The 288,358-nt window shown below is 41.3% G+C and overlaps 9 protein-coding genes across 23 annotated transcripts; 5 read left to right on the forward strand and 4 right to left on the reverse strand.

Annotated features, from left to right (window-relative positions):
• Nucleotides 1-27,362: 27,362 nt before the first annotated feature.
• On the forward strand, nucleotides 27,363-92,059 carry col27a1a (collagen, type XXVII, alpha 1a). The gene is made up of 61 exons (XM_087843803.1): nucleotides 27,363-27,775; nucleotides 31,917-31,987; nucleotides 36,473-38,148; nucleotides 41,096-41,149; nucleotides 47,348-47,401; nucleotides 48,775-48,828; nucleotides 48,971-49,024; nucleotides 55,744-55,788; nucleotides 57,869-57,922; nucleotides 58,389-58,433; nucleotides 59,502-59,555; nucleotides 60,281-60,325; nucleotides 63,398-63,451; nucleotides 65,360-65,404; nucleotides 67,984-68,037; nucleotides 68,254-68,298; nucleotides 69,182-69,235; nucleotides 69,598-69,651; nucleotides 70,640-70,693; nucleotides 70,779-70,832; nucleotides 71,635-71,688; nucleotides 71,846-71,890; nucleotides 73,721-73,774; nucleotides 73,897-73,941; nucleotides 74,026-74,079; nucleotides 74,172-74,225; nucleotides 76,219-76,272; nucleotides 76,915-76,968; nucleotides 80,971-81,024; nucleotides 81,230-81,274; nucleotides 81,713-81,757; nucleotides 81,948-82,001; nucleotides 83,043-83,096; nucleotides 83,547-83,600; nucleotides 83,709-83,762; nucleotides 83,921-83,974; nucleotides 84,083-84,190; nucleotides 84,273-84,326; nucleotides 84,429-84,536; nucleotides 84,633-84,686; nucleotides 84,786-84,839; nucleotides 85,033-85,089; nucleotides 85,198-85,251; nucleotides 85,331-85,384; nucleotides 85,483-85,536; nucleotides 86,124-86,177; nucleotides 86,376-86,483; nucleotides 86,701-86,808; nucleotides 86,912-87,019; nucleotides 87,123-87,176; nucleotides 87,880-87,942; nucleotides 88,017-88,070; nucleotides 88,156-88,191; nucleotides 88,318-88,335; nucleotides 88,447-88,482; nucleotides 88,585-88,611; nucleotides 88,708-88,758; nucleotides 88,841-89,009; nucleotides 89,093-89,202; nucleotides 89,304-89,522; nucleotides 89,651-92,059. The coding sequence occupies exons 1-61, from the start codon at nucleotides 27,723-27,725 to the stop codon at nucleotides 89,795-89,797; spliced, it is 5,460 nt and encodes a 1,819-aa protein (XP_087699929.1). The 5' UTR covers nucleotides 27,363-27,722; the 3' UTR covers nucleotides 89,798-92,059.
• A 3,142-nt stretch (nucleotides 92,060-95,201) lies between these two features.
• cdk5rap2 (CDK5 regulatory subunit associated protein 2) lies at nucleotides 95,202-126,914 on the forward strand. 8 transcript variants are annotated; one of them, XM_006796770.3, is made up of 51 exons: nucleotides 95,202-95,439; nucleotides 98,305-98,360; nucleotides 101,154-101,215; nucleotides 101,943-102,053; nucleotides 102,388-102,464; nucleotides 102,912-103,035; nucleotides 103,206-103,384; nucleotides 103,496-103,643; nucleotides 103,858-103,911; nucleotides 106,824-106,946; nucleotides 107,025-107,144; nucleotides 107,236-107,328; nucleotides 107,464-107,682; nucleotides 107,807-107,977; nucleotides 108,308-108,418; nucleotides 108,497-108,634; nucleotides 108,730-108,909; nucleotides 109,018-109,212; nucleotides 109,296-109,487; nucleotides 109,663-109,792; nucleotides 109,888-110,027; nucleotides 110,116-110,232; nucleotides 110,315-110,458; nucleotides 110,550-110,662; nucleotides 110,744-110,883; nucleotides 112,437-112,577; nucleotides 112,648-112,757; nucleotides 112,890-113,033; nucleotides 113,549-113,650; nucleotides 113,741-113,928; nucleotides 114,023-114,356; nucleotides 114,455-115,970; nucleotides 116,142-116,243; nucleotides 116,670-116,818; nucleotides 118,271-118,674; nucleotides 118,790-119,022; nucleotides 119,481-119,532; nucleotides 120,596-120,768; nucleotides 121,262-121,609; nucleotides 121,778-121,903; nucleotides 122,004-122,120; nucleotides 122,307-122,496; nucleotides 123,397-123,518; nucleotides 124,248-124,460; nucleotides 124,579-124,668; nucleotides 124,783-125,045; nucleotides 125,129-125,278; nucleotides 125,372-125,510; nucleotides 125,741-125,787; nucleotides 125,922-125,976; nucleotides 126,384-126,914. In XM_006796770.3, exons 1-51 carry the CDS (start codon nucleotides 95,387-95,389, stop codon nucleotides 126,527-126,529), a joined length of 8,844 nt encoding a protein of 2,947 aa, XP_006796833.2. In that variant the 5' UTR covers nucleotides 95,202-95,386; the 3' UTR covers nucleotides 126,530-126,914. The 8 variants fall into 8 exon arrangements, with proteins under 8 accessions (XP_006796833.2, XP_087699931.1, XP_087699930.1 ...); XM_087843805.1 differs by having other exon boundaries at nucleotides 122,007-122,120; XM_087843804.1 differs by having other exon boundaries at nucleotides 113,552-113,650.
• Nucleotides 126,915-126,976: 62 nt separating this feature from the next.
• nup188 (nucleoporin 188) lies at nucleotides 126,977-143,850 on the reverse strand. Its single transcript, XM_006796773.3, has 43 exons — nucleotides 143,742-143,850; nucleotides 142,274-142,328; nucleotides 142,044-142,117; nucleotides 141,881-141,965; nucleotides 141,719-141,799; nucleotides 141,504-141,548; nucleotides 141,327-141,419; nucleotides 141,086-141,205; nucleotides 140,760-140,971; nucleotides 140,401-140,515; nucleotides 140,022-140,222; nucleotides 139,393-139,473; nucleotides 139,211-139,303; nucleotides 138,997-139,116; nucleotides 138,782-138,908; nucleotides 138,523-138,681; nucleotides 137,603-137,729; nucleotides 137,410-137,497; nucleotides 137,203-137,279; nucleotides 136,999-137,113; nucleotides 136,793-136,913; nucleotides 136,646-136,712; nucleotides 135,902-136,027; nucleotides 135,543-135,783; nucleotides 135,248-135,454; nucleotides 134,995-135,164; nucleotides 134,817-134,886; nucleotides 134,658-134,725; nucleotides 134,324-134,519; nucleotides 132,029-132,106; nucleotides 131,844-131,929; nucleotides 131,607-131,752; nucleotides 131,341-131,519; nucleotides 131,018-131,218; nucleotides 130,825-130,917; nucleotides 130,567-130,719; nucleotides 129,673-129,810; nucleotides 129,497-129,571; nucleotides 129,180-129,395; nucleotides 128,911-129,042; nucleotides 128,756-128,829; nucleotides 128,028-128,157; nucleotides 126,977-127,723 (listed from the first exon to the last, which is right to left on the reverse strand). Exons 1-43 carry the CDS (start codon nucleotides 143,765-143,767, stop codon nucleotides 127,544-127,546), a joined length of 5,241 nt encoding a protein of 1,746 aa, XP_006796836.1. The 5' UTR covers nucleotides 143,768-143,850; the 3' UTR covers nucleotides 126,977-127,543.
• A 269-nt stretch (nucleotides 143,851-144,119) lies between these two features.
• Nucleotides 144,120-150,151, forward strand: dolk (dolichol kinase). The gene is made up of 2 exons (XM_035910291.2): nucleotides 144,120-144,417; nucleotides 145,063-150,151. Exon 2 carries the CDS (start codon nucleotides 145,193-145,195, stop codon nucleotides 146,762-146,764), a length of 1,572 nt encoding a protein of 523 aa, XP_035766184.2. The 5' UTR covers nucleotides 144,120-144,417; nucleotides 145,063-145,192; the 3' UTR covers nucleotides 146,765-150,151.
• Nucleotides 148,418-155,150, reverse strand: phyhd1 (phytanoyl-CoA dioxygenase domain containing 1). Its single transcript, XM_006796776.3, has 11 exons — nucleotides 154,912-155,150; nucleotides 153,843-154,001; nucleotides 153,497-153,572; nucleotides 153,360-153,407; nucleotides 153,217-153,272; nucleotides 153,070-153,132; nucleotides 152,964-152,985; nucleotides 151,982-152,110; nucleotides 151,735-151,851; nucleotides 150,848-150,974; nucleotides 148,418-150,496 (listed from the first exon to the last, which is right to left on the reverse strand). The coding sequence occupies exons 1-11, from the start codon at nucleotides 154,942-154,944 to the stop codon at nucleotides 150,451-150,453; spliced, it is 876 nt and encodes a 291-aa protein (XP_006796839.2). The 5' UTR covers nucleotides 154,945-155,150; the 3' UTR covers nucleotides 148,418-150,450.
• A 4,386-nt stretch (nucleotides 155,151-159,536) lies between these two features.
• Nucleotides 159,537-175,351, reverse strand: lrrc8aa (leucine rich repeat containing 8 VRAC subunit Aa). Its single transcript, XM_006796777.3, has 3 exons — nucleotides 175,191-175,351; nucleotides 166,245-168,369; nucleotides 159,537-164,242 (listed from the first exon to the last, which is right to left on the reverse strand). The coding sequence occupies exons 2-3, from the start codon at nucleotides 168,357-168,359 to the stop codon at nucleotides 163,967-163,969; spliced, it is 2,391 nt and encodes a 796-aa protein (XP_006796840.1). The 5' UTR covers nucleotides 168,360-168,369; nucleotides 175,191-175,351; the 3' UTR covers nucleotides 159,537-163,966.
• Nucleotides 175,352-180,747: 5,396 nt separating this feature from the next.
• Nucleotides 180,748-182,536, forward strand: dnlz (DNL-type zinc finger). The gene is made up of 3 exons (XM_006796778.1): nucleotides 180,748-181,131; nucleotides 181,222-181,361; nucleotides 182,307-182,536. The coding sequence occupies exons 1-3, from the start codon at nucleotides 180,823-180,825 to the stop codon at nucleotides 182,458-182,460; spliced, it is 603 nt and encodes a 200-aa protein (XP_006796841.1). The 5' UTR covers nucleotides 180,748-180,822; the 3' UTR covers nucleotides 182,461-182,536.
• Nucleotides 182,537-182,798: 262 nt separating this feature from the next.
• uck1 (uridine-cytidine kinase 1) lies at nucleotides 182,799-187,126 on the forward strand. Its single transcript, XM_006796779.3, has 7 exons — nucleotides 182,799-183,008; nucleotides 183,415-183,574; nucleotides 184,172-184,268; nucleotides 184,360-184,502; nucleotides 185,970-186,064; nucleotides 186,171-186,219; nucleotides 186,325-187,126. The coding sequence occupies exons 1-7, from the start codon at nucleotides 182,919-182,921 to the stop codon at nucleotides 186,516-186,518; spliced, it is 828 nt and encodes a 275-aa protein (XP_006796842.1). The 5' UTR covers nucleotides 182,799-182,918; the 3' UTR covers nucleotides 186,519-187,126.
• Nucleotides 187,127-187,202: 76 nt separating this feature from the next.
• On the reverse strand, nucleotides 187,203-231,446 carry rapgef1b (Rap guanine nucleotide exchange factor (GEF) 1b). Of its 8 annotated transcripts, none has more exons than XM_087843811.1 (27): nucleotides 231,170-231,446; nucleotides 209,957-210,102; nucleotides 209,235-209,413; nucleotides 207,606-207,762; nucleotides 207,424-207,512; nucleotides 207,172-207,327; nucleotides 206,607-206,657; nucleotides 205,922-206,036; nucleotides 204,481-204,661; nucleotides 203,608-204,129; nucleotides 202,380-202,582; nucleotides 200,215-200,376; nucleotides 198,390-198,536; nucleotides 197,773-197,865; nucleotides 196,710-196,789; nucleotides 196,438-196,543; nucleotides 195,677-195,752; nucleotides 195,242-195,330; nucleotides 191,747-191,835; nucleotides 191,466-191,651; nucleotides 189,693-189,777; nucleotides 189,482-189,576; nucleotides 189,244-189,322; nucleotides 189,056-189,157; nucleotides 188,860-188,957; nucleotides 188,652-188,780; nucleotides 187,203-188,443 (listed from the first exon to the last, which is right to left on the reverse strand). In XM_087843811.1, exons 1-27 carry the CDS (start codon nucleotides 231,195-231,197, stop codon nucleotides 188,293-188,295), a joined length of 3,594 nt encoding a protein of 1,197 aa, XP_087699937.1. In that variant the 5' UTR covers nucleotides 231,198-231,446; the 3' UTR covers nucleotides 187,203-188,292. The 8 variants fall into 8 exon arrangements, with proteins under 8 accessions (XP_087699937.1, XP_087699936.1, XP_087699939.1 ...); XM_087843810.1 differs by having other exon boundaries at nucleotides 207,172-207,330; XM_087843813.1 differs by lacking the exon at nucleotides 206,607-206,657.
• Nucleotides 231,447-288,358: the final 56,912 nt, after the last annotated feature.

Below are 288,358 nucleotides of genomic sequence, written 5' to 3' on the forward strand. Positions count from 1 at the left end.
TCTCGATCTCAGTGTGAAAAAGAGGATTCTTTAAATCACAACCTTTGGGATAAAAGAACAAATAAAATGACTTAGTACTAAACACAGCTTGATAGAGAATGGCTTCAATTTTGAAGGTATTTGACAATAAAAAGTCTAGGTCTGATATAAAGTCATGTGGTAGCTAGTGTCTCTTTATCATCTGCTTCTTATCATTAAATCAGTCAGTGTAGATCAAGTTAAATAAAAACTTTTGTTTATAACTTTTGTGAGACGGTGATTTAAATCATGTGAGCTGTGTTAAGATAAGCTCAAAGCGAGTGCAGCTCTGTTCAGTCCGGTGTGGTCTTTTTTTGACTGACGCTTGCATGTGCTTATGTATTGTACACCGCCCACGTGTCTATAACATTACATAAATATCATAAAATAGTCTAGATACATTTTATTCTTGCAAGTCTGAACATTCAGCTCAGCTCTGCCTTAGCCGTTCCAATCATCATTCAAACACATGGCAGCAATTCAGTACATTCAGGCAGTTTAAAACCCAAATCCAAAATAAGACAATATTTAAAAACAAGAATAATGCAACTTCTCATTTCCAATATTTAAAGTTTTCTTTTACTGTTCCTTGTAGTCCTTCATTTTCTCTTAAACTTGTGGGAAATTAGAGTGAGCTGGCTTCTTTTCCCACAGACATGCCAAGGTTTGAACATTTTTAGGCTGTCAATGCAAAAATAAATCTTTGGGTAATTGCTACTGGTACTGGTGTGAGCTCCAATGGGTTGGGCCCGTCAGCCCTGTCAGTGTCCCGAGGCACTGACGGATTTATCAAAGGATCCTCAGTCACTGCTGTCACGATCAGTGCTGGGTGGAGACTCAGTCTGCAATGAAGCATCACTTTATTAGAGGCTTGTACTGTATTTGTTTAGTCCTGTCTTGGCAGTGCAGTATTTTCCCTTTAGTTTCAAACGTTCTCTTCCAGATGATAAAGACATCTGTTAACATTGTAACACTTTTTTATTTTTATGCCTTTTACTTCTGGCACTTACATTCAAGATACATTGTTTAATCAATTGACACTCTGTATAACTAGAGGCACTTTAAAAGTACATTTCCAGTTTACAGTTTAATTAAATCCCAGTCATTAGTTATCTTGGCAGGAGACACTCTTCCTGGGTTCCATAATAGCTTAAATAAGAACCATAAAACACTTTATTAATGGCATATAACACACTGTAAAACAGTTCTAAATACATATAAGAAATCTGTAGAAGACTGTGTTCATTAACCATTATAAATTTTCCTTATGAATGCTCTGTTACTGATATACAGCTGTTTCAATATTTAGTGATCTTTCTTTTCTTCTTCTTCTTCTTTTGGCTGCTTCCCTTACGGGTCACCACAACAGTTCTTCATCTGGATGTTCTCCTCCACCACATCCATGAATCTTCTCTGTGGTCTTCCCCTTTTCCTCCTTCCTGGCAGCTTCATATTAAAATCCTTTGTCCAGTATATCCACTAGCCCTCCTCTGTATATATCCAAACCATTTCAACCTTGCTTCTATAACTTTTTCTCCAAACCTGAGCTGTCCTTCTGATGTACTCATTTCCCGTCCTGTCCATGTTTGTCCTTCCCAGTGAAAACCTTAGCATCTTCAACTCTGTCACCTCCAACTCTCCTTCCTGTCTTTTTTTTTTTTTATCAGTGCCAAACCATACATCACAGGAGATCATTCTTGCTGCTATCCTTCTGTTACAAATAACTCCTGACACTTCACTCCACCCACTCCACCTGTCTGCACTCTCTCCTTCACCTCTCTTGCTATCTCTCAGGTGCTTTGGTGTTAACTCCAGGTACTTAAACTCATCTGCCTGGATTTTCTCTACTCCTACTCTCTACTTACCTCTCTTTCATTCACACATGTATTGTGCCTTGCTTCCACTGGCTTTCATTCCTCTTCTCTCGAGAATATACTACCACTTCTCCTTGCTCCTTCCAGCTGCCCCCTACTTTCAACACTGATAACAATGTCGTCTGCAAACATCATACCTTATGACCTCATTAGTCAACCTGTCCATCATCACTGCTAACAAGAAGGGCCCCAGAATTGATCCCTGATGTAATTCTACCACCATCTTGAACCCATCTGCTATTCCAACCACACACCTCACCACTGTCTTTGTCCTCATACATGTCAGTGATTTCCATCTCAATTCAACTTTATTTATATAGCTTCAGTTCACTATAACAGTTAGCTCAAGGTGGTATATTGCAAGATAAAGACCCCAACAGTCAGACAATCCCCTCTGAGCAAGCATTTGGTGGTGGGAAGGAAGAACTCCCTTTTAACAGGAAAAGTTTTGATCTATGCTCAGATGGGGACAGCCATCAGCCTTGAACTGTTAGGGCAGGGGTATCAAACTCAAATACACAGTGGGCCAAAATTCAAAACTGGAACAAAGTCGCGGGCTAACATTAATATTTATTGAAAAAAAAAATCTTCCTCCAGATATAAGAATGAATCTTTTCTTATGGACTCAAATAAGTTTTTCTGAAAAACTGAATATGGAACAAGCAAAGCTTAATACTAAACAATATATATATTAGCTGTATAATACCAGTAGGCCAGCTCTAATAGTAATTTGGTATGGCTTCGCGGGCCAAATGTAATTAGGCTGCGGGCCAAATTTGGCCCACGGGCCAGAGTTTGACACCTATGTGTTAGGGGATGAGAGTGAGAGAAAAGAAAGATTGCATACAAGAACAAATGATGTATTATAATAGAAATGAAATGTTTTAATCATTAACAGGAAGTTTGAGAACAGCTTGTAAAAGTGTTCATAACTCACCAAAGATGTATAAAAGTTTTTATATCCATCTGTGTTGTAAGCATGCTAAAGTCTTGATGTCCTTGTCATGAATGGTAAAAATTTTAAAGTAGGGGGTTTCCAGTTCTAAATGAAGTCTTTTCTTTTCTGCATTGGTTAATGGTTGGGGTAGCAGTGTGGCACCTGAAAGAAAAGAAAAGAAAAAATCCCAGGGCTGGACAGGAAAGGGTGAAAAAGCGATAGAGAGAGAGAACGAGAGCGTGTAAGTATTTTACAGGGTGGTTTGACTTGTAATAACAGTCATTATAAAATCTGGGTTTCCCAATAAAACCAACACATCTTATTACAGCTTCCTCCTCAGAAGCTCACAGGAACTGACGGGTTATCAGTGTCAAAATCTACGACGGGGTCAGGGATAGTTGTCTTTCAGCCCACGTGTAGAATCTCCATATCAAACCTAACACTTGTGGTGATGGTTGAGGTTTAAAGCTCCAATACGCTGACCATAGATCTGTGCTGTTTTTTGTGCTTGGAGCTACAAATCCCACAGTTTTACTTCTCAATGCTACAAGTTACAGATGAGCGTCAGTGTGGACACCACCTCGCTTTAACATATGGGAAATATGAAACCATGCATGGCATACAATTCAATGTTGCATCTCACTGTTGAGCTGTTGCCCTCAGCCCTCGTGGCAACAACATTTAATTGTATCTTCAAAAAAAGAGCAGGGAAAATAAAAGGAAATGAGACAGTAAAAGCAAAGGGCTGGCATATATTTGCTTGTTTGTGGAGAGTCATGGCATGCACACAAAGAAACATTTCAGCCAGGTTTTTAACCGCCCATCTCAGACACATCTGGATTGGATGTGAAAGAAACAGTCGGAAAATAGTAACAAACTTTAAAATGTTAGCTGCTGAGCTTTTCAGGTGCTGGTATGCCCATTTCTCTTACTCTTGAAAAACTTCCTAAGGGGTAGCAGAACTGTTGTATTAAATCAAACTCTTGCAATTATTTCCAAAAACGGATTCTTTTTAAAAGTTGAAAGTTCAGCCATGCAAATAGCTATGCTGTGATTAATTGTGCTGTATCTTCTCTTACATGTAGATCTATTGTGCCAGCACGGCAGACTAAATACACACAGGATGTGATCAGGGGAAGTGGAAACACTTGGGAAAACAGCTAATGAACATAATGACAAAGGGGAAATGAAACTGGACACACTGAACATGGAAACAGACTCTTCACAATAAAACAGGAAACATAATGAGATGCAGACATGACAACATGAGCTTGAAAACATAAGACGTGCACACATGAAACGCAACAGATTAAAACAAGCAGACTTAACATGACGAACTGACAAAGGAGACTTAAACACAGGGGGTGATAACACGAAGTGGGTCTAAGAAAAAATGAACTATAATGGCAAACTAGGCATAATAGAAATGGGCTTAGATACTGTAATGAACTTAAACATAAACCATAAACATCAAAAAATGTTAAAACTCAAAACGCTGGGTCAAATGACCCGTGACAACAACACTTTGGTCAACTTTGTTGTATTATTATGTGCTATAGAAATACATTTTGATTTGATTTGACTTGATTTGAAAAATGCTCAGATTTAGGACAGTCTGGGCAATTAGCTGCCAGAACTTCTCCATAATTTTACACATTTATTTCATACTATTTAAGCCCAAAGAGTCATGCTGATGAGTTCTTTTGTTTATTGCATCAGCATTTGTCTTTCATGTAAAAAAAAAAAAAAACAACATCACGTTTTTGTTTGTTTATTTGTTTGCTTGTTTTTGTTAGACTTTCATACAATAATATATTATATATATTTAGATGTCTCTGGGATTAAAAGTACAGTTAAACTTTACAGTGACAGAAAGTGACGTTTCACTGGTCTCACCTGCTGAAAGTAAGACTGGTCTGTATGTGGCCCATTGTGTAAAGTGAGTTTGTCGTTCCTGCTCTAAATGTTTGAAATGTGTCACAGTTTGCAGTTCAATCTTGAAAACATTTAGATATGTCCTACTGTCTTTAGCTGCCCTCATCCCAAAGTCAATGCAATCCTCTCTAATCGGCCGTCAGAACTTGATCTTACACTGACCTAAATGAGTTTTCGTTTCAGAGAGGTCTTTGAACCAGTCATATGTGAGGTAATCTGCACTAGGCTGCTTTTCCACTGCGAGCGCTGCAGGCAGAGATTTCATAGCAGAAAGATTTGTAGCTTCAGCTAGTCAGCAGATTTTACTGGAGACTTTTATCTGCGCATAATATAGGCGCTCTTATAATACTTTTTTATTTGTCTCCCTGCTTGAAGCTTGAATTTTACCTCGCATTTGTAATTTTCTTTTACTGAGTTTTTTTTTAACTTCATTTTTATTTGAAGGATCTTCCAGTGGATGCTTATTGCTTAGAAATAAAAACATGCCTGTGCTAAAATGGACACAGCGTATTGTCTCTTTCTGAGGAAGAGAAACAACTATTCTGTAATGATAGCTCTGACTTGGTGCGGCTGTGAAGCACAAAATTATTCTGTCTGTTGGATCAGATGCCAGTGAACTGGCTTTTGGATTCTTGTATGTCACTAAACCTCTTATTTCGTCCTTTTTCCCCCCCTCTTTCTTTTAAATTTTGAAAGACACTTCCTCACTTTCACTGCTCTCTCACAGCATTTTGCATGTCTGCATCCGCATACTCAGACATGCAATGACGCAAGTGAAACACAAACAGAGCAGATGAGTGACTGGACCAGTTAACAGTCACCAGTGTGATTCTAGCACCATGAACAGTGCCTGTTTCCTGTGGCCTCAGGACTGTCACAGAGTTAGCCTGCTCTGCTCTGTGTAAATCAGCCACAGTGTGAAAAATGCTAAAAGTGTTTCACTGCTGTCTTGTCATTTCCTGAGGGTGTTCACTCAGTTCATCTGTCTCTCATTTCCCCGCGGGAAGAAGGGTTAAAGAGACACTCCACAGATAAGATTTAAGAAAGCACCGAAAACCTGAGCGCAAGCATTATGAAAAATGTGGCCAATCACCAATGAGTGTCTAGAAAGATTATAAGAAGTGTAGGATGCAATGTTTTTGGCCACACTGGGGACTAAAAGTCTAAAAATATTAGGATATTCCAGGGTATGCCAATTTCAAAGACTTGTGATAAATAACAGCAGGAGTATGTATTTAATTCTGTAAATTGCGTTCTCTATTTCAGACTTGTTCTGTGTGTGTGTTTTGAGGCACTGCCATCCCATTAGGTTAAAATTGTTCATTTCATTAAGGATAATGTTGTTCACTTAGTTTCTGCTAATTTTATGATTTTTTTTTACTGAACTTTCTGTACCTCTAATATACATATTACCAGAATTTTCCCATGTAAGAGCCTCCTGAACAATATCAGACGCTGCAGCTTCAGCAGGATGTGTGTGTATGTGTTTGTGTGCACACAAAAAGAGGCATACCCACATTCTCTTAAATGCATGAATAAATCCTACTAAATATACAGGGATCAGGCATAACATTGACATGATAACACTGATCATCTCTTCATCATGGCACCTGTTAGTGAGTGGGGGCATATGGACATTTTGTTCTCAAATCTGATGTTAGAAGCAGGAAAAATGGACAAGCTTAAGGATTTGAGTGAGTATGGCAAGGACCCAATTGTGAAGGACCGATGACCGGGTCAGAGCATGTTCAAAACTGCAGCTCTTGTTCCTGGTCTTGGGTGATCAATATCTGTCAAATGTGAAAGTCCAATTAAGGAACCGTGTTGAATCAGCGACAGGGTAATGGGCAACCAAGGCCCCTTTTAATGGATAATACTAATAATTAAATTAATTGTGGAGGGTGCATCACAGTTTGTTGTGCATGGGGCTACATGGCAGCAGACCAGTCAGGATGCCCATGCTGATCCCTCTCCATTGCTGGATGTGCCAACAATGTGCATCAAAACTGGACCACAGAGCAATGGAAGAAGGAGGCCTGCTCTGATGGATCACATTTTCTTTTATATCACATGGATGGCTGGGTGCAGCATTTAGCTGGGGAACACCTGGCAAAGTTTTGGCGTTTTGGAAGAATAATCCAGGCTTATCTACTGTGATTCATGGATATAGACATAATATAGTGGTCCATGTGTGGCCCTTTGCTCACTGTATTAAGTCAGTATAGCCCTCTAGAGAAAAATGTTGCCTACCCTGCTCTTAAAGGACAAGAGAGAGCAAGAGTCAACAACGTACGCAAATTAACCCACACTTAGAGGTCAAGTCATCTTTTTTCCCTTTAATTTATCACCTGCCTTTTTCTTAGCTCCACCTCCTACCACCTGGGTTAAAGCTTAGTCAAGCTTAGTCAAACTGTGTAAGGCACATGTTTTATGTTTCAATCATAACCTAGTGTTGCCTCTATATTATTCTAAAGATACTAAACAGAAATCTTTGCAGCTTCATAAATATTTGAATGTTAAAGCATAGTTATGCCATTTTGCTGGCTGCATATGGACACTGTTGTATCTTCTATGGCAAGGGTGCGATTTCCTTTGATGCTCTGTGTGGTTGCAGTTTACGTTCTACATACAGCGTGTATGTTTGAAATGCACCCACACACATTCCTTCTAACCCTGAGGCAGGCTGAATATAGTCTTTTAATGGCAGGAAAAACGCTGCCTCTTTATGTAAGTTAACAAGCTTTCATTTCATGTTACATGTCTTCATTGTACAATTTTCGACCATCTTAAGGTCTAAGTAAAACCCTTCTTTTGTAAAATGGTGCTTTCTGTAACATTTTGCATAAACCCCCAGTTTATGCCTTTATTTCTCAGCAACAGTGATGATACATACAGAAAACATTGGGAGAGAAAGGAGTATGTGGTTATGCGGTAATGGACCCTAACCATTAAAATGGATGCCATCAGTTTCCTCATAATCTGGAAAATAGGGCAGTTATAACAAATGTTTCAAGTAACAGCTATTGAGAGGGCAAATGTACTCCTACTCCCAAGACCGCTGTGAGATTCTGGATTAACCTCATATATCTGATTGACACTTTGTGGACACTTAGTGCTCCTAAATAGCAATGAACAACATTATGGTGAGCCACAAAATTACCAGACATGTAGACATAATAATAGTGGTTGCATGGTTTATCATCCATGTGGCGAAATCCCCTGTGCAGGTGCGTGAGACACATTATTACCAAGTAGAACTTGAACGCAGGCTGAGGCCTTTCTGTGAGAAGTCTGCTTGTATCTGCAAGAGTCCTCTCTCGATACTCCGGCTTCCTCCAGTCCAAAGACTTGCACGTTTTGGTGACCTGTCCAGCATCTACCCTGCCTTTTGCCCGTATGACTGTTCAGATAGCCTTCAACCTAACCATGACCCTGAATTAACTGGATGGATGAATAGATGAATGGATGGTTGGATGGATGGAATTACAAATATATTCTTAGTTCATTTTCATTGTGTTGAAATAAAGCTATAAGTGCAGTTACACTGACCTGGTTTGAGTGGCAAACTATATAAGAACTCTTTTGCAGTGCAAGCTGCTGGCCTGGCCACAGGGAGTCATTGGGACCCAGTGTTTTGCTTTGACAGGTGGAAAAAGAGAAGGTGAGGGTTAAAACGTTACTTAGAACATAACCCACTCTAGCTACTGAGCTACAGCTGATATTGAAGCAGACTTCAAAATTAAATTCAGTGATGTAATTCTGCACAAAAGAGGTACCTGTGTAGCCAATGGGGGGAAAAAGTAAAACCCTAAAAAGAAACTTGGGAATTAATTTGTGCTTGAAATCAAATGTGCAATTTGCAGCCAGAATTCAGAAAATCATAATAGGTTATCTATATTGTTAGGTAATAGCTGGTGTCTATTTACCAAGGGCACCAAAAGTATTTTTATATCTCACCATAACAGAAAGCCTAGTAGTGATTTAACCCCCACATAAACCTCTGCCTTCACTGACAAGCTAAAGAAAGTGGCTCAGAGCTATTTCTATAGCTAGTTCCTGGCAGTGGCCAGTTGAGGCAGGCTCCAAAAGCAAGTCAATTACCATAAATGCCATGTGAAAATCCCCAACTCTTTAATTCGTTTCAGGTTGAATTTCGCTTTGTTGTTATTTGTTCTACTAGACAATGTAACGGGAAGAGGACCCAAATTTGGGACATTCAGAATGAAAAACGGAGGTCCAACTTAAAAAAGGAAAAAGTTCTTGCTCGTAGGTCATCTGATTGTTGGGGTTTTCGCTCTACTACTGTTGGGTCTTTACCATACTGCTGTTGTGATTTGGCACTATATAAACACGATTGTATTGAATTGAATTGAAGACACGATTTCAGTGACTGAAATGATAGTGTTTTATTAGTACTAATTAGGGGGCATTCAAATATGAAAACTGAGATGGTGGTAGCTATACCTAAACTTCAAAACAGTAGTCATAAACCAATAGGGGATCACTGTCCATCTTTTATATACAGTCTGGACACAGATGCATATGAAGAAGCTTATTATTTTTATTATAATTTTTTTTCACCTAGAGGACCTTTTATGGCCGAGGTTGATGTAAAAACTGTACAAGCTTACAAACATACACGTTGTCACAGCTGGGAGTACCCATGCAGCACAGACCAAGTATTTGATTTGCTGAGGTGAACATAAACTTACTTTTCCATCACGTAGCAAGTATGAGGACTTCATGAGGACTATCATTAAGCATGAGAAGCAAGGAGCCGTATGCAGGCATTGCTTTGGATGTTTATGCACTGAAACATAAACAGATGAGAGAGTCAACAGGCCAGGCTTAGGGTAGAGGAAGGAGTTAAAAAGCTCAGCTTTCATCTCTGGTTAAATGAAGCCTTTTGATGGATGCTTTCACTGAAACAAGTCACAGTGATGCCTAAGTGAGTCCCCTTCATAAAGCCCGGCTCTGGTTCTACACAGACCTGCTGTTCTAGCGGGAGGCAAACATGGGAAATTCTCAAAAGTCCATCTGTCTCTTCTGACCTGTTTGGTTTTCTGCAGGAAGTTCAGCCAGCGAATATAGGTGTGACTGTACTATGATATTAATGAGTTTTGTAGAAAGGCCCTATTCAAAAATAGCCCCAGAAAAAAGAAGAAAAAATACACTGCCCCACTGGAATTTCACTGGAGCTTGGGTCCTGCCTGCTTCAGAGAGATCCAAGAAGTGGAATCAATTATAAACTGCACACTTATATTCTGTTTGACTTGCTGAAACCCGAAACATCAAATGACAAATATTTCAGTACCCCAACCCACCCCTCTTTTCTTTTCTTCATTTTATTCCACAGCTGAAATAACACTTTCTCCCGTACCCGGAAGCAAAAAACCCGAACAAATGAAAGTCAGAACAGAAGATATAGAAAATAGACATAGACAAATAGAAGTGCCCAGAGGCACTTTTACAGACTCCAGCTTTAGACAAGCCTATCATTAAGGTTTGGTTTACTGGGACAAGTGTGGCTTTTTAAGCCAGGAGGCTTCATATGACACAGGACTGCAGAAGACTGAATCCTTGTTGGGAAATGACAGTGCCCTCGGCCTGATTGCTGCCACTAAAAATATACTGCTGGGGATGGTTAAGGACTGGCTTTGAGACATATATATATATAAAGTTAATTATCGTATATGCTCAAAGAAAAATATAGTAGGCTATAGCTTGCTACTAATTTTCTCTGTGTCTTGACTATTAGACTTTCAGTAACAAGCCCTCTTCATGTAAAATGCTGATTATATGGTTGTATTTGTGTAGTTGTTCCATATTGAGGAAATATTACTATTTTTCTGTTTATTGTAAATGGACAGTTCAACCCAAAATGAAACACTCGGTTTTAACCTCTGCCCTGTAACCATCAGGATGTATGCCTTCTCTCAAATAAAGACATGGAACTTGCCTTGTGGTGCTCAAATACATTTTTAAACCCAACAAAAATGTATCTTTTCAGAAATGTTGTCCTGATTATACAGAAAAAAATCCCCACAGTTGTGAACAGTTGGGACACCAAAAGTAAAGTGATGACTGGTTAAATTATTTTAGAGAGCAGACAAACACATTTGCAGTGAAGATCTTAACAATTGGGCAACACACACCAGAGTAATCCAGGTGGACAAATAGCCCCACACGTAAAAGGAAAATGAACTAGTTTGCAGGGTTAGTCAAATAGTAATTCTTTATATCTAAGCCTTAAGAATTGGCTCTGCAGCATGCATTGTGCACATGCAACCACCAGAGGTAGCATTGTTCCTCCACAGACCCCTCGCTGCTCAGCTTTGCATGAATATTTGCAGTCTGGTGTGTGTGTTGAAGAATATCAAAGAAAAATACTCCAATACATCTTTGCTTCTCACTGATATCCGAATTGTTGTAACTTTACTGAGTAGAGCGTTCTGAAAACATGTTTGAGAATGGTTTTGGTCATGCTGCTGGTTTAATGGTCAAGAAAAGACACGCTTCCACCTCTGCCTAAGACGTTGTGCCTTTTTTACATTATGGTGTGCGCGGCCGGTGGCCACAGTCACCAAAGTGACTCTGAGAGCCTTCATTTACCTGGATCCAGGAAAAATTAAAGACAGTAAGGGGCAGTGGGAGGTTGTTTGTTGTACTAAAAATGAGAAGCCAGGAAAGGAGGGTTGTAACAACACTGACAAGATTAGTATGCATGAAATAAGGGAGCAAAATGAAATGGAAGGAAATGTATTTAATTAGAACTGTAGGGATGGAGGGATTAAAGGGGCAAGAAGATAGCTAGATAAGAAGCACAAAAGTGATAAAGACCACACGACAAGCCCGACTGTGGCCTTCTTCTTCTCCTCTACACCTTGAAGAAACTACCCATGAATCCGGGTTTTGTGATGTAACAGTATATTGACCCTTGGAGGTGCCCCTACCAAAAGAGAGTGTTTACTCGAACACGCAAGGACCTCTGAGCGCTTCACAGCCTCCTGTGCTCTGAGAGGACCAGCACTTGTTGACGGCCACTGAAAATGGCCCTGGAATGGCCCGTCTCCCTCCCTCCTGCAGAAATAACAGAGGCACATAGAGACTGCATTCAGCATAAGTATAAGTCAGTCCGGCTACAGTCGGTCACGTGTTCCCTGAGGCGCAGATTAACATGGCTCCTCATGCAGTGGGAGTCCAGTTAAGCACAGGCGAGCTACGGCCTCTGAGAGACTGTTTGTTTGGAAGAGTATCACACCGTCTGTCATTAGCGTGGACACTGTTATCACATAAAGGCCAATTCACTCCTTAACTTAGATAGGGTATCATCACCACATGAAGGATCCCACTGAGAGCTGATGTCATTTCTTGAAATATCCCAGAGGTTAGACAGGCTTGCCTCATGAGATCAGGAGCTTTAACATCCCTACAAGAAAAGCTGTGAAAGTGTGTCAAAAAAAACCAAAACTGTAGACTAAATGTCAAATGTGTTGCGTCTTATCACTTTTATTTCAGGGGTTTAACCTTGTATTGAACCAGAAGCATTAAGAGTGAGGCCAGCAAGGATGTTGCTTTGGCATGTAGCCTCAGTGCAGCATTAAATTGTTGGCATTAAATATCCAGTTCAGTGGCAAACCACATTTTCATCCAAAGGTCAGAAGTGACAGTTTCAAGAATTGGACATAAAACTGGAGGAGCTGTACCAGAGATGATGAGGATATACACCAGTTAGCTTTATCTGTTTGTTTGAAAATTAAGAGAATCTGGAAAAGGTGACTCACTTGAAGGATGTGCTTGGCCTTATCGTAATGTCTCAGTTTAGTGTGACATTAACCAAACTTTAAGTGTGTGAACGTTTTGAGTTTATGAGATTTCTGTTATCTAAAAATAGGGTCACATCCCATAAATGTTTGTGAGGCCCATCACTAGTATTAACCATTAAAAGACCAAGAGGAAATCAATAAAACAACAACAACAAAATAAAGTAATGAATGAGCAGGAAGATCAGAAATGTGCTGCATTACATCACAATGCACAAACTAAAAGACACATCATCACCATGCATAAAAACGATCCTCGCCCATTTTCTTTTTGAGCAGAAATCTTCACACTTCTATTATTCACTGGATGAGAGAGTGGAAACCAATAGAAACTGACAATAAAGACAATATGAGGCAAGATGGTGGGAATGTGCAATAAACGCGCTTACTGTTACAGTGATGCTATGGAACAAGCGCCTTCTTTGTGTGCAAGAAAGGCAGCTATTCATACGGTGTTGTAATTATTTCCAAAATTATTTGCCTTCAACCTTGGATCTGTTTTAATGCGACAATTTTACAAATGTTCATTTTAACAGTTTAACGCTTGCAAAGTCATAAAACGATTCGACAAGGTACGGGAGGGTGAAATCTCTGGAATATGTGGCTGCTGTGAGTTTAATGCTGCTTTATTATAAAGCCTCATTCCTCCTGTCCTTTTCCTGCTCTTATCATTGTCCCTTTGCTTTACCGGTGCCCTTTCAACCCACTCTCTGATGTCTGTCTTTAGTTTGTGTTACCCTTTGTTTGATCAATGTTACAACTTCTTCTTCCTGTTCCTGAGTCTCTTCACTTGTATGTCAGCCCATTTTCAGTTTGGGTTCCTTTGCAATCTGTTTGGACTTCTTGGTTTTGATGTTTTGGACTATAGCCTTCCTGCATTATATCTGTAATGCCTTCTGTTCACTGCATGGGTTTTTTAAGTAAGTATTTAAGTTTTGCATCTGCCATTCAGTTTGCAAGTGCATCCACACTTGACACAAAGCTTTGGGCAAATCATGCTACTACGTTACGTCAAAACCTCAATGAGTTCCTTTAATCCTAAGCATTCTTCCATTTCTTCTCATGCTTTTACAACGCTGTTGCTGGATTTTCCCTGACAGCATTAAATGAAAATATAACTAAAAGAGCCAATAAGGTTTTAAAATGGAAAGGTGTTACTGAATTTAAATTCATTTGCAATTAAAAGCAAAAATGGCTACAAAAACCATCAAGACTGCAGCACAGCACTAAATAGATGATCTAAAACTACATCAATGGACACGCATAAGAAAGTGAGTTCATCAAAACAAATTACAAATAACAATTACTGATTTAAAAAAAAAAAACACCTTTAAACATTAGTAAGTCTAAAAACAAAAAACAATTAAAGGAAGTACAAGAAAAAAAAATAAAGCTCAAGAGTAGTTGAGGAAAATGAATAAAACCTACAAATTAAAAATCATAAAGCCATCAAATAACTCTATTCAGTTAAATTTTACTTATATAGTATCACATTGCAACAACAGTTAATCAATGCGCTTTATATTGTAATGTAAAGACCCTACAAGCATACAGAGTCAACACCAACAGTCTGATGATCCTCCCCATGAGCAAGCACTTGGTGAAAGTGGGAAGGAAAAATTTCCTTTTAACAGGAAAAAAAGACGTGTGTCAGAACCAGGCTCAGACAGTAATTACAACCAAGAGCTACTGTGCTAATGTGTTTAGTTTGGTGTGCTGAAATTCAATGTTGAAGGACGCCAAAGTAAACTAGCGATGAATAAATGTGTTGTTCCTACTATCAGCTTGGAGGATACATAAAAAGTTAAAGTGAATTCACCGATATCTGAGGAGAATAATAAGGAGACGTTACAGATGACCCGAGTTTCGACCTGAGGTGTCGAACTGGTTGGTTGTTTACTAGTATGTCAGAGAAACACTGAGATTGCAGAGCACAAAGGGCCTTAAAAACAAGGATTACATTTTTAAAATAAACTCTAGTGCCACCTGGAAGCCAGAGTATTGACCTCAATATATTGTGTTTTCTTTTATAATAAAACTCTGGAGTAGCTGAAGTTGATTAAGGAACTTTTTTGAGATTCCTGTGAACAAGGCATTACTGTTTATGATACAGTTCATAAAAACACAGATATATTTTCCAGTATCCACTTGGGTTTAAAAAAAAAATCCTATGATTTACAGTATTCCCTAGGTTTGCATACATTTCTGGATTCTAGGAAAGTATGTGAAATTTCATACCTGTCCATCTGGCAGATGCCAAGCTCTTTCTTCCCTTTACTCAAGTGAATATTTTGACCCACTGGATTCAGCACTGCTGTTCCAAATTTCAAAACAAGCTACAGTAAATCAATGCATCCTTTGAATGCATCTTGAATGCAATTGCAAACCATTCAGTAGTTGTTCTGATATTCTGCATTGACCTGAACCAGGTCAACCTGATCAGCCATCAGTGTGGCTAAAATAACAAAATAAGCTAGGAACTACATTCAAAATCAGACCATGGGGAAATAACCAAGGCCAAAGTTTAACTCTCTACTTAGGAAAAATACATAAATTAAGGGATGAGAGTCAGGGGCGCCTCCAGACATTTTATAGGTGTGGCCATATGGGGACCACTAAAAGTATTTGGGTGGCACATCAAAAAAGAAAGAAATCATGAAGGATATACAAAGTGACACAATATGATTGACAAATATTGTATGTGCAGGAATAAATTACAAGTAAAAATTTTTTAACTCATTTTAAGGTGTCTTCTTCTCTTTTGTGCTCATGGTTATTAAAATTATTACTAATACAGGACAGTCTTGCCAGGGGTGCCCCCCCCAACCCCCCTTTGCCAGGGGTGTCCCAATTTTGGGGGGATGGCCAGTGCCCACACTTGGTGATGCCCCTGACAAGAGCAACAATGGTGCTTATTTGTCCTGAAATAAATTAAGCATATAGACTGATGGAAACATTCTGTCTTCCTCTTACTCCAGCCTTCTCACAGCAGTATTTTTTTATATTTAAATACAATGCAGGTGCACACACCATAGGTCAAGTATTATCATTACTAGTATTTATTTTGGCTTTGGAGGAAATGGTAATGTGTACTGGGTGTAACAGTCTGTTCGAATAATAGGCAGTTTGGCACTTTGGGCGTAAAGGGTCCCTGCGTTATTCTGGCAAGACTGGAGGCAAAATATTCATAGATGATTGCTTACAAATATCTGCTTTAATAAAGCATTTCTAACTATTCACTTAATGAATTAACACAAGCAAGCACATGGTTCAAATGACGTCCGTGCAGTGTCAGGTTTCATGGTACCATGGACTATACAATTTATGTAGATTTCCCTTTTTGTTGTGTTACTTTGGGCACCACAGCCACTTTACAGGGAACAAAAAAAGCCAAATAAGCAGGCAAAGGCTGACAAATGACCATATAAAAGTCTAGAAAATTCCAGCTTATTGTAAAACTGCAGGTGAGCAGAACCCACCGAGGCCAACAAGGATGCTTTCCTCTACGTTTTTTCAGTACTTTCCTGGCATTTGATCAAATCTCTGCTGTTCACATGGCTCTGATTTTGATGGGAAACATCCTTCTTTTTAGTTTTAAATATACAGTGCACAGTCACAATTAAAGGTCATTAGGTTCAAGCAGAGCCATGTTTATGGGATGGGGAGGCTCCCTTAATATTTCCTACGTGGAGGGTGGAACTTGTGTCAAGATGATGGAAAGCAAATTTGGGGGGGTTGAAAAGCATAAGGCAAAGTTTCTCTTACCAAAATGCCCCCTCTAAAAGCATATTCTCAAAAATCTCTGTGGTTTTTATCCCACCATTATGGGATATGTGGCTTGGCTTGCTTCACTACAGATCCAAATGTAAAAACATACATACATCTAAAAAGTGCATCTATTGAATCAACCAAACTCTGTAATAATATTTAATAATAGCTGAAGAATATTTAAAAGCTTTTTGAAGTTGACTTTTAAGAACAACATAGCTTTACTGTCATCTCTTTGTCTGGAAGTCTCTTCATGTTAAAAGGGAGCTTTTCCTCCCCGCTGTCGCCAGTAGAATACACACAGAGGGTTGTCACATCATTGGGCTTTACTGTCTAATATTGTGAGGTTATTGCAGGGATGTATAATATACATGTAACTGAACTAAAAATATGTTAATACAGATTAAATGTTATTATCATTTAGCTAAGCTTTTTGATGTCTCCGGAAAAGTGACGGGGAAAAACGGTGAAGGAATCTGATAAAACTGACACTGTAAAGTTATCAAGTATAATAGACTGCTAGCTTTTTCACACGAGCTGTGCAGCACCAAACATTGCAAAATATTCTCCAACAGAGGCAGATTTGAGAATGCAGATGACCAGGTCGCCTGTAACAGACATTAAACAGTCTTTGCCCTCCCAGCTCCCTAAGTGCAAACTCTGTGTAATGGGCTGATGTAAGAACAGAGGTAATAGGGTGAGCATCCTGTGTGGTACCTCCTGCACACTCTATCCAGGCAGCAACTTCACTTAAACCAAACAAAATATTCCCAGTGATGACAACTGACAGAATCAGGATCTTCTGCTGTGTGAGAAAAAGCAACAAAATCCCATACATGTGTGAAAGTAGCTAAGAAGAAATTATCATGAACTGACATGCGCCTTGCTGAATAAAACATGTCTTCCTTTATATTCTTTGTTTAAAATAAAGCAGTTCAATCCTTCCCCAATAAGAACTACTCATACAAAGACCTTGAAATACCAGAATAAAATGAAGCCCAAGAAACACAGAATAACAAGCATTTTTTTAGTGGCTATCTCTACTCTTTTACATCATATAAGCCTTGTCATTGCTCGCCAGAGGAAATGAAATGTTTATTGTATAACCCTTAGGGCTTTTCTGCAGAGAAAGTTTTGATGGACTTAAAGAGAGGATAAAGCTTTTCCCCTCTCCTCTCCAAACTTGGCTTTCTCCCGTGACATGTGAGAGGCACGAGGTAGAGGTGGGGTCACAGATATAGTAGAGCTAACATTGACGGCACAATGAGGACTCTGCCAGTATCCCACACAGGTCTTGACCTGTACCCTCCACAGGACGTGACTAAGCAGAGTCCAGGTCCATTTGTCCAAATGGACCTTTTCCACACCTGTGACACCTCTGAAGCGTGTAAATCTTCTTGACCTCTGTATGCCATAGTGGTTTTTGATGAATAAATCCTAAATTAGTTTGGTCTTTTACTTTCCCTGGGGATTTTTGATAAGTGAAGGTTTATCAAAAAATGATGAAGCAGATAGATTTAGAAATAAATGCATTTAATTGGAGCCAATGAAGACCGCTTACCTAAGGGCTTGTTCTGCTACAGGAAACCTAATTCAAATGTCTGAATAGCAAATTTTGAAAGAAAAAAAAACAGTCTTCTTATCTGTAAGTCTTGAGTTATCTTAGAGATGTCATTAATGGAAAGCCCAGTGCTTCAGGCTAAGAGGGGTACAGTAAGCCCCATATTGCTGTGTAAGGACACTGCGCTCCAAGTTAGGGACTTTTTAATAAGAAGGAGTATTCGGTTTGGCCACGCTAATGGTAATGGCTTGTGTCACGGTCCGGAAGAGGAAGTCACCTCACTGGTGTGGACAGGACACAGGGTCATATGGCTCCGTTACTCATGTCTATAGGAAAAATTCTCCAATTTCCTGAACCCATTGCAGCCACAGTGAGTCAGATAATATCCAGCTATCAGGACCATCTGAAAGAGATTCCCAGGCACAGTCACTGGCCTCTGAAAGTTTGGCTTAACAGAAGAGTTTGAAGGTTAACATACACATGCACAAAAACACACAAAGTTTCATGTACAATGCAGCTGCGCAGAAACGTGTACGTCCTTGTGTCACACACAGTCTTCAATCATTGTGCTCAGTCCTACTGAACTTTTATCAAATGCTCTAGTGGTCTCCATCTGTTAGTGCAGCAGTTTAACATTTTGGGAAACACCAAATTGCTTCCTAGTAAAAATGTTGTCTATTAGAAAAGTGTGAGGGACTTTTACTGGACTCTACTAGTTCTTTAATGCTCTAAGAATTTAATTAGCTAGTAAAAACTGGGAACAGTTATCAAATTACCACATCATCATGTTATCATAGTTTACATGTTATACTTGGCTTGTTAATCCACTCAAAACAGTTTCAAATCAGTCTGCATGACAGCAACTCAAAGCAACAGCTCTCTCCACACTAGGATTGGGGTTGGACACTGGCTAGGCCACTCCATGAGCTTCTTCTTTAGCCACTCTTTTGTTGCCTTGGTGATTTGTTTTGGGTCCTTATCATGCTGGGAGACCCATCGACTACCCATCTTCAGTCTTCTGCCTGAGGGAAGTAGGTTCTTGCCCAAGATTTTACGATCCATTGGCCCCTCAACTGTGAGTCATCCTGTACCCTTAGCAGAAAAACATCCCCAAGCATAATGTTTCCACCTCCATGCTTGTGGGGATTGTGTTGGGTCACATTCACCATTTCTCTTCCTCCAAACACGGCAAGGTGAGCTGATGTTAAAGACTGCGATTTTGGTTTCAGCTCAGCACACCTTCTCCCAAACCTTCTCTGACTGATTTAGATCTTTACTGGTGAACTTAAGATGAGCCTGTACATGTGCCTTCTTGAGCAGGGGTACCTTGAGGGCGGTGCTAGATTTCAATCTATTGGTAGTGCATAACCAGTGGTGTCCTTTGTGACTCTGGTCCTAAGTGTCTTTAGATCATTCAAAAGCTCTTCCTGTTTTGCCTAATTAGAGACTGTTCAGCTCTTTGTAACTGACCAAACTTGCAAATTGAGCAGAAGATCAAATAATTAATTAAGTTTGTCTCTGTAAGTCTCACAAAAAAGTAAATATTAGCTTGTTCCCTAAAAACTACTATAATGACTGTACCAGGCTACATGAGGAAAATGTATACACTCAGTCTCCTTCTCTTGAGGCTTGGCTCATCTGAATAATCTGAGATAGTAATATGTATGTGCACACTTGCCATGCTTATGGTTTAGAGACATGAATCTGTTATGCAGCCACATTGTGGGGATTGACAGCAGCAAGCAACTCCTCATGATGAAAATTTGAAGGTAAAGACCTGGTTTAAGGTTTGGACATGTCAATATGAGGGGGTGTTTTTGAGTATAATGTCACATGAAGTAATAAAAATATCACTCTGTGTGCGTGTGTGTGTGTTTGTATATGGAAAGGAAGGTGGGAGTGAGTGAGGAGAGTCGTGGAGCAGTAGCTGAAAAAGTGAAAGACCATCTGTTCAGAGGGATCTGGGGGTCTGAGGGAGCAATACTTCCTGCCCACTTTTGAAATATGTTAGAGTGATGGCGACAGAAGAATTACCCCCAAACCAAAATCTGAGCCCCCAGCGACTACTACTGGTCTACCTTGACTATCAAAAACATACTGTGTAGTATATTCATTTAAATTAAAAATTTACCACCTTGCTTTGCATTAATATCCTTCTGTTCCTGTTACTTTGTTTTTAACTTTAATAGCTAACCTTTACACCTTTTTATTGGAAATGTTTCAGGAAGGAGACAGCAAGGATGATGGGGGGTGGAGGGGAGCCATCTCTGGGATGCAGAAACACTGAGCCTGGTGTAGGACACAAATCCATGGGGGGAGAGAAGTCCGCATCATAATGACCAAGCCAAATATTTGTCTAGTCCATATTCTGCGAGCATAATGAAGTCCTTTTACAGAAGGCATCACTGGAATCTGGACACTGATTTTATGCCAGGGAGAGCAGGTTTCACTAGGTCCTGCTGTTTCTACTTAGGCTACCCTGGTCTCTGGTGGCCCAATCCAAACTCAATACAGAGCCTTGTGTCCAGAATAAGAATGAATTATGGTCCTGTTTTACAGATGATAAGTACTGAATTGGACATTGAAGCTGGATTTAATCAGGAGATGAACTGCACACTGAGGTGGGATTTCATTATTGAGAGAATTGAATAAGAACTTGCTTTGAATTTAAGATAAGAGCTTGTCCAACTCTACATGCTGTCAGGGTCTGCTGTTTATGAAGGGAGGAGCTTGAAATGTGGAATTTCACAGTGCCCAATTGAGCCAAACACATATCTAAAACCCTGCATACCTGTGCGCATACTTACAGTGGGTACAGTATATTTTCTATGCTTATACCCAGGTGTGGACTAAGTTATTTGTACTTGCTCCAAAAACTGTGTTAAGAATGAAAACAGGAAAAAGCTTTGCTGCCAATCCTATTGCCCCATTTCCAAATTACTTTTACAGGTTAGCAAGCATTTTCTGTTTTAGAGTTTTTCATAAAAGCATACACGGGGAATTGCTAGACATGAAGACGGGCCACTTTCTTTGAAGTGTACAAAGTACATTTTTAAGGCAAAAATATAATAAAGACAATTCAAAAACTGAAAATGTTCACTTAAAGTGTTACGTTTTCAGCATGTTGTTTACCTGTCTGTCCCACAACTGGACTGTTTTGTACTATCACAACAGTTGAACATTCACTGTGCCCTACCTGCATAAAGTAAACGTGAACACAGACAGGTGGGCTTGCTGGTGATCATAGTGGCGCCATAGATTGCATATAGAGGTCTTTTTTGGAGCCAAGGTTGACCATATTCGAATTAGAGGGTGGGGTGAGCTAATTTATTACTAATAGCTATTAGCTAGGGAGATCTGAAATGTTTTTGTACCAGGCTGAAAACGTGTTTATTTCTGTTGAGAAGATTTTTTGCTATGGGAATGGGCTTGCTTTTGGAGACAGCCTCAAGTGGCACTTTGAGGAGCTTTGGGATTTGCACTCTGTCTTCATTTTTCAGTAACACCGGCTGTCACTTGAGTGGAGAATTTGACAATTAAAAAGCTTCACATCTTTCAAAGGAACAGGTAGTTTAAAGAGAAACACGTGTAGTAGACTTTGTTGCCACAAGTAAGTACATATCATAAAACAAGCACTTGATTTTAAAGGAGAAGGTCCTCTTCCACAGAACTGGACATCATCCATCCAGCCATCCATCTATTTTCTGCCAGTTATCCAAGTCCATATTCTAGGGGCAGCAGTCTAAGTAGAGATGCCCACACCTCCTTCTCCACAGTAACTCTCTCCAAGTTTTTCAGGAGGGACCCCGAGCTGTTCCCATGACAGCTGTGATTACATGACAGTGTGTCCTGTGTCTGCCTCAGGGTCTCCTTTCGATAAAACATGCCTGAATCCCTTTATCTAGGAAGCACACAGGAGCAATCTTAATTAGATGTTCAGACCACCTCAACTGCGTCTTTCAGTGTGGGAGCGTAGCAGATCTATTCAGAGTTCTTCGCCAATCACCAAACTCCTGTCCCTATCTCTCAGGTAGAGACCTGATGCCACACCACTTATACCTGCAATTTTGTTCTTTTGGTCACTTATCCAGAGCCACAAGACCATAATGGACAAAGTAAGCTCTAGAGAGGGCCTTTCTAGAAAGAAATATTAAGATGCTTTCAATCTCAACCACCACACTGTAAAACCTACACTGTGGTACTTTAAAAGATCATTATAGGTTGTTTCTCCTGCCCCAAAGTTATCAGTTATTAAAGATTAAAGATTTCCAGTTATAATGTGAAATTGGCATTTCACATATGAAACCACTAGGGGTGCAACGATACACAAAATTCACGGTTCGGTTCGGTTCGATACTTTGGTGTCACGGTTCGATATTTTTTCGATACAAAAAAAATGTTCATACCTTTTTATTAATTTGTCATTTATTAAATTTTCACGGCACATTCTGCACCACATCTCTGTGCGTTCATCATTTGTTTGAAGCCAGCTCACCTCCTGCAACCACTTTTCCGAGAATACGTGCTTCTTTTGTGGTTCGGACTCCTTCTGACATTTCTTTGGAGGTGGAGGAACATCACAGTAATTGCTTAAAGGAGCTTCTTCGACATCTTTAAAAGTTCTAAACAAATGTCCGTCCTCCTCCTGAAAATCTTATGTACGCAAACACGCGTTGCAACTTCTTATCTTGTGCGGGTTTTTATTTTGACAGCGAATGCGCACCTGCGGACCACTTATGTGCAGCCCTGGTTATTTAGCTCGTCATATTGCAGCCACAGAAATTCTTTTGTCCATGAAACCATAAAGCTGCACTTTCTTTTTTCCTTATAGTCTGTGCAACACGGCAAATCTCCGTTAACGAGCTACCGCGGATCGCCTCATGAGTGGGGCTGGAAGACGTCAACACATTAACGAGCTAACTGCGCTAACACACTAGTTCCCACCAATTGAGCATTGCTGGCACATCCAACATACTGTTTTACTTTTGTCCATGATGCGCTTACCTTCAGGGTCATACATCACATGAAAACCAAAATAGTTCCAAACGCCAGATCTGAATGAGGGTGGGGGAGGTTCAATTTGCCATGTTGCAACTAGCCTAGCTTCTGTCTCGCTAGCTTGCCCTGCGCTCAGTGAATCTGTGTTCGACTACTCCGCCTAGGCTGCACTGTCGAGCGCAGATCCACTGAGCGCTCAACACAGATAGCATCGTCAGAAGGAAAGTTGATAAAATAAATTAAAAATGTTGTATCGTTCGATACATATGCGTACCGAACCGAAAGCACTGTATCGAACGGTTCGATATCGATACGAGTATCGTTGCACCCCTAGAAACCACAACATGACATAAAGATGGCCTTTACCTTTTGATGAAATGTTTTACAAAATGTTTACGTTTTTGGAGTCATATTTGACTTTACAGTTGTCCTGCTTTCTGTTCAGATGTTGCGTGATCGTGAACCTTAGGTCTGGAGTGATGAAGTTGCAAATATTCCCCCGCCCCCAAACAGGGAGGGCAGTGTCAAAGGCATTGTGTAAGATTAAATGTGCATCAGCTTAAGAGAGGTCTAAACCTAAACATAAAATACAGTAAGAAAATTGCAGACACTGCAGAAATCGGTCTGAAAACAGCACATAGTGTGGAAACTTCCTTCATCTTTCACACTTCAACAAGTGCAGATCTATGTGGTGTTGACACTCCAGCCTAGCCAAGCCTGAGAGCCTGCCCCCTAAAGAGCTTGTCTCCCCCAGCAGGTTATTCTGGTGTTATTATGAGAGCTCAACATGCTCATTATGGTTGTGGCACTGTTTTCAGGGTGGCTGTCAACACTGGTGTGCCAACACTGGAAATGCTTGTGGTGAAGGACTGACAGGGACAGAGAGAGAGAAAGAGAACAGAGACACGGATGGAGGAGAGCGAAGGAGGCAGGGAGGGGATTCAGGAGACAAAAGAGAAGAAGATAGATGTGTTAGCGTGGGTCGACTGTAACAAAGACAAAGAGAAATGTGACGAGAAATATAAAGGAGCCAAAATGGGACTGAGAGGGGGGCAGAAAATCATTGCAGAGAGGAGCTTGTTTGACTGCTTGTCACCTCCCAGTGCATCACCAAACCATCCCTACACAGGAAGGAGACAGAACCAGGAACACAAACAAGTGGATAGAACCACCTGTAAAGGAAAAACACAAACCACAGAGACACTCCACACACACAAGCATTCGCATACTCATACATACACTCACACATTCCTTTTATGAACAGTCTTCTTGTGTGCAGGGGAACTGAGCGAGACAGCACTGTCTGGTAAACGCCACCAACTCCATAACCTCTGCCACTGCCCGCCATGAAAACACACCTACACTGAGGTTGCTGTCTTTGCAGTTTAATTATTCGTTTGGTGACAACAGGTTATTTTAATGCTCCAAAAACATTACCGTTGAGCTATTTAGCTAGCATCTTACCCATATCCTTTTAATTCCTTGAATTTGCTAATGCATTGTGACAAATGAAATTAAAGTTCAAGAGCTTTTCATGTGTCATCTGACATATTTTCATTACATAAGTGTTCGGTCACCTGGAAGCCATTCTACACACGCTGCTTATGTAAAACAGCAAGAGCTCTCAGATAAATATAAATCACAAAAAACATGTGGACACCCAACTAAACCTAGCGCCTAATTTTCTTAGCTTTTAGCCTGCTGTATTGGCTTTTTGTGTGTATTTACAGTATAGCTCACTGTAAACACTGATATCCAAATAGGCTGTGCTGCTGTTTCCCTTGCCGTGCATCAAAGAGCAGTCTTGTGTCCTCACTAGGCCCAGGCTGCAATTTGGGCTCAAGGCGTGGCCCGGCACCCATTGGGCTGTGTCCGCCCTGCGTACCAGTAATGACCCCTTCCCTATGGGGAGTGTTTGATCTGGGCTGCTTGTGTGCTTCAGCAAGACCTATTTCTGGAGCGTGGGGGGGGATAAAGGGAGCTTTCAGACGTGGTGCCAATGACCATAATTAAGCAGCTTTAAGGGGTGGCAGCGAGCGCGCTAGCAAGTACAGAGTTTGTAATTTGGAAGAAGGGGGCAGCGTCGCTGTGGCTCATTGGAAGTACATGGGAGGGTCGGGTGGCACCCAGTTCTGAAACACAAGGCATGGTGTGTGTAAAAGGGACTGCAAAGAGGATTTTAAGGACTTGCATCCATTAGCACCCACCCCTGAGGCTAGCTGACCAACAGCTTATGGCTAAAATGAGGGGAGATCACCATGTGCTTTACACACAAGCAGTCAGCTTCAGCCTAACAGAGTGTCATTTAAGGTGACCTTTTTAACTGGTCAGTCAGCCACTAATGGTTCAAAGTCACTGACATCTTTAGCCTCATCAGCTAATTGTTTATCCTCCAACTTGGCTCTGTGGAGCATTCATCTGAGTAAGTGTTTGGATTCATTCATTCTGATTTTAGAAATTAAAGTTGGTATTTTAGTGATAAGATCAGAAATTATCCAAATATTCCCTTTAAATTGATTTAATTAAAAGCAAAACACGACTGCTAAAAAAATATTATTTGGAGAATGAATTTATATGATGGGATGAGGTCCAAGTACTGTAGTGTTTCTCAGAAATAAACAAATGCACCCAAATAGCAAAACAATAGAACAAAAACATTTTTTGTTGCTCAGCAGAGTTATGGTATCCATGCAGATATCTTTGGACATATTTGTGAGAATTCCTTTGTATTTTTGCCTCAGCGCCTATAAATTGGACATGGATTATCTCTAAGGATAATCCACAGACTGTTTTCAATGGCAGCACCTTCTGCTGAAGGCAGTGTGTTTCTTGGACTCATTTGCTTTTGAACAGTTTTGAAAGGAACTTAAAATATCATGTCACATGTTCATGTACGTGTTAATGAAACACCTCAAACAGGTGGTGGGTGGTAATTACTGGCTCACGGTCCCTGTGGGGTGGTCTTGGCCGGCCTTACCCCGATCAGGCCGTGACCCCTGTTAAGGTAATGGGTGTTCATCCAGGTGCTTCTCCATTAACATGTCTCTAACATCATGGCCAAAACCAGTGTAAAAACAGCTGTCTTATCTCTGCAAACTGGCCCAATTTTACTGAATAAGTGAACTGAATGAAGACAAAGACATCTTTCCAGCCCGTGACTATTATCTACATTTTAAATATTATCTTCTGGTTATTGCTCAGTTATTAATCATAGCTCTTCCCAAACCTCCCCTTACATTTTCCCAGTTTTTACTCCTTGGGGAGTTATGACACACTTGCCAAGTTTACAGTCATAGAGCTCGTATTTATCGTTCCCACCTTTCTTGGGAAAATCCAAAGCTTGGCCATATCAATTTTTCCATATATTGCAGGGCAACGTGATGGCATACTTGCCAACCTCGAGACCTCAGAATTAGGGAGACATTCAGGGTATACATATACATATATATATATACAAAAAACTTGAATTTTACAATGCTTATTTATCGTATAAAATAAGCTAAATGTCACCGTTATTATTGTCCGGCCGGAAACAGGACGGAGGTGTCCAAATTCAGATGCTGCGTCCACCTGAGGACCCGGCCTTCGCGGTGTAAGTGGGCCCGAAACCGGGTAGACCGGAAATGAGCTTCTGTGAAATTGGACGGTCAGAATTACGTCATGAGCGCTGTCGGTGGAGTGAAACTCTGCCGTCTGCTCCTTGCTATCTAAAATATAACCGGACGCTGGCGTAAATTTTCGACCATCTCACACTTCTGTTTAATCAGTTTTATTCAGCTGTGTGAAAACCCCAGAGGAACCCTCCCGAGGGATTAATAAAGTTGTATTTAATCTAATCGAATAACTTTAATCTCAGCCAAACCTATTTACTCACGAACAAATAAAACACCGAAAAAGGCCAAACAATAACATGTTTAAGTTATTTAAGTGACGTTTATATCATGTTTAACCTGAATAGCGAAAGACCGCGGGGGTTTGAAAACGATGTGCCGGGAGTTTGCTGCAGATATTTGAAGTTTACACAGCTACATTCTCGCCTGAAAATATGTTAAAAGTTTATTTTGCGACCCAGAAAGAGTAATAAGAGTAATATTAAAACTAAGTAGCTTCAGTAGTAGTAGCCATTGTTGGAAATAATAATAATAATAATAATAATAATTATTATTATTATTATTATTATTATTATTATTATTATTATTATTATTATATTTAAGCTGTAGCTGTAGGCGCTCCTTTCTGGCACTTTCTAGTGAAGTCCTTCCCATCGTGTCACCGTGCTTCATTCATATGGTTAGCCGGTGCTTTGGATTTGGGGTAAGATCCTTGTGGCCACCCCCTGAGAAGGCGTGTAGTTGCTCGATGGAACCGCTGGGCTTGTAACTTGACACCTGGCCGTGCGGTGCATTTGCCATCGCTTTACCCACAGAAAGCCTATTTAAAAAGGAAAGGGATGAGTCCAACGCTCCTGACTCCGTAACCCCCTTTCAAAAGAACCCAGCTTTCGCTCTCCCTCTCTCTCTCTCTCTCTGGCCGCGCGTCCGTCCAAACCGGATCGGCATAAATGAATGAAACACAAGGGAATATCGACAGACAACCGCACAGGAAAACTCTCTGTCAAAGCAGCCTGTCAGGAGGAATTTATACTGGACTTGACAGGCAATTCAACATGAGTTTTTTCCTCTGGAACTTCACCTCAAGCTTGTCAAATGCGTAAAGCGGCGACCGGTGTCTTTTTTTGCCCCCCTTGCAAAGGAGTCACACTGTGATTAAAGGATCAGGTTTTTGACTGCCAGGACAAATGAATACAAATGAATTTAGGCACCCGAAGGAGAGATTGCAGAACCTCTCATCTAGACACAAAGTAAGTGACATTTGTTATCACTGTTTTGTTTGATTCTAACGATTTTTTTTGTGTTATGTGAACGGGAATATTCAAAACATGATGTGTACCGAAAAACAGTTTAAAGACCTGGATGCCTCCATGTGCGTACCTGATAATGTGCCGGCTGGCTGTTGTCCAGCTCACAGTGAAGAAATTATGTCCACATGGGGAATGCTGAGTCTCTGAATCGGGTCTGTTTGGACCATGGGTGTAATTTGTTATTTGCATGGAAGACCAAACAACTCCATTCGTGCAGATATTTTTACCTCCCCTTTATCGGTTCTTACGTGAAAAAGCCGGTTCATTCGGACGCAGTTTGCGTAGGTCGTGTTTAATATCTGCAGGCAGTTCGTTGACATTACTGGAAGTGTTCACTGAAGTGACTCATCTGACAAAGCAAGCGAATTAGGGAATCATTCTTACCCATAAAGTTTCATGAGAGGTCCATCTGTCTGTGAAGGTTCTCAGTCATCCAGGTCATTGTAGTCAAAGGCGCTTGCAAAGAAAAGCGTCTGGACTTCTTTAAGTTACTTGAAGACGTTTCACCTCTCACCTCTCATCCTTTAAGTTACTTGAAGACGTTTCACCTCTCACCTCTCATCCTTCAGTTCTAAGGTCAGTTCTACCTTAGAACTGAAGTTCTAACACAGAACTTAGTAGTGGAGTCCCCACCATTGTGACCTTAGAACTGAAGAAGCTTCTCGGATGAGAGGTGAAACGTCTTCAAGTAACTTAAAGAAGTCCAGACGCTTTTCTTTGCAAGCTCCTTTGACGAGAGGTCCATTAGCATCCACTAAGCTGTTTGGTAGATTTTGTAGGCATGCTTTTCATGTTTTTCCGTTTACGCGTTCCCCACATGGCACTTTTACGAAGGCTAAATAAAGGGATACTTTTTTAATGGTTAAAAAACGTTTTCCCCAAACAAACAAGCCTAAACGAACGCATACGTTTCTGCGACAGCCTTAAAGTATTTAATCAAACATCTGGAACCGATATGAGCTTTACTAGAATGTGATATAAATTGCAGATGTTTTATGGACGTGTTTACAGCATAGGTCTCCACAGACAGTAAGTACACATGGGAGCAGTGCAAAGCCGTCTGTACTACACTGTTGACTTTTTGGTGAAGTTCATGCTGCAGCCTAATGTTGCTGAGCTCAGATGTCATCCATTGATCCATTTCTTTTTTTGCATTCAGTTGTGCACGCAGGCGCGATTCTAACCTCATTGAGTACTGAACAGCTGGTTTATTTGACAGATTGCTGGCGAGATAGCAGCCGTACAGTCATTTAGGGAGTAGGAAAGTCCGGACAGTTGACCCATCGTCTGCTCGTTTTTCATTAAAACAAATTGGCGCAGGTTGTGTCGGTTTATCACACCTACCTGTCGCGCGTAAAGAAACACGGCTTTCAAAAGCTTTGCCTCTTCACTGTGTTAGTCACGACTCCACGGCGCTACGACTGCATTATTATGGACTGTGATGAAGTCGAGTCTGTCTGTCGGCGATGTGTGCAGAGAGTTTCATTCTCTGTGTGTCCACTTGGTGTCTCCCTTCGTGTCCCGCTCTGTAGTTTTCACACGCAATCAATCCTCAGCAATGCATGATTTTTATCCTTGAAATCAAACTGAAAAGATGAAGTTTTAAATTGATTAATTAATGACTCATTGACCAAAGGATTGATTAACTGCAGTCCCTTCCAAAATCCATGAGTACTTGAGTACTCTGTAGAACAAGGTGTGGATTGTTTGAAAAACTGTGTGAAGTGAGCCATTAGATGACTGCAGGGAGAAAAGTGGATTGACACTCTTAAACCCTCATCATCATCATCAGCCCTTGTTAGTGTCAGCTCATCCACAGGAATTTTCCACTGTGTGTGAATGTGAGTTTGTGGTCAGGGGGAAGGATCACCTTTGGGAAATCCTTCAAGAGAATCAATAAGAAGGCCAAAATTGTAAATAGAAATGGAAACTACACTTTTTTGGCCTTTCTTTGTTTTTCTTTTTCTTTTTTCCCTCTATAACTGCAGACAGGTTGGTGCTTCTGTGTATATGTTTCTGGGGAAGATTGCAACAGTTTCTATTCACTCACTGTCTCACTCCTTCCAACAGTTTATCACTCTGTTAAATTGGTTGTTGATCTCTTACCACTATTTTTCTTAAAATGGCAGATTTGTGGGCTAATCACTTCTTAATCTAGAGATAAAGATGTTATCAGCAGTGCATGGCGTTTTTTTTCCCCATTCTGTGCTGGGACTTCAGTGTATCATTAGGCAGCCTAACGCACAGTATGTGTGTTAGGCTGCCTAATGCAGTGGATGACTTAGGAGGAGGGATTGCTCATCCATGCTGTATTTTGTCCACTCAGCTTAGGGAAGAATCCCCTCAGCGAGTCATGTCATAGCTCGCTGTTGCAGTATGAAAACCACACCAGACAGGGTCAGCGTACAGATGTCAGCATACAAATCCCCCTTCAGCACAGCCACCTTCAAATGTTCCACACAGGAGAAAATCCTGACCTGTCAGATGCCTTTCAAAAGCCCCCTCTCCTAATGAAAATCTAAACAAGCTACTGAGAACTTTTAATGTGAAAAGCCAAAGAAAATGGTGCTGTTTCCTAGGAAACCCGGTCCAGTTTCCACAGATGTAAACAGCCCGAGGAGTAGAATAAAAGTTGTCAGGGCTGCAGTAAAAATCTCAGCATTCATGACTCATTTTCAGAAAGCGGATCTCTCCCTCCGCTGATAAGACACTGAGTCACACAACTCCACACACATACACACACAGTGACACACAAACACAAACACATCCCGACTAACCACAGCCAGCTGTGTGTGTGGATGAGTGTGATGATGCTTTATTAGCAACTAGAGGATGGAAGGGTTGGAGACACAGACACCACAAACATGGATGTGAGCACACTGTTGCACACGTGCATTCAGATACACACACACACACACACACACACACACACACACACACACACACACACACACACACACACTGGTTAATGTTGAAGCTGTAGAATTGTTTCTGAAGAGAGGCAGACACACGTCCTTGTCTGGGATAATGTAAATCGCTCAGCTTATGCAACAGTCACCGTCTTTCCCACATTTATGTAGTTGGAGCCCTGTTTGCCTACTGTGGCCCACCAGCAACAGCTGTTATACACATTTCCTCCTCCAGTGTGTGTGTCTGTGTGTGACCATGTGTGCCTGGATGACCTCCAGCGGTAAACAGTGGTTCCCCCAGCCTGTCACCAGATCTCGGACCCCTACTGGGATCTCAGTCCACTTGCCAGTCAGTTTCTTTAAGCTATGCTGCACACCTGGATGCGGTGAGGGTGCTGAGAGACATTTTGTTTTTGTTTTTTCTGCACATGTGTGTATGTACGAGCGCACATGCATGCACATTTTGTTGGTTTTGGGAGTCTACTACAGTATTTTTGTCTCCAAAACCACAACGTGTGTGTGTTCTTGTGTTTCAGAGAGATAGAGGCTCGCTGAGATCTAAGTGCTTTAGCAGACTCCTGCTTGTGCCCTCCTACTGTAAACAGTTGTGTCACTATTGAACAATATGTTAAGGCATGCCTCCTATGGTTAAATGCAAATAATTACATTTATTAATACTACTTTTTTGTCAGGGTTGAGACAGGTGTCCAATGTATCTGTAAATTGAGATTTGTGGATTTATTATATGCTGGAACATGCATTCTCATGTTGTGACTTGTTAGACTGTTTGTCCATCAGGGACCTAAACGTAGGAACGGACTACCTCTAGAAGCAATTTGAGCCTCTGCAGTTACCTTGGCAACACCTCTAGGTAGTTATTTGGGGTTAATGAGGCCAAGGCTCTATCTAAATGAATGGAGAGAGAATTATATCTTTAATGTTAATGGTAAAAAAAAAAAAAAAGAAGAAGAAGTTTCTGGCTTTATTTATGACTCAGTTCATGGTGCCAATATGATCAACATCTCTGCCTTAGCCAGCAATCACATTTGATTGATTGATCATAGTATGGATACAGTTAGTGAGGAATAACTATGAGAAAAAGAGTTAAATAGTCTGTCCAATACCACGTGATTGTTGCCTCTCTCTGACATCCTTCTCTTCTCTTCTTCCAGGAGAGCCCTATTGCTCTGTACCATTTTATATTGTACTTGTTACCTGGGACTTACACAAGTACCCTCTGAAGGTAAGCTTTCCATACTCACCTCCACGTACTGCACTTTCTGACCTCTTTTGTTTGTGCTGAAAAAAACCCCAACTCTGTAAGACTGTAAGGAACACTGGTGAGGTTTTGCAGTTATTCTTTGCCTTTTTGGTCAAGGCCCAAGCACATAAACACTTTGCTAAGAGAATTGGGCCAGCCGTTGCCATAACAACAGGTGTTGAGTAAGCTAAGTCCAAGGATCTAGGGAGTGATCAGCTCAACCATTCAACAATCCAATGTTGACCATTAATAAAAAAAAAAAGAAAAGTAAAATCTCATGTCAGTCAGAGGTTAAAGTCAAAATTTTGTCTGGACAGCTGCACTGCTGAAGACCCCAGTTAGCAAAGCATTTGTAAAGGCTAATATTCTTCACAAGGGCAAAAGGGAAAAGTTTGACGATGTGAAACGTGTACTAGAATTCAGAGATGCCTAAACCAGGAGCTTGCCTCCACTTTGCAGAACATTTTATACAGTTAAGTTAATTCAGTTTTATTCATACTTTAATCATATAGCACCTGTTTACAAAGCATTTAGCGAGATGCGCCTTATTATTGTGCTCAGCTCTTTTGCAGACATGTTTCATCTACCGTAGACATCCTTCTCTGCAGCAAACAGCAGACTGAACAGTTACAGGCTTGCTGGTCAATACAGTCAAGCATTTAGCAGCTATCTAAGCCACTGGTATTGATCAAAAAGACTGCATAAGGACAGATAAAGGCAGAGTCATTATCCAGTAATGTTTCTCCATAAATGCAGGATGTTGAAACATTTTCAGCTGATTGCTAACAGGCTTGCCTTTAACCGAGATGTTAAGTCAGTGTTACATTCACAATTTTGCATCCAAGTAGCCTTAAAAATCAGTTATTGCAGATTTATTTGAAAACGTCAAGTGTATTTCTGTTTCATCTTCTTTTGGTACCATTTGGAAGTTTCCTCTGATGAAGAGTTATTGATACAGTCCAGTGAACTGCCCCCCTGCTCTAGTCATTATGATTGAGGCTGACAGCACACAGACTTCAGTAGGCCCGACAAAGCAGTGACTGAAAACTGATGGTCAACAAAACCAAATGTCATTTCAGTTCATTACATCAAGGCTCTTCCACAGTCACAGCTCTGCAAATAAGCCTTTGAAAAGCTGACACCTGTTCTTTAAAGTGTCCGGTGTTAACAATTAATGTAACATAACAAGTCTTGGTGGCGATAATTCACCAGAGGTGTAAAATTTAGTAGTCAGACCTAATAAAGTTAGTTGGACATGTTTGGCTCCTTTTTGAAAGCTGAGTTTAGTTTTTAGGCTCCGTTTCAGCCACTAATTAGCCTTTTTATTCAGTAAAGAGTCTCTGTATTGAACTGTGAAATGCAATGAACTGTGAAAGGATGAACAATAAAAGGAGGAATGTTCAGCAATACGTTCTTGCTGATCAGCCTGTGAGCAACTCACTGTCCCCTGGCACACGGATACCTCAGTGCAGCCTAAGACTTCTTTTGGAGGCCAGAGTCAAGGATTAAGTTGTATATTGAACACTGATATGATTTTATTAGGAAAAAATTTAGCATTTTTTTCTGCAGTGGAACAAATTTTAAATGTAAAAGGGGAACAGCCAGGTAATGATTATGGTGAACAACATCCGCATTTGCACGTCATCCCTCACTTTCATTCTTGAGTTTCCAAATCATATGACTCCCCATTCAGCTCTCCATCCTTGTCTGTGTGTCTCTCCTGAAACATTCAAATAAAGGTAAATTGCCAGAAGGTTGAGGAAAAACAGGAAAATTCCAGATAAACCATGTTTTACCATGTTCTGTCCCTTATCTAAGCATTGATCATAAGACGAAGACTTAGTTTTACGTTTTAAACATATTCAGTAGTCTAATAGGTGACGATTTCAAATATGATATTCAGGGAATTCAGGCAATATATTGCTTTGTTGGTGATTGGGGATGATGAGGAAATATCATAAACTATTGTAAACTAGCTCATACCGGCCAGAAAGGGATTATTTCAGTATAAATCAGTGACTTCATCCTCTACAAGGGATACGATCAGAGAAAAGAGCCTTGGACTTTCACTCTATCCTGTTTGACTGAATTGGCACATTGCAAGACTATAAACTCTGGCCATGTGTTAAACATGCATCTGCTCAGACACTTACAGTATACTTTATATCTGACACTGTGCTGTTAATTTATGCCTCTGTAACAGTAGAATAGAAGAATAGGAGACAATGTACAGAACAGATAGAGGTAATGTACCCGCCTGCCTCATTGCCAAGTTCCTGTTGTCCTTTAATGCATCAGAGACCACACAGAGAGCAATATACACCATGCACAGTGTGAATAGTATTCCTGTTTTATAAAGCTCTAATGGTTTGAACTAAAGGGAAGTCTTACAGCCTTATACATAGCACATGAGGACCATAAAGAACTTAAAGCAATCAGCGGAGAAAGAGTCGTTTAACTCAAGGTTCTGTTTTGAGTTTGCATATGTTTAATGTCAAAGTTTTCTAAACCTCTTTTTCTCTCAGCTCAAATATTCCTTCAAACTTTCCCTGCAATTATATGTATTTTCAAAGTCTGGGGCCCAACAGTTTAATAAAGCAAGCCTTGTATTATAGAAAGACAAGCATGTCATTCAAGTCCTCACTCTCTATAGTTTACCAGTGCAGCACATCCCAGCTGTCTTTCCCACTTTTTCGGGTATCTCATCAACACTGCTTTTCCATGGATTCTATACACATGTCCCCATTAGACAGGCCCCAGTGACCACAGGTCAGAGTGAGCCCACAGACAATAAAAATGGTGAGGGGCCTAGGTCTGAGATCACAGGTCATGGAGAGAATGAGGGCTGTGGGACTACTGAGACTGAAACTCTGAACAGAGAGTCAAAGTTGGCTGAAAGGTTGGAAACTGTGCTCCGAGCTCTCGAGTTGAGAGATGTTGTACTCACTTGTGGTTTCTGTGGCCATGTTCTGAATGTCCACGCTGACTACATACTGATGAGAAGGACAGAGACGAGATGGGAAAGAGGTTACATGATGACGCTGATGTCATTTAGTTCATTCCCTCGCAAATTAAAGGCTTAAAAACAAAGAGACACAAAGAAACGTGTCTATCAGTATAGCGAACATTGTCAGCACGTGAAAATTAGCTTACAGTACAGCATGCATGCATTAATATGAACAGAGATGAATAAAATTCTGCCACCAGATGAATAAAATGTGTGCCTCAAACACACATTTGCAACAAACACATATTTGTCAGCATTACAAAGCATGCGGTGACCTCGCTTTTGCTTTTCAAGTACGTTGGCCAGGTGGCTACTAAGAAAGGATTAGGTCCTCTAGTCTGCTTGTACATTCCTGGTACTGGCTGGATGCTTTAGCCTTGACTCACCTGCAGTGAGTGCAATGCTTAATTGGTTTAGCATTCTATTTCTTATGACCATATATCCATTCTTTTCTGCTCTATATAACCAAAATTTCATTTGAGGTTTATGGGGTCCAGGGGAAAGACAAAATTAGGATAATAGGCATACACTGGGAGAGGTGTTTTGGTTTAACTGCGACACATTTGGATTGTCTTATCAAAGGATTTCTAATAATTCCTGTTGAACGTTTGAGCTTTTAAACTCTAATCACAGTAAGCTGAGATGAATCTCTATGAGTTTTAGTGTTATAGGGTTCAGTAAGGTTTTAGATTACTGGCAAAGATCAACATTATATTTCACTGTGAGTGCAGTACAGAATGTGGTGTACACACTCTTTCCTATGTGCGACACTTTAAGCTGTTCAAGGCATCACAAAAGCCAGACATATTGGAGCAATGTGAATTAGCAACGCCACTGACATTTGAAGTAGACCTCTGTGCTGTTCAGCAACATAAGAAACAAGATTGCTGCATACTCCTGCCTGTCTGGACATAAATTTATTTTGGCCTAAAGTTGCTATAAACCATCTACAGAAGCACTTAGATGTGCTCAAAGTCTGCTGAGTTCATTATTGTTTTGAATTTTTCTTTCTTTTTGCCTGTCTCTTCACCCTTCAGTGTTTAAGCTACAGTATTTTGTGAACTGCCCCAATATGGACATGATGCAAGCCTCTCGTAGCATAGGAGTCTTTAGTGAAAAAGAACTTTGAAAAAGTGAAATGTTTTGCACCAAATTCTTATGCAAGAACTCAAATTGTCTCATTGAGATTTAAATGATTTTTCCACAATCATTTAAAACATGTTACAGTTTGGGCACAAATTACAGTAAAAGTTTAAAACTAGTCCAGATCTCAGTGTGTTCTCTTGTAGTTCTTGCGTGATGTTTGATTTATATTTCTAAAGTTTCCTATGTTGTTTATTTTATCTTGTTCCTGATGATTACCAGGTACCAAAAATATGAGATAATAATAACCATAAACATCACAAACAAGCATGTTGTAAACACTGCTTATCTAACACAGCCCTTTTCCTCCTCTACAGATGTGGACATTCTCCAAAAGTTGGGGCTTAAGGGAGAGAGGACATCACGCAGTCTGCCGGCAGGAGTCATTCCGTTCAGATCGGGGATCATCCTCAACCAGCGGGCGCATATTGAAGCTCCATTGCGATCAATCTTTCCTCCAGCCATCTGGCCTAACCTCACGCTGATCCTGAGTGTACGCTCTCACCGTATCAACAGCGCTTTCCTTTTCACCCTGCTCTCAGACCACAACAAGCTGCTTCTTGGTCTACAGCTTGTACCGGGAAACCTGGTCCTACACACGGGACCAAATACCTCTGTGGCACTGCCCTATGAGCCCCACGATGGCCAGTGGCACCAGCTGGGTCTGGGAATTAATGGACAAAGAGTGACTCTATATGCCTCCTGCGGAGGGCAGAGTATTCATGCAGACTTTGGGTGGGACAGTGAAAAGGGGCTGGCTCCAGAGCTCCATGGCTCGCTGCTGCTGGGGAGGACAAGCCAGCAGCAAACTTCAGCACACTTTGAAGGAGCCATTTGCCAGTTTGATCTGGTCCCTTCTGCACAGGCAGCTCACAACTATTGCAGGTACATTAAGAAACAGTGCAGGGAAGCTGACACGTACAGGCCTAACCTTTCTCCTTTGCTGCCTATCGTACCGAGAGAAAGAAACATCACAGCTACTGTTGCTACCCCTAAACGTGGTAGCCCAGTAAGTGCCAGGAAAACCACAGGGTTCAGCCTTGCCAGGAGCGCTGCAGCTGCAGCTTCAGCTGTCAGATATGTGGCCCCCACCCAAACGATAAAACCGAACCAAGGGACCATCATCCCAACGACCCTGTTGGGAACTGTGATACCAGTTACAGACCAAGTTGGTTTGGTTTCACCACCTCTCAAGACCAGAACCAGCACTGTCACAACACCACTCAGGACAGGAGCACCACCCACGAAACCATCAACAGCAAGACCCTCCAGTCCTAAAGCTTTTAATCAGAAACCCTCTAAACCTACTCCATCAAAATCCACTTCATCAAAACCCACTCCCCCAAAACCCACTTCATCAAAACACAGTCCACCAAAACCCATTTCATCAAAACACAGTCCACCAAAACCCAGTCCCTCTAAACCCACTCCATCAAAACCCAGTCTGATAAAACCCAGTCCCTCAAAACCCACACTCTCTAAACCCACTCTGTCAAGACCCACCCCTCAAAACAACCCAAAAAATGCAAGTGCGGGAACAAGCAATTCAAAGAAACCTACGATACCAGTCAGTACCAGCACCAAACCCTCCAAGACAAAGCCTAAACCTGCATTATTAGACCAAGGTGCAGTCCCAAAGAAACCCCAACCCACCAGAGCCAGTAAAACTCCTCCCAAGTCTAAAGTTACATCATCGAAAGCCACTCCGTCCAAACCCAAACCAGATTCTCTAAAAGATGCTCCTTTTAAACCAACAACATCAAAGATCAACCGCTCAAAATCAGCCACCCCCAAACCTACAGCTGCTAAAACCCCTAAGCCAACAAAGCAACCAATGACCACCAAGGCTCCAGTCACCCCAAGACCTACTAAGCCTTCATACAACCCAGTTACACCACCTGCTACTGATGGCTTCCAGAGCTGGGAGGTGCCACCTACGCAGTTCTCCATGCTGGTAGAAGCTAAGGGAGAGAAAGGAGATATAGGATCGCAGGTAAGAACTTTTGGTCAACCTGAGCCGTTTAGTGAGACTGGTTGTGTGCAAATGCTACAAGAAAAAAAAATCTATATCAGCACTGGTGTTTTGCAAAATCAAGGTGAGCAAGCAGTGCACAGACTATGTCTCATCTCTGTGCCTGCAGCTGTGTGTGGCAAGTTTAGATTAGTAAAGCAATAAAAGTGAATGGAGCTTTTCTTTTAGCTCATCCCAGTCTGCCTTGGTCTTTGTCACTGGTAACAAAGACCAGTGCAGTTTTGATTTTGGTGTTTTTGGGTTAGAATAAGACCACACAGATATTTAGGTTAATATGGAACAGTCTCCTTTGCCACAGAGGTTTGAAGCCCTGCTATATTTCTCTAATTCTTTTCACCTTACTCCATGCACAGAGCCTTCCAGTCTGGCTGTGACATGTCACGTTTGACGCCTTGCCGCCTCAGCACCAGATTCCTCTTTCAGAGAGTTCTGTTGGAGGTTGCATGGTCTCGTTTCAAAGCCAGGTCCAGGTCAAAGGTTAAAGCAGTCAGCAAACATTCAGCTTCCCAATACAGGCGTTAAGTTAGGCGAGGCCCTCCTTCAGCATCAGAACACGTCTCAGAAAATGTGCTTGTCTCCACGAAGCAGAGAATACCTTTGTGTACACAACTGTCTACACAGTTTCCCAACTCAAAATGTGGTCAGAATGATCAGACCACAATGTCTCTGTCAGTGTCTCTTGGGTGTGTTCATACTTGTACCTGTGATTAAGTCATCTTAGTGTAAAGTGCAAGCAGGGCCTGCTCGTTTGATACGTGTGCCTTGCTTATTCTTTGCAGCAGCCTGTCATTTGGTGCTGTAGACTGCAGAATACAGTGTGTCTAGGGCTCGCTAATTTACCTCTGTAGTGATGTCCAGTAGATGCTTTACTGTCATTAAGGTGAGTCAAGTTGCTGGCATTTAGAAACCAGGACCTGTAATCTTGATATGAAGTGCAGTCATTTACCGAAGAAAATAAATTGTAGAAGGATCAGTAAGGGAAGTTTGAAGATTATTTACCAAAGGACTGTCTGGCACATCCACAAGTGCTGATACTGTGCTGGGGCTTATGCTAAATGTAGGTTAAGTTGCACTAAATGTAGGGTAGGTTGTGGTGGAGTTCTGGCCCTGAAGTACAATAAAGCAATAGAAATGCTCTGGGCTTTATCTTAAAAGTGCATAAAAATGTGCATTTTGCCTGACTTCAATGACTGGGTAACATATTATGAGACTGGAAGACCTATTTATTTTAAATGTGGATGCCTGCACATACACGTGCCTCCTTCTCTGTCTCTGTGTAGTACCATCAGAGATCCCAAGTGAACCCAGTTATGGTTTCCTCTCAGTATGGATCTTGAATTTTTTTTTTTTACGCATGCCATTAGTGTACTGTGCCAACTCTTTTCCCAAGAGCACAACATTTTATGTGCACACTTTTCTTGCACACCTTAAGAGCCTTTAACAGTTACAGCAGAAGTGTGATTTGGACTTCCTGTTGCACAGAAACAGAACTCCAGCTGCCAGGAGAAACATCCAGCTCAGGCACATATACATGCTGCAGTTGCTCTTCTGAAGCACCTTTGGCGCCGCACTCCTACCATGAAAAATGGTTTCCTTTGACATCTGCTCCACTGCATTTTTTTGAGATTGAATTTGAATCTGAATTGACTGTATGGAAACATACTTCTGTGCTCAGTTAAAGTGCACTTTATATATAAGCTTTTAGAAAGGAAACCTTAAAAATGCATTTTTCAAACTCGCCAAGCACGATTTTCATCGCTGTAAACTTAGAAACAGAGTTTTTCGTGTATCAAAGGACAACTCTGTGCACAGCAATGCAAGATTCATATATGCAGACGAGCACAGCCAGCATAACTGAAAGCATCCTTTGCTGAATTTGAAATGCAGAAGCCTGAACAAATTGTCTTAGAGAAAAGAAATGAGGTAAGATTGACAGGTGCAAAAAGGAAAGGACAGTGAAGTAAATAAACAAACCAGGCTAAGAAAGGAAAGCCGAGGCAGGGGGTGTAAGTGTGAAGACGGACAGTGGTGTATGTTGACGTTGACAGGTCTTCAGGCCACCATGGGGCACACCACCTGCAACATTAAGGGTGGTCTCTACTTAGGAGGTCATTGCGGAGGAGGAGATGGTTCCAGCACAGTTATAAATAAATAAATAAATAAATCAGAGAATAGACAGACACACTTTATGCAGGTAGTGACTATTATTAGAATAACCCTGAGGATCAGACATGATGTCTGTGTGTGTAAAGAATGAGTTGTGGTTTTCTTTATTTAAATTGTTTTTGAATTAGTCTCTAGTTTCTTAAATTCTTTTTGAGAGCTAAAATGAGTCAATATCAAAAAGCGAGATGCTGCTTCTTTTTTACTACTCGACTATTTGTGGATTTTTTTGAGGACAAAATATGTAAAACGTGTTATATAAACACTTTACTACTAGATGCTTTAACAACCAGAAGCCCACATTGTGGCCTGTTTTGCCAAAATGATCAAAAATACTGTTTTCCCTCATTTCTGCTTTTTCTCCCTCTTTTTCAATTAAAAGAAAACAAATGAGCACGGGCCTGATATAGACACACAGGGGCATTGAGCGGTGCAGGAAATGACCTGTTATTTCTAGTGTTTCTACGATTTCCTGCCACAAGGGCTCAAATCCTCTCGATGGCTAAGGGTGAACTCTCAACACCTTGAGATGGAATTACTTCAGAGGGAAAAGGTGTCGCTTTGTGTGTGTTTTTTTTTCACTCTGTGGATGAATGGCAGCCTCTGTGATGTAGATGAATCCACCGAGAAAATGCATTGGAAGAGAGTCTGGTTCTGTCAGTGTATGCTAAATGAATATACTTAGTCATTGTGCTGTATAAATGGTGTATCAGACTGCAACACTAACCAAATAATCTTTCTGTAGGGGCTGCCTGGACCTCCAGGGAAGCCAGGCGTGCTAGGCAAGAGGGGTCCTCGGGTAAGTGTCTTTGATCACCCCCTGACACCTCCAACCAGATCAAACACATTTTCATAAAAAATTATTCTGTCTGTTGTTGAGGGGTTTTTTTGTTTGTTGTTTTTTAAAATAAATGTAAATAAGTGTCTGTTTTATCCTACCTGTTGACCTAAACCTCAAAGGCAAAACAGCCACAATAACCAAACAAGACAGTCATGAAAATAAAAGCCTTCCAAGTCCCTCCTATCAACCCGGTGCTCACACATATACTCACACGCAAAGTCTTCCTATGCAGACAGATTGACCATATTCAGCATGGGGATGCGAGTGCTGACCTCCCACCCCTGAGCATAAACAGGAAAGCTTCTATAAAGACGGTCTTTGAAAAGGCTGCCTGTGCCACAGGATGCCTAATAAAAGCACTGTAAACAGACAGAGAACACATGGCTTCACTGGATTTTCTACTTCCGACTGAACTGTTGCAGCAGACTGCACCAACACTCCATAGGAATCCGATTCTGGGCTAATGAAAGACTTCTTTTTTCCAAGGAAGTTAAATAAATCTAGTCTTCTTACAGGAGCTCTCTTCCTCTGTTTCTCACGTTTTGTCCCATAAAATGTAAAGGTTCAGCCTGACATTTGTTTGTAACCATGACGGCAGCACGTTTGCATTGCATTGTTCATAGATGGCTTTTGCCCAAACTGAAATATCAATAACCCTTTAATGGATTGTAATAAAATGTGTTCCTCTTATCCAGCAGTACCCATAGAGGGAAAAAAACAGTAGCAGTTTTAACACATACTGTGTTGATTTACATAAAATGTACCATAAAAAAATCAGAATTCAGAGGAATTCTGACAATTTTGGTGTCAATTTTTTTCTCCTTTTGTTTTTGTCTGAAAAATTACATCACCCCCACCAATCAACAACTTGTTATATTCTATCAGCACATTGCATTATCCCCTAATGTCAATTACCTCATTGATATTAGCGCTTAGCACAGCTGTGCCTGTGGTATTCCTTTTGTTCTTGATGTTAAACGGTTAATTACAAGGAAGGTACTGCAAACCTGCATTAAAAAAAAAGTCTGACATTTTATGCACTACACAGTAATTTCAGATATCCTTTATATTTTTATTTGTTGTTGTTTAAGTATAATATGTACTACGTGCTTGTTCCTCCATGTCTGCAAGACCGTTAAGCTAAAGTCTCTGCGATCCCCAGCGCCACTACATATGTATGAAAAGCTCTTTGTCTGGCTCTAATTAAAGCTATTTAAGCCCAATCAGCACCTCCCGTTCTGTCTGTAGTACCAGTTTCACCACATTGGTCCCTCTTGTGGGATTTCTTATGATCCAAATCAAACTTACTGGGAATGAATCCTAAATAGGGTTTAAAAATCTAAGCAGAGAGCTGCGTGAAGGCAATCAAGCCAAGCATGAGTCTGAGTGGAAATATTTTTTGCGCAAGAAAGCTGAAACTTTCCTCCAAATGTATTTTGGAAATTTACAAGGAGAGCTGTTAAAGCTTTTCCTAAGGAACACTTTCTCTATTTTGGACTCGTAAGCAATGAATGCGTAAGATAAATACAAATAAACAGAAGGATAACTTTGATAACTTCAGTAGTTTAAGCAGGAAAAATGTGCTGCAGCATAATCCTTAATCTCTGGTTGGATCCCAGGCTGGGCATGACTTCTCAACTTTAACTTGCCCTTGATAAAGCTTTAGCATATGGCAGTGACCCCTTACCATCATCATAGCTTAGAAGTGGCTTTTGTCAAGCTCAATAAACTATCTCAGCAACAGCATCTCGCTTATGTCAAGATAGATGTTGAACTGCTGGTGGCATTCTCAGTGGAAGTGGTTGGTTTGCAAAGGGCAAGCAAGGAAAAGAAGTCATTTTCAGTAAGGATGTATTTATAAAGGCCATCAGTTTTGATTCCACTTTAACAGGGGTCAGTTGCAAACGCGCTGCCAGTGTGATTTATTTTACCCCACACACTTGGGCCCATAAGCGCTCACATGGGATTGTATGCGTGCTACAACACTAATCCCTCCGTGCAGCACAGACATACCGTATGTGGGTGAGTTTACAAACTGCCTATATAAAGAGTGAGACAGATTATGGAGGTTTCCTGTAAACAAAAGCATTTATCAAATTTAACTGCTTCTGCCATGTGTGTGTGCAAACATAGAAAGCCACACACACACATGCCAACATGCACTCCGCGCAAAGACATGCTATGCAAACTCTCCCCTCTTAGCCAGATGTATGTGTGGTTTCAATTTAGTAAGGGAAATTTACTTGTTGAATACTTACAAATTTGAATATATGGTGCAGATTGGTTAGTCTGCAGGGTCACAGGTAGGTTCTTTTGTTTGAAACACTAGTTTCTGATAAAAGAGCTCTACCAGGTTTGACCTTCTGTAGCCTGGGATTACTGGAAGTCTGCATGATGACACACAGAGCACCATTGAGCCCAAGAAGAACCAACCATGAACCTTGACCTCTCATCCCACACATGAGAGTGCGAGATGCCATTTCTATGGCAACAGATGTGAGTACAGAGACCGTTGCTCAGTACCCATGAATAGTCGGACCGAACTTTTTCGAGTGTGTTTGAGGGTATATAATGACGACGATGGTAGGAGGGTGTGAGTGGAAATGTGGATGCATCGTCAGCGCACAGGCCTATATCTATCTGAAGCCTGTGTGTGTGCGTGTGTGTGTGTGTGTTTGTGTGTGTGTGGGTTCATCTGGAAACTGCTGGGTCAAAAGGGTCTTTGTGTGGGTGAAAATATCTCTGTCACCCATCTTTCCTCCTGCATTCCCTCCGAACCACTCCTCTGTCGCTAACCAAATTTCCCCTACCCTGCTTCACCTGTATGCATTCAGATCCCAGATCAGCATATGGAATAGGAACCTGGAAAACTTTAAAGAACTTTCAAATGAAAACATGTGCTCCTCTATTGGGCTCTTTCGATAACACCACGCAACAGATCAGCTTTTCAAGGGTCTTTATAATCCCTAGAGTAAACTGTGTGAACGGGTCTTTCCTCTGGAACAACTTTGTAATGAGCTCCGGGACTATAAAAATCACAGACCAATCCCCTTTTGGGCACTTTGTTTTGGCATAAAAACTACATCTAGGTTTCCATCTTAATTTCCAAACTTGTCATTCACATTATTAATTATTACTATTATTGTTTTAAATACCTAAATAATACTTTAGACTTTTACTCGTTATTTCCTTTTTCATATGCTAAAAATGTTGGCACAGAAGCAGTTCATTCATCCCCATCTGCTTCTGTTATTATAGCATTTGAGTGTAATTCATGTGGCATTAAGCTGCAAATTCCACTCTTTTTATCCAGCAGTGGCGAGGTCTGTTTTCAAACTTTTGACAAACAGTGAAATATCTTTAGGGGCAAAGGTTCGAGTGTCTGTTAATGCTTGGTGGAATCTTTAATTATGAGGACATCCAGCAGTTTCACATGCTCTCTTGATCTAATGTTAGTTAATCAGACACTGCCCCGTCTGCTCTCATTTGGCACGGCATCATACAGAATCTCTTTTATCTTTAATATGGTGGCTGTACATACATTTAAAGTCTCTTTTACGAGCTAGTGTTGAAAGTCAGAGTATGTTTACAGCACAGCCCATCAAAAGGCCTCACCTAAAATATTCTGCGTGTGAACGTGACTTTGGGAGTGATGTCACGTATCCAATTTTAAGTGCGTATGGTGCATGTGTTGGCTTCAAGTTGCACATATGTTGTTGGGCATTTTGGTATATTTAAGCATAGGTATTTATATACAATATGGTAGCATATGATGAAACATTAGAAGCTACCATTTGTTTAGATTTTCACCATTTTGTCTCCAAAGTACTAGAATAAATTACACAGAGCTAGCAGTACTATTACCGCAGGAACCACAGCAACGCCCTGTATTGCTGTTCAGAGGTTGGTGGCTTTTTATTTGATAGCCCTTAGCTTGTGTGTGCCCCACCCTGGTCTTCTCTAATTAGACACCTGTTGCGAGAGAGAAGGAGCAAGACGCGGAGGCGAGAGCACTGCAACAAATGTTAGTGCCAGCCCATGCCTACTAGAGCACTGACCAACCTGTGGTAAGCCACAGGGTTAATTTTGAATCATGTAATTCAAACTTGTCTTGTTTGTGTAAGTTTATTTAGGGCACAACAGGGACCCTTAATGCTGTCTGGACAGACCAGCTCTCGAGGAATGCCAGCTGTATACAAAACCGAAAATGAAAGGGGAAGCATGTGGGAGGACAAGAGGCGAGGTCTTTAAAACTTGAGAATGCTTGGAATGAAAGTATTTCAAAATGGTACTTTTTCTTATTTTCTGTCAGATGCTTACTGCTACAATTGCACGTGCTCATCTGAAACATGGCCAAAAATTCAAATAATGAGTTCAGCGTATGTACAAATAATGCATGTAAGCCAAAAGCTCAGGCTTCAGACTGCTCTAAGTAGTCAGTTTAGGGGTTTTTTTGTTGTTGTTTTTTTTACTCATGGCTCTCTGTATGATTACCAAGGTCACCCCAAGCATAAGAGAAGCCCCATTTGTTTAATTCTTTTGTTTGTGAGGGGCAACCAATCAGAAGAACGTTGGCTTAAAGGCAGTGGAAGGGTTGTAAAACAGCTTGTTTCAGATGAAGGACAGATGCACAAAGACCCAGTAAGACCCGAGGACTCTTTTGACCTGTGAATCATGCAAAGTAAATGGACTGGTTCTTCTATGGCACTTTTCTACTTGAGCTTTGAAAGCGCTTTATACAGCATGCCTCATTCACCCACATTCATACAAACATTTTTTTATGCCTAAGTGCTTTCTATCTAACATTCACACTCTGATGGATGCATCAAAGAGTAACTTCAGTATCTTACCCAAGAATACTTTGGTAAGTAGATTGGAGCATCCAGGGATTGAACCTTAGTAGATGACCTGCTCTACCTCCTGAGCTACAGCAAACAAATCAATGCAAAGTTAAATTGAATAAAATCTTTGCTGGAAATTCCTGAGTGTTACTTAATAAGAACCTCGTGTCACCAAGATGCTGTGTTCACCCATCACAAACTCTTGATCACTTTCATCAAATTGTCCCTTAATAGAAAGATCCGTTCCATCAAAGGCCTGCTGTATGCTGTCATGTCATGTCTGATTTAAATAGCTAAATGACCTCCTCAGCATGTCCTGAAGTTCTCCAGAGGCCTGGTAATGAACTAATCATTGGTTCAGGTGTGTTGACCTAGGGTGAGATCTAAAACCTGCAGGACACCGAGCCTCGAGGCCTGGAGTTTGACACCCCTGCCTTACATAATAACTTCCTGATTTGTTTTTAGCCACCTCAGTAAAACCCGTTGACCCAGCTTTTAAAGCAGTTTTTGCTCTTTTTCCACATTTTGACTGACCCAGAACAGAGCTAGGTCATGGACCCCAAAATGGCACACCATTTGGAGGGCAGGAGTGAGCATTATACAGTAAATTGTAACTCAGAAGAAGAGAGGGGAAGACAAACAGCTATCTAAGTGACGGGGACATAGCAGCCTCACATGCTTTTTTCTGCAGGCTGTTTTTCAAACCCAAGAAAAACTGGTGTGTTTTCACTCTCTGGCTTCCAACATCTTCTTTTAAACCTCCCTGTGGGGGTTACTGGACAGAGTGAGATGGTTTTACATTACAAATGTGCCGCCGCTGTAGATCTTGCTTTGTTTGAGCTCATTTTCTCACCAACAGTCAGTGCAGACAGAAATGCACACCAGTGATCGAATTCAAAATGTTATGAAATGAGATGATCTGTATTACTCATTAAGATCCTTGGAAAATGTGTGTTTGTTTGTGCGGGTGTGTGTGTGTGTGTTGGGGGAGGGCTTGTGGAGTCTGTGGCAAGTGGGGGCAGGAAAACCACATCCATATGGTAAAGCAGCTCCTGAGAGCCCCATTTTTTCCATAAGCATCTACCCCCAACACCAACGCCAAATACCTCATCAGCACACTCACACATACACACACAGTTGATTTATAGGAAAACAGGTTGAGGCTGAGCTTCTCCAGACAGTCTTTACCCCCCACCATCATCCCTGGTCTCATTCACAGAAGCAAAGCCACAGTCTGCATCAGCTCTTTTTTTATGCAAATGCGTGATCTTGATCACCTTTTGATTGTGTTTTACTCTTTCTCATTTCAACACAGGGCCCCCCTGGTCCACATGGAAACCCTGGGAGACCCGGTCCACCTGGACTCAAGGTACACATCTAGTCTACCCTCTGGTCCTGTGTGATCCAGCCATGTTGATTTTCTCATATGAAGTGGTTACACGATTGGGTTTTTGCCTATACTGCTATTTTACTATGATGTAATGTGAATGATAATCCCATGAGAACATGTTCGATTTACATTTTTCTGTATCAGCTGGAAACCCCTACAAAGCAAAACAGTAATGGAGTTTGATGGCAGAAAAATAAAGGAAACTTCAGTTCACAGCAGGGCTGCAAGTACCTGGCAGCTGGAGTGCAGAAGCTGTTTCACTTTAGCATGTGTGCTGAAGAGATCAATGTTAGGATTCCCATTTATACTTGAATTGTTCTGCAGACTTTTGCAAGCGACTGAGGTTTTTATGTTGAAAGGTCTTGAGGTCTTTAAGGAGAAAATATATAAATATATGTATATATAATATTTTCTGCATTCCTGATGTAATTGATTTATGCCTTTGCAAATACCCTTAACCTCTGACATTGTGTGCTTACATAATAGAGTGAGGGCCTGCACCTAAAAGTGCATTATAAAAAAAAATGGAAACTTTTCCAAACCTTCTAGCTATTATCATACCCTTTTATTTATTGATTGCACTCAGATTTGTTGCTTTCCAGCTGAGAGGTAGATCAGAAGGGCGATTTCTCTGCAGTGTAAGAAAGGCTGCTGGTTAGCACGCTTAATAACAACACTGGAAACATAAGCAAACTGTTTAAAGCACCTCTAAGTCTCATGAGTTACAGATAAGGTCAGGCATACACGCACACAATGGAATGATCAGCAGCAAAGGTTTAATGAGAACTTTGGTATATTGTGAGACAGACTGGTGTGGGCCAAGCTTCTTCTTCCTGGCAAGTGTGTTGAAAGAAAGATTATGGAGTGTTTGATGTCTCGGGGTGCACCACAATCTTCGTTCTTTCATCATTAATAAACGAGACAGAGTTGTAAATGGCAGGGGTCCGAAGGGGAAAGAGAGGGAGTCAGCACTCAGTGTAATTTCCGATCCGTGGCTTTGATGTGCTGAAACCCCATTATTGTTACCTGCTGACAATGAAGCTTGGTGTGTGTGTGTGCGTGTGTGTGTGTGTGTGTGTGTGTGTGTGTGTGTGTGTGTGTGTGTGTGTGTGTGTGTGTACGTGCGTGCGTGCATGCATGTGTGTGTGTGGAGGCCACTAAGTAAAGCATGTGTTACTAAATTTGTCACACTACAAAGACTTTACTTTTTATCTTTAAGTATGTGATGTATAGAGGGACCCCTTTATGTCCTTTAAGTCTTCCACAAAAAGAAAATATGTTCATATTTTATTCATATAATAAATATGTTTGACTTCACCGTGTGAGTTTGGTGATTTGTTTGTTTCTCCCAGGGGAACAAAGGTGACCCTGGAATCTCACCTGGACCAGCACCCAAAGGAGAGAAGGTATAATATCCTTCCTATACTTATTTTCCCCATTAATTTGTAATGATGTCCTGTTTGGCTCTAAGCGCATTTCTGATTGCTGTGTGTGTGACCTCACTTTCCTCCACACTTGGCCTTTAAACATTCCCACTTTGTATTCCAGGGAGACTCGGGGATCATTGGCCCAGTTGGAATGATTGGCCAGCCAGGTCGAAAGGTAAGACTTGAACTGCTAATGTCCTTCCAGAGCTTCTCAAAACCCTTTCATCAAGTTTATTCTCAGTAAACTGAAGTGAATTGTTCTTAAATGCCTATTTACCAACTGAAAAGCGAGCAAAGCGTTTGCATCTGCAAACTATGAGCAGCGAGGCCTGAGGCAATGCATGAGTCACAATGTGTATTCGTAATGTGTCTGTGTGTGGTGTTGTTTGTGTTTAACCTGCTCATCTTTGTAAAAGTATCTCTACTCATCTTCTTCTTCCCAATTCTCTCCATTTTTGTTTTTCCTTTTTGTGCTCGCCAGTTTGTTTAGTGGATCCTGCAGATATCTGGCAGGAAGGCTGCCACAGGAGATATAGGGGTCAGACTTTTTTTCAAAGGGGAAAAGAGAATGGGAATCATGCACTCAGTCATCAAATTGCTAGTGTCTTAAATCTTACTTAAGGCACGGCTTGAATGACTCATAAGTCCAAGGAAGTAAAATGTAGGGAAGACCTTCTGGTAGACAGAAGTGTAACAAGCACAGACTGAGATTAAGACCAAGTTGAATGTCTGGGTTGCGTATGCGTCTCTGTGGGCATGAATGCATCCCTGTGTGCTTATCTTTGTGAGCGCGTGTGTTACTACTTGTTAATACTTGTTCCCTGAGGGCGCTTCAGCAGTTGAAGTTTAAGTGAACGAATTTTGGTTCAGTACATGTGGAAAAGATACAAACAATCAGCCAAATGCAATGTGTCAAAATTAAATGTGGTTTCTTGGTTAGTGGTTAGAGAAAGGATGCAACACATTCCCATTCCCTAGCATCATATTTTAACTCTAGGGGAACCACCTTTAACATCATTTTCCAATATACAGGGTTACGTTTTACCATTGCCAATGTGAGAAGAACAGAAAATTTAGGGTCCGAATTTAAAAGTAGGTTGGGTGGTGAATGACTGGGGCTCCTTTACGTTCACTCTCTATTTTTGACTTGCAGTTACATTCAAACAACTAAACTCAGTGGTTAGATTCAGGGGGAAAGTTAGGGTTGTCGTGTTGAACACACACTAAGAGCCCTATTTTTCCCATCTGCGTCAGGTTTCCTTCGATACCGTGGTTACGCATCCTTGGTTAACATGGTTACCCATTCTGTAACGATGACTACGTCAGTGGACTGCTTTTTCCCCTTAATCAGCATTTTAAACTCCACTCCACTGAAAAGTTGCAAAACGATGTAAAAATTGTCCAGGTTATTACAGTGTAATATGCTAGGTACCTGATCAAGTGTCGCTTTGTAATGACTTAGGAGAGAGAGCAGGTTGAGGAACAAGAATTTGGCTGTAAAGACTTTAACTTGTAAACAATGTAAACTTAGTTATGAAGTCATATAACACAGTGAATAAACTACGAAAGCTAGAATAAAGGAGTGGAGCCTGACCCACAGTTTCATATAGTAGTGCCAAGTAAACTCCAGCTGATGGCAGTTAATTAAATTGAATACCTCTGAAATATGACAGATATAAACAAAGACCGCATGTGAGCCAGAAAAATGTTGGGAACCACTTCAGTTTAATCTTTGTGCTCACTTCCAGTCAGCATCAAAATAGTTCCTTTCACCCATTTTCCAAGTAAACTGTTGCAAACATATGTCTGATAAATGAAAAGAAGATCCTATTAAAAGCTTCCAATCACATCATGCATCAAATGCAGCTGAGCCGTGCACATGTCTTAAACTAATTAGGTCAGTAATTGAATAGTGCAGGTTGACTGTATGCCTTTCAGACTAGGTGTAAAGCACTTCTGGCTGTATTTACTTTCTTCCCAGAGCCACAGTGCTCTGTAACACAGTGTCAGACTTCAGCTGGATGGCTACCTCGGGCTCCACATATGGCTTTTGTTAGGTGTCTGCTTTTCTGCGTGTGTTGTGTGTGTGTGTCTTAGTCCATTTGTATGTCCCTGCCTCTCTCTTTCACACACACTCAGCCAGAATGGAAACAAAAAAAAAATGTAAGGCTGGTGGAAAACATTCACAGATTCCTTTAAAACTAGCAATTTGAAGATTTATCAAGAAGTTAGTGCCTTTTAACTTGGCCAAGGGTGACTACACAGATTAGGTCAGATTATTTAAGACAGTGATTTGTTTGTTAGCATAAATGTAAGATCACTTTAAAGTATGCACTGTATACTTACTTTTTTACCCACGACAGCACTTTCCGCTTATCTGCATGCAGTCCAGAGGTGGAGCAAACTGCTTTAATAAAAAACAAGGGCACATTATAGCTCAAATTATCAGAATGACATCATAGACTCTTGACTAGGGAGGCGTAACCATAGCAACTTCATCCACACACACACACACACATACACATACACAGAGACTGACATCACCAAAGCATGCCTCAGGTATTGGTCAGTGAACCACAGACAACTTGACTATAAAGGAAACTTGTTAAAGTAAGCACAAGGAGGCAACTTCCTTTCCGTACACAAACACAAAGAAGCTGATTAACCCGCTTCCTGCAGTAAACAAAGCACAATAACTTGTTGTAGTTATCGGCTAGCCACTGTAGCAGCAGTTTCCTTAAATGAATCTCCATCCTTAATGCAACGCTGTGACAGGCGTGTGAGTCAGTCTCCAAAGGGTACTCCTCAAACAGGCCTTGTTCTGTTCATTTTCAAGGTGGAAAGTCCCAGACGCATTTCGCCCTGATGTAGATCTCTCCATTTCCACAGAAGCCAGATGAATACAAAGAGAATGCAATATTTGAAAACAAATAACAACATTTATGGGCATTGCATTTCCCTCGTAGGCCACCCTGAAACACCTTCGTATTGCTCTTGTGTTTCTAGCTGTTTAACTTTCTCTGTCATCGTTTGCTTGTTTTTCTGTGGTTTAGGAAAACAGGACAACAGCAACTTTTCCTCTCTTCTCCTCTGTGTTTTTGCCCTCCACTTTCTCTGTCTCACACACAAACACGCACGAATATCCAGCCTCTAATTCATCCTTAGCCGTGATGTTTCGACCGGGAATTCTGGAATTTGGCTTCTGGGTTTTTGGGGGTTTTTTTCCGTGGAAACTTTAATGGAGGAAACAGTGGTACTTTAAATGTGTGATACTAGAGTGTGATTTTACACTGTCAGACAAGCCAAATATGTTCCGCTCTGTACAACATTTGTTCTACCAGGCAGGCTCTGAATGGTTTTTCAGTATGGTGAGGCAGGGTCAGGGACAGGGGACATACACAGGGCCAAACCTCAACTACAAATCCACAGTACAAGCCACGCGTCTCACCTTACTGCCTGCATGCCCTGTGTCTCATCCCAGGACTAGATGATCCGTCTCTCCTCACTTTCTGCCTGTCTCTTAAAGTGTCCATACTTTTTTCACCTGAAAGTCGAGACAGTCGAGTAGAGTAATATCTATTTGCTGGACCTTCATGCCAAATGAAGCTATTTAAAACTATGTTTCTTATTGACATTGTTTGCATTGACAGCCTATAGGGATGTAAGGAACGATATATGAAGATTCTAAATTCACATTACTTTGTTAGGACTTTGTTATGTACATTACAGTAACTGGTTAAAACCATTTAACACAACAGTTTGAATATATGCACAATGAAATAGCAAAAACCTGCACTTTCCACTTCTTTTCAACATCTTAAAGTTTTCTGTTAATGACTGTAGGACAATAAAGGATTTATGTCCTGTGGGTGATGTAGGTGTCATCACTGCTAAGTGCAGGTTCAAACCATGTATCTTGAACATAGCTGTAATGGGTATGTTAATCAGCACGGTCATCGTTGCTTTTAGCAACTGAATCGTCTGAAAATGTTCATAATTTGCCAGAGATTGTGCAAACTTTTAAAGACTACGAGAGCCTGAAAAATAGAAATATGTAACCAGTCAATATGGATTACTTTCCAGACAGCTGGAAAGTAATCCATAAACACTCTTGTCGACTCAGTGGTTATGCAACATTGTGGGAAAATGTCTTGAGACAGTTTGTGGTGTTTATAAAAAGTCTCTGTACTTGTGCTTTTTACATACGTGTTATCCAAATATGTGATTGTTTTACAGCAAGCAAAGTTTGGATACTCTGATGTTTTTCAGTTTTGAAGTCCAAAAGGAGAAGTAGCCTATAATTAAAAGGTAGAATCAAATACTGTATTTCATTCCCAGTTCCAGACAGTGTATTAATCATCCTCGTTTCCTTTATTTGTGCATGGCAGTTTGTTGTATGACATTAATCTGTCTGAAGTCCCGTTCCAAACCAAACTCTCTCCATTAAGCTCCTGCTCACTGTTCAAACTAACAAATGCTCCACATGCTCATCATCATCATAATTATGAGAGAATTCAAATCAACCATCATTTTCTTTGCATGTTTTACAACAAATCACTGCTCTGTCCTCTGGTAGCAGTAACAGTGATACTGCATGCAAGGAAACATTGTGCTGAAATTGCTGTGCAGACAGGGATGAGATGAGGAATCTTTTTCCACTGGCTAAATTTCAGCCAAATTGTCCAGTTCCTTCGCACAGTTGTTTGTTTTTTGTCTGTCCCTGCGTGGAGCGTTTATGTTCTCCTGTACATTCAATGTATACATGGAGCCAGACGATTACGCCGAGCAATCATGTGGCTCCATTCTGTAGGGTTTGAAGAGATGAAAGCAGAGATTAATAGGGAGAGTGGTATATTTCTGCTACCAGGGTGCTGCACAGTTCAGTCAGATACACATTGTTTGTGGAGTACAGTTGTTAAGCACACATGAGGTTGGCACTCATTTGAACACCCACAATGTGGGTACAGCAAGTCAAAGGAATGACATGTCATCAGCAGACACAATGTGTCTTTTATTTTCTTTCTGCCAAAATGCGCTTAGCGTTCCCCCAGGGCACTCCTAGGCTTAGCTGGGTAGGAGGGATTGTGCTTATAGAGTGCTACCGGGAGGCTACTGTAAATGAAAAGCATTCTGATGGGTTTATCTGATTGAACACACATGCTTGTTAAACAAGTGGCATTGTAAACACAGGCAGCCTGGCGGGAATGGCCACTCTCATTAGCAAGCTCATAATGAGCGAGATAAGGATCTAAGATGGTCTAGCTGAGGTTGAGAGGCTATGGTTAATACACAGGAACCACGGCATCTGTGCATGTGTGTGTTTGTGGTTAGTGGACCTCACAGTACACCATGGGAACATATGCCACTACACATGTTTGTACTACAAGTAAGCCATGTAATAAGATGGGGGGTATAATGTGCATAAGGTGCATGTATCTTCGTGTGTGATTGTGCATGTGCCCATCTGTGCGAATGTGCACACATTTGTGAACCTGTATATGTGTTTCCAAGCTTGAGAGAGGGTTTAGGTCACCGCTTCTTCAGAGAATATATGTTAGCGAAGAAGTGCATAGAAAACAGAAATTAATTTTAAGTAGTAATTAAAAGCCAGTGGTTGTGTCTCAGTATAAACAGACCATATATTTGGACACATGTAAGTAATCATCAGAAAAACACAAATGTTTACCAGCTGGCCACCGTCATAATATTGCACTTTATAATTGGTAAGTTTTCAGACATGTGCAGCATGTGTCTCTGAGTCCATCTGCTCTCTTCTGTGTACCGGTTAGTGATAATACTTTTGCAAAATAAGAAAACCCACAAAAATTCAAGCTTGTGTCACTGTGTCTGTCAGCACCTGCTAACATCTCTACTTGTTTATTTGTGTTACTCGTGTATTTTCCTCTCAGCCAAAGGCATCTCCTCCTAGTGGCCTTTTGATGATGTGCACCAGATGATGTGAGGTGAACGTTTTCCAACACAACACAGGGCTTATATGTGTGTTAGACACAGATGAAAGCAGACTTTTAAAAAAAACATAGATCTGCAATGACAATTACAAAAGGTTTACTAGAAAACAGCACTTTGCTGACACAGTGTTTAAAATGCTGGGAACGGCAGTTTAAAGTGCTGCTGCGTAGTAGACCGACGAGAGCGATCGTGTAACGTAATGAGAAGAGGGATGCTGCGTCCTCTTCTCCTGCTGCAGTCAGTTGACAGAGCAGTGGATAGTTTACAGGAACTCTGGAAGCCTTGGCTTGGAACGCTGAAGCTGTGGTTTAGGAAAACGGGACAACAGGAGTCTTTCCTTTCTTCGGCCGTCTGTTTTTACTTTGTTTTTTTCCCCCTCTTTCCTTTTTTTTTGAAATCTCTCTCTCTCTCTTGCTCCCTCACTCTATCAAACTGTGGTCTGGGAAGGCATGTCTTCCTACCTTTGATTTAGTTTTTTTTCTTTTTCCTCCAGTCTTTGTCGGGGGTCTGTGGTGCTGGAGTCAGCAAAAACTGCAGGAAAGCACTATGTCAGGCTGTCTTCTGTGTTGCAGTCTGGCCTGCTGCAGGGGGAGGGCCTTGCTATCTGACTTAAACAGGAAGGCATTTATATCCTCAACATGCCATGATCTTGGCAATAGTCTTCCGAAGACCCTGCGAACACAGCCAGTGGAAAGTCTGATCCATTAACAGAAGGGCAGATTGATACCTCACCGCATATGGCACCAAATTTGTCTGTTGGTGCTGTTCGCGTTACCACTTCACTCCACCTGTCATTCCCACACATGCTCCTGTGTTTGTCAGGCTTTTTCCTCAACTGTGAATCATTTCAGACTTTCCCACCTCTTTCTTTTTTTCTGTTATTATTTTATACTCACTTATCATGTGATATTTTGGTTTCTTTAGGGACTGAAAGGTTTCCCTGGCCAACCCGGACTCCCTGGAGAGCCTGTAAGTATTTTCACAGGTGTTCTCTTTTACTTCTGCAACAGCCACCCTCACAGAAAAACCCATGTTCATTTCTATATCTTGTATATTCTCATTATATATTTTGCTTCTTTAACCTTGAATCTCCCCAGATGAACTCTTTTCTTTTAGGCACTTCTCTCTACCTCATGCACATCACATTATCTGCCATGCCATGCCTTCATTAGTGTCCACGTATGTCTTCATTCACGTCCACCTCACTCAAGTCTAAACCCTTGCTCTCGCTTCATTCTTCAAAATCAAAACTCAGTCGTCATTCACTCCAGGTGTTCAGCCTTTCACTCTGTGTGTATGTGTGCGCGCACCGAGGATGCCAGCTGGGCAGCCAGATTAGATTAGCCTGTTATGAAGCACTGGTGAGGACAGACATCTGGCCAAAGCACTGTGTTAAAGCGATGCACTCCATGATATCAGAACGTGATGCCAAAGAGAGGAAAAAATAGAGAGAAAAGAAACAGGGACAAGCCAAGTAGGCCAACAGTGACACACTCAGTGGCTGCTACTCCACAGTCCTGGAGAAAGTTTTCCTTTGTGTGTGTCTCTTCTGCTCCAGGCTTGTCGTTCAATCGTCACACTGTCTTACAGCATGTCACACTATGACATGCTATGCTATTTTCTAGCAGGCCTTTATTCTTTGTCATATTTCCCAGGTCATTTATCTGTTTGACTTTCCTTAATCTGTGGGAAACCATTCAATGAAGTCTTTTATTCACTGCTAAGTGACGGAAGACATGACTCTGGCTGTTTAGTCCACCCCAACACTATTTTTAAGCATGGAGCATCCAGCCTTGCGTCCAAAGTTATTTTCAATTGGGCAAGGTCATACTACTGTTTGCATTAAAGAAAGATCTTAGTCATGAAAAGAGAAGTGGAAATTTCTCCTCACTGTCACAGCCGTGCTCAGGATGACGTCATCAGTTTGGGGAGTTCCTGCTCTAGTCATTGTAGAGAAGGTACTTTTTACTAATATGTCCTCCCACTCGATTCATCCTCAATTCATCCTGTTTCCCACATAGCTGGTTCCTTTTGATGATCATCACAGTGTAAATCACCATAGTGCCAGCGACCAAGTTAGCAACATACACAGCTATTTGCTGTTGTGTGCAGTAACACAGTGGCTTGATGACACTTTGTTACTGTAATGCACCACAGGCTGTATTCAGAGCCTAAACCTACAGCTGGTCAGTTAAAGGCCCAAATGTCACAAAGCCAAATTCATGGCGTGTTTTAACTGGCAGCGTCATACACCGCATTTATCCGAGAGAGGGAATGGCAAGGAAAGTAAGACACAAACGCTTGTCCTCTGCAAATTTTGAACACAACTTGCTTCTGTGCACATGTCTTATGCCTTCTGACAGTGACATATACAGTACATGCATGCAAACCAAACTGCTAATTAGGGTCTATGGTCTGGAACACATCTGAAAAGTGAGGAGTGAAAGAAAAAAAAGAAGCTTTTCATGGTAATCAGTGGGAACAATTCAGTGGGGTGGAATGTCACCAAGTTCATTTACACAAGTACTCTACTTAAGCACCAATTTGAGGTACATATACTTTTCTAGAGTGTGTATTTCCTTGCCATTTTGACATAATAATAAAATATGATCTTTTAAATCAAAACAATTTTTAAATAATGCAGCCGAAGGTTTCTTCCTGTTAAAAGGGAGTTTTTCCTTCCTACTGCCACCAACTGTTTGCTCATGGGGGGCAGCTGATTGTTAGCGTTTTCTCTGTACTACTTTAGGGTCTTTACCGTAGAACATAAAACAGCTTTAAGTGATTTCTGTTGTGAATTGACGCTATATGTATAAATAAATAAATTCAATTTAATTAATAAAAAAACATATTGGAGACATATAGTTATTATACTTATCAATCACTGCATTTCATCTCATCTGCTTTGTCTACCTCACTGAAACCGTTCACTACTATGAATGGCCTGCTTGTGTGTGTTTGTGTTGCTGCAATTTTGATTGCCCACCCTACCACTCTCTCCCTCTCCTCCACCTTCTCATTTGTCTCTCTCTTTCTCTCTTCCCCGCAGGGTGAGCAAGGTCCAGTCGGGAGCCCAGGTGCCAAAGGTTATCCTGGCAGGCAGGTGCAGTAAATCCTCTCCTGTGACTGGTACAGTTGTAGTCAGGGCCGTAGTAAGGGCAGAGGGCCAAGAGGAATTAGGTTATGCTAAGCAGATGGCCTGGAGGGAAAAAACATATTTGGGTAAATACTAAACAGAAGAAAATGAAAAATAAATGCCTCAGAAATTAACATAGAGATCCACTTCAGTATTTAAGCCATAGCTGCTATACAGAAATGTATGGCAGTGTATTTTTGAACAGGAGTATTTATTATTGTGTCCTGTCACCTTTCCCCTTTGGGGAGGTTTCTGTTATTTTTATAATAAACCTTACCAATTATAATATTAGGATGTATCTCTGTTGCATTGCTTTTTAAAATATTCCATTCTAAAGTTAAACCTGTAGACTTTGGTATAACCCAAATGAAGTACTTCAGGCACAGCTTCAAGTGCAGGGCTGCTAAATTAAATTCCTCTTTTTGATTTTCAGGGTTTACCTGGGCCTATAGGACCAATGGGGCCTAAAGGCGTTCGGGTAAGGAGTCAACTTTCTGCTCTACAAATGTGCTGCTCAAGCTTAGATCTGTCTAAATGACCAGTATTGATGTTTTGACAGGATCACTGAATATGCTTACTCGTCTCATGACATTTATAAAAAGAAATGCACAAAGAAGTTGCTAAATTAAGGGCTTGCTCACAAGCATTAGCATTTTGTGCTAGAAAGCTATTGTTGGATGAGCACTTACTTGAATGCAACACCAGCCAAATACTAGTATGTATGAAAGCATGCATGGCAGCAGTTGCACCAGCATCCAACACCGCACACATAAATAAACACACACTCAACTAGTGTGTGTACCACTGTTAATAGCGTGCTAAACTTAGGAGCCTTCTAGTACAAACATTGTGTTACTGTATACAGACTCTTATTCAAAGACTGGCTGTTGATAAGCCTCCTCATGCAAACCAACACCCTTTAGGCACACAAACAAAAAAACAGACGCGGGTGACACAAACTGATTTTTATGTTGCATTTCAATAAAGGTTCTTTATCAGTTTCCCTTGGCTGCTCCGAAGCCTTCCCCTGCCCCCACTGGCTGGAATTTCCTGTTTAAGCTCAGTTTGAGGCCCTGCTGTCTTAAGGAGGCATTCTAGTCCGCCTTTTGCTCACTGCACTACCTTTCTCTGTTTTCTGCTCTCTTTCCTTTGCTGACTACTACGTATTGTGTAAACTCATCTGACGCCTTGCTTCTAACTAGCACCTGAACTGTTCCTCCAGCGTTCAACTGTGGTGTTTCTGCTTGTTGTCGTCTGTGTGTGTCTCCACCATACTGACAGCCCAGTGTGATGTCCTGGCTATCTTCAGAGATCCCTGGCGTGAGGGTATGTGCCCTTGGACTACATCGTGGAAGCCAGCACCATGCAGTCCATGGGCATATACACTTGCCTCATGGCTTGGTTCTTCATGCAAGCCAACCCAGTCCGTGGTGGACCATCATCCACTGAAAACCAGCCCCAGAGCCATTAGGGTTTTTTTTCCTACTGCTTTTATACTATCCAAATACTCATCCATATTCCTCCTGTCTCCTCTTCTCTCCTTCAGGGTTTCATTGGAATCCCAGGCCTTTTTGGCCTGCCCGGTCCTGATGGCGAAAGAGTGAGTCCTTTTCAAATGTATATTTCTCTCAAGCAATCGGTAACTCAGAAAATGTACACGGTCCAGCCGAATCCAACTAATGGGCCTGCGAAAGGACAGCATTTCTTCTTCTGCATTTTGTACATTCAGCTGTCTTGTTGTTATAACACGAGAATCAGTCCCCAGCTGTCCGAGATGCTGCTGTATAAAGCTGTGTGGGAGTGTTGATGACTCATAATAAAAGCCCCTCTTTTAAGGCCTTTGAACTGCCTGAACTCACTAAGGCCTCTTACTTCTGTACAGCCATTTGCCCACTTATGACACGGTCCAGAAGGTTGCATCCGCACAGGATAGGCTGTAATCACGACTTGTACCATCTGTAGCCAGAAAGATACACATAAAGCAGAGACTATGCATAGCTCTCTTCTTCCAGCAGGCTCTTTTTCTCATTTAATAGACATATGTGCACAATGGAAGCCTAGATCTCTCATAATAGGTTAGAAAATATAGGCTAGGCTGCAGTCAGCTGCTGTTCACATCGGCTGAAGCAGGAGAGGAGACAGGCTTTTTAATAGTGTGTTTTGGGCTTGAATCAGTTCTACCCAAAAGTGCTATGTTTTGATTTTGATATGGCTTTTTACATAATGTCTGACTCTGTCTTTCATCTTTGTTTCTGTCTTCTTTTCACCCTTTCTGTTCTGCTTTCTTTTCTACTTCTGCTCTCTCTATCTTGTTTGGATTTTCAGGGTATACCCGGCGAACCAGGGAAGAGGGGCAAGATGGGTAGGCCGGTAAAGTTTTGTCTCAACATACTTTGCAGATAATCTTTCAAAAATGTGATAAATTGTGCTGGATGTGCTCATTTTGAATGTTTGCTTTGTTATGGATGCTGATTATAGCTTTTAGAACCTTAAAGTTCAGAGACAAGTTTGGGAAAAAAAAGAAAGATTTCCTGTATTTGGGTCAGATCGAAACTTTTTCTGCAAAGAATCCAACACATATGAAAATTTCATAAGGTCTGCATTTGCGTCATTCTTTCAATCGGCTAAGTATTTCCATGGCTGTTGGAAGGGTTAACTGCAGCCTGAATAGAGTGGAGTCCCACCAGCCGCATGTCGGGGTCTTGGATGTAACAAGAAAAAGGCTTTTGTTGGAGTAATGGGCTTTCGGTCCCCCCCAGCATGGAGCCAAGCCATTTGGAAGGAAGCCGCTGATTCTGTTGTGTGTGTCAGATATAGTGTTCAAAGTCAGTTTGACAGAGTGTTTTAGAAAGAGTGTGTAACCCCCAACACACACTGCTGAGATCATTCTGCAGCTGTGGCTTATTGGCTTTTCAGTAAATAAGCCATTTATTGGCCAAAACGTCTAAACACACGCAAGCGAGTGTCCACTATTGTGAGGCTTTTAGAAGTAAATGCTTATTCTGTTATTAGGCAATTGTTTAAGAAGCAGCTGCAGATACAAATTTAGCACATCAGAAGTTTGTGGGGCCTTTTGCATTTGATTTGATTGCGTTAGATTTTTTTTTGGAGTTTGTATGCATGGGTGTTCTCCTCACTTAAAGAGGCCTGCATTATAAGATAAGTTTTACAGCCATGAAAACGGCACAGGGATATAAAAATATCATTATTTTGGTCTGTTTAGTACCAATATCCATGCATTTCTTATGCATAACATCCTTAAAAGACAGCATTAAATGTACTGAAGTAAATTTAGAAATTAAGCACATTTCTGGCCTGCAAAAGCAACTGAAAGACACACACCTATCGTAATCACTGTCATCTGGTTTCAGTGCTTTTGCATGGAAAATGGAAAGCATGGACGCTTAATGAGATGATCCCTCAGAGATCATCCCTCTGCTCCCTGATGGAACAGAAGAACCACAAGAACACGAGCCAGACATTTTAATGGCCATCACCAGAGCACTTGTACTCTGTCGAGGAAGCGCACACACACACAGACGCACAGTTTGCCATCTACCAATGAGTCAAGAGCGAATATATCTAAAACCATGGAAAGCTTAAAAAGTTTCCAAAGTGCATTGCCAACATTTCTACATAACCTTTTTTTCTGTTTGGCTGTGTTTGTCTGTTGGTGGTGGTTTTCTTTATCAGGCTCATCTGTTGCAGTTCTTTTATATCAGTTCAGTATCTTGCAGTAAGTGCTGCTGTTGTTTGATCCTTTTTAAGGTTGAGGCTGATGAAAAGGGTGGTCTGACATAATGTGAAAGCAGAAATACACTAAAGGCTCACATGACTCTCCTCAAAGGCTTTTTAAGTACTTGGCAAATCCACGTTTCCCACATTTGTCCTCAGCTCATACAGCAGCGGCAACAGCTACATGATTCATCTTTCGGGTCACTGTCATCCTTCGTAGATGTGTGTTCCCCCAGCGCTCACAATTTTATTGTGCTATAAAGCAGGCTTCTGTAGCACAATGACCCTACTTTCTTCTTCTTCTTCGTTTTTAGGTAGCATGGTACTCCACCTGCTACAGAAACAATGTGCAATTACAGCAGTTAGTGCTGTTAGGATCGCCTCATTGACCTGATGCAAAGTTTCAGGAGAAACATTTAGAAAGCCTCAGTCAAAGGGATTTATTATTGTCTAAAAGTGAGGTTGAAATGGCATTTTGTTTTCAAGAAACAACCTGCAAAGGAGTTGCGTTTAGTCAGCACAATTTGCTTCTAAGTATAGACAGAGATTTAAATGCAGTATATCTAAATCATCTCCACTCTTGCAGAAATAACTGACATTTTCTGGAGCTAACAGTAATTGGCATTTTGAAACAATGCATTGAGGCCAGAATACCAGAACCTAGCCATTATGAGTCTTTCTGAATGGTTTGGTTTAAAGTGCCTTGGCTCTGTTGCTTTATGCAGATGTGGTTTCTCTGCGCTAAACCACCAACTGTTAGCAAAGCTCTGATTATCTTCCCTGTTACTGCTAAATGGACAGGGTAATTACTTGGCTTACGGTAGAACCGTAGAACAGTTGGCTACACACAGCCTACAGCTGATAGATTTAATGCTTTTAATGGAGCCATTATACTCTTATTTTGTGCATATTTCAAATTACTTTATATTTAATGCTATATTTGACTCTGTGAAATTGTTATAATTGCCGCACTATTACAGTAGCAGCACTCTTGGCTGTGCAACAGTCAGCAGTATTTGTAAAAGTGTGCTCTGTTCACTTGACTCCATGGTTAAGGCCATTCGCATTGGCATATTTCCCCCAACTACAATGCACTTCTTTTTTTTATTTGCATCAGTATTTGCACAATCAATGCAAATACAATTGCCTTGTGTGCACTAAAGTGACTGTAACTAAATATGCTTATTACAGCAGTAGATCACAAGACTTGTAGAGATGACGCTCCAGAGAACGATCATCCATCTCCAGTGATCATTATCTCTGAAGAGCTTTATACCATCTTTCAGCTTATTGGTTTGTTTTTGATTCCTTAAATGTGCTGCTTTGGTTCTCTCTCATTGCTTATCTCAATGTGTCATTTGGCCAATAAAGAAGCAACTGAAAACTTCCTGCTCAGGCTATGACAGGCTCCTTCAGTTAGTGAATCAGTGGATTTGGGGGGGTGGGGCAGATTACAGTGGGCATCACATGGCCAGAACCACTCCTATAATGAATAGTTGTGTCCCTCCATAAATGCTGGATGTGTCTATAAGGAGCTGCTCACCAAATCAATTTGAATGCTGTGTTCACATCTGCGCGTTTCCCCCAAGTTGCCCAAAAATCAGTTGTCTCTGAGCTGAACTAAAAGCAACAGGACATACATTTCTGAATACCTATGTTTGAGTTGCTGTATGTCGCCAACATTAAAGTTCCTCTCTCTGTTTTCAGGGGTTTCCTGGTGACTTTGGGGAGAGAGGACCACCTGGGCCAGATGGAGAGCCAGTATGTCACATGCTTACATACCCACACACACACACCTGATGTTTACTGTAATATTTTCACAGTGCTTGTGGCTAAATCCTCAGTTGGTCCAGCAGTTTGCCTCCGTGTTTGGGTTTTGTTTGAAGTTGTTCTTGACAAGCATCGCTATTGCATTTCATTTCGTGTCATGCCTCCAGCTGCTGTAGATCATTTTCCTTGGCACATATTTTCCAAAAAAGAAAAAGAAAAAAGAAAAACGCTGTATTAAATGTAGCTTTTCCTATTCGCCGCTTCACAGCATGAGAAGGCGATATCCAAGAATAGTAAATGATGTAATAGGATGCCATTTTGATGACTCCCCCCATTCATTAATGACGGACCAGCAAAACCCAGTCTGTGGCTTAATTCCGTCCATATGGAAGACAAATAATTGGACCGTAGCATTTCCACTATTTTTGATATTGCTACAAATTTGGGACTTCATAAGCCTGTCAGTGAAAACTCTAGAACAAAAACATAAAAAGTTCCACTTGATGCACACTGAACTACGCATAATAAAAGTGAAGTTAAGTTAACACTTCACCGCTGACTTTTCCAATGAGTCAGGCTTTTAGAGCAGGCAGCTGAACTGCTAATAAATCCTTTCTTGGACCTGACGTTTATTCTCTTCCTGAGAAAAAGACCCATCATCCAAAGTGGATTGCGCATTAGATTTATCAAATGTTATTATGAAATAATCAGTATGACAAGCTTATGGAATATATGAAAATAGATTTATATATACTTTGCTTTTTATCTATCAGTAATTTCACATGCAGAGGGAAAGTTATCATCAGTAGATATGTATAGTTTGTTATTTGTTTATGGCTAGCTGCAGTAGAGAAATGTCCTGTAGATGGATGTACCATGAGATTACCATCAACCTCCTATGAGGCCTATTGGGAAGTCATCAGATTTGCTGTGATGATGGTGTTGGTGATGGCATCATAAGTCACCAAATAAGTAATCCTTTGAAGAAAAATTACCATGGCCATGGCTAAAACAATCAACTTCATGATGGTGGTAAATAAAAGAAAATACCATTAAAACAATGACATCACCTTCTGCTTAATGTTGTCGCCTTTTGATGCCACCAGTTTTGCTGTTGCCATGTTGGTGCTTTAAAACTGGGCATCATGAGCAATAGGAAACTTGTCATTAGCTAATGAGGTTATCCAGTGCGCATACTTTATAATTTTCCATAAGTTACAAATTAAACTTTGTGTTTTCAATATAACCACCATTAAGTCATCAGGAAAGTGTTTACTGAGGTCACAGAACAAGGGAGCCAAGGTTTCTTTTCCCATAGACTTCTACACAACTGGAAGACTTTTTGCAACCAGTGGAGTCGCCCCCTGCTGGCCATTTAAAAAAAAAAAAGAAAGCAGGTCTCTTTTGCATTGGCTTCACATTTCCAAAGTTTAGTGAAAGAAACGACTTTCTTTCGCTAAACCTTTATGCTGTCTATGAATAAAAGTCAAAAATGAGTGAGATAGATTTTCTTTAACACTGAATGGGTAAACTGTGCTAACTCCTGGATATTTCACTGGGTTAAAGTAAAACCTGTTAATGGCCTTAATTAGGATACAGTCTCTGTCCTCTTGTCTTTCTTTCTTTTCTTTCTTTTTTTGAGGTTGAACCTGCATATTTGAAAAAGCCACAGTGGGACGATGGTCTCACATCCCTTTTACTTCTACCTGAGACCCCTCACACACACACAAATATGCACACACATATTCATGCACACAGCCCCCTCTCATAAGCTGCGAAGAACACTGAGCCACTCTTCTGAGCATGTTTGTTTAAAAAAAGGGCCAATAACCCATGAAACTTGCTCCTTTTCCCTCTCTCTTCATCTCACTAACTCTCTCTCTCCTCCTCTCCAACTAGGGTAACATGGGAGCCCCCGGTCCAAACGGAGTTCCTGGACTTATTGTGAGTTGTAGTTTGTGTGTTTTCTGTGCACAATCTCGGCTGCAAATGTTTAAATGAAACTGAATATACCTGCAAAACTGGAAAAAAAGGAGAAAACTTTATTAGCTGGCATTTATGTCGCCTGCCAGTTTGGTGGGAATCTAATTCATATATTTAATATAGATATTAGGTGAATGTGGATGGCTCTTAGACACCAGGGCTTTTTTCACAGTAAGTGCAAAGCCTGAATTGTGCAGTTTATATCTGCTATTTTCTCACATGAAGAACAAGGCACTCGTGTGCAGTTTATCAATCACACAGACCTTAACAGTGCATCTTGTCCTCCTCTTGAAGCACCCTTTTAATAACTATTTTTAGAACAGAGCTGCCCCCCGCCCACCCATCACCTTGCCCTCCATGCTTGCCCAGCCCGACAGCCGCATAATTGTGTATGATTATAATGTCTCCCTGGTTTCTCTTGTTGCGTCCCGTCTTCACCCATTGCTGCCACTCCTCCCGACCTATTCTAGGCCACCGGTGGTGGTAGTAGGCCTGTAATTGAAGGACTCTGATTACAGCCCTAGTCTGAGCTTTGTGTCCTCTTTATCCGTCTTATCCGTCAGCATAATGTACAGTACATAGCAGCAGGACGGAGTGCCACTACAAAGATAAAAATATACAGTCACTCTTCTCTGGGGACTCCAAAGCTGAGAAGTTTTGGGTGAAGGCTGGCAACTACTGAAGTAGAGAAAATGTCTAGACAACGACTCTCACTTAGAAATACACTCAAAATAGATAGATTGTTTCTCTTTTCTTATTTTTCCTTATATTTAACAGTTGAAAAAAACTGAACCAAATTTTATTGTGTTAAATACTGCCATTCTGAAATACAAACAAGGCCTGCTTTGATGTCATGAAGCCTCATCTGTGGCAGTTTTTCACCAGTATGATGTTTCCGTGTCTATGATGATGCTAGGAATCACTGGAGTTCATTATCAGTCTTCTCCATTCGCTGAAATCACATCTCACATCACATGTAATCACATCTCACCATCTCTGTGTTTTATTTGCAATACCCTGACTGTTTATGATGCATTTTCACTATTAGTACAAGTGCATGCTACAATGCTGTTTGACATCTCTGTGCTGTTTGGTGTGCAATAGGATGTTTTTTCAATAAGTCCCAAAAGGTTGATTCAGTTCATCTGGACATAGCGTTTTCAGTAGGAGAAACGTTTCGTCACTCATCCAAGTGACTTCTTCAGTCTCAGCTTACTGCAGGTTTCCCCGATCTTATAAAGAGTACATTTGCACAATAACTGAAACTAGCCCACTGCATGATCAATGGGCTGTGAAGTCAGTTCCTTGATCATTAATATGCAAATTTTCATGACTGAAAACGCTAGATTAACAGAATCAGTCTTTTGCGATTTACTTACCTGGATGATTGAGCATGCATCAAGACATGTTTTTATAGGGTTTCATATGTGCATAAATACAAAAACAGGCCTTTTTAGCCTTTTGCTAGCTGGTTACTGGGCAACCTTTTGGCATCTCATTGTATCATGCATAACTGAAGTTTTGAGGCTACAAATGAATCAGAATCAGAGTACGATGTTATGGTTGGGAAATAAAAATGATACGATCCCTTTGTAAGGTCTTATAGTTGTTAAAATGCAAAATCCAGGTTATAGATGCATTAGACAGATGGATTTCAATGTGTGCACAGAGCGGAGGCAAGTATTTCTCATTGCAGCATCATCCTCCAAAAACACACACAGAGACACACACAAAAATACATAAGGACCTTGCTCTTAGTGACTATTGGGTTTGAATACTTGAATACCCCAATACTGCGAATGTGCATAATTCAGTTTCAGAGTTCATTTGTGGGGAACAAAATGTGAGTGAATCTGCTGTTTTAAGAGAGCAGCTAAGTGTCAAGTGAGAGTTCAGGTAGAGTGATAATAAACAAGAATTAATTTAAATTAAGATTAATGTGTTTCTTCATGCATTTCTAGCAATTTGTGAGCAGGAAATATGCCGTTGAAATTAACATTTAAGTGTGAGACTAGAGCACTGAAACTATAGAGCAGATCTTGTTGTTTTAGAGACAGATCAGTCCAGCAGGATGTGACTTAATTATCAGGTATTAGATTCCATTAGATTAGAAGTTTGGGGGGTACCTTTTAACTCGCAATACCAAATTAAGTGAGTTGCTCCGAGGTGCAATTTTGCAGCTTATACTTGATAACATCCTCTGTCAATTATTCACTGGGGCTAATGTTTGAAACACTAAGCCAAGGCTACTCTTTGATTTAAGCTTCAGATGCACAATCTTGGCTTCTGACCACAACATCTATTCATTCTTCCCGGTGTCAGTCATATATTATCATCCATTGTTTTATGTTGTGTTTGATGTGATAGCGAGGCTGGAAGCAAGACAGTGAATTTATTCTTAATCAATCCCAAAGAGCTCTCTTATTGTATATGTGTTTTTTACATTAATGAATGGGGCCTGGGCCACATCTTTGTTCGTTATGCATGTGATATCACTATTTATTAATGTGTTTCTTGTTTATCCCATCTTCTTGCATTAGGGAGACATGGGACCTGTGGGACAGATTGGCCCGCCAGGACCTAATGGACTGAAGGTAATCTCTCACACACATATAGAGATAGAAACTGTTGCCTTCACTGTCTTATTTTTATCAGTTATTGTATATGCAATAAAACAAGAGATTTTTAAGAAGGCCTATTTTAAGCTTTTGGATTTGGATTAGTTGCCAGTTATGTGCCGTAAAGATGCACTTTTGATCAAATTTGGCTTTTGGGGTGCCTTTCAACCAGTTTGTTGGTGCTTTTTCCAGGGGGTGCCTGGAAATCCAGGAGAACCAGGACTGAAAGGTGATAAGGTGATCTGAATATTCCTGTTATTGACCTGTGTTTAAGCAGCATGTGATGGATATGTAGTCTTTTGCATCCTACCGTAGATATTTCTGTCCAGAGTTTAGACTTTAAACAGCATGCTTTCATTAGGTGTCACCTGCAAATTAACTTATATAAACTTCTGAGGATTGTTTCTATTGGTGTAGATGAGGTTTCCATATGCATATTTCTGTGAAATCTATTATGGAAGCATTTTAATTGAAAGCAGCCAGCCAAGCTATTGAAGAGAATGAAAGAAAAGTAGACAGACATTGTCCTTGAAATTTAAAACAAAAAAACACACACAGCATGAAGAGACCACTCAGCACTGATGATTTAAGGAGGCTCAACAAGCAGGCCTTTTAAGGACAGCAGTAAAATCTGGCTGCCTCTACTAAAACCAGAACAGTGCACAATACCTTAATGATGGTAAAGCACAAATAGTCAGATCTGAAAGTGACTGAAAGACCTTCATCAGAGGCCTCATGTTTGAAATTTGGTTTATTGGACACTTCTCACTTTGCATTTGTAATTACTGCAGTTACTCTTTATTACTCATTTGTTTTGTACTGGAACGGCCTGCAAAACATGTGGTTTGACAAACTGCAGCAATGCCTTTCATAATACATACTGACACCACATGGAATAGTTGGCTAATCCAGTAAATAACACTCGCTGTGTGTGGATATTCATAAAGTGCAAACTGCTAATTAGTATTGTCTGTTTAAAAAAATAAATAAAAGCTTGTATTTGGAAAAGTGGAACATTTCATTCCCCCCTAATGGTTTCCATTTTTTTCTTTTTTTCTGTCCATACCTCATCCATCCGCATCTATGTATGCGTGTTCGTCTCCTCCTCTCTCTCTGGCAGGGTGAAATTGGGATTCCTGGAGAGCAAGGGGAGATTGGATTCAAAGGAGACAAGGTACGTCACCTTTGCAACACAGTTGTGCACGCCACACATGCACACGCTCTCTATCTCCCTGTTTTCCTCAGCCACCGTACGGAACGCTACCTGCAGTACACTCGTGTTACACAGCCTTTGTCTTTGCAAAATGACTTTTCCAGATGTCTGCTGTTCAGCTTAAGGAAATTCATATGTTCTCCCTCCACACTGTGTGTAAGCAAAATTCAAATCCATCACAGAGCAGAGTGGCCCCAAGAGATAGCACAATCTTGAACAGAGAGTCATGCATGTCGAATGTCTGCTTTGCTAGAAAAGAAATGAAGCTTCTGATCCTGTCTGACTGTCTCGCTGAGTTTTTAACTTTTGTTTGTATTGGACAGGGTGTCCAGGGGGCCCCAGGTTTACCAGGCATCCGTGGGAAACCAGGACCACAGGTTAGTTCTTGTCTGGGAATGTATTAATGAAAACCAAGAATACATTTAACTGTTAAAATGTGGATAAGCAATTAGATAAGCAATAGTTTAGTTTTTTGTTTATTTGTTTGTTTGTTTGTTTTTGCCTTCATTGGTCCTTAAGCTATTTCCTTAATAGCCTTTGTGCTAACAGTTTGGCCAGAAAACAAAACTCAAGATATGTCTATTAGTTCTGCTAACAGACATACCAGTTAACTTAGCAGAAAGCTGAAAACTGCAAGCTCAGCAGTGTCAAAAGGTCCAAAATCTGCACATCGTGTAGTCTTTAATGTTTAAAGTAGTTTTTTTTCATCAACAGTAAACATAACTATTTTTATAGTGTGTTATGTCCAGGACTATTTCTTGGCCTGATGCAACAATTTCCTATCCATGAGGTTTACAAGCATCCATTAGAGTGTCCAGGAAGTCGCTGCTCTTTGCCAGGAAACTGTCACCAACATTATATCAGGTCAAGTGGCTCTATAGTGTAGTGGTTTCTATAGTTGCCTAACAAGTGAGAGATCCCTAGTCTGATCCCAGAAGGAGGCACAAACCTTTATAGGGTTGCATCAGATGTAAAAAATCTGCCAAATCAAACATGTGGAGCTACCAGCATTGCTGGTTCAGGACGTGGACAACTTGCTGAGACTTGATTGATCAGTGAGCAGTGCTTTTATACCTGTTGAGCTCATTTCAAACATAACCTGCTCCAGAAAAAATTAGGTCTTTTGCCTTGCCAATGCACCCCATTAATAAATGAACCACATTCATAAAACAGACAAACAAGTGGTAACACTGAAGTTACACGGATAAGCCCAAATCCTGCTTCGTAGTACAGGACTCAGCTGCTGGCTGTGCCAAATGCACAGACATTTGCAAATGTCACTGATCCTCTCATCTCATTTTCAGCATGATTTTTTTTTTTATTTCTTATCACATCCAACTGTTTCAAAGTCTTTCTTTTTTACAGGGAAAGCCAGGAGAGAAAGGTCCCGATGGTACCCCCGGACCTCCGGGCCCTGAGGTTTGTATTTACTCCTTTGTTGTTGCATTTGATGTCTGTATTTCACAGACAGAATAATAATCAATGCCCTTTTTAATCTTGATAGGGTTTTCCTGGTGACATGGGACCACCAGGAGAGAACGGCCTTGAAGGACCAAAGGTTAGTAAAATCATGATCTAAGCTAAGCAGTCCCTAAACTAACTCATGATTCAAAACAGGGACAGAACTTGGCTGGTGCTCCACAGCAACACTGGGAGAGATACGGTGGCTCTTGGGCTAAATTATAATGCCAACCCCCTAATATTTACATGATGATAATGTTTTTATATTTTTTTTTAAGTAGGTGTAATACCACTGCCGTATTTTAGTTTTGAGCGTTACTTTTGCTTATACTTGATCATAAACTAAACATCATCTGGAGAAAGTTTCAGTAGATGATAGCATTTATTGGGGCGATCGTGGCTCAAGAGTTGGGAGTTCGCCTTGTAATCGGAAGGTTGCCGGTTCGAGCCCCGGCTTGGACAGTCTAGGTTGTTGTGTCCTTGGGCAAGACACTTCATCCGTTGCCTACTGGTGGTGGTCGGAGGGCCCGGTGGCGCCAGTGTCTGGCAGCCTCGCCTCTGTCAGTGCACCCTAGGGTGGCTGTGGCTACAATGTAGTTTGCCATCACCAGTGTGTGAATGGGTGGATGACTGGTTGTGTAAAGCGCTTTGGGATCCTTAGGGACAAGTGAAGCGCTATACAAATACAGGCCAAGGAACTGTCCGATAACACCGGAGTCATGAGGATTCATCCTCTGGGGCCCATTGTTGTCTGTCTCAAATTTTTATGGCTGTCCATCCAATATAACTAACAGACCCGTATCATTTTCCCCATAACAGTGCTGCTACTGTGGCTCAAAACACATATGTAAATGCTACAATTACTTTTACAATTGTTTTACTGTTTTTTACCCATCAAGGGAAAACCAGGGGCTAGAGGTTTACCAGGCCCACGAGGGATCCCTGGCTTGGAGGTAAGACTCTCAGACGCCACCCACATAAGAATGACCCAACTGTGCCTGACAGGCATTCAAAGATTTATGGCACAATGAATTTTATTTATTTTTTGCTAAGGAACAGTTAATGTCCCTTAACATAAGCCATGCTAAGATCAATATCATCTGTTTCCAGGGAGACGAGGGCCCTATTGGACCACCGGGCCTAACAGGACTCGAGGTGAGTTATTGGTTAAACACCTGCTCTTATGAAAATAGAGGATACGAGAGAAAGATAGTCAGGTCTCATGTAGGCCAAAAAACAAGGCTCATTATTTTCCACCAGAGTATCGTAAGTTAGAATAACACAATGTGCGCATGTTTGATCAGTGAAAAACAAGGGCTATAATTGCCTGTTTCTGTAGTTGTATCGTATAATTTAGCATGTTTGTCTAAATTGTATCCCATGCAGAAGCATCCTATTTCTATCTGTGGTAAGCTCCTCACCAAAGATAGAGGGAGGGGAAGGGACAGAGCTATCACTTAGACTGTGAAAAGCATTGCAATGTGAGGCTAAATTTGTCCCCAAGCTTGACAATCAACTAAATTAATACTTGCTGTTTAAATTAGCGTGGTGTTTGCACCCCAGGGTTAAACTTTTACTACAGAGTAGACAGTAACCTAACCACAAAGACAGAAAGAGCTATACAAGATCAATATGTGGCTTGCTTTAAATCATGAGTTACTCCTTTTAATTCTCAGCCAGCTCCATCGTACGTATTTTAACTTCACTGCTTTAGCTTTATGCATGCGCAACATTTGCTGTGCCACAGTTAGAGATCATATGAACGGTGATAAAGTAGGCTCTCTTTGTGGGTTTTTCTTGCTTTGGACAAGTCAGAAGTCTTGTGTTCTGTGTCTTACACAGCCTCCTGTAGCCTCAGGAGATTTTACTCATGGTGCATGCAATTCTTGATCATGGCCACTAGGGGGCAATAATTGCCATCACCATGTTTATAGGTTGAACGATTTATAGGTGTCATAAAATGCTTGAAGACAGTAATGGGCCACTGCAGAAACATAACATTTGTGATTGTGATTATTAAAATATTTTTGAAATGACTGAAATTTTTAAAAATTATTTTCAGAATAAATATTTGGTCAAGCTTACGCTTCACAGCCAAACAAACTCAGATGCTACCTAAGTAATTGTCATCCCATCCTTTCTTCCACTCATCTGCACTTTCTTTCAGCCTAACTTCCTCCACACTCACCCTCCTCCCACACACTCGCCTGCATCAGACTCTAACCTCCTTTATGTGCTCCTTTCGAGGGGAAGCGCCGTACGACTCCTCCGGGAGTTGTGATTGATCTCTGGCCAGGTGCCGCAGGTCCTCCTACTCCTCCACCTCATCAGCTAGCTGTCTTTCAGCTTCAGCACAGACTGACACTCTGCCTCTGTGTCACTGCATTAGCCTCTCTCTTTTTTGTCCTCTCCCTCATCTTCTCATTTGCTCTTCATTTGTCTCTCTCTCTGCACAATGAATGATCTTCCTCTAATCTAAAAAAGATGATAAGAAGAATTCTTGGAAATCTCTAATTAACTGCAAGAATCTGCCTTCACCCTTTGTATCTTAGAGCCTTATCCAGCACTGCGTTGTAAAAGCAGCTGAGCAAACCTGAGTAAAACTTTGGTACCATTGAGTCACTCAATCAAGAACTATGGCTCAGGTGTTCCTGACCTGAAGGTGGTACTACCAGTAAAAAAGTCGTCTCCCCCCCTTACCTTCACCCACCTTAACCCCAGGAGTGACTGTCTGTGCAAGAGGAGCATTAGTCATTCTCTCACTCATTTTACAGCTCGCCAAAATGTACTGTCAGCAATACCTGTAAACCGTACTGCATATGTGCGTGCACGGTGAACCGACTGTTTCCCGCTTCTCTCCTCAAGCTGTCATCTTACAGGAAAAAGATCCTTTATCCTTGCTGAGAATCTGGGATTAACATTAATGATGCGTTCACTGGCAAGTACATCCCTCATTATTCATCATCCTGTGCTAAAATCTTTCAGGGTAGAATGGGCAGGCAAGGATTCCCTGGGATACTCGGTACAGAGGGAGTTAAGGTGAAAAAAAAAACCCACTTTTATTTATGATTTTGTTTTTATTGCTTTTTTGGCCAAATATATTGAAGAACATTCAATTCATTATTCTAATCTTTTAAGTAATTGCATATTTCTCTCTGCAGGGAGAGCCCGGCATCACTGGAAAAGTTGGACCCATGGGAGAGAGAGTAAGAAACCCTTGGCGGCTTGGCTGCTTTTTGCCAATTCATTAATTCAAACATCTATTAATTCATCCATTCAACATGTTTCAGGGCTTGGTGGGCTTCATTGGACCTGTGGGAGAGGTGGGACTGGCAGGAGAGAAGGTAATAATTTGCGTTTTTTTCCCCATGAATTTATTTCAATAGTCTTTACAAGATCACGTTGAAGAGAAAACACTGGACTTGTGCAATTTTAGGGAGATCGAGGGGAGATGGGCCTTCCTGGACCACCTGGAGAAAAGGGACCAACGGTAAGACAGAATGACAGCTAGAGTGTGGAGGGCTTTCACACTGAGAAAGAATGACGTTTGAGTCTGTTAAAACGTGACCTTAAGATTACATTTCCAAAGAAGGTATCTTGTCTTTGTTAAAAATCCTAAGAAATGGTCATTTTAGATTAAACTGTGTCTGTTATTCCCATGGGAATATAGTGCTGTGAGGGATTAAGCACACATGTACCACAAGAATATGACAGAATATGTTGGGGGGGGGGGGTTTTCCTCAAAGCACAGCTCAGTCGTCACAGTTCAGGCAGCTTTAAACCCTGTATTCTAAGCAGTGGTTTGGCAATTGACAAGAGGGCTTTAACTGGGGAACAAAGCTTGTAATATTCATTCAAACAAAGTTGGAAATAATTCCAGTGAATCCGTTGTGATATTTTACCTCTGTGATGGTATTAATGGTCAGAAAAGTGCTGACAGTCCTGCTGGAAACTTTTCAAAAGAAAACACAAAAATAGAAAGAGGATATTGGGTTTTTTTTCGGACATCACTTGATAATTTCCTTACCGTCTGCAGGACCTCTGAGTAATTCCTTCAGTGTTGTGCACTTTCCTTTACCCCAGGGGTGTCAAACATACAGACCGCAGGCCAGAACAGGCCCGCCAAAGGAATCCAGTCTGAACCAATGTAGGATTTTGCAGAGTTTAAACGTTACTACAGTAGCCTTTCTTTATAATGACAGTGGAGTGAGACAGTCACTGGGGAAATGGCCGGTTTATTCATTTTCAGTGATTGTAGTCCATTATATTAAAAGAAAGGGTAACATTTAGAGATTTTTTTTTTTTTTTTTATAGTTTGTTATGCAATGGTTTCACTGGCCTGGCACGCTTGAGATCACATTGGTCTGTATGTGGCCCAGGAACTAAAATTAGTCTGACATCTCTGCTCAGTGGTTAGTACTGTCGCCTCAGGTCCTAAGTTCAAAATGCCATCGAAAATATCACAAGATAAACTCTCCTAAAGGGATTTGACTGAGGTGCCGGCTTAGAGCTCCACACAGTGGCTGCACGCTGCTCTGAATACTGAGGATGCGTTGAGCGTTGAGAGGAAGATCAATAAAGGATAACTTAGCTTAACCTGCTCTTTCAAACAGAGTTCGTCGACTCTTTATCGTGTAGGGTCTTTTACGGACTTGTCTAATGTATGCGACTTGCCGGAGTGGATAAGAATTTAGTCATCATTGTTGCTCAAGCAGAGAAGGTTTTCCTGCTGGCTGACAGCCAGTTAGATTTCTCAGAGGACTTCACCACACACACACATACTCACTCACAAGGAAGTTCTGTGTTGGCCAGCTACAAAACAGAAACAGACCCTCTGGAAAAGTCTGCATCATACAATGTGAGGGGAGCTGACCAGCAGACATCTATAGTCACTAACAGAGTGCTCATACTGTAGGCTTCTTTGTTTTATTCCTGCATGACATCAGAACCGCCTACTGTGCTATAAGTTTGTGTATTGGATAGATTTTTATTGCACTCGGCTGTCTTGAGTAGTTCTGACTGAAGTACTCCCCATTATATAGTTATGCTTTTACAAATGGCCTGGCCAAAAACGAGCTACTATAAAAAAAAATGTAAAAAGAAGAGAGAAAAGCAGCCAAAAGTAGTATGTTTTCCTACATAAAATCATCACCTCATGCTGTCTATTTTCTTTCTGTTCCGCTTTCTCTTTCATCGTTACATAAAACGTCTTTTCCAGCAGACAGAGCTTTTCTCCAGATGTATGTTTGAACTACCAATGAGGGTGTGAAAGACGGACAATTTATTGCCTCAAACACATCTCAGTGCAATTTGGAGAATGAGTTTGGCCTTTATGTCAACACCTTTCTGCTTAAATAAACTTGCTTTGTAATAGGTGAAAGTGTCAGAATATCATCATTTTGTGTTGTTTTTGTGTTTTTTCCTGACGTGTATCAGTTGTAATCGATGTACTGAGTTTATGTTTATCTATGTTTGCACACCAGGGTCACCCGGGGGGACCGGGTGAGGCCGGACCTACTGGACCACAAGGAAGACCAGTGAGTCACCATCCTTTTGCATATTTTGCACTTTCTTTTTACTCATTCATAGTTGTATATGATCCTCTCTAATCATAGTGATGACAGTGAGTGGTTACTAACAATAGTAAGTGTCTGTTTCATAGACATTTAAAATATTAATCAATTAACTTTTTCTTTTTTTTAAAGTATTTTAATTTCATTCGTAGATTATATTTTAAGTAATTTTAATAACCCACATTCTGTAGGTTTCTCTGAGCATTATAAAACCTGGCAACCTCCCGTCGAATGTGCATTACCCTCCTGTCAGTCAAAAGCCCAACACCTATAACCAATTAGAAGCTTCCCCTGCCCCCCGTTCTTTGCCGTGGCCGGCTTTGACAGAGCGGGCCAATCATTGGTTGAAGGCAGGGGCCACTGAGCCACCAAAACAAATATAAATATGGGGGATTTGGGGTGCAGCAGGACAGGATTCCAGAGCAGACCCTTTAATTGGTGTGAGTGACAGATCTAACAACAAACCCTATAGTGTGCTCCCGAGGTCAGGCTGCCCTGCAAGGTCAACAGCCAGGGGGCTCTGTGGTCTGTCAGTGTAAACCTTTGTTTTATCTCTGTCCCTCCCCCTTGTTTTCTCTTTATCCCCCATTTTCCTTTGTTTATCAGGGCCCTCCTGGAACGACTGGGCCAACTGGTACCAGAGGGCCTAAAGGCTTGCGGGTAAGTCGAAAGGTTCACGTGAGTTTAGTTGGGGTTTTTTTTTTCTTTGCAGCTTAGGTGTTGACTGGCGTTCTGCAGTCACTGTGTCACAGATCCCAGCCTTGAGAACAGATCATAGACTTGGCAGAAGAGTGTGTATATACACCATTTTTTGTTTTGCGTATCCTCTGCTGTGTGTTTATAGGAGATCTGTGCTACTGCTTTCAGAGCTGTTTGGTGAATAAGGTGAAGTGATGTGTGGCAGGATCTGAGCTGATGTTATAGATGTTTTAAAGGACGTGGGTGCTTCTGCACACATATGCAGTTTCAAAGTTGAAGAATTAATGTTTTAGCCTTTTTTTTGCGGGGGGGGGGGGGGGGGGGAGCGAACTCATTATGAGCACTAGAAGAGCTCTGGTGATGTAAACCAAATGCTCTTTTCTTCATTCCATAGAAATGGAACAATAACTGGTGGTTATGGGAACGAGTCATTGTTAGTCCAACATCACTTCTGTTGTGGTTGGAAAATGGGATCTGGCTTTTGTTGCTCATCTGGAAGCTGCTTGCAGATAAATATAGTAAACCAGGGAAGCAGGGTTTATGTTAATGATTAACTAAGATTGGATTGAATTATTCTGCTTTAATAGCAAACTCACACATCACTCACAAATGCCACTGCTGAGGCTTTATAATATGACCCGTGACTAAGGGAGTAATTCCCCTGTAATTAAATAGAATTTCAATGGATTTTATTTGAAATTACACTAAAAACACTAGAATAAGTAACAATATTTAAGTACTGCATAAGCAATTATTAGTAGTGCGCAATTTCATGCTAAGTTTGCAGAAAAAGAAACAATATTTCATCATCTTACATCATAAACACGCTCTACTTATCATGGTGGAGGCCACATTATGGAGTGGATTAATCTTGCCTTTTTACATCACTTTATTTAATATTCATTATGTTGATGTGTATGATGGATGTTGTCTTATTATATTATTCAATTCTACTGTAACCATAAAATGATGGAGCAAAGTCTAACTTAATTTTTGGTCTTTCACAATTACTGTGTAAGCAAAACGTTCAAGCTTCCAGGCAGTTTGCAGGAAAGGAGACACGCCTTTCCTGCAAACTACATGGAAGTTAAACCACTTCATAATACAGTCTGTGCCCCAAAAACTATTGTGTGCTTACAATGTAAGATAGGGAAATATTGTTTGTTTTTCCACAAAATTACCAAGAAATGACTTATGCAGTGCATGAAATTACTTTCCATGAATAATTTCCTTTTCTATGAAATTCCTGAATTTACTTAAAACTACTCCTGCACTACCTAAAATTACTTACCGATTACTTAAATTTACTGTTTCTTTGTCTCCTTAAAAACCTACTTGTTGCCCTCCTATTCTTTCCCCCTTGTTCGCCCTTTTTCTCCATTTTTAAAAAAATCTCATTATTAGATTTTTGATTTATTTTTTATTTTTTGAAACCTCGTGTAAATACATTAGCATTATAAATGGCACTTATGAAGTTAATACTTATAAAGTGATAGCAGCAGCGAGTTACATTATTTTACACTGCTTAGTACTCTAGAGGAAGTTAGAGCACCTGTGTTTTTTTTCTCTGTTACGACCTGTTTAACACTTCCCCAGTGTTGTGGCACCAAACTCTTTGCAAATAGACTTCAGATAATTAGCAGACACAGATAATGCCAGTAACAACACTGCGATTTCTTCAATTTCAGCGTTGCGGGAACAATAAAAAACACATAAAACCCCAGAGTGCTTTCTTGAAAGACGATAACCAGGCAAACAGGGACTAAGACCTGAAATAGTATCTGGATAAATACCATCAAGAGAAATTTCAATCCTCAATAATTGATGTTGCTCATAAAATCTGACATCTGGAACACCATGAAGCAAATAAATTCTTGAAGTCCCACTTAAACATCTGCTTTCAGGTGCAATAATAATGAATCCTGAGTAAGATAATGAGGACAATTTCTATAATTATGTTTACGGTGACTTTTACTTCACAGTTGTGAATGTACCTCAGTTTTAGCCCCTTTTTAGTTAGGGAACTTTTTACTTCTTTGGGTCCAATGAGCCAGCTGGAAAGTGGCGTAAAAAAAGCATTGAGCTTCTTCATCTGAAGAATCTATGGGAGATGGGCCTGGCCACGCTCTAAAATCTCAAGTTGTGTTTTCAGTTATTACTAATGTCAGCAGCTTCCACTGCCAATAAATCTGCCTGCTGCTACATGACTTAGTACACTGGGTCTTCCAAGACTAGAAACCTGAGCGTAGCAAGCCAGGAGTTACTCTCTCACAGACTCTGTTAGCAGCTGTGATCTTATGTGTGCGACCGCAGACACTCATATCTCACCCCCGCTGTCTAAATGCGCACAACCTCAGTCCCAGCAACAGTTTTTAAAATAAAAAGCTTTTAGTGTATTCAGCATTCACCACGTTTAATGAAGCAAGTAAACACAAACTGATTGGCACGATAAAGTCCGAGCTGACACAAGCAATTTAATGTTCCCGTTGGACAGAAGAAAATGAAGTAAGGCTGTTTTGTAACAGCTCTGTATCAAAGACTTTGTCACGCTTGGATAAAGCATCTTAGTGTGAAATGAGACTGCATACAACTACCATTTGAACAGCATATGTGTTTTAGATTTTCCCTACTTGGATTGAAGCACGAGGCCTTGTGAACTGTGACATCTGGCTCTGCTGAGACTGTTTTCTGACAGGCATATATTGTGGAAACACAAAAGAGGGAGATAAAACTGCACGCCAACATCAGCCTATAGGGCGTCAGTGCCACTGCTGTCGTTTTCTGTGTCTGTTTTTATTTTCTAGTTTAAAAAAAGAAGAAAAACTTCTCCAGTAAAACTTGCGGATGTCAGCTACAAAGAGTCACCCAATCACGTTTTGCCTCTAATAACTCCTCATGACTTCTAATCACTAGAAATCCTCTGCTAATGTTTTCCATACTGAAGAGTCATCTCATCATCCCTCCCTCTTGGCACCATCCAAGACGGCCAGTTCATATAGATGCTGACTCTTTTGGTGTGGTTAATCAAGTTTTAGGCATAAATATGTTTTCTGTGCCGAGATAGAATAAAATATTTTCCGTACATGTCAGCTAATTAGTCTATGTAAACGTAACCAGTGGGTAGCAGGTACCCCAGACAGGAATGTTAATGAGCGGTGCTCATCCAGCTCCATGTATAATAGGCTTATAGCACTTCAGCTAGCGTTGTTCTGCATGGGCCAAACTCCCACTGTGCCCAGTCATCAATCACTCTCACAACAAGGCCTCCTTTGTGAGGCTGTCATGTTATAGGCTTTTTGATTTCCACTCTAAAATATTTCAATTATCCTGAGAAAGGGGCAGTTAAACGCTCACTCTTTATAGCCACCGAGATCCGATCACCCCGACTGACCCGTGTGGTGTCACACAGTCACAGCCAGTGAGCATCTTCTCGATATTAGTGAGCCAGTATCTTCCACAGCGCTGACAACAGATATGGTTTGGATGCAGGTGCAGAGCAGATGGACTGTGCTGGTATACTGCCTGGTTCCTATTTATTTTCACTACTCACAGGACTAGCAGGCCTTTTAGTAGATTTACAATGATTATCTTTGACAGGTGGATACAAGTAAAGTAAAGAGACAGCTGTTCTAAAAATGTGTGTGTTTAAGTGTGAGCAGTATGCATATGTGCATGCCCTGACTTGTAATTGAAATAATGCGTCTTATAGATGAGTGACCCTCAGTGCCATCAGTGAGAATATACAGCAAAGTAGCTAGTTTTACATGAAGCCTCTGTGCACATGTACATACATTAACTATAAGCACACAGATATATTTATTTTTGATATTTCCCTGATAAATGCAGGACACTGTAAGTGTTGGTGTCAAACTGTACAGAGATGTTTGTTTACAGTATGTTGTGGATTTCTGGCAGTATTACAGTGACCTCTGTTGGTGAAGTGACAGCTGTCTTGTGTTTCAGGGAGCGAAAGGGCCTGACGGTCCAGCTGGAGAGATTGGATTAGAGGGCCAGAAGGTAAGGATGCTGGGATATACTTTTATCAAATCACGCAGACACAATTCAGAAAAAAAGCATATAAGAGAACAAAATTGCCAAATAAGCAACAATCAGCACAAAAAATAGCTACACATCTTCTTTTTTCCATTCTGAAACCTGGAAATATGAAATAAACTGATGTGTCTGGACAGTTGCTAGCGCTCATCCTTCTTCCTTTCTGCAGGGTTCTGATGGTCCTCCAGGAAAATTAGGTTTCCCTGGACCGCAGGTAAAGCTCCTGCGGTACCTTTCTGATTTTCCACTTCTTCCTCTCATGTACTTTTTTGGTGCTTATGTTCCTCCCGAGGAGTGAGACGTCAGCATAATTTAGAGGACATACATGATACCGACAGTGTGGAGACCCACAGTCTGTGGCCTAGATTTACATATATGACAACTTATTGTTCATTTTATTTGATTTTTTTTGTTTGTTTTGAGACTTTGAGACTTATCTGAGCAGCTGTTGCAGTACCTTGTAGTGATCTTTATTTATAGTAATGGTTGTAAATGCAACATGATAGGAATCAGTGTAATAGATTTCACAAAGATACACTTTTTTGTATGGATAGACAGGCAAATAACATATCGTATGTGTTATTACATCATCAAGTTTATAAATATGCACTGTAGAACCATTTTGTTTTAATTCTTTTTTATGTCTTTCCAGGGAAAGCAAGGAGAACCAGGAGAAACTGGACCTAAAGGATTTTCTGTAAGTTCATTATAATCATACATGTGAATGTTGAACAAATACAACTGAGGAAGATTAGATGAAGTCATGAAACTCCACTCTCTCTATTTTATAGTTGCTGATGTCATTTTCTGAATATACTGTATCTGACATCACGCCTGAAATGCAGTGCTATTCTTTTGATTTTTAAATGGGATTTGTCAATTTTCAGGGTATCCAGGGGCCTTCTGGATCTCCAGGGGACAAGGGAATAGCGGGCGAGCCAGTATGAACCTCTTCCATCTTCTCAAATATGTCTCTTGGATTCCTTCATCATCTTTACACCTTTCCTGTTTTGATATCTCCGACCATCCACAGTCTCTTTCCTTCCTTTTCAGTCTTTTGCAGTATTTTCATTGCAGCTCATCAAACTTCCTCTCCCTTCTTCTGAGAGTTTTAATATTAATAATTCCTTTTTGGTAGAGTAGTTCACTCTGCCCAGCCCTGTTAGCTCCCATAAGCCAGGAGCTAGTTTATGAGACATTTTTGAGTGCCTATTAAAAATATATTTGCCTGTATTAAATGTTTCCTCTGGCGTAGCCAGAGAATTGTCTCATTCTTTGCACATCTGTTCTGTAGTGACAAAAAACAAGATTGATCTTTGAAAAAGAAACTCCGCATTTATAGAAGCGCTAAACTGCTGAACTTGCAGGGAAGTAGACGTGATTGCTATTGCTATAATAGATCCAGTCTTTACTTTAAAAGATTTGCTCTCCTTCTTGTGGCTTTGTTTTATTGAACAGCGGGACAGGCAGAGCACAAATAGAGGCTCAGAAATGTGTCTGTTTGCATGCATACTGACTTTCCCGCAGCAGCACTGGAGACCCCATCCCTCTTTGTTTTCATTAATATGACAGAGTTACAGGCTGATATTCTCCTGTTTCCTGTTTAAGTAGAAAACTGATCACTAACATAATTTCTCTTGCTGTATACTTCACAGAGCAGAGAAAAATCGTATTTTCCATTCATTCTTCGTAATTATGTTTTTTGTGCTGCAGTCTTGTAGCTAGAAGGTCTGCAATGTACCCTGACATTATTTATGAAGTTTTTGTGCCAAAGCATCAGCATTTAAGAAGTAGGATCGGTGACACAATTAGTCTTTGCATTCAGAGCCAAACTGGGTACTGCAAGCTTACTGATTTATCTGCCACTGGCACACTCACAGTAAACATCAGCGAGATTTTCCTTTTTCTTTTTCTTTCTGTGCACATGACAATCTAGTTGATTTTAATTAGGCTGAAACATCTCTATTTCTCTTGTCATTTAGGGACCGGCAGGGCCACGTGGGACTATCGGACCTTTGGGGGAGACTGGTCAAAAGGTGAGAGACCTCGCTTACAGACAAGCGTGCATTCATATTCCACATGCAAAAGGTTGCGCTATTTATTTGCATGCACAAAAAGGGTGTTGTGAAAACTAAATGAATAAATATGTGGCATCTGTTCCTCATCCTACCCCAGTGGATCAATAACGCTCTCTAATTTAACCAATCTGGCCGATTTAATCAGTCAGCTACATAACAAGGGGTCTTTTTTTTCCCCTCTCTCTCGCCACTGTCTTTTGCCAATACATACACAAAAGTTGAGCTATTATTCATATGAAATGTCAAAGAGTCATCTGCTGTTTTCCTCTCATCTTCATCATCTTCTTTTTTTTTTTTGAACATAAAAAGACAATCTGCACAACTCTTTTATTTCTTGTCTTTGGTAATGAGCTGTTATTGTGGCACATTTCCGCACTGCATTTGCCAACACTTCTGTGTATTTTCAAGGGTCCTCCAGGAAAAGTGGGTGAACCAGGACTGCCAGGCGAGCCAGGGGAGAAGGTGAGAGAATAATATTGTTGTAGTTTTAGCTGGGCATGCTCTATGTTTTTACTCTGTAGTGGTAAACAGGATATCAAAGTTTAAGAGCTATCTGTGTTTATGTGTCAGGGAGCCATTGGACTTCCTGGGAATATCGGAGAGCAGGGACTAATAGGACAGCGGGTATGTTTATCTGAATTATGTTGTACAGTCTTCTTTGTTCTTGTTTCTTTCATAAGCATAATATATTTATATATTTATATATTTGTGTGTGTGTGTGTGTGTGTGTGTGTGTGTGTGTGTGTGTGTGTGTGTGTGTGTGTGTGTGTGTGTGTGTGCAGGGAGAGCCAGGTCTAGAGGGAGAAGCTGGTCCGGCTGGTCCTGATGGAACCAAGGTGAGATGTTTTTTCCCTTTCGTGATGTAACTGTCCTCCATGCTGTATTCCAAACCACAGCATTAGTTTTGGTGTGTAAGAGTGCCGCTGTCCATCGTGCACCTTCAGGGGGAAAAAGGTGACATGGGTCAGGAGGGTGACAAAGGAGAAAAAGGTGAAACCGGACAAAAGGGAAAGGAGGGCCCACCTGGAAGTCCTGGATTCACTGGTGTCAGGGTAAGTCACCTGTCTTTCTTTTAAAATTCATACACACACGCACAGACTTTTAAACCTCACTCTAAACCTTTTCTCATGGTAGGGTCCAGAAGGAAAGCCTGGCAAAATTGGGGAACAAGGCAAACCAGGGTCAAAGGTGCTAGAATCAAATAACCTAACAAGTATTCACAAATAATAACAAATACACAAATGCTGTGTGCTCAGGTATATTCTAACTCTTCTTATCCTGTACGTTTAGGGTGCCAAAGGTAATCAAGGTCACCTCGGGGAGACTGGGTCAGTGGGGAAGACTGGACCGCCAGGTTTTGTTGGGCCAAAGGGTTCCAGAGGAACTATTGGTCATGTGGTAAGGTGGAATAGTAATGATGTAAATCACAAGCACTTTGCGTAATAATCCTTTAATAGATAAAACAATTGAAGATGCAACATTTGTTTTCTATAGGGAGCTCCCGGTCGAATGGGTCAACAGGGGGAGCCTGGTCTTGCAGGTTATGAGGTAAGATTGTTTTGTTAAGGTTATACATCAGAGTCAGCACAATGAAGCATTTGTTATAGTTAGTTTAGATAATGTGACTTTTTGCGACTTTCTTTGCAGGGCCATCAGGGACCTCAAGGCTCCATAGGGCCTCAGGGACCAAAAGGTGAAAAGGTACGCATTGCTCACTTTACGTGGCGTGTTTCTCTTACTCTTTCACTGTATCATATGCCAAATCCTTATTGCGCCCCTGGAATAAGCTGAATATGTAACACTCAGGGGGCATTTCAAAAAAGCTTAAAATCACCAAGAAAGTTTGTATTACTCGAAAACATTTGGGTAAAGTTTTTCTTACTTTTATGCTTAGGGCGAACAAGGGGATGATGGGAAGGTAGAGGGTCCTCCTGGTCCTCCGGGTGACATGGTAAGTCACACCCAACTTACTTTCCTTTCTCTTTCTCGTGTTTGTTTTCTATACAGTTGCAGAAATCATGTCATTTTCAGTTTATTAATAGACTTTGTATCTTATCAGGGACCTCCAGGGGACAGAGGAGAAAGAGGGGAGCCAGGAGATCCTGGGTACAAAGTGAGGACCATCCTTCCACTTGATTTTTTATAATATTCATTTGTGATTATCTGTTTTATAATCTGTTGTTATGTTTTAGGGGCAAATTGGTGTGGATGGTGAGCGAGGTAGACCCGGTGCTTCTGGACTGCCAGTAAGTGCCAAAACCTGTGATTTTCAGGCATACAAACACCAGGGACAGTCACCTGGTTTGTCTTTACATGCTTTCATTAACACGATTGTCAATTTCAGGGACATCCTGGACCTCAAGGGCAGCAAGGACCCAAAGGGGCTAAAGGAGATCAAGTAAGGATGGGAAACAAAAATGATGATGTGTGTGGGGTTCAAGGTTCTCAGCGATATGTTACAGTTGGTCTACAGCTTGGGAAATGGTCCAGTCTGCATAATGAGTCCTTTGACATACAAAGCTAATATAAAATGCAACTATCAATGTACAATTTTTAAATGACATATTTGTAACATTTTGGCACTTTGGTGTAGGGAGGTGGTAGGATGGAGTGCTTACTCCATTACCTAAATAATGTGAACAGTTTTGCTAATAAAAACATTTATAGGATACTAGTTCAATGCATAAAAAGTAATTACCTCATATAAATGTGCATCATATTAACTCTATTTATATAGAGACATAAATAGCTGCAAAAGGATCAGCAGGTTTCTGCAAAAGTTGAAAAATGAGCTGATATTGTACATGATCAGAAAAATTTACCAAAGAGTACAGCACTGTGCAATGTGGGCTAACAACAAAAGATCATCCCAGTAAGCATTTAATATTACCAGAGATGTGTTTTAAAAATGTCAGTACACACCTTTAATAATCAATACATGCTCAGTAACTGCACACTTAAAACTTTCTATCTCTCATTCTTAAGGGTCAGAAAGGCAAACAGGGTCAGCCAGGACCAAAAGGAGCCAGAGGACCAGAAGTAAGTGACTTGTTTTCATACACCCACAGAAGGTTCATTTAGTGTTTAATTAAAAAGAAACGTTTTTGCAAATTATCTGTCTAGAAAAAATGTGTTTTCAGTAAAATGGATTGTCTTCATTGTCAAGTAAAATGAGCTTAAATGATGCATTTCACAGGATTTGCTGTAGTTATTTGATAAGCCTGCTCTGCTCTGTAGGGTGTAGGTGGTCCTCCTGGTCCTAGAGGTGTGGTGGGCCGAGAAGGTCAGGAGGGTGTACCCGGGGTGGATGGAGTCCCAGGAAAAGATGGCAGCAAAGGAATCCCGGTGAGATGATCAAGGAAATCATACTATTCATTTCATTAGTGGCCATTAAATCCTGTTTCCATCCAGGAAATGAGTTTCACAGATGCGAAACAGCCTGATGAATTTGCTTTTGAATTTTGTCTTCTTAATGCCACTATCAGGACAAAACCTTGTTTATTTTATCAGCTCAGTTAAACATGTTCTTCTTCCTCATTTTACCTTCACAAAATGAATCTAGGGAGAGCATGGTGACGATGGGGAGGCTGGTCTTCCTGGAAAAGCTGGCTTGCGTGGTAAAACTGGCGTTCCAGGACTCCCAGGAGATCAGGGAGCTTTTGGACCAAAGGTAGGAGGGATGTTCTTTTCAATTAGCAATAGGTACCTCAAATAAGGAATATACTAGTACAGTATGACAGCCTTAATAAAAATGCAGTCATTCATCCATTCAGGGTGAGCGGGGTCTTCCGGGTCAGAGCGGACCTCCTGGAAAAAGAGGCTTCAAAGGTGGAATGGGATTGCCAGGGCCACAGGGCGACAAAGGACCTAAAGGACAACCTGTGAGTGTCAGCAACAGATATAGTAGTATGCATAACAAGGAGTAGATGTTGAGTTATATTTAATTTTCCTTTTAAATTAATTCTTCATTAAATTCTCACTCAGGGTGACACAGGAGAGTCGGGTTTTCCAGGAGTTCTGGGAGTTTTTGGACCAAGGGTAAGTGTACAACAAAACGCTAATAAAATTTTCCACACATGTTTGAGGCAGTTCATTTACAGTACACAGTCATTATTATCTAGATGAGGACAGAATAGTGCAGGTAACTTTGACAACACGTGACAATGACATTGATTAAGTCAGGAAAAGAACGAAAAGGAGGAGCTCAGATGGGGGTGGGTTACAAAGCGGCTTGCAGTTGCACAGCAAATGCAAACTCAAGCAGCATAAACAGTACGCCCTTTATGATCATTCTTAATTGAATGCATTGAAGGGTAAGCCATCATCTGGTCTGCCAGGACTTCAGCTGAACTTGACTTGGTGCCCTGTGTGAACTCACACTACACTTGATTTGTTGTTCAGGTCTAGACTAGATGTTGCAACTCCTGGCCCTGACTAAGCTGAAATTGTTGGTGCTTGCACAAGTTTGTGTTGTGTACTATTATAAACCTATAAATCACATTTTATACAAACGTCAAATAAAATAATGTCAGCTGATGTGTGACTAATCATGTGACATGGCGGGGAAGACCACTATAGCTCATTTTTCCTAAATTCAATTCAATATTGAAGCCATCAGAGCTTATCCAGTGTTCCGAGATGAAGCAAAATCTATAGTCAGAGATAGGTTAGTGTAAACATATGTTTTAGGCCAAACTGACAAAGTGTGTAATGGCTGTGTGTAAATATGTATCACTTTCAGGGGCCTCCAGGAGACTTTGGGCCAAAGGGCATAAGAGGGCCAAAAGGGCCCCAAGGATCAGTGGTAAGTAACGTGATGATTTAGATCATTCTGATAAAAAGCTCTGGAATGCTCATTCTTTTTTTTTTCTCCTTTAGGGCAGACGAGGAATTGTTGGTCCCGTAGGAATTATTGGTCCCAATGGAAGAGCAGTACGTTTTGTACATGACAGAAGCTTTGACATTTCTCTGCGCTGATGTCTTTCAGCATACTCACTGGTTTATGTACACTTTACAGGGTCCTCGAGGACAGAAAGGGAATCGTGGCGAGACTGTGAGTTTTCTTTGTCTTTTATCATATCTATCACTTGTTTTTTCCCATTTGTTTACAATAAGAGTGCAAAAAGCAGAGTTGATGGCAATATTCAGGCTAAAAATATGTTTTTCTCTCTCTGAACAGGGAGCTCAAGGTCCAAGGGTATGTTTGCACAGCATCGTCTTTCCCTCCTGTTACAATGGATTTTAATTTTACTGTGGTGACTTGAATGACAAAAAGTTAATATAGAAATTATGTTCTCTTCCCTGTTAGGGATCTCCTGGACCTCGTGGACCACCTGGACGTCCAGTAAGTGTTTGTTTTTTTTCCCTCAGCATTTAACCAAATATTATTTTCCAGCTTGCATGCACGCAAGCTTAATGTCTAATGCCTGTTTTTTATTTCCTTTAGGGTCCTCCAGGTGTCCCTCTGTCATTTGTAAGACATGTTATACTTGCTGGTTTCATTACACTCGATATGTGTTAGAAGATACAATGTCACTGATTCAATTCAAACTGGGGTTTTTTGATGTAGAAAGAAGATGGTGTATTGTTTATGGATTTACCCACCCCACTCAGGACTGAGGTTAGTGGAAAATGCTGATAGTGTTTCCCCATTGTTATACTTTATAATCTGTTGACAACTTAAAAGACTCTTGTGTTTTTAGAATAAGCCTGTGATGGACCTGCCGATGCTGGACCAAGGTGCAGAGATCTTCAAGACCCTCCACTACCTCAGTAACCTGATCAAGAGCCTGAAGAACCCACTGGGCACTCGGACCAACCCTGCCCGCATCTGCAGGGACCTGCACAGCTGTGAACAGAAGTTAAATGATGGTGAGAATGGTGTGCACGGCACAGAGGGTGAACAGTTTGTGTATAGATAGTCGAATGATCCTAAAACATGTTTTTATTTTCAGGCACGTACTGGATTGACCCCAACCTGGGTTGCATGTCAGACACAATAGAAGTCACCTGCAACTTTACCGGAGGTGGACAGACTTGCCTGAAACCATTAACAGTGTCCAAAGTATGCATGAGATAGTAATATCCCCCAGTTTCCACAAAATTATAAAATCTTTACAAAGGTTACACATAAAACAAACTTGTTAACCATCTCCTTTTCTCTAGCCAACAGTCAGTGTTGGTCGTGTTCAGATGAACTTCCTCCACCTGCTGAGCTCAGAGGCCGTGCAGCACATCATCATCCACTGCCTGGATGTCTCTATTTGGAGGTCAGCTGAGGATCAGCCTGTTGAACAGGGGTCTGTGAAATTCAAGGCCTGGAGTGGGGAGGTGTTTGAGGTGGGAGGAGAGCTGGAGCCAGAAGTCTTGGAGGATTCCTGCTGGGTAAGACTGAGATCCAGTTATCTTGTTTACTACATGTTATATCATTACTGAATTTCAAGCATTCAAAGCATACCAAAAACTGTGGGTATAAAAAAGTTGCTCTAATTTTGATATTTTCAATATTTCAGATAAAAGATGGGCGCTGGCACCAGACCCATTTTGTGTTCCACTCCCTAGACCCCACACTCCTCCCTGTGGTTGACATTTACAACCTGCCAAAAGCTAGTCCCAGCTCTCATTACCACCTAGAAGTGAGCCCTGTTTGCTTCCTGTGAGATTGTGTCTTCAGAGCAAAGACGGATGGAACAAGATACATTCGCATAGGTGGAGAATGGCGCAATCTCCAAACCAACCAAACCATGGCCAAACACTGTCCAAGCAAGAAGATGCCACCAACCCCCAAACAGATCCTGCTTCGCTCTGCCAAACGCCCTGGACTGCAAACACAGAGGGAGGAAGCACAGGGACCTCGGGCTGGAGCAGGGGGCAAAGAAGGGCTGAGAAAGAGCAGGGCAGTTCTCGCACTACAACCTTCTTCAGGCTCTTCGAAAAGGATCTTCTCATATACACTTACTTGGAGAAAATAAAGGCGCTATGCCACAAAATCTCTCCAGAACATTTCTAAGTGAAGGGAGACAAAGGCCAAGTTAATCAGTGGACATTATAGTAACTTATTTTTGTATACAGTCTGTATACTGAGCGTACTTTTGGGGGGAAAATACCAGAAATTTATTTCTGCTAGAAGAAAAGAATTAAAGTAATCCGGATTAGTTCAATGTACATATTTATATATATGCTTATAATTAACTTTTATACCTGTATATCTTATGTAAATTAATAATAATAGTAATAATAATAATAATAATAATAATCTTTAAGTGCAATAGAAAACGAGAAGATAATTTGGTGTTTTAAATCTATATGGAAGGATTTGTCAGGGGTGCCTTTTATTTTTTTGCCTTTGGTGCTCATCTTCTCGTGATCCGGCATAGGTGAATCAATCCAGAGGGAGAGTTGTTTGCTTAAATTGAGCAGAAGTCACATTTATATTTGTTTTACTCCATTGGGAGATTTCCCTGATGTGGGAAACACCCAGTGGCACACAGTCAGCCCTCAGTAAATTACATTCAAAGCCACAAGCCAATACCTATCCACAGGGGGTATATTAAATACTTACTGGACCAGATGCCACTGATGATTAGGGAGAATTTAGATGGAGATTAGGGGTCAGGTTTAGGGAGACTATGGAGCTCAGGTTCTCAGTAGTGTTTCTCTAACTGTGGAGTGTCCTTGCTTCTTTATTTATCATTTACAGTAAAAGGTAGGTGTTCTTTTTAAATCAGCATCAGTCATAAACCTCTCCTACCCCACCTGTACAGCAATCTTTAGAGGAGAACTGAGCCACATGAGAGAGTAGTGTGAATACAGGAATCCAAATCAACCTCCATTTCTAAGCCTGTCCTCTCTCTACTGTCTGGTGCTAGGTAAACTGTTTAAGGTGCTAGCCATAGTGCTGTATTTACACCACTGTGCAAAAATATCCCAAATGTTTATAGTGTTTGCATGCTTAAACAAATCAAAAAATATTGCCATAGCTGTATAATGCACTATAATAGCGATATCCCATCTAGCACTACAGAATTCCCTTAAAGTCAGTCATCTGTCATTTATGTAAATGTGTTCAGTGTTGCAATTGTAGGTGTATTAGAGAGCTTATTACTGAAAAAAAAAATTCTGCTTTTGCATGCCCGCATAAATCTCAGCATTTGAAGTATTTTTTAAAGCTAAAATTGTTTTCTCTGTACAAAGCCCCTTCTCTCCCACAGCTGTATGTATTAAGTGTAGAGACACACTAGTGGAGATAGTTTTTACTAAATGATAATAATATTAATAAAAAAAACATTTCTTTGATGTAGCTGGACACAAATGTGTATAATTGTGTAAACCTTGCTGTATACAATGGATCCCCTCTTGCTAATTTAATGTTATTTAATGTTGTTAATGTGGTTGCTGACTGAAGCAAGTTTCTGTTGGTTGAAGCAATACTACTCTTTCTGACAACTTTCGAAAAATCAGTTATCCCAACTGGTCTTGGAGTTTATAGATTTGTTTTATGTGTAAATTTGGGACTCCAGAGAACAAATTTATTGCAATGTTAATTCTTTTATTTTTGTAACTTTTTTTTCTGTTATGTTCCTCTATGATAATCAAACATGTACTGTACCAGGATTGTGCTATACTATCACTTGTGTTTTTAAAGAAATTATGCAAATATGTGAATTTTATTTTCCTTTTCCTTTTGTAAATCTGTTGTAGACATTTCAAGAAGCTAAGAATACCTCACAATTTTACGCAGGACTTGGACAGACGTCTTTTTCTTGCCTTTATAATTCAAATCTGTTTCGGAAATATCAGCCAAATGCAGCAAGTAAGTCCTCCAACTCTGAACAAAACGGTTTCTGTTGCCTTCATCGTTTCTCTGTCTACTCTTTAGTCATTGTTCGGTGTCCATTTGTTAAATAAATACTTTTAATTTGTGTCTGGATTTTTACTTTAACCATTGGCCATAAACTGTGATGCAAAACATATTTTACTTATTTACCAACCTAATAAAGTTTCAAAAATGTGTGGCTTTGACATACAGTAAACAATATCGACACTCTATATCATCAATCTAGGCTTTTCGGGCCACTGGTTGCACAACTTAGCTATAATTAAACACATAGAGTGTTTCGACATTGCAATAGGACTCCAGATGGGTGTAACTTTTTCCACAAGGTGACACCGTGGTGAGTTGATTCATCGCTCACACCTGAGTAGAGACCTTCAGGATCCTAAGTATTGGAACATAGACACCATTTTTGTCATTTTACCTCTGGACACGATCTTGTCGGCAGTGGCTTCTCTGGACAAATTAAAAAATAACAAACTGATAAATTTTTTTAAAGACTCAAAATTTTCCGAACGGAGAGTAACATAAATCCAAATGTAGGGATTGCTTTTAACCATGATAATCATGGTTTAATCATATTTAATACATCATTTTTTTTTAAAGACCTCTACATCATCAGTGTGTATGTGTTTTGTTTTTAAGAAACCTAAATGAACTGCACAATTATTGATGGCTCAGGGTTTACAGCTTTAATACTTTGATGCAATTAATTTGTAGTCAGTGACCATTTGAAGTCTGGAACTCACTGAGGGCATCACCTCCGTTCCTTGAGGTTTGAGGGAATTTTTCTCTGCACAGGCCCAACCACAGCATTTCTGCCAGGTTGAGCTCTTTGACTGAAACATTGCACCACCTTGATTCTTTTCTTCTTCAGCCAATCTGTTGTAGATTTGCTGCTGTGGCTTGGACCATTGTCCTTTTACATGACCTAATTCCAGACAAGCTTTAGCTGTCAGACAGATGGCCTCACATTTGATTCCAGAATACTTTGCTATACAGAGGAGTTTGTGGTGCACTTAGTGACTCCAAGGTGCCCTGGACCCATCGTAGTCCAAATCATCACCCGTCCACCACCATGCTTTACAGCTGATATAAAGTGTTTGTGCTGATATGCTGTGTTTGGTTTTTACCAAACATGGGGTTATGCATTATGGCCAAACATGTCCACTTTGTTGTCATCTTTGAAAAAGACATTGTTCCAGTCATTTTGTGGTTTGCACAGTTCAGATGCAATCATGCAAACCTCAGCAATGCTGCCATGTTCGTTCAAACAATCACTACAATCTTCTTCTCACTACACTGCCTGCTAACTAAAACCTCTAGAGTTTGAGATGTAGGTTTTTTGCGGTTTCTCTAAAGATTGTATGGTCTAACTTTGGGGTAAATTTGCTGAAACCTCCACTCCTGGTAAGACTGACAACTGCCCTGAATATTTTCCATAATTGTTCTGACTGTAAAATGATTTGGAAATAACCTTATAACCCTTCACAGACTGATGGGCAGCAATAATCGCTCTTCATAGATTATATTATTTCTCCACGGCATTATGTGAACACACACCTGAATGCTCCTCATCAGCAAAATGCTAAAATGTTTGTTTTTATAGAGGTGCTCACACCTCTGATGATCAGTTAATCAAATACATTTGATTAGCAGCACCAGGCTGCTACTTACCCTCCTAATTCAATGGAAAAAGTGAAGGTGTATTGAATCTCACACCACTTCTTGGCTTAGTTTTTCTTAAATAAATAATTGGCAAATGGACTGGTATGTATATACACTGTTTATCTAACATTCACACACTCACACTTTGATGGATGCAGTACTTTGCCCAAGGATGCTTCAGCATATGGACAGGAGGAGCCAGGGAGAGATCGGTAGATGACACCCTCAATCACCTGAGCTACAGCCGTCCTCATTTTAGATAATGACATGATAATACCCATAAATATGTTCATGTGAGATTGTAATTACTCAATTTTAAGACCGGCTGATGATCAGATGATTTTTCTATGTTCACATATTTGAAACCTTTGAAGTAAAAGGGATTTGTTTATTTTGGCCTCCAAATCCAGAGCAAGTAATTCTCTGATGGTGGAAAAACGTTCTTCACTAATGCGCTTTGATAGAAAAAGAAAATAATCTAGTGATTTCTAGTCCATTTTGTGTTTGTATGAATTCACCTCAAAATGTGAATAATGTGAAAAATAACATAATCCAAAACAAATGACACGGAAAGAACTGAAAGCCTTTAGAGATTGAGCTATAATAATAATAATAATAATAATAATAATAATAATGATGATGATGATGATGATGATGATGATGAATACAGCCTGAAGTTTTGAATGACACCACATGTTGTCGCTATTGTTCTCTGATTTATTTCATGTGCAGGAGACGTTTACACAAGGGAGGGCATAGATGTTTTTCAGAACTTGCATGGACGATAAAACAGAGACTGGAGCCATTACTGTAAGGTCGTTTAACTAAATGTTGTAATTAGCCCACTTAGTGGAGCAAATGTTAATTATGCTGCGGCATCAAGCAACACACCCGGCGTCCCACTCACCACACACACATATAAATCATCCTAAAGGATGTTTTTACCATCCTAGTAAATATGCGGAAAAACACACAAATCTGTCATCTGGTTCATTTCCTTTTGGAGTTTAGTAAAATTAGTTTAGTCTTAATGCGCTCTCGGGAAGAGAAAGCGCCAACATTGATCCAAACTTACAGTTTTAGATCAATGCTGGCGCTTTCTCTTTTGGATCGATCTTGGTAATGATCCAAAAGTGGAAGTTTTGGATCAATACTAAGTCAACAGGATACGGATTATTGGGTACTATAATTAAAAAGTCGTCTTTTCCAACAATGGAGTTGTCGAGCACAGAAATATACCTTTGGCTGAATGACAGTTGAAAAAAAAAAACATCCAAGCTGACAGCGTGTGTATTTTTGAGCCTTTATGAACCTTCCCACGGTGTTTGCTTTGGCCAATCGCTTTGTCTCTATATCCACCCAGCTCCATGCTGCCTTTCGACCTGCTCGAAAAAATATCCCCACTTTGAGGTCATTAACAATAATTATCTTGAACCTAACTGTATTTTGAACTAATGTTAACATGGAGCTTAAAATAAGAAGAAAACTCAGTCTGGCTTGTTGTAACTTTACATCATAATACTAATCATTTCGGTGTATCACAGGCTAGGTTTAGTTTCAAATATTTCCTACAGCGCCTAAAGGCAGCACCAGTTTCCAACGTGCACAATGGTGACGTTTACCATATCGTGATGGCGGTAGCCTGGGCTATTTTGAATTCCGTCCCGCTTTTTGAACTTTACGCTGCGTCCAGTCGGTAAAATGATATATTGCTTTGGCGAGAACAAACAATAAGTGAACCACAATTATGGATTCCGTCGTGGGGGACGATGTGACGCTCCCCGTTGACATCAACGGAAGGTAAAACAGTCAACAAAAGCTAGCGGGCTAACGCTAGCGTGTATGAGCATTACTGTATGTTTTAGCTCTTCTGAAAACAATATTTTGCATAGTTACCGCTGCTTGGGCCTGCCTATGAGACCAAAGCTCTCGAGTTGTATTGTTTTAGACACACAACGATACTAAATGAAGTTCTTTAACAGTCGTCTGCGAAAACGTCTTTGCTTAGCTTTTATTACTGTAGGTTTAACAAGAAACGTCTGTTTTATAATTTGGGTGTAGCAATATTAGGTCATCTTCTATTTAGGGGATCATACGTACATGTAAAATTATGCTTCCATGTTGTAGTAGCCATCTGTAATATAGATTTGATTATGAAAATGTGCTGGGGAAATAACGGAAACAAAACAAAAGCTACTAAATATATAATTGCCATAGATAATTGCTTTATACACAGTTTTCCCACTTTAAGTTGCTTGTCCGTCTGCAGCAGGTCATATTGACATACACACTATTTGGAAAAATACTACTCATATAAACAGTTAACATCGAAGTCCGTTAAATGCGTACCTAACGGTAGTAACGTTTCGTTTAGCTGGGTAGAAAATGCCAATTAAGGGGGGGGGGGGGGGCGTTGAATTGATAGGCTGTGAACACTGGTCCAGAAAGGATGCTCTGTACTGACCAGTGCTTGTGGCACGGTTACGAATCATATTCAGCTCTGTCGATGTTGCTGTGATGTTGCCGCGAGTGGCAGCACGACGTGTTGAGCTGTCATGCAGAGAGTGAAAGAAAGCGGAAATTATGAGAAACACTGTCAGACTGCATCAGCGGCGTCTCCGCCACTATTGTCACAAAATGAGGAGTTAACATTTTTATATTTATTTTCTTTCCTTTCCTTTTTTCCCGCGTGCTCTCCGTTACGTGGAGAAAGAGCGTGATTGTGGTAGGTGAAGCGTTCATCATTAGCTTTGCTGCACTGTGCTCTTCCTGGGTAGTGCTGAACAATGTAGCTAGTTTACAGCTTCTTTTTCATTCTTACAGATAAGCTAGTTTTCGCATCTCTGCCTTAATGCGTTTAGTGTCCCCTTGTTAGTTTCCCTTTTAAGGACCTGGCACATCTTGTGTTTGCTGGAAAAGCTTTCATCCAGGTGGTAAGCGTACCTCAGTAATTCAAGATGTCAGCTGATATGTGTGGTGTGCATTGTTGGGTAATTCTGAAACCCGACTCACTTCAGTCTTTTAGTTTCGAAATTGTGACCTTGCTCGACTTAATGTTGTGGGTCTTTTTTTAAAAAAAAAAAATTACTGTACGTGGTATTGTGAGCTTAGCCGGGTTCATGATTTTCAGTAGCAGCTGAACAAAGTGAGAAAAAGAGGAAGTCACTGTTTACATGCTGTTACATTGTTTCCACTGGGTGCTGGAGGGGTTACTACAACTGAACCGTTGTCAAAACTCTGTCAAAAACACTCAAAGGGGTCAGTGTTAATGTCTTGGCTTCTTTATGGGAAGGTTTAATGTGAGATGCTGTTTTTGGAAGTTGTTTTACGTGTTTATGGCTCTTGCTTTACGCTGTTGCTGTAGAGTGCTTCCCCTGCATTTACACAGGAAGGGGTTTTTCTTGGCATGTGAAACCTCAGTGATGCAATACTTGTCAGCAGAGTTATACCGACATTCAGTGTGTTTGTGGAGGGATACTGTGTTCCTTTATCCATGCACATGCATATCAACAAGTAGTATTTGACCGATTTGTTTTCTGGTTGCTGAATTGCATCAGCTGTGATTTGCTATTCTAAATTATAATAATAATAACTATTTTCAGTTGACATCGGATCTTCGTTAAATCATTGTAATGTACCCGTTTAGGCTTCCTCAAAACAATGGGAAATGAAATGGGAAAGAGCAGTGTCATTGTGTTTGAGTCTGAAACTTTAGAAGCAATAAACAGCCTATTTATAGCAGGGACATTCAGTCTCCACAGAGTCACAGAAAGCCTGGAAAAGGACTGAACCTGGACAAAATATTTTAATGTCATATTTGTCTGATTAGAGGCATTGCATGCAATAATCTAACATGTCATTAAGTGGGTGTAAAACACGTGTGTAGTTTTATGGGTGAATTGTAAATCAACTCAGGGGAATTCAACGAGGAAGCAGTAGCACTGTGTTTTTTCTAATGCAGAGAGGTTTTGGAGGAAGTTATTCACTGCTGAACTTCATGCTATTCCAGGCAAAGGTCAGGGTGGAGGAACATGAACCTGGGCCCAGATAGTTCATGTTTCTGTTTATGCACATGACAGTTATTGGTATGCCCGGTTGTGCTGTAGCGGTGCATTCCTGGTTCCAGATGTGTGTGTTGCTGGTGTTTGGTGTATTATACTGTGTCAGTGAGTGACGCCACCGTCCCATCACTGTGTGACGCTTAGCTGATCAGAGCCACAGTGCTCTGCTTGTGCACAAATGAAAGCCATCTCCATCCATTGGTTTATCTGTCTTCCAGGCTGCCACTGGCACATGGTCTCTCTCTCTCTCTCTCTCACACACACTCACACACACACACACACACACACACACACACACACACACTGAAAGGCAGCTCTACCATAGTGGATGTAAATAAGGCAGAGAGTCATTCTTAAGCTATTTATGGAGCATCCTTAGGGCTCAGTGGAACTGGCCAGCGTGAGTAATGTGTGAACACCATGAATTTGTGTTTTTCTGAAACACATGAATCGGTGTCTGCTGTGTTTGAGAGCTTTAGTTCTTTTTATTATTTTTTTTAAATATGCGTTTTCCTTGTTAAATATGTTGGGAGTGTGACAGTGATATTTAGTCAGATATTCATAGTGACTCGGCTGCATGAATAACAAATGATTGTGTCCCCAGCTGCCGGCTGCCTGACTCCATAGGTGCTGAAGAATTTTCTGGAGACAGCATGTCAGGTACAGTAAGATTCTCTTTTGTTCTCCTCTCTGTTCATTTTTCATGCTCAGGTGTGTTCGTCTCATGTGTATTAATTAATGCCATTGCTGAATCATTGCTGTCACCCACCCCGTGGCTTTTGTTTTCAGAGCTGCGGTGAGGGAATAGCCGGATGATGATAATAAGCTAATCCTATTTATACACAGAGTTAGATTTATACACACAAGCCAGTAAATGGTTAATTTATAGATATAGGTCAGCATCTGACCTATATTCCGACTGTTTTGCAGTGCTCAGACAGACACAAACAATCACACTGTTTTGACGACTGGATAAAAAGACTGTTCTTGTTAGAAAATGTTTTAATATCTGAAATAAAGTGGAATACATTTTTTCAGCAGCACCTGCAGATGTTTAAACATCACAACAATTTTATAGATGAATCCATAGGTTTGGATAGGCTTCCATATTTAACTGACTTTTGAACTGAAGGTGTAGCTCTCAAAACAAACCGCATTCCTAAAATGATAAGGCGCCGTTACCTTTTATTCACTTAAATACTTGAAAACAAATAACAGAAATAACTCTGGCATGTACGATATGTAAATAGCAGATATTGCAAATGTTTTTTGCAGCTAGTAAATGATTTTTTTTTTCCAGACTTTTTGTGCACATAACTTCATGGAGTGATGTATTCATGTTCAGGTTAGGTGATTGTGCAGTCAAACAAATAAGCTTAAGCTTGTGCTATATTTATGGCAAACTTTCAGTTATATAATGGCTTCTGTGATGTTTTTTTTAGTTTGAATTGACTGATTGGATGATGTTTGCGTCCAGATTTTGCTAATACTTAGTGCACAGGACAGGTGTCGAACTTCAGGCCTTGAGGGCCGGTGTCCTACAGGTTTTAGATGTGTCCTTGATCCAACACAGCTGATTCAAATGGCTGAATTACCTCCTCAACATGTCTTGAAGTTCTCTAGAAGCCTGGCAATGAGCTAATCATTTCATTCAGGTGTGTTGACCCAGGGTGTTATCTAAAACCTGCAGGACTTTGACACTACTGACTTAGTGGATTCCTTTCTTCTCTCTGTCTGTGCAATCTTTCTGGTATCACAAGTGCTCCTTTTTTATGTAACCATACTTTTAGTCATTATGCAGTCTTGGAACTCAACTGTCTCCTAACTTGGCCTTTGGGGACTGTGGCCAGTGTTTTGGGGCTTCCGCTGTAGCCAAATATTTGGATAACAGATATCGAGTTGAAGCCTTCCTGTTCCTTGCCCCGATCATTGTTTACCAGTGTAGAGAAACTGTAAATAATCTAATCAGAAAGCTAAATGACTGTGAGACAATAGCTGATAGTTTAGAGATAGCATTACATCCAGAATCCTACAGATTCGTCTGTTTTCTTTTTTTCCTAAGCTTTAATAATTCTTTCTTGTTCGCTGTTGGTGCATCAACACCAGTAAAGTGTGAACAGGTCAACTAAAGCTAAACCACTGCACATTAAATATGCACTAATATAGGCTGAGCATTAATATCAGCCTTGTTGACTATACGAATGAAATAACTTTTGCCTTTGGCAGCAGCCAGTGTTTATCTGAAGGTCACATCAATTTTGTGCTGGCTCTGTGTTCAGAAATGGTCTACAAAAGAGCTGAAAGGCACAAAAGAATTTACCACTGAGTATATCCCTGTTACATGCATTTTGCAGCGAAACTGAAGGTTTCCTTGTCCTTTCTGCCCAGAAGTTTTTATGCTGTCAAAAAGCTTTTCTCCTCCAGAGCTTTTCTTGACTCCCAGTTTCCCTTAACTGCCATTTCTTAATGACAATTCAGACAGAGGAAATTGCATGTTGAACACACTTTGATATCTTTTTTTAGCCTTCCCCTGCTCTGCAGACATCAATTAACTTCGTTTCACATCTCCATTCAGTTTTAGAGGAGTCCATAGTTATTGAGTGTTTATCAAGTCTCGGAGCTGTCCACAGCTTTCCTAATAACAAATCTTTATTAGGAAATGAATGGACGCTCTTATGAGTGGATGGATACCCACAAGGTCATAAGTAGTATTTCATTTGGAGAAAAAAAACCCCCTAATGAAGTAAACAGTGCATTAATGTTTTAAGAAAGCTAATTTAGTGTTTGTTTGCTGCAGTAGTTTGAAGTAGTCTTTAAGCAGTAATTATATCTTAGTGCAAAATCCAGTAAAATAAAGCTCGTCCTGAAGTATATTTTTGAATGAACTCCTGAAAATGTCAAAAGAATCAGGTTGGAACTAAACCAGACTGTGCATGTGTGAAAACAGCTAATGGTTTTACCATAATAATAAACCCCACTATAGAGCTTCAGAGCTATGTTTTCATTGAATACACTAGCATACTCTGAAGGCAATAAAAATCAACATACCGGTAATTTCTCTAAACTTTTGGTTGAAATAATGTGAACATAAACAAGTAAGTAGTACTTTAAGAGTGATGTGTGACGGAGGCGTTCTTGTGAAGCAGCAGCAAATGATGAATCAGGAGTTTGTGTTGTGAAATTTGTTGTTGACTAGTGTTACATGATCAGCTGTAAGCTGTTTCAACTGGTCTAAACAGGGCAGCTCTCAGGGAGCCCGTCCATCTCTGATGCCTGTGCAGTGAAAACTCCTTTCTGTGTCTCTTATCTCTCCAACATAAACAGAGTGAGGATAAATGTGAAAGCAGCAAGTATGACTTATTCTTGAAAGCAGGAGAGATTCTTTAAACTATGCAGCCTATACTTGCAGTTGTGACTCATTTTAGTAAAACTGCTTTCTTGATGTTTTTACAGCTCCATCCTTCCCTGAAAAAATGTCCCCTGTTAAAGCTCTCACCATGAAGGACTATGAGAATGTAAGTGATTTCTGTCAACTTTATGTTCTGTATGTTGCATATAGGTTATGTGGTGATACTGTCTTCTTGCAGTAAATTGTATATTTACAGCTTTTTAACGAGTAGCTTCAGAGAATAAGCTGTCTGGATGAGGCAGTCAACTTTCCCCCCTGTACAACAAACAGGATAAAAACCTGATTCTCCATTCAGCCGAAAACCAAACCACATTGACCATTTAAGGAAATTTAGTGATGCGGTTTTTGTGCAAGAGGAGGAGAAGGAGGATTGAGGTGGGCTGAAGTCAATATTTCAGCATTTGATCGGAATGCTTGCTTGAAAATTTCGGGCCCGTGCTGTCTGGCCTGCATGATTAGAGGTTTTTACAAAGGGGTTCAGAGTTCTGACTCCTCCCTTTGACTGTCCACCCAACCCCCACTACCAGATGTATGCTGTTCTGAGCCTAGAGCACAATGATGCACAGTCTACTTCACACACATAAGCATTTTAAAAATAACTATACACACAAGGCCCCTTTCCGCAGTGTAAACATGTCGGGTAGCTTTTCTTGATAAATGAAGTGCTCATATTTCTTCTTTGAGCCCAATACTTTCTCTCAACTTGTTTTCTTTGCATTTAAAATAAATCAAGGAAATGCAAATTAAATTGCAGCTAGATGAAAGTTAGAAATGCATCAGTTGTTCAACTGCCTGATTGCATATTTGTTTTTGTTTTTTACATTGATCCCCAGCAAATCACAGCTCTGAAGAAAGAGAACTTTAACCTGAAGCTGCGCATTTACTTCATGGAGGAGCGCATGCAGCAGAAATGTGACGACTCCACTGAGGACATATTCAGAACGGTGTTGTATTTATTTTAGTGTTACAAAACGTGCATTACTCTGAGTGTCTTACATTTGTCTGACAAAGCTTCATGTGACTCAGTGTTTCCCCTCATGTTTGAAATGAGATCACAACATGAGCAACAGCAGCTGGATTTTATTCAGCCAGCATCTTGCATTCATCACCTTGGAACAGCTGTCTTGTCTTTTTTCAACTATTATTATGGTGCTAGCTTTGTTTAAGTGAGCACATTTAACCCAAAGTGTCATTTAAAAAATGTCATCTTTAAGAGGGAGCTTCTCCGGCCTTGTTTTTGTGCTTTGGTGTTTGAGATGAAATTTTGTCTGTTTATAGAATATTGAGCTGAAGGTGGAGCTGGAGTCTATGAAGAGAGAGCTCGCAGAGAAACAAGAGTTACTCGTATCTGCATCGTATGTGTCATTCTCTTAATTCGTTTTTTTGCTAGTCACACATGATGCCATTTAGACCAGTGTTAATTTTGACTGTATGATTTTTTTTGATTGACTTTTAGTCTTTTCACTAAAACATCACTTAGTTTTAGTTATAGTTTAGATCACTGCTGATTGGATCACTTCCCAACTTGTCCCGCCTTTTGACACAACTTAATTAGTTCTAATTGGATCTCGTTTCTTTTTGATAATTCACCTGGTTTTTATTTGTTGACAAAAGTGTTAGTACTTTTGTTCGCGAAATAGTTGTTGCCCTGTTTTTGTCTGAAGAAAAAAAACAAAACCTTATCGGTCAACAAAATTAACACTGGTTCAGACATACATAAATGGCAGCACAAAGTAATGCGAGTCAGCATTTAAGAAATATGTAGGCTGATAAACTTATTCTTGTATGTGACTGCTCATCAGTAAAGCGCTGGAGAGTCTGGCTGGCCGAGAATCGGGAGAACCCCAGCGTGTGAAAGAGCAAGCTCAGAGGGAGATGGATGCACTCAGAGATGCATTTAGCAAGAGGATAGCTGACCTAGAACAGGTGAGTGACATTATAGCGCTAATTTTCAAATCCTGATATTGCAGTTCACTGTGTATATTTCGTTTGGTTCAGTGCTCATATTAGCCAAATTGTGTCTGCTGTTAGTTTCACTTGTTTTGGTAATAATTGTGTTCCCTTTTGTGTTTTTTGGCATTTTTGCATCATGCCAGTGTTTACAAACAGCAGAGGAAGAGGTTGAAAAGATGGCCGCCATCGCTGAGCAGGAGAAACTTAAGAATATAAACATGGAGAAGCAGCTCCAAGCCTTGGGTCCACCCAGCACTTTAACCACTGGTCCAGTCCTCAGCCCCGTCCAAGATCTGCAGCAGGCTCTGCAGGAGAAAGACAAGTAGGGACAAATTTAAAAAAAAAAAAAAAAAAAGCAGACAATGTGTATATACAGAAAAATATATTTTTGGAGAAAGACCTAAGCATTTTCAACATTTTCTACTCATCCCAGTATCATTGAGCAGCTGAAGATCACTTTAAAGAACCAGGATGCTGTGATCCATCAGAGAAACAGCAGAGACAGGCAGACAGACGCTCCATCGGCCGACACTGTTAAACAGCTATCTGCTCTTATAGCCGATAAAGATCAAGAGCTTAAGGTGAGAAGCTTACATGTTCATAAAGATGTGAAATCTAAGAGTTTTTTCTCAGTGATGCCTCAGAGATCAGTTGCTCACTGGTTTTGTGCATATATTCAGTTTTTGTCATTTACAGCAATAATAGGCTACTTAAATACTTTTAAATATGTTTACTTAGTTTCTACACTGCTTCCAATATGAAGCAATATTTAAGTGAACTCTCACTGTTTTCCAGGCACTGAGAGACGAGCTTGATAGAGAGAGAGATAAAACTCAGCCGGACCATCAGGTTGGTTCTATTTTGATACAGTCCCTCTAAAACTTTAAACTACCTTAAACTACTCTGCAATGGCACAGACTGCAGTTGGCTACTTAGAATCTTTTTCCTGTTTTTTGTCTGATTCTTAAACCTTTTTAGAGCTTTCGTTCTTCCTTTGCTTCCTGGTGTAATGGTTAACACATTTGCCTTACACACCAAAAATCCCCACTCATAGCTCAGGGTGGTCACAAGATGTTGTATTACTAACGCTGGTTCCAAGCCTGAATAAACAGGAGGGTTGCATGAGGAAGGGTATTTGCCCTAAAAATCTGTGCCAGATCAAAACATGCAGATCCAGCTGCTGTGGTAACTCCTTGGGAAATAACAGAGCAGCCAAAAGTACCTTTTTTTGCTGTATGTGTTCCTGCCTTGTTATATTGCTTTGTTGTAATACGTAAGCCACACACAGAAAGCTTTTTTTGTTTAACAGTCATTTCATGTATCAGATCATTTAAGCTCACAGAAGCTTTTCTCTGCATCTGTTGCCGGTTTGGTAGTTGAAATGTGTAAAATGTGTGTCTAGGATTCTTTTTTTTTTTCTCCATATTTCTTTTTTTCAATTGAATTCCCTGCTCTAGTGTGAAGTTGTTATTACTCTTGTTGTAGTATTTCTGACAATTTCACAAAAAAAACTTAAACTTCATTTAAAAAGCTGAAAGTTTGCATCTAGTAAAGTGTAGAAAATGCATCTGCGTAGTGGCTGGTTGTAAAGCCTTTGACTAATGATGCTACTAGTACTAAGTTGACACTTGCTTTGTTTAACATTGAAATGTCAAACAAAAATAATTAATTATGGTGGTAAAGTGATGTATTTTAGTGTTGCACAGATGTTAAACATCAAATGCATATTTTATCCATTTAGAAGCAATGACTGCGTAGAGAGAATGTGTCTCATTTAATCACAGTGTTGTGCAGGCTGCTGTGTTGCTGACGTGTAAAATAGAAAGCTGTTAGCTGGGCAGTGTCCATGGTTCCTCTTTAGGCGTTGGCGTAAAACTCGGGCCATAGGGTTGAGGCTGGATTAGTTTGCTGTCTGAAGACGCTTCCTCCGGGGGTTGTTATTGGCTTTCTTTCTTTAGTAAGTGGAAAAATGGTGTAGGCAAGAGGTGTTCATGAGCTGTGGCTAAACAGTTGAACGTGCTCCATTCATTGTAAAGGATTTTGCAATACTGGGGAAAAACCTGTTTATCAGGGATGCTTGACAGATTTTTGTAAGTTAAAGATGTAATGGAATATTGCAAAGTAACAGTCACCAGAAAGTACTCTGTAATCTTAAATCTTCCATGTACTGCCAGGAAGGATCAGCTCTATCAGTGATTGGCTGATGCCATCACTACCTGCTTGATGCCAGCTTTTGTGTCTGATGCCTTTTTTAAGGTATTTGGGAGAGTGTTTTCTAGAGATGGTCTGGCATGGGCCCTAACACAGATCACTGCAGCAGTCCTAGAGGATTTGTTGATTTGATTGCATGCATGAGGGAGAGTGGAATAGAGGCGGGAGCGGGGATTATTGAGGCTTAGGGCTTACAGTGCTTTGCTCTCAGTCTTTCTCCTCTGTGCTACGCTTGCTGGTGTATTGAGAGAACGTGATAGATGGCTCTGTCTGGCGAGCTGATGGCCATTAAGTCACTAGACAGTTGGTGTGTCAGTGACAGATTTCTTGGACTCAGTTTAAGTGGGCGAGTGTGGAAGATCTAAGGTGCCATGAGGGATCCATGTCGCATATGTGGTGTCCGTTTGGTGGGAAGCCAGTGTCGCTGGATTTTCAGCTCATCGGGAAAGAGGAAGCTACAAGTCATCCTGTCCCATGTGCTGGGGAGAGAGGTGACTCGTGACGGGCATGGAGAGTTCCTCTGTGGAAAATGTGTGTTCCAGTTGGAGAAGGTTGTGCAGTTTGATATAAACATCGGCAAACTGCAGGAGGAACATGGCAATCAGATCCAAAAGCTGCAAGCAGAGAAGGAACACCTTATCCAGTGCATCGTGCACATCTACAACAAAAACAACCCAGAGAGAAGTGAGAGGGAAAATGCAAGCTCCAAGGCTTTGCTCAGTTCTTCTGGGCTCCGCAGTCCTGATGATGAAGCTGCATGTCAGGTGGCTCATGAAGGACTGCAGTTCCGGGAAAGTTGTTATGTGGAGAATCGCATGAGAAGGTGTGTGAGTCTGGATAGGATTGTCAGTAAAGGGGCATTCTCTGGACGTTTGAGCTCAAGGAGCAGTAGGCTGGGATCAGGGGCGGGGCTGGACAGCACTATGAGAAGTTTTGGGCTCCGGGGCACACGCCACCGTTCTCAAAGTATGTACCTTGACCTGATTCAGCGTAAGGGAACCTTGGCTAGACCCGGATTCAGCCGCCGCTCCACATCACTGCAGTCACTGAATCGAGAGCTTTCCTTAGACACCCCGACAGATCCTCCGCTCAAACGAAAACTGAGAGAGGCCAGGGTGTTTTTTGCAAGGTATGGGGCCACTGATGACTCGGGAGGAAAGGCTCAGGCCAGAGCACTGCTCCAAAGATCCTCAAGTCAACCTTCGGTGATTTCTGACCTGATTCAGGTCCTGCGCTGCATCTCAAAGCAGCAGGTGTCTGCCCCAGCAGGATGTCACATCCCTATCTTGAAGAGGTTAAATGCTGGCTCTGTCAGCACCCGAGCCAAGCGCAAACATAGAGAAGTAGATCTGAAGTCTCTGCATGACCTTTCAGAGGAATTTGATGATGAATACACTCCTGTCAGAGTGAAGGTAGTTCATTTCAGTAATCCCACCATCTATGCAAACCACTGTAGCACTGGTAATGATCTGTCCCAGGTACCTTTGTTGATAAACACACTTCTCTAATTAATTACTCCTGTTCTGTTGTTTGTGTGTTCTCTTGCTAAGAAGAAGAGTGATGTTAATCAGTTGAAGTCGATCAATAAGCTGCTGACGGACGAGCTGAACCTGGTTAAAAGCACCAGTGAGAGTCTGGCAAAAACCCTGGAAGATTCCCAGAATCAGAACAAGGTAGTTCACATGTAAATATTCCTAAATTGTATTGATCTATTACTCTGTATGAAATCACTAACTGCTTCATGTAAACAGACCCTGTCAGTGATGTTAGAGGAGAAGGAGAATGAACTAAACTCTGAGAAGAAAAATGCTCTAAAGCGAGATAAAACCATCCAGGGACTCACTCAGGTCCTCAGAGAAAAGGAAAAAGAGGTAATTTATTACTTAGTTTGTTATTGTCATTGTACCTCTTCTCTGTATTATGCAAAGTTTCAGGCCCAACCTGTCCATCTTTGTATTGCAGATTGCTGAGCTGTGTCATGAGATTGAGGACAGAGATGATGCTTTAGCCAAAGCTAGAGATGCAGCACATAAAGCCCAACTGCAGAAATACCAGGTATGTTATATACACCTTTTATATAGAACCAAACTTTATACAAAGACATTCCTCATAATACTGTTACCACAATGTGTCCCCTGCTCTATATGTGCCTTAAACAGATAGAAGTCAATATTTTTTTTTCTCCTTCAGGGAGCAGAGGAACACCAAAACCTATTAATGGAAAAGCAAACAGAGCTGGCCCAATTACAGGGGGAACACCACACCAAGGTGCTTGAAGCCCAAAAACTGCAGCGAGCACTGGATAGGAAGGAGCAAGAGCTGGCTGACTTACAGCAGGCAAAGGATCAGCTTGAGGTGGAGTTGGAGGACCTGCAACAACAGAAAAAGAAAGGAGACAAAGCGCTTAATGTAAGATGTCACTCACAGTATCCACAATAAAAGGAGCAGGCATTCTCCTCTTAATCGTTTTGTTTTTTCATTATCTGTTTAAATATTGACTTTTGTGTGACATTATTATAATTTCCTCCACAAGGATTTAAACAATCAGCTGAAAAAGCTGAGTGGGGAGATTGGGGAAAGGGAGGGTGCTCTGGAGCAGCAGTACCAAGAGCTGCTGGACCAAACCAAAACAAAGCTGCAGGCCCATGAGGTCACCATCCAGCGTCTCACATCCACCTTGGCTGATAAAGAGCAGCAGCTACAGGTGACACATCATCACTAAACTTGTGCGGACAGACTTTAGCTCAAAAGATTAAAAAAATGAGTTGCTTCCTTTTTTACTTAGCCTAAGTATGTGTAAAAATTGAATTTTAGCTCATTACTGCTGTTTTGCTCTTCTTCTCCTTCAAAGAGCCACCACACATGATAAAACAGAAATCATAGGAGAGCAGTTAGCTAGCAGTAAAGCCTGTCAGCTGGATTATAAGCATGTCATGAAAACAATCAGAGCCAAAGAGAAGTTGGTGCTCCAAAGTGACATCCAGTTCTTCTGAGTGTGGTGTATTTACTAACATTGTTTTTATGTGTTTGTCAGGAATACATGAACATGGTCAGAGACTTTGAGCAAAGCAAAAGTCCAGGAAGTAACGACAGTATTCTCTCCAAACTGCGGCAAAGGTTGAAAGAAAAGGAGAAGGCTTTGGAGGTGGATATTCCTTCACTGCAATCTTTTAACCATGGTGACTTTGCCTGGTTTCTGACATGTTTGTTTGTTCTCTTACAGCAAGCACTTGATGAGAAATTTGCTGCTATTGAAGAAAAAGACAATGAGATACACCACCTGCAGCTGTTACTAAGGGAAAAAGAAAGAGACCTAGAAAGACTCAACAACTTGCTGTCTCATAATGAAGAAACTATCAATGTAAGTATCCGGAACTGGGATCTTTTCTATTGATTGATAATCACATAGTTGTGATTAAGGGTTATGCATACTCCTTTCTACTCCTTTCTTTGCAGAATTTTGACAGTCTGATTAAGGAGAAGGATGCAGAGCTGCAGCATCTTGCAAGTACCCTAAAGAACCTACAAAGAGCCAAGCAAGATGTGGAAGACAACCTGAACAGATCACTGAGGGAGAAGGACTCCATCATTAGCCAGCTGCAGCTCTCCCTGGAGGGCAAGACAAAGGATATGGAGGTTGGCTGACAAATAGTCACTCATTAAGGCCAGGTTCCTTATAGTTTTTACTGTTCTGGTTTATGTCATTTGTACTTTAGTGCTCATTTTCCCCCCCTCTGTCCGTAGCAAATGTCTGAATCATTGCTGAACCAGTCACAGAGCCATGCGCGTGATCTGGCTGAACAGATGGGCCAAAGGTTAAAGGTCACTGAAGCCATGCTGGCTGAGGCTGTCAAGGCCAGGGAAAGACTGGTTGCTGACAATGAGAGTGCTGTAGAAAGCCTGTTTGCTACAATTAGCAGCAAAGACCAACTTCTGAAGGTTAGCATTTATGACAACAGGGCACGACAGAGTGTGCACAAACAAAGCTAACACTATTAACTTTGACTCTTTGTCGTCTCCAGGAGTCTGCAGAGCACTACAATCGCATGTTGTCTGAGCGTGCTCAGGAGATTCAGGAGCTGAAGAAGCAGTTGTCTGATAGGCAGCAGGAGCTTGCCACTGCTGAGAAGCAAAGCTCCTCAACAGCCCAGGAGAGTTATTTAGAGACCGCGCAGCTCAAAGCCCTGCTTGGTGAAAAAGACAGCCTTATTAACGTAAGATCCTGTGGGATACAACACAGCCATTCAGCTGTAAAATGTGTGGAAATTCAAACTCCCAAAGAGAACAACACATTCTGCCCCCCAATTCTATGCCCTGTTTTGAACGTGTTTTAAGATATTACCTGTACAAATTTGAATCTGCTGATTTTATATCTTTATAAACTGGCAGAAGCTTCTTCAGCGTGGTCAGGAGAGAGACCAGTTTCTGGCAGAGATGAGGCAGAAAGCAGAGCCAGATCAAGTGTTGGATCTCAGACAAACTATTCAGATCATGCAAGAGAAGTTGGACGAGAGGGAAGGTAATGGATTTAGACCTGTAACACCCTCGCGCAGGTTATTTAAAGGTAGACTGCATGTTGGTGCTACGTTTGACTTTGTTTTGTCTGTGCTGAAGCTGAGCTGTCCAGGAGAAACAGCGAGGACAGCCAGGAGAACAATCTACTTTCCAAGAAAACAGTGGTCGTCCTGAAGAAGGAGCTGGCACAGAAAACTGAAGCACTGAACAAAGCACTGAAAAGGGAAAATGAACTGAAGGTCAGTGAGTTAGAAGCATTTAATTAATCCATAATAGGATATGGTTCTTAAAAGTGTCAATCATAATTCCCTACATCCCAATTTCTAGATTTCATTGGCTGAGCTTCAGTCGGCGCTATCTGAGCTGGAGGGTCACAGTGAAGGCCAGGCTGCTAATATTGAGTCCCTCACTGCAACTCTAAAGACCAAGGATGAGATTATCAGTGTAAGGATTCCACACAGTGTCAAAGTTGTGTCAGCAAGTGAAGGAGTTTTTCTTCTGATGTTTAACTTTTGACTTTGAGCAGGTTCTCCAGCAGCGCCTCAGTCAGAGAGGCCACACACGGCCTGATCATACCCAGGATCACGTCATTGTCTGTGGAATGGAGAGGTCCCTGCCTGTGCTTCCACAGAGAGAGAGTACCATGATTGGTGGAGACAGCCAGCAAGAAGTAAAGATGACCTGCTTTTTAAAATTTTTTAGAGCAAAACATTACAATCTTGATGCTTTGTCTTTTAAGATAGTTTCTCTTCTCTCCTCAGGCCTTGCCCAACCTCACAGCTTTGCAACATGAGCACGATGCTCTGAACAGAGCCCTGAGGGCTGAACAGCAGCTCTATTCCAGCCTGGTAAAGACTGTGAAGGAGCAAGACAGGTAGTTATGTGCAACAGCTGCTTTAATGCAAAAAGGAGAAACAAATGCTTTGTGCTAACAGACCTCTTGGATGATTTGCAGTGCCCAGCGTCTCCATGCTCTACAGTTGGAGCTGACGGCAGTGCAGCTTCTCAGGCAGCAGCTAGAAGAGAGCATCAGAACTAATGAGGAGTTAAGGGGTGACTTGGAGAGAGAGATACACAGAGCCAAACTCAGAGAAGGTGCAGTGAAAACACACTTGATTGTAGAGGAGGATGGTGACTGAATGAGAGGGAAAGAAATAAAGGAATAAAGGAGTGAATGAGAAAAGAAGTGCTTGTTATCATTTATTGTGGTTAGAAAGGTAGAAAATATAATTCATCATTAAAGGGAACCCTTAAACCCCGGTCATCTTTATATAATATGTTTACTCGTCCTGCCGACAACTTCCATGTCTACTTTTTGTTGTGTTCTTCTTCAGCATGCACACCTGGTCCCTCCACTTTTCATCTTTGTCTGCTTTCTGTCTCTTCTGCTCTCATCATCACCCAGTTATCTGCATGTTTTTGTCTATAACACAGTCGCTCCCCTTTTCACTGTCTCTCAGTAAATGTATTGATTTCACACCTGTCTGCTCTTTGTCCTTCATAAAAAATAAATAAAGACCTGTCTTCTCTGTCTCTCACTTTCAACATGCTGTTTGTTTGTTTTTGTTTTGTCCCTTTGCTTCATGATTGCATCACTTTAGCACGCTTCTGGTTATTAATCCGACCCATCCAACCATCTGTCACATGAATAACATTTAAAAGCATGGTTGTGCCATTTTCAAATAATTTAATAAAGGATATTAATGTGCAGAGTACAACATTAAAAAAGCAGCTCTCCGGAAATAGAGCCTAATCCAAAAAGTGTGGCATTTATTTTTCTTTGACGTCATGCAGTTAATGTAATTTAACACAGTTTGTCCTTCAGATTTGTTGTGGCATTAATGCACAGCCTTAAAACAGATTAAAAGTGTCACTCTGCTCTGAGGTCTAAGCCAAATAACTTGGACCATCCACTTGTCGTGTGCGCTCAGGCGACCACACACGTGCATGCTCCTCCCCACACCCCTGCCTGCAGAGAGCCAGGTGTAAAAATAGGTCAGCTGTAAGTAACAGGGACGCAGCTCATATTAGCACTGACTGGCAAGATAGACGTAGCAGGATGATTGTCACTGATTACATTTGCACACTTCATGCTTTGGTTATATAACCAACCATTATGACTTGTGTGCATAGGCTACATGTTTACACACTTATGAAAAAGCACAATAATAATCATACTTTGTGATTGTGTATATTGTGGGTGTGCATTTTAGCTCCTCTACATATATTTTGCATATCTGACTTGGATTTTTTTTAGCAAGCCAAGATCCACTAACTGCAAAATGTAAACCCACCATTTTTGTTTTTCTTTTCTTTTCTTTTTTTTTTTTTTACATTTTTCATTTACAAGGATTTTTTTTATTTTATTTGTTTTTTTCAGTATTTTAATTAAAGAACATTAGATTGTAGACATCATGAAAAATATGAAAGTGAAAGGTATAATCCAAAGGTGTGCTGCGGTGTAAAACCTCAGCTTCGTGGCTGGTCTGTGTTTGTTTTTAAAGTTATGAAAAAGAGCTGAAGTATACACCCTCTTTATGACATGTTAGACATATGCACATGAAGTCTTAAGTTAATGGTGCCTCATGGGAGCTGCTGTAATGCCCTGTCATGCGTGGCCTTTTGTAACCCTCTGTGTATCGTTTCAGGTATGGACCTGATTGATCCTAAAGAGCTAGAGAGCATGAGACATCAGCTTGAAGATGCCCAGCGTTGGAATGCATCTCTGCAGGCACGCTTAGGAGCAATTCAGAACCGTGGAGGAGGGGTTGGTGGAGCCAACGATGGAGGTAAGACGAGAAATGTCATATTCCATTTTATATACAGACAACATTATAAGATTATTTTAACGTTTTTCAGGCGACTCTTTGAGTTTCATTGGAGATCAGACTTCCTACATGAGTATCTGTGTAGGAGAGGGACTGGATGACAGCTTGTCTCATCTGTCTGCTCAGGAGCTTAAACAGAAGGTATTTTACATTTTGTTGCATTTTGTCTCATTCTTATACATTGTCACGTTGAAGTTAATTAGTGTGCTTCACGTGTCACTGTACCAACTGTAAAGCTGTAAATGTGTAAAAATGATTTCTCTCTGTGCTAAGGTGCTTGAGCTGCAAGACCATGTCAGCAGGCTGCAGACCTTAAACAGTGAACTGCAGAGCCAGCTTTCACAAATTGAGAAGTCAGAGCGTGACACTGATGACAAAGAAGACAAAGACCGCAAACAGCAGCTGCAAAGAGACGAGGTTGTACACAAAGTTACAGCTGCAAAGTTGTTGTTTTTTGTTTGTTTTTTTTAGGTCTTCCAAAAGAGTACACGTCTTGTCATTTATTAGTAATGTTTCTTCCAGAGTATGTCCACATTTAGAAAATACTTGAGAAATCACGAATCATTGTCTAACATCCTTCCTGTAATAGCTCCTTTCTAACCTTAGAACTTATAGCCTAACCTCTGTTCTGTCTAACCTGTTGCTAATTTCTCTTCCCTCTGTGGTACTAAATGTCTGAATTTTTTAACAAGTGTGTTTCTTGTATGTAGTAGAGTAAGTACCCTCTTTCTCTTTCCTTCATCTTTCCTAATCAGTCCCTGTTTTATCTTTATCTCTGTGTCCCATAAAATGGTCTCTCTTCGCCATACTACATTAGACACATCATGCCATTCTGCTGTTGCTGTGCTGTGCTTTATGGATTCTGTTCCCACTTTAAGTTTTCTTTTACCGAGCCATGTGTGTCATACTCGCCTCCCATCCCATTACTCTAGCAGCTCAAGAAGACGCTTGAGAAGCAGCCTCTGGTTCAAAGTAACAAGACACATCTCCCTGGTCAGGACAAAGAGAGCCAGACATGCAGTAAACTAGGACAGGTATGAAACTGATAATCATTAAACAACTGAGTGCTTAAGTACTATTTGAAGAGTTTATAAAACCTGCTTTCTAAATAATCACTCTTTTAGATGTTGTCGGAAAAGCTTTTGGGTGATGTGAGCATGGACAGCGGCCTCAGCCAGAGTAGAGAGCGTGCTCACTCTAGCAGCGACATCTTGGACACTGGGGAGGAATATTCTAGGGAGATGAACACAGATTTAATGGCACTTAAATCCCTATTAGCTGATTGTGGGTCAACATCTGTCTCGCACCTTAGGTAGGTCTTTCTTTCAGAGTCTACTCCTTATTTTCCCCATTACTTGGTAGTTAGAAGTCTGAACTGTAATCTGGTCAAATGTTTCTCATTACAGAGCGGAAATCCTCAGGCTCAGATCAGAAAATGATGAGCTGCGGGGTCTCCTGAAGGAACAGAAATCGTCTGAGTACAAAGAAAAAGAGAGCACTGATGCCTCAGGGAACAGCAGTGAGGGACAGGCTGAGTTGAGGAAGAGTTTGGAAGCACTGGACACAGAAGATGCAAAGGTCACCAAACTGTCAAAGAAGAAGGGAGGGAAGAAGTGGAATGAGATTTCGGACGGGGAGAGTCCCATTACCAATGTCAGCACTGCAGATGACGAGGAGAGTCCAAGAACTAATTGCCAGCCACACAGCAACAGTGAAAAACAGCATTTTGCAAAACATAGGGTAAGTTTTGTACTGCAGAAGAAATAAAAAGACATCACTCTTTCCTACATGAAGGCGTTTTGGGGTTTTAATGTTTCTTGTGTTTGTTTAAATTGTAGTCTGGAGGCAGATCTCGCCTTCCTGTGCCTGTGAGGCTGAGGGTGGAGTCTAACAGCAGCAGCAGGAAGCCTGGAAGCTCCGAGCAGCTCAAAACTGATGGACTTCAGCACCTTGATTCAGATGATGTCTACTGGTCTGACCAGCATGTACACACAGACTCTGACACTCACACATCACTCCAGCACAGCACTTCCCCTTCCGCCACCCTTGGATACCCTAATCGTAGCTGTAGTCCAGTGGGATCCGACAAGGGCTCTGAAGCCAGAGCATCACTGGATCACACCCAAGATGATTCTGCACTATATACTCAGCTGGAACTTCTCCACCAGGAGTGCCAGGAGAAGGAAGCACTGATCAACAAGCTGAGTGAGCAGCTTGCTGATTGGGAAGAACTTCATGCACAGCTCCGGGAGAAAGACAGACTGAACTCCCAGTACGTAGAGGCTTTACAGGCAGCAGAATCTACCATCGCTTATCTGACTGCCTGCAGTCTGGACAGCCAGGGTGGATTTGGTTCACACACAGGTTCTGGTTCTGTGGGTTCTGATGCGTCTCTCCATGGTAGATGTGTTGAGCTGCAGAAAGCCTTGCAGCAGAAAGAGGAGCTCAACAACCAGCTCATAGAGCTTCTGAATTTGGCAGAGAAAGTCATCAGCTCTGCAGAAAGCCAAGAAAGGAATCCTGAAATCAGCGATCTTTGTCAAAGGATAGAGGGAGCTTTGCAGCAGCTGCATAGCTCTCCAAAGGAAGAAAGCACCAGAGGGGTGCTTCAAGGTACCGAGGACTCTCTGCATGAGCTGCAGCGTCATGCAGACTCTTTGCAAGAAGCACTTTGGGAGCAGAATAGGCTCAATGCAGAGCTGCAAGAAAAACTGAGGGCCACAAATGCTACTGCACAATATGGATACACCAGTGACAGAGTAGCAGCAGAGTCACTTAAAGAAAATGAGGCAAAGGAACACCACGGTCCTGATACTAGTTTAAACCAAGAGGCGATTGACGTTCTAAGGAACTGCTTTAGTGCAACAGAGTCCGCTGTTGCCTCTTTAGCAGCACACTGCACAAATTCTGGCTCCGTGACGGCTGGCAGATCCCAGATCAGCTCTGACTTGCAGATAAATTTAGACAAACTTCAGAGAGCCCTCCAAGAGCGGGAGCAACTTGGAGAACCTGCCCCACCAATCTCAGAACCCAGCAACAACCTGTCTACTGCTTCAACTGGAACAAAGGTACTAGAGCTTCATCGCCATCTCGGTCTTCTCTATGAGGTCTTCAGTGATTACTCTCAGAGGATATCTGAGCTCCAGGCTTCCCTGCAGGAAGAGAGGGGTCACAAAATGGAGAGGGAAGCCCACAGGGCAGTGCAGGACGGCAAAGGGTTACCGCCAAGTGTTCAGGTTGAACTGGAAACACTGCACAAAGCACTGAGGGAGAAGAAGAAGGCATGTAAAAGCCTGGAGGCAAAACTGGCCACTGCTCTTACCAGTACATCCTCTCCTGAAATGATAAAGAAAGGTAAGCTGTTGAGCAGCTTTCTTCTACATGTGCTTGTCCACAATAATTCAAATGATTTTGTGATACTGCAAATCCCAGTTTGGTCAGGAACAACATAAGCAGGGATAGAGACATATGTGAACTCCTTGATTGATTTCTTCCTAACCAAATGTATATTGCTTCCAATGCCAGCTCCTGAGCAGGATGACAAAGGCGTGCAGGTGGATTTGCAGGACCTGGGTTACGAAACCAGTGGCAAGAGTGAGAACGATAGGGAAGAGAGCAGTAGCACAGGTAGACAGCCTTCAGACAGACTCTGCATGTCTGTCTGCTGAGTGGATACTAATCTCAAGTGTGGACAGCTTCTCTTAATGTAGAATGTATGCATGAGGAGTGAACAAGGCCACACTGTCTCTAAAAAATATTTTCTGCCTGGGTCTCCGTAACCACACAGTCTTTTTCTAGTTTTTAACTGTGGAATTTTCTTCACCCTTCCTAAATTTGAATGGGCTGTCTCTATTCATGCATGTTTTCACTTAAGGTTTGGGAATGTCTTTTGAGCACTCATTAACCTTTTACCTTGATTTCTTGTCCTATTCAAATTTGGCTGTATCACAAATGACTTCTTTCCTCACACTGCTCAATCACTGTTTATTTTCTACAACTTGCACTGGACTCCTCCCCCAGAGTCTAATGTTTTTGTGCTTCCTGTGTTGCCAGATTTAGAGGTTGGGGTAAACCCTAGTTGCAGTGGCTCCAGCCTGCCTTCCCTGTTGAAACATGAACAGGCCAATTTCTCCTCTACTGAAAATTTGGACTCAACCTCCAGCACCCCGTACCCTACTTCCCCAGCTCTCAGCTCAGCCAAGGTATTTATCTTATTATTTGCTTATTATCTTATTCCTCACTCCCAGCACTCCATAGCAAAGTTCACTAGGGAATGATGGGGAATGTCACTGCTGTGGTTAGCTCAGATGCAGAGCTGTGTCTGTGAGCACAGGAGTCCTCCTGCTGCTCAAACCTTCTGTTTGTTGAGTGACGACCAATCAGAATAGAGGAGGACTGGGTCTTAGAGGTTTACCAAGGCCTAGTGAAAGATAAATACATTATTATGAACCATGATTCAAACAGCAGTCAAGTGAATAACACTGATTATCTCTTCATCATGGCACCTGTTAGAGGGTGGAATATATTAGGGAGCAAGTGAACATTTTGGAAAAATGGGCAAGCGTGAGGATTTGAGCGTGTTTGACAAGGACCAAATTGTGATGACTAAATGATACAGTCAGCGCATTTCCAAAACTGCAGCTCTTGTGGGGGGTTCCCAGTCAGCAGTGGTCAGTAGCAACATCTGTCAAAAGCAGAAGGAAAGGAATAGTGGTGAACCAGTAAGAGGGTCGTGGACATCCAAGGCTCTTTCATGCACATGGGAAGCAGAGTCTGGTCCAGTCCAACAAACGAGCTACCGTAGCTCAAGTCTCTGACTGCTGTCCATCACCGATCACAATGGACTCGTGAGCCTCAGAAATGGAGTGTGGAGCGATGGAAGAAGATTGTCCCAGTCTGATGAATCACTTTAAATGATGAATGCACTATGGGAAGAAGACACAGAGGAAAGCAGTGTGATGCTTTGGATAATGTTCTGCTGGGAAAACTTAACTTATTCCATCCATGTGGTTGTTACTTTGATCCATATCACCTACCTAAGCGTTTTTGCAGATCATGTGCACCCTTTCATGGAAGCGGTATTCCCTGATGGCTGTGGCCTCCGTCAGCAGGACAATGCGTCCTCCCAAAATGGTTCAGGAGTGGTTTGAGCAGTGAGTTTGAGGTGTTGACTTGGCTCCAAATTACCCAGATCTCAATACAGGTGTGTATAGGGATACAATATAGGGATGTGTTGGACAAACGACCCGATCCATGGAGGCCCCATCTCACAACTTACAGGACCTGAAGGATCTTTTGGTGCAAGACACCACAGCACATGGGTTTAGTGAAGTCCATGCCTTGACAGGTCAGAGATGTTTTAATGGCAAAAAGAGGACCAACACAATATTAGGCAGGTGGTCATAATGTTATAACTGATGGGTGTATAAGGCAACTCAAGCAGATTCTAAAAATAAATACATGTATCAAGAAATGAGAATAAGGTGTGTTTGAGAACATTTACATACATTACAGTCATTTTAAGCAGCTTTGTGAGAATCAACAGTGTAACGACAATGATCAGAAGTTACAGCACGTGTTACTGGTTTGATTCCATTTAACATTAGTTTTCACTTTTAAAAATCTGAACCTTCTTCCATCTATTTTATTTTTAGGTGAGTCTGAAAGGTCTGCAGGTCTATAGTGAGTATGGTGTTTCTGAGGACCCACTGCAGCTTCAGGGACAAGTCAGAGAGCTCAAGGTCCAGCTGGAAAACCAGACAAAACTAATCCTCCAAATGCAGAGCCTTCTGCGTAGGAATTCCCTCTCTAGTGACTTGGTCAACAACACCTCAGACCCGTCTGTGATCAAGGATCAAGAGGGTGCACAGAAAGACGACCGTAGTCAAGATGGCAGCCACAGAAGTGGGCAGCTAAGGGGGAAGAAGGCTGGGGAGAACCAGGCAATTAAGGATAAAAGCAGCCGGGTAAATATGGAGCTGGAAGGAGAGAGGAGGCTGAACAGAAGCATCAGTGAACAACTACAGCCATCCCGCAGCCGCTCCACATCACCTGCTAGGTTAACCATCTTTGAAGTGTTTTATTAGTACTTCACCTTCTTTACTCTGCATGATCTTTTTCTTTCTTTCTTTCTTTTTTTTTTTAAATTGTCCCTAATATGGTCTTCTCCACAGCCTGGACTCCCTTGTGAAGTCACAGGCCCGAGAGCTCTCGCAGCTGAGGCAGCAGATCAAGGAGGGCCGCAGGCTGGGAGCCCTGCACCGGCGGCAGCTGGAAGAGTTGAACCAGGCCTTCAAAGAGCTGCTGCAGGCTGAAAAGGTCGACTGCTACATGGGAGAGGTGGTTAAAGAGCAGCTGGACAAGAGCCTGAGCATTCTGGACAGGCTGGAGGGACGGCTGGACAAAGGTAGCTGCTGCCGTCATCGTAATTGTAGTAGTTGCTTTGCCTAAATTATTATATAGATCCATGATGAGGTGTTGTTCGTGTAGTATCTGCCATCACTGCAGATGTGTATTTGTGGTTATGCGACAGTATTTACTTGGTGTGCTTGGAGGATGTGTGTTAGTGCCGTGGTAGTATAATGATTGAAGGAGACAAGTGCAGTTACAACAAAGCCATTTTAGAGCATGAAGGGCATTATTTTAATGAAAGAAATTACTTGATATGGTGATCAATTTACTTACTGATGATTTCCTTCATTATCAAAGAGTAGTTTTAAAGGCAGTTGTTAAGTTATAATAAAATTATGGGTGGGTACAAACTTGACTTGACAGTCTAACAAGGGGAAAACAGACGCCACCAGAAGAGAAACAAAGACAGAAGAGCAGCCACTGTCCATGACAGCGTCTTTTTCTGTCTTGTAGGAGAGACTCATCTGGATAATGAGGATGCGCCAGCTCTTGAATTGTCTCGCAGGTACAAATACATTATTTCTTTATTTTTTGTGTATGCAACAGTGGGTGAAACATTTATCACATATATATGTTATATGATGAGAAATTAGCTTTTTTTAAAAAGCTGATGTTTACTTTTCCATCCTTCTAGTGACCTAGACTGTAGTCCCTTTTGTTAAGGTCACATGTGCGACTGTATTTTTGGGTCATTAGCTGAGCTCTTTGAGATGTTTGTCATATTATGACCCTTTTAAAACTGCCCCCAGCTATTCGCATTATGACCCTGGGCTGTGCACTTGAATAGTTGTCCTGCTGGTGACCTAGTTTGTTTCTGTGTCCGCCAGAAGTAAATTAATGCTCTGCTGCCCATCACTGGGTCAATATTGTCACTCTGTATTCCCCATGCTTTCAGTTTCACATCATAGACATCTTAAACTTTGACTTTTTTACCTTTTATTGGCAGCAAATGCTCTAAGTGAGCAGTTAATACAACAATAATAACTGTAGACTTGCAAAATTGCAATTTGTTTGTTTTGGACACAGTACAATAATTGTATCCTTCCATCCTTGATATGAATAGGTAATGCATTTTTAACCACACACTTGTATCAAATTATAAATTAAGGTTCCTCAGAGCCACGCGCATTAATCCATATTACTACTGATGTGGGCAGTTTTGGGGAGCTTCAGCAGACATCACAATCACTGCTGTCCTATGAGGAGTGCATGAGAGGTCCCCCTGAAAGCTTGTGTAGAATCCAGCAGGAGATAGATTATCTGCGTCTGGAGCTAGAGGGTGAGAGAGAGCTGCTGCAGCAGCACGTCGCCCTGCTCGTCCAGCAAAACCTCACCCTGGCTGATTGCACCAGGGAGCAGCTGGACCTGTGAGTGGGTTTGATCCAGACAGCATGACGTTTGCCGTGAGCTCCTGTGTCAGATTTCCCAGCTGTGTGTTGTTTGAAGCCCGCTGGTTATAGGAACATAGTTTTCTTTACTTTTTGGGGTTGCTGTTCCTTTTTCTCTCTCAGCAGTCATACCGAGGCCTCCCGACTGGTGTTAACACGCATCATTCCTTCTCCTTCCAGGTTGGCTAAAGAGCTGCAGGAGAAGAACCGTCTCATCCAGAGCCTGCAGAGCCAGATTAGACGCCAGAGTCTCAGCAGCCACCACAGCTCTCACTCTGATCTGTCCCACTCAGACAGGACTTCTTCCTCCTGTCACAGCAGCCCAACCACACAAGGTGGCAATCGAACCCACAGTAAGTATTTCTGGATCCAATGCTTTAAGTCTCAGAAGCCTTTTGTCAGAGTTTTACCCCTGATATTTTGTGCCAGACTAGGATTAATTCAGTTTGCTTCATTAAAAATGCATATTTTCTTTCCTTCTTGCCCATTGCACAGTCATTGAGATCAAACAGCTCCTCTTCTAGGTGCACAGGCAGTCTAGTGCCTGCCTGTAATACCACTTATTGTCCACTCAGATCCTTTCTGTTGCAGTGAGGCATTCTGCAGGACAAAGCTTGTCAGCCAATGCCAGAGGAGGTGTCCAGTTTCAATCCACTGCCACTTAAAGTTGCATTATTCAGTGGCACATATCTGTTTCAATCTTCTGATATTTTGTGACCAAGAGGCTATTGCAGTGACAAGTGAAGTCCTTTAGAAGCACCTGGAGACAAAGAATAATAATAATATGCAATTTGGAATTGAAGTGTTGGATTACTCATGTGTTGTTGTCTTCCTGTGCACGTTCAGGTCAACACCTACACTCTGATTGGACGGGTGCAACTGTGTCACCTATAGGAGGAGCTCAGGACGAAGGTGTGTCCGGTCACAGAGATGCTGGCGGCAGACTGCAGGGCCTGCAGAGGGAGAACGGGCGGCTGCAGGAGCAGCTGAGGAGCAGCGAGGAGCTTAACGCCACCCTACGCAGCGAACTGGATCTGCACCGCTCTATCATGGCCCAGACCACCTCCCATCATCAGGAGCAGGAACAAGGGCACGACCAGGGGGGCTCAGGGCCTCAAACAAAGGCACAGAAACAAGATGGAGACACGAGCGCACAAAGGAATGCTGGAGAACAGCCTCATACGATGAATTCAGGTAAATATAAAGCAATAGTAGGCTGATTAGCATGTCAGTTAATGACTACATTATATAGAGAAATGTTGTTAATTATATGAGCTGTGTGAGTTCGTTGCTAATGTAAAGAAGAGAAAAACCAACATGGAATATCCCTTTAAGTGTGCTTTATCCACGTGTGTCTGTTAGACCTTCTGGCAGAGCATCTACAGGAGATCAGAGCTTTGCGACAACGTCTGGAGGAAAGTATTCGCACCAACGACCGTCTCAGGGAGCAGCTGGAGAGGAGACTAGCTGAAGTGGAAAAAGACCCAGGTACACACCAAAAAACTGTCTTTGAGTATTTAGGGTCTTTTGTTTCCACATGTCCAACATAATTACATGGTCCTTATGCATGTGTATGTGCCATGTTCAGCAGCCACCAACATCTTCATCCATGGCAACGAGGAGCAGGGTCAGCTGACTCAGGAGGTGCGATTCCTCTGGGGACAAAACCAAACTCTGAAGGAACAGCTCAGCATGGCATCCAGAGGTATCGCTCTTTTTATGTTTAGTTAAAAATCAAATGATTTTCAGTAAGAAAAAGAGAAGAGGAGAGAAACGGATGATAATTTCTTGTTTTGTCCTTGTTGATGCTGATCTATAATACCCTAAATATTTTTCCTTTATCTCTGGGAATTACATACTTAGCAAGGTTTACAAACTTTATTTCCTCCAGACAAGCAGAAGGAGAATGAGAAGCTCCGGGAGACCCTGGCCAGGCGGACGGCCAAACTGGAGCAGAGCAGGCGGGAGTGTGAAGCTCTGGGGCAGGAAAACAGCCAACTGCAGGAGCGACTGGAGCACAGCAGCCGGGGAAACTCCCAGCTGCAGGATTCACTGCACCGCAGCAGGGAGGAGCTGCACAGGTACACACACAAACAACATCAGTCCTGATGGGGAGCACACATTTCTACACCACACGCTTAATGTCATTAAAGCACTCATTTGTGTAACCTGACACTCCACATAGCTACTAATGGCCATTCTAAAAAGTCATTACTGTTGCCATTATTCCTTACTGTTAGTACGTCTCTGAAACCTGAGCTCATCACTTGAAGGCTCATCCGTGAACATACACATGCACACGATGCTACAGTGATGGTATGTGACCTCTTGCCACGGGTCCTGCTGACATGAGGCTGACACTCGAAACCAGGAGTGTAGATTACTGTCAGATCACATCTCCTCTCCCTTTCATTCACCCGAGTGTGTCACTTTGTCTAATTCTCCAAAAGTTGATTCTGTTCATCTGGACGTAGCGTATTCTGGGAGAAACGTTTCGTCACTCATCCAAGTGACTTCTTCAGTCTCAGCTGACTGCAGGTTTCCCCAATCTTATAAACAGTACATTTGCATAATGACTGAAACCAGCCCACTGAAGGAACAATGGGCTGTGAGGTCAGTTCCTTAATCATGATTATGCAAATCCTGCAGTCAGCTGAGACTGAAGAAGCCACTTGGATGAGTGACGAAACGTTTCTCCCAGAATACGCTACGTCCAGATGAACAGAATCAACTTTTGGAGATTTATTTTCCTGGATGATTGAGAATGCATCAAGACACTTTGTCTAATGTATACACATTAGGCTTGTTGTAGGTAGTGTTTCTGTTTTATATGTGTGTGTGTGTGTGTGTGTGTGTGTATGTATAGATAGATAGATTGAGATATAATTTTTTTTTTAATCTATCAAATTTTAAAGGCAAGGCATCACTTTAGGCTGAATTTTTTAATAAGTGTTGGCTGCGCTTTCAATCACTGTCTCCAGGTTGCAGTGCGAGGTGAAGCTCCAGAGGCAGCAGCTGTCCGACTCCCAGCATCTGCTCCAGACGCTGCGGGTGGAGCTGCAAGTTTACGAAAAAATAAAGAGCGAGTCTAACAAACACAACGGTACTGCACGATTTCCATTTTTGTTTTTCAGTAGCTGGAGTTCTTCTGAAATGTTTGTGCTGTAGTCAGATTTTGGAGGAAGAAACTTTTACTTTTTGTTGTATAGAAAATTTTTTGGATCATGTTTGGATTGGTGTACTGACAAGATGATAGATTGTAATGAGAATGTCTAATGATATTGGCTAATAACTGGTGTATTGGTTTTTTTTTGGATGAAACATGGCCACATGGGGGCAGTAAAGAGGGAGACAAGGAGATCATCTTGAAGAGGAAACCCTCCAAACTTGTATTCAGTTTTGTTTTTAGCATTTATGGGTGTATTTCCAGAATCTTTTGATTGCACTTTGTCCACCAGATTTGACACTGTATAAACTAAGTAATGGTGACACCATCAAACTTCAATTAACCTCAAATCCTGTTTGGAATTCCTGCACTACAGTTTCTCAACCTTTATCAGCCAACATTCACAACATTTTATATTCATAATGTTCCTGTTGGCTGACATGATCAAATTTAAGGCCTTTACACACCAGACGTGTAATTTTGCAGCATTTATTTTTTCAGACCCAGTTTGATTTTTGGATTTTTTTTTATTCTTTTGTTCTTATTTCTCACATGCCAATAAAAATATATGACCACAAGTTTGTAGAAATGTACCTGTGGGGTTGCAGCAGTTCTCAGCCTCAGTGTCACTAACAGGAGGATATTTCTCTCTCGTTCGGCGTGCAGAATCCAGCGAGGTGGCCCAGGAGCCGTCCACTCACGCTTCCTCCGGCTCTGTGGACCTAGGCGAGCTGCTGTCAGAGATCAGACACTTGAGGCTTCAGCTGGAGAGGAGCATCCAGACCAACACGGCTCTGCGGCAGAGACTGGAGGAGCAGCTGCTCAGAGGACCCGGCCGCTCTGAAACCATCAACATTAACTACCTGCTGTCCTCTCCAGGTAAACGGAAAGCACGTTCCTGCATGCCGATGAGCTTTGATGGATTCAGAAGGCCACGTAGGCACTGCCAGGTCATGGCGGGTGTTTCATTTGCTTATTTATTTTTTATCACTCTTAGATGAAGGGGGCAGGTCACCGGGCCGAGAAGGCTGCGACACTGTCCATCACTCGTTCCAGACTCACAGAGAACACACCAGCGTCCACCACGGTAAGAAAAGCTCTTCAAAGCTGGTCCTGCAGCCAAATCACATATTTCTATGAAAGCAAATACAGACTGATGACATTTGAACTCTCCTGGATCTGCTATGTTGGATCTTTTCAGATGTGAGATATCAATCTCTCTCAGAGGTGGATGGTGGCTCGGTCAGCAGCAGCTCTGGGGAAAGCGTTTCCGGTGCTCCGTCTCGGTTGGTGCCGGGTCACCGGATGTGGGCAAGCCGCAATGGGCGCCACATTTTGGGCTTGATTGAAGACTACAATGCGCTCCGCAAGCAGATCTTAGACGGCCGGAAGCTGTCACGCAGTATGGACACGCAACTGCAGGAGTGTCTGCACACGCTTCAACAGCAGGGCTGTGACAACAAGGTGGGGAGCTCATCGTGAGGTTTAAATAGACCGAACTTTACAGAAAATAGAAACGTGATGTTAGCCTGTCCACATCTTTGTAGGTGATTGAACAGCAGCATCTGAAGAGTTTATCCTGCAGCATTAACACCATGCACCAGGTGCTGGAGGAGGCTGGCCGACTGCTCAAACTGGTGTGGAGAGTATCTTTGCCAGTTGGGAACATAGCAAGAGACAGCTGCAACAACCAGCAGGTAAACACACACACAGCACACATTGTGTATCCGGGCTGTCCAGTTAAACATCTGCAGACCAAATCCTTTCTTTCCTGCTATCCTCCAAATCAGGATGAGCTGCTGAGAAATGAGATAGCCCAACTGAAGAGCCGGCTTTCCCAGCAGGAGAGGATGCTGAGCGGAGCCATCAAGCGTCTCCGCACCACCAACCAGCTCAAAGAGGGAATGGAGAGAGTCATCATCGATCAGTGTAAGTTCATCTGCTTTTACTTTTAAACTGCACAGAAGATGAAATGTGTGGTTGAAGCAGTTTTGCAGCTATTTGAGTTTATTGATGGAAGTATTTATCAAGTCAGTCTCTCTGCTCCTGTTTTGTAGTTTTTCTTTGTGATATTATTTTATAAAGTGAATATCAAATCTTGATACCGGTATAATTATACCAACTGTGGAAATGAATTGTTTTATTTTTGTCCTTTGTAGTGTCTCTGACCCATGGAGTGTTGAAGAAAGCCAGGGGGAATTTAGAGGTACGCCTACAGTAAGAAGTGTATGACCTAGTTATAATATGTCAGACTAATGCTGTTACCCACAGTGGCATTTTCTCCATTAGTGAATTACTCCTCTTTTCCCCCCTTTTTTCCTCTCTGTGAAATATCGGTAGACAAATTACTGTACCCAGTTTGGCCTGAAAGGCCTGTCTGGAGGACCAGACGAAGGTTAGTGTGGATGCGTTGCTCTGGTTGTTTCTCCTGCATGAAGCAAATACCAGAATTTAAACGTGTAATGTGGGACACACAGTTGTTGGGAGGATCATGCCTACAACTGTGTCCTCCTAACACTGTATGAACTGTGTTAGGCTTTTTGATTTACGCTCACAGGGGTGTGTTTTGGGTAACCTTACAGCAAACATACTTTTAACTTTGCAACTATTCATTTAACAAGATGACAGATGCATGTCTGGAGATAAGATTGGAAAACTTACTTGAAATATTTTTTGTGCCTTAAGCATTGTTTTTGTTTATCCTGCATGTTTGTGGCCAAAGGTGTAAAGTGACCATTAAAGCCAGCCGTTATTTTTTATTTTATTTTTTTTAAACTGTACAACCTCAACTTTTCTTTTCAGGAAGTCCCAGTCAATGGCCAGTAGTAGACACTACAGACCCTCAGGCTGAGCAGACAAATGCCCCAGTTTCCAGACGGACTTCAGAGAGGCACTCTGAATCCTCGGAGGATCCCAACAGCGACAACTCTTTGCAATGCAGCTACTAAAGGTGCCAAGCACCGACGCAGCAGCCTCCCAGTCTGCATCCTGCCTTTCCGTCCTGCTGTAAAACTGTCACCTTAACCTTAGAAAGCTAAGCTTTTCCTACCTTATTGCACATGCCCTGCCTTTACTTTGATTTCTATAAAAAGGTACTGAAGTTGTAAAGTTTTCTTTAAATGCAAGAGTATGCCTCTGTAAATAATAATCTGTGCGATTCAGATATTTTCCTTTTATTCGTTTTATGACGCATATGACAACATGACTGTATTTTATTACTGACTTCCAGTTTTTACTTGTTGTCGTCACCTGTCAGTTTATGTACAGGATTGTTTAGATCAACTGTGTTCTAGCAAGTATGTGCAAATGCAGTAAAATAAACGGAATGCTGAAGCCTTTGAGTCTGCAGCAGTTTGATTTTACAAAGTGGATTCAAAAAGAAATTCTAATCAGAATTTGTGGTACAAAAGTTCCTTTATTAGCATATATGTTTGTTGAAGTAGAAATCACAGCGACCACATCAAAACCCGTACACTGAGAAGCACAAAAAAGAAAATGGCAAAGATCACGACTTCAAAGACATGAGAATTAGAAAAGTGTTGAACCGTTTTACAGGATAGGTTTTTCTATTACACTTAGACTAAAAAGATCAAGTGATAAAAGGTCGATTTTTTTAAGTAGCACTTGAAATGTGCCTGGTCCTTCCAGGTTGTCAAAGTGACCTATAAAACTAGGTCACAACGTGGGACCACAGTCGCTGATGTTTTATTGTTTAGTCATAGCACCAAGATCCCAAAGACTCACTCTTCATAATGATGAAGACATCAGGCAGCTTCTTGTGTTGACTTTTTAAATGTTTTCGTTGTGGTCATGTGATAGATTTGGCAAAATTTGGCTCCGAGTTTTAGACAACGTCCTCTGTGCAGCTAGAACAAGTACGAACTAATGGCTGCTGCAAAACAACTATTTGTTCAGGGGGAAGAAAAAAACTGCCTATGTTATGGTTTTATGGATATCCACACCTATCTCTGCACAAGTCTGACGAAGGCCTGAACAAGCTGGATGAATGGCTCCTGACCCTCATGACTCGCCTTGGAGCCCGGCGTAGGTGGTTTGGACTGGGTAGAGGGGAGGATGGCACTGGCAGGAGATGATGGCGAGCCCCTCCGGAAATGGCGGGAGAGGCTTGAGAGAAGAGTGCTCTGAAAAAGAAACGCAATCAAATGCATCATGCTAAGACATGGAGTAAGCATGTATCCTTTATAATACAAGGCTGCTGCTATTTTATGTCTGACAGATGAGGTGAGAGGAGGCATCCTGTTTTAATACTGTACAAGGTGCAGTTTAATGCCAGCTTCATGATTACACACTAGCAATAACTGGATAGAATTCATACATTTTTCACAGATACACAGAAAAACACACTTGTTGTTGGTTCTTGTGTTTGATAGCGAAAAACCCAAAACATTTGAACAGCTTTGGGTTGGAAGAGATGTGCCGTCTCACCAGTTCTGAGCTGAGCTCTTGCTTGAGCCTCTGTTTGTCTCGAGGGAGGATGGAAGGATCTTTGAGGCACCGAACAGCCTGAGAGATCAACACGTAGAAACAGTTCTCCATGGTGAACATGAGGAGTGACCTGGAGGGGAGACACCAGTTAATCATTTCAATATTTGTATTTGACAGTAAAACAAACAGTATCTTGGAAAAGATGCAATTGGCTTATCGTAGCAACCTGTAAGGAGAAACAGTTGCTGGCCATCTTATGCAACATGAGAGATATGTGTCTGGAAAGGTGTCAAACATAAGGCCTGGGGGCCAAACACTTGGCCCACTGAGCAGCTTTGGAAAACGTGAAGAAGAAATAACTCACATACACATATTTCAGTTTAACCCCAAAGCGTCGTCCTGACACATGTCTTTTATTCACTTTTATTTTTTTAAATCATGTAGAAAGACTGAGATGTGCTGTTAAAATCACATTTCATTTTCCTATATAAAAGGTCAGAAATTAAATGTGCATCTAAACATCTTTACACTGACAGTGGGGGAAGTTTCGTTGGTCTGGCCTGGTTACGATGCTAAACTAACAAGCGGCTCCACATTACTTCTTAGTTGCCACGTACCAGAGTGTCTCATTTTCTCATTAACTCAAAGCAAAACCCCCAGTTTCATTTTCCCACAGTCTGTTTCCTTGAAAGTGTTTCATATCTAGTGTTACACGCCATATCACTCACTTCAGCGCTTGGATCTCCTCTGATGAAGCTAGTGATGCTATACTCAGGGAAACCGGTTCCTTCTTCTTCTCCATCTATTAACAAACAGCAGAAAATGCGAATGCAATAAGCTGTAATGACCTTTGATTATAATAATAAAGAATATAAACACCTACCTCGCTCAACATGCTCAGGCTGACATTGATGGTGGCCAGCAGGGTCCCAAATGAAGGAGCCACGTCAGGGTCAAAAGCCGGAGTTGTGAAGCTAAGCACGAAGAGCGTGCTGTACTCGGCCAGGTCCATAGACTGATACAAACACAGAGACAGTCAGCATCTCATCACCTTTTCTTTTTTCTTAAAAAACAAACAAACCAAAAAAAAAAAAAAAACGCCTGTTTTTGAAGATCTGCAGAAATGTCACCCTGCAGCAGGAACAAACAGACCTGGTCCAGGAGTATCTGGCAGCAGTCTGGGGTGAAGTGCTGCAGAGTTGCCAGGGTTTTGCTGAGGATCTTTAGAAGACTGCACTGCACAGCTAGCAGTGCCTTCTGCTCCGCCTCCTCCCTTTCCCCTCCACCTGCTGCTTCTTTAGTTGATGTTTGAGTGGGCCGCTGTGTCCTGGGTAAGGGACCAGGGGGCAAAGCCTCACCGTTTTTAGCCTAAGAAAGAACAACAGAAAACAATCAGCCATTTATCTGAATGTATAAACAACAATCTACAAATTTATATTAAAGAAGAAAAAAAAGACTAAGTTTCTAACCTGGAGGTAGTGATGAAGCATCTTTTTGCTGTGGAGCAGATGGGTGCAGGTCTGGCACAGATAACAAAGGTTTACCTGAAGAGACAGATGGAAACAGAAAAACTAAATTACCAAAAGCTGAACAACAATTGGAGCTGTGCTCTCCTCATTGATGTGGTGATTTCCATTTGACTTGCCTGAACATCTCTGAGCAGTTTGGGCAGGTGAAACTGCCACTCCTTACAGAAGCTCGAGAGCTGCAGCAGAAAACCAACTGTGTGATCGGCCTCATCCAGGCAGGCCAGGCTCTGCACGGTCCTCACTGCATTCAGACACTGAGCGGGAGAGAAAGTGATGACTTTATTTAAAAGATGCCAACAAAAAGAAGACTGCAGGCAGTAGCTAGACACAACATAACAGGAATACAGTCCTGCCCAAGGGTCAGGAAGCTCAGTGTACTTAACAGGTCCACAGTTGTGCATAAGCTGCACAAATAACTGTTTATTTTTGGAACTGAAGGAGCACTTGGGACTGAGGACTCACCAGGCACTGCACTGGGTGGTCAGGTGCTGTGCTCATAAAAGACTGTCCATAAAAGGACAGGGACAGCAACAACACTCAGGTAGGCTGTGGTGTTTAAAGGATGCTTGGCTAATACTAAGGGGCCCAATGATACTTTTGTTGCACATATTTGGAATTCCTGATTTAAAACTAAATACTTTACTGCTAGACAGACAAAACAGGCAGGCTGAAGATGACATCTTTAGATTTAACCTCCTAGGACCTGGCGTCCACATATGTGGACATCACATTTTGGGATGTCCAGACCAAAATAATACATTTTGCTCTACAAGGGCCTGATATCCAGATACGAGGACATTATACTGCCACTGTTCTATCTAAATTCAAAACAAATGTCCTCATATGTGGATCTCATTTCTCTCAGAAACAAAAATCGGGTCTTAGGAGGTTAAGAAATTTCTAGTTTCACACCCACAGACACATTTAAGAGGCAGCCCTAAAAGAAGACAAGCATGATGACATGTTTTTGTCTTTTCCCTTGTTAACACAGTAAGTTACTGCAGTCACACCTGTAGTATACGTTCCTGATGCACTCCGACAAAGTCCAGGGCTTCGTTGATGAAATTGTAGCGCAGCGTCTTAAGCAGACTCTCCATTAGAGACATGCAGAGGCGGTACACCCCGGGCCAGCAGGCCAAATCCTGGGACTTCCGGGAGAAGCTCTGCTCAGAGACATGTACACACTATGTTAACTTGACATGAATGCACCATATCCTCCATCATCAATCCATGCTTTTATGTGCAAGGTGGGAAAAAAAATATTTCACCTGTGATGTGCCATTTGGTGAGACCTCATACACACTTAAAAGAGGGAGGCAGATGGTCTGAGTGACTCCCGCTCCTGCCACAGCTGCTGCCCCCTGATGGAAAACGGACAACATCCTCAACATCTGCTCAAATTCTTCTGATCTATAAACTGGGTTTAAAGTACTAAAGCGTAAAAGGTATGTTTGTGTTTACCTGCGGAGTACGGGCCAGCGTGAGCAGCAGGTGAAGTGCAGCCTCAGTAAAGTACAGGTTGCGTTTCATGCGAAGGCTCAGTTCAACGGCACTGAGCACTGAGGGGAGGAGGGGGACCTTCCTCATCACTGAGACCCAGTGCTCACCATCCTCATCAGTGCGGCACAGCTCCTTCGCCAAGTGGAGAGCCAAAACACACACCTGATTTAAAGAGAGGAAAAAAAAGTATGTTTATAGAGTACATGTTGGGACAATTGATCTAAAATAGATCAGAAAACTAAATAAACTTGAACCTTCATCAACAACAACCTCGCCACGCTTACCCCGTCTCTCTGGTCCTTCTGTGGGCCCCGAGGAGAGTCCGTCTCCATGCTGTCCTCGTCCTCCACCGTGTCTCCCAACTGGCTCGTGTGTCGCATGTTGTCAATAAGTGCCAGGGCCTCATCTTTCACCGTCTCACATACAGACAGCAACAACTGGGGCAGCTGGGAAATATCTCCACCTAGATGGCAAAAAACACACACACCAAGTCATTACCGCTCCGACACTTTCTTCAAACACAGACAAACATCAGATGTGTGCTTCTTACCGTCCAGTCCCTGAATCTGCAGGACAGAAATGAGTGCGGAGAAGATTTTGGCTTTGGTCCTCTCCATCAGCTGCTGGTCAGCCTGCAGGACACTCTCCAGGATAAGGGAGAGGGGAGACAGGATGTCCGGAGCTGAAGCTACCACACTGGAGATGAAGATTTAGAGAAGATAAAGGATTGAGGAGACAGCTAGTGCGCAGTGCTGGGCCTTCACTTGTCAAAGGCATGAGTACACACCTTCTCCACTGTTTAAGGAGGATGAGAAGTAAAGTGGCCATCATGGATCCAAGTCGAAGACAAGGCGCAGACGTGGGCGTTGTCAACTGAAAGAGAGACCAAGAGTTTAAAAAGTAAACTAGTGATAAGAAAAGAAATAAAAAGTTACAGATTACAGGAAAATATTTCATACTACGGTAACTTACAGCAGCTTTAGTCCCATCTAGGACATCCATGAAAAGGGTCAGCTTAGTTGAGTCCTCAGTTAAGTGCATCACATCAGACTGAAAAAATAGAACACAATCAAACATCATTTTCATCTGAGCTTGTTCTAGACTGGATTATCAGGAGGCAGTTAAAGTCTCAAATTCTGGGAAATGCACAAATTCTTTTTTTCTACAAGAAGCGCATGAGAAGATCAGTACTGCTCAACTCCCATTAAATATGACTAAACAGCAAAAAAAAGCCTGTTAGCTTAGCTTGGAGTGAGGACTGCAGGGCTCGCAAAATCGCTAGCCCGACGTCCTGGGGCTAGCGATTTTTCCAGTCGGGCTACCAGAATCTATCTCTGCCCTGCCCGTCGGGCTATCATAGGAAGGAAAAATATATGTCAATGCTTTTGCATTCTTTCGGAAATGTAGCTGGGTAATTATGTCATTGGCATCGGTGAGCCACTGTTAATATGTGACATATTGAAATCGCGTTTGAATTTGCGCTTCTTTTTTGCTTTCACTTTGCAATCGCGCGAACTGTGTATAAAGAGCGACAGCACTGATTGGTGAGTGACGACAATTTGCGCACCAATTCCTCTGACATCGTCTTATCAATCGTTGGCTTACTATGCAAACATGACAAGTGAAATCTCCCGCAGCAAGCTTAAACATGTGAGAGGTTGATCGCGCAGAGAATCGCTGAGCGTTATGTGAGTGCGTATGTAAAAGCAGCAGGATATATATTTTAGTTCTGCTGAGCCAAATAAGACAGGTCAGCGTGAAGAAGTGACAGACAAAGAAAAGCTTACCACAAAACGGAAAAGTTATGACAAATCAGACTATAAGGCAAAAAGAAAGTGCAGCTTTATGGTTTCATGGACAAACGAATTTCTGTGGCTGCAATATGACGAGCTAAATAACCAGGGGTGCACATAAGTGGTGCGCATTCGCTGTCAAAATAAAAGACGCATACCAGATAAGAAGTTGCAACGCGTGTTTGCGTACATAAGATTTTCTGGAGGAGGACAGACATTTGTTTAGAACTCTTAAAGATGTCGAAGAAGCTCCTTTAAGCAATTACTTTGGTGTTCCTCCACCTCCAAAGAAATGTCAGAAGGAGTCAGAACCACAAAAGAAGCGCATATTCTCGGAAAAGTGGTTGCAGGAGGTGAGCTGGCTTCAAACAAATGATGAACACACAGAAATGTGGTGCAGAATGTGCCGTGAAAATCCCACTCTAGCGGACAAAAACAGCCTTTTATATGGAGGCAAACGCGCGCTGCAACTTCTTATCTGGTGCGCGTCTTTTATTTTGACAGCGAATGCGCACATGCGGACCACTTATGTGCACCCGTGTAAATAACATATTGTTCTGCCGGGTGTGTTGTTGGTTTTCCCTCGATTTCCGAGTCGACAAGCGCCTTTGTTACTGGGACCAGTAATTTTAAGAAAGGCCCCCATTAGAACCCATGAGAAATGCAAGAAATGCATTATTGCTCAGTCTGCAATATCTTTCCCAGAACAAACACCAATTGCAAATAACATATTAAAAATAAACCTGAAAATCAGTTTAAAACGGCGTACTATGTTGCAAAGAGTGAACTACCACTGGCACAATTTAGCAGTCTTTGCAAACTTCAAAAAGCAAATGGCCTAGATCTTGGTTCCACTTGCCTCTTACCTGTGACTTCAGTGGAAATTTCAAATTCAGGATCTGACACAGATTCATGTCCTACAGTTCTTACAAGTTCACAGAAATTTCTGTTCAATTAGAACCAAGTATTTGAGTTGATGATTGTAATTTTTATACAATGTTGTAATTTGTGTTTCAACAATTTTTTGATTAATGTTTTGTTTCCTTTATAATATTGTAAAGGAAACAAAACAGGAAACAAAACATCAATCAAAAAATTGCTCTCTTTTTTATTCGGGCGACTTAAATTTATTTTGGGCTACCAAAAACTGAAGAGTCCCTGCCCGAAGGGCTACCAGGGATTTTGAAATTTTGCGAGCCCTGGACTGTATGCAGAGGAGAAATAGTAATAATGATACTTCTTTTTATTCTTACACATCATCAAATTTTCACTTGATTAACACAGTCAAAAATCTGATGATGATAATATTACCGTAGTATAACAGCTACAGAAAATGTGTACACATAATATCATTATTTACAAGAATTAAAATTAAAATGCAAGTGAAGGGAGGTAGGTTGCAGTACCATCATGAGATCAACGTTTTGCTTTTAAACGTAACTTTCGGGCCATGATTGTGTGTATTTGAACATACGTGGTTAGTGGAAAGAATCAGCAACATCCGCCAGGCAGAGATCAACATCTGGGCCTCTGTGAAGTAGCAGATGCCTTCTTCCTCCATCTCTGCCACATGGCACACCAGTGACTTGACGTACTGTGACCAGTACTCATAGCGTCGTGCGTTGGAGAACTTCTGAAGCCCGTCCTTCAAGGACTGTTCCAAAGAGCCGCTGCAATAACACAAATATTCATCAACGTTAAATATGTATAATCTAAGACATCATTGTATATAAAGGGATATGTATACAAAGATGTATTTAATATTAAAAAATAATGTTATTATTATTTAATATGGACTCTGAAATCACCTGACAACATAGTAGATCTCCAGGCCGATGATTTTCATGACAAAAGCGCAGGTCTCCAGAACGCAAGGCTGGGGACAAGTTACATTTTCATCATTTCACACATTTACTGACTTTTAAGTACTCATGGAAACAGTGTAACTAAGCAACACAGCAAAATACCTCTGTGGTGTCTGAAGGTGGGGTGAGGGTTCCAAAAAGAGGCGTCGTCAAATTCTCCCAAAACCTCTCTCTTTGGTTTAAATAAAAGAAAAAAAACACCATACAGCATGTTAATCATGTGGTTTTTCACCTTCACATGTTGTTCCAACTCAAAGCGAGACTGAGAACATGTACTTACTTTGTACGTAAGACAGAGATGGCACTATCCCTGCGATCCTGCCAGAGGGCCAGGAGGAAGGCCAGACCTGCTCGGTGTAGCAGCGGGGGGCACCAGTACTTGCCCTGCTGTTTGGAGTCGATCAGGTCCAACACGACATGAAGACAGCTCCACTCACCCAGCAGGAACTCCTACAAGTTTAAAACAAGGATGTCTTTAATGAAGCTGCAGCAGTGGGAAAAGTAAAACCAAAGTTACTTCCTGCACTTTATACCTTTGATCCTTCGTTTCCATCTTTGACTTCCAGGTTGAGAAAAAGCTCAATGAGGCCAGGCTGGGTTTCCACAGCGACAGTGAGAAACTCAAGGATCATGACTTTGATCCTCATGTCTTCCGTCTTGCTCTGCAGCCGAGTGAGGAATGCATCGCGGATGGCTGCTGCATCGCTCCCGAGACAAGCGTAGACCGACATGGGAGCCACCTGGCAACATGAGGTCAACGCCAGTGTTTAGTTATGTAACAAAAACACCAACCACATATTCACATATTGTTTATAATGGAAGTCTTACTGTGGCGAGCCTTTTGAGCAGCTGGATTGCGAGACGAGGGAGTGCTGGATCGTGTTTGTGGTAGATATATTTAGCTAGGACGACTATTAGGTTATTGCCGTGGCCACCGTGCTGTGTCAGCGCCTGTTCCAGTGGGGACACTGTGTCCGAAGGCGGTTTCAAACGGATTACGTTGTTTGTGACAGAAAAGGCCAGTTTGACAGTCTGGATGAGCATCTGACCAGGACCCTCAGAGCCACAGCTGGACAGCACCAAGAAAAAAAATATAATACAACTAATGTCAGTTAAAAAAATAATAATAATGGAGAGCTGAGTGCTTACTATGAGGAAAGGTTGACTGAACACATCCAACTGCTCACCTGCTGGGTTGTGCAGCCAGGACCACATCTATGGTGTCAACTCCAACTCCCATTATATTGACAACTGCCTGTCCAGCTTCTGTATTTGCAAGGCTGTAGATACACAGAGACTGCAGGCTGGGAGCGCTGCATTAACAAGGAAAGGAGTAAATAAACAACTACATGAGTAAAAAGGCAACTGTTAGTTAGTTGCAACCATTATTAATTAATCGACAATTAGTTTCATGATTGTTTGGGCAGGCACAAAGCAGGTGCAGTTACAGCCTGTAAAGTGTAACTTTAATCCACACAGAAGTGCCAAAAGAGATCCACTTAACACTGGCTCCAAGAGCAAATCAATCCTCAGACTTCCATTGTAAAATATTCAGTTTTTGAGCAAACAGACATTTTTCTAGAGATGTTTGTGTTTAAGAAAAGAAAAAGAAAAGAAGACATTCTAGTATGTCAGCACACATTAACAGCTGTTTATCTCCCTAAACAAGCTGGCTAGTGATTCCCATCCTCTCATCCAAATATGGTCCACTTCTTGCTCCCAAATAGCAAGAAGGAAACAAAATATTTTTATTTTAACAAACTGCAAAGATTAATGCACATTTTACACCATTCCAGTATTAGAGAATCATCATATAAGCACCCTTGTTATGTTTAAGGTTATTACCCTTAAAATCCTGTTTGTAGGACCTGAATGTTTAGCATTGTGACATCAGAGAAAATGTGCTGAAGAGTTCAGACACTGTTCCTTACCTGCCTTGGTCCTCTCCCTCTGGGCTCAGATTGAGAATGGCATGGATCAGCTCCAAAATAAGACAACCTGCAGCAGCACAGAGAAGCCAGTTTGTATACAAGTTTCATTTGTCTCCAGACAAGAAGCAAAGGGAAAAACACCCTCACCTATCCTCTCTCTGACACCATAGGTGTTGTAACGCCACTTATGGTACGTGGGCAGCATCTCCTTCAACACCAGCAGCACACAGGGGATCAGACCTTTGTTCTGAGTGCTGCCGAGCTGACCCTATGATAAAAATAAGTACACATGATGCACATTATAGTAGCAGGACAACATTTTGAAAGATTACATAACTTTTAAAAAATGTTACCTTAACCAGAGTTGTAATGAGACGAAGAAAGGCAATAGTCACAGCATATTCTCCCCTGGGCTGCTCAATCTGAACTAGCAGGTTGCCATAGTTACCTGCCTTCATCCCCTCAGCACTGAGGGGAAAAAATAAAAAAGTTGAGTAAAACGCTGATATATCCAAGGCATATTAACTAATACGTGGCACTCTGTTTGGCCTCTTTACCTTATGCACTGAGCCATGCTTGTCAGAGGGTTGGAGGCAAAGGGGAGGAAGCCAGTGTGGTGCAGACTGGACCACACCTGAAGATTGATTAAATAAATAAATAAATAAATAAATAAGATATGAACTGGGTGAAGAAAGGTCAAAAGCACTGGCTTTAAATCCCTCATTTTACTTCATGTTCACACTGCGAGCACTGAGCACACCCACCTTCCCTGGCATCCTTGCAGCCAGCACAGAAAGGCAGTTTACACAGGAAGCAATCACATCCACTGGGGGGTTGATGACGGATGTTAACCTGAGAGAAAAGACAGATTATAACACCAGAGTCATATCAAGATTATTTCTGGCAGAGCAAACAGCACAAAAAGTTTAATGTGTGTCACTCAAAAGTTTACTTTACCTCTGCAGCAACATGTAAATGCGTGAGGTGAGAGGCAGGAGGCAGTCAGACACGGTCCAGTCTGTGCTTATGATCTTATGGACTAGATCCAAGATGGGCTTCACGCGGGCACAGTGGGCTAAAACATCTGGTAAAAATATCAGTCAGTGATCAACATTCAGCTGATGAATGTGTTTCTTCATTAAATAATTCATTTTTAGGCATTTGGCTACTCCAGTAACTGGTGACATCAGCTACTGAATCATTGTGTAACTGAGTGGAAATCTTTACGTGTAACTGTTAGGATCTGTTTTTCTGTGATACTTATTTTAAAACTGTTGTGCAGGTTTTACAATCACTGTCATACCACATGATCATATGGCCTTAAGGACTTACAAGTCTTATCAAGTTGTTTTGCTTTCCAGAAACTCAAGCAGAACTGTATTTAATAGGTTTTAACTGAGTATATGAGGTATATATTGTGAATGTTACGAGAAATGCAAATAACCATATTTCTTGTCATGTTTATCACACTGCTCTGACTCTTGTGATGATTGCACTTTGTCCAAGATGCAGGCTGAACTCAAGTCAAGTCTGAGACCAAGCTGTGTTCTTGAGATTATAATAAGAAGTTAGTTTTTGTCCTTCAACTGTCCTTTCAGCAATGATAAAGCATAAGTATATTTGATGTTGTTCTTCTTTCTTGTTAATAAAACCACATGGAAAATAAATAAATAAATAAATACATACATACATACATACATACATACATAAATAAATATGTTTGCTGTATTTCCCAGACCTTTAAGGACAACGTTGTAACCATAATAACGAAAAAAAAACCCTACCCATCTGTGTATAAAAACAAAAAAATCCAAAGCAAACAATAACATTAACTTACAGATTTGCTGCGATTATAAACAAAATGAACTGCTATGTACCTGCAGTGGAAACAACATGGAGCAGCATCTCCACCTCGCATGTGAAGAGAGTCCAGGAGCTGTAGGAATACTCCCATCGTACCACGTAGCCTTGCTCACCTGGACTCATCACCTGGCCCAGCACTCCCTGTGGCATCCACAGGTTTGTCTGGCCTGTGCCTAATGGTTGAGAACACACATCCCAATTTAGTCACACAAGAGAAACACAGGGAAAACTTTCATCTATACTCAGATTTAACAGTAATAATAACACACTAACCGAGAGGATAGAGGAGTTTGGGAGCTTGCCTCCTCCACAGTGTCTCGTCGTCATTGGAGATGATGTCATTAGACTTATGTTTGTAAACTTGAGTGTAGAAGGACATTTTATCCAAGAAGTTGTACACCTTTCACAAGGAAGTCAAAGTATATCAATAAATAATTTACAGAAAGATACGTTGCATGTGTGTATGTGTGTGCATGTGCGCCATTTACCTTTTTAACAGTCGACTTGTTTGAAAGCAGTGCAGTTAGAAGCTGCAGCAAGGGTCCGATCTTATGAGGAAACATCCCCACTGCGCTGTCCAGGATCATTCCCAACCCCATGTTTGGCTTCTGGATTAAACATTTAATAAACGAGATACATCATCAACATTTATAATTCCATTTTATTTTCAATAAAAGCTTCTCTTCTGAGTGTTTTTCCCACCAATTCCCAAAAGATTTCAGCCAGACTTGGAGCAGAAAGGACCTCACAGGCAGCATCGATAAGGTGGGAGCTCTGAGTCGCCACACCATCAGTCTGTAATATACATCATAAGAAAGCAAATTATCACCACATGTTATAAATGGGTCTGTGAGGATCAAGACATGTAGAGTCAAGGTGCATACCTGTAAACTTTCTTCTTCAAAAGAGGTGATCACAAATGAGAGGAGACCATAGACGCACATTTTTGCTGTGCTTGCTGTACACTGAAGAAATAAAAAGTGAAAAAAATGATGGAATTTTAATGGAAAACAATAAGACAGTCACCAGTCTTTGAGCAAATGTTGGTTGCTACTTACATTTCTATCTATAATTTGTAAAAGTGCAGCATTACTTTACAGATTTTAAAAGGAAATCATCATGAAACCTGAGGTCTGGAGTTTAGCACAGGAAGTAAACTGATGCATGATGATCAGTATAATACATTACTATTGTAACAGGAGGTTTTCATTCTGGACACTTCATTATAGATTGGTTTAGATTAGTGATTTAATTAGCTGCTGATGACAAACAGAAGCACCCTGAGCGTTCTTTACCACTACTGCTCATGCTGCATGGACTTTATTTAAAGCATGGCTTATGATTTGTGAAAAAACAAAGGTGTGTATCAGCAGGACATAATTTAAAGCTATGTCAGATAACAGAGGCAGCATAACAGATGACAGAGGGAGTTCTCCTTTAAGTGAACAGAATTTTTTTTGCAAATTTGCTTCTTATAAACTTCTAAAGGGTCAATCAATCTGAAATATCTTACATTGTTCCCTGAGACTCCAAGACCTTTGAGCATGGTTGAAAGGTACTTGAAAACACCCAGCTGGAGGGCGGTGTTGCCTATCCTTCTGATTACAGGGCTGGTATCATCTGGTCTAAGTGTGTGTCTTAGCAGGACCCAGGCCAACAATACCGGTGCGTGATGAGGGATGTCACCAAATGTCAGCAGCAGCTGATCCATTTCCTAGAAGAGCCAGCAAGTCTTATGAGTATTTAAACACATTCTCATTATATGCTCTGCATGAGTTAACAGAAGCCTAGCCAATTTTAGCCTAATTTAAATGTTTCACTTTGTAAGACAAGTCTGTGAACCAATATTAACATTGAGTCTATGAATGCAGCAGCCAAAAAGCAAACTGAACCTTAACCACGTCAGGAGCACTAGAGAACTGGTGCTGATCTGTACAATCCTCAAGAGCACACTTGTGCAGGAAGTCTATGTCCATTCCTTCAACCAGGATGAGCGCGCTCAGGTATCTGCCGGGCAGAGAGACAGACAGACAGACAGGACATCAGAAACTACAGAAGGAATGAAATATTTAGGTTTCTGACATATCCGGTAAAAAAAGTCTATTGAATATGAATCAACTGATGATTACTCTCTGTATAGGAAGACATCATGTCACTGTAATAATGAAAATACTGAAATGTCTTCATAATGTCTGTCAATTAAAAATATCAGGGAAAGACATGAATCGCACATAACCTTTGTGCCTCTTACCCGATCCGGTCAACCAGTGCATCCATGCTCTTATCTACCAGGTGTCTGTTAGTCTGCCGCAAACCGAAGCCTTGTTCTTTGAACATCTTGGTGAAGTTCAGAAGGTCAGATGGGTTCATCTCAAAGTAAGCATAATACAGAAAGATGATCTCAAGCAGCAGAGACTGTTCTCTCAGACACTGCAGGAACCATCTTGACACCTGCCGCTCCGTCTGAAAAAAAAGAATATCTACATTATTTTGCATCCTTGACAGGAAAATATCTCCCACAGCTACCTCACAATAGGAAGGATATTAAGCCAACGCAAACCAAACTTGTGTCATCACCATGAGGTTTCCGTGAGTTTCCCATGTTGGTGCCTCTGCCTTGAAGAGACTCTCAAACTGCAACTGGTATTTGCTCACCAGGTCTTTCTCCAGCTTTTTGACACAGTCACTGTACTCAGCCTAAACAACATAACATAACTAAGGTTACATTACTAAAGCAACAACAATCCCAAGCACAATTAGTTTTTTAAAAGCTGTGTTCTACAATTTAGTGAGTAATGCTAAGACTGGAGCTTCTCACCCTGTAGGGATGTCGTTCATCCTGAAAGTATGTGAGCAGGAGAAGGACACATCTGAGCAAACACATGCGTTCCTCATAGTAATAGTCTGCTATCTGCAAAAACAAACACAAAAGCTGTCATACTTACTGAACTAAACATGTGCTGTGTCAAGAAAAGCAGAAGATCCGTGTACTGACCTTAAGCAGTAGTGCCTGGCTTTGCCGCTCATCCTTGAGTACAACCTACAAAAAAAAAAAAAAAAAAGTATTAATTTAACATCAAAACATCTTTTACAACATCCTTTTACGGTCTTACAATTCTTGTTCCTGTGATGCAACGGCAAATCTCAGTTTCACTGAAAACTACGAGTTCAGACAGATTTCACAACGAAAATATCTGTCAGGACAGATACCTTTAATGAATCACGGGTTCCTCTGTAGTCTTCCTGTAGGTAGCACTGCAAAAGCTGAACACTCTGCTGTTCATCGAGACTCTGTAACATGAAATCATCATTAAATACACACTACAAAATAAAGACTGTAAATCATTCTTGATTGAGATTTTGAAGTCTTACCAATAATTTACTGATCCTTAGACCAAAGTCCTTCAGGGGCTGTGCAACATCTTTGTTCTCTTTTACTTTCTCAGCAGAGGATGAGCTGTAACAGGTGATGCTTGCAGTTACCCTTTGGTTATTAACTACAGTAAATTTGATGTGAAAATAACTGTAACTATACCTGGGTGGCTTGTAGTAACTAAGTCCTTGATGGAGTCTATCCCAGTGTCTGTCGAGCTCTACCTCTATCTGAGCCTGTGACCATCCAACATTAATAACAGAGAGAAAAATCACTGTGATTGTTTTATTACCTTTAAAAAAGAAAACATTACAACTAGCTATTTTTTTGGAGCAATAAAGAGTCCAGCACACTTGTTATGTGCTGGACACTTTTCTGCAACAAGGACATACCGGCTCTCTCAACGCAGACCTCCCCAGCAATATGGTCCATAATTCCCTACAGCTCCTGGGAAACAAATTGGTTTATTTTAGAAAAGCAACGATTGGGATTAATGCATTAAAGTTTTTACAGTTTGCTACATTAGAACTGAGCCTTTTAACTAAAGAGGGATGAAGGTGTGGGATTTAATAAGTGTGCACTTCTGTCCACCCTTTTTTAAATATGTAAACTAAATCAGCAAATGTGTAGCAATATTGTACCCTGTTTTAGTTTATTTACAATCAGCAATTTTTTGTTCAATTTTAAAAAAATAACTTTCTATGAATTGGTTACATGTTTGAAAGAAACTGAACAAAGCAAAACAAACTTGCCCTGATGCCATCAAACAAAAAGACAGACCTACTTCCCAAAACTATAAACACTTCCCCCATTTTCATACATGACTCACTTTTTGTGGGAAGAAAAAGAAAGGATAGGAAACTCAGTATGTCCGTAGGGTCCAGAAAGATTTGCATGGAAGCATTAAAAATAACGATTATCTTTATATTTCCAATCATGTTAGTTTAGAGTGTGTAAAAATGGACAGACTATTTAAAGCAATCACTGTAATTCCTACACAGTTAATGCAACTTTTTTGGTAAACCTTGCACAAAATTAAAACTCAAAGTCTGCAGTTTGATGACATTTTAGTTATTTATTTTACATCTACTGTGGTGAGGTACTAAGACAACAACATAAAAATTCTGTCCATGGCAGCATACTTTTTGACCAGACTTGAGATGTCACCGGTACTTTAAAGCTCAATACATGTTTGCATACATAAACATTTGTTGGGGTCCTCAATATGAGTCTGTTGTCTTGTTATTATGATATTCATGGACATGCTTTAAATACCTCTCTTCAATGATAGCCCTTCATCAGCGTTCCCTAAAACTAAATTAGTTTTTTTGTACTTACAGAGATGGATAGGCTTTTGCGATTTGTTGTCAAGTCTAACTCTTTTTAGTTTGTTTTGGAGGTCAAGTTTAAAGATTTTAAACCTACCTCAGCTGTTTTCTTGACCGTATCAAAACAGTAGAGTTAGCTTCTCAATTAACACCAACTAAACAAGCCCAGCGGTTACTGAATGTAACGGAGAGTCGACGGCTTTATCTCGCTGTAAGTACGGTGTCTTTAAATAAACCAGCGCCGTTAATACAATATCTAATGTAAACAGTTTGCAGTGGCGGTATGCTGTTGTTGACATGCGGCTGGCACACCGCGCTACTGAAAAGCCATTCAAATCTTTAGCGGCTAATACTTGCTAAGCTAAGTGAGCGTGGTGCTAACTGCTCAAACGCAAAAAGTGAAATATACACATCACTGCTGGTCTAATTTAGTAAACAGGAGCTCTGTGTAGAAATGATACCCACTGGTAAACACTGCAAAAATAACTCAAACAACGCACACTTTAGCTAAAGTAAGTTGCTATGTGCCTACCTGACGCTCATCTCCGATTCCGCCATCTTCGCGTCTGCTATGTGATTGGTTGTTGTGCTGGCTCGTCAGTGACGTCGAAAGCGCCTTCGTTACCCTCGGAGCCAACGGCTGGGAGCCTTGTTCTTCTTCGTGAAGCAGCGGGCGTCCTGAGTTCAACTTTAACGCCATCCTCTGGAGTAAAATAAACACATCCCTATCGCCTCCATACCTTTTCGAAAATATTTATACTACATTTTGGCAAAACTTCTGTGTTTCTCCCTAACTCCATAATTCAGTATATCATGTATCAAAGCGATCCTCTGGACTTACGGGTAATTAATTTTTACAAATAATTATTCACGTAATACATGTATAAAATAGCATGAGAAGTCTGAATTTGACCAAAATAAATAAATACATATTTTTATTTATTTATTTAAAGTATGTGCTTTATAGTGATATAATTATTTCACAAATTTTAAGATTAAAAAGTAAATTTAAAACAATCTTTAAAAGTAACGACTTTAAGAGATACTTTTCTAGTGTACCACGTGACCTGGCTGTCAAAGATGGCCCCCTCCTACTGGGTGTGAGAGGACCGACAGCTGACAAAGGAAACAAATCTGTCCAGAAAGTACGGCAGCGATTCATAGCGATTCACTGCACACATCCGCTCAGACAACGCAGCGCTTGTATGGTATGTACGCTTGTCTTTGTCAGCCTGTATTGTGCGTCAGTGCTGCCAGTTGTAACTGCTGGCGTTTTGCTAGCTCTGTACAGTGAGCTTGTTAATCTGCCGTTAGCTTGATGCCGTCAGAGGTTAAAGCATCCTCGGCTGCCAGAGAGACGCGTTCCTCGGTGTAGGGAGAATTATCTGGCCCCATTGGGCTGTATGAATGAATGAAATAAACTGGAGTTTTGTTGTTTTGATTTTCTTTCCCTAATGTATCCTTCAGCTTTCATAACCATTTGTTAAGCATAGCCTCCATAGCTGACCCAAAACTCACACTACACAGACAGCTCAAACTCCGACCCCCACAGGAACAAAAGGTTGCAGCAGATGTGGAAAGAACATGTGTTTCATGTGTGGCCTTTTACTCGTGCTATCTGAGCTGTGTGAATTTCTCACTGACGGGGTGAATTTTCAGTGTGGTCATAGTTCATGGCAGAAAGCAGATAAAGCATGATCAAGGTTCAGAGTTAGAATAAGCAAGAAAAGACTCAGCATTCAGTACAGTAGCATTTGAATCTGTAATTTTTTCACATTATTCTGTTTGTTGTGATCTGTATTTTTTTTCTCTTAAATGCTAACACTTTCCCCTTTTTCCTCGGACATCCATAGCAAAGGAAAGTTACCTTCCAAATGATGAAGCCTGTGAGAGAGAGGAAGTGACAGAAGAAGGCCTTCATTGCTGCACACCATCTGTTCAGATCAACCCTCCTCCCTCTTTGTGAGCGCCCACCCTGCAGCCATGCAAATCAACCCGGTGCACGTGGAGTCCACTGTAGTTTTGGCAGTGGTACTATGTGTCCACATGGCGGTCTGGAACCAGCACTCCTGGTGCAGCATAGCCCTGGTGATACAGGCTTTCTATGTGCAGCATAAATGGGACCGTCTGCTCAGGTCTGGGGGTGCTGTGTTCCAGTTTCGCCCTTCAGCGAACAGCGGCATCGTTCCGGCCTCTATGGTGATGCCTTTGTTGGGCCTGGCACTGAGAGAAAAGTGCTCTGCCTCAGGGAATGTCTACTTTGAGCGCTTCTCCATGGTGGTCACCATCACAGGCATGATGCTAGCCCTGTTCCTCTCCCTGATTGCACTGGGAATCACAAGACCTGTTCCCACCAACACTTGTGTGATTGCAGGAATGGCCGGCAGCGCAATTCTCTACACCACAAAGCAGACCCTGACAGTGTCTGAGGTCATAGAGGTCTTGGAGGTTCTGCTGATCTTTGTCTATCTCAGCCTGATTGTGCTTTATCTGCTGCCACGCTGCTTCACGCCCGGGGAGGCGCTCCTCATTGTCGGTGGGATCAGCTTCATCGTGAACCAGCTCATCAAGCGCTCCCTGAACCTGGCGGAGGTCAAAGGTGACCCGGTGAACTATTTCCTCCCGGTGTTAGTGGTGGGCTCGCTGCTGCTGGGCGTTTTCTTTGCCCTGCTCTTTTGTTTCATGGAGTCTGAGAGCTGGGGGTCATCGCTCTTCTTTCACATGATGACAGCCGTTCTGGGTCTGGGGATCTTGATGCCCTGGCTGTCTTTGTTCATCGGTCGCCACCCCCTCATGTGGTTGTTGGACTTCATCACGTTGAATGACAGGAGACTCTGCCTGCTGGCGTACTGGGTGTTTCTGTCTGTCTTGGCAAGTTGCGTTGTGCTACATCAGAACTATCAGCGCCAGTCGGGTTCCAAGAAGCACCAGGCGTCAACCATCGTCAGGAAGTACTTCCATCTGATTGTAGTGGCCACCTACATTCCAGGGTTGATCTACGACAGGCAGCTGCTCCACGTGGCATCTGTGGGTTGCCTGGCGGTTTTCTTGTTCTTGGAATATGTGCGTTACTTTCGAATCAGGCCTCTCGGTCAGCTGCTCAGGCAGTTGCTCACTCTGTTCCTGGACGAGCGGGACTCTGGGCCTCTCATCCTCACCCACATTTACCTGCTACTGGGTATGTCTTTGCCCATTTGGCTGTTTCCTGGACCCTGTGCCCCTAAGGGAATACTTCCAGGGGCGGGTGGCCTGGTGCCCTACGCAGGTGTGCTCGCGGTGGGAGTTGGAGACACTGTGGCCTCTGTGTTTGGCAGTACCATGGGGGAGATCCATTGGCCTGGCACCAAGAAAACCTTAGAGGGGACTGCGACATCTGTGTTCGCCCAGATCATCGCCGTGGCCATGTTTCTCATCTTTGACAGCAGCATCAATCTGAACACCACCTACTCATGGATTGTTGGCTCCATCACTCTGGTGGCCATGCTGGAAGCCTACACCTCCCAAATAGACAACCTGCTGCTTCCACTCTACCTCTTCATCCTCCTGTTGCTTTGAATGGACCGATCATACAAACAAGCAGATCCACTGCCTGTTTCTCAGCCATTTCTGGTGGTGAACTTGGGACAAAAAAAAAAGCTGTCTTTCGTAGTCTGTGGACGTGATCGGTAGTTATTTTTGACCAGCACAATGCGATTGAAAGCAGTCAGATTAACCGACCAGGATATCGACAAACCTCTACATGCGACAGTGTTGGCATGACAGTCTGTTGTCTTTAAATCATTTTCAGTATCCTTTCCAATGACCAGTAGAACATTTTAGATCAAGTCTGAGCCTTGCGACAGAGGTGGCGTATGTTTTCTCTGCCACTGACACCAACAGCTCCTAAATTATGCAACGGGAGACTCAGTTTAGCAGAGTGTGGAGGGGAAAAAAAGTGTTTCTTAAATAGAAATCCTGGAAGCATTTTTTATAATCGGCAAGAAATACACAAAATGTCCTGTCGTTTTTATTTCGTAAACAGATACATGCCTTGTATTGCCTTTCGAAGAACATAAGTTAACTTTAAATTATTGATATGTCTTTTAATCAACTTTGTCACGTCTAGACTATTATTTTTGCCTCCCTGATGGCAATATGAAGAAGTTTCTTCTGAAAATACTTGCCTTAAGAAGTCTATTTTCTATCACACACAACCTACCATAATAGAAGCTGTAGACGCTAGCATGGCAGCCCATTTCAACTCTTATTTAAAGGGCTGATTTATACTTGTATATGGTAGAAACACACTATGCTCCTGCATGAGACTGATGTGATAATGCAGTACTGTAATGTGTATGCCGGTTGTCCTACCGCATATATTTTTGTCAGATAAATCAACTTTGCTTACCGGTTTGTGGTTTAATGGGACCCTGCACCCCTTAAATATCTACATTTCCTTGTAATACTGAGCCTTTAGTGTTTTGGGGTTTTTTTGGACATTGTAGATATGCTTTTGGGCCACACCCATGCACACAGGCCTTTACGTTTTGGCAACTTTTACAAAATTATTGTTTTATATGCTTTATAGCAATATACTCGAATTTTTATTGGGTTTGATCTCGTCATTTGTAGATAAGGAAATGGAGCTGGTTTCAGTTCATCTGTAAAAATTCTGAAGTGTTTCTTTTTTGTTTGTTTGTTTGTTTTTAATGTTCTGATGATGTTTATTAGCCTGATCCTGCTGGTGTGTTTCTTTTTCCAACATTCTTACATTTTGAAAGAAAGATTTAGTATTGCATGTTTCAGAACATCTGAGAACAAACAAAGCTTGTTTTGTTTTTTGGTTTTTTTTTGGGGGGGGGGGGGGGTTGTTGTTGTTGTTTTGTTTTGTTTTTTGAGGATTGAGATGTAGGACCTATGTGAGCGACTGCATTTTAACAACACAAAGATCATCCCTTCGCTTTTTCACTTTGATTTGTAACACTAACACGAGGAGTTTGAATGCTGTGCTTAATAATTACACGTACATAAAGCTTTGTCTTTTTCATTTTAAGTTGGGTCTTAAAATGAACATACTTGAAAGCAGAGATGCTCGCTGTTGTCTATAAATGGAGGAATTCATTGTCTTATTTGGGCACAAATCATTTAAAAAGATCTTGCACAAGAATAAAGCTGTTGACAATGCTGATGAAGAAATGCTTAATAAAGGTGGGTGGAAATGTCAGTTGCACAGTGAAATCTCCATGGAGACTTGATCAAAAAAAATGTTTAATTAAAAAAACATTTTCAGCCACAATTTAAAACACTTTTCCTGCAAATTTATAATTAAGTTAGAAAAAATTATTAGTCTAAATGCTGGTTACCAGAGATTGGCCAAGCTTGCAATTTTTTTTCTTATAAAACTAGTTTAATTCTTCTGTTACCCTCTTTTTGTGATAACTTGACATAAGCAGACTGGCTAAGCAGTTGCACAGACTGAATTCGTCAAACCGAGATACTGGCGGCAGAGCAGTATATTTTCCCAAGGATGATCAAATCAAAACGGCACAAAAATGCAATAATTTCAAACACAGTATATCGGATGAAAGCAACACTGCTGCAGCCAAATCAGCAGCGTGTGAGACTGTGATCGAAAACGCGCTGTACAGTATGTAATTTAAAAAAAAAAAAAAAATCCTATGAATGTGTGTGTGTGCTTTAAGTGTTTTGACTGAAAAAGTGCAATATCAATAAAGTCTATTTAAAGCCAGGAAGGAAAGCTGGTTAAATATGGAGTTAACAGACTTATTACAATGTTATTAAAACATGGTTTCAAGTGTTAACATAATTATAATGCTGCATGCTGCAAAATCAGTCTGGTGTTGAGCTGTTTTCTTGAGGCATGCAAGAAAATTTAGGTGTAGTCTTTCAACTGCAAACCTGCTGCTGTTAACAGCCTGAAACCTGCAGAGAAGACGGCAGCTAATCCATGGCCTGGACTTTCTTTAAATATATGGTTACTATACACGTGATGAGCATGTGTCACTTTTGACATGACCAAGGAAAAAAATGTATCTCAAAGCCTCTTTCCCAGATGTACAGCATTTCAAAGAAATGCTCAACTGGGTCTTCCTTCCCTCATCACTTCCTAAAGGCCGTGGCACATGGCATTCCCTCCCTGCTCCTGGTAATTCTGAAGCTTTCTTCCTGTTAAGAGGGAGTTTTTCCTTCTCACTGTTGCCAAGTACTCACTCATAGGGAGTCATCAGATTGTTGGGATTTTCTCTTCATTATTGTAGGGTCTTTACCCTAAAATATAATCTATATTTTATATAAATATAAAACGTTTAGTGCTTTATAAACAGAATTGAATTGAGTGGCAAAGCATATCAAAACATTCATTTTGAATGTCCCCCAGAAGAACTATTCTGGAAGTTTAAGATATTAACAAAAATGTTTTGCAGACAGCACAGGGTTTATGATTGGGGTTGGGGACCACCTCTGTGGAGTTTGTCTGTTCTCCCTGTGCCTATGTGGGTGATCTCCAGGTAATCCGGCTTCTTCCCACACTCCAAAAACATGTAAGTTAGGTTAACTGGTGGTTCTAAATTCACCGTGGGTGTGAATAGACTGCAATAGACTGTAAACCTGTCCAGGCTGTAGCCACCTCTCAGTAGCCCAGTGACTCCAAATTGTTCAAGTTTAGAGAAATGGATGGATTTACATTACCAGTCAAAAGTTTGGACACAAACCATTTCAGGTGATAACCTCATGAAGCTCATTGAGAGACTGCCAAGAGTGTGCAAAGCAGCAATCAAAGCAAAGGGTGGCTATGTTGAAGAATGTAAAATATAAAACATGTTTTGAGGTATTTCACTTTTTTTTGTTAACTACATAATTCCATGTGTGTTCATTCACAGTTGTAATGCCTTCAGTGAGAATCTACAATGTAAACAGCCATAAAAATAAAGACAAACCATTAAATCAGAAGGTGTGTCCAAACTTTTGACTGGCAGTATATCTTATTTATACATGTCTATGTTTTCTATATGTTATCATGGGTCATGAATAACACTTGGCTACGATCGATACAGGAACAATAAGCTGAGCTCAGGATTCAGCCTATTGTTTTCTTGTGTAATAAGATCCTTTTACCTTTATCAGAAGAATATTACAAGCACAGCCATTCTTTGGGAAGTTAATGAAACAGTTTTTTTTCCTTGATGAAAATATCATAGATGCTGGTTATTCTTTGGGAGCAGCACCGGATGCAAAAGAATCCTTCAAGTGTAGAGAGGTGGGAAAGGGAGGTCTTCAGTGGGCTGCAACCTTACAGGACCAAAGAGATGGAAATAAGATGGACAGGTCAGGCTTGGGAAATTTCTTTGGAGCATCTTGTTTCATAAAGTTTGCATTAATGAGAGAACACTGATTTTCCATACAAAACTAAATGCTGACATATACAAATCTAGATATGTTGTATGAAAACAAAGAAGGGCTGCTCTAAACAAATTTGTGCTTATTTGAAGTTTACTTGACATGTGCATCAACACAAAACTGACATTAAACAAATTAATGAGGAACATCTCTATTTGACTACATGTTAACTGAGACAATCACTTGCCAGAAATATGTAGTCAAATAAAAGAAATATCACAAGGCCAGCCCACAAAGTCTCACCAGTTGTCAGGGCTCCAGCGGGTCTGCTGGGCTTCCATGATGTGGAAGGTGTAGACATGACGAGACTCTTCAGAGGTGTTTTCAGCACTTCGATGCACCACCTGTCCGTGGATCAGGATAACACCACCTGAACAAGGGAATGAGCAACAGCTGACCAACTTGAACAGCTTTATTTCAGTAATGCAGTGCTAACTCTACTTTTGTGACCAATTATTCTAACAGTCATGTTTTTGTTTCAGCATTTCCTCAGACTTGAAGACCTGAAAACATTTTGCAGGTCACAGCAGATGGCTGCTTCTCCTGGAGGTTTCTACCTGTTATAAGGGAGTTTTTTCTTCCCGCTGCCGCCAAGTGCTTGCTCACAGGATATTATCTGATTGTTGGGGTTTTCTCTCTAATATTTTAGTCTCTTTACCTTACACTATAAAGCACATTGTTGTGACTTGGTTATATAAATAACATTTAATTGAACTGAACTTAGTTTACAAGGTAGAGAATATAAAGATTAATGTAATTCTTAGCATGTTTAAAGCAGCTAGCCAGTTAGCTTAGCTTAGCTTAGCATAAAGACTCCAAATGTGAGAAAACTGCACATCTAATTTAAATTACCAGAACCTCCAGAGTTTGATAAGTCACTTTTTTTTGTTAATTTAAACAAAAAAAAATGTGTCAATATGGTGGTTGGTGTGTATTATTTTTATAACAGTGCAGAAAAAGAAAAAAAACTCATGGCATTTAATCTAAGGTGAACTATCCTGAGCTGTCGACGGTCAAAAGTTTCTTTATAAGCAACAACTTTTTTTTTTTACAATTTCAGTTGCAAAATGTCACAAAATTCAAAAATGCGTCTATCAATCACCGACTAAATTTAGATTTATGCTAATGACCTTTTTTCACTGGTGCGGCAACAAACTTCTCGTCATCATATGTCTGCTCTCTACCGATAAAGTCGGTCAGGGGAAAGGTGCCCTTTGGAGTACGCACCATACGTCTAGTGATACCGCCTGGGGCAAAAAGAGAAAATATTAAATTATAACATGCAATAAATAAACCTTAAAAACTATTTCAGAAATATGTGACAGAGCAGTAGCTGGATAACATATACACTATATAGACATTCTGGTAGATACTTACTGTTGTGTGATCCTGGGATAAACCACAGACAGCCATTGTTAATAGTAGCATCTTCCAGGGCAATCCAAACCCCCATAACTCTGCCCAGGGGCTCCGTGTACAGAAATGTAGCATCTTGGTGTGGAGTCACTAAGAAACACACGAGAATCTGCTATGGATATAATTTAAAATTATATGAATGTATACAGACAACCACCTCTAAACTGAAGGTTTTGTTATAGGTTTTGCATCTAACTAACCAGATGAACCATATTTACTTTGTTAATAGAAGCCTGACACAAAATAAATCTCTAATTTCCTTTCCATAAAACTGTATTTTGTCAGTGACACTGTAATTCCCAATCAGCTATCAGCCAAAAGTGTGCAGTGTGTCCTTTAAAAATTTGAGGAAACTGGACAGAAAGAAGTGGCAGACCTAAAATCTGTGCGTATAACCAGATGTAAAACATGGTGGATGCTCTGTCATCGTTTAGGGCTAAATTTCGAAATTGAACATTTTCAGTCATGGGATGGCCTCCCGAAAAATAGGTCATATATACAGCATCTGGAAAACACTGAACCTTTTAAACTTTAACAAGGTTGCTACTGCAACTTAAATTCAGCTTCATTACAAAACAAATATTGATGGGATTTAGAATAATGCTAACCTGTGTTTAGGCTAGTTGCTTTCATGCCTCACTTTCAGTAGAATGAAATGTCATAGCAGTATTTTGGCACCCCGTTAACATAAACTACCATCAACAAATTCATGGCAGAACAGATTTTACCGGTATTCCTAATAATGTGGCCAAGGTGTAAATATTCCATTATTTACAAGGTTTTTATGTCAGTTTTTTTTGCTTTTACTTTACTTTGTGTTTTTATACCAAATTTGAGTGTCTTTAATATGAGACAGAAATAAGGATAAGAAGGGATCTTTGGTTAAAAAATGTGATGGGAAATGTGTACTCATTACTGACAAAAATATTCTGCTGAATCTTACCTTCCCCACCGATGCCTGGTTGCTGTAAAAGATAAGGTTCTTATTTCAATCTTTACGTTTTAATAAGTCATTATGTAGCATTGTCTAACAGTATAAGGCCATTTACCTTAAATATGAACATACTTTGGATAATCACAGGACTCACTAGGCCCAGCTTTTTAGCTATGCCCTAGGAGAATGACATTTCATTGGACAGTTAGTTATTCTGTGACTCAGTAAATCATTCTTTCACTCCGTCAACCTGTTAGCTCACCTGGACTTTGGGCGAATGTGTAACCTTTTCGTACAACGGCTCATAGGCATGCAGTGCTAAAAGAAAAAAAAAACCTAGCAGTTAGGAGATTTTTATGCAACAGTTTATAGGCTACGTGCTGTTGGAAAACCCCAAAAGCTCACCATGTCCAACTTTATTTAGTGACCGCTGCTTGGGTACAATAAACTCCCCTGCAAGGTGAGAAAAGCATCATCTCATTTTGGAGTTTCACAGCATGAGAAATGAAAGACAGTGTAGAAAGAATTTCACTGGAACTCACCTTTGTCATCAAAAACCCCTTTCTCAAAGAAGAATCGGATCTTATCTCCACTTGTGATGAAATAGTCAGCATTTCCCTGCAGGTCAGAGGGGAAAGACACCGACACTGACTACACTGTTGACATAAGAGTCTGCTTGCAGGGTCAAAGAGGTCGAGGCAAATAACTGTAAATGTGAAGCTAACTTGTAGAAAGACTACATGGGTGTAATCACTAAGGAGGGAGAGCACTCAGCTGCCTTACCTGCATCTGCAAGTGGTGATGTCATTGGAAGCATGTGAAAGAAACATTGTTCAAAGGAAAGCTGACAGTGTTAAAGATCCTGTGCAGCGTTGGTCATTGGGTCACCTGTATTTTTAGCTGCTCATCATGGTAGGTGGAGAAGGTGGTGCGGCAGTGTTCGGGGACATCCATCCGCTCCACAATCTCTGTCATCCTCTGCCTCAGTTCATCACACTCCTGGGAGGTCAGCAGCCCGTCCAGAACCACGTATCCATCCTCCTGGTACTGTCAAGCCGAAGGAAATTCAGTTTGAGCCGTTTACAGAACAGAAGGAGCAATAACTGAAGCATCGAGGCTCGTCCTAATGACCTTTCATGCCTGCTTTTCACACAAAGGTCTCTTTCACATTTCAAATGGAAGTCACACCCAGAGTTTAATTCACAGCCATGAGTGAAACACATTCTACATATTAAGGCCGGTTCCCAGTTTAAAATTGCATAATTACATTAAAACAGCTGCATAAAATATGTGAGTTTTGTTATTTTTTATTCTTGGCTAATGAGTGTCTTGTGTTGCTGATTTCTTAAGGATGACAGCTGCATCATAATCCAACAAGAGGAAAAAAAAACATGTTTTAATTATTGTCCGCCCTGCAGCATTGTTCTGTTTTCTGCTGCGTAGGATTTAACCCAACCAGAGAGAATGTGTTGAAAAATAGTTGCCATCGGATAGTTTAAGTACATATATATTTTATAAATATTCTCTTATAATCTTGCAAACTACGGCAAGATTACAAGACAACAGCATGGCCTCGGTTAGTTCCTGCCTTTCTGTAGCTTACAAGAACAGAGTAAGTGTTGGAAAATGGGGAATTTACTCCTGAGGGCACATATGGTGTTTTCCTAGCTGAAACAGGGGGCGTTTGCTGACGTCAGTAGACCACTTGTGGCTTCAGGGTGTTGTGCAATGAACTGGAAATGTGCATTTCATTTGAATACAGCGACAAAATACAATCTTATTACCATATATAATACGGAAGAGGCTTCTGATGCACAACTGACATTGCAAAAGTAAAACTGTTTTCTATTCGACGCAAACAGTGATCAAATTGCTAATTATTTAACTGAGCATTGGTAATGTAACTATAAACTGCACTTTCATGTCATTTTCATCGGTATGTGAAAGTAATCCTCACCCTCTGCACATCCTGATCTGTCATAAAATCCATGGCGTTCCGCTGGGAGAAATCCACTGCACGGGACCGATGCGCCTGAGTCTCTCCCCCTGGTTGAAGCACAGCCTGTTCGTATCCGACCACGTGACGTGTCTACTTAAATTAAAGTGTTATCATACAGAGACCGTAATAGGATTTTTGGACCTTTGGCTGTCTCCCAATTCAGAGTCTGCAGCCTTAGAGGCCGCATATTAAGGCCGATTACGTCACAGCGACGCGACAAAGGCTGTCCCAATTCAGAGGCTGTGTAGTGACACAAGAGCACACTGACAGGCTGCTCGAAATGCGTCCCTCAAATGCGTCCTTCATTTCCCTTAATTTTAAGGATGTAGCGGTGTAGACTTCATGGCCCAACATATCCCAGACTTCATAGCACGGCGGTGGGTGTGGATAATTTTGCCGAAAAAGCTGGAAGCTGAGCGGCCAAAGAGTAAACTTTCAAATAGTAAGTACTGAATATTATGCCACTTATTTGTGTGCAAATGTTTAATAATGAAGAACATTAAAACATTACTGTTGGCCACATGTCGGCAAAGTTATGTGACATTAGCGATGTTTGTACTTTCAGCATTTACTTTGTTTTAAAGCCTTTATAGGACGTTCGATAGTTGACCTTAATCTTACAGAGAATGTGATGATTTGTGGATAATTAAAGTCAGTCATATATCCACAAACACAAAAGGCTGAAAGTCAGTGATGCTGCTCGGTTTGCAGTCCTGAATATCACGGCACAAGCAGGATTCACTGCATTGTTAATGTTAGCTATGTTATATTGCTGCCTCTGTTCGGTGGTGTCGAGCCAAACGGATTTTAACGTGTGTTTGAACGAGCTGACGGTTCACTCGTTAAGCTGAAAGAAAGATGCTTTAATCACAGCAGTCGCACATGTGTCCACTGTACCATCTGGGAACTCTTCTTGTTTAGCACTCGTAATAACACAAACACTAAATCCTTCTGTTTGTAGCAGTGTATACACCTGAGACTGCCACCTGTCTGTCTGTCCTGCACTCTCTCTCTGTTTCTTTCTCTCTGATTGTGGAATAAAAGGATGAACATGTGTTTATAAGTTACACTAGTGTTTGAATCCTGCAGCTTATCACACATTTGATTTCCATGTGTGATGACTGCAAGTGTCCAGAGTGAGGACAAACTGAGGGACCCACTGCCGCACATCATCTGTGAGGCTTTGCACCCCCAATGATCCACCAGGACAAACTCAGCAGTGTGTGAGGAAGAGGAGGAGGAAGAGCCAGCGCCAGCTGACAGATGGAGAGAATAGACAGACTGTTCCCTGTTTGTGAATGACTGCTAGAAAAGTTTAAAATAACTAATTGTCTGTCCTGAATCAGTCTTATTAGGTAATGTTCAAATAATTTCATCATTCCAGTGTTTTCAGTGTGGGAGAAAGTACTCAGGGCCTTCGAGTTACACACTATGAAAGGCAGCAACAAGTTTAATGTTCAGAAACCTAAAGTATGTATCAGCAGCAGAATGGAGCTAAAAATAATTGTTTGTTTCAGTTCTATGAAGCTTTGAGTATTTTGGATTAGTAGTACTGCTGTGTTTGTTGCATCATATTACTGTAATTGTTTATATGCTTTATATATTCTGAGGTAAGTTGATCTATAGTGTTACATCATATTCTATAAGGATGTTATGTGTTTGTATACTTTCTGCCCAGTTTGACCCATTTAGCAGAAGTCAGCCTGTTTAAGGCTCTGATATCTATTCTGTATGACATAAGCAGTTATGACATGGTCTGATTTTCTCACCCAATAAAGGAATATTTAATATATCAGTCTATTCTTTACAAACAGTTAGAAACAGTTATCACAGCTCATACATTTTCTTCTTACACATATATATAAGCATTGAGCCAAATTTAGTAATGCCAACATATTAAAATAACAATATTTGTCTCTTATATATAATACATCTATATATACACTGTCAAAGATACTTGTCTTTAAGTGAAGATTTAAGGCGATAGGAAATTTGAATAGATGCAACTTGAATCTTTACTGAGGCTCAGTGAATGACACAGAGTTCAAGCTCACTGTAATAACTAATAATGATTAATATAATAATAAATATATTGGCCATATTATATTTACATTACCAAAGTGAGATGACTTTAGTCTCATAAACAACATTAGCTAATTGTTATTTACTAACTAATCTTAAAATGACTGTTCAGTACAGAAATGAAGCCCAACAATCATGTTTTTCAGCCTCAGATACTCAACAAATCAAACAAAGCTCATGTAAGAACAAACAAACAAATTAACAAAATTTCTCCTTCATTTCTGTCAAACAAAGCTGTATGAAAGGTTTCCAGCGGTTAGTATCATGGTTGCTAGGCAACCTGGGCAGCGCGATCGTAGACCATCCCATTTCACAAGCCTCTCCCTTCCGGTCTTAGCTGTCTTTGAGTATGCGGCCCTTGTGGACCGTTAAGGCTGCAGACCCTGAATTGGGATACAGCCAATAACTCTTACACTGCGCCGTAGTAACATGGAATGACCACTATGTGTCGCTCATGTCGCTGATGTAAACAAACATGTGAATCACAGCGCCGACTGGCGGCCCTTTGTGCTATATGCATTAAATAACAACACAAAACAAAAATTTAAAATAAACTTGCAATGCTTTCAATAGAGTACTCTTATATAACACTATTGCTAATTATATTAAAATATATTTCCCAAACATTTCCTTTTGTACTTCATATGATTAAGTACTACTGGTTAAATCTAATGATATGCTAAGAACAGTCATGTGAATAAAGTTCAAATAAAAGCATGTTTGGCTTTTACTGAAAGAGCTTTCCAGTACCTGAAAGGTACTGGAAGCTCTTTCAGTCCATCTCTTGCTGTCTTGTGAGACAGAATAGATGTCCTCATTTTGTCCAATCACCAAGTCGGGACTTGCTTTAGGGGGTTGCAAGTAGAGGTGAAAGAAGGAGGCCTACTTATAGATTTTACTTCGGTAAAAATAGCAAAGCAGCCACCAACAGTCATTTTATTATTGTTATTACAGATGCATGAGCAGATTTCTACCTACTATACTTCAATGTATTGCATCATGATTATTCACCAGAAGTATCTGAGAAATGGTGAATTTTAGATGATTATTAAAAGAATAAATGCTTTAATAAATGCTTTGAACACACAGTTCTGCTGTTTACTGAAATACGTACAAATACACATAGAAATACACTATATAAAGGAAACAGTTTGTACTGTTCTAACAAGTTTGAAATTCAATATTTGGTATGACCACATTTATCCTTTAACACAGTCAAGCTTTTCTTCTAATTTCTTTAAATACTCTTCTGGAATATTTCTCTAGGTTCCTTGCAGGACATTTACAGCTCTTTTTTGGATGTTGACTGTTTTCTTTTTCCAATCTCTGTCAAGATGATCCCACACTTGTTCAATAATGCCAAGGTACGGGTTACAAAGCAGCCTCCTAACTCAGAGCAAGCAGATGGTTCAGTCACACGAGTAGGACATGAGCCTCCTGCCATCTATAAAAAACACTTCGGTGGCTGCCTGATGATTGCATTTCATTTAACAACTGCAGTCTGACTTGCACTGTTTGCAATTACTCTCAGACAAATTTTTGAAGTTTTGAAAATAATTGCTGTCTTATTTCTGACTGCAGACAGATTACCAACATGTCGCCATCAGTCTGAATGGCCCTTTGTCAACTCCAGGGGACTCGGCTCAGCTGGCTGCCAGCTGGTTGTATTCTGGTTGTATTCCTTTAGAACAGAAAGACTGCTAAGCGAAAATTTAATAAATTAGTTAAATATGAATTAGACAGCAAAAGAAATGTGAGCTTTGATGATTTATCACAATATCAACATTTCACGCAATTGCCAACTTGACCTCATTCAACTTGTTCGCCGACTGACTCCTACATATGGCAACATTTGTTTTTTTGTTAGTGTTGGTGTGCTTGACTGTCTCATTTTACATTTTTAAAATAAAAAATGTAAAATGAATTAAAACATTTTAATTAAATAAAACAGATATTGAAAAAGTTTAACTTTGAAGACATAATTTATATGTTACTGCAATACTTTGCAAACTGCAAAATACTGTATCATAAGTGAAGTATCATGGGGTGTCTGGCTATTCCCACACTGCTGAATATAGCCATGTACGCATGTAACCGTAATTCTACTTAATAAACTGAGAACAACTACTCTACTCTAATACATCTCTCTAAAAGAATCACAAGATGATTACCAGGACTGGAAAGTAGAAAACTACTATAATCTTTACTTACAATGTGCTAAAAAAATATCAGAGAAGGAAAAAACTGTTTAGTAAGAGTGGATACAAACAAGGGTCATCTCAACCTTTCCTACAAAAAGTGCAGCAAAGGGCGAACACTGACAACAAATTGTCCTTCTCTTAGTCAGTGGCAGCACAGTGTGCTGCTAAAAATGATTTTGCATACTCTGGATGTTCCACTTCCGAGGAAGAGAAAGGCAAGTCAGATGTCAGTAGTAGCAAAGGTCTAACAAACATAGCGCTCAGGACTTGACCAACAATCATCAACGCACTCAAGAAACAGAATTTTAACTTGAATTTTATTTTCATATATTGTAATGGTACAAAAGGAGAGCCTGAACATTAGGCAAAGTTCAGTTGTCCATTGTTACAGACGTCCCACTTAAAAAGCCAGTGTTCAGTCCACTTGGCAACAATTAGTAAAAGGCCTTGTGATACAGACAGTGCTGAGTGAAACAAGTCCGTCCATCCAACTTTTAGTTTACATTTAACGTGATCGCTGCTTAGGTTTAAAAGCGTTCCTTCCGGTATCAACGCACACATGGTTTCAAATGAAATGGATGGAAATGAACCGTTTTCCCTGATCAACAGGCATCAGAATACAGAGATGAATTGTACAGAGCAAATACAATCATGATTTATGTTCCATACATAGGCAGAAATATAATGCAACCACGGCAGTTTAAGAAAAATCTAGGTCGATGAAAAGGAAATGAAACTGTCTGGAAATGTACAATCTTGGGAAATATTAACAGATGATATACTGATGTACACAATGCCCACACTGGAGGGTGAGCTCACCTCCATTTACAGTAAGTCAAGATTGTCGAGAGTCGTTTCTGCTCAGTTGTGAAGTCCTGTTTTGTTTATTCAAAAACAGCAGTGTCCAAAGGGAGACAGCAGCAATATGAATGATTATGAGCAAGAATAAACTGACCAGTCACACTGCTTCACACAAACATTGCTTAAGTGATACATAATTTAGAAACACACAAAAGGAATTGGGAAAAGCTGGAAAATAACAAAAAAGAAGAAGAACAAAAACAAGAAAAGCTTTTATACGCACTGACTCAATGTGTTTGGGTGAAAATGAGCTGAGACTATATCTGAAACTGCTAGAGTTTTCTTGTAACCAAGGAGCACGTATGAGTCATCAAAACTTCCTCCTTTTGGTTTCGTGGGAATGTCTGACTGACCTTTTCCTCGGACCTTCACCTGATTCACTAACAGAAAAGGGAGTGGGCTGAAAATTAGACGCATGACTCAGAGGGACGTGGCGGTGAAGGACTGTAGAGTCACAGCTCGAAGGATAGAACAAAAATGACCAAGGCAACTCGTCACCATAATATTTGTGCATATGTGTCCAAACATACACACGAAAAACAAACAAACCACCAGATAAAAGCATATTCATGGGAATTTTGACAAAGTAGTGTGAGAGAGTGCGAATGAGCACCATCCATCTTCGCGAGTTATACTGACTATACAAGCTCTACTAGGAAATAATTTAGGTTTTTATATATGTCTGCACTCCCAGAACTAATGATGTGACCCACATGTTAAGGCTAAAATTTTATAACAAAAAAATGTGCATACAGTTGTTATCCTTGGGCTTTGTAAATTTAAAGTCTGCCATTAGAACACAACAATATTATTGCCCGATATTAGCTATTCGCCAATGTATAGGTATTGGCATTTACAACAGTGTTGTTGATAAATGAAAACTTTAAAAAGAGAAGAGACAGGAGAAACATCCTTCAACCATGTCATGAGTGTTGATGTTGCATAGATTGTCCACCAGAGGGCAGTCTGCAACTTCCCTTTCATCAACGCGTGTTTGGAACGACGCAAACACAACAGCCGCCTGATCCCAGCAGAGCGGAGGTGAATAAATAACAACACATAAAATACATCAGGAGAATTTGTTTATGTTTAGTGCGTTTGAAAGAGAAACGAAAAATATCGAGTATTGGCTTTTTAAGTCACCAAATATCGGTATCGATATCGGTCAGGCCCTGTCTGCCATTAGTACCACTGTACACTGCTTAAGTGCTGTGTGCAAACAGAAAGCTTTACAGACAACCTAAAGTTGACTAAGGCCAGTTATTAATGCTTTGAAAGTGACACTTTCCTGAAATAAAAACCTTAATTAGCAATAACAGGAATGCTATGTATTGGCAACAATGAAGAACAACATGATACATTGTTTTTAAAAAAATAATAACAATCAATAATCAGAACTAGATGGGCTAACTCAGAGTAAACTGCCAGTTATAGCCGAACATCATAGACATTTCTATGTTACTGCATTATTTACTTGCCTACTTTTGTGGATTGATTGGCAGGCCGGCAGGCCAACAGGCCCTATCCGCATACTTGGCACTGCTCACGTTTATCCCGCAGTATGCAAGCAATTCAATTTAAGCATTCAATCCTTTCTAGGAAAGCTAAGATTTCCTGTGGATGAATCTGTTTCTCTGGCATTATTTCCTTTTTGCTTCCATCTGCAATCTCTGTTGCAATGTTAGCACTAGTTGCTCGTCAGCTCACATAAAGCTAAAGCTCCTATTTCTGCCTTTTAATACCGCATGGGAGCGCTTTACTAGCTCCCCCTACAAGGACATTTGGATTCAGTCAAGGCCTCAGTAAACAAAATATACCGTGAACAAAGGTATAATTGTATCATTAGAGTTAACCTTCCTTTAAAAAGCTTGAATCAAAAGAGAAAAACAGCAGGTAGGAAGAATACGGTACACATGAAACAAACACATTAAATATTTCAGCTATACATTTTACAGCACAAGAAATAAAAAACGAGCCAAGTTTGTGATGTTTGCAATCAATCCTGGGGTATAAAGCTTGTAAAATCTAAGGCCATATTAGCTGCAAGAGATGCTTGGCTGGGGTAAACATGGCAGAATTAGTCCAAATGATGCTATTAAATCCAAAGGCCTTAATAAGGAAAGTGTTTCAAGCAAACCACGCATGTTACATTAATTTGGTCCATAGATGGTGGGAATCACATATTGCATGTTCGTCTTCTCTCTCCCTCTCTCTACAAATGTTTCCCTTCTGTTGTCTGATCTAAATGTTTCTCCACTTTTCCATTTCCTGTTTGTCCTCATCTGTCACTTAGATAAACAGATTACATATAAGTGTCTGCTTTAGAAGCTTGACTCAACTCTTCTCAAACAGGAAGTATCTAAACTTTCCATTATCACATCTGAAGTTCATTTCCTTTGGGAGTCCCACACATGTAAAGCTTGACTAAAGCTTCATAAATCATATGGCGCATTAAAAAAAAGAGGAATAAAGAAAAGAAGAAAAAAGTACCTTCATTCTTGTTCATTTTTTAAGTGTATTATCTGCTCGATGTGTGATTAGCAGTATCTATGCTCCATATAAGATGGCGCCGCCATTGCGTGCAATAGGTCGGCAGCCTTATGAAATTTCCCCTTGTGGGACTAATAAAGGTATATCAATATCAATTTTAACTAAAGAACCCAAAACAAAACAAAACAAAAAGAAATCCGCTGTGACTTGTAATGCAAGGACAACTAACCTCACATAATTACATGTAATTACAACATAGCAAAGAAAATAACAATAATATGGGTATAGTGTTGACAATTTCTTTTTAAAATAAATGCAAAACCAAAACTACACGTCTATTGTGCATAACATTGCATTCCATTATTCACAATAAAACAGCCCTTCTCACAGGCCCAAACGTAATGCTAATGTATGGTACAACTTAAAAGTACACCAGATTAAATTCTTGGTCTTTTCCCAACACATTACAAGGTGTCATATTAAATCTGATAAAGTAACACACTAAAAAAAAAGTATAATGCTCGTTGAAACAAAAAGATTCAAAGAAAAAAGATGGATTTGTCCACCATAACTTCCTAGGCAGTTAACAAACAGCCTGCCTCACAGACTGACGTTATAGTTTAACAACTGCAGGGTATTTAGACATTGAACTGTAGAGTGTGTTCCCATTTGTTTCCACTGAATATTTGACAGCTTTGTTTCTTTGAAGTTCATCTTCTGAGCTAAGGCCTAAGCTGTGAGATCACCCGTGAGATGATTTGCTAATCTTCATCAAGTCATTTTGTCTACGTAAAAAAAAAATGCCTCAGAGTAAGTCGAGCATAAAGAAAGCCAGAAGGAAAAACAACACGGCAAAGCTTCATGCCTCAACACATCGGCTATCAGTTGCGCTGTAATTCGTTCAATTACATCTGCTAGCACAGTGAGGCACGCTGCACCTCATCTGCAGATATAACCGTATAAAACTCAAAAGTGATTTTCAGTCTCGAGGCCAGAGAACATCAGGCTAACACTCTTCTGTGCATATTTCCTGTTGATAGTAAAGTAGTGATAATCAGCACATGTAGATCACTGGCAAGGTTGAATCGTGCAAAGTTTAAATAAACGGGTTTGCTTTGGACAGTTCCTATTGTGGCATGCATACTCAACATCACCTGGAGGAAACACTGAAAGGCCACAATACCAAACCACCTTTCATCGCCAAGCTAGGTTATGAGATTATTCCACTGACAGGCATGAGACAATTCCAAAAGCCATCACTTTCCTGTGCCTGTTGGGCCAGAACTGCTGCATCTCCTTCAAAGTTTCAAAAAATTTCACTGCTTCTTCATTCCTCTGATCAAACTTCTCTCCTCTGCAGCTATCCACAGTGGTTCGGCTCAGGCTTGTTCCTTATCGGCCCTCCACAGCTGCTCTTTCACTTCTGAGGGAAGCGTGTTGAACAGGTCCTCCTCCACCACCAGGCTGCTCTTCTTCAACAGTCGGCACTCGCCAAGCTCCACCGGAAGACACTCCAGACGGTTCCCTCGCAGCTCCAGCTGAGTCAGCCCGGTCAGTTCCCCAAAACGTGACGGTAGAGTCTGCAAGCAGTTGTTCCCCAGATTCAGAGTACGAAGTTTCTTACACTGGAACAGCTCTGGGGGCAACGTCTCAATCTGAAATGGAGAGGAAAGGAGGAGGTTGCAGTTACCCTGGCCTGCTAAGGCAGTTACTAAGCAAAACATGTTTCACATAATAAGCAGCTCAGTTGTAGATCACATTATTTTCAGATGCTAACCAATTAAAACTACGACAAACAGGCAGGATCACAGGAACAAAATCAAAACTAGGTTAAATCTAGGCCTGCAGTTATATATGGGTGAACACGGTGTAGGCCAGTATCAACTTTGGTGACTGCTATGAGCAGATCCAACCTTTACTATAGCAACTTAAAGACGGTTAATAACGAGATAAAAGACTTTTAAACAGCTGGGTTATTTTAATTATGATAACCATAAAATAAAGCATCTGTAATGGCGACTGACAAGGAATCTCTTGCTGCCACCTCCAAAACAGCATTGAGTTAAATGTGACTTGATTGGTTCAAATGTTTTGCCAGGTTTGGTTAATTTCAGCTGTTCTTGGATGCCAGCTCTGAGAGTTGAGTATCACACCAGTAAACAGAATCTAGGCATCATTTTAGATTACTTGGATCTTTTGTTAAAGCCTTATTACACAATTCTGCTAAATATAACTACTGTGTGCATTTTTAACCAGCTTAGTTTAGGTAGCTGGAGTGCTAGCTATTAACAAAGAAACTTGTCCTATTACTCAGGATCAACCGAGCAGAGGACAGCTGATGTTTAGACAGCTGATGTTTTAGTCAAATCTTACCGGATTTTTTAAAACGATACTACATTCATGTGTTTGACCAATCAATGTATGCAACCAGGTCTTTCAAAGCTTAGTGGAAAAAAAACATTCCCACGTCCCATGGGTTTTGCACTCAACAATAAAGCTACGGGTTGACAGAACAATTTTACATCTGATTACGAATTTTACGAATGTGATACAGGCAAAGAATTTCACAATTTGTGCATATCTGCTAAAGACTTAAAAGGTTTGAACAAATTTAGGACTTGAGTTTACTTTGTGTACCATGAACCTCTGTTTGAAAACAACAATGCAGTCACACTCTGTTAAAAACTTCTAAACATTAAAAACCTTTTTTTTTTATTTGGATAGATAATGTGCTGGAAGTTTAAAGAGGATTTTTTAGGAAAAGAGGCCCAGAGAGCCCGAAACATCAAAAGGAACCCATTTAATGGAGCTATTTGTAGCCGCACACAAACCTGCTGGAAGCTATTTTCAGCATGCAAGCGCAGTAGAAAGTCTAGTAAAACAGCAGTAATAATAACCTTTACTGAAAAACACATGATGCTATATGCATGCTCAGTGTTCAAAACAGTATTATCAGGAGAATTCACCAAGTGTTTCTTTAAATTCTCACAGTAAACAAATGTGAATGAAATGCCCCAGAGCAAATAACTGAGTTAAGGCTTAAATGATCTCCTTCATCAGAAACCACAGGCTTCAATTCAACTGTAAATTTTTAGCATGATTGAACATGTTAATGAAAAATAACCAAGTTTATGCTAATCTGCCACCTTAACACAGTGAGGGAGGCTAGATTTGTGGAGAAAAGCGACACATTATACAAATAATACCATATACACTTTGTAATAAATACATAGCAATGACACATTTTGGTCCGCTTGGAGTTCACTTGGATTTTTTTGTGTGTGAAAAGAAGCCAAACCACAGGAAAAAGCTACAAGTTTACAAATTCATCAACTAATTTAGACCAGCGTAAACAAACTATAAAAGCGCCCTTAGACAAAGACTTGGACAGCTGTCAATATACCTGGGTGGTCCACCTAAGTAAAGTCTTTGTATGGGAAGCACTACAGTCCTACTGTTATCTTCAAAGGCATAATTCTACACCAGGAACATGTAGATATTTATAATGGCTGACCTTTGTCAACAACTTATCGGGTTTTTAAGCTAACCTTAATAACATCTATGAGAAAGTTAAAGGGGTGGAAACATGACTGCAGAATGAGAGAACTTGATAATTTTTACTACAATGAATAATTTAAGAAATTCTTCGCTACTCACCCTGTTTGCTGTCACTGCAAAATACTGCAGGTTCTGGAGGAAGCCCACATCTGGGTGGATGCTGGTCAGATTGTTGTGGCTCAGGTCTAAGAAGCGCAACTTGCGGCAAAAGAAAAGCTGGCTGGGGATCCTCTCTATCTTGTTCCTATTCAAATAGAGCCTTTCCAGGTTGGTGAGTGTTCCGATCTGAATGGGGATATAGGCAATCTGGTTGTACCACAGCTTCAGGCACACGAGGCGGTGCAGGTGCTGGAAGCTGATGATCTCCTCTATCGTCTTCAGATTGTTGTCCTTCAGGTCGATTTCCTGCAGGTTGTGCAAGCTAAAGATGGAGTGCGGAATACGTTCGAGATCGCAACGAATGAGCTCCAGCTCAGTCAGGTTGACCATTTTCTTCAGGCTGTTGAGCACCATTAGTTTGGTGCCCTCATTGTTGATGGAGAGCTTCTGAAGGTGCACACCCACATCCGTTACCACCTGGGGAAGCTTAGTGAGGTTGCTCTTAAGCCGTAGCACTTTGAGACTTTTGAGCTCTCGGAGCCCATCGATGACAATGTAACGATTATTCTCAGCACTCAGGTTCCCGGTTAAATGCAGCTCTCTGAGATTCTTCAGGCTGTAGATCCACAATGGGATCTCCTTGATATCAGTGAACTTAATGTGGAGGGACTTCAGATTCTCTCTTAGAAAGGCCAGAGCTGGAGCCTCAATTTTAGCCGGGGTGTGATAGAGCCACATTTCTTTTAGGTTGGAAAGCTGGGCAATGATTGGAGGGATAGTAACATCTGGAATAAGTTCCAGCTTGAGCACCTCTAGTTCAATCAGATCAAACACCGTGTCTGGAATCCCGCTGAGCATGAAGAGGTGCAGCTCCAGCTTCTCCTGGGAGTTCTTGGTGATACGCTGCCGTAGCTTCTCCAGTGTCCACTCATTGTTCAGGTTGAGTTGCCTCAGCTTGTTTTCACTCACCTCTGACAGAAACACAGCGAAGCGCTTGGAGTAAAGAGGGTCATACTGATCTATCATGTGCAGCATGAAGGCAAAGTCGTTCTTTACATCTGGGATGTCACTGTAACTGCTTTCCTCGCGGATTGCTTCAAAGGAGTATCGTTTCAGGGAGCGGCTGAGCATCCAACAAAGAGTGTACATGCAGATGAGTCCATAAACCACCACCAGGGAGATGTAGAAACCGGCCAAAATCCTGAAAAGAGTTGCTAACGGATGAGCGCAATGAAACGAGCTGTACCCGGTTAGATTCTGAATATTCTCTGTGCACAGCACATTGAAGCTGATGTGTTTTACATAGTGGGCTGTGTAGCCAATTATCAGTATAAACTTTATTACCTTGATAATGGTCTGACGTATGTAAAGACGGTACACTATATCACCCTCCTCTACATGTATTCTGAACTTTTTAACCTTTTCAAAAAGGGCCTTGGCCTGCTCCCCTTCCTTTTTATCTAAAACTCCAGTTTCAGAGCGATCAACAATTCCTTGTTCAATTCTGGTCTTTGTTCGTTGGAGCATGGGCACACTGGCCTCAACATCCTCGCTCGCGCTTGAGGCCTTCTTGTCCATCGAACCGTTCATTTTCCCCACAGGCTTGGGGTCGCTCTCCTCCACCACGGTCTCAGACAAAGCTCTCGTTGTCCACGGGGAGTCGAAGCACTTGAGGAGGATGGAGACAAAATGCTCCACTTTAGAGCTTGTGCGGGGGAACTTAAACCAGAAGTTGCTGCAGGCCAGGAAGATTAGAGTGTGGAGTAGCACCAGATAGGGGAAATATTTGGCAAACCAGTGTAGTTTTTTCTCATAGCAGACTGCGTCTACATAGTTATACTGATGTCGGTCGAGGTCATACTGAATGCCTTTGGGTTCCGGTGCGTAGTGGGTGGTCAGATTCGGCATGGGCATGACCTCGCACGAGTCATTAACGACCCACTTGCAAGGCAAGCAGATCATCTTGTCCTGTGTGACCTGCAGCGTCCCGCCGAACACCGCAATCATCAGCATGACGATTGAGATGTAGTCTGTGAAAACGTCCCACCATGGCTTCAGGATGCGGTACGCTGGCTGGGTGTCAGCAAAGTATCGGAGCTCTGTGACGGGAATCATGATGGTTTATCTAAAAAAGCAGAGACAACAGAGGATTAGTTCATGACATGTTAGGTTAAACTGTGTTTTAAAAACCTTAATGCTTTGGGGCAAAACTTTGCATAAATTACACTCAAAATATTATTCCTGCCTGTTGGCAGCTGACTGTGGCAGCTGATTGTGAATATTTTAAGCTTTTTCCTTATGAAATCCAGCTGAATAGCTCTGTTTTTCTTTGATAGCTTCTATGCCAGTTTCTGGGATATAGCCAACCATTGTTTTCATTAGGAATTAATCCTCTAATTATTTCCTCATTCCTTATTTCTAAAATGCCATGAAATACTGAAGAATGTCCACTACGGTTTCCTGAAAGGATACATTTACAAATTACACTCCAAAACTATGACGCAGTCAATTTACAAATACATAAACCAGAGAGAGTCTGATGGTGCACTGGAGAAGCAAATGTTTGGATGTCTTGTTTTTTTTTGCATGAAATATGATTCAAATTATTAAACCATCTATACAGTGGAAACCCATATTCCCAACAGCAATCAAACATATTTGTCACAATGTGTCTTGGAGAATATCACAGGACTGAAATTAGTACTAAATGGATACCATAATAACATCACCATTTCATATAGCAGGATAAACACAATCCTTTCATTTTACACTGCACAATTAGAAGGAAGCTTGCTTTAGTCTTGCCTTCTTGCTCTTATGTTATGTCAATATTGATGTGAATATTTTAAAAAGTCAGACAGCAAATTAATAAATGCCACACACACAAGCAGCACTAACTTACAATTTGCCTTTTATCCTGATGTAGCCCAACAAGCACCTATGAGCAAAGAACTGGAGATTACAAGACTAGAAACACACAAAACACGATAGTTCTGATAGCTATTTGTCCTACAACTAAACAAAAGATCCTCTGAGCATCTTGCATGGGACACAGCACATTGCAGAGGCAATAGCAGCACAGACCCCGAAGCAGGCATGTTCATACAGACTCGGTGTCTCCACCTGTACTGCTACGTAGCCCTTTCTCAGAATGAATACGTTTTAACATGTTACTCCTTACAGAAAGGGCCACGAAGGAATGTATTCTCCCAAGAAGCTATGTAAAATCCTGCAAAACCATCTTAAACATATTTCCTGATTGTTTTCCCCCAAAAAGTGAACAATCCGAACAAGCAGGAATACTTAAATTAAAATCAAGAAAAACAATTTGAAAATGGATGCTAAACCCATTACTGAACACAAAGCTGCTGCTGATCACACGAAAACACAAATCCCCCAAAGTGAAAAACTCCTGAGGCTTGAGTATGTGTGTAAAAACCACAATCAGGCATCTTTTTCAAACAGTAAATAAGAATAGAGTGAACAATAAAAAATAGAGCAGTCAAAGCAGCTTTTTTTCCACAATTCAAGATGTTTTAAAGGATCATATTAGCCCAAGTATAACCTCCTACACAGAAATAAAGTTTCATGTGGACACAAATCTGATAGTAGAAGAAAAAACAAATAAACTGTAATAGTACTACTTATTTTTTTTCTTATAACAGTAAGGAAGAATCAAAGACAACAAAAACTGCATCTCCCTGTTTGTTCAACCACCCCCTACCTTATGAAAGAAGATAGCTGCGCAAGTCCTCACAAAAAAGCATTGTTTTTTATCCAGTTCAAACCAGAATGGCAGCGGAGTCGCTGTTGGCCTCCTTCGTTAGGCCTCTGCTTTGCTTTAACACAGAAATTACAGCACACTGAGGCCCCAACAGCTGCCACAATACCCTTAACTGTAACCAGTCAGATGGTGTTATTCCACAACAGGCTATCTTTGACTCCAATGCAGTGTACACTTCCCTGTACCACAAGATTCATGACATACCCAAAAGCATTTGACATGCTCAACTTTAAAATGTGACAGATGGAAATTCTGGTTTTGCAATACAGTGAAACTGCTGCATATTTTCACTTTCGTGTCTTGAAGTCATTGGTGTGTCGCTTAGATCACAAGTTTGCCACAATAAGCTCATATAAACTCCAAGTTCCATGTAACATAAACTAATTGCCAAGATCTTCCAAGAATTTCACACCAGGCTCTGAAATAACCCTAACAATAATAATGGATGATCCGGTGAGGTCACAATGTGCCACTAATATCTTTAATTCAAAAGAACATCCGAGGTTTGTTTCACTTCATCCTGGCACAGGAAAATAAACACCAGTCTGCAAGCAGCTTACCTTGAACCACACTACAGTTCTCCAAAATCATCCCTCTAATAATTTCAACCAAGGACTTCTCTGAGGAACTTCCTGTCACTATCCCTGGTGTAAAATAAAAAAGGTCAAGACAGGATAATATAGTGACTGTGTTCTAGGTTTCTTGTTTGCTATGTTACCGCAGTACATTTCTCCTGATTTTCTTTCTCAAACAGAGATGCCTTTGTGCAGGCGAAGTGCAGGTGAACCTGACCACCGAAACAGCCAGTGTATTACAGAGCCAGAAATAATTTCCCTCAAGGACACTAGTGTCCATTTGGTTTGTCACAAAAACAAATGGACATGCCTCTTTTGCAATATATAATGGACTTTCCTTTAAAATAACCCCAAGCAACCCCAAGTAGCTTTAAGTAATATCTGACAGCTAATCTCCGAAAACTAAATGAACTCCAGTGAGGGAAAAAAAACCTCTTCCTGTGGGGCTTAAACTTAAAATCCCACAGGAATAAGTCGCAGGTTCGTATGGGTGCCACTCCCTACTTCTCCTTAGGATAGATTTTTGGTGGTAGGCATACTTTAATACCAACAACTTTCCAAAGATCTTAAAAAAATAAAGGACTGAAGGACTTTCTAAGGACTTAAGGTCATCATCAATGTACACATACAGGCAGCGCAGGACAGGAGTGTGTGTAGTGCAAAGATCAGAGCACAGCATGCAATCGTGAAAGAGATGAGAAAAACCCCAAATGATAACAAAAGAAAAAGAAAAGGAAAAAGAAAAACGTGCTATAATCTTTGTTATGTGTCCATGATGAGAAAACACTGAACAAGATGGTGTTAACGATGGACAGCATGTCTCTAATGTGATTCGAAGCCCACTGAATGTGCACATGACACCTTTGGGAGAAACTTTTAATAGACAGAAGAGACAAAGTTGAACTTGTTGGCAAAGATAAAGAACATGCTTTGAGGGAAAAGGGCACTCTATACTAAGGCTAAAAGCTCAACTCAACTAGGCTGGATATTTTAAAACTTTTATGATTTTTGAATATTCAAATAGTAATTAAAAAATTAGATACGTTATGCCTTAATAATTTCTTGGTATTTTACTGGCATTTGCAAGGATATAATACACTACTATCACCCAAAAGGGATGGTAATGCACATGCAAAGCCAAATACAGTGAGAGCTGTCAAAAACCTTCAAATAGAACTTAAAAAATAATGCAGCAAAGCTAGCATATCACAAGTCTGCCACAACTATACAACAGTCATCAGAGAGGAGTATGTTGGAAGGACGTCTTTGTAGAATATTATATTTGATTAGAAATGCCTGTTAATCCAAACCTTGAAGCAGGGTGGAGGTAGCATTATGGGTTGGAGCTGTTTTGCAAGTTCAGAAGACTTTCCAATCGAAAACACTGAATTGAATTTTGTGTTTAATTCAGCAGTCTACGAGCAGAAGATTTTGAAAGGCTGGGTCATACAACAGGACACGGATTCAAAACATATAAACAAAATAAAGATAAGCCCATGTCTCAAGCCACCACGAATTTCTTTAAATGTTGCTTCCAAGGAGCTAGACTTTATTGTAACTGTTTAAAGTGGTCATGAGCAACAATTCTCCAGGCTTTCTGAACGTTTTTCAAAATGTTTTTCTTAACTAACTGGCTGCTTTTTGATTGATTGAGTATCCGAGTATTTTTAGAGAAATTATTTTCATTTATTTGTTTATTTACTTCACTTAACACTGACCCACTCAAGCATAAACAAGGCACCTAACTCAAGGGATGAATGAGTGTTGTGTCTACACATAGCAGACAACTTAGCAACAAACTAATTTTAAATTGCATCTTTCGAGAGTTCGTTACTATTTTTGCTCCAAGTTGATTGTCAAATAGCCATTAGCTAAAAACTTGGCATACGTCAGCATGAAGAAATTGCACAAGCGGAGGACAAAAGAAGAAGTTTCAGGCATAAAAATAATTTTGCGGTATACGAAAATGAAAAAAAAAAAAAACGCAGCAAAGAAGCCATTTTTAAGGAAGGGAAACAGGGAGAAAAAGCTGAGGTAGATATGAGCTCAGCTAAAAATCAGCGACAGCTGGTCTTATGGAGTGATGAATTTGAAGCTTTGGGGTCAAAGTGTCATAGGAGGAGGTCAGGAGAGGGGTACAACTGGGAGTATGTACAGCCAAAACACGGTGGAGGCTCAGTCATGGTTTGGGGTTGCATTTCAACAAGGGGTGTTGGGAATCTTATCAAAACTAATGGAATTATGAAAGCACAAAAGTGCCCCTAAATTTTGATCCACGATGCAATACCAGCAAACATCCTAGAAGAGCATTGCATGTAATTCCAGAAGAGCTATTCCTGAAGACTACCCATAGAAATTACAAGAAAGCTACCTATGAGAGTTTAGGCAGTGTTGAAGAACAAAGGTAGTCATACCAAATATTGACTTTTAAGATTATTAGAAGCTACCCCTAAAGAAATGAGGTGTGGTTCAACACTTGCACAGTAATGTCATCTCAATCATGACTGTGTCTTTCCAGTTAAGATTATGATGGCCCTATTAGCGTAACTTAGCAGAAGACCACATCACAACTAATTAATTCTGGCTAATTCTGAAAGGTCAGCACTTTTTTCTTGCAACTGTACACATGTGGACAGAAAGATGGACAGATACCAGTGCTGCCAGCAGGCAGGAAGTTTTATTACATTCACTTAGATACATGCTATAAACTCCTCTGTGTTTGAAACATCTCTCAATATTCCCTTGGCAACTACTTCACAAATTTCCATTTACGTGCCGCAAACATTTATAGGACCTCCAAAGCAACAGAGAGCATCACTTTACTAACGTCTTCTACTCCCTGTTATCATGTACCATACAGCAGAGATGACTAAGGAACAGTGTGTTTTGGATCCCTTCATCAGTTCACAGTTGTTGAAAGTATTACACGCCGATCTCAGGGTTGTGTCAACAGCATCCAGTCCAGGCTTGTTGCTCCAAATGTGCTGGAGTTGAATATCAATTTTAAACGACAAAAATCAGCTTTTTTCCACCATATTTTGACACTGTGTGGTACAAATAATGTATTATTTGAAGATAATGAGGTGAGAAATCATATATGAAAAGACTAAATGGTAAATGGCCTGTATTTGTATAGCGCTTTGCTAGTCCTTAAGGACCGCAAAGCGCTTTACACACTCAGTCATCCACCCATTCACACACTGACAGAGGCGAGGCTGCCGGACACTGGCGCCACCAGGCCCTCTGACCACAACCAGTAGGCAACGGGTGAAGTATCTTGCCCAAGGACACAACGACCAAGACTGTCCAAGCTGGGGCTCGAACCGGCAACCTTCCGATTACAAGGCAAACCCCCAACTCTTGAGCCACAATCGCCCCGACTAATCCTACCTTGGTCCGATTCTAGCTTTTCAAAGGAGGATCCCTGCACTTAACAATTTTTCCAGCACTTCCCAGCGCTATGTGGCAATAACTACATAACTATGTGATCTGGATCCAGCAAGTCAAAGACACTGATTCGTTTCCCGTTATTATTTTTCCATTTTAGCTAATATTTAGTAAATCCTGATAAAAGTCTACATAAGGGTGTTATGGGGCAGTTGAGTTGCTAGTCTACATCAGCACTACATATCAGCAGTGACAGTGTTTTCTAAAGCCACAATCCACTGATGGATCCACTCACACTTTATAAAGAGGTCCTTGACCACAAAACTGTTGCCTAGAACGCAGAAAAGAAAATGAAAAGAAAAGAAATTCAGGCCAAAAACTCGAGATCGTTCTTCACAGCCCATTTGTACAAAGCAGAATTATCACAGCTTCCGATCTCAGCCCATCTGCCCAGCCCTGGGGCATCAAATCAAGGGATGGAGAGGACAAGGTCTAACAACTGCTGACTCACAAAGAATGTACACCAGTGATGTCATGCTCTCACACATGTTCACAGTAGAGGTCTGAGACATAAACCGTTTAAAACTACTTTATAAAGACATATCCTGATCTTATAAATTAATCATTGTAACCACATGTATGTGCCTAGCCTGCCAATGGCAATATTACTACAGCAATGCGATAAAATCATAAGAGCTCTTACATGTATATTGTGACTCTGTAGTAATAAAAATGAGAAGAAGAACAGCTCCTTATGAACTTAATATCCGAGAAACATCGAGTTACAAAACAGAGCTCTCCTGTTTTCCACTGCATGCACATGCTTTGCGGCTGCTGATGGGAAAACTTCCGTGTTTTAATCTGCTGTTTATAGCTTCAGTGTTTTATCAGCAAAAAACTGTTTGAGCTAAAAATCCCAGAACACCCCGCCTGGCCTTCAGCTGTGGACAAAAATGCATTTAAACAGGACCGAGAATATTTCATTAGCTTGAAAAAATCAATCCGAGGCGGTAACACAGTCAGATAAAATTACATGTAATCCAACCTCCCTAGAGCGACCTTTAGTTAGGTGGTCCTCTCCACAGCAAGAGTCAGCAGAGCAGGGACGGGAAACGATGTCTCATGTCGGTGCTCAGTTAGCAGTCTGCGGCAGCTAACTGGTTATATACCAAACACCCTGAAAAATAACAAAAGACCCACCTGTTTTGCTAAAGCTGGTGTCTCTCGCCTCCTCCGCACTCTGGTGAAACATTTCTCAAACAGGCTTCAGAAGCTGAGGCAGCTCGGACATCAGGCCGGAGCCCCGTTATGCTGCTACGGTAGAAGAAACCCGCAAGAAGGCTAGAGCGGTGCGGGACCGTCGGCTCCCACAAAGAGCTCTGTCCGAGCAGGGACGGGGGAAAGTACGAAATTATACAGTTTTTCAAAATAAAAGCACAACCCTCTCATCTCACTCTCGCTCTGTCTCTCTCACTTCTGTTTTTCCCTATTTTCTTTTAGCTTTCCTTTTTAAGTTTTATTAAATTAGATAAATAAGTTAGATATATATCTACTCCCAGTAGATGGCTGCCCCTTCTGAGACTGGTTCTGCTGGAGGTTTCTTCCTGTCAAAAGGGAAATTTCCCTTCCCACACTTACCTTACAATATAAAGTCTGTGAGACAAATGTTGTGATTTGGGGCTATATAAATAAAATTGAATTGAAAAATTGAATTGAATTGAATAGAAATAAAATTAAATACAACGGAATTGAACTGAACTGAACTACAGCCCTCTTTAAACATAAGTGGGCCAGTGAAAGTCTGCATTTCTGTAAGTGTAAAGAATTGTAATTACACACTTAACATATCTTAAGATAAGAATAAAAAGTGTCATTCATCTCAGTTTTTCTACATGATAAAGAAGGGCTCCTTTGGTACATGAAAAAACGCTGTCAGTCCATTTGTTTGGCCTTGTAAATTGTAGGAAATAAATGTGTAAAATTACACGTTGCTCATTGGTCAGAATGTCCTGTAATTAATAATAATAATTAATAATAATAATTCAAATCAATACTTTACGTGATCTCTCCCCCCCCCCCCCCCCTTTTTTTTTGTTTTTTTTTGTTTTTACATTTACAGTAACTTTAAGGGTTTAAAAATAGCAACAACAACAAAAAAATCACACTCATCTTGATTCACCAGCAATTTCTTCTTTTCTCTTCCACAAATCTCTGCAGTGATTGCACGGTGGAACTGTGCATACATTTTTAATAACTATCCCACTTACAGCATCTAATTTCATTGGTACACTTGCATATAAATTTATGGTAGTTTAGGTAGTTCATTCCAAAAATTTTAGATGAACTTGTCCCATTTCTTCCATTTTTAAGCTGACTGGGGTGCTTGTGTCTGTTCAACCACATCCCAGATTGACTTTGGGGCACCTCAAGTCTAAATATTATCGGAAATGTGCTCAACCTCATTCCAAGCATTATATATTCACTTCAGAACAGATGCAAAAAGCCTTCAAATCAAACTTTAGATGTAACTGTTCCCACTGAATAATACATGTTTGCCTAAAGTGAGGGCTTATGAATAAGGTATGAATCCTCCCTGTAATGATGATTTGTGCAGAATATCATATAGTACAGTCCATAACATGTTAATAAACAAACAGCATTTAGAGATAATATATTTTAAGGTGTAAATACTTGCTGTGAAAAGGTATTTGCCCCCTTTCTGATTTGTTAGGGGTTTTTTTTTGCATATTTGTCAGGCTTATATTTCAGATCATCAAACAAATTTTAATATCAGACAAAGATAACTTGAGACAATACATAATCCAATTTTTGAATGGCTTTGTATCCATTTCCAGGCTGAGAATGACTTTCTCAGCTGCCCTTGAGTTTCTTTAGGTTGTGGCATAACGTGTTGGGTTTTGAGATTATTTAGCCTACTTAGCTTTGTCAGACAATTACTATTAAGTGTTTTTTTGATTCAACAGGTATGGCAGTAATCAGGCATAGGTGAAGTTAGTGAAACTGAACTTAGCTTGTGACAAATGTGACAAGTATGCAATAAGAAATTTTCACAGCACTAAAACCTTCTAGTTTAGAAATGTGTTTATTTAGTTCATCTGTATCACAAGTCATACAAGTGAGCCCTGTGCTTGCTCTGTCACAGTAACAAAGAACTATAATACCCAGAAACTGCACATGGACCCATCACAGAGATAGTGAACAGAGATAGTTCTACTTTTAAGACATCCATACCTTTCCCTTAACCAACACAGCTCAGTGCATTTGTCATTTGTGCTTATTGCCATTCAATTAACCTCCACAGGCCTGCAGCAGCCTTGGCCACAACCTACTGGAACATTGTAAAAGGTTTTGTTATACAGGGTGGGCCATTTATATGGATACACCGTAATAACATGGGAATGGTTGGTGATATTAAAGTCCTGTTTGTGGCACATTAGTATATGTGAGGGGGCAAACTCCTCAAGATGGGTGGTGACCATGGTGGCCATTTAGAAGTCGGCCATCTTGGATACAACTTTTGTTTTTTCAATAGGAAGAGGGCCATGTGACACATCAAACTTATTGGTAATGTCACAAGAAAAACAATGGTGTGCTTGGTTTCAACGTAACTTTATTCTTTCCTGAGTTATTTACAAGTTTCTGACCACTTAGAAAATGTGTTCAATGTACTGCCCATTGTGTTGGATTGTCAATGCAACCCTCTTCTCCCACTCTTCACACACTGATAGCAACACCGCAGGAGAAATGCCAGTACAGGCATCCAGTATCCGTAGTTTCAGGTGCTGGACATCTCGTATCTTCACACCATAGACAATTGCCTTCAGATGACCCCAAAGATAAAAGTCTAAGGGGGTCAGATCGGGAGACCTTGGGGGCCATTCAGCTGGCCCACGACGACCAATCCACTTTCCAGGAAACTGTTCATCTAGGAATGCTCGGACCTGGCACCTATAATGTGGTGGTGCACCATCTTGCTGGAAAAACTCAGGGAACGTGCCAGCTTCAGTGCATAAAGAGGGAAACACATCATCATGTAGCAATTTCAAATATCCAGTGGCCTTGAGGTTTCCATTGATGAAGAAAGGACCCACTATCGTTGTACCCCATATACCACACAAAACCATCACTTTGGTTGTTCCAACAGTCTTGGAGGGATCCATCCAATGTGGGTTAGTGTCAGACCAATAGCGGTGGTTTTGTTTGTTAACTTCACCATTCACATAAAAGTTTGCCTCATCACTGAACAAAATCTTCTGCGTGAACTGAGGGTCCTGTTCCAATTTTTGTTTTGCCCATTCTGCAAATTCTGTGCGTCGATCTGGGTCATCCTCATTGAGATGCTGCAGTAGCTGGAGTTTGTAAGGGTGCCATTTGTGAGTAGCTAATATCCGCCGAAGGGATGTTCGACTAATGCCACTCTCCAGTGACATGCGGCGAGTGCTACGTTGTGGGTTCTTGCTGAATGAAGCTAGGACTGATGTTTCTTCATTAGTGACAGTTTTCTTGAGTCCACATTTTGGCAAATCCAACACTGAACCAGTTTCACCAAACTTAGCAAGCAGTTTGCTAACTGTAGCATGGGAGATGGGTGGTCTCGTAGGGTGTCTTGCATTGAAATCTGCTGCAATGACCCGGTTACTGCGTTCACCAGATATCAACACAATTTCGATCTGCTCCTCACGTGTTAACCTCTTCGACATGTTAATCGCTGTGACCAAAAAGAAACTTGTAAATAACTCATGAAAGAATAAAGTTACGTTGAAACCAAGCACACCATTGTTTTTCTTGTGACATTAGCAATAAGTTTGATGTGTCACATGACCCTCTTCCTATTGAAAAAACAAAAGTTGTATCCAAGATGGCCGACTTCTAAATGGCCACCATGGTCACCACCCATCTTGAGGAGTTTGCCCCCTCACATATACTAATGTGCCACAAACAGGACTTTAATATCACCAACCATTCCCATGTTATTACGGTGTATCCATATAAATGGCCCACCCTGTACATTGCGTCCTTACCGCTTCAATTCCCACTAAAGCCTTGGGAAACAACGAGGTGTCTGTGAACTACTCAGTTAATGCTAATAATATGATATATGATTCTGGATTTGTGAAACAATGGCCATCCCAGAGGTGCAAAATCTGAATCTGAGACATTCAAGAATGTATTGACCCTCATGTGAGTGACTCCACAGAAATGCCTGACCTCTCCAGATAATCAATGCAATTCAAACTTTATTTTTTCTGTCATAAATGAATAACAACCTTTGCTGTGGAGGGCTTTGCGGTAGGTTTTTGGCAGGTTTAGCTCCTTAGCCAGCGAAGCTGAACTTTGTTAGAATTTCCTTCAGTGTATGCAAACAGAATTTGAACCTGCTAGGTGGTCCAGCTTTGGGTAGTTTGAATAACTATATAGACATCTGAGATGTTTATTATATAGTAATGCATCATGCTCATGAAATCAGCAGCTAAAACATACTACAGGACTAACACAACAGGAAAAGAATCAGTATTTGCTTATACTGACTGATGAAGGTCTATCAAGAAGTAAGGTGTGGACATAGACCATATCACAAATTCATTGTGTTTCAGAAGTGTTACTTATATTTACAGCTCATTAACAGCTGTTTAATGTTCAATGTTTTTAATGCTAATGCATCTTAATATTTGGTTATTTTAAACTAACGTCTTGTTTATAGTAAATACTTCTTTATGTCTCCTCCTTGCAGGTTGAGGTGTGGATGTCTATATGTCCCAGTCTGTAGGACACCAAATGCTGGATTGAGTGATTATAATTCCGTGGTCAAAGGTCAAGGTAATTGTAAGCAAAAACTGCAACATGCTACATGAGCGTGGAAATGCATGTGTTTAAATGTTAAAGGTGGATGTGATGTAGTTACTAAAATCCGTGTTTCTCAGGTTATCTTGGTTAAAGGAAAGAAGAGCTATTAAGGGCATTTATCAACAAATTGATATGATGAAAAAATGAAAGATAGGAAAACTAAAATGTTCAGTTTATGTTTACATACTTGTTTACTATTGGACTGTTTGTCTGTGCTGCTGAACTGGCTATTTAAATCTTTATTTTATCATGGAACACAATGTTGGATAGCTGTGGAGTTATTTTTGCTGTCAAAAGTCAGAAATGAAATTTTTTTTCTCAAATTGATAGAAAAATAATTCCATAGATCACTTGTATCTTTAGTTTAACATTTTGGTTCAAACTCAATTAACGAAATTCTTGGGATATGGTGAATTTTTTTCTTAAAGATTTACAGAACTTCAAGAAAATGGTAGAGAAGATAAACTATAAAAATATGGAGTTATCCGTAATGGGGTTTATGGAAAGACAATAAAATAGACACGTTTCTTCCTGTTAAAGAGAGGTTTTACCTTCCCACGGTCCTTAACGTAAAAAGGGCCTCGCTGCTGTGATTTGTTGATAAATAATAAAACTGAGTTGACCTGAACTGAATTAGCATAATAGTTACACAAAAATACCTGTAGATGACCAGATTGTGAACATTGTTGTCAGCTTAGATGTTTATTGTAAATAAAAAAACAAAACAAAGAAACACACTAAACACATCTCAAAAATAACTGAGTTGTCTCCAAAAGAAATTCACGTTACGGCTTTCATTTAGGAATATGTTTGTCTTTGTAGGAAAAATAAATCATTTAATGCATTTTATTTTGAAAATTTAGGTGCGTGATGTCATCAGAGTGCGACAACATCCACGTTGATAAATCATTAGCAATTTCATCTGCGACTGAAAAGGGACTTTTACCGTTTGAACACAGCCGTGAAAATGTTTTTACAGAAGTGTCTGAAACTCAGTTCTTCTCCGAGCACTGCGCGAGCGGTCAGCCGCTCTCTTTGGTCTCACTGTAACCGTTCAGTTTTGCGCAGACTCTGCGCTGTGGCTCGCTGTCCAACCACAGCCGGGACAGGGCTACTCTCTTCACAGGACAACATAGGTTTTCGTCTTCTGTCACCCGCTTACAGGTGCACACCTCGTCTTGGTAGTTACCGTGGACTCTCAATTTCACGGAGTGTCAGCAGTGAGGCATTGGGGCAGATTCAGTCAACACACTATCACCTCGTTTACACGTGCAAGGTAGCGCACGCACACTGTGTTGAGGTAGTTTTTGATTATTTTTTCTTTTAAAGTCATGTATATGACACGCAGACTGTATCCTGTTCGCAGGTTTGCTCCACCAGATCCATGCAGAAGATCTCTAAGCTGGCTTACCACAAAGGTGTCGTCATAGTCACGTGTTCAGGATGCAAGAATCACCACATCATAGCCGATAACCTCAAATGGTTCACCGACTTGGAAGGGAAAAGGTTGGTAGTGCCGTGGACTCCTCACTGATTCAAAACAACATCCCGAGGGTGTATTGGGTCCTTTAATCTGGCAGTATTTGCTGTTCATGTGATTAGAGCGTCTGATCTAATAATAAAACAATGATAAGCATCCCAGAATAATTCTCTGCTGCAAGAAGGGGGGGTGATTTAACTTAGCCTTAAACATGAATGAAATTCTTGATGTTTTTTGCCCAACAGACAAAGTACAAGTACAAAGTCTCTGTAGGGTAATTTTAACGTAATTAATATTAAGTTATTTTCTTGTGTGCAGTAAAGATTTTTTTTTGGTACAGACAAATATGTATAAGATTCCATACAAAGTGAGTGTAAAATAATAATTAAAAACAAATCAGTTGAAAAGATTTAGTTTTCTCCCTGGAGTGGCTCTGTTGTGTAGTGGTTAAATAATTTGCTTTACATGTATAAGATACTGGAGGACAGACAAACAGAGCCTCAGAGTGGCTGTTGGTGGAGGGAAGGGCATCCAGCACAAAATCTGTGCCAAATCAAACATGTGGATTCGTCCGCTGTAGGAACCACTTGAGAAGCATCCATCTACTAGTATCTACTATTTCTTGGAGTTACTGTATATAGAGCCAGTACCTGACAATCATGAATCAGCATTAACTGCATGACTATCGCCTTATATTACTTTAGTGGTATGTATAAACACCAATATAATTGTAAAACTATTAGATTAACCTGGTGAGTTTATCAGTCAGTAATTAGTAATGTCTGATTTATTTGTATTTTTTTTTACTTTTAATACCGACTCTTACGTGTTGTTTAACATAACAACAACATCATAAAATAATATCTGAGACGTGTCTGAATCGCAGCAGGTAATTGATATCTCTGTTTCAGCCAACGACTGCTGCTGCAGTATATTTCAGTATAATTTTCAGTGTTGGTCTTTTGCTTCAGAAACATTGAGGAAATCCTCGCTGCCAAAGGAGAGACAGTGAAGAGGGTTGAAGGAAGTGCTGCTCTGGAGATAGTGATGGATCAGTCCACAGAAGACAAGCCACAGTGTGCTGAAGGCACAGAGGAGTCTAGCAGTGATCCAGAAAAACGATAAAGCTCTGCTTGTACTGTAATGTTTATACTGTAAAATTTCTATATTTAATTTATTAATAAAATCGCATTTTTTGAAATTGCTTTTGTTTTTTCATCGTGCATTTTGATCATTTTAGTGTACATGATAAGCTTTCAAAAGAAGGTGCTGGAAGTATAAATCCAACAACTAACTGTAGTTGAAGCAAGAATAGTTTTTAATTAAATAATAAAATAACTATCTCGAACTGTAATGTGTGGATAGGAAAACATCGAAGTTATTATTATTATTTTTTGTTGTTGTTGTTATTTATTTAAAAAAAAAAAACATTATTCCGCTCCAAATGACCCTGTGGGCGTTCCGTTGGGAACGACTAATCTCGCGACATCTCGCATTGTCGCGTACAGTAAACGTGTAAACATATATGACAAGTAGTTCTCAGCTAAGCTAGCTATATTTTGCAGTCTATAGAATTGACTGCAATGGACACTGCAGGAGCCCAGGACGAGGCGGACAGGCCCCACCATCGGCCTTTCCTGATCGGTGTCAGCGGAGGAACGGCCAGCGGCAAGGTCCGTCATGTTTAGGGCTTGTATGTGATTTAGCATCCCGGCTAGCTTTGCGTACTCTGCCATTGGCGCCAATATTAGCGTTTATCAACCTGACAAAAACAAATGTCACACTCACTTACCCGGGAAATACGTATGTTGGTCATAATTACATGTCTGCTGTGTTCATTTTTTACTATATTTGTGACCTGGTGGCGCCCAAGACTTGTCCAGCTAACTAGCCGCTGTAATGAAACTGTCAGTTCTTTATAGACCTGGAGTCAGCTAATAAATACCGAGGTCACTGATACAACGTTTCACTTCAGACTGTTGCTCAGGACATCACCTAAAACAGAATTTAATATTGTGCTTTAATACAATCAAAGGCATTACTGACAACAATAGTCGATTTTTATTTATTTATTTACAGTCGACCGTCTGTGCAAAGATCATGGAGCTCCTGGGTCAGAACAAGGTGGACCACCGCCAGAGGAAGGTGGCAATTATAAGCCAGGACTGCTTCTACAGGGTCCTGACTCCAGATCAAAAAGCCAAAGCGATCAAAGGCCAGTACAACTTCGATCACCCAGGTAGGCTCATGCTACAAGTAGGATATTTTTCCCCTCTGCCAAATCTGATCACGACAGACCCAGTCAGTGTATTTGTAAGATCACTCTAATATAAGGTATAGGAGAGTTAAAGACCTACCTGTATTGTAAAATAACATGCATATATATTTTGTTATGCTGTTTTAAGGGTGTTGTTAATTATAAAAGACATCCAGATATTGTTACTGGATGATCTAACATCTGTAGTAAATATAAAAGTCCTGTGGAGGAAAAAAAAAAAGTAAAACAAAATTAGGAGCAAAAAAACACAGAAACAGAAAATTCAAAGTCTGACATGATGAATTGCAATGCTTAGATTTTATTTAGAGTTTGGGATTGCTATTTCTGAGCAGGTGACAATATATGGGCTGGAAGCAGTGCTTTAGTTAAGTACACTTGTGTTAACACATGTGGGTTTAGTGGATAATGCTGAACATGGGCTTTGTGAAATTATGCTCCTTACATGCCTCGTATTATGTACTTCACATATTTATTGATTTAATCATGTTTTTGCTGTTTTATACAGTGAATTAGACACATAAGGCTAGTCCTTCAGTGTTTCGGTTTAATGTCTTTCAGAGGCATTTGACAATGAGTTAATGTACCAAACGTTGAAGGATATCGTGGAGGGGAGGGTAGTCGAAGTGCCGACATATGACTTTGTCACTCATTCCAGGTAGGAAGGAAGCTCTTCGTGGTTCTAAGCCCTGATATTCTTTATAAAAAAATAAAGTCCTCTGTCCTCACCTCATTTATTGTGTTTATAGGCAGGAAGAGAGGATCACAGTTTACCCGGCGGACGTAGTCCTCTTTGAGGGGATCCTCGTTTTCTACCCACAGAAAGTGCGCGACATGTTTCACATGAAGCTGTTTGTGGACACAGATTCAGACGTCAGACTGTCTCGCAGAGGTATCGGTGACTCTCTTACACATGTAAAAACCAGACCAAAAATTTATGTTATTAAAAAAAAACAAAACAACTTTTTTATGTTTCCTAAGATTTCAAAACTTACAAAATAACTTTCATTTACCAGTCTTTGTTGATTTTCTATTAATTTTTAAGTTTAAGATGTCAAACTGTGCTGTTTGTTGGGACTATTGTGGTTTGGTAACAATACAATGATCTAATCCATAAAAAGCTTTATCATCAGAGGCCAAAAATCGAAAACTTGCCAGCAGAACTAAGGGGGCTCATTTTGTTGGCTGACTGGCCAGGTCATGCCCAAAGGTGTATTTGGCTGAGCATTCAACCCTTACATCAGAATCAATTAGCTGAAAAGCTGGCATATCTTGCTGTGGTGCAGTGAACAGTATTTGAATGTCATGTTCTAAAGAAATGGGGCGAAAAGATCCAACAAAAGCCAGACACAGGATCTGGCCCTTCAATAGATCTGTCACTGAAGCTTCATCAGAAATGGTCTCAGTGGAAGGGTGGCTGTCAAGAAGCCGTTGTTAAGGAGGGGAAACAGGAAGAAAAGGCTGAGGTATACCAAATAACAGAAAAACTACACTGTAAATCAGTGGTAACGGGTCTTAAGGCGTGATGAATCTGAATTTCTAAATTTTAGGTTTAGATGGCTGTCTATATACAGAGGAGGTCAGGAGAGCGTTTAGTCATCTGCCCATCACAGCGGAGGCTCTGTCATGGTTTAAGGCTGCATTTCGACCAGTGGCTTTGGGGATCTTGTCAAAATTGAAGGAATTATGAACACAGAAAGTTGCGGTCAGAAATTGATCGAACATACAGAACCATCTGGAAAATGTGTGATATAAAGCAGCTTGAGTTTTTATCATGACGATGATCTCAAACAAACTATTAATGCAGCAAAGACACAGATGGATTAAAAAACATTCATACAATGGAACATTATAGGTCATGGATTGGCCTCCCCAGTGTCCTGATCTGGACATTACTGAAGTATTGTGGGATCCTCCTGACAGAGAGCAGAACAAAAGGCAGCCAACACCCAAAGAAGCCTGGAGCACTATTCCTGCAGCCTACTTACAGAAATTACAAGAGCGAGACCTGTGTTCATCAGCACTAATATTCCAAATCACTAGAACTCAATTTTTCTTTATATACGGGTATTTCCATGCAAGTTTGAATAAATTACTGTACCCATTTCCTATTTTTTTTCTAGCAAAATATAAAAAAACTGAGGATGACTCACAAATTTTGTACCATAGTAATATTAATAGATATTACAGACAGTGAAATGAAGAGAACACAAATATGGGAAAGTCCAGTTGTTCTTGATGGCATCATCACTTGTCTTTGGGATTCTGTTTTTGGTCTAATCTTTATATGCTGAGTCACATTTTTACAGTTGATATTACTTCATACCCTACTTTTTTCTTTTTTTTTCTCCTCCTGTAGTTCTGCGAGACATGAGCAGAGGGAGAGACCTTGAGCAGATTCTCAGTCAGTATACAACATTTGTGAAGCCAGCTTTTGAAGAGTTTTGTTTGCCTGTAAGTGTGGTGGTCAGCCCCGATTATGCGCTTATTTGTTCAGCATCCTATTCTGTTAAGCAGACACACGTTACATTTGTTTCTAAAGACATTTTGTTCTTCCCAGACTAAGAAGTATGCAGATGTCATCATTCCAAGAGGAGTCGACAATATGGGTGAGTGCTTTTTCCTTAAGAAAATAAATACATTTCAGCATTTTCTTGCTCTCTGTAGAGTCAAAAAACAGAAAAACCCCAACTCGTTTTTTTTATATCCATCAGTGGCCATTAACCTCATTGTGCAGCACATCCAAGATATTTTAAATGGCGAAATCTGCAAATGGCAGCGTGGATCCGTGAACGGCCAAGCACGTGCTCTTAAACGGGTCCTGTCTGAGCAAGGTGACCTACAGAACGGATCCGCCAACGCCCCAGGAAAGAGGGTCCTCCTGGAGCCCAGCAGTCGGCCTCACTGAGACTGTATAGATTTGAATCGATTGGCTTTGAGCTTTAATCACTGCTACAGATTGTATTTAATTTTTTTTCTTTCTAAATGTGAAGTGTGTCGGACACGCTCTGCATTATTTTAAAATAACCCATAATCACATGTTGCAGGGATTTAGTGCTGCAACGTCTTTCCCATTTAACTGCAGTTATTGGTGCATTACCAGAATCTTGAATATGTTTTTTGTTTTTAAACAAGCAGTCTTCCATGATGCTTTAATTTGTTTTTTTCCAGTGTTAAGTCCAGTCATGTGACCTGTGTCTGAGACTGGAGGTCTTATAATTGAGGGTAGGAAGTGTTTCTGTACAGTAGATGCTGACCTATAGTCACGCTTTTGCACTTGGAGTGACCCTACTGTTAAACTGAGTCACGCTTCTTTATTGCTTTCAGATTAATATATTGAAATGATAATGCAGATGTCTTGTACGTTTCTCTTTTAAATCAAGTCAGAGCCAGATGTGTTGCACCTAGTTTCATATCGAGCACATTCTTAATTATTTAATAATGGATCTATGCCTTAATTTGTTTACTTCCACTCGTTATTTGTGTACGACAATAAACGGAAACTGTTAAACTTTATTCAAGTGTCAGTCGATTTGAGAAAAGGAGGGTGGGGTGGAATGGGGGTGGTGGATCTTGTGACCAACACAGTGTGTATAGAAAGAGCCGTTTGCTTTATTGGAGTTTGAGAGCACAGTGTGATGTGTTGGTTTTATCCCCAAAAAGGAATAAAAAAAAAAAAAAGATTTTACTACAGCACATTTTTGGAATGACACACACACAAGTCACAGAGGACTTCAGTCACACACAGTCTTTCACACACTAACATGACCGGGACGTGACTGTGATTGCCTGATGGTTTCTCTACACTTGAACACGGCACTCGATGATTCAGAATGATGTACACAGATCACAGCATCTTTAGTTATTTATCTTTTTGTGTTTTTGCTTTGCTTATCTTTTTTTTTTTCTTTCAAGTGCACGTGTATGGCACTTGGGAGAAGCGGAGCTCTTCTCATAAGCATAAACATCCTTTTTAAGAACAAAAGGAGCACTGTATATAATACATTTCATAACCATACATGATTCTTACACAAAAATGTTTCAAAACATAGGTTTCCAGTCTATCATGGCCATCCTCTCCTCCAAGTCCAAATCTCCCACCTCCCAGCCTCGTGCCCACAGCGAGCCCTCGGGGGTCTGCAGCCCGCCCGTAGATGTCACAGTTTGTGTCAGGCTGCCGTTTGAGGGGAACTCGAGTAGGAAGAGGGCTGAAGAAAACCAATAGATGGCACATACATGAGGAAGAGGAAGGAGCGGCTTGAGAGTAATGGACCATTCAGCTCACACACTCACATGCGCGCGCGCACACACACACACTCGCGCAGCAGCTCCACTCTAAAACAGAAAGCCCAGGAAACAGACTTTGGTCATTTCCGTAGTGTCTCCCTGTGATTCTTCCCCTCCTTGGCACCGGTCTACCTGTTGCCTCGCCGCAGCCACAGAATGTCTCCAATAATCCCAATTATAATCTCCCCGAGCAGTAGAGCTCTTTGTAAACCTCGATGACGCTTCAGTTGTCTGTAGTTTGTTCTCAACCCCCTCCCCCCACCCACAATGAGTCTCCCATCAGCCTCGGCGGGTAGCTTCCGTTCGTCTCTCTTTCAGTCTGTAGTAAAGTGGAGTTAGTGTCATGAAGCACAGTTGGAGGTCAGTGTTGGAGGCCCTCCTCCCCTCCGCGGGCCCTAGGTCTTCTCCTCGCGGTCCGTCTTGCGTCTCGAGATGTTTCTGGGTTTTATCTTCAGCGACAGCTCCCAGAGGGCCTCCTCGGCCAGGTGATCGCTGAAGTCGTTGAAGAACGAGACGATGTCTTCGTTGCGCTTCAGCTCATAATGCCTGAGATGAGGAGAGGTAATTCATTACTGAGAAAGCAAAGCAGTCTGTGTGAAGATGACAGCCATGTTTTATGACATTAAGATTTAATGGAGAACAAAGCAGGAACACATTAGCGTTCCTTCCAGTGGCAAACGATGATGACATTTATTGCTGCGATTGATGTGTTCAGTGGCTTCTTATTAAATCCTACTTATTCCGATGGACCTACACTTGTTGGAAGCGCCGCATACTGTCCAGAATGTTGAACTGCTGCCAGCGTTTGGAGAAATTGACCTTCCCGTCGATCAGGTCAGGGTTCCCCAGGTGGACGAAGGTCAGGTCCTGGAGGATGAGACCCCTGTGGAGAAGAGTGGAAGGAATAAATGAACCAGTCATGCTTAGACGCCCATCTCGATGAGTCATGCACATTTACTCACAAGTACGGGATGCACGGGGGCTCCACTTCAGCCAGTGCAGCTCTGTATGCCCTGAAGGAGGAGGAGCTGTCGATCAGCGTGCAATACTCCTCCAATCCCTGAGGGAGAAGATTTGGGGATATTTATTAAATTAAATAACAGTTGTGATACCCGAGGAGATTTTTAATTTCTCTTCCTAAATTTGCAATCGTCTCACCTCTGAGGTCTGCTTCTGCCACTCCAACCTCCTGATGGGGGCCGAGTCCAAAGCAGACAGTATTGCCAAGTAGGAGTTGAAGTTATTCAACTTTCTTAAGTGCTGTAATAAAAATAAATATGACTGTTAAATGCTGTTAAACAGGGAAACTCCTGATGATTTGTATGGTTTGTAAGACTTAAACCAACCTTCATTATCTTAATGAACTTGAGAAGCAGCTTTTCTCTGTCTTGAGCTTTCTCTTGCTGAATTATCAAAGAGCGAACCCTGCAAGGAGAAAGAGAGAGACACGGTGGGGTGTCGGCGTTTATTGAGGCGAGATGGTATGAGAGGAAAGCCACAGAATTTAATTATAGGGGAGGAGATGTTGAGTTAAGCGTTACAGTGTCTGATGAGGTTTGTGTTTAGTGTTTTTTTTTGTCATACCAATAGCTCATGTTGTTAAAGTGCTCTGTGAACTGAGTCAGGTTCGGACTCTTCTCCTCATTCTGCTCCTTGGCCCAAAGTAGAACTTCGGGAATCTGAAGGAAAACACAGAGGAGAGCAGAGCACAAGGTTGGGATTGATTATGTGACCACAAACCACAAATAATCAGCAGATTGGTGAAAGATTTAACGCAGCAACGAAGGCACCGTACCTCAATTTTATAAAAAAGTTCAGCATCGAGAAGTGTGAGCTGATCGGCGATCTCGTGACTGCGGAAGTCGTGAAGAGTTCCAGGCCTGATGAAAAACACACAAATCATTAGATGGAGTCTGAAACTGAAGCGACACAACCTCCTACTTTCCCATCTGTCCCGAAGAGCAAAAAAGCCTTACAAACACAACAACAGTCATCTCGAGGTGCTTTATGCTGTAAGGTAAAGACCCAACAATCAGACAACCACTTTGACCAAACTCTTGGTGACAGCGGGAAGGAAAAACTCCCTTTTAACTGGAAGAAACTGCATTTATGGCCATTGCTATATGTCAAGGCACATCCCCACAGGAAGTGACTAGCAGAGACAAAAGAAAGTCAATGACATTCACATGTCCACAGGCAAAAAACCACTACGTGTCATGTGAAGTGGGTGGGTACCAAATTAAACTTTCCTCAACTTCAAGGGGGATAGTTGAAATGGCTGCCAATTAGATCGCGGGATACCAATGATTGACAGGTGACAGGGTGGCAAATATACAACACACACAAAGCAGAACCGCCAAAACTGTAGTTCTAGCATAAAAGATGGATGTAGCCGGTGCTGCTATACGTCGTGTGGATGAGTGGTAGACCATTCACATAATGGAAGCCCTCCCTGAACCTGAGTCTGTTTCTGCTGGAAGTTTCTTCCTGTTTAAAGGGAGTTTTTCCTTCCTATTTACACCAAGTACTTGCTCATAGGGGGTCACCTGATTGTTGTGACTTTCCCTGTATTATTGTAGGGTCTGTACCTTACAAAATAAAGCACCTTCAGGTGCTGTATGAATAAAATAAAACTGAACTGAACTGAAGACTGTTGCAGGGTTCCTGGGTTCAACTTTGCCTGAGTGTTACTGCAGAGTCCAGAATTAATGGGTGACCTCACTGCGGCTATGTCCATCATTTATATACAGGCTATGGTTCAATTAATTCCAAAACACTTTACAAAACAATTTAAATGGAAACTATGGTGCAATGAACACCCTGTTGTGGCACACAGCTGAGCCACTAACTCGGCCTTTTTAATATAGCGGATTGATACATAGTGCACACATAGCTGCTGATTGGGTAACCCTTTTGATACAGCTACCAAATGAGAAAACAAACCATTGCACAATCTTTCACACCACTTGAGGGACACGTTGTTTAATCCAGAAACCACAGAAAAACTGTGCACCGCTTTCCGATTTTTATTTGTGTCCTTGATCGTCCCCGCCTGGCTTCACTCCTGTTAGCGCTGTCACTGTCCACCTATCCTGTGCCAAACTGTCAGTGCTTCAACCTTCCACTGCTCATTAGAATTCATTTACCTGGACTGTCTGATCATCTTCACTTTCATCAGAATTACTAAGCTATTTCTTATAATACCTCAAACTGGTCAACTGATTATTAATTAGTACAGAGAAATTATTTTAATACAGCACCCTGTGTCGATAAAATAGCTGCTTAATGAAGTTAAAATGGAATCTGATATTAAGATACATCTCAGTACACAACGCTTTACTCCCCAAATGTTTAACTGCAGCCATGATATCATCTGGGAATCATTAAATTGGTTTAAGATTCTATGACTGCAGTCTTGTGGTTTCTGATTGCAAGTCTGCCAGGCACTGAATCCAACCCTGCTTGTTATCCTTAAAGGTACAGAGCTATAAGAGAAGCACTGCATTTTTCCGTCATCCCCATCCCCATGCACGCCTCAAAAAGACTTGACTTGAAACTCCCACAGTACCTTGCAGAGACCCCTCGTGCCGCGAGGGGCTTGAGTGAGTTAGTGTAACGCAGCAGCTTCTTTTGCTCCACCTTATCCAGGATATTCTTGCGGAGCACACGGGCGAGACTGAGTTCGCCATTACACACTAGTGTGAACACCAGGTCCATGAGCTGTTTCAAAATGTCCTCGGTCAGCTCTACCAGGCTGGGAGACACAGAAGGGACAAAAGAAATCTGTCAGCTCAATAAAGCAGTCAAAAGATAACAAAAGAAGGACAACGGGGAACAATAACTACTCACCACAGCTCATCTACCACACGAACCAGCACGAAGAACGTGTTCTTGCTCACTCGTTTCTTGAAGGTGTCTGGACTATGGCAGAACGTGGTATATGTGCTTTGTGGTTAAGGACAGTGACAACAGTGTTTAATGTGGAATTTAAAAAAAGAAAAAGCTTGATACTTCATGATACTTCCAAGAAGCGGCAGATGAATGAATCATCAATTCATCAGGGACTTGTCCCAGTACGGTTCTTACCCAAAATAAGTGAACTATGAATATATAAGATATTACATGTTTCCCTTTTAAAAAATAATCCATTTCTTTACTATTTACTTCATGTAAAAGGTAATCAGTTACACTGCTTGTTATATCACTTCTGCATTACTCTGCAACATCACGGTGCAGAGTAATCACACACGCCCACATATCTAGCCCTATCCCACCAAGGAGTACATACACAACATCTTTCTTTATTATTTAAGTATAAGGACAAAGTCAGGAGTGAAGAACACTTTACAAAAAACTGTCATGGCAACAGCAGTGTACTGTAGGGATACTTACAGATAGATAATGCTCCCACTATTTTGTGTAAGGAGTCCTAAATAGAACTGAAGTCATGTTTGCAGATGTTTTGCATTTGTTTCCAGCTTTGGTGTGGTTTTCCCTTTACAGTCACATTCTTTTCCATTTATGTAGTAAATAAATTCAAAATAATTTGCTTATTAAACAGCATCAAAGGTATGTTATGTACATTGAAGAAATCAAGAGTCACCTTAGTTCAGACAGGCCACTGAGCCAAGCTTTGGATAAAGAACCTTCTACTCAATCAGCTGTAAGCCACTTTGATACCCACCTCCACTTCAGCTTCTCTTGTTTTCCTTGATTCCTGCTCTAAGAGTTGTACTGTGAGGTGAGAATAATGGGTACCTGTCTAGATCACCAAGGTAACATGTGTGTTCAGCTTTTTGTCTTAACTGTGGGTGCCACATTTTCTCTGTTATTTCAAACAGCATCCTGTAAGTCTACACAAGGAATATGTATACATGCAACCATGAGGCCCAGCTTTGAAGTTACAGCAGTGGAAACCATGCATCGCATTTTTTTCTGGAATTTGCAATACAGAAAATCTTTAATTTCTTGTTATGTTTGGTCCTAATCTGCTGAAGAGTCTCCCACACTCTGCTTTAATTAATTAGTGTCCCACTCTGAATGCTGAACTATGGTGCAGGGTGTTTTTGCAGAGTCATTAGCCTCAACACATGGCCAGAATACCTGCAGAGTTCTTAACGGTTTTATTGACAACTGCTCTTTGTCTATAAAGTTGAGCCAATATTGTAAAGACCTCATCATCATTTCTGACAACCACCTGAGCCTGAATAATTTGTCGAGTCTTGTTTTATGCAGTCCCAGCGAGGTCAGATCAATTTGATCCAAAAGTATAGATGCTTTCATCTCCTTTAGGTTAGATTATTGCAGTTTGTTATACACTTGTTTGTGGAAACAACGTTTACAGAGCACAGCTGGACTAAAATGCAGTGGCCAGACTTCTTTACTAAAACCACACAAAAAGCGAACACATCACCCCTGATTTAGCTTCTCTTCAGCTAATTCTAAAACACTAACTTATAATTGTGTTAACACCAAGGTACAACGTGTACAAAGTGTATCATCTTTCCCCAGCAATGATGTTTTAATTATTTTATATTTGCTTTTAATTTACTTGTTTTCTATTTTTAATTTTCTTTATTGCTCACTTTTAATCTCCTTGTGCTGCCAGTATTCCTACACCTATCACCGTTTCACTTTTATCTCTGTTTGTCTTGTGATGCACTTTATAACTTCGATCTTTCAAAGGTTCTATTTAAATAAAGTTGATTTTTTTTCCAAATGCTGCTGGAATTGCAGCTTCTGGAAGACAGATCAGAAAACTGATCACATAGATTTTATTGGTTATGTATCATCAAGAATACTTATTTAGTCAATAAAGCTATGAGACCAGGCTATGAGACAGAGTCAGAGCTGAACACATCGATCTGCCTTTAAGGCTTATGCCTTTAAGTTTCAGAGCTCTGATGTGCAGCAGTTACAGCAGCACAGAGAGCACACAGAGCAGTAATATAAATATATTAACATATTTATATTTCCCCTCTGTGCGCTTGTGTTGACCAAATCATGAAATGTGCAATTTTCTGCAGCATTACTCTCCAGTCTTCAGGACAGTCTTATGATCCATTTTGTGGAGAAAGAGTCAAACAACACGTCAAACATCCCTTTTACAGGAGCCTGAAGCAGAAAGCCTGGGTTAACACAAAAAGCTGATAACCACCATTGTGCCACTTATGATCTCCCACTGGAGTTTTAGGTTCTGGCAGGCCAGCTAATGCAAAGCAAGCCTCCCCATTTCCACCATGCTTAGAAAAAAAAAACACCATTTTGAACTCAACCTGGAGCTTTGCTTAAGTTCTGCAGATGTAAGTGATGATTTTTTTGACTTGTCCTGTCTGAACTCAGAAAACACAACAAACAAAGTAACTGACAGTGTAATGGGACCGCTTTATGTCTACATAGACATGCATCATGTGACTACATCACAATGGCATAACAAATACACATTTTCTCTAAAATTCAAAGGCATGTGTGTTTGACACAAGACTGTTTTTGCCTGTTCCCTTTAGCTTTCTGTGAGCCTCAGTGTCTTGTATAAACAATGATCGTCATTAGGCAGTAATCACTGTCATTACCGTGTTGCTAATTAATTCCTGCAGTAAAAACAATAGAGCTGTGACTAACTTATTATCAGATATTCCACTGATGATATGCTCAATCAGTTGATTAACTGTCTAGTCATTAAGACATCGGGACAAAATGCAGCTTATCAAAATTTCCCCGAGTAGATTTGCAGTGACGCAAGTCTGCAACACACATGATTAAGAACGACTTATTAAAGCATCTCCTAATTTGTCCAAATAATAAGTTTGGCCATATAAAGTTAATGATGAAACACTGCAGAAGTAATGTGTTTAGTCTTCAGTGGAGTGCTAAATATTAAGTCCAATACATGTGATGTCTAAAATCCATCCATCCGTCCTCTTCCACTTGTTCAGTTTAGGGTTGGAGGAGGTGGGCTGGACCCTGTCCGAGGTACCACAGGGCTGGACAGGTTGCTAATTTGTTGCAGGAGCAACACAAAGAGACGGACAACCATTCTCACTCACATTCACTCCTACGGCCAATTTAGAATCACTAGTTAACCTGAGAGAACCCACACTGCCCCTAATGACTCACTTTTTTTAATCATTAAAAATAATAATAAAAATTAATAAAAAAAAATAAAGAAATAAAATATAGGAAAAAAGTATGAATATAATTTAAGTGAAAGCTCTAAAATGAGCAAGCAGGATGAACAAGGGTCTCCTTGGTAAAAAGGATTAAAGTGAGAGAAAGAGCACTCTGTCAACAACAACAACCAAACAAAAAAAAGGTCAGAGTGACATGTAGAGATATTTGAAAAGGATATCTGTAGTGTAGCTTCTTAATGAGGTCCTCTGGGGTTATAAAAGTCCTATATGTAGTCAGAAAGGCTTCACAGTACAAAACGAGATCTGTCGAGCAAGAACAGAGGGAAAAAGGCAGCGTGTTTCAGTCGATGTGCAGCCAGTGTTTTCAGTTACTTAATTAAAGCTGACAGCACATCATCAAACGTGAAGGGCTGACACGCTGCAAAAAACTGAACCGCAAAGAGACAGAAAGCTATTTAAAACACCGTTCAGAGGAAAAATAATAACACAGCAGTCGAATTTAAACAAGTACACATAAATCTGTCTTTGACTCTAATGTAAACGCACAGCTGTCAAAGCTGGCAAAACAAATCTGTGCCAGTGACCCAGAAGCACAGTGACACACTGCACAACATAACGACTGCGATGCTTTGCGTGTGCTGTACTGTACCTTTGCGGTCTGTTTCTGTAGCGTGGACTAATAGGATGTCCCCTGATCCGGCGCGGACGTCGGGGCCGTCGTCATTCTGCGAATATTAAGTAGCGGGCGAGGTGCGGCAGAGAAATACGGAGGTGGGTGAGAGTGAAAGGAGGAGGAGGAGAAGAAGAAAAGAGTGGTTAGACTTGGGATGGAGTGATGCAGTCTAGCCCAAAATGAAGCACGCACATTTCCTTCCCCCTCCCCGACCCCTCCTGTCCTGCACCAGCTCCCTAACTGATGACGGAGAAAAAGTCTAGATCTGTGCGTGACAAAGATCGCCTCTGCTGTGATGTTTCTTGCACGACACCTCTAAATCTCAGCAAAGCTTTACACCTTTCCTCCTTACATTTCTGATCGCTCCCCGTCTCCTTTTTTAAAGCATTGCTGTCACACTGGCCCTAACCTTGCAGAGTGGCAAACAGCATTTTCACACATCTGTATCTCTGTATCTAACCCTCACACTGCACCACACAGGACAAAGGAGGAGGAGGAGGATGGAGCAGCAGCAGAGCAGTCAATTTTTAGATCTGCAGTTTTGGAGATTGAACTCCAGAGGGCAGCCACGGCTGCTCTCGGGATCTGATTTCACAACTGAATGACTCACAGCGACCTTTTACCCTGAGCTGGACTAACAGGATGAAGCGTGCTTTGTACGCTGGTGCTGCTGCACACTTCTGTTGTCGGTGGATTTCTAAAAACAGCACGCAGGCCTCAAACAGCTGTCCCCTTACTTCTTGTTTTAGTGTTATCCTGCTCATGATCTCCTTGTGGTCTATGAGGGCGAGCTCGTCCACATCTTCTTCATCGCTCCCAGCTGAATCAGTTGCCTTTTGCCTTCTGAAAAACCGCACACACACACACACACACACACAAACACACACACACACACAGCCATCATCAAACATGTTCACACGGTGTGCTAGAGTGGAAACAACTGATTATTAACAGATCACAGTTGTGCTAACTAGCTCATCAAATGTGAAGAACATCCTTTCTGCAATACCTTTCCTTATCCTCTTTGTTATTGGTGGATGGCATCTGAGGGGTGGGGTCTTGAAGGACATCATCAGCCGCGATTGTGTCCTATTTGTGGAAAGGGGGGAAAATAAATAATTAAATAAGCATCTGTAACAGCATCACTGATGAATGACCCCCACGCAGCAACAGGAAGCTGCGTGGCTGTTGATGGCATCAGAGGGACCACTAGGACTTCATGCAACATGTTGGCAGAGCAGAAATGGTGAATGGTTTATCTCAAGGTTTACAAAGGATGTTGTCCCCATTAGTGCTGATGCAGATAAGGTGTAATGAGCTGGGGGGGTCAAATAATGAAGCTTTCCTTCGTTGTGAGTAAGGAAAAACCCGACAGATGATACCCAAACCAGAACAACACCACAGGGTAGAAGCACCAAATGTAGAACCACAAACACAACCACACTTCCATACATCATCCTAATCCTTTGTTCTCTCTCCCTCTCTCTTTCTCACCTCACCCCAACATGCCTTAAAATCCCAAATGCACAAGCTGCCCCAAGGGAATACAAACACCACTGTACACGCACGCACATACACTTGTCGCACATGCACAGGTGCACAACAACTGTTATGAGAAGTGTTACTGGAAACCATTGAGAATCCCTCAGCAGCGACATGTTAGGTGTTAGATTGGAACATGGTTAAACGCTTGTTACAGTTAAAGCGCAGCCAGTGAGAGAGAGAGAGGGGGGGTGGCAATCAGCAGCCAGGCATTCATAACAACATACACAACATGGACATCTTTTTTTTCCCCCACAGACACCAGCCAGAGCACACAAGTTCCTTGCAGGCAAAACCCTGTGAACCTCAAGTCATGCTCAGTCAGGTTTGGCCACGTTCACATTCCATCTCTTCGCCATCGCTCCAGGAGGTGAATCAATAAAAGCTGCTCGGCGCGCAACAGATGTGAGACTGACATCTGCCGACCGTCGCTCGAAACCCCTCCAATTGATTCATACCCCTGAAGTGATGGGGATGTGCAAATGGAATTGACCTTTCACCTCCCCACCCCGTGCCGGTCAGCTACTTACTCCGAGGGAGTGAGGCAGCTCCCCATTGGCCTGGCTGGATGAGTACAAGTTGACATACTCCCCCTCCCCGCCCTCGTCGTTCGCGCTCTCGCTCTATGGGAAAAGAGGAGGGACACAAACCGAGGCGTGAGGGCGGCAGAGAGTGTTTGCTAAGGGTGGAGCAGACGCCGAGTGAGAATGTGTGGCTAAGGAGGAGAGATAGCAGTCTAGTCGAGGTCTGGCGCTCTACAGAGAGTGATGTGCTTTCCAGTTCTTACTTGTGACCACCAGGTGGCGCTGGAGTGCGTTAGATACAAACAGGTAATAATATTTACTGGCAAGAAGAACATGCAGTGCAACATGCTCCACTGGGATTCTTTTAAGGACCAATAATCAGACAGCAGACAGCTTGTGAGCAGTGATAATGACAACAAGATACCACTAAGAGAATGAGTCACTGCGTTATTATTATATGAGCAACAATACTGTACGCCAAACAGCTGTGATCTAATACCAATCTTCCAGGGGAAGGGATTCAGCATCACATTTTTTCTCCCCTTTCAAATCTGTTTCACAGAGCTGGTTCAAAAGTATTCCTGCTTGAGCTTCCAACATCTGTCCTTTTTTTGTAAGCTCACCGCTGAGGTGTGGAGAGAGTCAGTGAGAGAAGACTCAGAAGGAAGACAGACAGCCATAGAACCCACTGAGCCAGCCAGGGAACCGTTGGGCCCGCCCCCGCTGCCATCCAGAATGGTGGCATTGGTCAAGGCAACCTGGTCCAAGCTCTGTGATTGGTGGAAAAGAATGAAAGCAAGAAAGAAGACAAAACAAAATGAAAAGGAAAAAAAAGAAAAAGACAGGTCTAAGAGATCAGAAAGAAGGAGGCAGAGCAGGTAGAAAAAGATTCTGCACAAAGGGAAAAAGACAGCGAGGGAGGGGGGCGTGTTCACCTCATACCTCCAAAACTTCCATTAGCCTTTGACTATGGGAGTGATGTGCCTGAACATGAATTGCGCGCACACACACACACACACCTAAACTAAATACAACATAAACATTTCCAGAGGGTAACATGGAAGCTATAAAAAAGGGCTTGGCTTAACAAGGACACGGATAAGCCAGCATCAGCTCTCAGTGTGCATCTATGTTTCGACAAGCGATGTCTAAATGTTTGGTGGTTCATGTGGCCGCTAAATAGATGCCTGGCAGCAGGGAGGGAGCAGTAACTTGTTCTAACATGTTGCACATAGCAGCCCTGTCTCAGCATACCAGCACAGAGTGGTGCAAACACATAGATCACTGGCAAACACGCAGACAAATGAAATGGCACGCTCATGCACAGCCGAACAGAAACCGGAACCAAAGAATCTCATTCTTCTTTTACTTTGCAATGCAAATATCGAAAATCCTCCCAAAACTGTGAAATTCCTCTCTGCTCCTTTAACACGTCATCCCTCTCGACATATGCAAAGCTGCTTTCCTGGAAGGCTCCCCCCCTTGACATTCCCCCAAAAACCATCATGCCCTGACGATTTGAGGAATGCAAACATTTCACAGAAACTGGCAAATGCGAGATGTGGAAGTGTGCATGTGTTTAGGAGAGAGAAAGGCGCTCCCAGCACGGAGGTGAGAGGGACAGGGTTAGTAGTCGAGAGGCTTCACGGTGGAGGGTGAAGTAGGAGGAGTGGAAGGAAGAGCAGTCGAAATGGAGGGAATGTGTTTTCCATCAGATCCATCTGCTGCTGCATTCCATTGGAGATACCCTGAGGGAGACCCACACCATGTCTCAGCGTGCCTCACACACTGAGGGGTCACCATGGGTCAACTCTCCAAAAAATACTGACCCGAAGGCTGTAACACACATCCCAAATCTACTACAAAGTGCTTACTTGAACACAGCACTGATTAGCCTCAAGCTAACTCTTAAAGAAGAAGCTGATGGTTGAAATGAAACAAAAAAAGACCTGACACACTCTCATGTGATGTTCCGATGGGCTGCTTTGTACCTACAACTCAATAACTGAGGCACACTGAAAAGAAGAAAAGGATCAAATACAACCTGTAGAGGAAGGCTTTGCACACAAACTCACCAGCTTTGCTAGCAAGAAGATGCACACAACTATAACAAATTACTCCACAGACTCATTACCACGCAAAGCACACAATAATAAACAATATATATATTTTTTAAAGCAACAACAAAAATCACACAGTTAAAACAAATGCTCGCATGGATGGGTGGAGCAGCAAATCTAACTGCACAGCAAACAAATCACAAACGCCCGAGGGTGTCGTCGGGAAAGTCAATGGTGCAGGTGTAGATGAACAAGACTGTATTTACATATGGAGCACACACACAGGGTCAAGCCACTCCTGGACACAGCACCCAGCCAGAGTGGAGAATGGAGAGTTCAAATGCACGGGGTGAAGGAGGGAAGGGAAAGGGGGGGGGGGGAGACTTACCGTGGGTGTGGTCATAGACGCCTGGCCAATCAGGTAGGAGTTAGAAACCGATATGCTGAGGCCCAGCCCAGAGCCCGCCTCCTCCATTGCCGCCACAGACGGCTGGAGGTGGCAGGAGAGAGAGGAGGAGGAGGAAGAAGAAGGGGAAGAGGAGTGGGAGGCCTGAGAGGGAAACGAAGACAAAGAAAGAAAGAAAGAAAGAAAGAAAGAAAGAAAGAGTGAGAATAAGAGTGAGAATAAGAGGGGGTTGAGGTGAGGTGCAGATGTGGAGAAAAAAGGGTGTTAAAAGAGAAAAAGAGAAGAGGGGACAGTTGATTACACTAGGAAGCGAGACTGTATTAGAGCAGATTTAATCAAAGGTCAGCAGTGGAGCAGTGAAGTTAAGTGGTAAAAGCGTAGGAGGTTTTTCTAGTACAGCTGAGAAGCATCAGCTCATTGGCTGCAGATGGAAATACAAGAGAAGGGAAAATGTGTCTGATTATGAATCTTCTCTATTGTGTTTTCCTGGAAAACCTTAATTACTGCAGCACATGTGACGTGTTCAGGTTACACGCATTTATATTGACTCTGACAGCCCACTACACCTTTTGATGTCCTGAGCTTTAAGAGCTTTACAGAAACCAGGCCAGCTGCAACACGCTCTAAACGGAGCCAATATGATCCGCTCTAGTTTTTTTTTCCCCCCCCACCCATTTCCTTATCCACACGGCGGCTGAATTGACTTTTTTTTTTTTGCAAAGCCCTGTAAAGTTGCCAAAGCGTGTAAGCCTGGAACATGGGTTTATGGAGGAGGCAAACAGGCTTAGTCCACTGGGCCACGAGCTCATCAAGTCCAAAACACGAGGCCAGATTAGGCCTAGGGGGCAGGAAGGCGGAGATGAGCGTTGCCCGACTGTATGCTCAGACAAAAGAGTGATAAAAATAAAAGTTGGGAGCCTGGCTCAAAAATACACAGGGGTCGATGGCAGAAAGGGGACAGCGGATGAAGGTGGTGGGTCTGGGTAGGCAGCCATTCAGCCACAAAGTCTGTTTCTCTCTCTGTGAATTTGTACTGTACCCCGGAGAAGCATGTCATCTGCTTACTGTCCTCAAATGCGCAGTCATATTTGTAGACAAAAGACGATTGTGTTTCTGGAAATGTGGCAAAATGTGGATCATCTACCGTGAACACAAAATATTTATAAAGCTCTCTAGCGGTGATCGTTAAACATTTAATAAAAATAACATTAAAGGCCCCCAAAAAACCCTTGTTTTAAAAATCAAAACATTTTCACCACTACATAAAAATGCAGGCGCCAAAAACTCAGCTGATCTGCTTCACTAGGACTGTGTGTTCCCCACCTCATAACTGCCATTAAACTACAATCCAAAAGCTGTTAAAGTGTGACTGGTGCACAAAAAGCCCCTCTTAATTTAAAGTCGTTAGAGAAGCACAGAGAAAATAACTAAGATCACATGGAAAGTAACCAATAATGTTCCAGATTTGGTAGTATATAATATGCTAGCGTGAGAACGCATTGCTTGATAGCAGTGTGCCCTTCTTTTGCTGCGACTTATCCTGGTGTGTGTCTCCTCCACTCTCTCCCCACTGACTCATTGTCAGACGGTTGTCTCAATTAACCCAGACGCCGACCCAGATTAAGATAAGTGGTCTGGATCTGATAAAGGCCGGTCTTATCTCCAACTAACAACCAAACACCTCCACGTATGTGCAGATGTCTGCTGCGGTTACAGAAATGGAGAGAGAAGAAAGAGAGGGAGTCGAATAGGTGAGGGAGATAACAAGAGAAGAGGAGGCTTGAGAGAAAATTGATGAGGATTACCGCTGGAATGCACTTGCAGCTACTCTTTGCTTCCTGCCGGCAGGGACCACCACCGCTGCAGACGGCTTGTTTGTATTCTTCACATGGGCTCGCGACGCTTTTTAGCAATTCAAGGTGTAATTTCATAAATTGCAGTTTCATCAACGAACACTTCACCGCTTCAAAGTTTTGCTCTAAACGGAACTGAATGATTTCAGGAATTTAAATTACAGCTTTGCTCACCCGGCCCAAATGAACAAACCCGGCTATTTTATCTGCTTCAGGCCTTGAGAATTTATGAGATGTGGCGAAATATTAAAGGAGCTCAGGGTCACGGCCCTTTGAAGTAGAGAGGTCTCTTACCAGTTGTCTTTGCTTTGGTGGCAAAGCCGGCGGCTGCACCGGCTCGTGCACTGAGTCGGTGCTGCTGAAGGAGTCGTTGAAGCCGTAGACCTCCTGGAAGCGCTTGTTGCGCTGTTCATAGATGCTTTCGCTCTGCGGCATCTGGTAGAAGACAGAGGGCTGTGGCTCTGAGTAGTCTTCCACAAACTGCATGTATTGAAGGACTGGAAGAAAGAGATTAATTCGATTAGAAAACATGCGTTGTTTATTTTGCGTAAGGTTCCAACTTTAAGAAAAGATAGTTATTATTATTCTCTCGCTCTCTTCCAAAGTGTGTCTTTTGTCTCATCTTCTTTTCCCCATCCCCAACCAGTCATAGCAGCTGGCTGCCCCACCATAGGCCTCTTTCTGCTTGAGGTTCCTTCCTGTTAAAACAGAGTTTTTCCTTCCAGCTGTTGCCAAGTGTGTTCTCATAGGGGGTCATTTGACTGTTGTGATTTTCTCTGTATTACTGTAAAGTAATACAATTCGAAAGCAATTTGAAATTAACCTTGACGTCTACAACAAGTGTAAATAATCAGTATTGCTCATGCAATATGGGAGATATAAAATACAAGAGATCTAAAAAGGAAAAAAAAACGTAAGCGTGTCACAGCGAAGTGTTGAGCAACCACACAATAACATTTTTCATTAAACTCAGTCTGCGTGGTTAACACCCTGGTGATTCAGACATTTTGCTAAAAATGTCCTAAAGCCCATGAATGCATCACTATGACATCATCAGTTATTTTCCTGGGTTTGACACAAACCTTATTATATAGTGATTCTCACTGGGTTAACAGTAGTGTGCATATACTGCGCTTTACATCAACCAGGACTCTGGAATGTGATTAAAAAAGCAGGAAGGGCAGTCTGCTGCTGGGAATGACATAATACAGTAGCATGAGAGGAAGTGATGTAGCAGTCGGGTGAGGAAGTGACCATCCACTGCCCTCTGTGCCCCTGGAGCCGAACCCATTGTAGCACATCCTGGAGTTCACTTCCTGCCTCTATTCACAGAGGAATATTTCCTTGACATAAACTGCGGTGCAACAAGTGGATGACAAAGTGCACTGAGTGTCCTTTTCCAAATCTCGACTTCAGTCTTTAACCTTTAATCTTACTTTACTCATTTAAAGGTCGTCCTTCTTTCTAGACCTAACCGCTGCATCACAATGTCTCCTGCCCCTTTTCTTCCCCCCTCACTTACTGTGTTTGCTTTTCTTTTCTGGCAGTGGCGGTGGGCTGGCGGGGACATCTGCATTGTCACTGGCAACGTACTGGGAAACAAACACGCCCCCATTTGTTTGGGGCATGGGTGAGATGGGTGTGAAAAGGGGGAACGGTGGCGTGGGATGAAGTTCCTCTTCTGACAGGTTGTCGTACTGCGAGGGGAATCGCTCGTACAGCACCCTGGACCCAGTGTCGGAGAAGGACGACGTTTGGGTGCTGCGCCGCTTCTTCATCGGCAGGGCAGGGGGTGCGCTGATGCGGGAGGACTGTAAGGGGTTAGTCTGATTGGGCTGGGGGGTCCAGTAATCTTGGTGCTGGGGTGGGGGAGCGCTGAAGCGTGGATGCGAGGGGTGCTGTCCAGGAACGGGGGAAGAGGACTCGCTGTGAGACTCGGGCAGGGGGCTGAGGCACCCCCCAACTGGTATTGGGGGCAGGTTTTCCCCAGCTGACAAGTCCTGGTGGAGGAAGTCATAATCTGGGTCGTAGTGATCTGTGTTGTCTGCAAAGATAAAGAGAAGATGATTTTTATTTACATTTACATTACATTTTATTTTTTTTATTTAGTTCTTCATATTTCATCAACAACTAGTGTTGAAAATATTAAGGAACCCACCCCCTTTAGTCAATTATAATAGCAGGAGCTAACACAGCATAATTACCTCACTGTTGAACTGTTGACTGTTTTTTTTACTTTTCTGTCAACTATTTGTGCAAAGAAATGCACAGATTTTTCCTGATTTTGTACATTGTTAACATGCATATGCACCCATCTTTAGTATTTTGTGCAAGCAATTTGACCAGCATAAAAAATAAAATAAGCAATTCAGCGCTGAATAGCTGGACTTCTTACCGAGCGTCTCACAGCTGGTGTTCCGAGAACACTGCCCGCTGTCCTGCTCTATGGAAGAAAGCTGTTCGTCGGATTTGCTGAGTTTCCCCATGCTGCTGCACGGTGAAAGACGGGGAGAGTCGCCACCGTACGAGTGGCTTCCCCCAGAGAAACGCCTCTGAAGGAACTCCTGTTCATAATCCTGTTGTTGCAGAGACACTGAAAGGTTAGTTTACTTCCTACAAATACATACTGCATTTAGGGTTTTAAAGTAAACTAATGGGATGCTATAATACAGTGCTGTGCAAAAGTCCTAAACCATTATTTTCTATTGGTATTTTGTAGGAAAATGGGAAACAGGTGCAGTGATTTATTGAAACGTGCAAACATACATGAAAATAAAGTACACAAAGCAAAAATGGAGGTTCAATTTGAACAAGTATATATAATATGACTTGATATACTTGATCACAGCCTGAACTCTCTTTGGCAAAGTTTCCTTCTGATTCCTTTAAGTAGTCTTCAGGAATAGTTCTCCAGGCTTCTCAAAGGACATTCAAAGCTCTTCTTTGGATGTTGGCTGCCTTTTGTTGCATTCTCAGTCAGGATGATCCCACACTGCTTTAATAAAGTTGAAGTCTGGACTCCATGACTGATAGTGTGTTTGGGATCGTTGTTATGCTGAAAATGAAGCTGCTGCCAATCAGATGCTTTCCAGATGGTGTTGTTTGATGGATCAGAATCTGACTGCACTTTTCTGCGTTCATAATTCCATCCGTTTTGACAAGATCTCTAACACCACTGGCTGAAATGCAGCCCCAAACCATTACAGATGGCAGTAACATGTTTTGCAGACGGCTGTAGACCCTCACCTCTTGTGACTTTCTCTCATGTACATACCAATGACAACTGGAATACATAATTTCAAATTTGGATTAATTACCCCATTTGACATGTTACCACTAATTTTCAGTCCACTTCTTGTGTAACGTGGCAACCGTCAGCCATTTCTCCCTGTCCTCCTTCATTATAAATGGCACCATCCTTCCACTGAGACCATTTGTGATGAGACTTCAGCAAAGCAGACTGATGAACTGAATGGCAGGGTACTGTTTCAGGTCTTTGCTGGATTCTTTCTTATTTCTTAAGGACACGACTTTCAGATACTCCACACCAGGTTTTCAACTAATAGATGTCTGGACTCACCTTGTTGGTGAAAAAACAAAAATTCTATTTTATGCCTTAAAAAACAGAGCAAAACAAAACAAAAAACTATTCATATTAAAATGGTCAGGTACAAGGACTGGATTGAAAAAGAGTGAAAAAACAGCCATGGAAGTCTGGAGAACTAATGCTCAAAATGACAAGAAATTCAGGTGCCTTGGAAGCAAAATATAAGGAAATGAGGGGCGACTCAAGAGTTTTGCACAGTACTGTAGATCACTGGACGTTAAAGCCTCACCTGTCTGTGGTCACTACACGGGAGGCTGGAGCCACGGCTCATCGGGGCGACCACTGCCACTGGTGTAGGTGAAGGGGCCGACTGTCGCTTCTTAGGAGGAAGAGCTGGTGGAGGACTACAGACGGATAAATGGAGAACAGCAGAATAAAAAAAAGAAAGAAAGCCAAACAGGAACAATGAGCGTTTTGTCTCAAAGTTAAAAAAAGGTCAATCAGGCAAGCACGCGGAACACGCGGTTCCTGACATGTATGCGCACACACACACATAAAAAACAACAACAAAAAGATGTATATATACATGAACACACACACATTATCATCCCTCCTCTGGACAGTGAGATGAAAAGTGAGAGTGTTTCATGTTAGGCTCTCTCCTGCTTGTCAAACCTAAATTCTCTCAGTGAGTTAATATCATCCAAATGAGGCGACGAGCGCACAGAAGCGACCATGACATGGAGGCCAGCGAAAAAGGACACTTCATAGGGTCAGTCATACACTCTCATGCACTGGGCGGTCTTCTGATTGGATGGGAAGGTCTTCAGGGAATACCCAGGATGACACAAACTTTAAAACAACGCAACCATGCAAATCAAAAAGCACTTTCATCCAATCCAGAAGTTTTATGGGGAAGGGGGGAGGGGTGGGATGTTATTATGGAGACAGATGATCCTAAGGGGCTAACATACTTCTCCTTCTGAGAGGGTCTCCTTTGGCCAGCCTCGGCACTCAACTGTGCTCTGTTCCCAGAATCCAAAAAATGGGAAAAGAAATAAATAAATACAAAAAAAATGACAGACACAGCAGAGAGAGTAAGGAACGAAGAGCAACAAACAAACTACTGATTCAGATTTTTAAGGCTCGAGTATAAAAAGTCTTAATAGTTCAAACCTCAAAGAAAACCCCTTTGAATTTCATATCACAAAAGCTTCCTTTACTCCTTATTTGTTACTCGTGAAACAACTCGAGAAAAAAGACAAGTTACACTGAAACAGCTGCAACGAATAAATGCTTTGTGGCGACGGTACAAATGGTCACAAAATAGTTTCGGTGACCTCTGACCGCACAGCCTCAAAGCTACCAGACAAAAATAAGGCGACAGGAAATCCTTTGGTTTCTACGGACTTTATCGCCACAGCGAACGCTTCAGCAACGTCTGCTCAGCTGGGAGAAGTATTGATACTGTAGCCCTGCTCACTTAAACACAGAGAATCCGCAATATCACACCCGCAGCTGGAGCGCTTTCACCCTCACCTGAGCTCAGCCATTTTGGCTTCCGGTAGTGGCGGTTTGGGAGGTGCTACTTCCACGTCTGGTACTTCAGGGGCAGCTTCCACAGGAGCGGCTGCCAGAGCCGGCTTACTCGAGACCTCCTGCTCCCGATCTATCAGGGGCATCTCTGCTGACACGCTGCTGCGTACGTAAAGAAAAAAAAGCAGATTGAGTGACGCGACGTACTCGGAGCGCCTGAATCTTCGTAATCCTGCGAGTGTGCTCTGCGCTCACCTCTCGGCTGTGACAGCAGGTGCTGCTGGTTTATTAGGTGTGGTAGGTGACGGCTGTTCCTGCTTCTCTATGGTCAGCTTCACCAGCTCCTGTTCACAGATAGACAACGCAGCCAGTCTCAGTCTCCTCTGAAAACTCCACTTTAGCACACTGCCACATCATTTTCAGCACAGGGCCCATACCTTTACTCCATCCAGCACCGCTTTGATGACATTGGTGACAGAAGCCACATTTTCCTTATCGTCCAAGTCAATCCCGTCAAGCATCACCTGGTCGGCCCAGCGGATAAGGTTGGCCAAACTCTGATATACGCGGCTGTGGCAAGATGACAGCGCCGAACTGTTTGACGAGAAGAGGAATTCGGTTGGGTTGGGTTGGTGGTGTACAGTACAGATATGAAGCACATCATGCACAGGAGGGGAGAGCAAAAGTGAGGAAGGAGAATGATCCAAGAGGGCACAACAGCAAGGCATGAAGAAAGAGAAGGAGGAGGGGGAACATGTTAGGCTGCAAGTGAGAAAAATCACAGAAATAAGACACATTCTATCTACTGTCTATCAACAAACATTTCTGGGGGGGATTGGTTGGAATTGCTTAGGCTACAAGCTTGAGGCTAGGAATAAGGCTGCTAGAGCTCACAGGAGAATGTAGGGAAGTGGGTGTTGTTTCACCATTTAGCAAATCATACTTTGAGACTTAACACTAAGGTGTGGCAATGGCCTGTACCAACACGCAGCGACTGATTCACAGTGCAGGAATATCCTTCCAATGTCTCTGCACGGCTTAGTCCTTAAGCGAGTGGGAGAGAACTGAAGCTATAGAAGTAGGGAGATGGTGGATTGGACAAGTATGGGACGTAGATCACGCTAGAGCTGAGGAGATCTAGAGTGATTATAATTCATGTGGCTGACTAGACTTTGTATATACTAATACAGTTTTAGCAAATAAGCTCTCTACTTAACTCTCACTGGAGTTACATCTATTTGACTCAAATTAAATTAAATCCCTGAAACCAAATATACCGCCCATGTAGCCAACGGAAAAACGGTTTTAATCGCTAAAATGGAAACTTAACAGATAATATTATGAAACAATATTTACTTACTGTAGCTTATTTGCCAAAAGACATTCAACTTAGAGCTGTAAAGTAACTATAATCTAAACTTTTACTGGGATCTATCAAGATTTGGACTCGGTAAGATTGAGTTCAAATCTTAAAATATGGCTGCTGCTCAGTTTTCCAGCAACAATCCATCAACTGCTTCTAAACACAGTGCTCTGACCTTTGACCTCCGTACTTCATCTGTAACGATGGGTGAGAAAAAAGGCACAAAGACAAAGACAGAGAAGTTCCAACATGTCCTGGCAAAAGCTGCCCACAAAAAACTGCAACCAGGCTTACTTTAAAAAAACACAACAGCAAACACACAGGGGAAATAAAGCAAACTGACTCGTGCTACGGGCTGATATATCTCAAAGCTGAAATTAATTTCTGTTCCACAAAAAGAAATGTGTTAATGGAGAGAGAGAGAGCAGCAAGTGATGTGAGCTTATACAACTTCAGATTTCGAATCGGGGGAGCCTCGAGGGGAGCCTGCGAACTTATCAATCTTCACAAGCTCCTCGCTGGCAGGAAGGCAGCGTCTTTCTAGTCTGAACATGTGACCGAGCTACTTTACAAGCTACTTCGAGAGGCAAGAATAATAAGAATAAACTGAGAAGTGATACAGTGTCACTAATATAAATCTAAAGTGGGGAAAAAGACTGCAGAAAGAATATTATAACACTGACCTACATTTTCTATTACCCACCTGTGCTGTATCCGTGCCTCTACCTGCACCAGAGGCAAGATTGCTTCAAGCACCTTGCTGGCCGAGCCTGGAAGCATCTCCAGAACCTTCTTCTCTACAACCATTTTGTCCACGATTGTCTTGAAGTAGCGCAGGGCACTGACCACTTCTTTCTCCTGCTCCTCCAGCCTACTAACCTTCTAAAAAAAAATGCACAACCACAAAACAGTGTCTCAGGATTAGACTGCAAAGTTCATTTTTATAAGAGAAGTAAATAGTTACTATTTAGTCTGGGCTCTGTGCATTGGGTCTGCTACTCCTGTGGTTTGCTCACAGTTCAAAGCGTCATCTATCAAGTGATGTGGCTTTGAGTGATCTTGGTGCTCCTGCAAAGAGCTCTTTGAGCCTCTCTAGTCTTTCACAGCAGGACTGCTGAGGAGTATACTCATTACACCAAAAGCCTTTAAGAGCTAACAGAGTTCATTCACGACGCAGCGCGGTTCCACTCGCGCCTTTATAGGTTTAGACACCTGCTGAAGCACAGCCAGCCGCCACAGCGACTGGGAGGCTGTGGGAACCAGCAGGGAAACCCACGTGCGGACACAATGGAATAGAGGAGCACAAAACATCTGACAGGAAAACAATCGTCTCACAAAGAGGCAAACAAATACACGGAATAGGCGGGAAAGCGTTGGATTTCCCACAATACACACATGTCTGCTGGCGCACACAAACACACACACCTTGTTAGTAGGTTTCTCAGTACTCTTGGCTGCTGTCTCGGGCTGCAGTTGCTTGCCCTTCTTGGATGGAGTCCTCTTGATCTTGGGAGAGTGGAACTTATCCTTCAGGATCATGGTGATAGTGGACAGATGGGACCGTTGTGAGTCTGTGGACGAGAGAGGGAAAACACAGCAAGTTGAATGGTCAGTTACGGAGGAGAGATTCTCAAGGGGGAGGTGGCGGGTGAGGAAGGGGGTTTGAGAATAGAAATTAGATGTAAGCAGATGGCACAAGCTCAGTGAAGTGCTGATATCACTATCACACAGTGGTGCTCAGGTCAGGAGTTGAGCACCAGCAAGACTGCAATGCTAACACAAATCTGCTGCTCAAGCTCATCTAGCAGCTCATTATTTGTACAGATGTGAGGGAGACGAGGCCAAAGCAGACGAGTGTGCCTCTGCTAGTTAGTGCAGAGATGAAAATGACTTTACAGGATTACAGAGACAGCAGCTTCATAATAGATGAGTTATTTAGCAGAATTCCAACTAGTTCATAGCAGTGAGGGTTTAGTTGATCCCAGGATTAACAGAGCCTTAAGATAAATAAGGTGCTCCCTCATGTTGTCCTTTCACCTCTTTGTCTCTCCCCTCCTATCTGAAGCTGAACCAGGAAATAAATACTAATAAGAGCAGTGGGAGCTGACAGGACGAGTGTGGGTTTTTATCAGCGACAATATGACACCTTTATCTGCTTTAATCTCCCTTGATCGCGGCAACGGCGGGATGTGGCATTCTGGGGCCATCGGCGTGAAGAAAAACAACCAAAAAGACTGCAGAATAGCAATCAACAGCAGGAAAGAGCCACAAACCAGACTTCCAGTGGGGCCGTGCTTTCATCTGCACCATTGATCGACACGACACGCAAGCATCCACCCACTGTTCTATCTCTAATCCCCATCATCCTTTACACCCAGCGCAAAGCCAAAGTTCGCCAAGACGGCCAAGGACGGCCAAGGACGGCCTCGTGTTCTCATTAAAAATGTTGGTGAGAACGGCTGCCGTAGCATTTCCTGAGATTAGGCGTGCGTGACCCCTCGTCTCTTGTTCTTACGCAGATTTTTAAATTTTTTTATCCCAGCTTCACGCACAAAAAAAAAGAAAAAGAAAAAGAAAAAAACTCCAGGTGAATTTTTTTTTTCGGGATGGGGCAAGCATTAGTAAGTTATTTGTGTCGCAGAGAGAGAGGATTGAGCAAAACGCAGAGTTGCTGGAAATCTCTTTCATGACTGCTCATCAATTTTAATCTGAATTTGACCCAGTTTCTAATATCCAAATCGGTTGAATCAATCACATATAGATGTTTCAACGTGTTTGCTTTGCTGGGGTAAAAACAAACTAACTCAAATGTAACTTCATGAGTGGTTGTTTCCAGGGAGAGAGTAAATTCATGCCACCGTGTGACAGAGATAGCATATTTTATTGGTATGCTGTGCCTCTTCATTTCACACAGTCAGTGGAGTAAAGAAATAACAACGTCTAGTCAGCTGGGCAGGATTTAGGGAGAAGGAAGACAAGTTTATCAAAGAAGACAGAGCAGTCACTCGGTGCGATGAAGACCCTGCAGGAAGGGACAACCTTCTCATCTGCACTGCTGTCTGGATCTACACTTTGTAGTCGCGCCGCAGGGGATGATGTAGTCCTTCAGAGCTCCAGAAGAGCACGGTCTGAATAGCACAGCTAGCGTGAGAGATTATTTTACACCCCGAGGCTGTACATACAGTGTTAAGTCCGTTTTGCCACAAGCCAAGACACTCTCCTGGCTGGACTTCACTTTCCAGAGTCACAGACTACATGTAGAGTAGTGAGTATGTTTTTGATTGCACATCAGCCTTCATATAAATTCAGTGCCCCCCCCCCCCCCCCCCCCCCCCCCCCAGAATCCCCTTAATCTGGGAGCGTGCACAGGGGATTGTGTCGGACTTCACAAAAACGCTGCAACCTCTCACTCAACTGCAGCTCACACAGAGCTGAAAGGAGTGTGTCCGTGTTGTTTACAGCTGCAACTCAGCATCGTCCCAGCCCCAGAGCTGAGAAGCAATGACACGAGCACAATGAGTGCATACGATCGATACAGCTGGTGACCTCAGACGCCACATCGCGGTCCCGAGGCTCAGCTGTTTATCAGGCGCACAGGGCTGGTTCCATCAATCCTCCGCTCCCCTATTCACTCCTCAACCCAGTCTTTTTTTTCCTCTTTAGTTCTTGGGAGCAGAAAGAACTGGAAGTCTGGCTCAGCATGAAAATGACATCATCAACAGAAAGAAATGGACACTGTTAAAGTCAGCAAGCACGAGAGAGAGAGAGAGGGAGAGAGAGAGAGAGAGGGAGAACACAGTGAAGTGCTCTGTTATAGTCATGCAGCCCCCCCTTAAGTATCCACCCTCCCCTCCTCTGTGAGAGAGTGCGCAGCCAGGTCCTCTCCTCAGCTTCCTGCCTGCTGCTGGCCAGAATTATGATGTCATTGGTTGTAATGTCTCAGACAGATCTGACGAGTCATCGACGAAACAAAACAGTGAAAGAAACTTTACAGTTAAACCGTTTTGGGGTGGGATAAAATTGGAAGTTGTGTAGGCGCTAATACTGTTGTCGTCTGCTACCCGTAGATTCTGGCAGCCTGGAGAACAGTAAAACTGTCTCAGTGCCCAACTGAGACTGGAGACTATTCATTTCTGCACCTCGAACACTCAAGCGCCATGAATAAGTCCAAATGGAAGCACATTTATGCACTTAACTCTTGAACAACCTGAGGCACTGTTAGATTACCGTCACTAAAAAGACTTCAAAGCATCCCATGATCCACCTTATTAGAGTTTCTGCCAGTTTTTACTTTTTACATAAAATGCAACACATTTTCCAGTTTCTATTTTCTCAGGTTTTTAGGCATATTTATGATGAGCACATAAGTGGCCAAACTGGGACTTGGATCATGTCTCAACAACTATAAAACCAACCTTGTTCCCAACCATGGGGACCCAGGACCCCATTTTGCGGATCAAACTAATTGGTGCAACCGCTATACTGAAGGCTTTAAACAATTTTTAAACGCTACAATTTGGTTCCAGTCTTCAACATATCAATCTGCGCAGCTTTACACCATTTCAAATGTTACTTCAAAGCCAATACTTGTGTTTTTACTACTTTAAAACTGCTTCGAGACACCAAGGGGATTACAGAAGAAGAATTAATTTGAAGATTTAATATGTGATGCCTTCCCTTTGTTGATTTCTATTTGTGGCTTCCATATCCATTTTAGTGAAAAGTAAAAACTAAAAAAAATAAAACAGCAGAGCCTAACTGACAAACATCAAAGTGGGTTAGGCTTCCATAAAAAAAAAATCTTGGTTTATCTCTTACATTGTAAAATGCTTCAGTCCCATGAAACACCAAGAACTGAAACCAAACAACCCCCAAACCCTCACGTCACACTGCAAACTCACAATTACGCGTAAACCTCCCGCAAAAAAATCCCCAGTGCGATGAGTTCACAGTTCATGTGAACGCCACGGTGGTAAAACCTTATGACAATCGGTTCGTGTTAGTAATGGTACCAAAAATCCAAGTCTGTAGGATACGTGAAAAAATGACTATAACTGACATTGTTAAGACTAAATAGCGAAGGATTTAACAAGTAAACATCTTTTTTGGAGGCTTTTAAACTCTGCAGACACTTTGCTGCTCTTAAAGGCCTTGGGGACATTTAAAGCAAACACTTGAGTCTGAACAACTCTTCAACAAAGCCTGGGAGAGTTCTCATCCAACTCTGCGGTGTGAACAGATTCCCTGGGAGCTTTCTAGCTGCTGAATTGTCTGAAGGCTTTGTTACACAATAAGCAAACAGAAAAAAACACACACACACACATAGGGTGTAAATTTATGGATGCTTCTGGCAAAAAGAGGTAAGTGGATGCAATATACCGCAAATTAATTTTGTGTATATTTCGCTTGTTATTTGCTGGAGCCTGAAAAGACCTCTGCATTTAATTCTGCTGCCCTAAGGCAATCCACAGACACCTGCTGTCCAGGAACATTTCATTTAGAATAAGAAATAGTTTATTTAGTATTCCACCTGGAAAGGCAGCCAGTCTAGGGTTTTGTCAGCCTCACCACATGAACCATAGCTATGAGCACAATCCCTCCAGGCTAACACGATTCTGTATCAGTGTGATTAATATCTTGAAAAACTTCCTTGAACTCATGACCCTCCCAAATCGCAAGGCAAATGGTTTTTTAATAAACAGAGCTTTATTTTGAATCCTGGCAGGCTGTCAGACAAAAAGACATACCTGAAGGTGTTTGAAATGCTGCTTCCTCATAAACTGAATATTATTAAATCAGGAGGGTTTTTTTCCTCTCTCCCCTTTCTATTTATAATACAGTATCTCTGAGTGGGAGGAGGTTAATTCCATCCCTGCTATTAATGGCAGTCTGTGTAGTGTGAAAAACTGCAATTTATGGAACAACTTGTTTCTTAATTGTACTTATCTTATTTATCTATTTTCCAAATTAGAAAAAAAAAATCCCGTTCTGTATTACTGATCATGACGACTGGTGCCATATGTGTTTGTCGGGGTGTGACGGGCTGGCAGATTGATGTGGTTCCTGTTCAGTACAGGTGTGATCTATACAGGACAGCTGGTGGCCTCTTCCCTTCTCACTGGCCCTGTAGGCTTAGAGTAAGACGAAACAGGCTGGAAAGGCAGAGATGAGGCTGCGCTTAAAGTTACATGCACAGCTGTCACCTCCTGCTGAACCCCTTCAGCGAGGAGCTTCTCAGTGAAAGTGTCCCCAAACCTTCCTCTGCGGACGTGTTTAGCCTGTTAGAAGACCGCTACGAGAGTCACAAAAGGTCACTGTGGCAGCTGTTCAGCATACGAAAAAGGTAAGTGGGGGGGAGAAACTGATCTGAAAGTGCGCATAGAAAATGTTTAGAGGATGAATGAACTGCAAAAATGAATTATTTTTCTGCTTTACACAGACTCAATGAGAGATAAAACCTACAAGTATATGTATACATAACCTTCACACTGGACTCATTCAGTCCATCGGTGTGTTAATATGCTTTTGAGTTTATAACGGCATTTCTGTTGCACACATTTTGAAGCAAAGACCCACAGTACCAGCAATGTTAACTTGATTTGCTAGCTGGGGCATCTTTTCATCTGTCTGGGACAGTCTTAATAAACTCAATAAGCTGTCATCTGACCAAACTGTCACCGGTTATAGCGTTACATCAAACAGGCTTTAAGAACTGTGCCATTACTAACACCTAATCGTGACTGTCAGCTTACTTTATGTTTCAGTTTAGTAAACCTTTACTCTGTCATCATGTCAGAAAACTGGTTGGTGTGGATCCATGTTCTTATGGCCCCAATCACAGGCATAAAAACCAGCTGACATTAGCATGGTAACCACCAGTCACTAAGGTCAAATGTATAATCCTTGACCAGTTATGAGCAGTTGTTGGAAATTGCTACCAGTCATTGTCAAATTGATCGCAACTGGTCTATAGACCCCCTAGTAACCGTTGGTCACTTGGGAAAAGGTGTATGTGTGGTTGGCAAATAGTTGTAGGAGGCTGCTTGCAGTTGCTAGGTGAAACTGTCACACAGAGGTATGAAGCACTGCACTGAAAGCCTCCTTGCAATTGTTTGGGTCACTAGCAGATTGCAGCGCTCAGTAATGTATATAGAAGATGGCAAATTGTGTGGAAAAAAGTCACTAAATACCTGCTAAACAGCATTGCAGCTGTTTTGCTAAAAAGTTGCAATGCAAACTGGAAATGGTTCAAATCTACCCCAGTTCATTTGCTGTGTATGTTCCCTTATGCTCTCTCCTAGCTGTTGTGTCAACTCTAAATTGTCATGCCACAATAAAAGTTAAAAAGCCCATAAATACCTTCAAATAATTTTTAAAAAGCTAAGTCACATGGAAGCACGACATTACCCCTGCATTGGATGTAAATAAATGAGTTTTCTATAAGAAGTGCCCTTTTACAAAGATGCATTAGATGGGGTTGTAGATAAATAAAGACAAAGAATCTGGCACACTTAAGCAGAAACCTACCATATGGGATACACCTAAATAGCCATTTCATTGTTTATAAGAGACTCTGCTTACATTGAGCTCTTATTTGCCTATGAAAATGACAACAGTGTTAACTGCTGTCTGTTACACTGAGGAACAAGAAGTAAGACCTGCTGTGGAGCAAAGGGTGGGGGGGATGCTAGCCTGAGGCACATAAGATGAATAGCAGGGAGAAAAAATGGAGAGGAAAGAGAAAAATTCAACAGGAAATATTTAAGTGCTTAGTGAATTATTTATTCTCTCCATTGTAGTGGTTATTTCCTGTTCAGTTTTCAATAGGAATCCTCTTTATATCCACAGTTAATATGCAGCGCTATAGGAAACCACAGGCTCTGTGTGTGTGTATGCGTGTGTATGTGGGTGGGTGGGTGTGTTGCAGGTCAAGCCACAGTCCAAGGATGACGAAGGTAGGAAGGTCTGGTATGTGCTGTGACAAAGTCTGAGCTACCTCTCATTCTCTTCATATTTTGCTTGGAAAATGGGAAGTAAAAGCAGTGATTTATTTATTGTTTAAAGATGCACAAAAATACTATATATAAGGCAAAAACAGAATTTATATAATTCTAATGAACTTTAAGTTCACATTAGTTATGAGCACCTATATTCTTCAACACAACAGGAACTCTCTTAGACAGCTTTCTTGCCACTTCTACTTCTTAAGTAGTCTTCAGGAATAGTTCTCCAGACTCCTTGAAGGACACACTAAGCTCTTTGCATTATGTTGTTATCAAAATGATCCCACACTAGTTTAACAGTGTTGAGGTTCGGGCTCTGACTGATAGTGTTCCATTGTCTGTTCTTCTATCCAGGTATGGTTTTACTGCATTGGCAGTATGTTTGAAATCACTGTCATGTTGAAAAATGAAGCTGCTGCCAATCAAATGCTTTCCAGATGGTGTTGCAGCAATTTGGACACGGTCCGCAACGCCACTGGCTGAAAAGCAGCTCCTAAATATGACAGAGCCTCCACCATATTCTACAGATGCTCAGATACTGTTCATCTGCTCTAGATAGTTATTTAGGCCTTCCACATCTTCTTTTGTCCTCCACTTGTTTTTAAGGACACTGAATGTCATGCTGAGTTATGCCATGTTTTTCATTGATAGCTCTTCTGGAAACACCTTCTTCTTGCAAAAAATACTGTTTTATGCCTATCAAACTCTTATCTTTGGCATTTTTAAAAGATTAAACTAAATATAAAGTAATACATTATGTGTTGTTGCAATAGGCTGCTAGTAACAGAGTATCTAAAGACAGTTAAAATTGTTTTTTGTCAAGTTGTCTGTCATGTGGCTTAACTGGACTGGACAGAAAATTAGCAAAGAAGGCCAAACAGTCGAAGAAAAACTCTGAAAGACCCTCAGAATTCCTGGAGAACTGTTGCTCAAGTCCAGCTGTAAGCAAAATAGAAAGAACAGTACAGTAATGAGGCACTGGCTAACAGCTAACTTAAAAGTAACAGAGGAAGTACAATGGTGGAGTCCACAGTTAACCAGCTGTGCTGTTTGAGCATGAAGTTCAACGATGAGGAGCCACAGTGAGGCCGAGATCATCTAATCCACTCAACCAGTAAGTAAATGAGGTACAGATACTAAGTGCTTGAGTCCATTTACTATCTATTGCAGTCCACTTAACAAATGAGCATAAGAGACATGGGAGATGGTTTCTGCTTGTGCAATGCAATTATAAATGACAAATTTCTTTGGCCATTCAATTCTCAACCGAATTCTGAAGTGCAAAATAAAAGGTAACGGGCAAGAAAAAAAAAATTGAACTGGCATAAGAACAGTTACAAAAAAGAATTACCACCAACTACAACCAATTTGCAGCTGACAGACTGATGAGACACTTTCAAAGTTAATTTATATTTAAATGAATACTTTGCTCAAGTGATACATTTCCAGCTCATTTGTAGAATTCAATTACTCCACAAAAACTGGAGCGACAAAACTCAAATGGGTTTCTCACATTACATCACATTCGTTTTACCAAAGCAAAGCATTTATCACGTTTCATTTCTAAGCACACAAAAGTACACGCTTATTTTTATCCCCTCCCAAGTCAATCTCTGTTTCAATAAAGCCTGCCTCAGCCAATACTTGCATAAGCATGCCCTTCAGTATGTCAGTGACCAGGAACGCAAACCCCACCAGCCATGGGTCACTGGTCAGGAGCAAATATCAGTGTGGTGATGGAGGTGCTCTGGGTGCTGCGTTGCATGGTAACAGAAGGCCTGGTCAACCGTGGCTAACAGAGCGTGACTGCACAAACACAGGCAATCTATAAAGCACATCTATAACACAAAAAAGCTAATCAGATCCATAACTGTTTAGAGAGGTTGTGGCTGGTCATCTGTATGCGACATGAAGATGAGCAAGTGAACAACAGACAGCAGGGCAACAATAACAAAAAAAGAGAAAAAGACAGTCTCTTTCCTGTTTCCTGACTGTTTGTGCAATTTGCTTTCAGATCTAAGCAGACAGCACACAATAGGCTTATGATTAAGAATACTATCTATATCTGAATCGGTATCTATAAAGGGAAACTCCTGCTTTGCAAGAGAGGCATCATTACCCTTATGAGTCACAAGATTGCAGAGATAAAAGGATATCAAAAGCACCTTCTCCCACTTTCTCGCCTTATTTTGTCACTTTGGAGTTACGGCAGCCTAGAAAAGGCGTAGGATAACACTAAACATGCAGATACGATCTGATTCCCAATATGATAAACAATGGCAAAACAAAAGTACAAAGTAACCTGAAACTATAATTATCAGAGAGGGGAGGAAAATATGTCACATTAGGCCACAAAATGAAACAGAAAAATCCAGCCTAATCTCTTGGTGACACATTGCATTCTTGAATCTGTTTGTTTGTGATCTGACATGAGCTGTGCATCTTAAACCCACTTTGAAACAGATAGTAATCTGCTATTCACTGACTTCTCGATCCATCATCCTTCATGGAAAAGTAGCTTGAAGCAATGTTCAGAGGCAGTATTTTACACACACACGCGCGCTCTGAAACAGAACAATGATGGGAAACAAAGTGGTATAGTCTCAAAACAAAAGTCTTAAATTAACACATCTTAATTTAACACATCTACATTTAAGGCTATTGAGGTTAGAGTAGACTATGCACGCTTCCATAATTACACAGCTTGCAGATGAGATGCGGTAGATGATGTGTAACATTATTCAGGGTAGTGGGTCAGTGTGGAGCTCTGGATATGCTGGCATGCTGCAAAGTCAGTGAGTTCATTCATGCAGCTCTCTTTGTTTAAAGACTGGTAATAACTGTATATTTTGCAGCACCTAAAACAGTTTTTTTTCTTAGTTTTATAAGGTATACATGTCACAGTAATAGTGTGTAACCCTTGCATACTCTGGATGCAAGAGCGACAGATCTTTAAGACTTGCAACGCCACCACGATCCCGACTTCACTGCAGATAGACTCAAGGAAGTCTTTTTTTCTGTAAATGAAGCTATTAACACAGCATGAGTCAAAAGTGAGTCATTCCATTAACTGCTCTGGTTAAGTAGTTTTTAAGGAATGTTTGATCATTTTGATTAGACGCTGGGTGGATTTTCAGGCCGTATACTATTTAACTGATGCAGGTCCTGTGTAGCCTGGTGGCCTCGATGGTAGCGTTTCAGAAGAGGGTGGGACCATTAGGCCCGCGTATTGTGTGGTGGCATAAACATTTACAAGTCTTGAGCCTCAATGCCTCCTCTGTTTAACTATAAAGCCAGCAGAACTCAATCTTCCAAAGCTCTGTGTTTCTGGAGCTAACACAGCCTTTTCCCCCTTTTCCCCTCTGCTGCTGCAGTGGGAAGGTGGTTCATTACTGATAGCATTTCTTCTTCTCTACTTACTTTGTGCTGATAATGTCTGTCACATTGTTTGTCTGTGTTTCCACACTCTGCAGATCTATGAGTAACGCTACACACTCATTTATCCTCTTCACTCCCTTTGACTCGCTTCCTTCACAATAGTATGATTAATTTAAAAACAATTATTGCAATACACTGTATAATGCTTCAAGGATAATACCACACTGCACTGGCTATGCAATATTATGAGTATTTAGATAATCCTCACTCTTGGATGCTTTCAGTATGGGTCTGTGTATTAATGGCAGGCAGGGGATGAGCTAATGGAGCTATTTGATGGAAGCACTTGGCAGAGAATTTCATAGAGGTTGTACTGAAAGCTATGGAGTGAGCCCTAAGGTCTAGTTGACTCAATTGTCCTCTGTGTCAGAGCGCAGGAACCCACACCAGCATCCACAGTCACAAACACAAAGGTTCTCCAAACTATTCAACCATGAGCAACAAAGGGTTGCAGAGGGGATGCCTTAAGGTCTGATTTTCAACAGCATCATCGACGCACAGAAAAAACATGCTGGAAGCTTCTGCTGACCCAATTGTTAATTTAAAAAAGGGAGACTGGTGACAAAAAGGGGACAAAGGGCTTGAATAAATAAATAAATTATCGCACTGTTTAAACTGTCCAGCTTTTCACGTACAAAGCAAAAGCATGATCGGTAGTGATGCAGTTAGCACGATGTTCATTAGATGCACTGGGAGGTGTAACGTTTTGCAAACAGACGGCAGCATGGTGGACAAAGGATAGCCAGCCGGCAAACATCCTGAAGAGAAGCAATCTCATCTCAGCCAGTGCACAGCCTTAATACCGGAGAGAGAGCAGTGTGAAGCACGGGGGGAGCAGGACGTTCATGAAGCAGTATAAGGATTGATTTATCCTTATCCGCCCCCAAAAAAGTTGCAGCAATATTACCAATCCCTGAGCAAAACAGAAATTAGCTACAAAATCTAGAAACGTCATGTTAAAAGCTGCCATGTGCATGCCTGAGAGGAGGGAAAAACAAACTCAGGAAAGACAAATAGGGCTCACATCTCGTGCACACTGTGTTAAGACCAGAGGACATCAGCACATCACATAACACAGTGCTGAAACTGAAAAATATACAAAACCAGGTTTCAGAATTGTTCTCTGGCTACTGTGTAGCTTTCCTTTTTATTTACATATGCAGCTATTTTAAGATCTAGTTTGTAATGTGAGTCATCTTCCTGCTAAAACAAAAATGACCAATCATTTGCTCATTCCACCTTCTTGACAGTGATGAACTCATCTTTTTGTTTGTCTTCAGTAACAGAGAACAATGTTTCCTTGGAGTTTTAGAGCAACCGTTTTTCAACTACAAGTTGATTTCTTCATGATGTGATTTTTCCCCCATTTCCAGAAGGACAAACGATTATCTGAGAAAATAATCAGCAGATTAATCTACAACGGAAAAAAAAAAAAATCATTAGTTTAGCACTTATTGTGATATTGATGGTTTTGTCATCTAGGAATCCATAGCAGTAACAGCTAATGATTCCATTAATGTGATGCGAGGGGCAAATGAGGCCACAGAGCAGCACGCTAAAGCTTTACTGGAGGGCAGGGGCAGTCAGTATGATGGAAAGGGTTAATAGCGGGGTGGGGGAGCGGAATTCACACAACATACACTTACACACCATCCTGGGTACCCCTCCTGTTCCTTCCCCGCTGACGCCTAAGTCACTGGTATGATTTCCTGTCCCTCGTCTCCCTCACTCCCTCCCTTCTTCACAGCCCAGAGCAGCCCGGACTCTGTAACTAACCCCCACATAACAACTTACCTTATAAAAATAGGTGGTGCCTAATAACACACCACTAACAGACACACACATTTACACAAACCCACACGACACAAAGCAGCTCACTGCGATACACAACCACCCAACACAAACATGCTCAAACCAGCCTGATCCTTCAATTGACCTTCGGGCTGCAGCAATTTACTGCATTTTTTAGCATTCCCTTTAAAGCTAGCTTTCTGAACCGATTCTTTCAGTAAAGTGAGACAGACCGTGTAGCGGGCAGCAGGTTCACCTGGGGTGAAACCGATAGACTAAGAAGCACAAAGTGCTATAAATACTCAGCTTGTCAGTATCTCTAACATCAAGCAGCACCAGAACAGAGACACTGCAACAGCTAAAAAAAAAAAAAACCCTGTGATCTGCTGAGAATGAATTCAGAGTTCTCAGAGAACGGCAGCTGTTTGCCTCTTGCCAAACAGGCACTATAAAGCACTTGAGATAGGAGAACGATCCTACACACAGACAAACAGCCACAAGAGAACCGATCACTTCACTGTTGAGCACAAGACAGAGACAGATACAGAGAGGCAGAGAAGCACAGGAAACAGTAAATGGCCTCAACAGCAAGGAGTGGTACCACGCTCTCCATGTTAGAGAGCCGCACAAAGACGATCTTGTCTGTGCAGCCCGCCACTCGTCATCCACTTGACACTTTGTGCACAAACACAGCACTGGATGAGACTGAAAGAGAGATGCCACATAATATATCTAATCTTACAGATCAAATGCACCCTGGCAAACCAAACTTTGCGAAAAATGTCCAAATGTAGCTTCTTAAAAATAGCCTTGGATGACAGACGTGTCCTTTACAAAGACAAGACTTGCCCACGTATAGACACTTATAATTAGGCAGCGGTCGTCTAAACTGTACTGTACTCATACACAAAAAGAAAATTAAATGCAACTTTGTAATTACTTCTATATTAATCCGTAATAACACATTTTTGTGTCAGCTTTTTCCATCTGTGGAAAAAGATGACACAAATTTATATTATTTTTGGAAAACAGATCGATCTGTAGTCTACATGCTAAGGTTGGGCCACGGGATATAAATATTGTCAGTCAGTGATTAGCTGCAGGTTTTTATACATGTTTTTTATGGGGGTTTTGAAAGGGCATCGTAGGAATCACCGTTTTTAATGAGTGAAATGTAGTCTGGCAAAAATTTATGTTAATAGTCACTTCCTAGTTACTTCCTAACACGCATAATCGTTTATGTTGTGTCAGCTGCCTCTAAGTGTCTGAGATTTGTTTTGTTTTTTCGTTTTTTTTTTAAACCAGACAAAAGCTACAACTGTTATTTTATTTTTTCATTTGAACTGTTAAGCAGGCTATTATTAGCTCATTCTTGTTATCTGTACCAGTTTACTTGCTCAGCTGACGTCTGTCCACTTATCTGACATTCCACGGGTAAAAAGAAAAAGCTACATATTACTGTTTCAGATGAATGAGGAAAGTTGCCTCTACATAACTGCATATCACCTTCCAGGGTTTTATTGATGTGCTGTTATTTTTGTCGTCTGTTCTTCCTCAGTATGCAGACACACTGCAGCAGACAGCATGACTGCACTTCCAAAAATAGTATGGTAGGCCCTTTACAATACATCTGACGCTATAAAATGATCTTTTCATTTTATGTTTATGTTTTAAATAATAGAAGATTAGGCAGAACGCTTCCAAAGATAGAATCAGCATGGACAAGTCTAAAGACAAGCATTTTGAATGCTGAGGCTTTTGTAACAGAAGGGAAAAAAAGAATCAGTGAAATTTAACTCATTATTTGCTGTGAGATATCAGTCATATGAAGAGAAACAGGTCAAATAACAACTCAAAGTCTTCTCAGGCCAAAGCTGATTGATTATGTGATTATTTTGCCTTTAACCTCAGAAACATTCCATTTATTTCTGTTCATCATTGCTGTTTTAAAAGCACATTCACACATTCAGGTTGTATAAGAATGAACATCCGAGCAGAAGTGGGTCAGCGAATACTGAAACGAACAAACACAAATTCCTGGATTTTGTCCACAGGGCTACAAGCTCATTCAGTCACTGGCGAAGTCAAGATTGTGCGTGTTTGCATGCATTTCATCTACACTTTGGGATTAATATAAAGAAATCAAACAAACAACCAAACAAAAAACACACACACCCACATGCACCTTGACAACAAGGCTGACTTATTTGCAAGCAATGTCAACTTCTCTCGCTTACCATTCCTGATTTAGACTGGTGTCGGAAACTGGCAGCAACTGTGGGACGTCCCCTTCATTGTATGCCAGCTCCCTGACCCAGCCATGCCACCCTGGGGTCTACATGATTTGACACACTGAACGCAGGAAGGCACGTACACACATGCACACTAAGGCGCAGCTTGACAGAACCCCCCCCGCCTTTAAATAGATTTCTACATTTTCCGCCTTTGAGATTGCTGCTTTCAGGCACACCAATGCCACTCGCCTTTTCTCTCTCTGTGTCCCTGCTGCTCACTTTTCTTCAATAGAAAACTCAACATAGACAGATTTTTCTTTTCTTTCCTTCATCCTTGCAATGGTCAGTACTGTATCTGCAACACACACAGTGCAGTCCCCTGTGCGGATACACAAAACACGAAATACCCTGTTCCCTTCAATCAAATTTCCATAATATCAAAGTGTTAGAGTTACAAAGCGTTACAATAGTGCGTTAGAGCGCTATTGTAACTCAGTCCGAAACAAGAACTGAAAGACATCATCATTGGACACATTTGGAGTTTCAGTAGTGGTTCTCTGTCACACCGCTTTTACTTCTACAATCTCATCACAAACTCCAGCAGTCTGAGTGAGGATGCTGTGGGTTCTGGCAGATGGGTGATAAAGACCGTTTAATACAATGCGATCGTTCAGATAACATAGATTTGGATTTAGACGACCGAATTGAAGCAGCAAAAAAAGACTTTTAGGCAGTGTGCAAACCAAGAGAAAACCAAAAAACAACAAACAATAAGATCCAGAAACTGTTTGTTTTGAAATTAAAGCCTCTGTAGTCAAATCAGCAGCTAATAGATGAATAACTACAAAATATTGTCCCTCTGCAGTATGACCAGCTATTTGTATTTGGCCTCTGTGCATCTGGTTTGAAACACATTACTCACGCTACGGTCTCTGCAGAGGGCCATTATGACTACAGGGACTGGACAGCTCAGCGTACACAGACAAAATACACACAGTGAACACTGACTTTTGTTGCCTGCTGGGTTGAAATACATAGATTTATTAGGCTGAGCACACCACAGACTGTGTGTTTTCAAAACAAGGTATTATGGCACTCGGCACTGTGTAATTACACAGTGATAGACTCGGCTACCTTAATTATGGAGCCTCTATGTTATACCAGCTCATCAGGGTGGATCTGTTCACGCAGCTTTAGCAGGAGGAAAGAAAAAAAAATCAAACAGGGTTAACCCCAACATGTGGGTCAGCAAACATGCCCAGTTACCAAGGTGAAGCAAGGCAGGCAGCTTGGAGTTAAAATACCAAGATTACAGCTCCATGGCGCACATTTTCTGTATTGTGTAACAGGATTAAGACCAAAGCATGCAGGCACAGTATCAGATTCTAACCCGATGAGCCAGGATTAGAGCAGTTATGGCTTCTGTCTACATTTTTTTTTTTTTTTTGGGGGGGGGGGGGGGGGGGGGGGGGGTAAATAAGGCAAAGAGGAAGCCTGTGATTGAAGGCTGTGGCCCTGCAGAGCAGCCTCCTCAAACTGGGTCCACCCAAAGCTTCAGCAGAGCAAATGAGCACCTTCCATAAAGCCACACGACACAAAAAGCACAGAGAGGAATGTCCCCTGCATTTTATTCCACCAGCAAAGCCTACTTTACATTAAGGCTCCAAAGCTTGCAACCGCAGACTCAGACAAATAATCGTCACAAAAAGCAATGCGTGTATGCATTTATTTTAACATAAACTGCAGAATGAGTGTAACGGCATTAAAACTTTTGAAACCTGATGAGGGAAAAACAAAAAACAAACAAAAAAAAAACGCACTTTACATTTCTAGTAATGCTCATCTGCTAAAGTAAATGTCCTTGTCTAGTTTCTTCTTTGGGTATTCGAAGTTATTATAAGTTAAAATACACAACATGCTTGTTTCTCCAGTAAAACAAATGTACAACTGATCACCAGCAAAAGTGCTGTGTACTGTCTTTACCTGTGTCTTCATCTAAATCACCCTGCAGAGAGGAGTCTGTGTCCTCTGAGGAGGCCTGGCTCCTCCAGCTTATATTGCCCATCCAACAGTCCACGCAGCGACTAGTCCAGGTGATACTGATGCGTACGCCCTTTGTATACTGTGTCGTAGGTCACAGTGGCATTTTTTTAGAGCTCTCTCTCACAAAGGCACTGCTGAGAGTTAGTCATAACTAACTTAGCCTCATGATCATCCTCACTTGACTCAGCCACGTTACACAGGACTTCAGAGGAAGAGCCACATATAGCAGTGACACAAGTCAGGAGGAGTCCAGAAGCATTGTGCTTTTCCCAAATCCAATGTGTTTTATATTCATATTCTTATAAATCTTGACTTAAGTAATCCTGGAAGGATGTCTGAGTGGGTGTCGTCACTGGTCCTGGAGAGAGTCCAACACTCCACAGTTATCTGGAATGGAGAATGCACTCAACAGTAATAAGGAAATGAGACGGCCACCTGCGGGAATAAATGACCTGCTCTCTGGCATGTAGGCCAACACGCAGCAGTGAACTCAGGGGAAGCATCTTCTTTCTATCCCTTTGAGATAGATTCAACACCTCAACAAAGTGTCTCAAAAACACACGTAGAAGTTGAGAGATGGAGAATATGACCCGCCAGTGACATACTGCTGCACTGAATTACACGTGAGTCCACAGAAAATTATCTCAACTGCAGTCTTTCGAAAGCACCTTAAAAATGTTCATGTTACAAAAACTCAGACTTTCCTTCGCTTCTCGTCTATTGCCCTGGTCCAGCCATTACGCCACATGTAATCCATCCATTCCTCTATCCGATTCACTCTCTGCTCACAGACTTTGTCCACCCTCTCCCTTTCTCTTCCCAAGCTCTTTTCCCTCCCTCTTTTTACATTCCCATACACGGCACCAAAGAAAATAAATAAAAAATGTAATTACAACACAGCTAAACCTATATGGGAAAAGCAAGCCTCTCATTCTGTGGTAGAGGGAGGGTGAAATGCTTGCTGCCATCAAACCTCAAAATTGCAGCATGACAAACCAGTGCTCATAGCTTGCTCTGTGCAACAGTGGGATCACTCATCAGCGATGTGGGCAGACCGAGTTATCCCGGGGAACCCTTTTGTAATCAAGACTACTTTAGCTCTTGCTCAGAGTTTTTTTGACCCAGGCACGCAGAGCTCGGCATTTACGGACATTAGGAAAAAGAAGCTATTTTAAGTCTGAAGCAACGAGCTAACCGCTTAGCAAACGAGGGCCATCAAAGTTTCACACACACACTTTAGTTTTAGCTCTTGTAATGCCTGACAGTAAACAGTGCAGCTAAGACCCTTTCAAAGGGTGAACCACAGATGCGCACTGCCACACTATGCAGCGAGGGGGGTGCAGGGAGTCTAAAATAAGGAACTGATGGATCAGTTCTGCCGCTGCGGCTGGCTACTACCATTGACTGTCCAGTAACATAAGAGTCCGCAAGCTAATTTTAAAACACTGCACTGCTGCTCTCACGACTTTCTTACCAACACTGGTGTGCCAAAATGTGTCGTGTCACAACCCCAGTCTGCACGAGGGAAATTTTTGCAACCGTGAAAATTCTCAATGATCTTTTTCTAAGCAGCTTTTCTGGTGTATTTAAATGTGTGTTTTGAGCTGTAAAGTGTACATAGCATCCAAGCCTAATGCGAGTGGGAGAAAAAAAATAACTGTTCTTCTTTTTACTTCATTTTTATTTATTTTTTATTAAATTAATTTTATTAAATTATAAAATTTTTATTTAATTCACAAATGACTACGTGCATCTTTGAAATAAATACCACTCACGGGATAGAAATATAGTCTTGTAGTTCATCTTTAAAAAAAAAACACAAGGCAAAAAGAGCAATACAGCACATCTTAGTCGTGATCACCTGATATTATAATAAAAATGTTTTTTTTTAAAAAAGACATCTCTCAGTATTTTGTATATCATTAACAGGCTAATGTTAGCAGACTGAAATGAATAAATTAAGCACTGACAAACAAGCCCAGCTAGCCAACACACACACACACACAACCACACACACACCCCCACCACAAAAACATGTTACAAAATTTTGCACTAACGCTGGCCAAGTGACTACAATAACTCAACCCAGAGCTGGTATGGTGTTTTAGAAAGCAGTGGCTAAAGAACAGATGCTGTTCTCTGCTGCTGAAGAAGTAGTAATGTTAATGCATTAATGTAGCAAACTTACCTAAAAACAAAAACAAATACTAAAAGATATCGAAAAGCTGCACTGTCTCTCACCTTTGATTGTACTGTCACTGAGACAGTGCATGAAAACTAGTTATTATTATGACTGCTATTATTAGAAAAAAACACAGGTGAAAAGAGCAGTGGAACTCTGAGGTTTGAGCAAAATAACAATCTTTAAAGTGTACAAAGGGCACATATCCTGGCAACGGGGAGCAGTTAGAACAGATTTTTATTGACCCGTGCAGTTTTAGAATGGTTTGTGTGAATGAAGGCTTCATACACATGTAGACAAAACAAGAACGGAAATACAAATTGAACGAAGGAAAACTCATCCCAGGTGATGTGTCTCTGTTTTTATGCGGAAGATCTTCCTGAAAAGTGGATTCTGGGTTGGTTCTTCAAAGTGACGCTAAATGGGTTTTCTTTCTTAAAATTTTGTATCGCCTTCATTTCAAAAATTAGGCCATCTTGGCAACAATAAATGCCATTTCAGGACTGCTGCGCTAAATGTTTCACATCTTAATTTAACTGCAACAGTGGAATCATTCTAAGTGGGTCATTTAAAGTATGACATCCAACAAGTAAACATACGGTACCTACATAAAACGCTGCGGGATTAGAAAGTGTCTGAGCAGAGTCTGCAAGTCACAGTGCAGCACTCTCAAAACCAGCCAGAAATAATTCCCGTCAACAATGCATCGTTCACCAGTGATAAGCAGTGGATGAGAAGTATTTTTAACTTTTGATCAATGTCAGCACCCCACAACTATTTATACTACTAATCATGAGCTCATTTAGCAACACTCGGAAAACTTAAATTGCTTAATGCACTGAAAGACAGGAAAAAGAGAAGAAGAAAAAAAAAGATGCCTTGGAGCTATTAATATGTGCTGACACTGCACACCAACCTAGTCATTCAGCTCACATCATGTACTATTATTAAGGCAGGCTACCTGACAGCATCTTCAAGTTTTAGCTTACACCAAAATGTGATCACACAGACTCAAAGCTTTTAAGCCTTCTGAGAAAAGCATTAAGAAACAGCTTCGGCTGTCTGGCTGCTGTTACGTTTTTTGGGGGACAAACACCGCAACACACTGAATCCGTTTATGGATTTCAGTTTTGGGCTGCTTGAGTGATGAAGTCATGTCGGTGAGTACGCAGCGAATAGGATTCAGCGCAAGAAGCATCCATCTGATTTCATCAGAGGTGACACGCCTGGGCTCCACCGCACATGAGGTTCGCTTTTGCTTCCCGCGGGAAGGGCAAATTAGTGACTGGGTGACACCATCCCCGGTAATCGGAGGAGTATGTTGATGCAGCTAGTGAATTTGGTGTCCATGTGTTTGCTCCTCAAGGCACCATTCTGCCAGCGACTAAAACTGCCACCCTGTTTCTATCCAGTCTCCAGAGACGAAGCCTTTCACACTTTCTCTCACACTCAAGCACTGCCTGCTGCAGAGTTTTCTGTTCCGAGTCCCAAGTCTCGCCCTTCCCTGTTTCCATTACACTAGCAACCACCACAGTGTGTCCTTGGGGACATATTTGGGATCAATAGGCACATGATAACAGACCAACAAGTAAACACAACTGGGAAGAATGGAAGCAGGGGAGAAGTGATGGTTTGGGTACTTGCTTTTAAGTTATCAGTTAAGCAAAGAGTCTACAAAAAAGGAAAACAAAATAAAAAACAAAACTCTTGCATTGTCTCTGACTTTTCATTTAGTTGTGACCATATGTAGTCATCTGTGCGTAAGACACGAAAGGAATCGGAAACTTTTACGCCTATGAAGAATGACTGAGCTAGTGGTGGATGACACTCCCTCCCCTCCTGTTACTGGGGGCTCTCAGTGTGTGTGTGTGTTCGCCTTTTCGCCCACTTACTGCAGGCAACACTGGGCAGGACACTATGTGGAGCGAAGCAAGGAGACAGCTGCTGGAATGGGATGCAAGTGTAGCTGACGGGTATAAAGTTTCCTTCCCAAAATCCCATCCATACCCCAACACTACTGCGTTTCCTCCCGTAGTGATTGTGCTCCGCAGTGAGAGTGAAAGTGAGAAAGTGAGTGACACGAATAGACAAAATGAAAAAAATAAAAATAAAAATACGGGTCAAACCAACAACAAAAAATGCCACGTGCACAATAGTGAAAATCAACACAAATGCACACCCAGCAGCCCAGCGCGTGAACGCAATCCCATTCCAGGGGTAACAAGGCAGCTAGCCTTAGCCAGTAAAAGCTAACCTTGAGCTGCTACTAGCTAAACCCGTCTTTAAATGTTCGCGGACGGCTAATTGGGAAGCAGAAGAAAAATGTCACACGATATATTCATTCATTTACGCGTCTTCCAAAGGGGAAAAAGGCGAAACACACGTGTTTCCTCTTGAGTGAAATTCAGAGATTTGTCCCGAGATGGTTAGCAACGCTCGCAAACAATCAAACCGGGGTGGTGTATTTACGACCCCCGTGCCGAGAGTGAATGGAGAAATGCCGGTGTAGTACCATGGAAGAAAAGCCAGCACGATTTTTCTAAAAAAAAAAAAAAAAAGCTATTTCCCCGGACTAGCTCGCTAAACTGTTTTGAACACGAGAAGCTGTATTTTAACTAATGGGTCAGTTAACCAGCTCTCCTTAAGTCAGCTTTTGGTTTAAAAACGGGACAAAAATATGAAAATACCATTAGCCGCTACCAGCTAGCAGACGCTTTATTTTAACTGGATAGCCGAGAAAAAGAACAATCCGTGAGGCCCAATTAAACCACCATTTACACCCAACACACTCATCCAAGCTTTATCTGGAGCACCCCCTTTTTGTTGGCGTATGTGTTGGTCAACAGACCCCCATAATTTGATCCATCCGAGCCCCGTGTAAGGGAGACCGTTATACAGTATACCGAAGGTGGAGCGGTGAGGTTCAGTCTAGCCGGGCAGGACTTACCTTGCTTGCTCTCTATTTTTCTCGACATTTTCGTAGCCAGCAGCTGTGATCCCACTCGCAGTTCAACAAAACCGTAGCTACAGACGAGCCTCGCCGTGCCTCTCCTCGGATTATTCCCTCATTTTCGATATGTTGTTGTGTCCACGAGATGATTCCGCCCCGGTTAATATAATATATTTATAGGCCACAGACATTGGTACGGTTATAAACTGCCTCCGTCCGTCTCCGGGTAATTTTCACTGGATACACACACTACGCTCACGTTAATGCCTTGAGCTGAGACTCGGCTAGGGTAGGCTATCATCCAGTGCAACAGCGCCCCCTTGCGTCAGGAATTAGCCACGCCATCTGTCAACAAGAGCATGGGCGTGTTTCGATTTCAGTTCAAAGTTAAAGCAAGCCCCGAATGTAATCCATACTGATTTTGCAAGTGCTGTTGCACACAGTCTCATAAATTAAGTCATGCAATTAAATAATAATAATGTGGAAATTCACCAATCATCCATTCACCCATATATCAATCTATCGCAGATGGGAAAAAATGCAGAGTAGCCTGGACAGTAGCGATTTTTTTAACCTCATCAATTTTAGCAGCAGAAGGCTAATGAAATGATTGACTGCGCAGGCTTCAAACAGCCATTTCAGCAGCTCGGTTCAAAACCAGCATCATGGCCGAAAAGACAGAACAAGTCTTAAAAACTAGTAAAAGCTCCTGAAGAAATCAAGTGTTGCACAAGAAGGTAGATCGGGGGTGTTGATCGGTGTGATCGTCAAAACAAAGCAATGGGTCTCTATATATTAGTTAATAATTAATATAAGGTTAATAATCAGTTTCAGCAAATTAAAAAGATTACATTGCCACTGATGTTTAGATTGCGAGGGATCTAAAGGTTTAAAGCTTTACTCACAGACATTTGGTTCTTTTTTCTTGTTAATATCTATGTTATGTTTGGAATAAAGCTGAAAAGCACATAACGATTAAAAGTACAATACCTGGTTAAATGAAGGAACCTATCTAAACAGACTTGCGCTAGAAAATGCATGGACACTTCGCAGCTTTTTTCTGGAAGTGTAACTGGTTTGCATTTTTTTTCTTTGCACATGTCTTTTCACTCTGCGTGTTTATACACTAGTTTGCATTTCTTCCTGTTAGAAGAGGGTTTTTCTTTTCCGCCGTCGCCAAGTGCTTGCTCACAGGGTCTCTGATTGGAGGGGTTTCTCTGTAGTACTGTAGGGTCTTTACTTTCCATATCCTCTAATATTAAGCGGTTACAGTTAAGGTTAGTGTATTTCAGAACACATTTTTCCTCTCTAAGGCACTTTCAGGGCAGCTCTTACTCTGAAAACACAGCACAGGGTGTCTTGTATTTTTGCTAGTATACTTGCCTAGAGTTCAGTGTGTTTGTGTGTGCAGTGTTTTGACCAGGAAACCAGCCTGGCAAGACCCACACATCTTGGCTGCATCTCATCCTCCAATCAATTAAGTCAAAAGATAATGGTACGGACAACAGCCAGAGTAACTCTTAATTAGATTTTTCCCCCATAAATGTTTTATACAAGGCAAGTGTTTTCATAGCAGAGGTGATTTATGCTTCGAGTGTTTTGAATCACTACTGGCCATTTGAACATTTAGCATATCAGCTCTAGTTTGTATATCTAAAGGAGAACCTATCATTTTTTCCACATTTGATCTCTAATCAAATGCCAGTAAATAACAGCATTCACAGAAGTTCTTTTAAATAAGCAAGAATTGTGATTTTAAAAGTGGTAGTTGAAAATTGTAATATTTCAATAATATCTATGTCTTCTGTCATAGACATTTGTTTTTTGTCGACATCTTTTGGCTCATTTGAGCTATCCTAATAAGTCCCGATGTACTAAATAGAGGACATCGTGGGCTTTCCATTGATATCTCATGTGTTTGGGGGCGTCTTTTAGCTCCAAAAGGAAGGAAATCACAAAAAAGTGGAAAGATTCACTGTTCCTCAGTTCTCGGGAGGATATATTAACGTCTGCTTTGTAATTACAGAGTAGTTTGAACCATTTACAATTTAAATGGAAGGACGCAGCCCCCTGTTGGGCACGCTAAAACCTTGCTTAGATGCATATACTACAACTACATTTTTCTTATTTTCTCCCTGTTACCATTCATGTACTGCATGTGACAGGAAAATAAAAGGCCGAGTAGAAGAAGAAAGGGGAAGCATGGCTCTAATTTGATGCTCGTTTCAACTGCTGACTATGGCTTTTGCTCACTTAGTGCTTCACATTATCCTCTCTATTAAAGTGCAACCATCTAGATTATGTCTTGAGTGTAGCAAGACGAAGCGAGCATGCCATATCAACTTTTTATGAATAATTGATCTGACTGACAGAGTGATCTACATTCCGTGAGTGATGTGGGTCAGCTCATACACTCGCAGTGCGCCCGTGAACGCAGAGGCATGCATTAAAATGCTGAGATAAGGAGTTCATTACACACTGTTGGCCGCTTCTTCTGAGCTTTGGTGCCGCTCACCTCATCAGCGGCCGATTTAATCGCTTATCAGAGAAAGGCCTTGAGTGTCAAGGATTCATATTTACACTGGCAGTCATTATGCCTGCTCCCTTGTGCTCTTGCTTGCGCAGCAGAAGCCACACCTATATAAGAAGTGCAAAGTGCTTGCTTTGTGTGTTTGTGCTAGGGAGAGGTGTGTGGGTGTGTGTGTGGAGGAGGGGAAGGAGTGGAATACGTTCCCCGAGGCTATGATAAAGTCACAGAGGGAAGACAATGATCTGCCAAGCAATGCCAGACTTGTCAGGGCAGGATAGGGCCTCACAGCGCAGTCAGAGTTGGTCTGTTTTAGAGCGTCTTGGTGTTTTCCTGACAGCCTGCATTCAGTTTCCAAGCAGCTGTCTCATCTAATGACCACGTTCAATTTGGGGCTTGAAATTTCAGCTTCACAAGGCAGCGTAAAGCCTCTCTGCCACGAGTGACAACTGATTGCTGGCTCTACTAACGAGACAAGACTTTAAAATATACACAGCAATAACTAGACGAGTCTTCTACATCTTACTGCTTTGTCACATGACTCACATTTGTCTTGTTTTCTTTAAAATCATTTTCACTTTTTTTTTATTAAATGTCACTTAAGCCTCAGCGCAGCCCTTTGCTGACATCCGTTGGCTGCGTAGTAAACCAAGCACACCGAGTCACGCCGCTTTATGCCACAGAGTGGTGCTCTTGGTCCACCGATCATTCTTCTATGCTGGAGCTCAGCCTCACGACCCCGTGGTGGTACACTTCTAGTAATGTGCTGTACATGCGGGTAAATGTCACAGAATATGGTAATACAATGATAAAGCTCTTTGATGAGCTTCACTGAGGGCAGGAATAAAAAAAATCTTTATGATCATCTTAATAAGTCACCAAATAGTTAAAAAAAATATATTAATTCCACTGTTTAAAGTTATAACTATTCCCCTTAATGAAGACAAATGTTTGGAAATAGCAAGCAGGTTAATCCATCACCACGCTCAGATATTCAGGGTCGATACCTCTGATGAATGTGGGAAGCTTTATACTGGTTCACACTGGGAAATTTCCACTCTGGGCTTGCAGCAAGATCAGGTCAGCTGTGCGCTGGATGCAGTTCACCGTTAGACGGGGCAAAGAAAGGAGAAGCAGGAGAGTTTTGTTAGCTGAGAGTTGTCAGCGAGAGCTTTGAGATGGGGTTTGATCTTCGCGGTGGTGCAGTGCTCAAACACAGTTTAAGACTTGGTTAACCTTGGCCAGCGGTCGCACCGTTCTGTCTGTCTCGCATCTGAGAGTTGGAGAAAGAAGGAGGGGATCAGCAAGGCTTATATGAGTGAAATGCATTTTAATTCAGAGGGAGCGGGGTGAAGGCCTACCTTGACAACAATCAGGGTCCTCTGTCTTTGGACCTCTGTTAACGTACAGTGATTTTCAAGAGAGGTTTTCATGATAGGATTAAGACGGTGGGCCGGGGGTGGGAGGTGGAGAAGATGGAGAAGCGTCGAACAAAGAGGACAAGGTGTCTGGGTCATAACCCACTCAATACTGCATGAGAATAGAACAATCTGTCACTGACAAACACACTGAGAGATGTCGACAAGGTTAGGAGAAATCAGATGGTGACGAGAGGGGGTCATCAACAGTTGTCATGGTAAAACAAACAGTGCTGCATTAAATCTTTGCACTAAAACTGCATATTCAGACTAAAAATTGAGATTTGCTTCCCACAGTATGTAACGCACACATATACAGTAACTGTTGCAAACATTTGTGGATGCAGCCACGCTATAAACACATAGAAATTATTTATGTGCTGAGGCAGGCATTGTCAAACTGCTCTTTAGAGCTCCACGGGACAGCGGGCCTGGCTCTTAGAAAGCCCAGCTGCTCGCCTTTCAAGATCACTCCGTCCTGTCACTATGGCAGAGAAGGTCTTACCGTCTAAACTCACCCCCTCCTCTCCCTATTTTCCGTGGCACTTTTAAATAGAGGGGTCGACCTATCTTCGAGGTGGGACCCTCCCTCGCCCTCTGTGCTCTGTCCAGTGCTCCTGATTGACATTTCAAGTCCGACGGTAGGGTAAAGAGGGCCAAAGAGCATGAAATGAGAACGGCCGTGGGGGTGCACACCGAGACTTGACCACTCCCTTTCTCACCCCCCCCCCCGTCGCCCACCTCCATTAGTCGCTGAAGTCCCCTGTGGGAACTGCAGGCGGCCCTCAGCCTGAGAGGTGAGCTCACAGTTCCTTAGTGTGAAAGCACAAAGAGGTCGGATGAGATGTAACGATGCAGAGAACAATTACGGTTCTTCAGATGATCATCTTTGCAGTGAGGCTCAGCCTTCTTTACTTCTTATGCTTTCTCCTTTAGAAGGCTAAATGTCAGCATTTATCCTTCCCTTTATTTTGCTCAGCAGGTCAGAGGCATTTCAGGGATCTTTGAGGATATTGCAAGCATTTATTTTTTACTTTTTTCCCCCTGCAAATCTTATCTAATAAGATCTATCATACTTGTGTGTACCCTGTAAACGTACCGTGTGGTTTTGTAACATTCCAGTTTCACCACGCACCCATTTTTGTGCGTTTTAAGTTGAAAATCTGCCATTTGAGCGGCCGCCTCTTCACACAAGCCATCGCGCCATTTCCATGCTTAATACTGGTCAACCTTACACTGGCAAGTGTTATCAGTGGATATTAGCAGTTGAGGGGGATGCGTCAATGTCTACTCCTGCTGGTTTGGCCTAGTTTTCACAGTAGCAGTTATTATAAGCTAGGCACAGAGTAAGACAGTCTGGTCTGTGGGTATCACACTGCGTGAGGGGGTTACTGTTAAAAGCCTGAAGAGTCTGTAACATGGCTGAGCTGCATCGCTATCCAACTTTACAATCCACACAAGGGCCATTTAACAGGATCAGTGGTTAAAACTCATTAATCAAATTAGGTGTTTGCCGCCTGAAGTTAAAGCTGCTACACTGAGACTTGGATACAGTGAGCTGTGTAAGTTTGTGTTTAAGTCAAGAAATTATTACCCCGAAGGGTGATGGGCTATTGTAGTCACCCTGCCAGGAGGGCAGGCAGGCAGTGGGGACACCCAACTTTGTGAACATAACTGAAGAATGTAGAATATTCCAGCTGGTACCATAGATGTTTTTACTAAAGAGCTCAGATGAGTTCTAATCTGACCTCAAGGTCAAGGTCAGAGGTCAAGTTGATTGAAAACCTTGTGAGCACATGTTGCTGTATTTAAATACACCTTTGAAAAATAACAGGCAATGAAGTATAATCACCGATGGGTCATGCATAACTATGACAATGCAGCTAAGACAACAGCACTCGGAAACTGCACCTACACTACACTAAAACTTTATTATATTTTTATTACAGCATACAGAGGTCAGTCTGTTATGGCGTCAATTTGACGTCATAGGGTGTTGTATTTAAAAACTAAAAGGTGTGTTGTACAGCTCTCATCAAGTTATATTTCATATGATATATAACTTGATATGAGTTCTTGATTTTTTTTCCCAATTGTCAACTTTGACCTTGGGTGCTATTAATGAAGGTCAAGGTTAAATGCTTAACCAGCCTAGGTACTCATGTCCCCCAAGACCTAGTATGTTGCTGTGAAGTTTGAAGATGAGCCATAAAAAATTGCGGGTAATAAAAAACTTTTTGGCTGATTTTCAAATTTTACTGTGACCTTGAATCACTTTTCACCAAAATTAAACAAGCTCAAACTGTTTTTTGTATCTATCATCACACAAACTTTAAAAATCTTGAAAAATGTATATAACGACGTTAGATTTCAATAAAATTTTAGATTTTATAGACGGGAAAATGATCCACTATTTGGATATCTGTGACAGTTAAGAGTACGTGAACCTCAAGCTAACAAGAAGATGAAATTTGGTCATGTGTTTCCAATGAGTGGGTTCACAAACAGGTGTGAATAGGTGACCCATTTTTGTTTCAAGAGCAGCGATCTGTCAGCGTCTTATCTTCTTCGCTGTCCTTGTTTGTGGAAGTGTCTTACGGCAAAAACAAAGCAGATATCTGAGGACTTGAGAAAGAATTCTCTCCAAACACCCCCGTTTGAAAGGATTGATTTATTACAGCAGCACACTCCAAGCTCATCACTCCCCGTGAACATGACACATATGACCCCGGAGTCTACAGGTGGACTCTCGGGTAGTGGAGGTGTTGAAACGACAGGCAGCGATGACAGGCAGCAGAGGTACTGACATGTCAGAGCTGCGATGTGTTTGGTATATATGAGGGGTGTGAGACATATTAGCTGCAGTGCAGCTCAGGATTCTGGTCTGAACTACCTCACAGGCTTCGCTCCATTTGTTACAGGATTTTTTTCTCTTTTGAACATTTTGTACTCTAATAATTCACAGTCAGACATACTTATGTACAAATTAAGGAAATTTAAGGGCACTGCTACCCTCAAGTGGTTGCACATTGGTGCCTATATACAATTTGCTAAAGAACACGTGGACAAGTCAGAAGGCTGCTTGAGTGATATACCAATAGAAAATTTTAGTTTAACTAAATGTAACTAAGTGTTTTCTTTGACTTCCATTTTTCCAGTCCGTTCTCGGAGTGACGTGCCGTTCAGTTTCCTTCCCATCTCTATCCCTTGTTCTGCCTCCCTGCATATGATAGTTTGCGTGGTGTGGGTCCTGGGCCCTTCCTGTGAGCCCGGTGCCTCTGGGGTGGGGCACCTTTTGCTCTGTCTTGGGATGAAGGGATGGCTGGGTCGTCCTGTGCTGTTGTGGGCAAGCCCCGGTGCCCTGGTTATCGTGGCTGGTGTCCTTCCTGAGCTTTGGGTTTGTCCTTTGGCTTGTGTAGTGGGCTCCTCTTTCTGGGTGGGACCAGGATGTGCTGTCAGGCCTCTGTTGGGTCTCAGTGGGGGCCCCAGGCACCAGTGGAAACCTTCCTGAATATTTGTGGCTTGGCACACTGATGTCCACTGCAGCTTGCTCTTTGCTGTTGGTTTCTGGGCTCATGTGAGTTCTATTCACTGCTCTATGCTCTGCTGTTTGGGCTCTGGTGAACTTGATGGGAGCAGGGGGGGTCCTCACAGCATAAATCAACACATTGCCTGTAGTTTCAGTTCATATCTCTGTCCTTGTTTAAGTGTTTTGTTTCTGGGTTTCACAGTGGTGCTTTTTGCCCTCTTTGAAGGGAAATGGATATTAGGGATAGGATACTGGGTAAGATCACATGCAAATGTTCACAATTTAAAACAACAACAACAACAACACCTAAGCTTTTCTACAAAAGAATGCTAAAAGAAGAATAAAAATGTTTAGGACAACAACAACACACACACAAACCAAGCAGAAATCTTGTGGAAGAACCTAAAATGAGCAGTTATCATGTCAGACTTCAGGCTGTTCTGTAAAAATGGGCCACAAATTCCCCCAAGCTGATGTGCGGGGCTGATTAACGGTGATGAAAAACATTTATATTGGAGATATTTCTACAAGGGATCATACCAGATACTCAAAACAAGAGTTGATATACGTTTAACATTTTCTTCAATAAATAAATGACGATTGGCATCAATTTATCACACTATTCAGTTCTCCTTATCTACATTTAGGACTCTTAGCATGCATATTTATGCACAATGTAGATAATTCGATAGAGTTCGCCATCCATTGAAGTTAAAACCACATTTACCTTTGATGGAAAGCACAGGAAAGCAGTTTAAGTTGGTTGTTTGTATGCAAAGTACGCGATCAAAAGGCTGTGTTGTGATTGTCCGGCCTGAAATGCACTGACAATAAAGCTCCCAGTTCCACACCGTAACTAGCAATGTTTACACCAAAAATCTGTGATACTCAGAAATATCAGTTTATACACGCTTGATGATTATGAGTTGCACAGTACTGGAGGTCACAGATGGCAAAGCCTAAATCCTGGATGATGGTAACAGCTTCGTGAGTATTAAATTAGAATTAAAGGTTTGGGGAAGTATGTCGCGTTCTGCTTGTTATGATTACAAAATTGAAATTGGAAGCGGCACACCGAGATCAATGACCGACAGGGTTGAATTATTATCTGTACAAAGCTTCAACGCTAGCTGTAAAAACAACGTCGGTCAGGCCTAATTGCTGTCTCCGCGTCAGCAATCCACTGTAACAAGCCATTATTAAAGTAGACCAGCCCTGTTTCTAAACACATGCGAATGCACACATCCCACATACACCCCGTTAACATTTAACTCACTTACTTAAGACCCAAATGTTGCCTCTCATGGGAAGACTCACTATTTCCTTACATATTTTCTTCCGGGCTAATAATGGAGCAGGCTTATATCGTATACCAGCACATACTACAGAAGGCAGGGAAAGCCCTCGACATGTTGCCAGTCTATCACAGAGCTAACACAGATTGACAGATAAACACACACACTCCCATTCTTTCCTGTGGGAAATTTAGACTCCCTAATCCACCTGATTCTGAGTCTGTGGGCTGTGGGAGGAAGCCAGGATATCTCGAAGAAACTCGCATGAACACAGAGAGAGAGAGAGAGAGAGAGCAAACACAGAATGCACCACTCGCTCAAGATCAACCCTAGGACCTCGAGTAGTGAGGTCGCCTACCAAGTGCCACCCTCTGCCATCGATTCCTACAGGTTCAATCCCATTTTGAGCTTTGTCAATGTTAGTTTTAACATAAAGTTAATTACCTGTATCGATCATCATACCACCCATTACTTACCTGTTGACATATATATATATATATATATATTTTTTTTACTAGACATTCAAATATGATCAGAATCCTACTTCAGGCAGAACATGTGAAAAAGTATTTTCACACTGTAAATGTGCTTTCATTTTTTCTATTGTTTTACTTCCACTGGATAACATCATATTATGTTAGTCTGCCCTGCACTCAGTCGGGTGAAAAGCACTCAAAATGTTTAATACATTAGAGGTCCAGACCTGGTATGCTGTGGGAGAAAAAAAAACCACTCAAATGTTATTGAGCTTTTCACAGTCTTTCAACTCTGTTTAACTGTTTAGGTTTTATGACCCAACTTTATTGTTTTGGTGCACCCTCGCTACATTTATCACACTTCTATCATTCCAGCTGAAACAGGCAACTGTTTTCAGAGAAAAGTCTCAGATAAACCTATTGTGTACTACCTGCCCAGCAAATGGCAAATGGCAGAAAGATACAGCTAATGACAGGCTAATAATGAACATGGTGGAGGACTGGGAACTAAACAACAGGATATTTCAATCAAGTCTTGATGGAGGCAAGCAAAGGCCTAAATTTGGAGTGAATACTGGAGCTACATAAGTTGGGTGGACAAAGACGTGATTGTAAATGAATGCTAATGCTGCCCCGTGTCTGCTGATTTGGTAACATTTAATGTCACCTTTAAAAGTGACGGAATAAGTGTATTTCAACCTCCATATTTTTATTCTTGGACTCAAGCATCGTAAGGATGACTATATATATATATTAGGGGTGCAACGATACAACAAAATTCACGGTTCGGTTCGGTTCGATACTTTGGTGTCACGGTTCGATATTTTTTCGATACAAAAAAAATGTTTATGCCTTTTTATTAATTTGTCATTTATTAAATTTTCACGGCACATTCTGCACCACATCTCTGTGCGTTCATCATTTGTTTGAAGCCAGCTCACCTCCTGCAACCACTTTTCCGAGAATACGCGCTTCTTTTGTGGTTCGGACTCCTTCTAACATTTCTTTGGAGGTGGAGGAACACCAAAGTAATTGCTTAAAGGAGCTTCTTCGACATCTTTAAGAGTTCTAAACAAATGTCTGTCCTCTTCCTTAAAATCTTATGTACGCAAACACGCGTTGCAACTTCTTATCTTGTGCGGGTTTTTATTTTGACAGCGAATGCGCACCTGCGGACCACTTATGTGCAGCCCTGGTTATTTAGCTCGTCATATTGCAGCCACAGAAATTCTTTTGTCCATGAAACCATAAAGCTGCACTTTCTTTTTGCCTTATAGTCTGATTTGTCATAACCTTTCCGTTTTGTCACTTCTTCACCCTGACCTGTCTTATTTGGCTCAGCAGAACTAAAATATATATCCTGCTGCTTTTACACACGCACTAACATAACGCTCAGCGATTCTCTGCGCGATCAACCTCTCACATGTTTAAGCTGCAGGAGATTTCACTTGTCATGTTTGCATAGTAAGCTAACGATTGATAAGACGATGTCAGAGGAATTGGTGCGCAAATTATCATCACTCACCAATCAGTGCTGTCGCTTTCTATACACAGTTCACGCGATTGCAAAGTGAAAGCAAAAAACAAGCGCAAATTCAAACGCGATTTCAGTATGTCACATATTGACAGTGGCTCACCGATGCCAATGACATAATTACCCAGCTACATTTCCGAAAGAATGCAAAAGCATTGACATATATTTTTCCTTCCTACGATAGGCCGACGGGCAGGGCAGAGATAGATTTTGGTAGCCCGACTGGAAAAAAGCCCCAGGACGTGGGGCTAGCGATTTTGCGAGCCCTGTATCTGATTGAGGAATCACTCATCTTTGGAAAAGAGAGTTTATTATGGAGAAATGTCTCTTTCCAAAATAAAAGCTATACTATACGCTTCTTCTGGGCTATATTCTCAGCAGCATATTAAACATATCAGGTCGCCATAAGGAGAATCATGTGCTAACGGCTGTCTAAATGACTCGGGTAAAGTTTGTAGCATGCGTGCTTATTTTTGTCTGCTTCCACTTGTCTTTGCACTAGGATGATGTCGGAGTAAATGTGCAGTCATATTGGTTGTGTTCCCACTAGTGCTGTCAGCGTTAATCTGAAATGACGTTAAGGTCACAACACGGCAAATCTCCGTTAACGAGCTACCGCGGATCGCCTCATGAGTGGGGCTGGAAGACGTCAACACATTAACGAGCTAACTGCGCTAACACACTAGTTCCCACCAATTGAGCATTGCTGGCACATCCAACATACTGTTTTACTTTTGTCCATGACACGCTTACCTTCAGGGTCATACGTCACATGAAAACCAAAACAGTTCCAAACGCCAGATCTGAATGAGGGTGGGGGAGGTTCAATTTGCCATGTTGCAACGAGCTTAACTTCTGTCTAGCTAGCTTGCCCTGCGCTCAGTGAATCTGTGTTCGACTACTCCGCCTAGGCTGCACTGTCGAGCGCAGATCCACTGAGCGCTCAACACAGACAGCATCGTCAGAAGGAAAGTTGATAAAATAAATTAAAAATGTTGTATCGTTCGATACATATGCGTACCGAACCGAAAGCACTGTATCGAACGGTTCGATATCGATACGAGTATCGTTGCACCCCTAATATATATATATATATATATATATATATATATATATGCTGACCTCATTAACTGAATCTTTGGCCATGTTTAATGAGCATCCACCACTGATGCAGTATACATTAGGGCTGCCATGATTAGTCGACTAGTCACGATTAAGTCGACTATCAAAATCGTCGACGACTGATTTAATAGTCGACGCGTCATTTGAAGCTTTGTAAGATCCCAAAAGACGCAGGAATAAGTAGTAGGATTTAAGAGTGTAATAACGGACTGAAACAGAAGATGGCAGCACTGCATGTACAAGGATGCCAGCTGCCGTTAAACCCCGAAGAAGAAGAAGTAGCTCTGTCCCAGAATTCATAGCGCCCAGCGCAGTTTCCAACAATGGCAGCAGCTACTTAGTTTTAATGCTACTCTTATTATTCTTTCTGGGTCACAAAATAAACGTTTAACATATTTTCAAGCGAGAATGTAGCTGTGTAAACTTTAAATATCTGCTCAGTTTATCAAGACGCCACATATTTTCAAAAGCGCTCCTAGGTTTCGGAGACGTCTGTTACCCACTAGCTTGATAGCTAGCCGGGGGCAAGGCTCACTAGAGCCCGTGAGAACACCGGACTCCCGGCAAATCGTTTTCAAACCACCGCTGTCTTTCGCTACTCAGGTTAAACATATATAAGTCACTTAGATAGTGTGAAATGTGAGATGCTGATAATATACTCCGGTGTCCTGTTATATTTTAGATAGCAAGGAGTTTATTAAACTTCACCGAAACAATCTGCAAATGTCATTAAAATTTAATAAACTATCATCTTGTCTTTAGTTTTAGTTAGCACATACCTTAAACACTTAAAGGTGTAAGCTAATGATAGTTATAAAAGAGCAGATGCTGCTGGTGCAATAAGCTGTAGGTTTTATGTCCAATGGATGCATGATCTGATTAGTCGACTAATCGCAAAAATAATCGGTGACTAGTCGACTATCAAAATAATCGTTTGTGGCAGCCCTAGTATACATACAATTCTGTGCAAAAGTCTTCTATCCCTCCATCCCTCATTTTTTCCCCCTATTTTCCTTCCAAGGAGCTAGACTATCATGTATTAATTCAATAACACAAAATTGTTATTTGGATATTGGCTACTTTCTCTCACTCACTTTCAGTCCAGTCTTTGTACCTGATTATTTTCAGAGGAATGATTTTTGGTTTTTTTTAAACCACGGCCCATGAATAATATGGAGAAAAAAAACATCACCTAAGCAGAGAAGCTGACAACTCAGCAAAGAAACCATTTTAAATTGTATTGTATTAGGTACTTTGTTACTAGCAGCGCGTGGCAAAAACACACAATTTCTTTCAATTCCTTACAATGTGAAATTTTTGGTTTTATCACTGTCAATATATACAGAGAAAATAAAGAGAGAGGAACAGCAATTTGAGTGTGAGTTTTGCAGTCATCTCTAAAACACGGTGGAGGCTCTGTCATGGTTTGGAGCAGCATTTCAGCCAGAGGTGTTGGAGATTTAGTTAAGACTGATATAATCATGAACACACAAAAGCACTGTCAGATTTTGATCCACGGCACAGTTCCAAGGTGTGTTACACATTCCTTGCCCAGCTTCGTTCCTCTGCATTACTGCACATAGACACTTAGACTAGTCAAACATAATACAATAATCCTGTGAAGTGTGTTTTCTTGTGTTGCCGTGAAAAAGGAGGACATGGACACGGGGACAAAAAGAAAGAATACCCTCCTCATTATTTCTCCTACAGTCAGTCAGCAAACACTAAACACCGAGGCAAAGAGAAAAAAGGCAACTATAACAGACAGGAAGAAGAGAGGCAGCAGTTCTGGCAGAGCTGTGTTGACAACTTTCCAAGAGCTGATTTAGTGAAGGAAGCTACATCTGTTGAGCTCCAACGACAGCCATTGGGTTGTTCAGGCTCCTTTTGCTCTGATGTGCTGCAGTCAACTTTTTTTTTTATGTACACAGTAACCTAGTTTGCTCTGCATGCTGCAAAGACAGCGACCTGAAACCCCAGAGCCCCTCAGCTCCTCAGCTCAGGCATTGTGATGGATATGAGTGTGTGTTTAATTGGCAAAAACAAATTTTGCAAATGCAGACACAAACACACACTGAATCTGACAGACACATAGTCAGTGCCTTTTTGTCTCCATTCTTTCACACGCTCTGTCTCAGTCTCTGAGAGGTATGTAGCAAATGAACAGCTTCTTTAAAAGAAGAAAAGGATAAACACAAACTGTACCGTAAAAGGCAGAAAAACCGAGACAGGCCTTCAGTGATAGAAATACCTGGACAGCTTTTGAGAGCAACAACACTTGCTCCTGCACTGTATCTTTGTGGCATTAAGGAGAGAACACAAATACATATCAGTGCTGTGCAATACTGCAAATGTTGGTATCTGTCCGATACCATGTAAATACAGGACAACTATTGCTGATACCAATACTGGTATTGTTAATCTGTAAAGGCAGGAAAAGTGTGACATGACATCTGAGATTATTCATCATTAATCTGCGAATTCTGAAGACATTTGATGACCACAAAATCACAGTAATTAAAACAAAATAACACACCAAAATGTAGCTGCTTCCAAAGTGCTTTGGGCCAACCTCTGTTGTGGTATATGCTATAAACAAAACAGACATGAGGGTCAAAACAAAAAAAATGTTCAGACATTTTCAGAGTTTTTCATAAAAATGAATAAAAAATCTTAGAGGACAGAAACAAAGTATTTATCCTATCATGCTAGTATCAATCCAATACCAATACCTGCTTTGGTATCGATACTATTGCTATTACACACTCTCCCTTATGGCTTGTCCGTCTCTCCATATAATCCATCCTCTTCCACTTATCCTTGTCAGGACCCTATCCCAGCTGTCTTAGGACAAAGGGCAGGGTACACCCTGGACAGGTGGCCAGTCTAAAACATAGAGACAGACAACCATTAGCACTCACATTTACACCTATGGGCAATTCAGAGTTACCAATTAACCTATCCCCACTAACTGCATGTCTTTGCACTGTGAGAGGAAGCCAGAGTACCCGGAGAGAACCCATGATCCACACACAACAGTGGAATTGAACTCAGGGCCTTCTTGCATCAGTGCTAACCACTGTGCCACCCTCTATATAACCCTGATTTATTTATTTTTCCCCTTCTGTGTTTGTTTGGTTGTGAAACGGAAACTATAAACCCAACGTATGGAAACAGTTTAAGATTACAAATCTTACAACTTCCTGTATTCACAATAATTTCAGCACTCAGGGACAGGATGGGATAGGTAAACGAATAATACCAGTCGCTTTTCGTCACTGTGCTTTTCCACTCTGTGGTGGTGCAGCGTCACAGTTAAACAACTGTAAAAGGAGACAGATGGTCCGCTCGTCCTGTTCATCACCTGCTCTGGGCTGTCTGAGGTCATTTATTGAACAAATGTGTGCTTAAGCTCATGTACGTTTGTCGGCGTGATGGCCTGCCGTTGACAAAGCAGGAAACAGGTTGGGACAGGAAGCGCGTTGTTTGTCCTTGCCCTCGTCATCCTCAGCTGATCAAATTACCCACTTGGAATCCAGTCCGAGGCGGAGGTAAATAACGCTCCACAAAGCGGAAACCGGTGAAAAGCAAGCAGAAAGGCCAACATCACTGTCTAAACTAAATGGAAAAGTCAAAGGACAGATGACACATTGTAATGAGATCAGTTTGTGGAAATAGCTCTATGACGACTTAATTCATTATTGTCTATAGAAGGATTGTGTAATTTCATTATGAAATGTATGGAAACTTATGGTCATAGAGACGCCATTATTATTTCTCCATAAATGTCAATTACATAATTAATGCTTACTTGAGTAAATCTGGTCACTGAGTGCATGTTTTGTCTTTTCCTTTTAGCTTGAGACCCTATCTCCACGATGCCTGTGACACGACTAACCCTGTGTTACTAATGACTGAACAGACATTGCTTAATCTTTTCATCAGAAGCTTTGTAGCCCTGGATTCCAAAGACTTTAATTCACAATAATGTGTTGTCTGAGCACAACAAAGAAATATGACACTTTGTTGTAGTTTTTAGCTATTTAAACACCGTTAATGTTTCAACACCAATTAAGGCGTGATAAATATATAACACATCTTTTTTTTTTTAAAAATGTCTACATATTTTGACATTTACCAGAGCAAATTTTGTTTTTCCACCTCTAAAAAAAAATCTTCAGGGAGTTTTCCTCAACAAGCTAAACACAGTCATTAGTCATTTATGGGTTTAGCGGCTCTGTAGGAGCTTTGTCAAGTTTGAGAAAATAACCCCGTCAATGTCATCATGTTTATATCATCAGGGAGTGCGTTAGAGAGAGGTTTAATACAAACTGAGGATGTTGAGCCTGTGGTTGGCAGGGAGAACCGAATGAAAGGAGCACTGCATTATTGTAAGTCTCTCATGTTTATGGTGGTCCAATACTTTTGAAGCATGAAATACATTGTACTGTCTTTTAGTGGATATACAAGACATGAAGTATTGAAGGAGTTAGAGGAGAATGATGAGTTAAATGTTAGCAATCTGTATCAAACCCAGTACACCTCTGTTCCAGTAAATGAGATCGCCTTGACAAGATCATACAATTTTAATGTCACTAATGTTGCAGAATGCGGTTTAACAATCTAATGGCTCAGCATTAATGCAATTAACTTTAAAAACCACAGCCTGCAGAGAAATTCAATTACAAAGACAAAGAAGAAAATAAATAAGACACAATCCTTGGTCACAATGACTTTGATAAAATGTAGGAAGTGAAGTTATACATCTACAGTATGGATTTAGGCAAGCATCTTGTCTACAAATCTTACATTAGTCATTTTTGATGTTAAATGTCATGCAAAAAAGCACCAAAAAATTCATATGTTATTTCACGATACAAGTATTTGGACTGGATTGAGGAACAGTTACAGTTTCAATCCCCTTAGCTTTTTCTCCCAAATCTTGATCTTTCCCTAAATCTTGTCAAATAGAGGTAAAATGTGTATACGGTTGTTTGCAGTTTGTAATATCCAAAAAGTATAAGGCTGGATGGTAATTTAGGTGCAAGGCCATTTTTGCACTTGTCTTGTGTGGATCTGTGCTATTATTCTGTGCATTCTTCTAGGTTTTCTTCTAATATGGAAATGGTTAAAGCTATTTTGTCACTTGAAGTTGTGAATAAGCATTTCATATGCAGGGCAGCATTTGTTGGGGGCAGGCATTCGGTTCGGAGAACTCTGCATAGCTGCGGCTGGATGTCACCAAAATGGCACGCTTACTGAGGAAAGTTGTGGTGCGATCTGGATTCAGATCACCTCCAGTGAGGGCCAAAATAGCCGTATGAGTGATAAATAGATGGAAATAGCCCACAGTGCCCAGTTCACAGGCCGGCTGCCCTACTCTTTGATCTCTGGTCCTAATGAGTTTTCAGAACAGAGCCAGAGATGAGAAGATAGGCTTTTTTTTTTTCAAAAAGGGCCGCGGATGCTGGGGGGAAACCGAAACCTGGGGTGTGAACAACTATAAGCAGGCCTAAGATGTTACTTCAGCTAACATTAGTATTCCCCTAGGTATTCCCCGCTACGTTAGTAAAACCTGCCCACCCGACTCTCCAGAACAAGGTCACTTTCATCATTATGAGCTAAGTTATATAGCCCACAAAGGGCTTACAGGGATTGATATTAAACATTTGTTTATAATGCAGAATATTTTTTTCTAGTGTAAACAGATAGCTTAATAATGTCAATAATTCCCTTTGTAGAGATGGCAGCTCCCCGCCCACCCCTGGGTAGAGTAGTAGTTGGATTTGTTGGGAAGGATTAAGTACTAAACCACCGGTGGGCTGAGACATTGCCAGGGGAAAAATATTTGTTAAACTGCAAAGTGCTTGTGTACAGCACATTCAGTTAAAAGCAAAATCCCTCTGTGAGAATATGCAACTGGATATGCAATCAAAAAGAATATTTAATGTCTTTCCCCCTCGTTCAGATTCAGCATGCGGCGCACTCTGGAGCGCTCGTGCTCGTTCTTTACTGGTGACAGGCATATATTAACTCTCCACATATTAGCCTCATAACACTTCAGCACGGTGGACCTGCACGTCGTTAGAAAGCACATACCCGACCTTGCTGTGATGAAACAGCCCTGGAAAAAAGAAAGGGAGGGCAGCGGCGGCGTTTTCTAACAACGCTTAAAAAATATAATTTGACTAATCACAGGCAGGTTATTTATGGACAAATAAATGAATGAAAGTTGATTGAAGTTCCCAGTTAGAGGAGAGGCAGGCTTTTCATTTTTACTGATGATGAAAAACTTTACGCATCCAGTCATCTCTCTACGTGGGACTCATTGGAAGTGCTTAATGATACCCGAGCCCTCTCAAAGGCGGCAGGACATCAAAGAGTGGTTGACAGACAGACAGATTCGGAGTTGCATGTTAAAAGCCCATTCCCCTTTAAAAAGAAAATAACACTGAAACACAGGCGCACGCGCGGATCCACGCACACACGCGTATCCCCACCCAACGAAAAAGATCCCACCACCCCACCCCACCTCTCTATGGTGAAATACTGTCTCCACCTGAAGACATACACGTTGCTACATCCATCTTTCTTCAAATCTTTCATTTTTTTTTCATACTCTTCAAACGGCTCGTGCTCAAGCATAACCAGGCATGTTTTTGCATCATTAGAGCTAGTGGGTGTATTTGGAGACAGACTAATGACAGCTCGGCTTTCCGGCTCAAACGAGAGCCATTGCTCATTTACGCGAACAGATACATAGATAGATAGGGGGGTTTGTAATGATGTAGCCTTCATCAAATATTCCCTAGCATAAGCTGAATGACACCCCATCAGGCCTGAGCTGTTTAAATTACAGTCATAGATTTAGCATGTGACAACTGTTAGCTACGTTAATGCACATTTTTCAGAACAGTAAATCAAATGGACATCACACCCCACACACCGTCTCACGGGATGAATGGTTTGAATGATCAAGAGGAGCAATGGAATAAAATGAGGAGTGTTGCAATGCTGTGATGTGATAAATTTACTGGCATCCGTGATTCACAATGGATGGCCTCAGAGAGACGTTCCCCTTCCAAAGCCTTGAGATTCTGGCATGGTCCTTTGCGATCTATCTTCTTCTCCATTTATCCCCCTCGAAATCTGCCTCCCTGTTTGCCTCTGTTATCCATCCAAAAAACTCGGATACAGTTCGCACACCAGTGCAAACACACTCCATGTGGGCATCGACATTAACCACTGCTGGGAAAGAGCACTTCCCTGCTTACTTGCTTCTAAGTGCATCTTCACCCTGTGCACAACTGTTCACATCCTCGTGGCAACCGAATAATGTGTCCTATGGTTAATCTGGCCCGGTCTGCTTTAGAATATTAACAACCAATGCAGTGGCCCTGTTTTCCTAGGCTAGCTCCAAATTGGAATGACATCATGTTGACAAGACTTCATAAAGTCCACGAAAACTCTATGTCTGCAGCAGCCCAGGGCGATACAGATTAGACCTAAATATGGATTGATCCCTGCTCCCTCTCCCTCCCTCCACCAGCCTCTACCCATTCACACACACCCTCCATTTGTGTGCATACGTATGTGTGCGTTTGTGCACACCTACATCGTGTGTTCCAGAATTTGTGTACAATTTTTTGAGCACTCCCACATTCACCAATTGCATGACTTGTCACCCCCCCACCCCAAACCTTTTTTAGCCCCCTCCACTTTCCCCTCCTTATTTTTTATTCCGGGTCTTTCTGTGAGATTAATTCCTCTCTTCCCATCTTTGGGCTGTCAACTCCGGGTATAGAGTCATTTTTTAAAGGCTGCTGTTCCACAGGACGGGAGACTGATTGAGTTGTGGCCTTTTTCTGAGTGGGTAAAGAACAGGATTAATGCAGAACTCTCGAAAACAGCACGTTGGAAAAAAAAAAGACAAAATAAAAGCTGTGAAAACGTCCTGTGGGAGAGGGTTAAATAATGAAGGTGTATAAACAAAAGAACTGTATTATTAATTCTTTATGATGGGCACCTATTCAAGGGAATGCAAGCGCATGAAAAAACCTGTGCAACCTTTTAAAAATGAATAAATGATTATTGGAATGATGTGATTGCATGAACAAGTACTGAAACCAGGACTAAGCTTTTGTTCTACGGGATTTTTCAAATTCAGCAATCCTCAACGTCTGCCAGCAGCTCGTTCTGAGCAGTCACTAAAAAAAAAAAGATTCTGGTGTTTGTACAAAGCCCTGCCTCAGACTGATCCACACACCACTATTCCACTCGGTGAGCAACAGGGGGCGTTTGTGCTCATGCATAGGACAGGTGGATGGGGGATAGAGAAAATGGAGCTTTGGGAATAAGAGGGACAGGAAATCTGGCACTGATGCGCAAAACTCCACAACTTCAGTGCGTTGGCAAGAAGAAAAGATGACTGAAGAGAAACAAGCCAAAGAGTAGAAGGTCTTCCATCCATCCCTTTTCTTTCGCTTATCCAGTTCAGGGGGTCACACTGGGTTGGAGTCTATTCCAACTGGTTGACTATTTATTGCAAGGCTAACACAGAGAAACAGTCAACAATTCATGCTTACATTCACGCATAAACTCAATTTATAATTACAAATTAACCCCATGCATGATTTTAGACTGCGGGAGGAAGCCAGAGTACCTAAGCACAAACAGGGAAAACATGCACACAGAAAAGACCTAGACTGAATTCTAAGCCACGACCTGCTTCCTGTGAAGCAACAGTGCTCTGCAGCCTCATGCCACTCAAAGAAGAAAGAAACTAAAAGAATCTAAGAATCTAAAACCTTGTGAATAAGAGAAGGCAAAGCTTTCCTGCAGTGGTGAGTGGTGATACCCCAAGACAGATACAGAAGTTTCTACTTAATAGGCTGGAAGTTAACATTACGTTTTGCCGTGTTTTATAGAACTCAGGTATGATGTCCTTCTGATGAGCTGCGAGTATCACTGTCTTCATCTGATGCATTGGCTCTGGAAAACTTTGCAGTCTGCTCTACATGTTGGCTTTGCAGCACCAATTGTAGCAACTGTTTGCTAACTAGGGAACTAGGTATTAAACGGGTATTGATCCAGGCAGAAAGTTTAAAAGTGAAAGCTCACTTTGGCACATTTAATGATCAAGTCTGAACTGGGTAATCAGTTCAGCAAACGGATGGATGGTTGGATGGGCAGTTTGCATATTTTCATCAGAGCAAGCAAGACAAGCAGTGCTTGTCCCGTGAAATCTAAAAATGGGCATCAATTAAAATTCATTTCTCTCTCACCTTGTATTGTATCATGAAGCTTCTTACCTTTTGACACTCATCTTTTAAATTACTGCCATCTTGTGGTTGCAGTTATCTCTGGAAGCAGGCTTAACTCTTCTTGACTCCAGTTTCATTAGGATCTACTGTGTTGTTTTGATGTCTGTGTTCATTAATAATGGCTGTAGCTTAGCAAGCTGTGAAGCGAGCAGCATTTTTTTTCTGCATGTGCATGGTGGATAAACCCGTGATCTTTGACAGAAAACTGATGAAAGGCCATCATGCTAGATAAGCTACTGCTGCCATGTTGTGTGGAAATGAAGCTAGCATTAGCAAGTTAATGAGCACTCTTAACAACAAAGTTTTCTCTTACTAACCACCTTGGCCAGCACGTGCGATGTAGAGAAGTTAGACTGTAGTGTAAATACATTTTTAATAAGTCATTTATTTAGCCATTTATTTATTAAGGAAAGCCATGACGGGGGAAGGTGTTGACTCCTGTCATTGTCGGGTTATTAAACGGTCAAGCTGAAAAGGTTCAGGTTCCACCAGCACTTTCAGATTAGCATCCACGAGAGATAATTTGATTGACCATATCTCCTAAATCTGTCATGAAGTTTCATCAGATGATTTGTCAACAACACACCACGTCAATTTTTGACTGGTATTTTGTTAATAATGCAGCTGCTTACAGATTATGTTGCATAATACTTAAGCCTTTTATTTTAGCTGGGATTTTTAGGGGCCCGAGTCTGTTTTTTTCTGAGCTCATTAAAAGCTGTTGTTCAGAGATGGTGGTCCATATAGTACAGCCAGGGCAAACATGTGATTTACAGAATATGCTGTAAATATTCTGAGATGCTTTACTCAACCGGCAGGATATAAATTATTTAAAATGAGCTCAACCTTAAACATATGTAACAGTATTGATCTGTACAACACTGACGGGAAACTTCTTTCTTCAGAACAAATACTTTCACTTTTACAACTATATGGACAATTTGCCAACCTACCACTTTATGTGTAGTGATGTCTTTCAATAGTATGGTATTTCTACTTTTACTGATTTTATGGTTGAATAATATACAAAAAAAATCCTAGTAATTATCATTGTCAGTTAATGTTACATATTTTGATAATAACTATAGAAATAATTGTGTTTTTAATCAGCCAGAAAAGTGAACAGGATGCAGAAGGTTGTGAGCATACATAAAATAATAAAAGTTAGTAGTGAAATTGTATTTTTAGGGGTGGGGAGAACAAGCTGGTTAAAATTGTCTTCTATCAATACCAGGAAAGAAAAATAAATATGTCATTCTTATTTTGTGTAGAGTTATTCAAAAGAAAAAAACCCACAAGTTTTGATTATTTGATTGTGATTATGGATGATATGTGTGTCCATGCTTGACATATGTGCAATTATGTTTTACAGTACAAAGTTTACTTTACTTGATTTATGAGAAAAAGACATCAACTTCATCTTTTGGTCAGCTGGTTGCCTTACTCGTTCAATAACAGCACAAAAGCAATTCCTGGCTACTTACTTGGCAATTTACTTTACTTTTAATTTGCTAAGAGCGATGCTCTGCATGTTAAAAGTTTATAGGGTGGTGTATTTTCATAGCCTTTCCAAAACCAAATAAAGAGCAAAGTGCCACGTGGGAGCAATAAATTACTATCTAGCACTTCGTTAATGAGCCTGTGTTTGGCAAACATGTTGGTTATTCTTCATCCTAAAAGCCTATATTGTTAAAATTGAAAAATGTTGAAATGTAAAGCATTTTCAGCCAATTAACGGGGCTAACATTACCTTTAATAGTAAGCACTTTACAGCTAACACAGTTACAGTTATAGCTAAACCATACTGACAAGCAACAGGTTAACACATTTCTTGCACTGTTCTCTGAGGCAGTTCAAGGCCAGAGACAAAATGCAATAAATGCATAATTACATCAAGTTCCGAGACAAGGCATGTGGTGAGGTATCATTTTTAAGGAAATATATTCCTTCTAACCCGTAGATGGTTAAGAAGATTGCTGCTGTCTTGCAATAAATCACATTGTTGGTTATTACTCCAACCTTTGCTGATAATCTGAATTAGGTGTGATGGACTTGTTCTATCTTATAGGCAGATAGAGTCATTCCCTCTGACAGTGAGGACAGTACACATGTTGAGAGTGACAGTGAGGAAGAGAGGACCCCAGAATGAAGCTTGACAAAGAGTTGGGAGGTCAGACGTCAGTTAATGGTCAATCATACAGGCCTGTAAAAAACAAAGCACACCCCATAATTCGCCTCACATTTTACTCTAGAATACTTTGGTATGACTGCTTGTTTTTCAGCCACAACCCGAATCATTACCCCTCCACCACCGTGCTTAAGATGAAATTGATGTCGTTTCTTTGATTTCCACCAAATGTGCCACTGTAAAGTATAGCCAAACATTTCCACTTTGGTGTCCAAAGGATATTATTCTGGATGTCTTGTGGTTTGCTCAGATACATCTTTGCAAACCTAAGCCTTGCTGCCATATTCTTTTCAGAGAGAATAGGCCCTCTGCTGGTAAGACTTACAAACAGGCCAGACTTGTTCAGTGTTTTTCTCTGGTTTGACTAAGGTTTAAATTTTCAGTGATAGCCACTTCTGGAAAGATTGTTTGAATGTTTTCTACTTGTAAATACTCTTTTTTTTTTTTTTTTGCCTGTCCCGTTTGGCTCTTTTGCCATCAGAATTATTGTCTAAAGGCGAAGACAGATGCCCAACTGATTTACTTTACCAAATTGATTCCAATTTACCAATTTGATTCGCCTTTTATTGTTTATTTTATTTTAACCTGCTAAATATGGGACAGACTTGACTGGGCAAAAGAAAGAGGAGAAAGAAAAACATCGGGGAAGAGGAATGGTGATAAAGGGCAAAAAAAAAAAAACCCAACAAAATAAGCAGACAAAAAATACATATATCAATCACCTGGATCACCTGTTGAGAAAGAAAAAAGAGAAAACAAGCAGAAAAAAAAGAGCAATATAATAAACAACATCATTACGATGATCTATGGGAATGTAACAGTAAATACTAAATGTTAAACATTATTGTGCAGCACGTAAGATCGACAGCGCACAGTGTGCTTTGAGGTAGGAGCCAAAAAGGGTGTAGTTTGTGTGTGTGAGCACCCGTGTGTACACCTGTGAGCATGAGCGCGCTTGTATTTAAAAGGTTCCTTCATGTAATGATCTGCTAGAGGGTGTGGGGAGCCACAGCCCCGTCCTCCAGGGCATGAAGCAGGTATGGAGGAGATCAAGACTCCAGACATCCAGAGGCCCCCAGAACACAAGAGACCAAGGAAGACCAACAGAGGGGCAGCTGTGCCACTATCCCAGAAAGAGCTGAGGAGAGTCCCAGATGAGGGGTCACTCAGCAGCCGCGGAGCAGAAGCCAGGGGGGGGTTGCAGTGACGTGCCCGTGAGCCAGCTGTGCCAGAGTGACCGAGCCCCAGGCCGAGAGGCCGAGGGTACCCCACCCCCGAAGATACCCGAGCGAGCTCCAGGCTCCAGGCCCCGACAAGCAGCCAACAGGAGTGAGCCGGTGTGTACCCGGACGCCCACCCCCGGACACAAAGAACCACCAACACACCGATGTCTGAGGGCGTCTGCCACTGGCAGGGGAAGTGGTGGGGGGAGATAGGCCTCCATATCTTGCAGGGCCTGAGATGTCCCCAGAGAGGTGACGTCTGATACCCGACCTGACATATAGACACAGACATACAGGCACACACAGATACAAACATGGAGACAGACATAAATAGACACTGTAAATACTCTTTATGACTCTAGACTGATTTCCATTTTTTTTAATGATCTTTTCCAGGCAACACCAAGTACTTCTCTAATTGTTATTGCCCAACAACAACAATGCTGATCCTCCTTGGCATTGTGTTAACAAACATTTGAACGCTCCAGTCGAGCAAATTGCTAAAACCCTGGCTTTCATAGAGGTGCTCACACTTGCTGATGGCCAATTAATCAAGTGCATTTGATCGTCTGGTACTTGGGGTTCAGTATCTTGCTCCAGGAGATTGAAGCAGCCAGGCATTGAACCACCACCCTTCTGATTAGTAGACAATCTCCTCTACCTCCTTAGACGCAACCACATCCTGATAATAATAATAATAATAATAATAATAATAATAATGAAATAAGTACATAAATGAACAAAATTCACACCATAGACAGCTACATATTAGATAATATTTTATTTTAATGTCCTCGGTTGATATAAATCACAACGTCATCATCTTTTACACTGCGTATCATTAAATTAGGAGTGTGAATCAGGAGCTCTGCTGATTCATAAACCTAACAACACACTGGCTGCTCCGCTGTCTGAAGGAAAGTAAATGTGCATTCATCAAGGAGTTGGTGAGAACCAGTGTTCTCAACAAAGGGAGTGAATCAGAGGTTGGGCCTGCACTTTCTCATGAACTCCTCCCAACACTCTCTCTCCGCTCCCTTGGCTCCTCTAGTCTTCCCGTGGCCACTCACAGCTGAATAGCTGATTAAGCACACATTGATTAGCGCAGGCTCATTAGCATCCTGTTTGCGTTGACCCCCTCCCCCCACTCACCCACTAACACCACCATTTCCTACCAGCACAGACACACACACACGCTCAGCCTCTTTTACCAAGGCCCCTTGCTACTCTGACTCAAATGGATTAACAAGCACAATATTTCTGCCAGGGACAGGAAATCACTGAACACTTGTCATGAAGCCTGCGATCGATGGAATTCACATCAGTGACCCCGCCCCTTCCCTCACTGCAAGTGCCCCCTTTTTCCCGACCCCACCACCCGTGTCCCCGACCTTTCCACACTGTGCGCAGTACCTTCTTCCGAGGTGCAAGCTTGTGCCAGCATCATAGCCCGGATTTTATATTTGCATTCCTTTACATATCCAATTAGGCAGATGTCGAGCTCCACCATAACCTCAGGTGCAAATACACACACACACAGACACGTGCGCATAGTTCTGCAAATACATATACACTCCAAACTGATCTCACTGTTTCTAAGAGGTTAAACTAAACCTGTTAATGTATCTTCATTCAGTTTAATGTATCATTGCTACTCCAAAGTTAACTCTGTGAGTTTGGTGACTGTGAGTAATAATCTATTCATATTTGGATGTTTAGATTTCAAAAAAGACCAAATGTTCCAAAACAGTTGTTATTAAAAAGTGACTTACTCCCAAAGCCTCGCCTAGTCCTCTGAATGATGTCAGATTTAAATATCTCAGCTGGAACAGAACCAATATATACTAAAATATGTGCGTTCGGGTAGCCATCCAATTATGACACATTTTTGTTAAAATAAAGGACACAGAAAATAAATGTGTTGCTGATTTCTCCATTGGCCATCTGTTGCTGGAAGATTCACACAGGGAGAGAAAGAAGAGGGGAGGGCTCCTTTGACTATTGAGCGTAATGCAGTTTGTACCTGTTTTTGATTTGTAAAATATCCGTTTGATTCAGTCTGAAGCCAAACATTGCATTCGTTTGTGTTGGTTGAATTTATTTGCTTTAAAAGAAAGAGAACTGTAGAAGATTGATAAATGTGGTATCAGTCCAGGAGCAAAGGGGAAGGGAAAAGGATGACAACTTTAAAGCTTTTTCTTGGGATATGCAAACAACGGTAAAATAAATAAATCAGGAAATTTAAAAGGTACAAAAGGCAGTGTAAGCTCATGTCCTATCATGGAGGTTTCTCTTCTGGCTGCTGTGAGTTTTCTGGAGTGTGACAAATAACCCAGCAGGCCTGGAACCCACAGCTCAGTAAGCATTCCAACAATGCCATATTACAGCATTAATATTTAAAGTCTAATGTTTCCCTAACTGGCATTCAGACAGCTGGCTAAGAGGCTCTTTCTAAAAGCATGTCAGGCTCAGTACTCAGTGGAATGTCATACATGTTGGTTCATATATATACTATATGCAATTTATCTAATTGGCTCATGTGTATGAAACTATTTAAAGATTACTTGAAGACATAAAAGGTAACTGCCACCATATATTTATGATGAACAAATAAGTGTAATTAATGCCTTTTTTCTTTTGCCTTCATGATTTTTAGCTCACCCAGCCAAAGGAAAGATGAGCTTATGCGATAATGAAGCGTCAGTTCATTCAGTTCATAAGAATCACTACTCCTCCTAAAGTATTGGTTAGAGTTGCACACAATGATCACCTAATGGGTCTTCACTCAAACTATACGTATGGTTGAGATCAAATCTATAGTTTAATAGACGTGTTTCCTTTTTCACATTGAATACTTCACATATCTGATCATTAGAAAAAACAAATGCAAACTAATTTTTTTTAAATTTCCCAAATTATAAGAAATAAATGGGCAAAATTATTATTATTATTATTATTTTTTAATTTCATTCAGTGATTGATTGAATGAAACAAACAATGGACCCACCATAAATAATAGAAATGTCTATTGCAGATGATGAAAAAACAGGACATGTCATGCTATTTAAATGTTTTTCTATTACTTAGATATTGCAGTGTTGCATGAATGGCAATGTCAGTAGCTAAAGCTGGAAAATGTATGAAAATACAGATAAACTTCCAAAATATATGCCTTCCTCCACAGCGCCATCGATGGGCGGGTTGAAGGCTGGTCCCCCAGCCATACGTTTGACACCCCGGTCATAGAACATTGGGGAGATCTGAATGAAATGAGATTCAATTGTTGTGGAAAGTCTGTCGTCATTAGTTTTTGCAGTGCAGCCAACCAATGACAATAAAGCTTATAACTGTCTTGCTGTACTTCACACGCTATCATAACCTGTGGATTTGTAATGGATTATGTTATGAATGAGCCACTATGTCACTGACTTTCCAGGTTGGCCAAGAAGGTAGCTGTCATTTAGCTAGCTTGGTTAACAATGCATCTACAGTTCCCTGGGGTGCATTAACTTGGATGCTAATTTTGTGGCTAAACAAACCGCATGAGAGAAACAGCCAGTCCTTAAGTGAGTCTCTTAATAAAACTAAATGATAAAACAGCATCCATCTGTCACTCAAAGTGACCATGCACCTAGTGAAGCATAACGCCAAACTAGTTGTCATTTAACATAGGAGTCTATGGGTAGTGACTTGCTTTTGGAACCACCCACTACTGGCCTTTGACTTAGGATTTTTAGAACTTCGACAGCTTTTTTCAGTCCCACCCAAGTTGTCGTCTGGGTATGACCAATAGCACATGGGAGCTATCGTTAGCCAAGCTTTAAGAAAATACTCAGTTCCAAGACTTTATGACTGTTTTCCCTCTTGCTTTAATGTCAAACTATGTTTGCACATGTAAAAGAACACTTTTCCCATCCTTCTCTCTGTTCTGTGCAATTTCAGTGCTAATAAAAAACACAACATCAACAACCAAAATACAGCTTTAATGGATAAATCATTGTGTACACTTTGAAGGTAACTTAAATACAGAAAGGCGCACTTTAACATGTGAGGCATGAGCTCCATCATGTATTCTATATCTGGATATATAATCACTTATGTGGATATGCAGGCCCATGCGCCTGAGCTTCCTTTTGAAACATGAGACGACAGGGAAAACCTGGTTGAGTATAGGGGCAGTCACATTAACAGTGCAAAATAGCCTGGTAGTTACAGCAGTATCGACTCACATGAAATGTACAGTTGAATTATGTTGCCTTTCTTTTTTTGGAATTTGTGATTTCTCTTTGAGAATTTCCACCAGCTGCTCTGTTTTCTTCCAATAAAGCACATACAGGCCACATGGACTCCAAATTGCTCTGCACTGTATGTATAAACATGATCATAAGTGACTGTGTGCCTTTGTTGAACCGATAATAGTGGCAACCTGTTCAAGGGTGTTTCCCAGCTGTCTAAACAGCACAATCTGGTAAAAGGAAGAACCGGAGGAAGACAATTAACAAATGACTCACCATTTACAATATCACTACTCATTCATCCTGGAGCGCCGATTAAAAAAACAAAAAACAAAAAAAGAAGCAAAAAAACCCAGTGCAACGCCTGATAATCACAGGCCCTCTAGCTTGCAGAAACACAGAAACATCTTGCACGCCACCTCCATCTGACCTTGACTAACCAACAACCTTTTGACCATGACTCTGATGTCAAACTTCCCATTCAAGTCATTATCTGCTGCACATGTGTTGGCATGTTTATTATCCCGGCTGATTATGAAAACATTTATGATTTGTGAAAAAATTCTCTGAGGACATGTATCAGTCACAGCAACACATCACTGCCTGCGCTGCAGACCTTATGGCAACATTTCTGTCATTTAAAACCACGCCAGCTTTTTCTTTTTTTCCTTTTTCCTCGTCTGGCTTCTGTCTCCCAGTCTTAGTTGCTCCCTCCTGCCATTAAACACCGCCCGCCCCCACTTACAGGTGATAGAGAAGCAATTAATTCCCTGATGCCAGGATTACTTTACAGCAAAGGTTGTGGGCATCAGCAAGCACGTGTGGGACTAGTCTAATATTAAGTGGTAGCACACACAAACGCTCAAGCAGGAGACCTTGAAGTTTCAGCAGCAGATACACTCACTGCGTGACATGGAAATGTGAGCAGAAGCTGGTGGGATCTGGTCAAACGTGGAGGCTAATTTTGTAAGATGGGGATGAGGGATGTTGGGGGAAGAGCTGATGATGCACTGTAACTGAACCCAAAGCTGCCGATTAGCAGGGGGGCAGTTTCTGACGTATGCGTGTGAACGCGAGCGTGTGTGCATGCTCGCCTGTGTGCATGCTCGCCTGTGTATATTTTCGTGTGCCTGCATGTGTGCACAGGAACGTCTGCCATAGCTGCGATGGAAGGAACAGATGGGCGGGGGAAGTGGACTCCTGTGCCTGAGGAATACTGTGGCGCTGAGGATCAGAGTGCCGCCTACGTTCCACCCTGGGCCCCAGTTACCCACTACAGCACATGGAGCCTGTCCAGCACCAGCCCATCATGGACCAGCCCCCCGCGCCATCTGTCTCCTAGGACAGACAACCCCCTCTCCTTCCTTCTTCTTAGCGCTGTGTCCTCGCCAGCCCTGCTCTTCTGCCACGCCACCCCCATCCTGAAACCAAAAAAAAAAAGAAAGAAAAAATTATAAAATAAAGAAATAACAGGCTAAACACGGCCGTTACGTGTTGCATTTTGAAGCTCCGGGAAGACAGAAGGAATTTGGAGAGATGACTCAAGGAGGAGACGAGGAGCCAAATGCTTTTACTGCCATACATCAAGAGGATGGAGCAAAGATTTATTTATGATTCCACAGTTTTCTTTAGATAATCTGGACCTATAGCATCTTTGGAAAGGGTTTGCAGGTGACACGGAGGAGGGGGAGGACAGAATTGAAACAAATTACCGCAGTTTGTTACAAAACCCAGTTGCATAATATAAATGATTTCATCTCAGATATTTTGTCCAGCACACCTCACTGTTGCACTGCATCGCTCTGAACCTTAGCACCATCTGTTCATATGAAACGAAACTGATAAATGTATTCAGTGTCATACATGTCAGTTCATGATAAATCTGCTCCTTACATCAGTCTGCTTGAAGCAAAGTCGAGCTCGCCTTACTGCTTGTAAACTGTGAACTTTTCAGGTTGGTGGTTGCCATGCAGAAAGATTACATTTGTTTTGAATAGCTAAAGCTAAATGTAGACGTTGGAGCTGTAAAAAAAAACACAAGCAAACAAAACAGGCAGAGAATATTAAAACCACCTGTCTAATATTGTGTATGCTTCCCTCACGCTTCCAAAAACAGGCTGTGGATTCTTAGGGTACTGTGGGTCACAGAGTGGGGCACGTAGGTCAGACTCGTTGAAGCGCGTTCTATCTATATTCAAGTGCACATTGATATCGGTGTGTTTGGAGGCCACTTCTTGCCTCAGGCTCTTTGAGCGACTCCCAACCAGTTTTACTGTCTGATGGGATACATTAGAGCTGCCATTGAGAAGCAAAATCTATCTATCTGTCCGTCCGTAAAGCCTTTTTTTTAAAAAAACAGTTTGGTTTCAGAAGTCCAGTATCGCAAATTATTAATGCTTCCTGAGTTCAATCAAATCTATACATTTATCATTTGGTTGGTCCTCCTTTACCATGACTTACTGTGTCAGTGTAGCACGGCATGGAGGTGTTCAGTGACATTCAGTGACACGAGGCGTTATTGAAGCTCAGCCTTTAGCTCATCTAAGCTAGCTCTAGCTATTTTTGGGTTGGGTATTTATCATCTTCCTCATCATGGTCAAGTCAAGTGAGTTAGCTGGCCAACCGAGCGCAGTAATACCATGCCTGTAAACCATTTGGTAGCAGTTTTAACACTGTGGGCAGGTGCTAAGTCCTATGAGGAAAAAGAAGTCAGCATCTCCATAAGGCCAGTCAGCAGATGGAAGGATGAAGTGCTGTAAAATCTCCTGGTAGCAGGCTTTGTTGGTGCACCAATCACGAGCAACACCAGAAGACAACATGACACCCCAAATCATCAGAGACTGCAGAAACGTCACACTGGACTTAAAACAGCTTGAATTTGGTGTCTCTCCACTCTTCATCCAGACTCTAGGAAGTTGATTTCCAAATGAAATGCAAAAATATTTAGACTTTGGACCACTGTGCAATAGTCCAGCTCTTTTTCCCCCTTGGCCTAGGTAATATGCTTCTAACATTGTCTCTGGTTCAGGACTGGGCTGATATTAGTTTTAGCTCCTTTCCTGAAGACATCTGTGGCTCTTGATTCACCAAAATCAGCCTCAGTCCACTCATCGGGAAGTCCTCCCAAGGTTTTGAATTGACTTTGCTATAGAATCCTCTGAATTCAAGACACTTCATTTTTGATTTTCATGAGCTTATAAGCCATAATCGACACAATTAGAACAAAAACAACAAAAATGGATTTGAAATATTTTACTTAATATGCAATGAATATACACTGCTCAAAAAAAATAAAGGGAGCACATAAATAAGACTTCCCAAATCTGAATGAATGAAACATTCTTATTAAAAACTTTGTTCTTTAAATAGCTGAATGTGCTGACAACAAAAATCACACAAAAATTATCAATGGAAATCAAATGTAGCAACCCATTGAGGTCTGGATTTGGAGTCACACAGTGGAAAAACACACTACAGGCTGATCCAACTTTGATGTAATGTCCTTAAAACACGTCAAAATGAGGCTCAGTCACCTCATACGTCACCTCCACGTGACATATGACCTCCCTACAACGCCTGGGCATGCTCCTGAAGAGGTGGCGGATGGTCTCCTGAGAGATCTCCTCCCAGACCTGGACTAAAGCATTTGACAGCTGCTGGACAGTCTGTGGTGGAACGTGGCATTGGTGGATGGAGTGAGACATGATGTCCCAGATGTGCTCAATTGGATTCAAGCGACTCAAGTGTAGCATCAATGCATTCGTCTTGCAGCAACTGCTGACACACTCCAGCCACATGAGGTCTAGCATTGTCTTGCATCAGGAGGAACCCAGGGCCAACTGCACCAGCATATGGTCTCATAAGGGGTCTGAGGATCTCATCTCGGTACCTAATGGCAATCAGGCTGCCTCTGGTGAGGTACGGTCCCCCAAAGAAATGCCACCTCACTGACCCAATGCCAAACCGGTCATACTGGAGGATGTTGCAGGCAGCAGAATGTTCAAACAACGCCAAACATCCTGCACAGTATTGGGCTGTAAGCACAACCCCCACCTGTGGATGTTGGGCCCTCATGCCACCCTCATGGAGTCTGTTTCTGACTGTTTGAGCAGACACATGCACATTTGTAGCCTGCAGGAGGTAATTTCTCCTGGTAGCGCCTCCATGCTCTCGACACTACGCGGACAGACACAGCAAACCTTTTTGCCACATCTCGCATTGATGTGCCATCCTGGATAAGCTGCACTACCTGAGCCACTTGTGTGGGTTGTAGACTCCGTTTCATGCTACCACTAGAGTGAAATCACTGCCAGCATTCAAAAGTGACCAAAACATCAGCCAGAGAGCATAGATACTGAGAAGTGGTCTGTGGTCACCACCTGCAGAAACATTCCTTTATTGAGGATGTCTTGCTAATTGCCTATAACTTCCACCTGCTGTCTATTCCATTTACACAACAGCATGTGAAATTGATTGTCAATCAGTGTTGCTTCCTAAGTGAACAGTTTGATTGAGTGTGATTGACTTGGAGTTTCATTGTATTGTTTGGGTGTGTACAATTTATCAAATTTTACTTGAAAAAAATCAAAGTAGAAAAAAATACTTTTTTGCAATATTCAAATTTTTGGACATGCACTAGTAAATCAGTTTTTCTCTTATAATCATTTTGTACCCGTTTATTTTGATTGCAGACTTATTTTGAAGTAATAACCAGTTGCAGATGAGCCAGTCAGCTGCAAAGTGCTTGTTCAGCTTCCACTTTAGCTGTATTGATAAGGGCAGTTAAGACTTTTGGCCCGTCTTAATCACCTGCCGGCGCTGCCAGTGGCCCTTGGGCCTCTAACCGAGGGGGAGTGTCTTAATGTCCCATATTGGTCTGCTTCTCTGGTGTCTAGGAAGATAATGAGACAATACTGTACTGAAGCTATGACACCATGCTGGGTGGGTAGGCTGGTTGGGGTGCGGTAACGACCGATAATGAGAGACAAACTCTTGCAGGCATGGGGGTAGTGGCGGTGGGTGGATGGCGTTTGGAGGCAACCGCAGCAGGAGGTTCAACATGAGCCGTGAGGAAGGTGGAGGAAATAAAGACCAAGAGAAAGGAAAGGATGGAACAAAGAGCAGAACCAAAATGTGGCGGACAAGTCTCAGAAAAAAAAGAAAAAAGAAAAAAGAAAAGAAACACAACTCGCAACAGATTAATGAAGACAGAGAACAGCTGGACATCTGGTACATTGTGTACATTTGTGCGTGTGTGTGTTTGTTTTAACCGTGTATGTCAGACTTACTCTTAGACCAAAGGAATGAAAGAGCACACACACACACACACACACAAAACCCCCTCAAACTCTCTACCTCACAAACAACTCTAAAGTCTCATCAGCTAATTTATTTGCAGGGGGGAAACCCAGCTCATTAAGCGCGAGAAAAAACATTGACATAAACACTCATCAGGCTCTTCACCCTCCTTCTATAATGACATGACTGTTATGATGGTAAGGGCGTGTTAATTTCGCCCTACACAAACAAAGCTTCTCTGACTACCCCCTCTGTGTTGTACTGATATAGCCGTATATACTCTCCCTCAGGAGCCACTAACTGAGCTCTGTGTTTCCCCTCCGCCTGTGCCGAATCTCCCACACACTGCTTTCCTTTGAGTCTCTTTCACTCATTTCTTAAGCTTTCATCCTTATTTTCTTATTGATTGTTTGCTATGTCTACTTGTATCGTTCTGATATGTCTTTATGTTTCTTTTTACTGATAAATCTCATAATCTTTATATATATTTTGGTGCAGTGAACACACACATGCAGTGAACACACGCGTTCCTGTGTGTGCGCACCCTCACACACAGGAACGCGGGGCAGCCGAGTTACATTAATTCCTTGACTGCCCTCCGCCCCCCGGGAGAGTAATGTATTGATTGGGTCTTGGTGTGGTTTGTCACAGGTGATCACCGTGATTGGGACACAGCTCAAGCGTGTTATCCAGCTTAGTACTGGAGGACAGCACCATGAGGACTTAAACAGCACAAACTGACTGGCACTAATGGAGAGTACCGCTCTTATTATATGAGTCACTTGTCTGCACTGTCAAGCGGAGCGAGAAATGACTGACATGCTGAGAGGCCGCATATCAAATGAGTACATTTAGGCTAGTGGACGGTAAGTAGTTGTGTCAGTTTAGAGGCATTGCACATGAAACCTGACCTTGGCCCGGAGTCAAAGTGAAAGACTGCACTCAAAAGTCTTTCATTTGCGCAACTGTGGCATGCTGCTTTCCCCTCCGTGCTCACCTGTATTCTCGCCCTGAAGTCCCCAAACCTATACGACTGGAGTGGATCCTGCTAGACTAACACCCACGGCAGTCCTTGTTGCACTACCTAGCTGTTCTCTCAAGCACACTAGTTTTGTTGACTAAAAAGCAAACAAATCACAAACAATCATGAGTTGCACCACACTGCAACAGTCAGCTGATTTCAGTTACTGTGCAGGAGTAGGTAAATGTCTGCAGCTTTCAGGGGCACAGACATGGACATTACTTTTATTTTTACTGCACAAAAGGACAAGAGCATGTTGGTAAAAAGGGAACTGCATCAAGGACGGAAAGACTGCATTATACTGCAACATCTGCACAGACAGTATGCTAACACAAAGCTAGCCAAAGGCCCAGAGTTATGTTAAAGCTAAGTGTATGCTGACCCCAGCAGCCAGAGCCTGAACCTTAACAGGTCACAAAGGCAGTGATGAGCAGTCAGGCTGCAGCCTCCATTTCTAGCTTGTTCATGTTTCTACAGTAGAATCACCGTGGCGATCGTCTTTAAGCTGGTTTTCAACTTTGCTTTGTGTTGTCGCCTTTGTGTTCATAGGTAAATACTAAAACAACGATTCTATGCTCGTCATCATCAGTATAGGGTTTTATGTTGGTGCGTGCAACAGTAGCCTCAGGTTTATATTGTTAACTGGTAATTTTGTGACAATGCAATTCAGGTCACGTTGCATTGTAACAATAAAGTACCAGTGTAACAAACTACTTTGTCCTGCATTTTTTTAAGTAATGACCACAAAACTGGCTGCATGTTCGTCAACCCCTAAAATATATCCATCTTTATTGTGTATTTTACATAAATGGAACCTTGACACACAAAATAAACACCATGCTGTATTCAGTTTGAGACCATAAACTCAAAGTTTCTACAAATATTTACAGATAATGTGAGCAGGGTTGTTTTGTTATAGTCTTCTATATAGTCAGATTTTAAAAAAAATGTATTTAATTTTTTTGTCACCACACCACTCTTCAACCGTGAGGTTACAGTGTGCCCATCCTTTATATACATTCTATTGTTCTCCCATTTAAAATAATTAAGATTGCGCTCACTCAAAAGTGACTGAAAGCTTCGGGTAAACAGACAGAAAAAGTAAAAGAAAAAATAAATTCAGCTGTTAAAAACAGATAAGTGTTTTGGCACATTAACCTGTCAAATTTGAAGTCGATTAAAACTGGTGAAAAACCGACGACCAATTTGTATGAAATTAACATCATGTTAAGTAACATCCAGTTGGCAGTCTGTTAAAAATCAGCATAATTGGAACATGACGGGTGGCAATGACACAATGATGGGTTCATGTACAATGGCAGATATTAAGCATTTTGAATGCATGCAATTCTTCGTGACACCTTAAAATAACTCATAAGATGCTTATCAGTTGCTAGAATAGGATGAAACTGCAGATTCTTTTGCCTGGTGGTCACAATTAAGACTGAACCCTCAATATTGCTAGGCAAGACCAGCCCCCTCAAGAGATCTATTAGAATTACCATAAACAAATTGGTCAGCAAGAGGACATATCCCACGTGTGAGTAGCAGAATATGTCCCAACCCAACCCCTCTGTGCTGACTGACGCTGCTCCCCTCGACCTTTGGCGCAGTCAGCTGATCGAACACACTGCTTCCGTGCCGGAGCATGCATTGTGTGGGAGTGCTGGGGAAAAAAAGCTACTGTCGTCTGCATTACATCAAACATTCATAACCTGGTATTGCATAAGAGCGGAAACTTGGAAAAAAAAAAACAAACTCACTGGCAACTGTAGTACAGGGTACACAATGTAAGAAGGGTGGAAAGGTGTAACAGCTTTAAAATATTAAGCTCTTTATAAGAGTTTGATGGCTTAATCGCCAATCAATAGCATTGTGCAGCGGGAGTGGCTGGGTGGGAACAGGACGGTCGTGATGAAAAATGCATGAGGCGGGGGGCCAGAAAATTAAACCCTGCCCGGCACATTTGCTGAGTTGCAGCTGTGGAGCTGGGATAAGTTCGAGTGGAGAGAATTGTGTGTGTGTGCGTGTGTGTGTGTGTGTAGGGGTGTGCTTTCCTTGTGGTGTGTTTTGCACCTGAATGAAACAAATGAAAACACTCTGGCAACAGAGAAATGTGACACACACACACACACACACACACACACACACACACACACACACACACACATACAAACACACACACCAGTGTACTGCAAAACACTATTGTTTCAAGCCCTGAAAACTTTGAGAGGAAGCCATTTCCAAAGGAACTCCTGGATTTTTTCACTTCAGATCCATCCGGCCAAAAACAAACAAACTAACAAACAAACTAACTAACAAACAAACAAATAAAATACTCAACATAAAAATAATCTGCTATCACTGGGGAAAAGATGTTTGACATGAAACTAGCACTTCTGCTCTGTCCATGACATGAAGTGTGGTCACTGTGCTGTGACGCCCCTGCTGGCGAACAAATAGCTATGACCGTAAAATCCAGCCTATCTTTAGTGTACCCTTAATTCCTATCTCATTCGGACCAGAAGGCTTTAGCTTCCCCTGGGTCATGAAAGATTAAAGACCCCTTCAGACAAAATCATATTTACACTAAAAAAACAGCTTGTACCTCATGTGCGATGCCTTGTTGTTAATTAAGAGCGCACAGAGGGACATCATTTAAAACAGGCAGGCTAATTTTATAATTCTAACGCCCGTCATATTCTGCGTGACATATTATCCCATGTAGCCAGGATGGGTCAAACTCATTAAGTTCCTCCCTTCTACTTTTACAGTGTGCTTCATGCTTGTGTTGAGCGAGCTACCTTTAATGAAACTCATAATCTTTTATTGATGCAGTGCGATTCCCTTTTCAAAAGTAACTCCGTGGACAATCTGGCCAATAACCTACCTTGCTGATAGCAGGGGTGAGGCGTTATTATTTTCATTCTGCAGAGAGAGAGCTTCGTAATCCATGACATGTTTCTCTCTATTAACTATCTTGCTCCTTCGAGCAGTAGCGCAAAGGCAGGGTCTTGTAAGGCAGAGCTCCCACACCCACATGTTTCTCGTCTCCCTGTTGGGGCCCGGTGCCCCGCCATGAGGCTGTGATCTCACCCGTCAGAGTGAATTTAGCAGCAGGTGAGCTTAGCCGGTGGCTACCTGCAGACTGCAGCCTTGTTTTACGCTCCAGTTAGCTGTCTCCTGCTGAACATCGTGCCGGGGAAAAACGGACAATGACCCCACCGCCACCCCCTAGACCCACAGATCCAAGCAAATGCGGCAGAAAAACCTCCGCTTGAGAAGTGGTAGGGAGGTGGAAGTGGAGGTGAAGGTGGGGAGTGGAGGGTAGTACATGTGACATTCCAGCCTGGGGCTCCAAGAAGTGTTTTCTTTTTCTTTCTTTTTTTATGAACTGGTAGAACAGTGGGTGGCAAGTTGTAATCTGACAGTGATGTAATTGTCCCTGCTGGTAATGCGGGCGACACAGAGCATGTGAAATCTCTCAAAATGAATTCACTATCAACACTTTCAGAAAAGGATGCTATTCAGGGAGAGAGGAGGAGGAGAAGGAGGAGGAGGGACCTTTTCTGTCTATGAACGGTCCATCAGTCAAGCCTTTCTCTCTCATCCTGCCTGAAGTAAACTGGGCTCTGTCCTTGACACAAAAAATAGCTTTGCCATTGATTAGAATGCATCCTGGCAAACAGGCATAGCTAAAATAGTGTTGCAATTGATCTTGAACGGAAGACTAATCAATCTTTATTAGTTCTGAGCAAAGGGCTTAAAAACAAACAAACAAACCAACCAAAAAAAGAAATCAACAGAAAAACAACAGCAACACCAGCCCAGCACCGATGAGGCTGTATCAGTGCTTAAACACCGCCACCGCATTCATACTGTGCACACTCGCTCATAGCTGACACGGAGGGCCTGACTAACCTCTTCACATGCACACTGAACCTGTGAGAGAATAGTCAGATGAGCAGACGAGCAGACGGAAGCGTGCGGGGAAGGTTTTCAGTCAGCAGGAACTAGCTGTGTTGAACAGCAGCACCTGGCTTAAAGGATAACACTTTCCCTGATCCCTGTATCTACAATGCCGGAGCAGCTGAATACACCATCTTATAACCACGGAGGGGTTACCTACAGCAAAAGCAGCCAGTGTTGCCTTTCTGAAAGTGAAAAAATAAAACAACCATCAATACCAAGGAAAGAAGTTTAACTAGGCATTTAATCCCTGAGATATTTCAGTACAAGTAAAAAGAATGGCGATTTGAACAGGAAGTCTTGGGTTTTAAATATGATAAAGAAATGCTGCTGGATAAATGAAAGACGTTTGTCAGCACGACTCTTTGGTTTAAAAATTGTGAGACTTAAATGTGTAAAATAAGGAAACGTTTCTGGACACTTTGGGGAGGGGGGGGAGGGGGGGTCTTAAAGCTGTAAAACTTTTCCTGCTGATAAATTTTTTTTTTTACTAATTTACACCCTACTTCACATTTTCATACAGTGGGCCGGATTGTAATATTTACCAGGCCAAATCTGGCCCCTGGGCCTTATGTTTGAAACCCGTGATCAATACTTTCTATGATATAAAGTGCAGTCACAGAAGGACTAGGGACCCATCTGCATCTGATTACAAGCTGTAAATCGTTTTTTTTTACCATCAGCACGCATAGCTCAGCATGTTTATCGATCTTGGTGGACATTGCGATACTTTGCACAAAGGGCCATAAAAATGGCAGCTCTACTTTTAGCTGCTAATGTGAGAAGTTTCTGTGAGAGCTGAGAAGTACTTGTTTCTCCTTCTGAATGTTTGCACCTAAAGCCCAAGGCTACCGGGAGTCGACAATTACAGGGGAAAAAACATTTAAAAAAGCTTGATATATTTGTAAAGTGACTGCTGAGATGCAAAGCGCAGAGAATTTTCAAAAATTATGTCTCCCACAGCATATACACAGGAAAACAATTACCTAAAAAAAGCTGAAAACACAAAACAAAGCAGTCTGGGAGACTGCATGACACCCTGAGGGCGAAAAAGAGGAGCTGCGAAGTGACAAAGAGGCGGAGAGAGACATTAAGGGGGAGGAGGGTGCCGCATTTAGTCTACTTCCTTTCTAATGTATGTGAACTTTTTGCGGAAATTAGAAAATGAGAGGTAGAGAAGGGAAGGAGAGGCAGAGAGAGAAACACAAGAGGGGGAGTTTAGGGGGTAAACAGAAATGTCTTTGATCTTGGCAGACAGATGTTGAAGAGAAGCTGTCTTGTATGTGTAAAGGCCCACCTGAGCTGGCAGGTAGCCATGCCCAGATGGCTCTTTGTTCCAAACCCAGCACTAATGAGAAGATAGAGAGATGGAAAAGGAGAGGAGGGACTCTGGCAGGGGCAACAAGGAGGGGCGAGGATTTCTTTTTGGGTTGGGCGGGGGGGGGGGGGGGGGTGTTCAGCTGGCACAGATTCAGGATTGTTAGTACTGATTACATCTCATTTACAATTCTCCGGCATCCTATCTGGGCAGCACGAATCAAAGACTTGCGACTTGGAGATGATGTCACTGACAGCCAATCGCTCGGATGTACAGCGGTACAGTGCAGTTTTGCATATTCATTACACAATGCCATGCATCAATAGATCAATGGTGATGCGTGCTTTCTTATGAATACAAACCACAGTGGCGTGCGACACATCAATCACCCTGCAGAATAATCAAACAGCATGGCTCTCCCCTGGGTCAGTGAATACTGTGGATGTGGGGAAAGTGGATGACACCGCAGGTGTTTTCTGCTTACATCCACTTTGATGAGTTACTGTATGAGAGTGTGTGTAGGTGCTTTGGGTGGGGTGGATATGCAGCAAGTATATTTACTGTACATATTTTTGCTAAAACTGACAAAAAAAATCCTTGCTTAAACTCAGATGTAAGGCTTGAGAGTGACCTTGAGTGAACCTAATAAATAGTCAATGATGAATGATAACTGGAGTTAAAAACTAAGATGTGAGACACTTCTGTGGAAGAGAGAAAGAGTCGATGGTATGAAACAGCCCTTACTTACTTTCATATATGGCTATCTTTTCTAATTTACAGAGATATGATATGGATATACAAAGTGAAAATACAGTCAATTTTATTGCTTAAATCTTATTTAAGTAAAAAAAAAAAGTGTAACTAATAAACATATAATGGAACTCACTTTGAGGGGTATAGTAGGAATGCCAAAATACCAAAAATACAGCAGTTGGATAACTGATGACAATAGAATTACGTGACTCTTGATACCAAAGTTAATACCATAACAAAATAACAGTACTTAAACATAAAGTCTGTAGTTAGACTTCAGTCAGACCATTCATTTAAAACATTATACAGTGGAACCCCGACTTCTGAAATTAATTCGTTCCCGAGGGTCTTTCGTAAGTCGAAGATTTTTGTAAGTTGAAGCACCCATCGCGCCTTTTGAGTGAACGATAGGCTATAGGCTACGGTGGCCCCTAGAGACAAAGCACGTACAAACTCCAAAACACTTGCAAACTCCAAAACACTTGCAAAGTCCAAAACGCTTGCAAACTCCAAAACGCTTGCAAACTCCAAAACACATGCAAACTCCAAAGCACATGCAAATTCCAAAACACAACGGAAGTGCTCCAGGACGCTAGGGGCAGTGTTGAGCTTTTGTTACCTAGTAACTACACAAGCCAGGAAGTACCAATGACCGGATTTGGGGTCTGCAGCCTTAAAGGCCGCATTTTAAGGCCGATTACGTCACAGCGACATGACGAAGGCTGTCCCAATTCAAAGGCGGCCCTCAAATGCGTCCTTAATTTCCCTGAATTGTAAGGATGGGTCGGTGTAGCCTTCATGGCCCAACATATCCCAGATTTCATAGCGGCTGTGGTGTGGATAATTTTGCCGAAAATAACGGCGGAAGCGGAGCCGCTGAAGAGTAAACTTTCAGAAGTAAGTACTGAATATTATGTCACTTATTTATGCGCAAATGTTTTTATAATGAAGAACATTAAAACATTACTGTTGGCCACATGTCGGGAAAGTTATGTGACATTAGCGATGTTTGTACTAACTTGGTTTTAAAGCCTTTACTTCAAAATATACGCCGTTCAATAGTTGACTTTAATCTTACAGAGAATGTGATGATTTTATGGATAATTAAAGTCAATCATATATCCACAAACACAACAAGCTGAAAGTCAGTGATGCTGCTCGGTTTGCAGTCCTGAATATCACAGCACAAGCAGGATTCACTGCACTGTTAATGTTAGCTAAGTTACATTGCTGCCTCTGTTCGGTGGTGTTGAGCCAAACGGACTTTAACGTGTGTTTGAACGAGCTGACGGTTCACTCGTTAAGCTGAAAGAAAGATGCTTTAATCACAGCAGTCACACATGTGTCCACTGTACCATCTGGGAACTCTTCTCGTTTCGTAATAACACAATCCTCCTTCTTTTGTGCTGTTTTGTAGCAGTGTATACACCTGAGACTGTCACCTGTCTGTCTGTCCTGCACTCTCTCTCTTTTTCTTTCTCTCTGATTGTGGAATAAAAGTATAAACATGTATTTATAAGTTACACGTGTGTTTGAATCCTGCAGCTTATCACACATTTGATTTCCATGTGTGACAACTGCAAGTGTCCAGAGTGAGGACAGACTGAGGGACCCACTGCTGCATATCATCTGTGAGGCTTTGCACCCCTGATGATCCACCAGGACAAACTCAGCAGTGTGTGAGGAAGAGGAGGAGGAAGAGCCAGCAGCAGCTGACAGATGGAGAGAATAGACAGACTGTTCCCTGTTTGTGAAGGACTGCTAGGAAAGTTTAACATAACTAATTGTCTGTCCTGAATCAGTCTTATTAGGTAATGTTCAAATAATTTTATCATTCCAGTGTTTTCAGTGTGGGAGAAAGTACTCAGGGCCTTCAAGTTACACACTATGAAAGGAAGAAACAAGTTTAATGTTCAGAAACCTAAAGTATGTATCAGCAGCAGAATGGACCTAAAAATAAATGTTTGTTTCAGTTCTATGAAGCTTTGAGTATTTTGGATTAGTAGTACTGCTGTGTTTGTTGCATCATATTGCTGTAATTGTTTATATGCTTTATATATTCTGAGGTAAGTTGATCTATAGTGTTACATCATATTCTATAAGGATGTTATGTGTTTGTATACTTTCTGCCCAGTTTGACCCATTTAGCAGAAGTCAGCCTGTGTAAGGCTCTGATATCTATTCTGTATGACTTAAAGCAGTTATGACATGGTCTGATTTTCTCACCCAATAAAGGAATATTCAATATATCAGTCTACTCTTCATTTTATCAGAAACAGTTATCACAGCTTGTACATTTTCTTTTTATAAATATATGTAAGCAATGAGCCAAATTTAGTAATGCCAACATACTGAAGGAACAACATTTGTCTCTTATATATGATACACCTATATATGCACTGTCAAATATACTTGTCTTTGAGTAAAGATTTAAGGTGATAAGACATATAAATAACTGCAACTTGAATCTGTACTGAGGCTCAGTATTTGACACAGAGTTGTTCACTGCTGTAATAGCTCATAATGATTAATATAATAACTATAATATTGGCCATATTATAGTTACATTACCAAAGTGATATGACTTTAGTCTCATGAACAACATTAGCTAATTGTTATTTACTAACTAATCTTAAATGACTGTTCAGTACAGAAATGAAGCCCAAAAATCATGTTTTACTGTCCTGTGGTCTCAGCCTCAGATACTTATCAAATCACACAAAGCTCTTGTAGAAACAAACAAACAAATGAACAAAATATGTTTTCCTTCATTTCTGTCAAACAAAGTTGTATGACACGTTTCCAGCGGTTAGTATCATGGTTGCTAGGCAACCTGGGAAGCGCGACGGAGACTAGACTGTCCCATACAGACAAACTTGCCGTTTATTTTGCAAATTGAGCTCAACACTGCCCCTAGCGTCCTGGAGCACTTCCGTTGTGTTTTGGAATTTGCATGTGCTTTGGGGTTTGCATGTGCTTTGGGGTTTGCATGTGTTTTGGAGTTTGCAAGTGTTTTGGAGTTTGCAAGTGTTTTGGAGTTTGCAAGTGTTTTGGAGTTTGCAAGTGTTTTGGAGTTTGCATGTGTTTTGGAGTTTGCAAGTGTTTTGGAGTTTGCATGTGTTTTGGAGTTTGCAAGTGTTTTGGAGTTTGCAAGTGTTTTGGAGTTTGTACGTGCTTTGTCTCTAGGGGCCACCGTAATAGGCTAATTACTAACTGCAACAACAATACGTCATTCAAGTGGAACAGCGAAGCGCAAGTACGAAAGCCAAGGGGGTTGTCACATGATTCGGAAGGCATTGTGGGCATTGTAGGCATTCTGGGATCAGCCAATCAGAGCCAGCGGATTTCGTTACTCGGTCATTTTGCCGTAACACGGGCAGAAATATTGCCGTTAAGTGCCTTCGTAACTTGAATTTTTCGTTAAATGTGGTATTCGTAAGTCGGGGTTCCACTGTATTTTGTTAATACGACACAGACTGAAATGTTAGGATGGTTGCCAGGTACTCTACTAACGTTACTACACTACATGAGCTTAAGTATTTACATAACCTTAACCATCTTAAAGGCTATTGAGGTTAGCAGTCACATGAGCTCTAATCATATGACGTCAACTTGTCTGCCATTTTGGATGTGTGACATTGTAGGGTGAAGTGAATAAGGCCCCAGTCACACACTGGCCTAAAGGCTGGTCTATGTCCACCTGGCATCCATTGGTTGTGTGGGAAAAAGTAACAACTTGTCTGCAAACACTTGTAAGCTCTCTGCGTAGTGAAACAGTAAAGAAAGTAAAACGCAAACTGGTACGTTCACCTTCAAAGCAAAGGTTTTGCCTTTTAAAGCATGTTAGCTACAGTCCTGATGCACAACTTTGACCATTCCCCGTTTCCTGTTTGCATCACAGTTTAAGAGTTTTATCACAACTTGGCTAGTAGTTAGCAGGACAGTGTCCTGCATGCAAACTATGGGCGACTATGGCAGCCTGCTAGGGACAAAAGTCATCACAAGAAAGTTTTTGGAGCTTCACTCTCTTTGTGAACACATCAGTGGCAGCTGGTAACCTCTAGTAACCATTTACCAACCAGTTTGGGGATAACCATTGCTTCCTCCCAACCAGTGACTGTATCACATCCAAAATGGCAGACAAGCCTCAAGCATGCACATGATGTTACGTGAGAAACTTAAGAAGGATAATACTTTTGATGAGTCAGTTATCACCTGATTCCTACTTCCTTTCTAATGGGCAAGATACTTTATATGATGATGGGACTTTACAATACATAAAAATAAAGCAAGCAAGACAAACTCATTCTTCTGTCAGACTTTAGTGTTTTACTGTGCGATGTGACTGTTTAGTTCACATGTGACGGCTGTTTTGTGTAACTGAATGTTTTCATGTTGATACTTAAAATAAGATCTTGATTTCAAACAGACCTAAACAAATAAAGTCTTGTAAGCCTCTTTAACACAGGTAATAATGGCTTTGTCAAAAATCCTAATCAGAGGTCAACCCTTTAGGGCGTCTGCGTTTCACACTCCACACATAAACTAATTTAAAGACATGTCTGAAGAAATAAAGAAAGAGAAGAAAAATAACTTTTTTAAACTGCACGTGATAAACGAACCTTTGCTGAGGCACTATGGCTCGGCTTTTTTAAAAGCAATTCTCTTTACAAAAATAATTAGGTTACAGAGACCAACACAAAAACCCAGAATTTACAGTTAGACAAACATTAAGGAAAGGAGGCCAAAAGGGCATTTCACACATCGATTCTCAATGAAGAACCGAAAACTATAAATAAACACTTTCCCCATCTCACTCCTTGAAATATTTGTAACTTTGTGTCTAATAAATTAACAATTTTTTGTAGTTCAGTCCAAACAGATGGAGCTGCCCACACAAAAGCCCTTTCACTAAGCTCTGAATGGACCCTTGGTAAAGATAAGAGCAGAGAGCTTCGAGAGCACAGGCTGTAGCCTGACACTGGGGGTGGAAGTAAATATGAGGACAGATGTAATGGAAGCTGCTTAAAGATGGCCTTATAAGTGAGGGAGTGCCAGCAGACTTATCGTCACAAGCCAGAGATATAACAATATAGCAAAGATCAAACACCACAAATGTTTCAATGAAAGAAAACAACTTTTGAAACTGCCGGAGTCTTTTGCAAAAATTGGGATTTGTCTGCTAGCTGATTTTAGCTTCCCGGTTCATTCACTGTGTCTGTTATCTGTAGAACTGATGTTGATAACTGTACATGCAGTATGCAATGCGACTAGAACCAGTGAGCGCCAGTAAGTTAGAAATCACACAGAGGCCCCATGCAGTAAAAATATTATTTATAACCTCTTCTGGGAGTTGTCTGAACTTGGCGTGGTGACCAAGTTCACTGTGTCTCGCATGCCCCTCTCCATCTGTATCTACAGTTCCAATGTCAAAGTGATAATGATGTGAGAAGTCTAATAAGGGTGACTTCAGGGCCTTTTATGAAAGAAAAAAAGAAAAACAGCTAACGTCTAGGAGCGAAATGTCTGAATGTCAGAATGGGTCAAGCCTAATGTTTATTAAAGTATGACTGCCGTATGGATTTTCTCACTTCCTGCAGGTGGGCTAGTATACCATCAGAACTGCTTGTTCAGTGACTTAAAAAAAAACAAAAAACCTTTCTATTCCAGCTTATCCACATCTGACATTTGATGTTATTCTTCTAAAAAGAAGCAATCTGGTATTCAAATCTGACATCTTTTACACTATGTGGCTCACCATGTGTGAGAACATCAGGCTCTCTTCCCTTCATAGCATTATTCTGAAAACCGATAAAAAATTATTATTGTAACCCTTTCAGTGTGATTTGGTACCTAGGGCAATAATAAGCAGGCTCCCTTTAGATGTCTTTCCATAAAATATTGAATAAAAACAGCTATTTTCCAGCACTCTATCTCTTCACCTGCCCATTCAAAAAAACCTTTAATGATGGACAGTTGGTTAACACTGCACCAAATCTGCAGGCATGGTGTAAGATCACTTCAGAAAATGTCTTAAAGTTTGCAGATATGCAAAAAACTGCAGCTGTGAACTAACCCATTAGAAGTACTTTCCAGGCTACCCCTGGGAGGTTCCTCTTCCACTCTTCACCTGCAGTCAGTGGTGGGCATCAAAATATTCCACCCTGCTGCTCACTTACCGCTCTGCATGGTCAGAAAAATCTCTTGAGGGCTCTGAATATTTTATTTATTTTTCCTATTTTCAGTGGATTTTTCAAAGTATACAGTGAGTGCTTCAAAAAGGAGAGTGACCTGTGACCATCCTGCACTGTCCAACACACCGCTTTAGTATAAGTCAGACTAATCGGCTTCTTCTAAAGTTTTTTTTTTTCTCAGGCGCATCGAGTTGCTGTAGTGTATTAAGGTGTATACAGAATGAGTCCTGGCAGACAGACAGACAAAAAGTCAGACAGAGAGACTCCTAATCAATAGCCCTTTAATGGTCATCTTTACAGCAGGACCATTGTCCTCGTAGCCTGGCACTCACTGCTCTCCCCTTTCGCACTCGGGGTGCGGTGGTAGCCATCCTGCCTCTCTGAAGGACATCCGAAGAGTTTCAAAGGCGATAACAAATCAAACTGTTCCCTGAATCTAATATCAAACAGGCCTGGTGTCAGCATTTATTAGAGAAATCAGATTCTCCCCCTCCTCCATTCCCTCGTCTCCCCCCTTCACTCTCCCACTTGCAGTATTCCAACACACAGCGGCCCTTTGAAGTCGAAAGAATGCAGGATCGCAAATTACCCAGGAGACGTAGCTGATAGTCTTTGAAGCCCTCCTTTGATAGTGTTGTTTTCTGCGCTCCCCGAGCATCTCTCTCCCTCTATCTCTCACTTGCCTTTTCCTTCTTTCCACACACAGTGTAACTGACAAACAAATTTGGCCAATGGTGCGATTACACAAGTATACTATAATGCTTAATAATAAGCACGACCTTCAAGGAAGGGACAGAAACCTTTAATGTATCATTTGAAAGGAAACCTAATGAGGTTCACATGAAACCCAAAGCGTTATTATACATATTAACTCCACAAATTTGATGTTACAATAACATTTGTGCATTACACAATTTTTTAAAGGTTGCAGAAGCCTTTGTACCACATGCCAGCATGAGAATCTGAGCTCTGCTGTAACTAAAGCTCTGGGCCTTTGGCACAGTAAGCTCTTTCTTTCCCGCAAAAAAGAAAAGATGCAAGTCCATGGGCATGATGTAATTTTCCCTTAGCCATAGTTTTTTCATAAGTTGCCTCAGAATTGTCTGCACAGATGTCGTTGTCACGGAGCACTTCTGTTTATTCTGGTCTCGACACAGTACATCTTTTAGGGGATCTAAAGACATCCAGACTTTTTATCTCCAAGTCAGACAGCCTGGCGTATAATGCATGGAAGCACCTGACAGGAAATTCCCACTTGTTAAACTACTGTTTGGGTGTAGAACTGACTAAACAACTTGCAGTACGTGTTAAAACTTCTTTCACATTTCAAAATGTATATTTTGAATGATGGTCTTGTGAAATCCAGTTACTTAATATACATATTTGAAATAGCCGAGTGATTACTTTTTCTAATCACTTTTATACTTACTTATTTTTGCATAAGTTTTCAAATGTGTACAAGTTTATCGAATCATATTAGTGCCACTATTGCTACCATATAGACATTTGAAAATGCTCTCACTCTCCCTTTATGTTTTAAAAAACCCAGATAGAACCGACAAAATTGTTAAAAGAAAATAAATGCTAACATCCAAACCCAAAGCCCTATTAAGCAATAGATCTAATGTTATTTAATGTCTATTTAATGCTATAAATTCATATATACAAGTTAAATATTTTGTTTAAAGGATCAGTTCTTTACGGAGCCCCGCAGGGTACATGGAAGAAAAAAAAAAATAAGACGGACTTTTGCGAGATCTCGCAAAACAAACTCAGGATCTCGCAAAACTTTTGCGAGATCTCGCAAAAGTTGAATTCCAACAATGGCGGCAGCTACTTAGTTGTAATATTACTCTTTCTGGCTCACAAAATACACTTTTAAGATATTTTGAGGCGTGAATGTAGTTGTGTAAACGTCAGATACCTGCTCGGTTTACAAGACATCACATATTTGCAAAAGTGCTCCGACGTTTTTGGAGATCTGACACCCACTAGCTCGAAGCTAACGGGAGGTCGAGACCTACTCTAGCCGGGAGGAACACCGCTTTCCCGGCACATCGTGCCTCGATCTCCCAGTCGGCTTCGAGCTGGCGGCCTCCGAAGAATGCCGCTAAAACTTTTGCGAGATCCCGAGTTTGTCCGTCTTAATTTTTTTTTTCTCCCATGTCCCCTGCGGGACTCCGTAGTTCTTAACTTGAAGTAAAGATAACAGTTTTGCTACGCTATGCTAATGTTAGCTAGGTAAGTTAACCAGGTAACATGAACTGTGGCTCATTTATTGACAATGTTGCAGAAAATCAAAAACACAGCAATTATTCTTATACAACATTAAAAAATGTTTTTGCATAAAAAGCTACAGACAGACCATATCAGCAACAAATGAGGTAGCAGGTGCCAGGCTAGCAGCAAGCTGTGAAAAAAAATTAGTGCTGTCAGCGTTAATCTTGTTAAAATGACGTTAATGTGGTTATCTCAGTTAGCGAGTTAGAGCGGATCGCCCTGTGTGTTGGGCTGCACTGCGCTAACGCGTTAACAAGCTAACCACGCTAACGTGTTGACGTATTGCAGCCCCACGCTAACTCGCTAACAGAGATTTGCAGTGTTAATGCGGTTATGGCGTTAACGTCATTTTAACAAGATTAACGCTGATAGCATTAAAACATTTTTTTTTAATCGTTTCCTGTCATCAACTCTTGATAAAAGTTTCTGACATAGAAATATTATATAGATAAATATTATATAGGTAAAGTTGGCACATGATGATGGCAGATTTTAAAATAATCTACTATTTGATCATTAAGTTCACTGAAAAGTTTTTAGAATAAGTTGAATTTGTGACTCTTTTGCACATCTCCAGGATCTCCCCGTGTCTTCAATATGAACATGCAAGCAAACAAAGTTTATGCTTCAACGTTTTAGTTTTTGTTTATCGTTGATATATGGGTTGTTAATTTGATCTTGTCTAGTTGCTACATTTAAGTTTGATTCATTTGCACAAAGACGGGTTGACTCACGGAGGCTACTGTTTGAATGTAGGCACAAACATGCTAAGACGATATTTTCTTCGTCCACATGATAATTGTCCTGTATTGTTCGTATTAGCATAAAGTATTTTCATTATTTTAATTCTATAAAATCATAAATGCAGCAGAGACATGGAATTATAAGTTAAAAGTACATAATCATCACAAATAGCCCACTGCAGAGTAGTCACATCTTTAGATCTTAATAATTTACACCTACTGGGAATGTTAAGAGACTAATTTATATTTAATAGGACACAGCAACTTTATTATGAGGCCCAAATATGTTAAGCAGCTATTTCCATTATTTTTAAATAACTGTTTGAACTTAGATAGTTTAGACAATTGACTGTGCCAGCTGATGTTTTGTGTGGAGGAAAACAATGACTGATTTAGGATTATAGAAAGGTTTTGATGCTTCATGTAATCGTCTGTGACTTTTTTAAATAAGTGTCCAGGATGTTGGAAATAAACTAAGGATAACACAGAGTCCCTTGAACAGGCTGTCACTTATGAACACTGAAGCAGTACTATTTGGCAGTTGTACTTTGAAGACTTGATCTTCAAATCAGCTACTTTAAGGAGGACATTTTCTCTAGGGTTTTATTTAGATTAAATTGTGTGTTTGTCTGCTCAAGATGTAGCTTATAATATAGTGCTGTGTGGATTTAACATATTAAAATAACACAAGTAAGCACAAATAAATGCTGCGTTGTTAGAATAGAATAGAATAGAATGCCTTTATTGTCACTATACAGTTGTACAATGAGATACTGCTGTGTGCTAATAAATGAAATACATGTGACGCCTACTCTTTTGCATGGGTAGGAAGGAGGACCGGTTGTGGCCAGAACTTTATCCAATTTTTCCTATGATGTATTTACATTTAACTTTTTTTTTATACTTATATAGTAAGAAGCTATTGAAAATAGAGTAGTAGTATTGGCAAAACAATAAAACATGTACAGTAATTGCCCACAGTGGTTTTTATTTTATTTTATTAGCAAACAATTAAAAAAAGATTGTAAGTAGTCTATCAGTGCTATGTTGCTAATGCAGTCAATATTTCTGAGGTCATTTTGAGAACAATAGTCTCGTGCTTGGAGAGACTGAACTGTCATTGCTCACTAACACATAATATTGATTCATTATATAAATGATTTAATGGACTGAGGACACTTTTAAAGTTGGTGTGAGGAACTTTTTTTTTAGGTCAACTTAGTTATAAGTTTCCTTCCTTTTCATGTCACAAGATCTAAAAACGTAGTAATAGTTCTGAGCATGAATAAAACTGATATCACACCATTTCTGTTCTTTACTTTTAATCACCGGGGAATTCAGTGCATCAGCTTCATAATGCAAGTACAGATCACTTCCTAAGAGATGATGCAACTATTTTGAATTCAAGTGTAATGACAGTCCATTGTAGTTGGATTTTTAAAACTCTTTCATAAATCTTAAATGGCCCCTGGTTCATTAAAGACATGCTATTCAAGAATTCCTTGGTGCGCTGTTGTGTTTGACAGGTTTGACGAACTCAGCTTTGCTTTTGAAGGACGATGAAGAACACGCCTGCCTTCATGCGACCATGACGTGCACTTGAAGGGCAACATGTCACATGGTATTGATGATGGTAAGGCACAGATGCACATGAATACACAAGTACACCCACACTGATCTGGAAGCAAATATGCAGAACCTCCCTGATGTAGAGTGCTATAGCTGCATCGCTCTGGTGGTTTGGGAGCTTCACGTCCACTTAGATAATTAACAGTGATCAAGGGTCGTCCTGCCTGTCATAGTTGCCTCATGTTACTGCCTGTTCAAAAGGACTCAAACTCTCTGGCCTGAGCTAAAAGGAAAGCTACACACAGGCTCATATTCACATCTAATAAGCCCAAGTGTAAATGTGAGTATAGGTTTTTGAGGTGGGGGCTGGAATCTGACTTATTTAATATGAACAAGGGAAGATCAAGCGCTTTCCACCCACATCCAGGGAAGGCTTTGAAAGGGACCAAAAATATAAAACACACCCGAATGTGCCATTCAGCACTGCATTACTTAAAAATGTTCAATATTAGGACTTTAAGGGATTTGTACTTTTTTTCCCCCTCAGTCCATTTGTCCATTGGGTTATTTTTTTAATTTAGTAAACTGTGCAAAATTACAATACTGTATTAAATAAATGCCTGCCTGCACAGTGCTGTTCCTGTATGAATTGCACACCCCCACACATACACATATACGTATATAAATAGATCAATGTATTCAAATACACATACACACAACCCTACCCACATCTAAAAAATCTGAATACCAAGATCCTCAGCAGCCGGTGATTATGAAGGGTAACTCTCTACCAAAGAGGAAGTGCATCACATCAGCACCACAGTGGCTTTTAAATTCTTCAAAGAAAATAAAATTAATCTAAGAAAGATCTTCAGGAAGGAAAACTATACAGAAATCATATTCCTTCTGTCATTTTGGCATGGTGGACAGGTAAAAATTCATAAACCTCTGAATAAATGCTGGTCAGGGACACAAACCAAAATACTGTTGAATTTAATTTTAGATTTCTCAATATAATACAGTGCAACACTTCCAAATTGGATCAAGAATCCAAACATCTTGTTGCATGTTGGCCCGTTCCAAGAACCTCCGACTTTCCAGTGTAACCATTTAATTTTTGTTATACGATTTAACTGATCTAAGCCATGAAACTGCTCCAGCAGTGTTGTATTGCCTATAAACAGCATGATGTTTACTTGTACAGTCACAATGATTTATTGGTGGGGCCAATATTACAACCTGGTCTCACAGGCAGTTTGTGATATAATCACAACCTTTAATTTATTGATTCATGTTGCTGGAGTGGATATGCTGGATAACCTGGGTTTCACAACCTTATTTTATGCCCGTGAACGCAGCTCTACATAAGCATTTCATGACCCATATTTGAGTCATACATATAATTTGTGTGGTTGTTAAGCACGTTGTTAATTATTATTATCAGGTTTAATAAAAGATAGTGGTTTGACTTTAAACACCATGATTGCTACTCTTTAAAAAAAAAAAAATCCTGGTTGCCATGGTGACATCTCCTATTCTGTACAACAAAAGCTGTGTCCAAATTCAGAGGCTGCATCCTCCTGAGGCCGCATTTGTAGGCTGATTACTTGACAGCGACGCAACAAAGGCTGTCCAAATTCGAAGACTCCTCCATATTCGGCCAACAAATGCGTCCTCCTTTTCCCCAGATTTTAAGGATGGGTCAGGTGTATCCTTCATGGCCCAACTTATCCCAGAATTCATAGCCATTTAATCTGAGAAGAGTCAGTTAAAGAGTAACTGAGGTCATAAATAAATAAATGTTAGGTTTTGTTGTTCTCAAAGACAGAAACTATTGGCCAGTTTTGGAGTATAAAATTTTGGCATCAGTCATAAAAATGTTGACCTTGGTCAGGCTCTTAATTTCTCGTGCCAAATAGTTCATGTTAAGGGAAACACAATAAAAGAAGATACTAGAAATGTGACATGGACATGAACGTGACATTTTTCAGATGATGTTTCTCAGATTGTTTGACCCATTAGCATCCCATTTGATTTCTTTTAATCAGTGGATCACTGTAAATTGCCATTTCTTACATCATAAATGTATTTTGAAAAAGGACTTTAGAGCAAGCTGTTTTGCAGCTACAATACATCCTTTAATCACCCAACAAGAAAAGTGAAAATGAAAAGTATTGTCACCAAAATAAAACTACGGAGCCCCACAAGGGACATGGGAGAAAAATTTTTTTAGGATGAACTTTAGACTGCATCATTTGCAGGTCCAGCCAATTCGTTTCTAACAATGGTGGCAGCTACTTAGTTTTAATATTACTTTTCTGGGTCACAAAATACATTTTTAAGATATTTTCGGGCATGAATGTGGCTGTGTAAACTTCAAATATCTGCTCGTTTTATCAAGACATCACATATTTGCAAAAGTGCAATGAAGTTTTTGGAGACGTCTGTTACCCACCATCTCGAAGCTAACAGGAGGTCGAGGCCCACTACAGCTGGGGGGAACACCGCACTCCCAGCACATTGTGCCTTGTTGGCTTCAAGCTGGCGGCCTCCGAAGGATGCGTCCGAAACATCTGCAAGATCTTGCAAAGGTTCATCTTAATTTTTTGTTTCTCCCATGTCCCTTGCAGAGCTCCATAATAAACAGCAAAGTCAGTATTTAGTTTTGTTTTCAGAGTTGTGATTTTTTTCTGTCACTTTTGGAAGATCTTCTTGTTTGCTGAGATGTGAGTAGTTTCTTTGTTATTCAGCTTAAAGTTGTTTACTTATAATTAGTTATTCAGCGCCATTTTATTGCTGTTTAATTTTCTTGTTTGCATTAGCAAAAGAGAAATGATCATTGTTAGTGTGCCACACACTAATGATGATCATTTCTTTTTGCAGCTTTTAAAAATTGAAGTAAGAATATCTAGCCTTATTCTTTTTATTCATTGTTGTGTTCACCACAAATCTTATGAGATAGGGAGTCTTAAACTAATAACACGGTTTGTGTAAACAGTGGAATGCCTGGTCCATTTGAAAGATGTCCATATATTTTGTGTTGACGTGCATGTGATGGGATATTCAACACTGTCAGCTGCCTCTCTGCCTCTCTAGAGGCTTCATTGAAGTCACACATGTGACTTGAAGTCTTTAGAGTGCTACTTGCCCTTTACACAGCAGAAGAACAGTCACTGAGACTGATTTTTATTTTATTTTTTAAGTAAAAGAACATCCATGTTTTGTAGTATTTTATTGTATAGTATGAGGACATACTATACTTTTCTGGCATTGTCTAGACAAAAACATCTAAAATATTCAGCAAATTGTTGCCATAGAAAATAGTTGGTCACAGCTTCATGTTCTAGAGCAATAATAACAATACTACTACTACTACTAATACTAATAATAATAAATTAAACCATAGGAAAATACAAAATTTGTACAAAATTTGATATAATAATTATATATTGGTTGGTGCAGTAGTGTGATAATTCAAATACACTAACGTTACAAAGACAAGGCTGTTTGTTCCAGTCATACACTGTCCTAAAGGAAACCAAAGTGTTCTCTCCCGGATGGACTGCAGTTTAAAACAATTGCATAATCACTGATGTGTGTCTCTCAAAGCTTCAGTGATACACATTCTCAGCCAGTACAAAACAGAACAGGACACACAAGGATCTTTTCATCTCCACATTATCAGTGAGATTACTAATGAGAGCAGTTGTATGTGCTTATAAGACCATCAGTTTCAGCCTATTGAGCCTTGTGAGCACACAGGCAGTTCTCTGCAACTTTGGGAGTTATCAAAGTGTGTGTGTGTGTGTGTGTGTGTGTGTATGTAATTAGTGTTGAGGAAGAGGGATAGTGGGGTTAAACTAAACACTATGGAGAACCATGACATCTGGGAGAAAGGATGAGGGAAGGCTTTTCTCTCTGCACAGTCATGCACAGAAACAGAGACTTGGCTCTTATTCTTTGCCCCTTTCTTTCCCATTTCATCATCTTTTTAGAGCTATAGTGCACAGAGGGAGGAGAGGACCCCTCTGCTGGGACAAAGGCATCTCATCTTAAGGATGAGGGGGTGGAATTAATATGCATTGGAAATGGGGGGAATAGAAATTGAAATAAAAGGAAGTTAATTGTCCCATGACCTTGTTTGTCTTTACTTCACTTGTACAGATAAAGTGCTTAAAGACGAACTCTACTTTGAAACCTCAGTCCCGCCTCCTGTGTTACTGAGACTGTAAATGTCTGACACAGCCCTCACAATACATTGATAAGGCTATTGTACAGTTTCACAGTGTAAGCAACACCTCTTCGTCCCAAGGTGTCAAACTGCTGTTCTGTCAGGAGCTGACTGTGTGCGATACACACAAGCTGTCCTTTGTTGGCTCTGCCTTGACGCACTGGCCGAACAGGACCTTCTTTGAAGACTCCAGATTAGGAGAGTAAAGGGACTGGCATGGTTGTACACTGTTCCTACAAACTAGCTCTTTACTGTCACCAGAAGGCACTATCAAAACTATGTGGAAAAACAGGTAAAGGATACCAAACACTCTGCAATGCAAGAAAAAATGACAGCAAATAGAAAAGTATTGCAAAGCACACAAAACACAATGAAAAATGACTAAAACACTACGGAAGTAGAAAAAAAAAATCTCACAAAACACACCGGAAGTGTTTTTTGGGGACACATTAGCTGAAACGAACAGCTGAAACCAAAATGTGAGCACTGAGACACGCTTAAAAGAAGTGGAGGATACTTTGGTTTTGTGAGAGAGGAAAAAATGTAAGGTAATGTGTGTTCTAACTGCATGATTTAATACTGTTTTTAGTTTTGTATGGTTGCTAATAGCCGTTTATTGTTAGCTTGTCACTTCCGCAACTGAACGTCTCCCCAAAAACACTTCAGTTGTGTTTTGTTTTAGCTTTTCAGTGTCTTTTCTACTTCTGTTGCTTTTTATTCAACTTTTGTTGTGTTTTGTGTTCTTTTACAGCAGTGTTCTATTTGCTGGAGTTTTCTTAAGTTGCAGTGTGTTTGATCTTTCAGGGCCACCGTATATTTGGGTTAGCACTCCCTTAGCTAGCCCCTGCTGTGGAGGACAGTAGCTAACTAGCAAGTTCTGGAATGACTTCTTTGTAGTAAAGTGAAACCTTACATTAAAAGCAACTTTCCAGTAAAGCAG

Source organism: Neolamprologus brichardi, chromosome 7, assembly GCF_056152115.1.
Source record: "Neolamprologus brichardi isolate AB-2024 chromosome 7, ASM5615211v1, whole genome shotgun sequence".
Taxonomy (NCBI): Eukaryota; Metazoa; Chordata; class Actinopteri; order Cichliformes; family Cichlidae; genus Neolamprologus; species Neolamprologus brichardi.

Coding starts and splice junctions, on each gene's coding strand:
- dolk (XM_035910291.2), top strand. CDS start 145,193: ATGCAAATCAACCCGGTGCACGTGGAGTCCACTGTAGTTTTGGCAGTG.
- lrrc8aa (XM_006796777.3), bottom strand. CDS start 168,359: ATGATTCCCGTCACAGAGCTCCGATACTTTGCTGACACCCAGCCAGCG. Junction 164,243..166,244: donor TTGCAGTGACAGCAAACAGG/GTGAGTAGCGAA, acceptor TCTCCATTTCAG/ATTGAGACGTTGCCCCCAGA.
- phyhd1 (XM_006796776.3), bottom strand. CDS start 154,944: ATGGATTTTATGACAGATCAGGATGTGCAGAGG. Junction 153,408..153,496: donor AGGGGTTTTTGATGACAAAG/GTGAGTTCCAGT, acceptor CTCACCTTGCAG/GGGAGTTTATTGTACCCAAG. Junction 152,111..152,963: donor ACCAGGCATCGGTGGGGAAG/GTAAGATTCAGC, acceptor TGTGTTTCTTAG/TGACTCCACACCAAGATGCT.
- rapgef1b (XM_087843810.1), bottom strand. CDS start 231,197: ATGTCGAGAAAAATAGAGAGCAAGCAAG. Junction 204,662..205,921: donor CGTGTAGTGACCACAGACAG/GTGAGGCTTTAA, acceptor CTGCAACAACAG/GATTATGAACAGGAGTTCCT. Junction 189,577..189,692: donor AACTTTTTTATAAAATTGAG/GTACGGTGCCTT, acceptor GTTTTCCTTCAG/ATTCCCGAAGTTCTACTTTG.
- uck1 (XM_006796779.3), top strand. CDS start 182,919: ATGGACACTGCAGGAGCCCAGGACGAGGCGGACAGGCCCCACCATCGG. Junction 183,009..183,414: donor GAGGAACGGCCAGCGGCAAG/GTCCGTCATGTT, acceptor ATTTATTTACAG/TCGACCGTCTGTGCAAAGAT. Junction 186,220..186,324: donor AAGAGGAGTCGACAATATGG/GTGAGTGCTTTT, acceptor TATATCCATCAG/TGGCCATTAACCTCATTGTG.
- nup188 (XM_006796773.3), bottom strand. CDS start 143,767: ATGGCGGAATCGGAGATGAGCGTCAG. Junction 140,516..140,759: donor GCACTGGTTGACCGGATCGG/GTAAGAGGCACA, acceptor TCTGCCCGGCAG/ATACCTGAGCGCGCTCATCC. Junction 131,753..131,843: donor CTCCTTAAACAGTGGAGAAG/GTGTGTACTCAT, acceptor CTTCATCTCCAG/TGTGGTAGCTTCAGCTCCGG.
- cdk5rap2 (XM_087843809.1), top strand. CDS start 105,645: ATGAGGGATCCATGTCGCATATGTGGTGTCCGTTTGGTGGGAAGCCAG. Junction 109,793..109,887: donor GAAGTTGGACGAGAGGGAAG/GTAATGGATTTA, acceptor TCTGTGCTGAAG/CTGAGCTGTCCAGGAGAAAC. Junction 115,971..116,141: donor TCCTGAAATGATAAAGAAAG/GTAAGCTGTTGA, acceptor TTCCAATGCCAG/CTCCTGAGCAGGATGACAAA.
- dnlz (XM_006796778.1), top strand. CDS start 180,823: ATGTTTTTACAGAAGTGTCTGAAACTCAGTTCTTCTCCGAGCACTGCG. Junction 181,132..181,221: donor ACCTCGTTTACACGTGCAAG/GTAGCGCACGCA, acceptor TCCTGTTCGCAG/GTTTGCTCCACCAGATCCAT. Junction 181,362..182,306: donor ACCGACTTGGAAGGGAAAAG/GTTGGTAGTGCC, acceptor CTTTTGCTTCAG/AAACATTGAGGAAATCCTCG.
- col27a1a (XM_087843803.1), top strand. CDS start 27,723: ATGAATTTAGGCACCCGAAGGAGAGATTGCAGAACCTCTCATCTAGAC. Junction 76,273..76,914: donor CTGGACCACAAGGAAGACCA/GTGAGTCACCAT, acceptor TTTGTTTATCAG/GGCCCTCCTGGAACGACTGG. Junction 85,537..86,123: donor AAGGGGCTAAAGGAGATCAA/GTAAGGATGGGA, acceptor CTCATTCTTAAG/GGTCAGAAAGGCAAACAGGG.